Source organism: Macaca thibetana, chromosome 3 (genome assembly GCF_024542745.1).
Source record: "Macaca thibetana thibetana isolate TM-01 chromosome 3, ASM2454274v1, whole genome shotgun sequence".
In the NCBI taxonomy this organism is placed as follows: Eukaryota; Metazoa; Chordata; class Mammalia; order Primates; family Cercopithecidae; genus Macaca; species Macaca thibetana.
This window is the reverse complement of record NC_065580.1, coordinates 158,404,328-158,692,685: the sequence shown is the minus strand read 5'-3', so window position 1 is coordinate 158,692,685 and position 288,358 is coordinate 158,404,328. Positions and strand designations below refer to the sequence as shown.

At 42.4% G+C, this 288,358-nt stretch overlaps 1 protein-coding gene and 1 pseudogene across 8 annotated transcripts; one reads left to right on the top strand and one right to left on the bottom strand.

Moving 5' to 3' along the window:
• Positions 1–49,516: 49,516 nt before the first annotated feature.
• Positions 49,517–252,550, bottom strand: ERG (ETS transcription factor ERG). 8 transcript variants are annotated; one of them, XM_050784572.1, is made up of 11 exons: positions 252,449–252,550; positions 243,110–243,195; positions 115,703–115,920; positions 93,073–93,224; positions 72,968–73,171; positions 72,017–72,097; positions 70,014–70,085; positions 61,820–61,888; positions 61,102–61,158; positions 60,435–60,482; positions 49,517–53,423 (listed from the first exon to the last, which is right to left on the bottom strand). In XM_050784572.1, the coding sequence occupies exons 2-11, from the start codon at positions 243,146–243,148 to the stop codon at positions 52,903–52,905; spliced, it is 1,461 nt and encodes a 486-aa protein (XP_050640529.1). In that variant the 5' UTR covers positions 243,149–243,195; positions 252,449–252,550; the 3' UTR covers positions 49,517–52,902. The 8 variants fall into 8 exon arrangements, with proteins under 8 accessions (XP_050640529.1, XP_050640533.1, XP_050640532.1 ...); XM_050784576.1 differs by lacking the exon at positions 70,014–70,085; XM_050784575.1 differs by lacking the exons at positions 243,110–243,195; positions 252,449–252,550 and adding an exon at positions 169,030–169,241.
• Positions 173,321–173,522, top strand: LOC126950699 (small nuclear ribonucleoprotein G-like; annotated as a pseudogene).
• Positions 252,551–288,358: the final 35,808 nt, after the last annotated feature.

Below are 288,358 nucleotides of genomic sequence, written 5' to 3'. Positions count from 1 at the left end.
AGGTAGCATGGCTGGGAGGCCTCAGGAAAATTTCAATCATGGCAGAAGGTGAAGGGGAAGCAGGCACGTCCTACATGGCTGGAGCAGGAGGAAGAGAGCAAAAAGAGAAGTGCTACACACTTTTAAACAACCAGGTCTAGTGAGAACTCACTCGCTAGCACAAGAACAGCAAGGAGGAAACCTGCCCCCGTGATCCAGTTAATCCCAGTAGGCCTCTCCTCCAACACTGGGAATTACAATTCCACATGAGATTTGGGCAAGGACACAATGCCAAACCATATCACCTGTCAACATTTCCATCTCCTTGACCAAGTGGGAGTGAGAGACTCCTGACCCCTCTCCTGGGATAAGGATAACACAACCCAGGGCTTCAGAATTGTGAGCTCCACGTGCTAGCTTGTTGCAGCAAGTCTTGCAGAAGTTGAGTGATGGGGACAGAGACGCAGTGAAGGCTCTACTAGGAGAGCTGCATGATGCATTAACAGTGTCCACTACAGTACAGGAGGCTTTCAGGAGAGATATAAGGAGGAGTTAGTTTCCTGAGTGGGAAGGTTGTAGATCACAAGAGCAGATGAGCAATGAAGACAAAACTAAACTCGAATCACAAGGACTCGGATATAAATCCACCCTGAGGCAGGGGATTGGACCCATTGACCTGCCAGAACCCTTATGTATATAAGTTAGCCTCAGAGAGTTTCAAATCTGATAGGACTTTGTGAGTACCATGTACCAAAGATAAAGGAGCTGATCCAAGAGAACATTGGCCAAGCCCACTTCCCAGTTGAGAAAAACATGGCTTAAAAACAGCCTGCACAGCTTCCTGGTCGTCCCATCACTCTTGCCGAATAGCATTTTGGTGAGCTGGGGATCAATGAATGAGAAACAGATGGATTTAATTTCCCTTGAAATTAGGGATGGGTGAGCCCAGCCACAGTGTGGAGTTGCTGAATGTCTCAAACTATTTTTTTCAAGTGCTTTTGGTTCAGCAAAACCAAAACCATGGTTTCACAAAGCACGTTTCCCCTCATTCATAGGAGGGTTCATGTATTTTAAGGGGAAGTTGATCTGCATATTTCAACTTCTTTACACTTCACTTATCAAAATGCTAAATAAAATTTCCAGGAAGTCTGAGAAATATTTTATAACTTTTTTTCTAAACTCTTTTATTTAGGAAAGGAAACAGTGGGGAAGGTTGGAAAATCTTATGAAAGAAAAGGTGGGTTCAGGTGGAAGTTCACACTTTTAGGGAGTTCTATGTCCCAGAATTATACACATGTTAGGTGTGCAGTCATAATGTGCTCAATGAATATATCTGAAAATCTCTTGAAAAGTGAGGAGAAAGGTGGGAAAGTTCAATAAGGACAAGTTCGAGGAAAGGCTGAAAAATACAACACAATTTAAAATAGCTTCTCATCTCTAATAGTCAGGCAGTGTATTCCTAGTAGCCATAAAACCAATGATGCAGAACTATAGCATCCTTGTGTCATCCACCAGCATGAACTCCACCATTCTTCAGGTGTCTTTTCTATTTATAAGACATGTGATAAAGGTGCTTATAGGATGCTTATGAGTGGAGGGATGGCCAGAGGAGAGGGTGGAAGAAATGCACCACAGAGGGTGGGTGGGAGCAGGTGGTGGAGCAAGTGCCCAGTGCCATCTTTGTTTAGAGAATGACTCAGACCACAGACTTATGTGTGAGCTCTGAAGAGCTATTTCTACTTAAAGCTTAGCTTTCAGGTCCAGGGGACCAAGTAAGACACAAGGGGGAGAGACGCAGTCATCCCACTTCTCAGGGAGCTCAGTCTGTTTGTATTGCGCTGGAAGCACAGTGCTAGCTCATCACGGACAGGTGGACTTCTGCTGATAGTGGCAGAGAGTGCAGCAATGGACACTGCCCAAAAGGAGAGAAGAAGAAAAAGGCAGCCCCTTGTAGTATCTGATTACGTTTGTCTCAAATGCCCAGGAGACATTCCCTGGGGGTTCCCAGAAAAGCAATTTGAGATGGGGATTTTCTACAGGCAGCCATAATAATTATTGATAAAATATAGAGAATAATGTTTATTATGATTCATATACTTCTCGTTTTAATCCCCAGGCTGGTGTAGGAAGCGCAAACATGGATTACATATCTCTTTAAAGCCATGTATTTTCTGGCTTTTAAATGATAAAACTCAAATAGGGTTGTGTGGCAGTGACAATAGGAGTTGTCAAATATTCCTGGGACTCCCCTACATTTCCCAGCAGCCTTCCAGGTAGTTAGGTTGGTGGCAATAATTGATTTGGGCCAACAGGGCGTGAGCATGGATGATGTGTGTCCTTTTCTGACAAAGATGGTCAATTCTTCCATTCCTCCCCCTCCTCCCTCAGTGATCTTGGTCTATAATCTGCCCAGATGTTTTAGCTACACTGGACTTCTCACAAAGGAGAACTGAACCTTTATTCTGTTAAACCACTGTGATTTGGTGGGGGAGTGGGGAGGGTCTTGTTTGTTACAGTAGCTAGTGTTAACCAACCTGATTAACACAGCTGTTAACTAGACTAATACAAGTTGTAAACTTACAACCTGTCGTTATGATACCCTGATAGTAATAAAGCTGGTGGTTTGGGGTAAGATTCTTAGAAGTTTTTGAGAATATAATAGTGCCTTATATTAGTAATCTAGTGGTATATCAAAAACCATCTTAAGAGGTAGTAGTTTAAAACAACAAACATTGATTATCTCAAAGTTTTTGATGCTCAGGAATTTTGGAGTGGCTTAGGTCGGTGGCTCTGACTCAAAGTCTGTCATGAAGTGCCATCAAAATGTTGGCAGGAGCTGCAGTCATCCAAAGGCTTGATTGGGGCTGGAGAATGCATTGTTCATAGGAGCCCTCAATTTATTGCTGGTTTCTGGCTGGAGTTCTCATTTCCTCATCAGATGCTCCTCTTTGTAGAGATTCTCAGGCAAAGGAAGCTAGCATCATTCAGAGAGAGTAATCCAAGAGAGAAAGCAAACAGGAAACCACAGAATCTTTTATCGCCCAGTGTCTCATGTTGCTTCCTCCCCCCACCCATTCATTAACAGTAAGTCACTAAGTCCAGCCACACTCAAGAAGAGAATAGGTTCCACCTTTTCAAGAGGGTTTCAAAGAATTTGTGAACAGATTTTAAACTATATACACCCCATTACCCCAGAGTGGGTTTGTAGGTAGCTAAGGGGGTAGAATGGTGGGTGGCACCTAAGTTGGGGGGTTCAGTGATCCAACATAAATCAGGCTAATAGAGTGTAATGGTGTGACTGCTCCTATCTTACATTATTCCTTAATCTCATCAGCAGACGAAGGGAGCCCAGCCAATTCTATTCAAGCAACCTCGATTGGGCCCCTGACAAGCATCTGCATATGGAGATGCCAAGGTAATCTGAGATGGGGATTTTCTACAGGGAGCACAGAGAAATTCCTGTTTACTTACCTCTGTGCATAGACATGATGCAGAGGAAATGAATTCTCATGAAACAGGACATTGTGCCGGAACCAGCCCGGCCCTGGCTTTATAGGGAGGTGGAGTTCCGGCATTGTCCTCTGACGTGGCCCCCTCCTGCCAACCTCCCAGCTTGCCCGGTGCTACATAGTGTGCTAATTGCCGATACAAACCCTAGGAATTTGCAGAGTAGCATAAGAGAGATCCTACAGAAAGAGAAGTTCTTCCCTTTGCATAAAACATGTGCAAATGAAGCTGATCTTGATCTTAGCCCATGGCAGGGAATGGCAGTAACACTGGAAATATTGGCTCTGTGAAGGCTGGAATTTTCCATCTTTCATCCTATATTCATAGTGCTATATAAGTGTGCACTAAATAAAAAGCACCTTGCTGGTATTTTTTAAACTAATTGAATGTGCTAGCATTTACCATGGCAGAAGGTGTGGTGATAAGAGGGTGACAGGAGTTCTGAGTCTCGTAGGTCTCTGATACCTGAAAATTCACCAGCCCAGCCATTCTGATGGCAGCCTTGCACCCTGGGGAAATGGTTGTGTGAGTTCCTATAAAACAATAACATTGGGGTCTAATCCAATTATGATATGACCCACTCTTGGCTGAGCCCAAAGTGGAATCTGCACCATGGGGCAAGGCAAGGACCAGAGATAAAGGCTCAGTTTATGCCACTCCTTCTCAGGCTGATGGCATTTACTTGCATAGCCATAAAAAGCAGCCACTGGGGACTGTGGCAGAGTGTGGTAAAGCTGGCCATGTTGCAGTAGCCTGCCAATCACTATTAGCAGCAGTGAGAATGGGACATTTCCTTAGACTCCCTGGATTTGGACAGCAACAACAGGCTCTGGGGCCACAGTGGTGGTACAACAGAGCTCCACTGAGCTGCCAGTGTCCAGAATGTGAAGTCCTCTAGGCTAAGGGGAACATAGCTTCTCCACAGCTCAGCCATGGGAAGGGCAGACTTCTTTCTCATCTTGGCGTGAGCTTCCCTGGTTGAGACACCAGACTGGTGAAGTATGACATACTGGTTTTGGTTAATTTTATTTTAACTTTAAGGAGACTTTTAACTGGACCATCACCCCCAGGAAATGTTTCATGTAAAGAATAGCCAAGAAGGCCATAGATTCCATCCCACCAATGACACACAGCAACTGACTATTCACCCCCATATCCTGCGCTGGATTTTCCATATGGCCAACTCAAGTACACATATTGCTTTACCAAGTGATGTTCAACTTTGTCTGCAATTACCACTGTGATTACATTTCTCCTCATTAGCCTAGATGGGAGGGTGCAGGGAAAGATGGTTGGATCAGGATATCTAGTTTCCATACTGCGAACTGAATTTGCTTGGTGGCTCTGGTCAAGTCCATTGACCCATTTGTGCCTCCTCTTGTGGCCCTTGTTCAGATATGCAGTGATTCCATGACTAATTTTCAGTGCTGGTCTCAAGCATGTAGCTGCCATTTGGTGCAAAGCATTAGCGTATCTTTATAATTGCTAATGAGGGAAAGAAAATTCCAGAAAAGCTCTTTGGAGGAATCTAAGAATAACACTATGAGCTAAGCATTCTGTCCAAACAAATTTCATTAAAAGAAAACCAAATTATTATCCTTTTGCAAAATAATAACAATAATGGCCTTAACTAACATTTGCCAGGTTCTAAATATGTATCTTGCAGTGTCTAAATATTTTACACATTGTTTTCGTTGCCTCCTGTTCACCCCATTGGTGAGGGAGGCATTCCACACTAGAATTATGAGGATGACCAAACACATTACACTCAACGCTTAGCAGATGTGACTGACAGCAGTTATTATTCACATACACTCTCAGCTTCAGAGAGGCGAACACAGCATGGGATGCCATCCACACAGGGGTTGCCCTCAGGAGCAGGGTGAACAGGCAGAGGCTGTGGGTGGCAAGCTCTGTAGCAACAAGAGGGTGAGGTGCCCCCCGTTCCTGCAGGAGAATCTGATGGGCTTTGAACAATTCCGAGCCTAGCAGGAAACTGACACCCACTTCTCAGGGGTAAGTAGGAGCTGTGCCTGGTCCACTTGATAAGGTGGGTTGCTTGACGGGAGCCTTATCTGCAAGAGAAGAATGGAGAGAGGCTCTTGTGAGTAGGTCAGTAGAGGCCCTGCTGATTTGACCAGATTTGAAGGCAGCACACTATACCAAGCCTTAATTTCAGCCTTTACATGACACACACATATTGTTTCATCATTGCAACACTCCTATGAAATATCATTACGCCTTTTTACAGATCATGAAATTGAGGCTTAAATGAGGCTAAGCAAATTGCCCAGTGTTTCCTAGCTGGCAAGTGGCTGAGCTGGTATTCAAAGCCAGGTTTGTTAATCTCAGAGTCTGACACCATAAGCAACTGTGAACAGGTAGATGTAACAACCCATCTTAGACATGAATCAAGAAAAAAGAAGGACAAGGGGGGAACACCCTACCCCAGATAACCAGAGAGCTCAACTTAAACACACACAGTCTTTTGTTCTGTCCACCATTTGACCTTCTGAGTCCCATGCTACCTTCTGCAAGGCAACTGGGTTCATAAAGCCATCTCAGTGACCACTAACAGCAGCAGCTCTGCCTCACACTTTAATCAGTGGTCCCTGAAGTGTTTACAAGCCCAACTGCTTGGGACACACTTTTGATTTTACAGCCTGGGGGACGAGAAACAGTCCAAGCAGATCAACCAGCTCCCAGGTGCTTCAAATTCCCAAGGCCAGGGATGGCACCAATCAGTCATCCTTTTGCATGTGGATGTTGGGTATATCAAAGAGACTTGATGTTCTAGAATAAATTCTTCTACACTGAAAAGAGGCTTTAGATCTCTTTTAGTCCAAATCCCTCATTATACGGTTAAAGAAAGTAAAGTGGCCTCCCCAAGGTCACAAAGTTGGTTAGGACAGAACCTGCTTGCATGCCTTCCCTAAACCCTTTCCCAACTCCCTCCTCCCGTGCACACCTCCCACTCAAGTAGAAGAAGGGAGAAACTCTCTTCCTCAGCACACTTTGCAGTTAGGCTGACCATGTGACCTGTTCCAGGCTTTGTGCCAAGAGGGAATCTGCCAGGGGGAGTCTGGGAGTGGTGTTTCTTCCCTGATAGAAAGCAAGCATGGAGAAAGAGCTCTCTCACCATCCTCTCCAAACTCTACCTTCTATAAGAGCCAGTGGAGGACCTGAGGCTTGAAACCAGAGGTGTCTTTTAGCCATGAGGGAAAGTTCAGAGATGCAGACATAGCAACTCAGCCTCAGGTGTGTGCTAAATCAGTCCCCAAACTGCCCTTCCTGACTCCTCATTTCAGTAACAATTAATCCAAGTTTAAACCACTGTTAGTCATGTTTTCTCTTCTTTGCCACCAAACACCCTCCTCTGAGCAGCAGTCACTAGAGTCAGGCAGTAGGTGAAGACCCAGCAGTGTCACCCACTAGCGATGAGACCCAGGGCAAGGAACTTTTCTCTGTCTCAGTTTCATTTTTTGGAAATGGGCATATATTTTTACAGAGGTGCTATAAAGTAGTGCTCCCCAACCTTTTTGGAACCAGGGACTGGTTTCATGGAAGACAATTTTCCCACGGACCAGGGGTGTGGGGGTGGGGGATGGTTTCAGGATGACTCAAGTGCATTACTTTTATTGTGTACTTTATTTCTATTATTACATTGTAATATATAATGAAATAATTATACAACTCACCAAAATGTAGAATCAGTGGGAGCCCTGAGCTTGTTTTCCTGCAACTAATCAGTCACATCTAGGGGTGATGGGAGACAGTGACAGATCACAAGGCATAAGATTCTCATTAGCAGCATGTAACCTAGATCCCTTGCATGTACAGTTCTAAATAGAGTTTGCTATGAGAATCTAATGCTGCCACTGATTTGACAGAAGGTGGAGCTCAGGCAGTAATGTGAGCAAGGGGGTGGGGGGTGACTGTAAATAGAGATAAAGCTTCCCTCGCTCACCCATCACTCAGCTCCTCCTGTGTGGCCCAGTTACCAAGAGTCCAGGACTGGTACTCACCTGTGACCTGGCATGGGGGAGTGGTTGGGGACCCTTGCTGTAAAGCTTAAAATCTTTATAAAGAGTATATAATATTTTCTAGCTCACAATTGACTGTTAGCTAGGATTATTTCATTATTCTCTCAACCTACCTTCACAGAGGCTGTCCAACACAGAGCTCCTCAAAACTTTTGACAATACAGATGAATTACCCGGCAATCCTGTTTAAATTCAATTTCTGATTCAAAAAATCTGCCTTGGGCCTAAGACTGCATTTATGAAATCTTTTAGGGTATGTCTGTGCTGCTGGTGCTCAGATCACACTTTGAGAAGCAAGACTGTGAGAACCCTCTGGGTCTGTTTCCTGCTAGTTCAGCCTTCTAGCTGGTGGATCTGCACTAATAGCATGCCCCAACCTTCTCACTATACTCATGGTAGCTCATTCCTATAGTCAGACTGTCCTTGCATCCAGCAGCATCTTCATCAAATTCCAATTCCTGGGCTGAGCCAGTGACTCAGACCCTGCTTCTCCAGGTCTAAGGGTTGTCATTGTCAATTACAATGTCACCCTCAATGGCCCATGGTCTAGCCTAGTCACAGGGAGCTGGATGTACAGTAAGACAGGTATATGGAAGAAATCTGGGGCTTTTTGAGGATTTCATTCAAAGCAGGATGCGAAGGTTCATATACTTCAAAACTGGAGCCACTTGGGGACCTTGGTCTCAGGATGATGTATGTTATGATAACCCCCAGAACTAGAATTCATGAATTCCCTTGATCCAGCACTGTGCTCCAACCCTGGGACAGGCTTAAAGTTTGTCCTGACCCAGTTCATCTCATCCGCCTGCCTGCACTTCTGTCAGCTGCCTGTGCCAGGTGTCTCATTCCCCTCCTTCCACCTGTGAAGAAGCTCAAAACCTGCAAGCTCTACTTCCTTCCAAGGCCAGTCTTGCCTTCACATACTCCTTCCCCTTCTTCCCCCTGTACTCTCTCCACTGGCTCTTCCCACACTCCTGCTCCCCAGTCCTGTGCTTTGCTCTCCATCCTGCTGAAGTTCACCTTCGTTCCTTCCAGATTGTGCCCTCAATTCCTCTCTCAGTCCATTTTGTGTTGCATGACTACCATAGACTAGGTAATTCATAAAGAAAATATATTTATAAATTTATTCTCACAGCTCTGAAGTCTGGGAAGTCCAGTGTCAAGGTGCTGGCCTCTGGTGAGGGCCTTCATGCTGTGTCATCCCCGGGCAGAGGACAAGAGAGCAAAAGAGAGCGGGAGATGGCCAAACTTGCTTTTATAACAAGCCCACTCTCATGATAACTAACCTACTCCTGCAATAATGACACTATTCTATTCATGATGGTGAAACCTTCATGGCTTAATCACCTCTTAATGGTCCCACCTCTTAATACCATCACAATGGCCATTAAATTTCAACACAAGTTTTGGAAGTGCTGTGTTTTGATTATTTTTCCCCTTCAAAAAGTATGTTGAAAAGTCTCAATGTAGCAGTATTAACAGGTGGGGCCTTTAAGAGGTGAGTGAGTCATGAGGGCTCTGCCTTCATAAGAATATTAATCCATACATGGATTAATGGGCTATCACAGGAATGAGTCTGTTTAAAAGCCAGCGTGGCTCTCATTTTCACACCCTTGCCATGTGATGTCTTGAGCCATATTAAGATTCTCCAGAGAGTCCCCACCAGCAAGAAGGCCCTCACCAGATGTAGCCACTCGACCTTGGATTTCCTCAGAGCTGTAAGAAATGAATTTACTTTCTTTATAAATTATCCAGTCTCAGTTATTCAATTTTAGCAGCAGAAAACAGAGTAAGGCAGGAGGGGACATTCAAACCACAGCATTCCAACCATGGCCCCTCAAACTAATGTTTTTCTGCCATACAAAATGCATTCATTCTATCTTGATGCCCCAAAAGTCTTAACTCATTTCAGCATCAACTCAAAAGTCCAAAGCCCAGAGTCCCATCTGAATTAGAAGGCGGGGGGACTCAAGGCATGATTCATCATGAGGCAAATTCCTCTCCAGCTATAACATGGGAAATTAACAAGTTACATGCTTCCAAAATAAAATGGTGGGACAGACATAAGATAGACATTCTCGTTCCAAAAGGGCAGAATAGGCAAGAAGAAAGAGATAACTGGTCCCAGGTATTAATAAATCTAAAACCCAACAGAGAGAACAACATGAAGCTCCAGAATAATCTGCTTTGACTCCATGTCCTGGGCACTCTGGGGCAGGAGTCGGGCTCCCAGGAACTCAGGCATCCTTGCTCCTATGGTTTTGCTGAGTTCAGTCTACCTAGCAGGTCTCATGGGTTGGAGTGTGGCACCAGCAGCTCTCCCAGGTTAATATTTCAAGCTGGCAGCTCTACAGTTCTGGGGTCTCAGAAGTGACCCTGGCTCCACTAGGCACTGCACAGCCCCTGCAGCAGATCCAGCTCCACATTTCGACTCAGCATTGCCCAAATACAGCTCTCTGTGATGGCTCTGCCTCCATGACAAGTCTTTGCCTGGGCCCCCAGGTTGACTGTGACAGCCTTTAAAATCTAGGTGGAGGTCACTGTGCCCCACAGCCCTTGCATTCTACATGCCTGCAGAATTAACACCATGTAGATGCTACCAATGTCTACAGCTTGTACCTTTTGGAGCAGTTGATTGAGCCACAACTGGGGCCACTTGAACCACAGCTGGAGCAGCAGAGAATCGCTGTACCAGGATGTAAAAACAGAGATCCAAGGTGGTCCTGGACAGCGAGCCCGTACAGGGCGGGCATCCAGGCCCATCCCCCAAAATCATTCTGTCCTCTGAGAGCTCTGAATCTGTGATTGAGGGCAGCTTTGAAGATCTCTGAAATGCCTTTGGGGTCATTCTTCCACTGTCTTGATGACCCCTTCCATCTGTACGGCTCTCCTTACCCAACGGTTTGTTGGCCACACCCTTGGTTTCCTCATGTGAACACATTTTCATTCTTTAAATGGTCAGGCTGAATATTTAAAAATTTTTTCTGTTCTGCTTTTGTTTTAAATTATAAATTTCATCTTTAAGTCATTTTTTCCCTCTTGGATCTTACTATATGCAGTTAAAAGTGGCTGCACAACTCCTCCAATATTTTGCTTAGAAGTTTCTTCTGCTAGATATTCTAGTCAGACACTCTTAAATTCCGCCTTCTATAAATCCCTCGGGCATGGACACAATTTGACCAAGTTCCTTGCCATTTCATAACAAGGATGCTCTTTACTCCAGTGTCCAAAAAGATATCCTCTTTTTCCACCTGAGACCTCATCAGAATGACCTTTACTGTCAGCATTTCTATCAACATTCTGATCATGGCCACTCAAGTAATCTGTAAGAAGTTTCATACTCTCCCTACAGCTCTCTTCTTCTGAGCCCTCTCCAGAATTGTCTTACTACTCTGTTTATAGAAATCTAGGCTTTTTCTAGCCTACTCTTCCAAATTTTTTCAACCTTTATCAATTACCCAGTTCCAAAGCTACTTTCACATTTTCAGGTATTTGTTACAATAACGGCCTCAATTCTCAGTACCAACTTTCTATCCATTTTGTGTTTCTATAAACACAGGTTGGGTAATTTATAAAGACAAGAAATGTATGCTCACTGTTCTGAAGACTAGGAAGTCCAATATCAAGATGCTGGCATCTGGTAAGGGCCTTTGTGGTACATCATCCCATGGCAGAAGGTGGAAGGCAAGACAGCACGAGAGAGCAAGAGAGCAAGAGGGGGCCAAACTCACTAGTATAAGCAGCCTACTCTCATGATAACTAACCCACTCCTGCAATAACCACATTTTTCAGTTCTTGAGGGTGGTGCCCGCGTGGCCTCATCACCTCTAAATACTGTCACACTGGCAATTAAATTTTAACATGAATTTTGGAGGGGACATTCAAACCACAGCACTCTCCAATCCTCTCTTAGCATCTTCCATAAGCCTCTAGTTTACAATATGCCAAATGCCACTACGGCCCCTTGTTTGAAACATGTTTGTCTCCCTAGTCACTGAGCTTTCTGAAGGCAGCAACAGCCTTTCATCTTGGATCCTCTTTCTGGCTGGACCCTTCCCCTGGCCCTACCCCAACCTAACATGCCTTCCAGGCACCTGTGTCACTCTGGAGGTCGAAGAGCACAGGCACTTACCTGTGTGATGCGTTTTTCCATCTTTGTTTCATTGCCTTCATCAACCTTCTGATCCAGGTAGCCAGAAGCTGCTGTATGATCAAGTAAGAAAATAAAATCTCAGAATTATTAATCACTTCTACTGTGCTGGACACCCTGATAAGAAATTTATGTATGCCCATTTAATGAATTCTTACAACTATTATCGCTATTGGATTTCTATCATCTCCACTTTACAGATGCGGAAATGGAAGCTGAGGAGTAATAGGAATATTGCCTGAGGTTGCACAGCCAGGAAGAGAAGCAGTGGAGCCAGGAGCCCAGCCTCTGTTAACTTCTAGCAAAACGGCTCAAGGAAATATAGGCACAAACCTGATTCTTGGCTGCTCATTTCCACTGGTGGAAAGCTGGTGGAAAAGTGAAGGGTCCTGTCTAAAAGAGAGTAGATTAGTTAAATCACTGAGTTTTGTTTCCTCCCACCAAACTATGAGTTGTTATTGCAAGATCCCTGAGTCAATGCCAAACTTTTACCGTCCTGGGAGCTTAAATACATTTGGCAAGCAACACCAAGTTATACGGTTTCCAATACTTAGAGGTATCTGTGAATGCAGATCTTAATGCAGTATATTCTACTGGGGCTGCATTTTCTGTCTGAAACTGAGAATGTATTTTAGATGATGTGGTTAGCATAGAACATGCTTCATCTCAGGACTCAGCTAGGATAAAAACAAGGCAGGCACATTGGCCAGTGTCAAGTGTGAAGGCCCAATTTAGGCCCTTACTGTGTTGAAGGCTGCTGGGCAGATGCCAGGACAGACACAGAGGCCAGGCTCCAGTACAGCCTCAGGGGAAGTCCATGCCAGGGTGTACTTGATCTGGTCTCCCACATAATATAAATGATCCTGGTGATGAAGGTCCTGCCAAGAGACCTCCAGGTGACTCCAGGAGTCTTTGAGGCTGTGAATCTTTGCACCATACTTTAAACTAAATTTCTACAGAGCCCCAAATGCCTGTCGCCTCCTCAGCTCCTTTTGTAAAGGAACATGGGTAAACCATGGACCATTAAGAGTAGACAAAGTTTTGCCAAGTCCTTGGTGCTATGTAGGGAAGAGCTTCTCAGAATGTTCTACTGGGTCCCTCTAGCTGCAGAGGAGGGCAAATGAGCACCGGGGGTCTGGAGGGATAGCCCAAAGCAGCCCCATAACTTGCATGGAATGTTTTTGAAGTCTTGTATTTATCTTAATAATTCATGAGAATTTTACATTTCTTTCCATGCTATACCCATGTCTATTTTAATTAAATGTAGCATTAATAATTGCCCAAAACCTGAAAAAAATGGTGCCCCAGAAAGCTGTACCCACAGTTCTCCTGTAGCCTCCCTAAGGGGACATATGTCCCAGTTCGAAAGCACAGATGTACGGCGTTAATCTCACTGGTTATTCCAGAACCTTCTCTTGCCCACACTTAGAAAAACCACAGGCAGCCAGAGGCTTGAACCTAAGTAACATGCACACAAGTTCAGACCCAACAAAGGGAAGAATTTCCAGGAGATATTTGCGCACAGACTCAAGAAGACTTTTAGAAAATGAACAAGCAAAATACCTCACCAAAAGGCAGGGACTCCTAATATTTTGGATTCTCTGAACACTGATGTAGTGTACAGAGATCCTCGCCAGAAAAAAAAAAAAAAAAAAAAAAAAAAAAAACATTTCTTAGGTCTGTGTGTTCTTTAGAGATTTCCAGAGACCTGAGGCCATCCGTGGACCCCTAAGAATATAAAGATCCCCACTGAGATCCTTTGTGCAAAGGCCCTTTGTAGAGGGCATGCGTTTTCTTTAAATGTTTTGAGCCAGCGTCTAAATGTTGAGAAAGTTCACACTGATGTCTGGATCCTGGAGACTTGACAGCTTCGGACCTGCACGAGCTCATGGCTCCATGGAGGGAAGGAGCAGCCGCTGCCCCTGCAGCTGGGATTCCTCGTCCCCTCTGCCACACCACCCCCATTCCTCCTTCACAGAACCCGCCAGCCCCTGTGGCACCTTAACTGGTGACTGTTGTCATGCCATTAGGCCATCGTCGGGGACATCAGGCCCTGACAGTGGACAAGAGCCATCTGGAGTCCATGCTGGTCATCACCTGCCCCAGCTGACCTTCCACCCAGACCTGCTGCTGGGCTGTGGTTGGACAGAAGCTGGGTCAAAGAAGCGGAAAAATCTGCAGATACATCCAGTACTGGCAGCATTGGTTGTAGTGAAGGAGTTCAATCCTCTATACGGGGAGGATTCTCCCCACTCCACTTGGAATGGAGCCATGAGGGTGAGTGGAGGGTCAGAGCCTGCCGCAGTCATGGGGCAGAAACAGCTTCCCATACGACATCGGCACCCTCTCTTGGGACGGTGGTGGCTGCAGCAACAAATTAACACAAATAGGGTGACTTAAAACAAGAGAAATGTATTCTCTCACAGTTCTGGAGGCCAGCAATCTGAAGTCAAAGTGTCCACAGGGCCATGGCACCCTCTGGAGACTCAAGAGGAGAATCTATCATTTGCCTCCTCCAGCTTCTGGTCTCTCCAGGCATCCATTGGCTTGTGGCTATGTCACTCCAATCCCTTCTTTATGTCTGTGTTTTCTCTTCTGAAGACTCCTGTCATTGGATTTGAGGCCCACCTAATCAATCCAGGATGATCTCATCTGGAGATCCTTCCCTTAATTATGTCTGAAAAGATGTTTTTTTCCAAATGAAGTCACATTCACAGGTACTGGGGATTAGGACTTGGACGTATCTTTTGGGGGTCACCATTCAACCCACTACCCAGCTTCTTCTCAGCCATTGGCATATGTCATAGGCAACAGCAACCCCTAATAACAAGGGTCAGTCATGGAGGTGGCTTTGCCAGTGTTAATGGTAAAAAGTGCCCTCCATGAGCAAGACCTGACTGTGGAGGAGAATACAGAACCACATCGCAACTTACTTACTCGGATGCCCTTGGTAATGAGCACAACAGCCCAACTGGAGGTCACCAAGAGATCTCTGGGAGGGATGGAGGCAATTAAAGAGGTCCTGGAAGAGTGAGTAGGGGCTGAGCCTGATTTTTTTAAACATGCTGTGACCTATTTGCACCCTAAGGCTGCTGAGGCCTGGGGAAGTGCTTAATTTGCACAACTGCACCCTCATGAGAGTTCTGGTCTCATCCGAGTCCACCTGCCCATGCCCCAAATCCAAACCAGTGCGTTCCTCTCTCATGCTCTGCCAACCAGCATGGGGTGAGCCATCCAACACCCACTGAGCACTTCCTGTGTGAAGTTCCCATACTGGGGTACCCCTCTCCCTAGAGCTCTAGATGGAGAGACAGAGAGGCATCCTCCAATCACCTAGGAAAAGTCAGTTAGGTGTGGATGTCAGATGTTTTCAACATCCTTTTCCTGTCCCTTATTTATAAAGTGAGTAGGCTCTGTGTTCACTGTCCCCCGGTGGGATGCAGTAGAAATAAAGGCAGAAACTGCCTGGCTTTGGTCTTCTGAAAGTCTAAGCCCCTGGGGGATTTCAGAGAATCTACTGAGCTGAAAAAATAAAAGGGCTTAGGGGTATGTATTAGCCTGTTATCACACTGCTATAAAGAACTATCTGAAACTGGGTAATTGATGAAGCAAAGAGGTTTAATTGACTCACAGTTCTGCAGACTTCACAGGAAGCATGACTGGGAGGCCTCAAGAAACTTACAATCATGGCAGAAGGGGAAGGGGAAGCAAGCACGTCTAACCATGGTGGAGCAGGAGAGAGAGAGAGACAAGGGGAAAGTGCCACACACTTTTAAATGATCAGATCTCATGAGAACTCACTATCACGAGAACAACAAAAGGGGAAGTCCGCCCCCCATGATCCAATCACCTCCCACCAGGTCCCTCTCTCAACACTGGGGATTACAATTCAACGTGCGATTTGGATGGGGACACAGAGCCAAACCAGATCAGAGTAGAAACAAAAAATACTGGACCAATAAACAGATGGAACATTTCCCCAGATCAGGCAATTTTCCCCAGGTCAGGGAGGTATTCTGTTGGGGTGTGGGGAGGAGACTGGGATAGGTCAGCAAGATCCCAGGAAGGGGGCAGCTGCCTGGTCCTCTTAAGTACTTGAAAAACATATCTTCACCCCAAGTGGAGCTTTGAACCTCAGGCTTGATTGCCCCGAGGGCCAGCCAATGGACTGTAATGTATATGGACTGATGATGAGGCCCAATGAGGACCAGAGGATCCACTCCTGCCCCCACCCCTCTCAGCAGTTCCACAACCTACATATGTCCCTGAGACCATGATCTGGTCACAGAGTAAGGAGAGTGCCTTGGTTTGCTAGGGCTGCCCCGACAATCCACAGATTGTTCACAGGTGGCTTCAACAACAGACCTTTTTTGTAGCAGTTCTAGAGGTCAGAAATCCAAGATCAAGGTGGCACTGGGCTATTTCTGAGGCCTCTCTCCTTGGCTTGTGGATGGCTGTCTTCTGCCTGTGTCTTCACACGGTCTTCCCTCTGTGCCTGTCTGTGTCCTCGTATCCTCATCACAACACTTATCATATGGATTTAGGGCCCACTCTAATGATCTCATGGTAACTGAATTGCATCTTTAGTGGTCCTGTCTCCAAATACCATCACACTCTGAGGTACTGCAAGTTAGAACTTCAACAGAAGAATTTTAGGAGGTCATAGTTCAGTCCTTTACAAAGAGGAACTTTCAGAAAATGATCCAGCTTGGTGAAGAAATGGTTCTCTTGAAATAAAATTTAAGTCAATAAAAAACACAGATTTCTCTTTTGTATACACCTCGGGACGTGGACTGATTCATGTCTACTGGCCCCCACAGGTGCCTTTTCCCCAGGCAGGAAGGTACAGATCCTGGGTGGGGCACAGTTGTGTGTGTGTGTGTGTGTGTGTGTGTGTGTGTGTGTGTGTGTGTTTAAAGAAAATCTCCAGGTGATTCTCAGTCCCTCCCACAGAGGCCCACTGCTGTGCCAAGTGGGCACAGGGCAAATCCCAAATCTCTTGCTCAGTTATAAGACAAATAGTCACTAGGTGCCTTCTATAGGCGAAGCATTGTGCAAGGCACCTGGAAGAAAATTAAAGTATGTGGCCTGCCCTTACCTGTTATGTACAGCAAGGCGCTCGGTCAAAGCAAAGAGAGCCCAAAGGCATTCCCATGCTTGGTGCTCCAGACCTCCTTGTGCACTCACATGCCCGCGCTCTTTACTCTCATCCAGGTTATTTCTCCGTCCCTAGATCTGCTAAGAAGTATACTATGGATGGGTCAATTTTTTACAAAGAAGAGTGGGAACTTCCTCCCCTCAAGGGAAATAAGTGTCCTGTGGTGGCAAGGAATAAGGGGAGTGAGGAATAGGACTTTGTGGTAAATGCTTTAACTCGGATGTAAGAGCTAAGTCTGGCATCGCTGCAATTGAATGGATACTATTGTCCCAACTTTGCAGAAGACTCTGTATATCCTAGTTTGGGATCCCCCAAAAGTGGACCTTGATACAAAGATTTTCTATGCAAGCAGTTTCTTGGGCAGGGATCCAAGAAGCACGGTGAGGAAGAGGGGAGGAGGGGCTGGGAAGCGGAAGGGATCAGTACAGGACACCTAGTGAGTGGGCTACTGCTGCAGGCACATGGGGCTCAGTCCTACTGGGGACTCTGAAGCCTAGGGCCATGAGCTCAAGTAAGCATGCACTGGAATAAGGAGAATCCCCAGATCTTGTAAGATTGTTGTCCACAGAGTCTGAATTGACATTGTTAGCTGGGGACATATGGAAGCCAGGTAATACATGGAGTCCTGGCCCATGTCTAGCGTACAGTGGATTTGTTTGACTCATAGACCACTGAGTGGTTGTTTTCCTAATTACTCAACAGAGAATTGGAATGAAAATGCTTGGTGGTTGTCAGAAGTCTCACATTGGAACCTTGACCTGTAGCATAGGAGTTTTAATACTGGGGAAAGCCAAATAGAAACCCAATCCCTGTCCTTGGCCAAAATAATTTTTAAAAAAGCAAAATGCATTCCCAGAAGAACAACGGAGCTTAGTGGTACCACCAGAAATTTGAAGAAGGCAGGGGTGGTATCACTGCTATATCCCAATTTAATCTGTTAGGGAGGCAGGAGCCCAGGTGAGCCAATGCGACACCATTTTAAAATCAATTCCATCTTAAAACTGGCAAGGCACATTCCTTGCCAGTCACGACCCGTGGTCCTGAGATGTTTACAGCTAAGGAAGCAGCTTAGTGATGCTACAAGGACACACTCCTACAACAGTGAAAAGTCCAGATGTCCCAATACTCATATATGTTTTCAAGATAATTATAGTTACACTTTGATGTACTTACACACTAAAATGTCAAGGATAGTTTTCTTTATATCAATACAATAATTTTGTCATGCTGTCAGCCCACCCGTATGTGGGCACAACTTAGTTTAGTCTCTACATAGACAAAACCCCTATATAAAAAATTAAACTTAAAATAAAGATGATACATTCCTCTGCTTGCTTCCTGAGAACACCCTACTCTGTAATGGAGTAGTTTCTAATAAACTTGCTTCTTTCACTGTGCTCTGTGACTTGTCTTGAATTCCCTCCTGCATGACATACAAGAGTCCTCTTTTGGGATCTAGATTGGGACCCCATTTTCCAGCAACAAATCCATCAGTATGGCCACTACAGAAATCAGAGGGTCATGGAGATGACAACGGACTATCACATACTCAAGCAAGTAGTAGCCTCCATTGTAGCAACTGTGCCATACATGGCAAAGAGAGATTAACACAGCCTTTAGACTATGGTGTGCACAGGGGTGCTGCCCTTGACCTGGAAATGTGTACTTTGCCCTCTGTGTCAGCAAAAAAGACCAGAAGTAGTTCCCCTTCATGTGGGACTGATATAGATTTCTCCTGAGGCCTCTTTCCTTGGCTTGCAGACAGCCACCTTTTCATTGTTTCCTCACTTGGTCTTTCCTTCGTGTGCACAGATCCCTGGTGCATCGCCCCCTTCTTATAAGGGCGTCAGTCATACTGGATTAGTGTGCTACTCTTATAACCTCATTTAATCTTAATTACCTCTTTAAAGGCCCTATCTTCAAGTACAATCATATTGGAGGTTAAGGCTTCAACCCCTGAATTTGAAAGGGGAGGGACAAAATTTAGTCCATAAGAGGCACCATGTCACAGATAGAATGACTCAGCCAGTTATGATCAGCCACCTCAATTCTGGCACAAGGAGCTCACAGAGTAGCCAAGGTGACAGAGAAGGAGGTTGAGGTTGTGCCTGGACCCAACAGCAGGGGCTCCCTCTCATCAAGGCTGATCTAGCTATGGCTGCTGCTGCACGTCCAACCCATCAGCACCAGAGACCAACAGTGACACAGAGACCTGCCTAGCCCAAGTGTGTGCCCCCTCCCAGGGGACGAGTGTCACCAGTGACTGGCTTCTGCATGGGTATTTAGGTTCAGCCCCTTTTCTTCATTCTGGGATAACTCTGATGGATCATTCCAGTTATGCAGCTCCTGTGGAAGCAACTGAGGTCTCAGTCATAGCACCATCACAGGTCAGCTTCTCTCTCTGCCCACTTCTGCCAGCCTCACTTCCTTACATGTGTATCTCCCAAGAACACTCCCCAGTAAACCTTGGCACCCAGCTCTCAGAGTCTGCTTTCAAAGCACCTATGATAAAACAGTAACCTTTCTAAAACTGATCTGAGAGTGGGCCTGCTTTCAGAATAGTCCTTTCCCCACTGTAGAACAATGGTGCCCCTCACCTACTTTAAATATTTCTGTGGCTTATTAACCTAGTTGAAATACACACCTGGCGTTCTACAAAAGGAATCGAAGTATTGTCTCAAAAGACTATCTTCATGATTAATCAAGGTCCATTGAGCCATGGGACCTCCAAACTTTCCCTTACTGAGAGATACTTCTGCTAATGGTGAAGCTTGGTATTAAAAATAATGTTTAGACCTGTTTTGTGACATTCTGAATGTAGAACAGCCAAAGCCATTTAGATTAGTGTCATTTGTCCTCATAAATGTGAATAGAATGCTTTGTGGGACTATCAAATTCTTTAAGACACATTATATAAAATGGGCAGATAATCTTAAGAGATTTCTTTTAGAGTTGGTGTGTTTCATTCAATAAACCTGTTTTATCAAATCACATAATATTTATTTAATTGTCACCAATCATTCTTTTATTTCATCATATAGAATATTGCATATGTGTCTTATTTTTTACCAAGAAATGAACTTTCTAAAACTTATGAAAACATTTAGATGTTAACTTACAAAAATACACAGCGATAGATAGATTTTTTCCTTATTCTCTTAAGGTGTATGTGGAAAATAAAGTACAAAGATCAATGGAAAAACTAATACCCTCCTGCCTGCCCATGTTTTCAGGCAATTAATAAATAAGAGAAAAGAGGAAGCAAAGAGACAACAAAAATATATAATATATATTTTTAAAATATATAAAAATAAAAATATATAATGACATCTCTTCACATGGGGTGGGGGAGAAGCACCACCTCCCCTCCAACAGGGTACCCACACCTTCCAGATTACCTGGGTAGATCTCAAATTCCACTACTCTGATCTGCCATCCTCAGAAGATCACGTAGGACTGTCAGATACCTTGTCTGTTTGGGGAAAGGGTATGGAACACAGAGTCCCAATAATCACACACCTTCTTACCCAGCCTACAATGGCTTCAGAGCACAGAGGCTGTGGTCCCCTTGGCTTCCTGACCAGGTGCTCCTGGTTGGCCTTCCCCCAGCACTTCCCAGCAGATCTGGTTCCTGGCAGTGACGCCTTTGCTTTTCTTCCAGGTCTATTTTTGCCCAGAGTCGCCAATTCCCCACCACAAGTCTTCGTTCTTTCCCCCAAGGACCTTCATTGGTTTTCCCTAAAGGGGTTTTCCCCTGCCCAATCCTGGTGCCTTTGAGTCACAGCCAGCATCCTTGCCAGGGGGCCACCAGCCCACTCTGCTAGCTGACCAACAATCCTGTTTTTGGGTCTAAGGAAAAGTGCCTCATGTGATCATCAGAGCTTGAGCCAGAGGACATATACGGGCAGGGCTTAGACCAAGGGCCAAAAGCAACAGGCCCCAAGTGAGGGCAGAGATGGGAAGTCATCGGTAGTCACTGCTGCTCCAGGCACCCACCTGGGAGGGCCTGCATTGCCCATTGAGTGACCCAGTAGTCCCATTCCTCTGGATATAGCAAAATTAAGAACCTTAGCCTTGAAGAGGTCAGGAGGCTTAAAGGGACGTTTCTGAAGTTGGGGTCTTTGCACTTGAAGTTATGCAAGTAGTTGAGCATTAGATGTCTTACTCTTAAACCTTGTATGTTCTCCACCAAAAGGTTTGAAGCCTGGCAAAACTCTCGAAAAAATGCACATCATTGTGGTAGCCATGTCTTCAATTAGCCCCTATCCATACAGCAACATTTTAGCTCAGTGACTGCAAAGACACCCTCTCTTCTTATTTTATCCCTAATGCTTAGGTTGCTGCTGGCACCTAAGAAGTATTAAATAAATGTTGATGGCATGAATGATCATTCTGACTTGAAAGGGCATTTATTGAACTTTTTACTCCATCAAACACAGTAAGCCCTTGATTTTTATTTCTTCTGCTCTAATTTCTCAGAGCTTGCAAAGATTTCCTTGCAGGGCATCATTGCCACCTGAGTAAGAAAGGAAGGCTGCCCTCACCTCACTCACCTGTTCTCCTTTTGATCGTATACTCTCGTGTTCTCCAGTGCATCAAAGTGGTGACCTTCTTCTAATCACAGACAAGTACAATAGGATTGGAAAGTGTCATATTTTGGCAGGTGAACCTGTTTCTATAAGGATCCTGAAAAGACCAAGGTATATTTATTACCCTCAGTTTCTTTCCCTGACTTGCTCTTCACTCTCTGATGGCCCAGCCTTGGCATATCTCCAAGAGCAGCTGTTGGCAGGTCTTTTGCCCCAGGAAAAAAATTTCAGTTCCGTATTACTCAAGTTGTGCCTAAAGATGTTGGTCATTAGCCACTTCACTCTCTCTCACCTGCTTGTGAAATATGGGTTGGATTCCTTCCGACATGTTACATCCCCAGTTAAACTCCTAACGCAAATAGGAATCTATGGAGAGATTTGACCCAGGAGTTTATGACCTGGCTGGGAGGGAAAATCTCCTCCACAAACATCTTCTCTAATTGTTTTGTATCTTTCCCATCTCAACATTCCCACTTCCTAAAGACTCTCATGAAATAGAAGCACAATTTTTGATTGAGCATTCAGTCTGTCTACTATAATACTCTCTGGATCCCTTGTTACCAATATTCTTATAATCCCATTTATAACTAAGGAGTTTAGTTATAAACTAAACTCCTGCCTTTCCTCAGGAGGTGTTGGCCTCACAAATGTCCCGCAAACAAGGAAAGCAGATCTTCCAGGAATGGCAGGAATCACGCATGAGAAGACTGAAGGGTCAGCTCTTTAATTGGACCGTCTCAATCGTTTGGGCTGTTAAACAATCTTTTTGCTCAGTCTTTCCCACCTTATAGTAATTAAATAGTTCCTCCCACATCCTCAACAAAGTCAGACACAGCAGCTTCACTGGGGGAAAAAGACCACTCTTGACTTGGGTGAGAAATGTTCTTCCCCACCCATGAGGAAGGCCCAGCAGCGAATCCTCCCACTGCTGAGATTAGAGCAGTTATTTCTGCTAACACTGCCATCCCGTCTCTCTCCAGAACACCTTCTCTGTTATCAAGTTGAGCAAAGCCAGGAAAAAGTAAGCCGGTCAAGTGTTTACTTGGTTGGTGAGTGTTGATAAAATGTTGGCCTCTGTGTGGTTCTGGACGAGACATGCACCCTCTGACCCAGCCAGCCTCGGGCTACAATGAGAACCAAGGAGCAGGTGATAGCTCTTAAATAACACCCAGTCCCAGGTTTTCAGCCCAGTGTTTGCTCACTTATCCCAGATGCTTGACTCACGAGGGACTGTGTTTATACTGGGTCTGTCCCAGGGTCACTTTGGTTGAGTGGTATTCATTGGTGCGGGTCCTACAGCAAGAGATCAGGTCCTGATGCCAAGAGATATTAGGAGTTTGCTAACGGGAAAGAAGAGGAAGAAACAAAAAGAGTGGCTCCAAGTCACGTAAGTTGCCAGGTTGCTGAGCTGACTTGAGCTTGTTTCTACTTGCGGAAAACTGAAATCAATCTCTGGTCCGGTTGAAATAATCTTCAGACTGTCTGAAAACCATAGTTGGTGGCACGGATTTACAGACGTCTCAGCCGATTGGAGTGCAGGAGAGCAGAAAGTCAGAAAGTAAGTGGGTTAAGATATGAGCCAGCTTAAAACTTCACTCAATGGAAACTGGAGCCCCATCTTTCCAGAGAGGCAAAAAATGAAAAAGAATAATTGTGATGATGATTATGATGATGATGATACGTTAAATAAACCTCCTTGGAGCTTTTTGCTGACTTCTTCTGCTGGTGCCTGCACTTTCTGCCTCCCTGGAGGTTCCAACAAACATTCTGACTCTAAAAGGAAACCCTCTGACTCCAAAAGGATAGCCAATTATCTCAAGTTTTACAGCATGAATAATCTACTTGGACAATAAGAGGACTCCAGATATTTGCACAAAAATTAAACCACCACACAGAAGGGTATTATCCCTCTGCCTGGCCTCCTTCTCCCTAAAAGCCTGAACAGTGAACAGACTTGAGTGTTGAACGATCCCTGTTTCCTCCTGCTCCACCATGAGTGGGTACCAAGGTCTCAGGCATGGATGGGACCAGCCTCTCCATGTCCTCTCAGTTTGAGGAGGGAGGTGCTATCCATTGTGCCTCCCTCGATAGGAGAAATCAAGCATGCACTGAAACCCTTGACAAAGAAAAAGTTGCTGAAAAGAAGCAAGGTCTGTGGGACATGGGTCCTACTGCTGCTGGACATTTTGCAAAGATAAATATTACATAGTCACTCAGTTTGGTAGGAACTTTGCTCACAAGAATAGGAACTGGAGGGGTTGGAAAACAAAAACTCCAATGGAAAAGGCTAAATTCCTTTTATCTTCATTCTTTATGGTTAACTACTTAAGCCACATAATCCCCTTAGTGTCAGGTATCCCAGGCCAAGAATCCTATATACCCAGGCACATCACCACCCCTGCACCATCAGGCCATATAATACTAGAGACTCATTCAGATAAAACTCTTTCCAGACTGATTAATTGGTGATCGAATAAGTGGGGGAAGGGATAGGGGAAAGGGCAGAATCAGTAAATGAGAAGAGAATTCAGGAAGCCAAAATTAGCATGGCAGGTACAATGGCACCTGCCCAGATCCCCTCACGATGAAGGACAGATGGCCGCAGCTGCCAGAAGGTGTATTATCCCCTTCAGCAAATGGCTGCAGTTGCACAGAGATGCCTGACTAGGCCATCCCACAACGGACAGATCCAGGCAGGTGTATAAAGGTAGCACTGGGTCATTTTAACCCAATGCCGAACAATGCCACTAAGCCTTTTTACCTCCTGAGCTTCCTTGGCGTCCGCTGAGGCTGTCTCCTCTGCATCACTGCCCTCTTTTTGCAAGTTAACAAACAAGGAGAGTAATGACTCTACCTGACATGTGAGTCATCGTGAGGATTTCTTATGACTGTGGATGCAAATGTGCATGGGAGATGGTAACATCCCATCTGCTAGTGACATTTCCGTCTTCTCCAGCCAAAGCTTGGAAAGACAGCAGGACCTTGAAAACGGCAGCCAGAAAGGCAGCCGCTTCCACCCTGACCTTCAATCCCTAGGCTGAGGAAGTCCTTGCAGGGAGGAGTTAGCTGCTAGAAGTCATGGGAGAGGGGAGGGTACTATTTCATGAAACTCTCATGCCATAGATCATATTGAGCACCTACCACCTATGTGTTAAACTCCAGGCCAGTGCACACACATAGGGAGATGGAAATTAACTAACAAGTCCTGCAAACAAATAAAAACCTCCCACAGGGACATGAGCCAAGTAACAGGAGTTACAGAAGGCCTCCCTGAGGAAGTCACACTTGAACTGAGAACTGAATGACAAGAAGGAGGTATGTTGACAAAGAAGGGAGAGAAGGTGATTGCAATCTGAGATGAATGAGTCCCAAGAAGTCCTCGTGGTGAGGGGAGCAGAGAGCAGAAGGCCTGGAACACGAGGGTGAAGCCAGGAGAAGTTGGGAGGCAAGAGGTGAAAAGGGGCTGGGGAGAGGATGAGGGCCACGTTGAGCAAGTCCTGGCAGGTCAAAGACTATTCGCTTTATCCTGAATACGGTGAGGAGTTGTGGAAGGGTCTTAAGCAGCAGGCAGATGGTTATACTGGCTGCAGAGGGAAGGATGGATGGCAGGGAGGTCAGAGTGGGTAGCATTAATGACCATGATCTTTGGTTGATTTACTACGTGCTTGGCAGAGTTCTAAGTGTTTAAATGAAGCACAGGCACCCAATAAAATAGGTACCATTGGCCAGGTGCAGTGGATCACGCATGTAATCCCAGTACTTTGGGAGGCCAAGGTGGGTGGATGGCCTGAGGTCAGGAGTTCGAGACCAGCCTGGCCAATATGGTGAAACCCTGTCTCTACTAAAAATACAAAAATTAGCCAGGCATGGTGGCAGGTGCCTGTAATCCCAGCTACTCAGGAGGCATAGGCAGGAGAATCACTTGAACCCAGGAGGCAGAGGTTGCAGTGAGTCGAGATCGTGTCACTGCACTCCAGCCTGGGTGCAGAGCGGGACTCCGTCTCAAAAAATAAAAGGTACTATTATGATTCCCATTTTAAAGATGAAGACATGAAAATACACAGAGAATAAACAAACAAGATGCCAAACAAGCTGTCTGGCTGCAAAGCCACACACGTAACTACACAATACTACATGGTGGGTAGACCAGATGGACGGCTATTTCAGTGATCCAAATTTGAGTGACAGCAATGGAATTGGAAAGAAGTGGATGGATTTTCAAGCGTGTAGGAGATCAAAAGAAAAGACAGAACTCAATTACACTTTGGCCACAGGGATGTGGGGAGATGGTCTCTGGGAGAGTGATGGGGTGGCAGTGGGAGACACTCACTGAGATATAGGGGTCCAGAAGAAAACCAGGGTTGCAGTATCAGGACAGGGGCAGGAGGTCGGGGACAGCATGAGTCCACTGGGACCTGCAGAGATCTGAGATGTCCTGGTGACATATTTAGTAGTGTCATATTCTTTTAAGGAGACCTGGTTTTATTCTCCTACAAGATTCTGGCTCTTTCTAGTTGACTACGATCCATCTGGAATAGTTATCTGTTTAATATAATCTGGCTCCTGTGCACACAGGGAAAGGAGCCACCATCTCCCTTAAAATCCCCTTCCAGAAGCAAGAGCATCCTTGCCCTTCCTCAGCCCAGCACATCATCATGCAAAATCATCATGGGAAGCAGGACAGTCCCTGCTATGCAAGAGGAGGAGAGTTGAGCATGAGGGCTGGTTAGGAGCAGAGATTTCTGAGTCTGACTCCGAGCCCTACCATTTATGAGTTGTGAGATTATGTCTTTGCCCAATTTATTAATCTGTCTAAACCTCAGTTTTTCTATCTATAAAATATGGTTCTTCAGAGGCTGCAATGAGATGATATACCTAAGATAAAGCCCAGAGCCTGACAGGCAGTAGCCAAGCGAAGGTAGCAGTTATCATCCCTATCTCAGTGCATGAGCACTCTTGGACTGTTGTTTGTTTCACAGCTCGAGTCTCTGGAACTGGAGGAATCCCTTCCAGTTACCTCCTGTTCTCGCTTTTCGGATGCCGGGAGCCTCTCTTGCCAGAACAGCGGTCATGAGCCATGAGGGCAGTTTCTACACATCTTCCTAAACAGGATGGCTCAGCTCATGATCTGGAAGGTGTTTTGCCACTGTTCAGCCACAAGAATGCTTGTCATTTGCTCCCTTGCTTATAAAGGAAGTCCCATGTATGGTGTTTGCTTAGTGAGAGCAGCAGTTCAGAGGATAAGGAAAGAAGTTTATTTGAAGAGAGGCTCAGAAAGTGAAAGGTAATTGTTTTACACAGATGATGGATGAAGCGACTTCTTTGCAATAAGCCCTTATCTTTCCTTAAAGCTTGTTCTAAGGGGGAAAGGCTATCACCTGGCCTACTGTGATTCTTGGAGTCTCCTCTGGCAAAAGAGGTGGCAGCTGTGGCTTGACTCCATCTCGTTTTCTTTGCTGAGGCCTCCAGAAAGTCAACCTGCCTCAGAAGGGGCAGGTCCCATGGGTTGTGGCCCTTCGTGGGATAGTTACAAGGCAGGCAACTGAGTCACACATTTTGTTGCTTCCCAGAACACTGGAGACTTCTCACCTTGAGGGTGGGAGAGGTCTGACAGTTGGAAGGAAAGAGGGATTCCTAGATACTGCAGGTCTTGGTGGGGAAAATGTCTTTGTTTATGAATCCTTGGGGAGCACAGTCATGAGTGATGTGGGGGAGGATTTCCTGGGGAATGGAGACTCTATGAAACAGACAGGTCTCACCTCATTTCTCTCTAGTCCCTGGCAGCAGCTGCCCACAGGAAAGAGTGCAGGGTCTTTGCTAAGATTCACCGGGGTTCCAGCACTGCATAGAAACAAGCAGCTAAGTATCCCAGCAACTGTCATCATCTGTACCTAAGAGAAAGGAAAACCTCACGTGTGATCAGTTTTTTTCTTTTTTTAAGCAATCATTTCTTGAGAGAATAAAGCGGAAAAACCTGAACTTACCCTTTGCATGTACTAGGAGAAAGAGAAAACACAACAAAACACACACACCTGACCCCTAGCTAACCTTTCTTGGGATGGGGATGGGAGGGTCCTGTCTGGAATCTCAGAAGCTGGGGCTTCCTAAGGCACCCCTACACCCCTGTTTCCTGGAATCTGCTAAAAGAAAATGGAAAACCAGCTGAGATATTTGACTGAGGTTTCTTAAGAAAACATATTCTCGGTTTGGGTTGTTTTCTGAGGGGAGGGTTGGAGCGATGTGGTTTAAGTAAGAAAATTGCTTATGAACGGTGATGGAAATAATGACTCTCTTCACTGTTCCACATGTCTCTGGCTATAGTTACAGGAAACAAAGTGGAACAGTGTTTGCAAATTATCTGGGGAACGCGGGCAGAGTGGACAACTGATCTAAAAGGCTGGAGCCAAGAAAACATCACCGCGTCAGTGATCAGGGTAATTCTATGGCCGGAGCATGTGTTTAGTTACTTAAGTGGAAGGTGGGGACAATCTTATTTCTGGAGCCTGGCTAGACTCCAAGATGAAATAAGAGAAGCTACATCATCTAATTTGTTGCCCACACTCCCTAGAGACTAACGCATCTCAGGTCTCTCTGACGTCTATCCTGGTGAATCTCAAAAGATTTATTTTCATGCTTTTTTAATAAGGTCAGTCAAACAAAATCTAAACTACTTGACTTGACTTTGAAAATGGTTTTAGAGAATTACAGTTCATTGTATAAGAGCATGAACAGTTACCATTATCTTTGAATAAACCCAATAAATAGTATTCACAAATGCTAAGACAGACAATTTTAGTTGTTCGACCAGCAGAATCCGTTTTTCTCTGGTGTATCTTTGTGGTTACCCTTTATGATGTCACGTGTCTGCTACCGTCTATCTATTCAGGGAAAGATAAACAGAGGGCAAACCATATTTGTTTTTACCTTTTGCGTTAAAGACACAAAAATTGTGCTTAACTGCCTTCACCAATCAGTAGAACATCCTGAATTCCTGGAGATCATGGAGCTCAAATGGTTAGGATGGGTCGTGTGCACAGAGTCATTCATTCAATAATTCATTCACTCTCTCAGCCAGTCAACAGGTATTACACATCTGCAAAGTGCCCGGCACTGGGCTAGACTCTGGACATTTCAAAATGAATAAGACCCCACTTCTGAATGATGCAAAGAGCTTTCCAGCTACACAGTGACATTCGTAATGTCACAGGCAGTCCGAGGAGGGAGTGGTTACTTTGCAGAAGTCACTAGAGAAAAAGAGTATTTATGCAGGGCCTACAAGGATGGGAAAAATTTTGGCAGGGAGAAACAGAGGGCTAAGGAGTTCTAGAAAGATGAGTTTCCAAGTATAAGCAAACTGAGGAAACTGGAAATGAGGAAAATGGGGTGGCCACTGTGGCTGCAGCGTGGGAAATGCGGAGCGGAGTGGTGGCAAATGAGCCACCGACAAATCGCCGAGTTTCTTCAGAAGCAACGAGTGGGGGCTTTTCTCTGTAGGAGCTGGGAACCAAAGAAAATGTGTGCATGGAGGCAGAGGCAGTCAGGGATCTGATAAGAAAGTTCAGTGTCCTGTCAGGTGAGGAATGCATTACACAGCTGGGTTGGAAATACTGGGATAGGAGGCAAGAGATACAGACTTGAGCAAATGTCTGAGAGGGAAGCAGTAGGTTGCGGAGTGGGGCATTGCCCAGGGCAAGAGGAGAAGGAGGTGGCTGTACAGTGGGGGCAGGCCACCCATCTGGACTCTGTCCTGGCCCCACTCTTGGCAGCTATGGGACCAGCTATGGGACTCTTAACTCCAGTCCTCCTGTGACACATCTTTTCTTCTTTTCCTTTGTTTCACACTTAAGCTTTGAAGATGTAAAGTAGGACCAGAGGGTGGGAAATTCAGGAACCTTGAAATAAAAGACCTTTCTGTTTGCTTTTCATTTCCTAAAAAGGAAGTCCTTACTGACTGTTCCTGTAAGGGATATTAAGCTGCGTGGATTATAGGCGATGGTCACACAGCAATTTGGAGCAGGAAGCACACGAAACCCTAGAGCTAGCCTGCACGCAACTAACTGAAGCCCTTGATTAATCGGATGGCTTCCACCTTCAGGAGAAAAGCAAATACTAAGAAAACAAATTAGCACCTGGAATTTAACAGCTTCCCTTTTTTTGGTGTGGGGGCGGGTTATATTCAGAGCACACTGATGACTGATGGCTCATCCCATAGGCAGAGATATCTTCACAGTCCTCTGAGGCAGAGTGGTGTGGTGGAAACGGAGCTGGCAGAGGCACCAGACCTGCCCGGGTTTCCATCCCAGCTCTAGCATGCATGGGCCGTGTCGCTTGGCAAGCAATCTCACCACTCAGAGCCTTGATTTCAGGATTAAAAAAATAATAACCTATTCAACAGAATCCTTGTCGAGAAGATTAGGGGTTTGTGCAACGGCTCACCTGGTGGATACTCAACAGGAATGAGTTCTGTTTCTCAGTTCCTGCCTACAGATCTACAGACACTTAGCTTAAAACACTTTGATTATGGCCAGTTGCCTCATCTACCTCACACCAGCAGAGGAGTGTATTTTCCCTACTGTGGAGGAACAGAGGTAAAGGTTTTCCAGGTTTGAAGCAAACATACAAACAAAATAGGAGCCCAGGGACTTCTGGGGAGCTTTGGAATGAGAGGCACCCATTCCGGTTTCAGAAACGCCAGCGCCATCTCTTGGAGGAGCATGAAATTGGCTCCACGGGCTGAAGAAGCCTCCATTGGGCCCCAGGTTGGTTCAGCTGGTCCTCTCCTCCCTTCAAGTGTAGTTTCAAATGGGAACCCCAGGGCTTCTTCCCAGGGCAACAGTCTTAATTATTTCTTTATAAAGGTCCTGCATACCTTTGTTCATCTCTCTTCCAATCAAACCATTCTTTTTCTCTAATTTCATTGGGTCCAGTATTTCCAAATTTCAGTCCCAGTTTGTAAATCTACAATTCAGCCCAAACCTTCAAAGACGGAATTTTCTAAGTGGTTAGTTATCCTTCTAACACAGAGGGTCTTCATTCTAACACCCTAGCAGAGGCGGGGTAGCCTAGCACTCAAGATCCTGGACTCTGAAGCTAGACCACTGGGGTTAGCATCCCACCTCCACTCAGCCTTCCAGCTGTGCGACCTTGGAAAGTTACTTGACCGCTCTGTGCCTCAGTTTCCCCACCCACAAAATGAGGCGACAGCAGACACCACCTAGAAAGGTTGTTGCAGCATTACAGGAGTTTACACCTGCAGCACTCAGTGCAGGCCTGTGATGGATCATGAGCTAAGTGTTTGCCATCATCTTGGTTTTCAGTGGCTGTTCCCTTACACAACATGTACAATGTTGGGCTAGGATTTCACTTGACTTGTCTAGTTATCCACCAGGCGGTGCTTCTGTAGCATGGGCAGTAAAGACAGCATAGATCTGGGCCACACTCAGAAATGCACATTGTTAACACACAAACCCTGTGATTCAGAGGCAGGTGGTCTGGAAGCCTCATTTTTAGAGCTGCTGCACTGTTTTGAGCTCCTAGGGGGCTGGGACTAGCTCTATCCGTCTCAGACCCCAGCCTGCGTGCAGCGAGCACCCGGCCCCGTGAAAGTGCTCAGCTCACATCGCTTTCGTTCTCCGTCTTCTTTAATAAATGATCTTGGAGTGAACAAATGGGAGGCTGACAATATTACACTAAAACAACATGAGTTTCTGGGCACCTGAGAAGCACAATGGTCTCTTATCTTCTCTTTACTCTATTAGGAGTTAATGTGCCTACATTTTCCTTATTAAATCTGAGGTGCTTTTCTGAACTCTATCTGAGAAGGAGATGAAATAATCAACGAGTGTCTCAGACACAAACACATGGAAACAGGTTCTTAGTGAGATTGGTGGGGACTCTGACTCCAAATTTGATGATTTTTCACTAGAAAGGAATGATTTTTCCCTTCATTAGAAAGCAATGATGTCTTTGGTGGTTGCATCAACGACTAAACATGTATAACAAACTGCTTCTTTGAACTTGAGGACATCTGATTAAGAGATAGAAAGCAAAACAAGCCTTCACAGATGGCAATAGCGCTGGGACACAGCACCTTTTGTGACAAACTAAAGAGCGTATATTAACAACAGCAATCACATCGGTGTGTCCTTACTGAGGATCAACAAAGGAGAACACGTCTGTTTTTTGTGGAAATATGACTGAAGCCTTCATCCAACGATGTTGGCCGGCCCTGCTCTCCTCGTGACATCAAACACCTCTACGCTGACTCAGTAGAGCAGCACAGCCCCTGTGTGGAGAGATTCCCACGCACTGTGGGAAGAGGGACCGAGCCTGGGCCCTGGAGGGCACAGCTGGTGCAGTCTGCAGGAGGCTCGTGTTTCAGTGACTGTGATGACCCCACACCCCAAGGGCCATCTATAGATCTGCTGCTCCAAAGTTTCTCACAGTGGCTCTTCTTTGGGGGTTATTCTCCAGTTAAGAGGGGGACCAAGTGCAAACTTCTCCCATCAATATGAACTGCAATATGATATTGCAGCAAACAACACACACACACACACACACACACTCATCCAGCAGCATTTGAAAAGAGAAGTGTGTACCCACACGTTTAGTCCCAAGATCTCTTTCCAGGCCCTGTCCAGGTTCGTGGAGGAAGCCTGTCCTCTGCACACTGGCTTCCCCAAATCTTGCCATATTTCAGAGCAGGGGAGTCCTTTCTCCATCTTTTGGCTCAGATCTACTGTGGAGTGTGAGAGAAATATTAAAAGTAATGATCCTTGATGGTTAAAGCTGCCTCATCAAGTTCTTGCCCCTGGGTTTAAATAAAGTTTCCTTTTAGATAAGGATGGAGGGTGAGAGAAACAGAGAGAGACAGAAAGAGAGAGAGAGAAGAAGGGAAAGAGGCAGAGAAGCAAGGACTCTGTAGGGAAAGAAAGAGCTTGGACATTAAATTGTTTTATGAGTATTTGTTCTATTCTTTCTAAGCACAAGGTTTGTCCCAGGTACCTTGGGGGCAAGAGAGAATTTAAGGGGTGGCAAGGGGCCACTGTCCCGCATCTTGGGGACGTTGTAGGCAGGCAGGTAGAGATGTGCTAAGGTTCCCGGGTCCTGGAGATGCCAGGCAAGTTGGAAAATGCTGAAGAGGAGGCTGCAGTGGAGAGGGGTCATTTTGGCTGAAGCTGGTTATGAATGAGAGGCTTAGAAGGTGAAAGTGTCTGTTGTACTAGACCCTGAAACGGTCCAGTACAAGACTGTTCAAGAGGTCCTCGAACAGTCTGAGTGACAACACCTAGGCTGTTCAGCCCCAGAGGCCAAAACCAAGACATGTCTGTCCCAGGGGTTGGGCCTGGGGGCTGGAGCTGTGGATGCTGACCCTTTCATGGGCATGGGGACAGGTGAAGAGCAGGAGAGAGGCAGGCAGGAGTGGGTGCCAGCAGCAGCCCACAGCCATGACGACCGTGCCAGGCCAGCCTGTGGGGACACTGGACCCCTGAGAGAGACATGAAAGCTACCGCCAGCAGGAGACTTGAAGATGGTCAATTCTGAAGTCCTCTTCTTCTTAGGCCTGGACCTGGGGACACAGGCTCCAGCCAACAGCAGGAGGCCACGAAACTCATTGGTCCCAATCTTCTTCCCAAGTCCCAACAGCTTTCAGGGGGTTCTGTGACTGGTCCCCCACTTCCAGCTCCACAGCCAGCCATACACTGACTCTGACAGATGAAAGGCCTCAGAGTCCCCATCTTCAGTTGCACTGCACCCAACTTGTGCAAAGCAAAACAATATTAAAAATGCTTTTTAAGAAACTCTAGAATATATTGTCATCAAGGTGATCACGGTTCTGCTTATTTTTGGTAATCGGAACCCCTTTTACCTGAGGGGCTCCAATTACCAAAAATAATGAGCCCCCTTTTGCCCTGACCCTAGCAGGATGTGAGTCTCAGAGTCCATAAAACGAGGCTATGGCCCTTGGGGAGTTCCGTGTGGTGCCACAATTGGCCTCTGAGTTATAGAGCGATACCTGCAGCTTGGCAGTAAAATACCAGAGAGGTAACGTGTGCGGACTCCGCGCTCCCTCCGCAGGGGCAGGTGCGTGAGGCTCTAGCGCCACCTCGTGGGCCGTGGGATTCGTGCCCATCGCCTCCCTGGCCAGCAGTTCCTCTGGAGCCAGGAACTCTTTGGGCTCAGGGTGTCTTTTTAGAAAAGCTTCTGACATTGGTTCTTCTTTAGTGGACCTTCTCCAGTAAAAAGAGATGAACAACTCCAAACTTTTCCCCACCTACAGGGATTGAAGGGCTGTTTCAAAGGAATTAGAGCTCTGAGACTGCAACCCACAAAACACACAAGAGCATATACACAGAGATGCACACAGAAACATATACACACAGGGACACACACACACACACGGACAGGCAGACACCTGGCCACAAACACACACACGGAGATGCACACAGAAACATATACACACAGGGACACACACACACACACACACACGCACAGGCAGACACCTGGCCACAAACACACACACGGAGATGCACACAGAAACATACACACAGGGACACACACATACACACATACACACGGACAGGCAGACACCTGGCCACACACACACACACAGAGATGCACACAAACATATACACATACACACGGACACACACACATACACACGGACAGGCAGACACCTGGCCACAAACACACAGAGATGCACACAAACATATACACACAGGGACACACACCAGAGATACACACGCGCACACACACACACACGGACAGGCACACACATGGTCACAAACACACACACACACACACAGTGATATTCAGCAAGGGAAGGGTGCACCCACAGGCTCAGTCTTGAGACCTCTCTCCAGGCTCCTGGGGGGATTGGGGAAGCTGAGCCTCCTTGCCTGCTCACAGCACACATCCCCCACAAATCTTGTTCTATTCCAGAGTGGGAGAGGAACGTGAAATCTGATGATCCCCGACGGCCAAGGCTGCCTTATCAAGATCCTGTTCACGATTCAGTAAGAAAAGATGCCACTTGTGCCAGCAGCAGATAAGGCTGCAGCCCTGGGCGTTCCCGGGAGAGTGAACAATGGAAGCGCCCAGGATGCCTCTATGGGAGGTAGGATGGTTACTTGCCCAGTCCCTGCCTGCCAGGCCCTTATCTGGGAGGCACTGGGTCGGGTCGCACCCTCCTGTTTTCCTAGCTGGGGCTGCCGCCCACAGGCCTCTGAAGGCCTTCCTGGTGGGGGTTGGTGGGATGGCGGCGGTGGCACGGGGATGTTGACGGTGCATCCTGAGGTACTCACTGCACCTTTCCCAGAGAAAGAAAAGGACGCCATGAAAACATTTCACCCTAGACATGGTTTACCCTCGGGGCTGATGTGAAGGAAGTTCCAGGGGGCCAGGGATAGAAAAGGATTTAGAAAGATGAAGGCAACAGACAACACTTACAAAGTGCCCAACGTCTGCAAGTCCTGATAGTCACAGGGAAGGGCGTCGGCTGGCAGGAAACCTCACCTTTTAGGCCTGCGTGTCAATCTTGCACTGCGGAGCTGTGTGACCTTAGGCAGGCTACTTAACCTCTCTGCACCCTGGCATCTCCATCTACAAGATAAAGCTTCTAACAGCACAGGCCTCACACACCTGTAGTGGAGACCCCATGAGTCAACAACATGTTTTTACCTGCGAAAATAAATGTGGGTGCCCCTTTAGGCCTGTCCCACAGAGTTATACACCTGAAAGACCTCAGAGTGGGTCCACACTGCTTACACTAAGTCATGCAGGCCTTGATTAATCGCCACTTGAAGGGAGATGGGGAGAAAGAGCCCCACCACATCACAGCTAAATTTACTAAGAAAGAAACTCTTTGCCCACTTATCTTTGGAAAGTGCCTCACAGCAGAGGCAGACCCAAGGCAGGTGCAAGACTGGGTGATGGGAGCTTGGGCTCCATGTGAGCCTTCACTTGCTCCTCAGCTGTGCACCTCTCTGCAGTGCCCGGTCTGCACAGAACCATTTGTTCTCTTTCAGGACTCAGCAATTTCGTGGTGTCAAAGTCCTTTTATTTTTATTTTTATTTATTTTTTAAATTTTTTAAAATTTTACTTTAAGTTCTGGGATATATGTGCAGAACGTGCAGGTTTGTTACCTAGGTATACATGTGCCATGGTGGTTTGCTGCACCTATCAACCTGTCATCTAGGTTTTAAGCCCTGCATGCATTAGGTATTTGTCCTAATGCTTTCAATCCCATTGCCCCCCACCCCAGACAAGCCCTGGTGTGTGATGTTCCCCTCCATGTGTCCGTGTGTTCTCATTGTTCAACTGCCACTTATGAGTGAGAACATGCACTGTTTGGTTTTCTGTTCCTGTGTTAGTTTGCTGAGAATGATGGCTTCCATCTTCATCCATGTCCCTGCAAAGGACATGAACTCATTCCTTTTTATGGCTACATAGTATTCCATTGTGTATATGTGCCGCATTTTCTTAATCCAGTCTATCATTGATGGGTATTTGGGTTGTTCCAAGTCTTTGCTATTGTAAATAGTGCGGCAATAAACAAACGTGTGCATCCGTCTTTATAATAGAATGTTTTATAATCTTTTGGGTATATACCCAGTAACGGGATTGCTGGGTCAAATGGTATTTCTGGCTCTAGATCCTTGAGAAATTGCCACACTGCCTTCCACAGTGGTTGAACTAACTTACATTCCCAGCAAAGTGTAAAAGCGTTCTTATTTCTCCACTGCCTTGCCAGCATCTAGGAGTCAAAGTCCTTCATACCAAATGTCTGTCTCGTGCCCCAGCCAGGAAATAAAATGCCATCTGAAGGCAGAATCCTGCATGTTTTCTCTTTAAGATCGGAAATGCTATCTCCTATACTGTTACCTACATAGCAATCCTAGAGGGGTTCTGAACTTGAGATTTTGTGAAGACACTGCAAGGATTTGATGACTGTGACTGCAGCCACACTCTTTCAGGAGCACCAAATATCATGTACTTTACATTTTCATACACCATGGACCACAATGCATGCACACAGAGGATGTTCTGTTGTTGATTTCCAGTTTCCTCCTCATCTAAATTAGCCTCTGTATGCAATCCGCCATTCCCAGTTCTATTTTCTTTATTTGTGTTATTTGTTTCTCATTATCATCGTTGTTGGTGTAACTCAATGAAAGTAAGAGTCCTGGTACCTGGCAGCCACCTAACGAACATGTGTTGTTGAATGAACAGAAGGCTGAATCAGGAAGCAATTACTTGTAAATGACACAGTTTTGTAAAGTCCAGGGCTCAATTTCAGATGGAGATGCATCCCAGATCTCAAAGGACATCTTCATGACTTGCTCTTCCTCCATTTCTCAGCTTTATCTCCTTTCAGTTGGCCTCAGTCTTGGGCAGGCTCATTTTAAGCAACACCAAAATAGTTGCTCAAACTCCAAGCTTACAGAAGGGTTTCTCAACCTCTGCATTATTGGCATTTGGGGCAGAATAATTCTTTGTTGGGGATGGTTGTCCCATGCATTTGTAGGAGGTTCAACTGCATCCCTGGTTTCTACCCAATACATGTCAGCAGCACATCCCTAGAAGAGACAACCAAAAATGTCTCCAGCTGTTCCCAAATGTCCCATGGGAGGTGAAATCACCACTGGTTGAGAATCCCTGGCTTACATCATGGCCTCTCAACCACTCCAATAGAAATAGCATTTGTTTTTCCCAGTAGTCTCAAGAGAGTCCTGGAATTGAGTCTCACTCCCTGACTTTGGTCATATGTCCATCCCCGAACCCATCACCGTAGCCAAATAAATGGAAGGTTCCAACTGACCAGACCTAAGTTTTTGGAGTTAGGGTTTGGTTCAACCACATGCAAACTGCAGATGGTTAGGGTGGAGTTGTTACACAAAGAGGAAAAAGGGACTTGCGACCATAGGAAAGAAGTGTCGTGCTGGCCTGGAGGAAGTCTCTTCTCGCACATGTAGTCTGCACTGGGCCCATTTCAAGCCCATGTCATGGTAGCTTTCAGGCACTAAGAAAATGCATATTGGGGCCGGGTATGATGGCTCACACCTGTAATCCCAGCACTTTGGGAGGCTGAGGTGGGTGGATCACCTGAGGCCAGGAGTTCAAGACCAGCCTGGCCAACATGGTGAAATCCTGTCTCTACTAAATATACAAAACTTAGCTGGGCGTATTGGCACACGCTTGTAATCCCAGCTACATGGCAGGCTGAGCCATGAGAATTGTTTGAACCTGAGAGGCAGAGGCTGCAGTGAGTCAAGATCTTGCTATTGCACTCCAGCCTGTGCAAGAAAGTGAGATTCTGTCTCAAAATAAATAAATAAATAAATGCGTACTATTTTAGTTATTTTAGAATTTTAATCAATAGAGCAGAGATTCTTAGCTAGGGCTGGGTACCCTCTAAATTGCATAGAAAAAATGTTTGTATGTGTGAATTTTTATGCGGGAGATTTGGGCGGGGACATAGATCCAACCTGTATCAGACTTCTTTTTTTAACTTTGAGTTCAGGGGTACAACAGCAGGTTTATTACATAGATAAACTTGTGTCATGGGTGTTTTTTGTCTGGACTATTTCGTCACCCAGGTATTAAGCCTAGTACCCATAAGTTATTTTTCCTGATCTTCTCCCTCCTCCCACCCTCCCCACTCTGAAAGGCCCCACTGTGTGTTGTTCCCCTCTATGTGTCCATGTATTCTCATCATTTAGCTCACACTTATAAGTGAGAACATATGGTATTTGGTTTTCTGTTCTTGTATTAGTTTGTGAAGGATAATGACCTCCAGCTCCATCCATGTCCCTGCAAAGGACATGATCTCATTCTTTTTATGGTTGCATAGTATTTCATATGTACATAGTACTATTTCATAGTACACAAAATATGTACCATATTTTCTTTATCCAGTCTATCATTGATGGGCATTTAGGCTGATTTCATGCCTTTGCTATTGTGAATAGTGTTGCAGAGAACATTGGGATGAACATGTCTTTATAATAGAAGGTTTTATATTTCTTTGGGTATATACCCAGTAATGGGATTGCTAAGTCGAATGGTATTTCTGTCTTTAGGTCTTTGAGGAATCGCCACACTGTCTTCCACAATGGCTGAACTAATTCACACTCCCACCAACAGTGTATAAGCATTCCTTTTTATCCACAACCTTGCCAGTATCTGTTATGTTTTGACTTTTAAGAATAGCCATTCTGACTGATGTTAGATGGTATCTTATTGTGGTTTTGATTTGCATTTCTCCAATGATCAGTGATGTTGAGCTGTTTTTTCGAATAATTGTTGGCTGCATGTATGTTTTCTTTTGAAAAGTGTCTGTTCATGACTTTTGCTCACTTGTTACTAGGGTTGCTTTTTTCTTTGTAAAGAAATTAATAAATTTGTTTAAGTTCCTTATAGATGCTGGATATTAGACCTTTGTCAGATGTATAGTTTGCAAAAATTTTTCTGTAGATTGTGTGTTTACTCTGTTGATAGTTCCTTTTGTTGTGCAGAAGCTCATTAGTTTGATTAGATCCCATTTGTCAATTTTTGCTTTCATTCAATTGCTTTTGGCATCTTCATCATGAAACCTCTGCCTGTGCCTACATCCTGAATGATATTGCCTAGGTTGTCTTCCAGAATTTTTATAGTTTTGGGTTTTACATTTAATTCTTTAAGCCATCTTGAGTTAATTTTTGTATATGGTATAAGGAGGTGGTCTAGTTTCAGTATTCTGCATATGGCTAACCACTTATCCTAGCACCATTTATTGAACAGGGAATCCTTTCCCCATTGCTTGTTTTTTATCATTTTTGTCCAACATCAGATGGTTGTAGGTGTGCAGTCTTATTTTTGGGTTCTCTATTCTGTTCCATTGGTCTGTGTGTCTGTTTTTGTACCAGGACCATGCTGCTTTGGTTACCATAGCCCTGTATTATAGTTTAAAGTTGGGTAGTGTGATGCCTTCAGCTTTGTTCTTTTTGCTTAGGATTGTCTTGGCTATTTGGGCTTTTTCAAATCAGACTTTTTAATGTTTGCCAAAATGGTGGGTGCAAAACAGATATTATTTTGATTTTAATTTATATACCCTCAGTTACCATGAGCTTGAGAATTGTTTATAATTAATTGTTCATCATGTTTACCCTCTTGAAAAGTGAGCTATTCAACTCTTTTGCATATTTCCCACTGTTTTTACTTGTTGATTTACAATAGTTATACATTCTGGTTACTAGTGTTTGCAGGGGATATGAGTTACAGAACTTTCTCCCAGCAGGTAGTTTATCTTTTCACTCTCTTTAATGATATATTTTAATTTAAACACCCTTAATTTTAATATAGTAATATCTATCAATATTTCTTTTACAGGTTGTAGTCTTTATGTCTTGTTTTATAAAACCCTTTGGACCTCAAGGTCATATTCTCCTGTAATATCTTCTAAAATGCTTTATAAGTTTAAATTTTACATTTAAATCCTTAATCATATATGTATGATTGACTTTTACATGTGGCATTATACATGGGTCCAATAAGTTTTCCCTATTATAAAGTTTTCTAGTTTTTTGACCTCATTTATTGAAAACTCCACTCTTTCTGAATTGATGTTTAGTACTATTTCTGATTATATCAAGTATCCACATCTGTTAGTTTATGGACTCTCCTATTCCATTGTTGTGTTTCTTTTGAGCCATCCATACTGTTATTCTTAAATACTACAACTTTATAATAAGATTTAGTTCCTAGGTGAACAAAAAACACAACACATAGGCCGTGCTTTCAAGCATAGCTGGGCCTATGCAATCTGGCCCTCTGTATGATTTTAAAAACAGCTTATAAAAAAAAAATAGTACTGCCGGATTTTTTTTTTTAGAGGAACTGCAGTGGATTTCTAGATCATCTTGCAAACAACAGACATCTTTATAATATGGAATTATTAAATCCATGAACATGATCCATGATTTCATTTGCTTAGATTGTCTTTAATGTTTTAAAATGAAGTTTTGTTTTCCCATAAAGCTCTTTCATATCTTTATAGAATTATTCTTAGATATTACATTTTTATGCTATTGAAAATGATATATTTTTTAATTTAACCTTCTCAATGTATATGTTATATGTAGAAATGCAACTGAATTTTGACTCCAATAATTTTGCTAAAACTCTTACAAATTCAAAAATTAACCTAATGATTAATTAGAATTTTATACATGCACAGCCATATTTTATATGAATACTAATAGATTTGTTTCATTCCAATACTTACCGTTTTTATTTCTTTTTTCCTTGCCATAGTATTCTGGTAAGCCTCCAAATCTATGTCGAATAGTAAGCATTTTTGTCTTGTTCTTGACAGCAAGGAAAATGCTTTCAATTATATAGCTTCTTGTGAAATATTTATTATATGTTTTCTACAGATACTATTATCAGGTTAAAGAAGTCATATTCTTTTCTTAGTTTGCTGGTAGTTAATAATATATAGATGCTCAATTACACTTTCTGTATGTATTCAGATAATCATATTTTTCTCCTATAATGTTTTCATGTGGGGGAGACATTAATTGATTTCCCAATATTAACCCAACTTTGCACAATTTTGATCAACCCACCTTGATCATGATATAATTTCTTTTTTATACATGGCTGAATTCTCCTTACTAATATTTGGTTTAATATTTTTGCATCTTGCATTCATAAGAATAATTGGCCTTCTTTGTACTGTTGTTGTTTTTGGTATCAAAGTTATGCTAGTCTACAAATTTTATAAATTTTATTGGGGAGTGTTACTTCTTTTTTATATTCTCCATGATATTTTGGGAAATTTTGGACCTTAAATATTTGATTGACCTAACTGATGAAGCCATCTGACTTTAGCTTTCTTTGAGGGAAAAACTATGACTATGAATTCAGTTTCTTTAATGGCTGTAAGATCATTCAGGTTTTCTATTTCTTCCTGTGTCAGTTTGGCCAGGTTTGTTTTCTACACAAATTTATTCATTTAATATACTTTTCAGATAAATAGGCATAAAATAGTTCACAACATCCTCTAATCATTTGAAAGTCTTTAGCAACCATAAACGTATTCCCATTTTTATTCTTAATAATATCTGTCTTTTCTTTTTTAAAGTAATCTCACAAAAGACAAGACTTGTCCATTTTATTAATCTTGTTAAAAACTCTAATTTTTATCTTTGTTGATTCTCTGTATTTCAAGTTTTTCAATTTGTTAATTTCTGTTCTTATGTTTATAATATCCCATTTCCTAATTGTTTTTTGTTTGTTCATTTTGCTGCTCTTTTGCCAACTTTTTAAAATGGATGATTGGTTCACTAATTATCATCCTCTTTTCTATTTCAATATAAATATTTCAGACTATAAATTTCTATTTGCTGTTTTAGCTATACACCACAAATTTTATATGTATTTTTGTTATATTAAACCATATTGTCTAACTTACATTGTAATTTCTTTTTTGAAATGTTAGTGTATTTCCTAAGTAAATTTTTCTACTTAACTTTTTATTGACATCTAGCATAATTGCTTTAGGTCTGAGTAGGTATTATATTATTTTAGTCATTTAAATGTGTTGTGATTTTCTTTATAAACGTATTTACGGTAAATTTGTATAAATGATCCATGTGTAAAAATTTGTATTTTTTAGTTGTTGGGAGCAGTGCTCTAACCCCATTAGGTCAAGTTTGTTAATCTTCTATTTCTTGTTTTTTTTCACTTGTTTTATCAATAACTCACATAACTACATTAAAAAGTAGGTATGAATGTAGTGCAAGAAATTACATTCTTCTTGCTATAAAATAAAAATGAAATTGACTCCACCAAGAATTTGTGAGAATTTTGAGTCTTTTAATGTCATCATCATTGTGAGTTCCGCTCCATCCATAGATCCTGGAAGCAAGCGTCTTCTGGTCCTCAGTGCATACTCTTTGCTCCAAACCCTATAGGTTATGGCTTCAGTGTCAAGTACAGGTACAGGGATCCCTGATGGGGCTAGAATCTGCATAACCAAGGCTTCAGCTCCCTAGCAGAGCCACACCCTAAATTCCTGTAAGTACCCAGGACTTATACATTCATGATGGTCTAGGTCACCATTGCTTGTGAATCCTATAGACTCTAATCTTTTCCCATTAATGGGATAACTTCTCTCAACCTCTCTCTTGCTTTGCTACTCTTCTTATTGTTTCCTTTTACATTTTGTTTTCAAAAATTTCCCAAAGAACCTTTAGAAGCTCAATTTAAACTACTGTATCTTGGACTTGGGGGGTGGAGGAATGAGATGCTGAGACTTAAGATCTGGCAATAATGCCTACAATAAGCATATTTCCCTCCACAGAAAGGTCAGTACCGCTGTAAATATACGAACCAACTGCCTGGCTTCCTGTTTTTTCTGTATCAAGTTCTTGTAGTACCATTGAGAAAGTAGCACTGGGTGGCTGAAAATGTACCTGGCTAGCATCCAAGTATTGGGTCCAAGTTCAAGCTCTGCTTTTCACTAGCTACATGTTTTAAGATGTATATTACCCTCTTGGAGTCTCTACTTCTCATCTTCAAATGGGGACAAGAATTCTACAAGACTCTGAGGTCTACAAAGTCAGGGCCTGTGTTCCATTTCTTTTGTATTCCTTGTGCCTAATTTCACATCTGCTATTGTAGATCAAATCTTTGTTCTGAATGAAAGACTAAATAAATTTATATCTTTAAGATTTTTTGCATGAACTGAGACAGCACATGAGTAAGCTCTTTGTAAACTATTAAGCATATGACAAATGTATATTGTTATTATCACCTTTCTATTACATTTCACAGCAATGTGAGATATCCTCAAACATGCTTTTACATCCCTCATCCTCAAATGTTTAGATCAGCCCCCAATATTTACGTATTTTTCAGCAATTGTTTCATATAATCTCTACCGAAGGAAGAGACAGAAGCCACTTGAAAAAAAGTCTTAGGGATCTCTCCCAAAACTGCTTATTATTTGAATGACTTATATTTTAAAATGTGTGTAGCCAATTTTTTGCTCTCTTGTGCTCCAACCCTTCTTCATACCACAGACTGTGGGGGTCTGCCCCACAGACCCTGACCCAATGACAGATGAATAACATACACTGACACACAGATGTTCTGCTTTGCCAGTCCAGCTAAGTGTCTCAGCCACTTACAGTCTCCCTAGAGAGTAAACGGTTGGTCAACCAGCTAGTGAGACTCACATTTATTTGGTAAAGATTAATTGACAAAGGCTTGAGTCAACACCACTAGAGGGTAATTGACATTGTGGACTTCCTGAGTAGAAAGCAATTAAGCACCTGTGGTAAAGCAAAGGTTAGTCTTAAGACCACATGAGTAAACAAGCTAGCTAGAAAAACTCCCCACATTCCTTTGTTACTACTTTAATATAATTAACTAAAGGTAAAGGGACCAGGCCACCTTCAGCCAGATCTATTACCAAAGTTATGCAAACTCTCAGGCCTTCCAAGAGAGTTTGTGGCTATTACTATAACCATCTTTAATATTTTTCCCACCAGCCTGATGGAACCCCTACAACAGACTATGGTAGGTCAGACCCAGAAGTGCCATGACTTTTCAGACATGGTCCACATGTGTAGCAAGATGCCCTAAACCCCACTCCTCAGTATTTTTTGGCTCATTAAATACAAAATTGAACATTCTACCTGGCCTTATATTGTTTTTTAAACCACAGACTGCTTGGGATTTTTGTGTGTTTTTATTTTGTTTTGTTTCCATCACTAGTATGTTTTGCTCCTGAAGATTGTTTTCTGACCCCATGCCTTTGCTCGAGAAAAAAAAAAAAAAAAAAGCCCTGCCTGGAATGCATTCTATTCATCAAAACTCTTCCCTTTCTGAAATATCACCTCCTTCAATAAGCCTTTCCTGCTCAGCCCACTATGTAAGTATGAGTATCCTTATACTCAGAAGCAGCTCACACATGCTCATTAAGCCACCCTGCTCCAATTAAGAAGAAAATGCTAACAGAGCATCTACAACTTTCATTCAAGGAAGGCTGAGTACTTGTTAAGATCATTTAGCTGTTAAGCAGCAAGGAAAGGATTCAGATCAGGTGCTGTTTGATTCCAAACCCACCACGAGGAGCCACTGTGCTGTTTTACCTCTGAGAAAGACCTGACTTCAAACCCGACCTCTATGTTAAGAGAGTCAGGCTCATAGGATGGGCAACCATGATAGGTGCATGTACGTCTTGTCTTGCACTAGAGATTTTTATGTACATTTTCCCTTTCTAGATTATAGTCTCTCCAAGGGCGAGAACTCCCTAACACCTTTCTGTACCTCTTACATCATTGTGACATCAAAGATTCTTAGCAAATACTTGTTAAATAAATGAGAGCAGACATTCTTGCTCCCCACTGATTTTATCTTGGATTCTAATAATACAGTAACCTTATTTCCAAAAACCATTCCCACACAGCCCAACACACGGTGGAACAAAAACTGAGAATTGGGTTGAAGAACTGGACAGAGATTAGGAAACACTTTGGTGAAATCATAACCTGTAAATAGACTTCAAAACATAGCATTCACTCAGCTGAAGCTGAACATTCTACAGCCTGGATTCATTTGGCTTGATCGTGCATCACTTGTTTACTCGGTGTGTGTAACACTCCATAGGAGACACAGCGTCCTTTATAGGCATCTCTACTGTGGGTCTGTTGTGGGCCCCAGGTAGTCACAGTCCCACTCTCTTGCTGATCATCCTCCTGCAGCCCCAACACAACTGGACATCACACACTAACTTACAATTCAGCTTCCTTCCAACTGTCTTCCCCATTCTATCTAGTCTCTTCCTGCCTTATTTAACTTCCCAGCATCATATGAATAATTATTTGTTTGTTTGCTCATCCTATCATGACTCTCATAAGATAGAGGTTGGGTTTGAAGTCAGGTCTTTCTCAGAGGTAAAATAGCAGAGTGGCTCCTCATGGTGGGTTTGGAATCAAACAGAACCTGATCCAAATCCTGTCCTTGCTGCTTAACAGCTGAGTGAACTTAGAAAAAAAATGATCCTAACAAATACTCAGCCTTCCTTGAGTGAAAGCTATAGATCCTCTGTTAGTATTTTCTTTTTAACTGGAGTAGGGCGGCTTAGTGAGCATGGACCTGACAGTGTTGGTTTAAAATCTGGTGACCATTGCATAGTTCCACTTTAAAACGTCCTGTGCCACATGAGTGTGAACGGACAGAGGCACAGACAGGCCCAGGGTCTCAGGTTAGAAAATATGATGAAGGGAGGGGTTTCTTCTAAAGAGAACTGTGGAATTGTCAGATGTGAATCTGGGCCTATTGTTCATTTCTCACTATGCATGTTCCCATGGGACGGACACTTACTTGTTACTCTCGCTCTCTCCCACCACTTCCGCTCTGTTTCACAGGAAGAGGCGGGTCCTACTCTGACGGAAAGCGTTCAGGTCTCTGTCCAATGGGAGGCGCTTCCTGTCCTGCACCTTCCCAACCACATCAGTGAAAAGGTGGAAGTGCTGGCCTGCCCAATGCTGCAGGCTTAACCCATGTTCTTCGTACTAGGAAAGGGATATTTCCATTTTCATCCACCTGACTCCTGAGTTGGCTGCAAAGACGGAAGAACAGAACAGCCATTTATTCTCCTGCAGGCAGGACCTGCCTGAGCTGAGAGGGCCTTCCCTCTGACCCCAAGCATCAGAGCAGATGGAAGTAGAAAACCCAACCCTGAGGCCGCTGTATGGTGGGTTTCTTCACAGCCATGGGGCCTAGTCCCACTCGCCTCCCCCAGGTTATGGCCCAGCAGTTGGGACTTGGCCCAGAAGAGCACCTGCAGCACATATTCTGTGTTCTCCATCAAAGCGGCCTGGAGTCCGCCTGCATCCCCAGCAAGCAGCACTCCCGCCCTAAAACCAAAGGGCGCAGCAGGGAAATGGGAGGGGTGCGGTTTGCTTCCTGTCTGATAACTACCAACAACCGGGCTGCTGCCCAGCATAGCTAGATAAGGAGAGGGCACTCCATTTGACATGCCCTGAAGGCTGTCCAAGCGATGGCTTAGGAAGGCCATTCCAATTTCAAATCCTGAAAGTTGTAAGATTTTCCTGTGACTTAGAGTGATTTATAACATGGTTTAACCTCTCAAAGCCTCCATTTCACATCTGTAGAATATGGATAAAACTATCTCAAAGTGTTATTGTGCAAGTTAAATGAAAAAGATAGTGTATGCACATTGTTTGGCACTAAGCTATTATTATTATCAAAAGTAGTAGCAATTAGTATTATTGTTTAAAGGAGAAAATGATATCCACTGGGAGGCTCCTCTCTGGACCCGAAAGCTTAATATCTGGAATTACTTAGAACTGGAATGCCAGCCTCCCCCTCCTGCCAGCAGCCTGCTGCCAATTCTGATGAGACAGCTTAGAAACCATTGCCCTGATGCCATAGAAAAGATTAGGACAGCTAGCCTTTTCCTTTCTCTTCACTCTTAATTTAAAAAGGTTGGGCAAGTTATACATCCACCCACCTCCAAACCTTTCAAACAAGTTTCAGTTATATTCTTGCCAAGTAATTTTTGGTTATTAACCAAAAATTAATAAGAGAACTTACTTAAAATAAAAAGTTGTTAACATCTTGATACATCCTGGCTTATCCAGTTAAGAGACTTTACAGAATGGTTCATGATTTCCACACCAAATTCTTTCTTGTACATTTTGTTTACACCCCACCCCTTCCTTAGCCTCAACCTCATGAGTGCAAATGGAAATCAGCCCTGGCTCCTGGCCTCCCATGACTACTTGGAGGTGGAAATCGTTAGTCTGGAGTGGGATTGAGGGCCCCTGAGGCAGACTGACACTCAGCTGATGCATATCTAATACTGAGCAGGCTGTGACCAACCACACTGAGGACATGTATTTATGCAAGTGTGCTGTAGGGGGCGGTCTTCCTCATACGTGAGAAAACATGGAAGCAAAGTTCATTTATCCCATCAGTTGGCTGCTTCTCACCATTCACCTGGGCCCTGCAATGCCGAGAAAATAGGATGTATTTTCATCTCCAAGCAGACTGTGCTCCAGTCAATTTAGAGACACAGAGCCACAATATAATTCAATTTGGGGTGATTCCACTGCCTCTGTAACGTCTAAAGCCCTAACGTACTGCTGACTCTTAGGACAAACTGGCACTGATGAAGAGTGAGGCTACTAAGCCATCATTGATTTCAGACTCTCACCCCTGACTTTCTATGGATGTGTTTATAGACAACACTTAATATTTCACAGAACCCAAGTTGCACAGGACCGAAGAAGACCTAAATAGCCATGTAGTCCACGTGCTGCCAAACACCTGGCAAATAGTTACATTGTTGTTAAATAAGCACACCCCATATCCAGGAACTCCTGGACAAAGACTGACCATTCCATCTGGAGCTCCTCCAACTGTTAAAAAGCTCTCTCTTGAATTTGGCCAATGGACATCCTTGCTGAGCCCACCTTTAGTCCAGATGTTACCTTTCTGGATGTTCGTTCACGCATATATAGCTGCAAACGTTTTCTGACAGCTTGATATTGCTAGGCACTGTGCTGGGTCCTGAATCAATGGGTGATAAGGGTAATCCCACTCCCAGCAGAGACACTGACAGCCCCTCCTAGACATGGTCCTGGGTTCTCTCATTCCCCTTGTCTCTCCCCACTGAACTTGCACTAACTGTCCTATGTCACTCTTTAAGTGTAGGCCCACAATTGATATTGCAGTCTGTTTAATGTGTAACAAATAAGTCCTCATTTGTGACCTGTTTCAGAAAATGCAGCCTAAGATTGGGCAGTCATGTCACCTTCCTGTTTAATTTTCTGTTCATATGAGGCAAAATAGCTTAAGATTTAAAAAAAACTTTTGGCATTAGCTAGCCCTGGCACAAGCATTTGTTCCACCTCTTACCTTGGAGAGCTGGGCAAATTGTTCAATCTGTCAAGACTTTTTTTTTAAAGTGTACCATGGGGGCAGTTGGAAGGAGTAATGAGGCAGTGTATATACAGCACCTGACCTAGTCATGGCTCATTAAAAGCTGCTATTCTACATCTCATTGCTGTCATCTCCAAAACGCTGAAGTCCTTTTCACACATGCTGCTGCTCCATCAAACCCCCAGGTGTTTTGGAGAGGACTGGATGGAGGTCCTAACACCTTCAAGATCTAACCCATCACCTTAACCTGTTCTTTGGCATCCTGGATGTGTCACATAACCTATTGTCATCTCAGCCCCATGGCATTTGGAGCTGTGATCAGGATATCTTCTGTATCCTCATCTGAGTAAAGTATGACCAAGTAAGTTCAAGGGCGGCAGCCTGGGGTTTAATCCTGCGACCTCCCTTCTAGATGAGTATCCATTTTTTAATTAGTACTCTTTGGCTGTGCTTATTCAATCAGTCACAACCTTGTAATATCTCCAGACTGTTTTATGAAGTCCCGTCAGGATGAAATTCTGGCTACCTACTATTTCTGTATTATCTTCTTTAGGAAACATGCTGTGTGGCTATAGAACATGAAAAAACCATTTCTTTTTTCCATAAAGTTTCTACATGTAACATGCTTCCTGCAGAAGTTTGTAATTCACATCTTCTAGCGCAAATTATAATCAGGTAACATTATAACTTTCTCCAACAGAATAATAGTTTAACATTTTTTTGTGAGAAAATAATTATGTTTTACTCAGTAAAATGAGTTTAAAATTACAAGTTAGAAAAGTTTATCTAGTTGTTTCTGTATAGCATTAATCTGGGCTACTTTGTTAAAAATTTATTTTATTTTTGAATCAGGGTTTCACTCTGTCACCCAGGCTAGTGGTGTGGTCACAGCTCACTGCAGCCTTGAACTCCTGGGACTGCAGTTGTGCACCACCATGCCCAGCTAATTTTTGTATTTATTGATTTTTTTGTAGAGACTGGGTACTGTTATGTTGCCCAGGCTGGTCCTGAGCTCCCGGGCTCACGCGATCCGCCCGCCTCCGCCCGTCGAAGTGTTGGGATTACAGGTGTGAGTCAACAAGATTTCTTTAAATCAAGGTTAAGATAAAGAGAAGGCACAGAATTTGATGTATTTTTGAATAGTCCAAAGTAATTTTTATTCTCTAATTAGTCTCCTCATGACTTTATTTGAATGAAGTAATGAGAGGCTAATTAAACCAGCTTTAAAAAAGTATATTTTCTTCTCTTTCTCCAGGCAGTGGGTCACTTTGCAGCGCTGCAGAACACCTGTGCTTTCCCTGTGCCCCATCACCTTCCCAGCTCCCGAGCTGTAGCCATCTCGGCTGCACCTGCTGTCAGAGGGCAGCTCCTCGGGCTCCTGCTCCTGGGCTGCAGGTGCTACCTCTGTGCAGAGGGCTTAGGAGGAGCAGTGAGCCTTCTAACTGCAGCAGTCCTGACAAAGCAGTTTGTGAACCCCTCCGGGACATAAGGGCATCAAACTAGGAACAAAAATAAAGTCTCGACTGTGATTTGGCGATTTTACCACATACAAGGCCCGAAAGACAATTAAGACAAGAAAAGAAGACAGATCCCTTGCCAGCAGGAGTCTGATTGTACAGGAGTCTGATTGTACAGGAGTCTGAGTATACATCAGGGCAAGCCAAGAGACAGGGAGAAACAGAGAGAAAAGGTTCATGCAATTATGAATATGACCTGGAGGGTGTTTTGGAATTAGATTACAACAGGAACAGAGAATTAATGCCATTTTGAAACAATTTAAGAATTATGTATTTGAAGGAACTCAGTATTATCATGTTATCCAACATTATCCCAGTTGCTCATAAGACTTGCTAATAACCTGGGTGGGGGGTGGAGGGTTGAGGGATCTAACAGAAAACATCTGTTAAAATTGAATATGATAATCATGTCTTGTTTTTATGATCTTGCTCATGAGACAGTCTTGAAAGAGAGAACTGAGTGATTATCCAAGTAAATGTGTATTTCTATGCAGAATATAGGTGTGTCTTGACTTTGCATTCCAAAATAAAAATGACTGATCTTTTCCATTAGCACAGTTTGGGTCAGCCTAACTGCCAGCTTTCATGATTGTATTTATTTATTTTCCCTAAGGAGATACAGGCACTTTGTGGGCCTTCCCAGGCTGCTGCAAAATGATAGATGGTTGGGCTCTGTCTAATCCAAATGACACGGTGTGTCGGGAGCGTTGGTAATCGTATCCTGCCGACTTCGAAGCCCACTGCCAAAACATCCACAGCACAGAGGTTTGGCAACTTCACATAATCATAGCAAAAGGATTACAACGTGAAAAAACAGGCCCTGAAATAGCTATGAAAAGGGCCAATTCAGAAACCGATTCAGCTAAGATGTTTAGGCTAGCGCCTTCGCACGGTCACCTTGTATTTTCACCTTTGAGTTGCCTTCACCTGGACTAAGGTTGGCAGCATTTGTGAGGCAAAGAAAAGATGCCCAGGGAAACTGGCTCTAGATTATAGAAATAAACATTGTCTTCAAGGGATAGCCAGCGTATCAGGTTCAGGACTCGTGAATCCCAAGCCACAGTGCCCAGGTAACTGATGTAGCAAGATTAAAGCTGTCTACCTAAGTGAGATCTCCTGAAAGAGAAACCGCATGGCAAATCTAGAAGTTGTCCCTTGTTTTGGTAAAGTGAGAAATTGCAGCTATCCATGACACTTTATTTACCAGTAATAATACAGTTTGCATTTTGAGCGGTAGCTTGTTCACCATTCAACAAATGTTTTTTAATCACAGCAGGAATTAAGGGTGATTTGTGACCAGGTGCTGAACTAGAATTTCTCAATGACAACCCCAGCTTCCTAGGCCTCTTTCCATTCCAGGCATAAATATGGAGGCTCCGATGTGGAACCTGGGGTCCTTCTGTTCCAAAAGGGGCTAGAAATAAGAGACATGAGGGTGAAAGAAGGACCTGCAGAGGCTGACGCCGTCTGGGTACCAAACATCCTGTTTGCTTGACTCTCCCTTGCACAAGTTCCTGGACAAAGTAAAATTATAACACAAAATCCACAACATCCAGCACGTTTTCATTAAGCAACTTTAGTCACTAAAAAAAGTGCAAATGCAGACTCCTGTATAAATCTGATTTGCCATGCTAGGCCAAGCTTATTTTATTACATACATTCTGCATTCTAAGAACTAATAACTTCATATTGTAAACATTAAGCATACAGAGTTAAAATTCAAGGCCACATTATATCATTGATTGTCTCTTTTGTCGTGTGTCTTTGGCTGGCCGAGATCAACTCGTAGTGTATAAATGCATAAGTTATATAATTATTATATAAAAAGGGGGGGAAAAACATTGACTTGTATACTTCATTCTGACAAACGCACAGCGTTCGCGACTCAAAGGAAAACTGGAGGCCGCCTACCCAAAATGCCTGCGTGATTTCTGATTGTGGCAGCCAGGAAGGCCATCTCTTACCTGACCCTGTGGAGAACAAAGCCCCCACATAATGATGAGGTCCTGAATGTTTCTCTTAAATATCAGACAATTCCAGTTAAAATTTTCATTTGACAAACAAAGAAAGAGATGCACATTTTTGTTTCTGAATTCTACTACTTCCCCTTTCTCCATTACGCTGTGTCCTTTCTCCTAACACTGGGTTTGGTATAACACTGACTGCATGAACCCTCAAGTCTCCGTAACTCATTGTACACAGTCCCCAAATGTCCTGAGTCCAGTCTTCATTGCTTGAGAAGTTTCTTTCCCAGCCCTGGTCTCCTCCTTCTCTGCCTCCTCCTTCTCCTCCTTCACCCCTCTGTCTACGGTCACACGCTCACTCTATACACATTCTCAGTCCCACCTTTTAGTTCACAGTCCCGGTAATACTGTAAAGGAGTTGGAAACTTTGGGTCATCTTCACAGTTTGAGAAAGCTGACAGCTGTCCATCAAACGGAATGTATTGGATTTCAACCAAAACAGCACATGCCGTGCAGTTGCGTATCAATGTCTGTTGATGGGCCACAGTCTCTCTCATGTCTTTTCTCTTGTTTTTGATATGTTTCTATTTTTAAATACAGGTAGTTTTCCTTAAAATGGCATTATAAACGGTATGTTAGGTCAAAACTGTGTTGTTTCTATTGCTTTAGTTTCATCCCAGTTTGCATTAGCGGGATTCCAAACTCTACTCTAAAGTTTATACATTTCTTAAGACCACTTTCTTTGGCATTTTGTCCTTAAGACTTCATGCTTCTACATACACTGTCTTTTACAAGGTCAGTCCACAGATGATATGTCCATATTTGTGACATTTTTAGCATCCTCCTCATTTCTGTAGTAAGACTTCAGTAACTCCCTCCCAAGAGTCTTTGGATCTCTTCCCCGGCTTCCTTCCCCAGCCCCAGTAAAGCTTTTTTCATTCCTCTTGAGGCACTTTTGATTCATGTTCTCCGATAGAGTTTGTGGCGATGGGCTGGTGAATGCACGCTGATGGGAAAGGCCTCCATCAGGTGTTTAGTAGTAAGTGCCCAGATGAGAAGGCATATGGCTGGTGGGGAGCCTAGTGTTAGGGTATATACCCCCAGTTGGTGAATTCCAGTATGGGTTTGGGGCAGCAAAAAAACTGGAAGATGTCACGGGGAGGGCTGGAGGGTGGGGTGCCACAAAGTTCATCTTCTGCGGGTGGGCGTGATAGGAGCCCATGTACGGGAGGTCTGAGGGGTACTTGTACAGAGATGACTCCGGGGGGTGGGGCTGGAGGGCCTGGGCGATCCCGTGGAAGTCGAACTTGTAGGCGTAGCGCTTCCCGTGGACCTTGGTCATGATGTTCTTGTCATAGTAGTAACGGAGGGCGCGGCTGAGCTTATCATAGTTCATATTGGGTTTGCTCTTCCGCTCTCCCCAGCGCCGGGCCACCTCGTCGGGATCCGTCATCTTGAACTCCCCGTTGGTGCCTTCCCAGGTGATGCAGCTGGAGTTGGAGCTGTCCGACAGGAGCTCCAGGAGGAACTGCCAAAGCTGGATCTGGCCACTGCCTAATGAGATCAGGAGAGGAAGGAAAATTCCAGTGAGCACAGGTTCCAGGGGAAAGAGGCCCTTTGTGATGAGGGAAGAAGGTGCTATTGGTGTGTCGCCCACATTCCCTTCACCAGGCCTGTCCATCCATCCCTCAGCTGCAGGCGTGAGGACTGCTCTCATTCCATGGCCACCCATTTCTCCAGAGAACTGCCCTTGCCTTAACAGAGCCGCCGCCTCACCCACCCCCAGGTATCCCACAGCTGGTGGACTGAACAGGGTAACGTAGGCCGGCCCCCTTGCCTCAAGGAAAGACCAATTCCACGACACTATTCAGGCTCCAGCGCTCCTGTGGGATTGGGCTGAAACAGCGTCCAGCTGCAAGGAGGCTTGGAGGAGGCCAGAAACTTCCTTAGCGCTGCACCTGCCCTGTGCTTCTTCCCATTCTCTCTCTCCTGAGAACATGCCGTTAATCATTCACCTGCACAAGCATCCTTACCCCAAGCTCTGCATCTAGGGAACCCGAGCCAGGATGATGGTCTAACAGATTCAAGACCTAGATGGAATGCAGGGAATTCATATGGGGCAGAGTTCAGGCTGGTTCCATCCATTTCTGACTTCCTTAAAAGAACAGCCAGATCAACCTGGTGTTTAGAGGATGAAAGAGCTGTATTTTTTCCCCCCTATTTTGTGAAGCAGAAAAGTACTGTTATGTGGATGGCAATAATGACTTAATGCCATTTATATTGGCTAGGTCAAGTAAGATAATAAAAGTTAGATTTAGGAAATGAACTTCTAAAAGTTTATGGAAAAAAATTGAGAATGGAAGTAAACATCATTATTTCTAACATAACATTTTGCTGGCGCTCAGAAAGCAATTCTGTCAAAACTTTTCCTAGAACAGAATTAACCCACTCAAAATGAGGAAGTTTAGGAAAAAAAAAAAAAGCTGGCTCTTTTTCAAACCCGATCACCAGTTCCAGTATTTGGGCAAGGGCATCGTAACGGAAACCAATGCGTTGCCTGTGCCCTGCAATGCCAATTGTGTCAAGCGGCATTTCCAGAAGAAAAAACCCAACAATGAGTGATTGCAAGTCCCCTTGGGAAGCTGAATGAGACTCTTCCTTTGTCAAAGAGATCACATTTAGCTGGGTGGACAAAGTCAGAATTTTCTTGATTTCACTGAGAGCATATAGATATGGCTTTGTTTAATGAAATTCAAAGAAAAATCTAGGCACAGCTAGCTGCTATGTCACAATACTTGAAGATAATTTATGGCTCCCTAGAAGACAGCAGCATGTAAATATTGACAATAGTATCAGTACCGAGAGAGGCTAAGCTCTGCTGAGCATATTTCATAAGCGTAAGAATGGATGGGAGGTGGGTCCTTCCTCCTGAACTCCAGTTATAGCACTGCCTTAGACTTATTACCAAAAGATTATCTTTTATTATATCGTAAGTAATATCATTCAATGTGATAAAATGATTAAAGTAACTTTAACTGACATCTACTCAGGGAATTAACATAATGTAAAAATCAATTTTAAGATCGTTTTCTTCTAAATCCTTGCTGGCCTCCTATATATATCGCCCAACTCATAAACCCTTCTTTGCATGTTGGCTACATGGAAATGGATATATTTGTGAATTTATCCATACAATAGCACTGTGAGAAAGGTCAGCTTTTTCTGAATCTGTTCTGGAAAGTGCTCATTTTCAGTCTAGCAGCACATTTGAAATTTTTAACAGCTTGTAGCTCATTGCAGTGGAAGCCTTTGCTTTTTCAGAACCACATATACACACTGTTCCCAATCAAGTTTCGTTGCCTGCAACATTTCATTAATATGCGTGTAGAAAACACAAAGAATGGTATGAGAAAACCATATGGTCTTAGTATATATATTGTAACCAAAAAATTACAACTTGAAAAAAATTCCATAGATGACCTGGGAATAGGAAAAGGCATGGATTTTTGATTTAACAGTCTTCACAGATGCTTCAATATAAACACATACGGTTGTTTGAAAATAAATATTCAGCGTCAACTTTCTCCCATAGAGAAAGCAACTCCACAGACCTGCCGAAATCACACTTGGAATCGACTCAAACCTTGGCACTGCCTCTTAGCAATTTTTCCCTCACCCACTTCTTTTATAAATGTGTGTAGGACAGAACCAGTGGACAAAAGTGATCTCACGTCTCTCCTATTTCTGAAGAGTTAGAAAGCAGGGGACCTAAATTCGTGGCAGCAAACTCAATGCCCAAAGGATAGATGAGCTAATTTCTCACTTGACTATTTTACCCATTAGCCATAAAGACACAGGGCTCAGGACTGTAAGCATTTCCAGGGAGGGTCTATAGAAAGAAGAGATCTGTAAGCAAAATTCATCAGCTTTCAAACCTTGAAAGAAACCTGGAAATGCAAAATCAATGAATGTTTAAGTAAATGGTAGAAAACGTAACATTATGTCAAACTCATTAACTGTTAAATTTAATATTTGTAACGAAATTCACTGCATTTTGCAGTGTGTAGAACAAATGTTCTCACCGCAAGAATTCTCAAAAATGAACAATGGTTGTTAAAAAATTGTCAATGGTAAAGGAGTTATTCTCAGTCATAAAATTTTAAGAGCAATTTTTAAATTCTTATTTTACTTCCAAAACAATAACATTTAATGTGTGATGAGGTGCATTTTAGAATATAGAGATTTCAAAACAAGAATGCTTAGGGTTAAGGAAAGCCTAAAAGTGGCTCGGGTCACTCATGGGCCAAACCAGGGTTTACAAAGAGAAGCTCTTGAAAGACAAGAGCTTTCACTGAGTAGCATCACCCAAGAAAAGTAAACCCTTCAGATCTATTTTTGTTTTACTCTATCTTAATAACATCCTTGCAATGTCAGTAAGGAGCAACTAGTTTTTTCTTAGGGTAATTACCAAAATGAAACAGATTTGGGGGTAAAAAACAGTGGCAAGCAGCATTGCCCACCTACGGAGAACCCTGTGGATGAAAGGGAGTGGCTGTGGCTTTTAAGAAGACAGAAGGCACTCCTTTAATTTTACAGAGGAAAGAAATCTCCTAATACTGTTAAAAGAAAGGGAGAGAAACAGGGTAGCAAAGGCGTACAGACTGAGCAAAAATGGACCAAAAAAAAAAAAAAAAAGAAAACCGAAACGGTTTACAAACCACAGAGCAAAGCAGAGAGCTGCAGAGTGACTCAGCAGCTGTGCGTCTGGTGGAAACAGCAGCCTGCTGCAAAGCCCCGCAGCTGTCAGCTGATGAACACGGGCAGTAAATACAGTCGTGAGGGGCCCCGCCAGTTCCACGGTGGCAGTGGTTTGAGGCCACTTTCTCTAGAAGCCAGGGGTGGTGCAGAAGATCCCGCGTGCATGGCCTGGACCCTCTGCAAGGCAGCAGGTGTGTCCTGAATGGAAGTCTCTGCCCCGAGGCTCAGGCATCACTTACTGGAGGGGCAGAAAAGCATGGTGGTAGGGAGCACCAACTTTGGAGTTGCCACTGCCTCAGTTGAATCCTGCCTCTGCCCTTTGTGGGGCCTTTGGCAACTCTCCCAGCTCTCTCTGCCTCAGTATCCTCATCTGTAAAGTGGGCATGATGGTAACAGTACTATCTTGCGAGATCATGGTAAGGATGAACTCAGTACATGAATGGTCTTGTCATCACTTCTTTGGGCTGAAAATCAGAGTTTAAGGAAAGATAACACTCCTCTCCTATAGCCAGGAAATGCCCAAAGAAAAGAGAAATACTGTTCAATTGGCCTTTTGAACCATGAAGAAACTTGAAAAGGTGCTATTCTTGGGCTGACTGATATCCTCTGAAGGCTTACTGTGTGCCATGCACCATTCTAAACGCTTTACATGTGTTGATTTATTTAATCCCCACAGGAGTCATGTGATTAGCCCACTGGAGAAGTGAGGAAATTGGAGGTTAGAGAGGTAGACTGACGTATTTTTCTCAGCGCCGGCAAGGGTTGAAATCCAGACCCTAGGCTGCCATGCTTAATCACTGCGCAAACTTGCTTTCAGGCCTGGTTTATGCACACCTCTGCAGCCTCCCCAGGTCCTTTCCATGTTGTCGCCTCCCTGGGGGGCTCCCACTGGAAGACTGCACACTCCCACCTCCTAACAAATGCCAAAACATCCCTAACCTGGTCTGTCGTTCTGCAAGAGGCAGGATGCATTTTCATGTGCACCACTGAAGAGGGAGCCTCTGAACATAACCCAACAAAGCTCTTTCATTAGAGGAACCATGTTAGATTCTCAGCTGCTCTGATGGCACGTAAAGGAGCTGTGTTGCTTATAACCGATCCATGATACCAGAATGCAGGGACACACTGTTCTCAGCAGGAGAAGTGATGTCCAAAGTGCACATCAAATGAATATTTGGGATAGAGATGTTGGGATGATGACATCATCTTGTGCATTCATACTATATGATGCAATCTTTCCACTTAAAATGAGGAAAAGGAATTTGTATTGTATGAAAAGCAAAGACAGCAATTTGTAAGTGATGAAGGATTTATTTATCAGAGAATAGAAAAATAGAATCAAACAGGAAGAAGCATTCTAATTAATACAAAGATAAACGACATTCTGGTTTCAGGGGAACAATTCACACGAGCACAACAGACACAAACCTAAGGATAGATGGAGAGAAAGTCGAATTCATCATAAACTAAATGAAATAAACCTTTATCTTAAAGTCACTTGGCTGCAAATCAAAGGTAGGATGTTGCTATTTTCTCCAGGCCCATTAAAAAGAGTCTTAATGGTATGAAGTGCAGTCCTGTTTCCCCAGGCCTGTGATGAGTTTCCAGTCTCCTTGCTTGAGCTCAGGTCCCTCTATCGACAAAGGGCATCCCCAGGCTGCTGGGCCCAGGGCAGGTGCGGTGTTCCCTTGTGAGAATTGGCACTCTGCTTAGGAGCAAGTGACTCTGGCCCTGTTCTACAAACAAGCCAAGCAGTACCTTTGGGCTGTGACAATGTGGTCATGAACATATATATTTCATTTGGCCAATGTGTTAGTGCAAAGGCCAGTTTAGTCTTCTTTGGTGCAGCTTGACTCTTTCCTCCTCTTCCTTCCCGACCTCAGATTCATCGCCTGCACCTAAGCAGTTATTACCCTGAAAGGAAATCCTTGCTTTCTATTCTCACAGTCTGCATTTTGTAAGACCTCCTCTTCCCTTCATACTTAGTCAGCGGCAGAGTAGGGCAAGAAAACAAAAGCAGACTTTGTAGACAGAGTTAGGTTACAAATCTGACCTCCCTTATCATTGGCTGTGTGACACAGGAAAAATTACTTAACTTCTCTGGACTTCTAATTCCTCTCCTGTAGGATGGAGATAGTAACCTCCCAGGGCTGCCATGAGGCACAGAAGGGACCACAGACATTCTATCGGGGGCATTCTGCGGGGTGGGAGCTATTTGATTGTTATTTCACATGATTGTATTAACATTCCCAGAGTGTTTCAGCTTCCGTCATTTTCTTTTTTCTAATCTATCCTAACATTGCTGCCAGATCAGTCTTCCTGAAGCATGACTGATAATAATCATCTCAAAACATAGTGATTATTTGTATTTGAATGGTTATATGGCAGAGTTGCAAATGAAAAGCTGAGTAGAAGGCTGAGAAGAGACCACAGCCTCAGGAGCCTGGGCTACTAGATGAAAGCCAGCATGAGCAAAAAGGGCCAGTGGCTCTGTGTTTGGGACAATGTTGTAACTCCCTGTGTCCATCTCTCCAGCGACCGAAAGCTCCCTGAGCTAAAGGACTATATCTCGTTATCCTTGCCTTTCATGTATGCAACAAATAATTATTGAGCACCTAGTCTAGGCCCCAGGCTAACTAGTTTTCTTTAGATTTTCAGCTGTAAAAAAATTTCATTGAATTCATTAACATTAACCAAAATTTAACATCAAAAATACAGATGCTCAAAAATGATAACGTTTCATGTTTTCAATGTGTAGATTCTCTTGCAGGGATGTATACTGATTAAATCTGAATTATTCCATTTCCAACCTTATTTTGGCCTCAACATTTAGGAAATATAATTCCATCTTTGCTTGCAATATACCTGTAACATCTTGGCATTTGAATTTGCAGTTGGGAATATGCAGCATAGGCTACGAATTTCTGAAGTTGGTGCCAGCACAGCTGGTTCTGATCTGAATACAAACAAATAAAACTATGTAGCTGGCACTGAAACACTAGGACAGGTGACAAACCTTGGCAATGCACTGGTTACAAATGGGCTAATTAAGAATCTGCTCTTTCTTGTAGCATTGAAGTTCAGAAACAGACCATCGAAGATGAGCCTGAATTTGAAGTCTTGTGGTTGTATTAAGGCTCTCTTTTAAAAAATACTAGTTATTTTATCTGCTTGTATAATGGGTTGAATTGTGTTCCCTCAATTCCCTATGTTGAAATCTTAACCCGCAGTATCTGAGAATGTAACCTTTTTATGGAGATAAGATCCTAAATAAGGTAATCAAGTTACAGTAAGGTTACAGGGTGGGTATTCCAATCTGACCGACATCCTTATGCAAAAGAGATATTTGGACACAGCGACTGACACACACAGAGAGATGATGATGATAAGAGACACGAGGAGATGATGGCTATCTGTAAGACAGGGAGAGTCCCCAGGACAGATCCCTCCCTCACAGCCCTCAGAAGGAATGAAACCTACTATTGGGACACTCTGATTTCAGACTTCCAGCCTCCAGAACTGTGAGACAATAAATTGTTGTTGTTTAAGCCACCTAATCCATGGTGCTTTGTTACAGCAGCCCTAAAAAACTATTACAGCTTGGATTAGGTTATAATGTTCTTTGCTGAAGCTGAAATCCTAATTTATAACCCGACCCATTTTTCCATTAAGGCAAATAATTCAGTGAGACCTAAAACTAAAATTTGTTCAGTCGAAGGAATTTCTCACCAATACCAATTTACTTTTCAAAATAGCCACTGCCAAAAAGGTAACTTTGTAAGAAGAAAATCATCAGCAGTTTCTCACCTGGATTTGCAAGGCGGCTACTTGTTGGTCCAAGAATCTGATAAGGATCTACAACAAAAAGAAACAAAGTCAAATCCTAGACATAGTTGTGACATAGTATGATGTGACTTCAGACGTAATGCCTGACTCAATTGTGTTTTCAGATTTCAGAGCTGAAAATGTCCCCCAACTGCAAATCAACTGCCTCCACCTCTTCTATGAGAGAAGATGTCACACAGCATCTCAGATGTCTTGCTAGGGGACTCCTAGTTGGTGGCAGGGCTTGGATTCCATCCCAGGATCCCGACACGTAGCTCAGGGCTCACACCAACCAATGACATAAAGAGGGCAAACATGTGCCAAGCCCCATCAATCCAGGGCTGTGCAGCCTGTGTTGTTCGGGCATGGAAAGTAAAATTAAAAAAAAATAATGGATCACAAAGCAGCAGCCTGTGTGCAAGTAGAATGTTTTTTTCTATATTTATTGCATAGTTGGGGATGTGTTTTAGCACCATCTCAAGTCACCTCGCGTGAGTAGGCTGGTGACTTGGGCCCTATCTTATGTATGGAGCAGTCAAAAAGAGGCAAAAAATCATGTTAACTTCCATTAAAAAGTGATACATTTTAGAAACGTGTTGCTGAGCCTGAATCTTCTCTAATGCTTATTCAGATGGCCCCTGAAACATACCTAACTGAGGACGCTGGTCTTCAGTTTTGGGCACTGTGGAAGGAGATGGTTGAGCAGCTGAAAATCCAGAAATACAAAAGGCAATTAGCTATAACAGATTTGGTCATGAGTCTTTGATGTTGTTGTAAAATCATTCTATCAGTTAATTTAGTTATTAACATAATAGTCTAAATCAGAAGCATCTTATGGTAAGGAAAAATTTTCCTTTCTAATGAAACCAAATGTAAAAACATTGTAACAAAAAAAGAGGACATTTCCAATTATTTAAAAAATGGATACCTCCCAGTTTTTCCAAAAGTTAAAACAAAAGAGAATTTGGGATGGCTTACCAAATAGATTACAATAAATCATAGTCTAAGATAAACACATAAAGGGAAACCATCAGTCAAATAAAGTAAAGCCAGGGATACTTTTAAGCATGGCCAGGATTCAGGAAATCACCAATTATTTAATGTGTACTCAAACATCCCATGAAACATGCATTTCTGAAGGTTGAAATACACTACATCATTGCTTTATTTTTGTTATGAAATTTGTGATGACCCAAATAGAGAAAGAATCACTGCAGTTAAAGATCAATTGTACTCTGTTGTCAATGGAACAAACCCACCACGTGTTGCAAAATCACAGATTAGCCACAGAAATTACTATATACTCCATCAACAGTCATCAACTGCCTGTGACATGAAACTCAGGGCCATGGGAGCCAACACTGTACCTTTCGACTGGGGCGTGGGGTGGCCGTGACCGGTCCAGGCTGATCTCCTGGGAGGCTCATACGGTAAATCTGTAAAGACAAATAAATTGACTAAAAGATCAATCGTGTAATTTTTATAAGAGATGTTTTGGTTTCTTATTTGATTTTGCATTTATTAGAATAAATTGTGTGCTAAAAAAATCTGGTAATCCAAAGAATATCCCACTAGATTTGAGTTTAATTTCCAAATCAAAATTTCATATATTATAGTGGTCTAAAATTCTCACCCGTTTATCTGAAAACTCTCATTGACAGATTCTCCCAGAGCTTGGTGACTCTTCTAATTTCCTACAATCATAAGTCAAGACCCTAATAAAAGTTTCTTACAATTTAGTTCACCCTGCTTCCACTGGGACTGATCTACATCTGTCTCTTTATTATCTTCATGACTCATTCAAAATACAGTCTACAATTTGGATGAACCAGCCCATTTTTGTTTGAGGTCTGCCCCTAAAACAATCAAATGACATTCAGCTTCTTTTTCTTCTTGCATCTCCTAGGAAATGCCTTATCTTTTTATTTGCCAGTTGCCTCTCTTAGCCAACTCTCATTTTCCCTTTATAACCTCATCAATTTATATTAAATCAGTCTTATCTGATCTAGTGATTTTCGTAGGCAAATGTCTCCCATTTCTAATGTTCTAAATAAATTTAGAATTTCTCTAAAATGAACTGCATGAAATGAATTACAGGACTGAAATAGTATTGCTCCCACAGCACATTGATGATGACCTTCTGAGCTTAAGTACATGCCAAACATTTCTTTGTATTTATAAAGTAGTATTACTTGTCCCATAAACCTTCATTTACTTTTCATATGCAAATTTAGTAACTATACTTCTGCATCCTCAGTGTGAGTCCTATTAATGATTATCAAAGCTCTATGTCATTTAAGGTTTGTTTCACAAATATATTCCAGAAATCTTATTATACATACTTTTGCTAAGAGAGCATATCTCAGGCTATTTCTACATGCAATCTTATTACATAACTGTTTCAAAATTATGTCTTCTTGGATTGCTGGGTCTCAGTTCAATGTCATGTGTCATTCTGGGTCAAGTGAAGGCCATGGCCAAATATCTCGGCAGGTTCTTTGCTGCCAGACACCAGGAGATGGGTACAAAATTTCACTTGGAGGATAGGACAACGCAATTGTTTTTAAGCTTCTCTTTAAACAAATATTTTAATTTTGTTTAAAACCAGCAATTTGATGGGTCAGTCTTCAAAGAGCTTGACTGTGTTACAGAAGATGTGTCTCTTCCTATTTTCATATCCCAATGAGAATAGAAATGATAGGCAGCGTGAAATTCAACACAGAATCTCCTTAATGCATTTGGTCTGTTTGGCTGCAAGCATCTTTGCTACTAGTGTGGTCTATGAAATCCTACCCTTCAGAGCTTTGGAGAATTAGATAATTTTTCTTTTTAAACTGCTATTACTCACTCCTCTCTCTCAGCTGGCATTTTTGCATTTTTGGACCTAAATCTTTCCCCACCCAGCTCCTCAGATTTTCACATTTCTGGTGTTGGGGTTACACATAGGAATTAAATCTGCAGCCCCTAACAATTTACAACTGAATTTCAACTTAAGTCTCTGAGAACACTCGGCACATGGGTTCTCAGTCAGTTGCATTTTGACAAAAAAAAAAAAAAAAAAAAAAAAAAAAAAAAAAAAGGATAGCCAGAGTTTCAATTTGCGAATTGTCTCAGAAAGAAAAATCTACTTGTGAGGCAGTCCTAGACACATCTAGCCTAATTTAGGAGCAGAAAGGCACATTAACTAAGGCCTTCTATTTACCAAATGAAAAAAAGCAAGATAATACAGAAATATGTTCTAGATCTCTGTTTCTCAAAAGGTGGTCTGTGGACCAGCAACATCAATAATACCTGGGAACTTGTTAGAAATGCAGGATCTTACCCCAGACCTACTGCATCACAATCAGCATTTTTTTTTTTTTTTTTGAGACGGAGTCTCATTCTGTCACCCAGGCCAGAGTGCAGTGGCGCAATCTCAGCTCACTGCAGCCTCTGCCTCCCGGGCTCACGCCATTCTCCTGCCTCAGCCTCTTGAGTAGCTGGGACTACAGGCACCCGCCACCACACCGGGCTAATTTCTTTTTGTATTTTTAGTAGAGACAGGGTCTCACCATGTTAGCCAGGATGGTCTCGATCTCCCGACCTCGTGATCCACCCGCCTCGGCCTCCTAAAGTGCTGGGATTAGAGGCGTGAGCCACTGCACCTAGCCTCAGAATCAGCATTTCTGGGTGACTCTGGTGCACACTGAAGTCTGAGAAAGCCTGCTCTAGACCACTGCTCTTTTCAGGAACTCTGTTTTCCTGCAGATGGTTTCAGTAATGCTATCTAGAGTGTGCAAAGACAAACTAAAAAATGGTTGAAAGAGTTCTAGATGGATTGCTTTTACCCATGGAATAAGTATGCTAATGGAACTGATAGAAGACATCAGTAGGTTAGTCAGATACTACCTTAAACAGAAAATTATTGCTCATGAAATGTGACTGGGAAAAAAAATAAATGCCTAACTACTACTCCCAAAATATTTTGAAACTCTTTATTCACAAAATCCTTCTTAGGGTGTATAACCATATCCCATTCTCCCTTGAAAATAAGTCAAAACTTAACACCAAACAGAGTTTACTTTTCAGCCAAGTATTTGAGACACTTATATGAACAATGATTAACATGTTCATAAACATATTGCCATGGAAGATATGTGGGCTTTTGTTTTCTCCCATGACATTCTGGTTCAATGCTTCCTTATCAGCTACCGATTATATGCTGTGGGCCCTGAGCACCCCGTGGGATACGACATTGGGAAACATTCAACTCAGGCTCCCTGAGATGAGGGACAGCCAGGGGTGACTGCTGTGGCAGCTACACCGTCTCAAAGCCTTAGTAGTTCTGCTCTTGACTGCTTGAAAAATCACTCCTCCATGTATCTCTGCTAAGTGTCCTTTATTGATAATAGAGCATTGGACTTCCAGTAAGAATACATTTTACATTTAATTTTTGCTGACCATTTCAACACCCTCTCCATTTCTCTTTAACTTTGATCTTCAAGGTCATGAACTCATACGCTTGGCAGAAGTGCCCATGTAAGGGAAGGTTGCTTTCTGGCACTGGTTCTGCTGTTTTATCTGTAAGAGACTGTGTTTGGAAACTGAGCTTTATAAAAGTCATTGCATAGGCAGCTTGGGTGAACATAGATGTACATTACATTACAACAGTATAAAAAACGGCATGAAGCTACAAATAGGGAGTTCGGCTAGTGCTGACCCGTATACATGAGCAACTGTGTTGATTTCCTGGAAGCTGGGATCAGCTTCTCATTCTGAATGAGACTCCTCCTCCACCACACCCTTTTGAAGACATCAATCAATTAATACAACGTTCTGGCTACCCTTTCCTGGAGGGCTAAGTTCAGCCAAGTTTTACATTCTCCCTTCATCAAACTCACTGAGGAGGAACCTCTAGCTCTTGCCGCCCCCTGCCTACCCGCTTTATTTTTTAAAGGGCAAGAATGTGGATCATGGAAGAGCTCATCCTCATTCTGCAGGATCTACACCATATCTGCAAAGCAACTCTGGAGGCTCCCTGGCTGGGCTGGAAAAAGATGAGACTTGTCTGCTCTTGAAATTAGATGCTAATGGGGAACACAAATTAGGAAGACCAAGAGCTGCTGCTGAGAACCAATCTATAAACGTCTGTGAAATGAAAAAAAAAAAAAAAAAAAAAAAGTTTGAGTCAACCTTAACATAATTAAGTCGCCCTCTATTTTCCTCCAGATCTTCTTAAAATTCTATATCAAAGGCATGGAGATTTGGAAACATTTTGCATTCCCTTCTTGCCTAGGTTTGCAGATCCCTGTGGTTATATAAGAACTAAGGGGAAGCAAAGAATGCAGTGTTAGCCATTTGCTAAGATATAGGCTTTACATAACACCTAACTGAGAGGTGCTATGCAGTAGTTGCATTGTCTCACTATGCCTAGCTGTGCTGAAAAGCACCAGGCTGTGAGCTCCAATGCAGGAATGATTTAAGATTCCAAGAAAGCCCTGAAGAGCAGCAGCTTCAAAGTGGAAGCGAAGGCTGCATTTGCAGGCTTAACTCTCTAATCTCTTTTGATAACACCCTAGAGGCATATCATAATATATGGGTTGTCATGGGGATGGAAGAGGAAAGGATGGGGTTGCAGAACATCATCCTTGGGGTAGAACTGAGCTTTTGCATGACCTGCTCCTGAGAGGACAGGCAGGGTGGTGCACTGTGTAGTTAACAGGGGCTTGCAAGATTCTGTGGATCTGTTTTTGCCACTTTTTTCCCCTGAGACCTCAAAGGGCTATGGCTCCAAAAGAAGTGGATTCAGCAAAATAGAAGGGTGTTTGCAGAGGAGGTACAGAAAGGGATTCTGGTCACAGTAACTGCAACAATGTAAGAAACACGTGAAACATCATAAAATAATAATCATAATAAACAACAGAGTGTAACATGATATGCCTATGGGTTGACACTTATGAGAGTAGAGAAGACTGTCTCAATGCTAATTCAACAAAGGGGTCGTGAAAGACAGTAAATCTCGAATCAGGAAAATGTGGGAAAACACTAGGTACGGGCATGCAAGGAAAAGGGATGAGGTTTGGACAAATGGCGGGTGGTGGTGGTGGCAGGGCATGTCCACATGTGGTCCCCTGTGAGGTCAGTGAACAGCCTTGGCCAATTGTGCAGGGAGACTGACCTGACACAGCAGCGGTGAGACTGACCTGACAGGGAAGCAGTCAGGGGGCTTTGGAATAAATGATTCATTTGGGAAGGTGGGCCATGAATAGAATAAAAGGTAGATTTGGGGCCGGGCATGGTGGCTCACGTCTGTAATCCCAGCACTTTGGGAGGCAGAGGCGGTTGGATCACGAGGTCAAGAGATCAAGACCATCCTGGCCAACACGGTGAAACCCCGTCTCTACTAAAAATACAAAAATTAGCTGGGTCTAGTGGCGTGTGCCTGTAGCCTCAGCTACTTGGGAGGATGAGGCAGAAGAATTGCTTGGACCCAGGAGGCAGAGGCTGCAGTGAGCCGAGATTTTGCCACTGCACTACAGCCTGGTGACAGAGTGAGACTCCGTCAAAAAAAAAAAAAAAAAAAAAAAAAAAGAAAAAGAAAAGAAAAAAAGAAGAAGGGAAGGGAAGGGAAGGGAGATTGGGGCAGTAACCCAGGGATGGGCGACTCACAGCGGGAAGGGAAGGAGGGAAGGGTGGTGAGGAAGAGCTGGGAAGGAGGATGCAGCAGGACAACACACATGTGGAGAAGGAGTCTCTGCAGAAAGGGTGTGGAATGCCGTCTAATTTAACCAGTAAACCCTGAACACCACTGTCTCCTCTATCAGGGACTCTATAATGAAACAGCCACCGTGAAGAGAAGAGACAGACTCTGGTCTAAGTAGAGTTGCCACCTAGGAGCCTGGCTTGCTTCATGGTCAGCACAATAACGCTGACCAGCGTTCGGTTCCCTCAGATGTGGGATTAGACAAAGGGTGTGGAAATGAAGATCATGGCACAGCAAACCAAGAGTGGAGGAGACAGGGATTTGGGGTCTGTATCCCTAATGACCTTGAAAGAAACAGTCAACAATCACCTTTCTGAAAGTAGTCAGGTACCCACTGACCACAGGGATACCGTCAGATTCCCAGTGACCTCCCTCTGGGACTCGCGCAGCTCTGAAAGTTAGTGAGGCAAAAGCTCTTCCCCCTCAGCCATCACAACGTTCATTCTCCAGTTGCAGGTTCACAGCTTTTATCTCCACAGGACCAGTCCTTTAAGGTTGATCGCTTAGCAATGGATGACCCAAGGTGTATAACTAGTTCTTATATCCAAGGTCAAGCCCCTGAATAGAGCCTACAGTAAACAGTCCTCTGGCTTGTTCAGTCTGCTTTAAATTCTTTACAGGTCAGATACCAATATTTGTATTGGTTCTCATAATCACAGTAGGCAGTGGTCAAAACAGGTTATTTCAGGTAAAAACTGAGTTTCGAAAACATACTTGACTAGTAGTGGAGCTGTGGAAGTGTGCTGTCTCCAAGATCACGCTCAAATCATGGGCCCATGGAAGAGCACCATCAGAGCGGCATGGGAGGTGTCTAAGTTTGCCACCCTTGCCTTCCCTGGGCTGGGCAGAGAGGGAGTCCCAACCAACATCCTCACAGCCACCCTCTTCTCCATCCACCTGGATGGGTCATACCTTCCAAATCCACCATGTCCTAAAATGTGAAAACAAAACAGCTCCAGGACCCACTGTCTTAACCAGGTAGCATCAGTCAGCTGGCTTGTCTGATGGACAGGTTGTGCTCATGGATTTGGCCAGTGTTGTGATCTTTTAACACAGTTTGTTACACTAGCTCACAACCCCTGGCTTTACAACTCAGTCAGAGGCACCTATGAGGTGTCTTAACATAAACAAACAAAAACAAAATTAAAAAGTAAAAAAAATTTTAAAACCCCAGCCAAATGTTTTGGAAATAGTTTTTATTTTTTTAGGTATATGTGGAAATATTTTTAAATGCTCACAGAATTACAAAATCTGTAGAGCTTGAGTCAAACATGAATTTCTATTTTCCACTTGCAATACACGGGGTGGATTTCTTTAGGACCAGTCTGGTAGACTCTAGGCACTGGGGCCTGCCTATGTTTCAATGGCCTGTGAAATCTGTTACATGACAGAGGTGACTTACTACCTCTTAGTACCTCTTAGCTAAGCCTTTCTATCATGCTTCCCAGGAGCGAGACAGCAAACTTTTTCTCTGACATTAGAGAAGAGAAAATTGCCAGCCTGAAGTCACTAGGCAGTAACCAGGGCAGTGTCAGGATTTGAACAGCCTGAGAAGCTTCCTCATTCATTCTCTTTAGCTCCCTGGGCCCCCAGTCTTTCTCATTAGAAAGAAAGAGTAGTTGCCAAGCCTAGATCTTGAACCAGTTCAGACTGAGACTTGTGTATTTCGGTTATGTGATAGAGGTGAAAGAGGAATTGCCTGAGTTTCATATGAATTCTGGAAGCATGTAGGAAGACAGATAAACCATCCCACCACCCCGAACACGATGTCATCAACCGTGAGGCTGGTACAATGATATCTAGCGTATGGGGCTGCTCTAAGTCCCAGGGAGGGGGCAAATGCTTAGGGCAAGCTATACCCTTCTGTGAAATGCCCTCTCCCCCTGCTCATTATTCACCTGGTAAACATCTAATTCCCCTTTGCCATGTGGCCATTCCTCTGGAAAGCATCTTTACGCCTTTCTTGGGGCGTTGAGTTCCTCCCCGATCCTGCTCCTACAGCCTGTATTGCTAGAAGTGGTGCCTCTACCGTAGAACCTATCACATTAGGGGAAACATTTATGTGTATGTATCTGTCTCTCTGGCTCTAGGTCACTCTACGGAAACATCTAGAACTGGAGGCAAAACATTTCAGCTTGTTCACCGTCATACCACCCATGGCTGGCCCAGAGGAGGCACTCAGCAAATGAACAAGCCAAGCTGAATGAAGAAGTGAACGTTCTGAAGACAGGAAGCTTACTGAAGCCTGGTTCGTCTTTACATTCCCAGAGTCTAACATCACACTTGGCACTAATGGGCACTTGATAGATGTTTATTTTTGCATGAATGGCATGTAAATTAATTACCTAATCAAATCATCTGGAAGACAGGCAGTAAGATTCAGATGTAAATACTACTGATGATTGCATGCTTCTGCTCTGCAAGACTGGCTTCTTGTGACATACTGAGAATCGGTCACTGTGAATCTGGGGAGTGTCCTTGTTTTGTGCTCTTCCCCCGAGGAGGGATGGATCCTTCCGTTAGTTCAAAAGTGGGCCTATTCCTAACTGCCAGGCATCCAGGATGCCTTCTTTGCCCATCTGTCTTTCTGAAGAGCTAGTTAAAGGGCTAATCTGCTCTTAATTCCTTTAGTGTGGTCTTCGAATGAAATGGTTTGAGTGGGTTTAGTCTCCAGATAAACAGAGGCAGAATAAGACTGTCTGGGACTGGCTTCAGCTCCGGGATCAGCTCTCTTTGTATCGCGTGACTTGGGGCATGGATCTCAGCGGGACATCTGGGATGTCTCTCAATGACGAGATCACACGGGGGTGTTTTCGTACCTGGCCTAGTTGTAATTCTTTGCGTAGCTTCAGGATATACTGAAGTATTTGGGAAAATAAAAGCTGCACCCCCTGCAGACAAAAGGAAAGACAAACATGTGAAGGTCTTTTGTTGTGGTTGTCGATCTCAACATCAGCGCCAAATCTACTTTTCCCTGTGATAACAAAGGGAAGAGACCTCCTCAAACCTGCCTTAACAGAGCTCCGGAGAAATGGACAGGTGCACGTGTCAGATTCTCAAGGAGCCTTGGTGCACTCCTGTGCCCCATTTGCTATAAAGTGTTGTGTGTTTTGATTTTATAGCTTCTTGATGAAGCCCTATCTGTGTCCCCCTCAATCCCACTTCCCACTGGGCAATCTCATTTTATTAAAAAACTATATGGTGCATGTTTTATTTTTCAATAAAAACCCATAATATATTTGTATATACTGTATAAAAACCCATAATAAATTTTACATAGCTCTTGGAAAGTAGGACCAAGCAATTATAAGTATTTAGCCAAAGAGTATACGGATTTTATTAATGATTAATCCACATCTCTAGTCAAATGCGCTTTCCCTTTCTCTCTTTTGACCAAAACTCATGTGGTTAGCTGAGAAAATTCCCTTTTCAGAGTTCAGTCCATTTGGAATTTGTTGTCCTGTTCATTGGTTGCTTCTGTGTTTAACAATAGCAAAATTAATAAATTTGGAGCTTTTTTTGAAACTTTCACTCTATGGTTAAAGAATTCCTAAATAAACGTGAAAATATCAGAAAATGCGCATAGCTCAAAGGTGTTTCCTAAGAAGGGGAAGTAACTTCCTCTAAGTTACCTGTTATTTCTGGCCACAAGGTCATGAATAGGCTGATGTGTGCAACCAAAATTATTGAAAAAGTGTAGTACCAACTCGAAGCCGGCTTTTTAAAACTTCAGATTAAAAAGACAATGTTTTGAATAAGAAATTGCTCATTTACCATGATAAACGAGCAATTTCACTGTAATACTCAAACCGGGACTCACTCACGTTTGATATTTTAAAATAAAATGGCAAATATTGGGAAAATGGCTATATTTCTATGTGAGGGCTGACCCTGAGTTAACTGGCTGACTTGCAAGGCTTCCTGGCACTTCCTGTCTCCATCACTAGCCCGGGTGATTGTAGAGGGTCCCTGCAGCTAACAGAGTGGGGTGAGCAGCCGGTGGCCATGCTTCTGGAACTGTCTCCATCAGAAAGGAGCAGATGGATGTGAACCAGGAACACATTCATCCACAGAAAACCCAGCCTCTGCTGTGATTGGGAGGCGAGGGAGGAAGGTTAGCCAGGATGAGGCATGGTGTTAAACCCTACTTAGGCTCAGGCAAAATAAATACATAAATAAGTCAAATGTACAGTCAATGGTTAGAGATAGAAAACAGGCATTTGGTTAGTGACTAATTTCATATTCTCCAAAATCATAGCAGAGGTTCCCTCTGAACAAAACTCTCACAATGTTACAGAAATTCCCTCCTGCCTTTTGCAAACACACAGTCTGTAGGAAAACAAATGAAATAGCCTAAAAGTTTATTGGAAAGGAAAAAGAAAATTCCAACTTATCCTAGCAAATATTTCTTTAAGAATAAAAATGGAAAAAATTAAAGGAGGCTGCTAAGGGTCCTTTTATATTGAACATGCTTTTAGTGTCTACAGAGTCAGCACAGCGAATATACTGGTACTAACAGAAGAAGATTGTAATCTGGCAAATGTGAGCTAAAGTTATGGCTAAAGGCAAATTCTGCACATCTCCTGGTAAAAAAAAAGGAACCCTTTGATAATCAAACTGGGGTGCGTGGGAAGCGCTCAGAAAACCAAAGGGCGTCACCTTCCTTTAGGTTGTGGTACCTCCTAAGTATTGGAAAGCATCCTGAATCATCTACCTGTATTCTGTCTTCCTGACACGCGCTGACCGGTTTCCCATGGAAGCATGCAACCTGTACGTAAGACCCTATGCTCTTGCTGGGAGGCAGGGGCGGGGCCAGCATTACCTGTGTTTCTAGCATGCATTAACCGTGGAGAGTTTTGTAAGGCTTTATCAACATCATCTGAAGTCAAATGTGGAAGAGGAGCTACAAAACAAAACAAAAAGTGACATCAAAATGAAAAAAAAAAAAAAGAGAGAATTACCTTTCTTACCAAAAAAAAAAGAAAAGAAAAGAAAAAAGAAAAAGAAAGAAAGAAAGAAAACCATTCCCCCACTCCCACCCTAACATCATGGGCAGCTTATAACTATTTCCATCAATCTGCTACTTGTTAGCATGTTAAAACCTACATGGGGGCCCGTCTTTAATTCAGGGAAGAAGTGGCTGGGATGCCAGGCAAAGCAATGGAGGAGAATTTATTCCACCTCACTGTCACACTACTTCCTTCTCATCATGCTGGACGCTGTAGAAATTAAAGCATGCAGCAAACATTCTGGATTCATGCCAACATGCCATCCCTTTCTGTCAGGTTAAGCCCAATCACATGATACAAAGTGAAAACTTCCCTTGTTCTGTGTTCAAGTTAGAATATAAAGTGGGGCTTCGTGTAGCTTTAGGGAGAATAATCCCCCTAATTCCTACTGAAGACGAGCCTTTCCTTAATGATTCTATTTCAATTTGGGGTATCATGGAGACTAACTAATATGTGACCAGTTAATGCTTCCTTTCCCTTTCACATTCCATCTTCTTGGTCGCAGGACCCTGGAGGAGGCAGCTGAGTGTGGAAGTGAATTTTGGCTTCTCCTGAGAGAGCTGACTACTTTTCACCAGGCAATGTGGCCAGGGTGTTTTTCCCCTAAGTCATCGCGTACCAAGCGTGTGGTTCCCTCAGATCCCCAACGGGAACTGGACGAGGGCAGGAGGATGCTGTCGACACACCTGTTTGAACCCTCTGAAGCTCAGGTCATAAGAACCATAGCCACAGCCATCTATCCTTGGAGGAAGGGGGCAGCTTACTCTCTCTGAGGTAGTGGAGATGTGAGAGAAGAATGTCGGCGTTGTAGCTGGGGGTGAGCCTCTGGAAGTCGTCCTTGGTCATCTTGCACAGTTCCTTCCCGTCGATGTTCTGGAATAACAAGATGTTGACGTCTGGAAGGCCATATTCTTTCACCGCCCACTCCAGCCACTGCCGCACATGGTCTGTACTCCATAGCGTAGGATCTGAAAGGGGTGGGAACAAATTCAGTCAATTCCTGAAGCCAGGTACCTGTGTCTGGGGGCAGATCCCCATCCACATGGGATTTCTGACCAGCTGCCTTCCACAAGCACAGCCTCCAACCAGCCTCCCTGGCTACCCAGGAGAACATCTTGGGGGAGAGACAAAAGCTGCCTCACATCCATAGATCATTGTTTTTAAAGTGAATTGTTCTGGAATCTTGGGATTATTGACATCACATGCCCTCTTTTTTGCTCAGACAATCTAAAGTTTCCTGTAGGCATGAGATTTTAAAAATTCTTTTTTTCTCATTTATGTCCAATGTTATTTATTCATTTGAAAATGAGTAAGAATAAGAGGAAACTTCCTCTCTTTAGAAAACTACTGTTATATTTACATGGAAATAAGAGTAAGCAACACATATCAGGAAGGTGCTAATTACAGATCATAACAACAACAACAAAAAATAACAGTATTTATGCAAAATACTGAAAAACACTGACCACAGAATCGGAAATGAAATATAGATACACCAAGACTTTAGCCCCTCCTATGAGCCAGCATTCGTCTCAGAGAGCTGTCTGTTCCAGACTTTTCCTGCAGGCTGTTTGGTTTTGCAATTAACCAGCACCTGCAGGAGTGGGGTTGGTGAGTGGTTTTTGCATTCCACAGCTGGCCATGGCAAGCACAAATACCCCACAGGATGCAGGCCACGTCGTCACGCTCCACTGCCACCTATGGGACAGGGAGGGCAGGGCCCCGGGGAGAAGGAGCAGGTGATCTCCAACAGAAATGCCAGCCAGGATGTCCCGTGGTAAATACCCTCAGTGGTAGGATCTTCAGAGTGTGGTAAACGGGGCGGCTGCTCCCTTGGGCCCCAAGCCTTGAAAGACACCTGCACAGAGAGCTGGAGCCCTGAGTTCTAATCATACCATTTCTCCACTTTCTGGACCTTGCTGTGGGCAGCTATTTTTCCTTTCTGTGTCTGTCCCACCTGAAAACGAAGGGCACTGATCTCAGTTCCCTGGACAAGTCCTTGGGGGTCAGGCATGCCAGGATGTTCCAATCTTCTTGAATGAAAGTCAGGTGTGGGAGTCACATTTGAGCTAATACTTTCAGATCCTTGTTTGTCTGGTCCCACTAATATTTTAGGCTACTCAAGAATGGAGCATGTAGTATGCTGCTGAAATACATTTTTAGGTTTACAGAGGTAAGCCATAGTAATAGTGAGAAACAGCCAGCCAGTCATACACCCAGAGTTCTCTTCCTCTCCCTGCTTTCCTCTTCCTTCCCTCCCTTCTCCCTCCCTTTCTTTCCTTCAGCTACAAAGATGAAATAAATTATTGCAGGTCCAGTAGAATCTACCCTTCCCATTCCATTCTCCTGCTGCAAACACCTATCCTGAAGTTAGTAGCTAGTGGTTAGAAGTAACCACTATCCTGAAGTTAGCACATGTATCACTCCTATACATATTTTAATATTTTTACCATTTAAACTACACATATTGTTTTGTGTTTTTAAAGTTAACATAAACGATATCTGATTTGCTATTGGCACTCAATGTTATAATTTCAAGATGTAGCCAAGTTAATACGCAAAGATATACTTGATCATGAAGCAGCTCTTAGGCCTCCCCTATGTGAATAGTCCCAATTTATTTAGTGAATGTCCCCTGTCCATCTCCCTGCATACGTGTGAATAAGTCTGCATTGGCCCATGGCCTGGGGTCCTTGTTAGAATCACCTGGGGAGACTGAAAAACTAGTGACGCCTGGTCTCCCCAGGGAGACTGTGTTTCCATTAGGCTGGAGGGCAGTTAGGTGTCACAGTTGATAAGAGCTCCCCCAGGTGACTCCAGTGAGCAGCCAAGGTTCAGATCATCTTCCCTGGACCTCACTACTCCAAGTGTGGTCCTCCAACTGGGCAGCATTAGCATCACCTGGGAGGTAATTAGAAATGCTAACGCTCAGGCCCCGCCCAGACCTGCTGAATCAGAATCTATGTTTTCACATGAAACTTGGGGACACGCTGGCCTCGGCTGAGTACCTAGATACGGGATTCTGAGTTATAGGGCACATGCATCTTCAACTTGACCAGCTAGCATTGGATGTCTACCAATATTTAAACACCCACATTTTCACTTAAAAATCAGCGCACAGGCTGGGCACGGTGGCTCACGCCTGTAATCCCAGCACTTTGGGAGGTCGAGGCAGTTGGATCACTAGGTCAGGAGATCGAGACCATCCTGGCTAACACGGTGAAACCCCATCTCTACTAAAAATACAAAAAAATTAGCCGGGCGTGATGGCAGGCACCTGTAGTCCCAGCTACTCGGGAGGCTGAGGCAGGAGAATGGTGAGAACCTGGGAGGCGGAGCTTGCAGTGAGCTGAGATCAGGCCACTGCACTCCAGCCTGGGCGACAGAGCAAGATTCTGTCTCAAAACAACAACAACAACAACAACAACAACAACAACAACAACAACAAATCATCAGTGCGCAGAACCTGAAGACTAAAGGAACTCTGTTTTGCTACAGAGAGAATATCAACAAAAACTCCAACGGCAGCAATGACAGAAAAGTGTACATATTTCTTTGTCATTCAAACACTTGGAAACATGTTGTTAGTCTGTGAAAACTGAATGTAGATATGGAAGGTTAATGTCATCCAGTTCATTGAAGTTCAGATGACTCTGTCATTGGGTGAGAATTTGGCTTTCAGAGATAAAATGTTTCATGACATGTCAGAATTCCTCTTTCTACAAAAGTGGGTCATACTGAGGTCTTAGGGCAAGTTCTCTTTATCTTTGGTTCTGTGCAGAGGATGGTTTGCTCAGCCCTCACAGAGAGAACACCCCCCCATCCTACCCATGTCATTCCCTATAAGTTCCATCCTCTGATCCTAGTCAAACCCACCTTTTTGGGTTTTTTTGTTTGTTTGTTTTGTTTTTTTTTTGCTTTGCTTTTAACAAAATGGGAGAACTTTTTTTTTTTTTTAATGTAACAACTGTATTTCCTAGAAATAAGTTCATTCTGGGAATAGATTTTCTTCTCTTAATGGTGGAACCGGATATTCTCAAAATGATACATACACATACTGTCTGAAAGCCACTAGGTTCATGTTAAACTGGTGAAAGGAGAAGTTTAATCTCTCTATTATCCCTTGGTGTGCCCCTTAATTGGTTTCATTCATCAAGCCAAGGGTTACCATGGCCCACTCAGTTTTCCTTTAAGGGAATCAGGTGCAAGACCCCACAGACCAAGTCCTCAACCTGTATTGTTCTCATCTCTACAAGTCTCGCTTTGAGTTGGTAAAAGGTTGCTCTGGAGTTCTGGAGTTCTGCCAGTATGAGTATAAATCACTACAACCTTTCTGATGAACAACACAACAATATGATACAACAATACAACACAACAATACAATCAAACGTCTTTAAATATGTGCAGATTCCCTGACTTAAACATTCCATTTCTAGAAATTTATCCTAAGGAAATAATAGAGGATGTGCGCAATTATTTATTGTCAAGGACGTTCTTTGTAGTGTTGTTTATAATAGCAAAACCTTGGAAACACCCTAAATGTCCAGCGAAAGAGAACTAGTTTTGTAATGCATTTAGGAATGTTCCCGTGATATTTAGAGACTAAAAATTACACTGTTGAAATATATTTATTGATATGATAAAATGTTCAAAGTAGATTACATTTTAAAGTTTCAAAATATTATTACGATACCATTGTATTTTGCAAAGATAAATAAATATCTGTGGAGAAAGAAATTCAGAGGGAGATACAGCAAAATGTGAACTGTTGTCTCTGAGGGAACGGAGATGGGGAATTTTAGACTTTTCATTTTCACTAAACTATATTTTCTCATTTTCTTATAATAAATATGGAATACTTGGGTTAAAAATTATTTATTAAAAAAGTATTCTCTATTTTTCAAAACCAAAACATGGTTTTACAAAGGGCTTACGTATATATATAGTGTATATTATATATACTTAATGTATATTATATATACACTATATACCACCTATATATATGTGAAAGTACTTTTTATAAAATACTTTACTTTATAAAAAAAGTATAAAAATAAAAGTAAAAAAGTAAAAAAGCAAAAGTTAAAAAAATAAAAATGAAACTATACAAAGCATTTTATAAAAAGTATAAAAAATAAAGCTAATAAAATACTTTATAAAAACATTTTTATAAAATATAAAATATATAATATATATAAAATATATACTTACATATATACTATATATACTACCTATATATTATATATGTGAAAGTATTTTTATAAAATTTCTTTCAAGAGTATAGTTTGTTCCTTTTGTATTTTGTTAATATACATTGCTTCATCCAAAGAGCAAATTACATGAAGTCAGAACACTCCCATATCCTTTTAGCATTTGATCTCCACACCTCTGCCCTATAAATTTCTAAGCAAACAATGGTAAAAACAAAACATGGCCACTTGGTAGAAGGAACGAGGGCATTCCTTTTCTCCTGTGCACTCGCACCACTGTCCTGGACCCACTCTGGAGGTGTTGCAATAGAGGACAGTTTGCAGGAGAAAAGCCCAGATTCCCCAGCATGAAGCACACAGTCCTTTGTTCCATGGGTCCCAATGTCTTCATGGGTGTCATTCCCAACCATTCCCCCTCCACCCTACATTTCCTGAGCCAATGCCTGCATGCCTGCATCACATGCCACCCACAGCATGAAGGACTAGCACCTTCTTGTGCCCTCACCTACACTCACCACCTCCTTTGGGCGTATGTCCTAGATGCTGTCACAGAGGAAACACTTAACAAATCTCTGGGCAGCGAAGTGATTACAAGACTGAAGACCTAGTCTCTGCCCACACTGAACTCCACCTCCACTCCTTTGGCCAGGCAATGATGCTGCAGCTATAGATGATGGTTTTTAGAGTTCAGGTCAGTGCGCTGGGTCCAGGCTGTCATGTTTTGGCCCTAACCTTTTAACTCCATGGGGAGCCCCAGTAGTCTCTCTAGTCTCCTCCACAGTCCACGGTATCTCAGCAAAGCTTTATGGCTTCTGTCACGCCAGGAATCAAAGAAAGGGGCTCACGAGTTCCTATGAGATTCAGTAGGCCTGTCTTCCTTCTTTATTGACCCCAACCACACATGTGTAGGAGGAAGGGGAGGGGACTACAGCATAAGCCCCAGTCAAGGCGTCACCTTTGCCTACGTTTAGGTGTGATCTTCTGTCCTGGGTAGGAACACTTCTTGCCTCCAGGTAGCAGCGTGTTTGGAACCTGTCATTTAATTTTACAACCGGACCTCATTTTTCTCTTCTATAAAACAATGTGAAAAATTTCAGGAGCTGAGAAATGACTCAAATAGGATAAGAACTAAGATAGATTTAATTCAAGTAAAAGTTATTAAGTATTGTGCCTACAGCCCTATGCACCAGTACTATGTGTCCAAGACCAAGAGAGACACTAAGGATCCACTGAGAGAGGCAGCTATGACCACAACCACAAAGCAGAACTAAGACTCCATGATCAGGACGGGTGTGGTGGCTCACACCTGTAATCCCAGCACTTTGGGAGGCCCAGGTGGGTGGATCACCTGAGGTCAGGAGTTTGAGAACAGCCTGACCAACATGGAGAAATCCCATCTCTTCTAAAAATACAAAATTAGCCAGGCGTGGTGGCGCATGCCTGTAATCCCAGCTACTCAGGAGGCTGAGGCTGGAGAATTGCTTGAATCCGGGAGGCAGAGGTTGCAATGAGCCGAGATTGCGCCATTGCACTCCAGCAGCCTGGGCAAGAAAAGCAAAACCCTGTCCGCCCCCCAACCAAAAAAAAAAAAAAAAAAAAAAAAAAGAATCCATGATCCAAGCAGGAAGTGGAAGTGCAGAGAGGTAGCACCAACCAGGAAAAACGAGAAAGGCTTACCAGGAGAGTGAGCTTGGATTAACAACGAGGATTTTGACAGAAGTAGAGAGAAGCTCTTTTGTTTAGGGGAACGACTTAGCCCAGCCTTATCCTACATGGGCATGAAATATCCGACATGTATAAGAAAAACAGAGAAATTTGGTGTGGCTGCAGTGGAGGATTTCAGAGAGAGCACAGCAGCACATGAGGATGGGGATGAAAGCTGGGCTCAGATCAATAAGGCCCTTGAGTATCTTGCTAACAAGTCTGGATTTTCATTTCTAGAGATTTCAGAGTAATTGAAAATTTCTGAGAAATTTTTAAAAATCTTAACATCAATCACAGAAAACTTGGTGACGAAAATAAAAGACATTATTGGGAATCCAAATACCCACATTTGGATTCTTATTCAACCATTTACTAGATGTAAACGTCAACCTCTCTGGAATTTGTTTTATATTTTTCTGTGGGTAATTAAATGAAATGTTAAGGGAATAGAAAAGTAAATGAGATAATGGATGTGAAAGCACTTTGCCAACAACAACATATTGCAAAAAAAGAATGCATCCACACACTTGATTTTGCATTGCAAACTCCGCTAAAATGGAATAAGAACAAAATCTATTATCGCAGAGGCAGCCTCTTCCTTAAGACACAAAAGTCCAATTTATCATTTTATTTTAAGAAACTTTTGGAGGCGCTTCTGTCAGATGAATCACAAGCCATTGAAGATAAGCTGTTCATTTTCAGCCTTCCATTCCAATTGTTTTGAAAACATCTGTGTCTTCATTCTACATTTCATGGACACCAAAATGGTAAACTATCATGGCACAGGCTAAACAGGAGAAGCCATTACTCTCTGAAGCCTCTTATTTGTATCTTAAGTTACATGGTTATTATGAAATCTACTTCAGTAAATTGGAATTTAAAACATAAATAAAAGTAAACCATTACACACAGAGTTTCAGAGTTGTACTGTTAATGTGCTCTGTATGTGGAATGGGAGTGGGGGTATAAGCAGTGGGAGGCAGGGAGGAAGGCTGACATTTTAAAAAAATATTTCCATGAAACAGGACTCTGACCTAGTAGAGTTCCACTGTTGCCAGGAAAATATTGAGTAGATATTTAAATCTGGCAAAGGGGTACTGCATTGCCAAAGACATACTGTGCCTTTGTGAAACAAAATGCCTCACACAGGCAAACATCCTATTTCAGAGGCCCCTCTAGAGAAATGAATAAAAGTAAGATTAAATAAAAGCCAAACTGGCGATAATGAAAGTCCTGAATGTTATTTTTCTTAAATAATATCAATGAAAAATATTGGCTTCCCAAAAGAAAAAAATTATTCTTGGTTATGAAAAAACATCAAAACATAAAAACTAAAATGTACCTCTAAGCCATATCACAAGCCTAGTGAGGTGTTTGTTTTTAAATCCAGGCCCTGGGCAAGTCAGCCAATCTGCTGTCCAAGACACTCATAAGCCTGCAAAAATAAGATTTAACATCTTGCATCCTCAGGAGGACAGAAGTTACATTTACAAAGCAGGCCCAATAGAGAGAACTGGCTTAAATTTGAGCAATGATTCATTCCATCACAAATGGAAATTTGACCTCAAATAAAGAGCCTACCTCAAGGCTGTTTCTGAGCCTTTTAAATTTAAATTTCTAACTTACATATAGAGTTCATTTATTGTTTTGGTGTTGATTTCTAATTTTATTGCACATTGGCCAGTGACTAGAGTCTATATGAAATTAACTTTTTATTTTATTTTTTTGAGATGGAGTCTCGCGCTGTCACCCAGGCTAGAGTATAGTGGCATGATCTGGGCTCACTGCAACCTCTGCCTCCCAGGTTCAAGTGATTCTCCTGCCTCAGCCTCCCGAGTAGCTGGAATTACAGGCACCCACCACCATCCCCGGCTAATTTTTGTATTTTTAATAGAGATAGGGTTTCACCATGTTGTCCAGGCTGGTCTCAAACTCCTGACCTCAGGTGATCCACCCATCTCAGCCTCCCAAAGTGCTGGGATTATAGGCGTGAGCCGCCATGCCCAGCTGAAAATAACTTTAAAAAGTTCCGGTTTGTTACTCTTTTGGCGGCCTAGGGCATGGTCAATTTTTACAAATGTCCCTTGATTGCTTAAGAAATGCATATTCTCTAATTTGGCAGTACAGAGTTCTAGAAAAAAACAATTGGTAATGTATATTTAATTTTAATGTCACTGATCTATCAATTACTGAGAAACGCAAATTAAAATCTCTCACTAAGTGGATTTGACTATTCCTTTTTGCAGTTCATTACATATTTCAAGGCTATGTTATTAGGTACATGTAAGTTTATCATTATTATGTATTTTTCATGAATTTAACCTTTTTTTCATTATGTAATGACCCTCAATTATATCCAGTCATGCTTTCTGCCTGAAAGTATATTTTGTCTGCTTTCTATTTCTATTTTTGTCAGCTTTTTTAAAATTTGATTTTGACTAGCATATCTTATTCTGTCAGCTCTCAATCTTTGTTTGTGCAAGATGTTCTTGCAAACAACCCATAACTGATTGTGGAATATTTTTTAGTCTAGTCTAGCACTCTCTGTCTTTAATGGCAAATTTGGTATATCTACACTTATTATTACTGATCTACCTGATTTTTACCATCTTACTTTGTGTTTTAGGTTAAACTTTCTTTGTCCATTCTTTATTTCTCCTTTGCAAATGTCTAATCAGATTGATCTACTTCACTTCATTCACCAGTTTTCTTTGTTTGTATTGGTTTGGCTCTTTGACATTCTAGTTCTCTTGTTAATCTTCAAACAAAATCTAAGCTTAATCATCGAATTTATACTTTTCCTAAATAATGCAAGTAATTTAGAAAGCTTATACCTGAATCATCCATCTCTGATTTTACATGACAATGTTCGCTCATATTTTTACCCCACTGAATTTTCTACTCCCTACTTAGGAGGCTGTGGTTGTCATTTTACAGCCATTTCTTTCTAGATCTACCCTCACCTTAATCAATTTCATTGCTCTGATTTCCTTCCTGTATCTCACTCCCTTCTTCTAGGATCCATCCTTAAAATTAAATCTTTTGTTATTTTCTGAAGTGAGGTTCAATTAGCAACAAACTCTCTTTTTGACTCCTTCTTTTATGTTCTTCCTTAATATTTAAAAAATCTATTTATTTTATACTCTTTATCCAATACTTTAATTATTTAACCTTCTTGAGGGTTTAATCATGTTCATTGTTTCTGTTAAATCTTGGTCGGGAGAGATTCTTTCTTCAGCTGTTTTTTTGTAACTTGCGGGTGGCAGAGTCATCTTTAGCAGGTCTCTATCTGCAGGAATCTGTACAGCATAGGTTGAAGATGTGTCTCTCCATGAAGATTTCGTATTTACTTCTGCCAGGTTTCCCAGATGATCACTAGCCCATGACCATTTTTCTGTATTAATTTCTCAGCCTGAGAGTTCCTGGCACACACTGGTGTGTGTATGGGGTGGGGACTCGGGTAATGACAGGCTCAGTTCTGATTCTCTGCTTTGTGCAAGCCCAAGATTTCATTCCTTGCCCCTAGTTGACCTTTAAAACCCAAATCTCTGCATTATAACAACATAGGACAACCAGGTGTCAACATAAGAATGTGCTGCTCTGCTCTATTCTCACTTTTTTCCTTATTTTAGTCCCTAAGGAGTTCACTGACTTTCTTCCCAGCTCAGCTGTGCATTTAAAAGGATATTAAACTCTATGCAGCAATTCCAGGTGTTTTGCAAAAGGAATGTTTTTCAGGTCCTTTTATAGTAACCTCTCTATTTTACTAGAACCAAGAGCCCTCTCTGCATACTTTTTACCTATTTACTTTGAATAGTTTTCATTTTTAATGCAGCCATCATCCTAACTCATGTTATGCTTTACTTCATTCATTTATTCATTAATCAGTTGTCAAAAATTACTGATACAGATTGTATAATCCTCTATGAAAGATTCAAAAATGGTAAGAGTGCCTGTCCTCAACTTGTTTGAGAATCTACAGTTCTGTGTATCTTATTTTAAAATACACGACTAAATTATTTTTGTGAGGCTCTAAACATAGCTTTGTCATTCTGACACACTGAATTATTCCGCTGGATGAAACCATTCTCAACTAATCATCTTGTTTTTGGATAATGATCTTTATTGTTCTTTGTTTTCTTTTATTGTTGTTGCCTCCCGTTAGTTATTCCATTACAACATTGCGTATACTCATCATGTTTTAGAAATGGAATGGCTTGATCCACTTAAAGGTTTCTCCCTGCCTGGGTTTTCTTTCTTTGTCTTCTCTTTAAATGTTGCTATCCCCAGAGTTTCATCCTTGGTCTACCCCTCACCTCTCTCCATAGATATCTTTGGACATTCTTATTTGCTCTCATGTTTGAACTACAACATGCATGCTGTATTATTTTCCTAGGGCTGCTATAATCAAGTACCACAAAATGGGTGGCTTAGAAACAACAGAAATTCATCGTGTCATAGTTCTAGAAGATCAAAGTCTGAAATCAAGGTATCAGCAAGGCCCTGCTCTGTCCAAGACTATGGATAAAATCTGTCCTTGCCTCTTCTAGCTTCTGGTGCTGTCCAGCAATTAAATGTTCCATTGCTTGCAACAGAATCAGTTCAACCTCTGCCTGTCTTCACATGGAGTTCTCCCTCTGTGTTTCCACATCATCTTCCCTCTTTGTGTGTCTATATCCAAATTTCTCCTTTGTGTAAGGACACCAGTCATTTTATTAGGCTCACCCTAATGACCTCATCTTAACTTGATTAAATCTGCAAAACCTCTATTTCTAAATAAGGTCACATTCTAAGGAACTGGGGGTTAGGACTTCAGTATATCTTGTGAGGCAGGCACAATTTAATCTGTAACAGGCAGCTGTGTCTGCCAGTCTGTATCTTGAGTCCCCAGGGTGCTCTCGCAGATGCCAGACCCAAATATAAACAGAAGAGCTGCACTTTTTATCCCAGGTACTATTTAAGCATGTCACACATATCGTTATATTTAATCCATACAGCACCACATGAAGTAGGAATTATTATCATCCATATTTTGTTGATGAAAAACCTGAGAAACAGCAAGATTAAGTAACTTCCTAGATCCCACAGTTAGTACATGGCAGAGTTTAGAACTCAAATGCTGTGACTCCCGATAAAGGACTTTCCATCCTGAGCTCTAGGCCCACCACACTGCCTGGCAGGTGTCCCAGAAGCATCTTAAACACAGGATGAACCAAACTGAAATCACCTATTTTAAACATGTTTTTTGTATATTCATTAACACCTACCCAGCTGCTCATGCTAAATCTAAGCTGTCTTCAATTCCATTCTTCTCTTTGACTTTCAAGAAAAACAGATAACACCATTAGCACTGTAGAAATGTAAAAATCAGCCCTGGGCAACACAGTAGATTATTTTGCAAAATTCCCTCTCCACTTCCTTTATTTACTTAAGTCTTATTTGAAAAGGCTGTTGCAGAATGTCTACAACAATTTAACAAACATATTCTCTCATCCCATTCCTGTGTTCTCCCTTGGGTATTTTTGTCAGCACAGCTTATTAGGAAGAAGAATCCAGACTCTGGAAGTAGAAAGAACTGGGTTCGAATCCTGGCTCTTCAAATGATTGGTTGTGACATCTTTGGCAACTCTCTTAGCGTTCCTAGTTCTAATTTCTTTACTGTAAAGTGAGAATGATAATGAGTACCTACATCATAGGGTGGTCACATGATTTAAATGAGATAATACCTTTTCTACAAAGTGCATGTCCAAGTGCCTGACAAGAGTGCATAGCAATAGATAGTAGTTGTCATTGCTTTTTAAAAAAATGATTTGATTTCAGCCTCACATTTAACCTAATGGTGGTTTCCTCAACCACGATTAAGCTGATAACTTTAAAATACATATAATAAACTTTGATGTTAGCATTTCTATTTTAGTGGGTTTTGTTATTTAGTTGTTCGAGCATAGCAGGAATTTAAACAGAAGATTAAAGAAGCATGTCCCATCATATCGACAGAGTGGAAGAGATCCTCAGGTGTGTTCAGGGATGTAACAAAGAAAGATGAAGACAGAAGTCATTTCACCAACAGGTTCTTATTAGGCCTGAGATTAGGCTCTGGTCTCACGCAGTTGTGCAAGTGTCCCTGGGACAGCCATTTCACCTCTCTCAGTCTTGATTTTCTCATGTTTAAAGGAAGACTGAACTTAGACCACCAAGAATCCTGCAACCCCTGTGAGTCTGCGATTCCCGCTAGTTAGATCTAGATTACCGTTAACTCAATAAATCACATTTACTCTCCTCCACACAGAATCCAAGTGCTGGCTGTGTTGTCTGGTGACTGAGAACACGAAAGGCATGATCACCACCTCGCTCAACTTACAATCTAATAGAACAGACAGGCTTATTAATAATTCATGCAAAGAGGATCGAAAACATAATATATCAGCCATCAGGGCTTGGTCGGAGGGTATGTGCTATTACTTGTTAGTCACTGGCTTTCAAAGCCCAGCGTGGGAATGTCAATATTTAAAGAGGATCATGTGAAAACTATGCAGCCCTCTACCACTCTGAGAACTCAAGATCCCTGCTTTACATGAAACCAGACTGCCGAAGACTCATGCTGGGCGGCTGTCCTCTACCTCTGCTGAGCTATTCTCTAATGTAACTCAGCGCTCATAGAAGATGTCACAAGAAATAGGCTGTTGAAATGCAGTGCTGCAACTGTGGCAGGAAGATGGCCGATGGTCGGGTGTCTATGGCCACAGTAGCCCCAAGGGGTCCTTCTTTTAGGATTCTATACTGAGATAAACATTGTCTTCCCTGTGAAACTTCTTTTTTGAAAGGAAAAATTATTTCCACAAATAACTCTTTTTATTTTGGCTGCCAGGAAGCTCAAAGCCATATTGGAAACTTAAGTATAGCATCTTAGGCAAGCTTGTGGTCAAAATGGCTACATTTTTCCCTCACATGCTCTTGGTTTCTCATTTGTATTTTTAACTGCCTCAGCACTGATTCCTATCTCCTATTCGATAAGTTGTTTGGGCACAAGTCCATCAGTAGTTTAGTTCACAAGGCATCTCAAATCCTTTGCAGAATATCCATATTTAAGTAAGTATATACGTGCATTTGAGAATACAACATGAAACAAAATGAAGTGTGGTAACAAAAGAATTGGTAAGATGTCATAAGAGGAGTGATTAATTTGCCAGAGGATCAAGCACGGCTCCCTTGACAGGGCAGATTTCAAAGCTGTCTGGAAGAAGGAGGAAGAGCATTCCAGAGAGGGAACCACCGGGACAAGAACACCAGGTGGTGAAAATGCAGCGTGTGAGTTGGGGATGTGGCAGAGGAAAACGGCAGAGCCTGCAAAGGGCTTTCGGAATCACATCATCATGGGTATAAATGAAGCTTTTCTTGATTCATCCTGTTATACCAATCTTCATTCCTCACATGTTCTGAAACACTGGTCTGAGTCACTCATTTGGGCTCTCAATCACACACTCTTCTGTCCATCAAAAACTACTTACCCCACATGGGTGGGTCAGCTACTTCTGACGGCCTTCGGTCATCTCCTCGGTGATTAAGAGTAATGGGAACTCAATGAATGCTTTCTAATGGAATAGAAGGGTCCTAGCATGGGGGTCTGAGTCAGACACAAATCATGTAGCTTCAGCCACACGTGTTTGGTAGGCAAGAAAAGGTGATTTTAAATCTCATTAGAGCTTTTATTCATAGTGAATGGAACCCAGTAAGAGTTTAACGAATTAATAAATAATGAAGAAAGTGAAGAGATACAGTGAAGAGATGAATGTGGCTACTCTTTATCTCTAAGATTGCTGATTATTGCAAGGATCTATGCTGAAAGTGAGTTATTTAAAAAAATAGAAGCAGGGGCATTCGAAAAGCTCAACACTTTAGCACCTATTTTAGGGAATTAAAACAGAAAAAGAGGCCGGGCATGGTGGCTCACGCCTGTAATCCCAGCACTTTGGGAGGCTGAGGCGGGTGGATCACCTGAGGTCAGGAGTTTGAGACCAGCCTGGCCAACATGGTGAAACCTTGTCTCTACTAAAAATACAAAAATTAGCTGACCTGAGATCCCACCTACTCGGGAGGCTGAGGCGGGAGAATCGCTTGAACCCAGGAGGCAGAGGTTGCAGTGAGCCGAGACCATGCCACTGCACTCCAGCCTGGGCAACAGAGCGAGACCTCCATCTCTAAATAAATAAATAAATAAATAACAGAAAAAGAAAAATCTTTCAAAATGCTATAAGCTGCTAAAGCCAGAGTCCTATTGCATTTTGGTCAGCATTTTGCAACTTTTAAGAAAAGTTAATGGAGACTGTGCCTTCCTCTTTGTTAGCCACTTGGTTAGCACATCTCCATGTTCACGGCCAACACCTAAAGAGTAACAGTAACTACCACAAGGAGTGATTCTTCATTTAAAATGTTTTTGGAATGTTAATGTGATACTGTTCGTCATTTCTATTCTTCCTTTGTGCCTATCCGCCTCTTCTAAAAGTGATAAACTATATCTTTGTTAAAAATAATTCAAGTCTATTAAAGTAAAATTTATATCTTCTGTCTTATCTAGATTAGAACTTTTCAACCTTATTATACATGAAAATTGCAGATACAATAAGCATGTCAATAATGTAAAATTTCCAACCCCACACCCAGGTTTGGAACATTTGGAAGTGTGTGCGTGCGTGTGCATGTGTGTATGCATGTGTGCGTGTGCGTGTGTGTTCGTGCGTGTGTGTGCGCACGTGTGTGTGTCTGGGAAAGGGTCTCACTCTGGCTTCCTGGTGGGAGTGAAGTGGTGTAATCATGGTTCACTGCAGCCTCAAACTTCTGGGCTCAAAGAATCCTCCTGCCACAGCCTCCCAAGTAGCTGGGACTACAGGAACCCACCACTACACCTGGCTAATGTTGAAATTTTTTGTAGAGATGGGGTCTAACTATGTTGTCCAGGCTTGTCTTGAACTCCTTGGTCTCCCAAAGTGCTGGGATTACAGGTGTAAGCCACTATGACTGGCAGGAAATGTGTATTTTTAATCATAAATTTTCCAGGTAATCTTGATGCAAGTGGTTCTGACCATACTTTGAAAAACACTTTCTAGGCTGGGTGCGGTGGCTCACGTCTGTAATCCCAGCACTTTGGGAGGCCAAGGTGGGCAGATCATCTGAGGTCAGGAGTTTGAGACCAGCCTGGCAAACATGGTAAAACCCCATCTCTGCTAAAATTAGCCTGGCGGGCACCTGTAATCCCAGCTACTCAGGAGGCTGAGGCAGGAGAATCACTTGAACCTGGGAGGCGGAGGTTGCAGTGAGCTGAGATTGTGCTATTGCACTCCAGTCTGGGGGACAAGAGTGAGACTTTGTCTCAAAAACAAAACAAAACAAAAAAAAAAAGAAAAAAAGAAAAAGAAAAACATTTTCTAGTCAACCTCCAAATTACGCTGGGCCATAAAAGAGCCAAGTAACCAGCATGGGGGGTGACACACTTATCAGACCACTCTTATCACAACTGGTTTCACTGAATGACACTTGAATCTACAACAACGCAAGAAACTGCCCGGCCCTATGAGAGATCCACCTAGATTTATAGATACGTGCACCAAATACATAGATAAAAACCAGAGACGTGAATCACGGCCTAACCAGTACCCTTCGGGAAGGCACAATCAACAGTCTTGCCAGAACAACAGGCACAAACCAGGGCTGCCCAGAATGCCTGGTGACGCTACTGGTTGATCGCTTTGCTCATGACTCCCCCTATCTTCCTTAGGACAAACAGAGGAACACATCTTCCTCCAGACTCGGAATTAATAGCTGGACCATCTTTTCACATTTGCTTTCTTTTTATCCTGTGGACACTGAATTGCCCCTTTCACACTGCCTGATGATCCCTCGAAGCCAAACAACACCTACCTTTTGCAATTCTGCAATATTTAAAAATTGCAATTAAAAATACACACACACACACACACACACACACACATGCATGCATGTAAACCTCACTCCTGGTTTTATTCTCTCTGTTAAACTCTTATTTTAGTTCATACTCCACATTCCTTTATTTTTAAAAAGTGGATTCTACCGTGCTCTTTCATATGTATCTACGTGAGCTTTCTTAAATCTGTTCTGAAATAGGAGGCAGTGTAAATATATCAAATGACAATCTACATTTATTCATTAGGGACATTTTCTAGTTGACACTTTCTTATGGGCTTTTTTTGACACTTTTTTATGGGCTTCTTTAATAACTCAAGATCATGAGTCTCAAAAGCAGGGATGAGGGAAACACTTCTCAAAACTGGATTCCAGGTACCAGAACTCAATCTGAACACGGACAAAGCCTCCCAGCTCCTCTGTGGCTTTATCTCTCAGTCTCTACACAGTACAGATTTTCTCATCAGTGTTTATTAGGACCACTGTTATTTCTAGTGTGTAAACACTGGCATGTATTGACGATGGTACAAATGTTTAGGAATAACTAATGGTTTAATTTGTTTTTTCATTCAGCTATCCACATGGTTTGCATTAGTGCCAAGCAATGTCTCTAAGTAGTAAGGACTATGTGAACCACTCAGAACCAGGTCTGGATAAATATTTTTGTGTACATGGGGCACTCTGTGCCCCAACTCTGCCTTAGTGAGGTGCCTGGATACCATGGAGATGGATGCAGCAGCTGAAACAGCTTCCTGAGGTCCTGCAACCTCAAGGTCACATTGGAAAATTGTCCAGATTGTGCAATGAAGCTCCGTGTATGTGTGTGTGTGCGCGCGTGTGTGTTCATCTCTGTGTATGAGCACACATACATGAAGCTTGACCAATAACTGAAAGACTCACAACTTGCAAAATCAGCCACAACTAGTTCTCTTACAAACACTATTAACAGAATAACTGCCTACACTGGCATGAAGCAACTGAAGGAAGAAAGAGCTGAAGAGGAGAGTACTTCGCTCAGAAGAAGGGAAACAGCCTTTACATCAAAGCTTAATATAAGCCAGTTTGCAGAGCTATCCTTGCATCCATCCAGCTAACATTTGATGAGCACCTACTATGTATAAAAAAGTCCTGAGTGCTCTGACTTCAGTTGATTCTCTGTTCTCTTCCCCACACAAATATCTCTCTTATTTTCTAAATACTTTCCTTAGTGTAGAAAGACTCAAGTCTGGTCCTACTGAAAAGAATATTTATGATATCAAATCCTATTGATGGCCTCATGGAAATACAGCCTCACCAGTTAAAATATGGTACCATGCATTACCTGTTACGTCTGTGATTCAATGAGCAATTGAACAAAGAATCTTCAGTGCAGGCCCCCTCAGATGGATTCTCTCATCTTTGACATCTAAACACTTTGTCTCCTTTGAAGAAATTATATTCTTAAAGAGGAGGGCAAAGGGTAAGATGGGTTAGGGGGCCTCCTTTAGGTGTCTACTTCACTTTGTTCACGCCCAGCCAGTGTCTGGACAACACGCCCCTGCCCTCCCGCCTCTCCTCCAGGCACATCCCAGCCCTCGAGCTTTTCTTATGTGCCACACATCTGAAATGAGCACCTGGGACATTTGTGTTTCTATTTTTCCCATCCAACAGGAACAGCCCCCTGTTCCGAGGCACAGCAGAAAGCGAGGCAGTCCTCAGGCATACAGCTGCATTGTGAAGATCAAACCAAATGCATGGCCTCTGGACCTGTCAACTGCCTTTCAGTAAATACTAAGGACAGTTTTCTCCCTTTCTTAAAGCACACGTGGAATCTACCATCAGTGTCTCCTATAAGTCTTAGAAAATGCTTTGAAATCAGGCACAACCCCAAAGGATGGCCCCTTTCACACCCCACTGCATTGAACCAGCTTCACGTGTTTGCTGAAAGCCACATGGTGACAAATCTAAGGTGAAACCCAGGATATAAATCCAGGCCAGATGTTTTGTGAAATACCCTGCACTCCTGAACTCTTCTGTCTAGAAGGTGACAGAAGCTCACTGGGCATGATCGGACTCTGGTAAAGGGAAAATCACACCATGGAGGTAATCTAACCTGTTTGCCATCACACTTCACAGATAAGAATTTAGGTGACCCCAGGAGCAAGGGAGAATTGAGTTTGTGCAGATTTCACCCATGCATGCCCTTGGCTACTTTGGCAACGAGGAGTAACTTGTGCAGTGCAGCTCAGTGGTGAGGCATCCGTTCATCCATTCTCCACTCCCTTAAGATTCACTGAGGACCTCTTACATACTGGGCATTGCAACTGGCCCTGGAGATAGGGCCTTTGTGGGGCTTACGTTCTATTCAGGGAAGAGGATAATAAGAAATTTTTTTTTTTTTTTTTTTTTTTTGAGATGGAGTCTTGCTCTTGTTGCCCAGACTGGAGTGCAATGGCACAATCTTGGCTCACTGCAACCTCTGCCTCCCTGGTTCATGCGATTCTCCTGCCTCAGCCTCCCAAGTAGCTGGGATTACAGGCGACTGCCACCACGTCTGGCTAATATTTTTGTAGTTTTAGTAGAGATGGGGTTTCGCCATGTTGGCCAGGCTGGTCTTGAACTCCTGACCTCGTGATCCGCCCACCTCGGCCTCCCAAAGTGCTGGGATTACAGGTGTGAGCCAGCGCGGCTGGACAATAAGAAAACTTTTACATAAACATGCAATATATTGGCAGATGGGAATGAATGAAATCAAGAAAAATCAGGCCAACAGGAGACTGGCAGCCGCAAGTGGAGAGCAATCCTAGATGGAAGTGCTCAGGACCCGCCTCCCTGAGGCCATGACATTGGCCTGGATACCTGGTGAAGGAAAATGATATGGAACTACCTGGAACCAAGGGTTTCAGCCTGAGCTAACGCCACATTCAAATCCCTGAGGCAGGACTGCAGGGTGACCGGATGGCTGAAACTAGTAACAGGAGGGAACCCACAGAAACCGCTGTAAGCAGCTGAGATTTAATCCAATGCCAACAGGTAGAGACTAAAGCAGTAAGGCAGACCTGCCTGAGTCCTAATTTGGCCTCTTATTAGCCAAATGCCCTTAGAAAAGTTGGTGGACCTCTCTGAACTTCATCTTCCTCATCAGGGAAATCACGAGAAAGATGCCCATTTACAAAGATTGCTTTTTTGAGATCATGTTTCTAAAGCGTTTATCCAAATGCCTCCTGTAGGGTAAGTGTTCACTGACTGCCGACTGTTGCTGTTATTCTTGTATTTCTGGTTTTTATGTAGCATGCATCCTCTGAGGAGCTTTAAGTCATTCTTTCTATTACCTTTAGTTTGCTAAATAAATAAGTTCTTGGCATGTCTTTCAAGTTTGAGAACTATTCCTTGGGGTTGGTTTTGAATTGTTTGTGGTAAAGAGTTACTCTGGTTATTAGAATCTGTATTACAGGCCAGTGATAGCTGGAATTTTAGATGTTTAAGAACATGTAAGACAGCAATATATGACTCCCAAATGTTTATTTTGCCAGATAAGATAATTTTAAAAACAAACAAGTCTATCATCTATCACAAATAGCACCTCATGAAGGACAGGATATTTGGCACAATAATCTCCAAGAAGGGGCAATTCCTCCCTAGAAAGGTCACCTTTCATAGATATACACAGATGTGTGCATATGTGTGTGTGCACAAGCAAGCCTGCATGTTTGCCTGGACATCCTCTTTCTCTGTCTTTCTCCATATGTAGTCTGTGTATTTTTCTCTACGTGGCAAAATAAAGAGCTGGGGCTACATATTGCTGTCTCACATGTTTTTAAATTCTGAAGTACATAAACAAATGTATTTTTCTCGCTTTGCTGTCAATCCGTGAACATGTCCCCATACATAGACCTCTGCCAGCTCCTATTTACAAGCCCTGCTCTGGGCAAAGGAGATGTGATCAATGCCACAGGTTGGGGAGAAGAGCTCCCCGAGGCTCAGCCTAGCCTCGGGGAAGTTGTGATCTGCCGAGGGCAGTGAAGCTGTAGGCACCTGACCTGCTGGCACGATAACTCTGCGTTCGTTCGTGGTCATGTTTGGGGGTGGCATGTGCTTCTCCTCCATGTAGCTGCCATAGTTCATCCCGACAGTGTCTGGGCTGCCCACCATCTTCCCGCCTTTGGCCACGCTGCATTCATCAGGAGAGTTCCTGGAGGAGGAGAAGAAATGTCCTTCCATTACAACAGCAACCAAAGAGCACGTCTCCAGCAACTTCTCACAACACACAGAGAGAACCAAAGAAGGGCAAGGCGGAAGAGACTGGGGGAGAAAGGACAAGTGTGAAAAGCCAAATACAGGTGGGGTGCCGTGACTCACGCCTGTCATCCCAACACTTTGGGATGCCAAGGCGGGCGGATCACGAGGTCAAGAGATTGAGACCATCCTGGCCAACATGGTGAAACTCTGTCTCTACTAAAAATACAAAAATTAGCTGGGCGTGGTGGTGTGCCTGTAGTCCCAGCTACTTGGGAGGCTGAGGCAGAAGAATCTCTTGAAACCGGAAGGTGGAGTTTGCAGTGAGCTGAGATCGCGCCACTGCACTCCAGACTGGCGACAGAGCAAGATTCCATCTCAAAAAAAAAAAGAAAAAAAGAAAAGCCAGATACAGTGCCTTGCCTTCTGTCCTCCCAAAATGCATAGTTTGAAGGCTTAACTCCCAATGTGATGGTATTAGGAGAGAGAGTCTTTGGGAGGTAATTCAGTTTGATGAGGTCATGAGGGTAGAGTCCCATGATGGGATTAGTGCCCTTAGAAGAGGAAGAGACCAGAGCTCTCTCTCTCTCTGCCATGTGAGGGCAGACCAAGAAGGTGGCCAAGCCATCTGCAACCCAAGGACAGAGACCTCACCAGAGACTGGCCCTGCTGGTGCCTGATTTTAGACTTCCAACCTCCAGAAGCATGTAAGCTCGAGTCCCGTTGCTTCAGCCAGCCCGTCTGTGGGGCTCTGTGAAGGCAGCCTGCACAGGCTAGGACAGTACCCACACTGGCTACACAGAACATGCACAAGGGAGGCGGAACTGCCACCTGGCTTCTGTTTCTTAAGCAGCTCCTCCAGAAACTGTCATGTCAGAACTCCATCTGTAACGACTGACTGGGAATACTTGCAGGGAACAGTGAACTGCTCTTTGTTCTCGCGGTATGAGTAAACAGGCAGAGTAGACAGATGCTGAGAGGCGGCACCAGGGACACTCGCTGCTCAGCGAGGTTTATCCTGGAACGATGTTCCTTTTCAAAACCTCAGAATGAAATCCTGCTGCTGAATGTCAAATCCCTGCAGCCAATCTTTACATACGGAGCTTTGAAGACTCACAGTGCTCCAGGCTTAGATGCAGACAGGAAGGGCAGAGAAGGGTGGGGACGACGCTAGGGGAGGCCTCATGGGAGTGGACTCCAGCAGTCCTAGAGGACCCCTGGGAAAGGGATTTGGAAGGAACTGTGTGGATGCAGAGAGGGGTCAGCTACTGACTACTGACCTTGGGCAACAGGTCACAGGGCTGCTGTTAGTAAGGCAGTCACTGTCATTTGGATAAAGTCAAACCTACCTTTCTGGAAAAAGAAAAGGAAACCATTTTAAACAGTGAGATATGAAAGCTACAGGACATGGATGAAATCGCATCTGATAGGGAAATGCCAAAAAGAAAATCCAGTTTAGGTCTGGGAGCGGTGGCTCACGCCTGTAATCCCAGCATTTTGGGAGGCCGAGGCGGGTGGATCACCTGAGGTCAGGAGTTCAAGACCAGCCTGATCAACATGGAGAAACCTCGTCTCTACTAAAAGTACAAAATTAGCCAGGCATGGTGGCGCATGCCTTTAATTCCAGCTACTCGGGAGGCTGAGGCAGGAGAATCCCTTGAACATGGGAGGTGGAAGTCATGGTGAGCTGAGATCACGCCATTGCATTCCACCCTGTGCAACAAGAGCGAAACTCGAAAGAAAGAAAGACAGAGAGAGAGAGAAAGAAAAGAAAGGAAAGAAAGGGGGGGGGAGAGAGAGAGAAAGAAAAGAAAGGAAAGAAAGAGTGGGGAGAGAGAGAGAGAGAGAAAGGGGGGGGGGAGAGAGAGAGGAAGGAAGGAAGGAAGGAAGGAAAGGGAAAGAAAATCCAGCTTAAGCAGAAAACAGAATGTACATGTCAGTGCCTTCTTAGATGGCTAACGCATAGATGGCTAACCCAGGGTCACTGTAGCTGAGGAGTATTAATATTCAGGGTCTGTTGTCTAAGGTGGATTTCCAGAAATGCCTCTCAGGCTCTATCCAATGCACGTATATTTTTCAAATTCCTGGGAATCTGGGAACCTTCACTCTTTCTGGATTTCAGATTTCTATCCCAGTGTTTCCAGTTGTGGGATCCCCTCCAAGGAACCCTCATTTATCTCCTCCACATCTTGTTAGTTGGAGTTCTGCAGGGAACTTGGAGAATCAAAGAACTATGGGCTTGGCATGGATGTGAACTTCAAGTCTAAGGAGGTCAAAACTACCTGAGGCAGGGGAGCACTTTCTGAGCGGGGTGAGATGGAGCGGGTCATTCCACACCTGAAAGTCATAGCTGGGATGTGGACAGGAAGGGACAGTGTCGGTTTAGCATCTGGGAACTTGAAAATATAGGTTTGTTCTCAGCATCACTTACAAATGTGTCTGAAGCCTATGGAGGGTTCTTAGGTGTTGGCAGTGAAGAGGGTGAGCCGAGACTGCCATCTGCGGATGGAGGTTAGAGTCAGGGTCATGCAGGACTCAGGCCCTACCACAGGCCTGGAATGCACAGCCCTGCCTGATGGCATCCTCACAGCTGTGCTAACATGAAGGAAATTTTAAAATAATAATGGTCTGAGTTCCCATGAAGTAGATCCTGAATATTTCCACCGCTGCCTACACATGCATTATTTCCTCTTGATGCTATTTTTCCTGGCTTCACACATTTATCTCTAAAAGACCCATCCTAATATCAAAACACAGTGTCTTCACTTGACACTGAGTTTCCTATTCCTCTGGAAAATTCCATCAGTTGAGTAGACGGTATATGTTTTGGTATATTTGTCTCAAGGAGAGAAGTTACTAGGGAAGAGAAGTTAGAGGGATTAGGTTCTTTAGGATAAAGACTTTACCCAGATGATGTGAGTAACTCAAGTAACAACTATAAAATCTAGACAACCTTTGTTCAGATTCAATCATTCACTCATCCATTTAGACAACTGCTATTAAGTGCCTGCTGTATACCAGGCCCCATTAATTCTTTCTTTTCCAACAATGCAGTTAACCATTTGAAAAGTAAAAGATCAAAGAGATGAATAAAATTATAGAAACAGCCCAGGTGTGGTGGCTCACGCCTGTAATCCCAGCACTTTGGGAGGCCGAAGTGGGTGGATCACCTGAGGTTGGGAGTTTGAGACCAGCCTGACCAACACGGAGAAACCCTGTCTCTACTTAAAAAAAAAAAATTAGCCGGGCTTGGTGGCACACGCCTGTAATCCCAGCTACTCGGGAGGCTGAGGCAGGAGTATCACTTGAACCAGGGAGGTGGAGGTTGCTGTGAGCCGAGACCTTGCCATTGTACTCCAGCCTGGGCAACAAGAGCAAGACTCCATGTTAAAAAAAAAAAAAAAAAAAAGGATTACAGAAACAGGGGACATTGTGGATTTTGAACCCTTCAGACCAACCCCTTTTTTTCTTTTAGTTCTTTATAGTTTAATTTTCATATCTGAGGACAAGAACTCTAGGCATAGATCACAAGAGTTTCCCTATGACATTAAAGTAGATCCTTCAGGCTGGTTGCGGCAGCTCATGCCTATAATCTCAGCACTTTGGGAGGCTGAGGCAGGCAGATCACTTGAAGCTAGGTGTTCGAAACCAGCCTGGCCAACATGGTGAAACCCTGTCTCTACTAAAAATACAAAAACGTCACCAGGCATGGTGGCGCATGCCTGTAACCCCAGCTACTCAGGAGGCTGAGGTGGGAGGATCACCTGAGCTCAGGAGGTGGAGGTTGCAGTGAGCCAGGATTGTGCCACTGCACTCCAGCCTGGGCAACAGAGCAAGATTCTGTCAAAAAAAAAAAAAAAATCCTTCATCAAATCTGGATATGATGAACTATTAAAATGCATTTTGTGAGAGCTTTCTAAAAATATGAGTAAATATTTAAAATGGGGTCAATGGTCAGTAAAGCTACTCTGTTTTCATTTTGCAACAACATCCAATTCATCTCATTAGATTTTCCCATCCCAGCTTTCATTGTGGAAAACGGCAGAATGAGGCCATCAGACCCCATTTTCAAAACTTGCACCTTTAGGGTAATGTTTTTAAACTCTTTTTCCATTGCATTTTGTTTTAGCTTAGAGAAAGATAGAGTCACATTTTTTTATTATTTCAAGTGTTTTTTTGTAATAACTCTGAGGGACCTCCAACCCCAAAGAGAGGAAATGGTAACGCCACAGGGTCACTGAAGTGCTAGACTTCAACCGGGTATTCAACAAATATCGGTGAAGCAGGCCCCAGTTGTTGTACTCTCACTTTTTAGTCTTTTTCCCTTGTTAGTTCTCTTACAATTTTTTTTCATTTTTATCTTCTTCTTCTTATTTTTTGAGATGGAGTCTTGCTCTGTCGCCCAGGCTCAAGTGCAGGGGCGCAATCTCGGCTCACTGCAACCTCCGCCTCCTGAGTTCAAGCGATTCTCCTGCCTCAGCCTCCCGAGTAGCTGGGATTACAGGTGCCTGCCACTACGCCTGGCGAAGTTTTGTATTTTTAGTAGAGATGGGGTTTCATCATGTTGGCCAGGTTGGTCTCGAACTCCTGACCTATGGTGATCCTCCTGCCTCGGCTTCTCAAGGTGCTGGGATTATAGGCATGAGCCACTGAGCCCAGCCTTCTCTTGCAAAGTTTAACAACAAAAGAGCAGCCTTAACGTGTTTGGGATCTGTTCTGGGAGCTCAATAGTTATCAATCTTCACCACAGCGAACTGTGTTGCTGGCATCATCTCCACTTTCCAGAGGTGTGAACTGAGTACTCAAAACACAAGGGGCTGGCTCCAGGACTCACAGCCAGGAGGAGGTAGAATGAGACTTCAGTGCGGGTGGCCCCAACTCTCCATCCCTGCTTCTTGACCCTGAACAGAATGACTCCACAAAGTAAAGGCAAGACAATGTCCTCTAAAAGGTAACTAGATCTTCATTTCAGGAAGGCATCAGGGACTCCCTGACTCATACACTACTCTGGTTTAAGGTGTACACTGAAGCACTCATCCTGACATACTGTCCTACCCTGGGACGGTTCATTCCCTGAAGAGCATGTATATGACACAAGCAGGGCACATACATGAGATGCAAATAAGAGGGGTGATTCCTGGAGAAGAAAAGAATTTTCAAAGATATCTGCTTTACTTAAGGAAAGGATGCCAGGCACAGTGACTTACACCTATAATTACAGCATTTCAAAAGGTCAAGATAGGTGAATTGTTTTAGCTTAGGAGTTCAAGACCAGCCTGGGCAACATAAAATATGTATTTACAAAAAATACAAAAATTAGCTGGGCATGGTGGCGCACCTGTAGTCCCAGCTACTCAGGAGGCTGAGGTGGGAGGATCACCTGAGCCTGTGGAGGTTGAGACTGCAGTGAGCCGAGATCACGCTACTGCACTGCAGCCTGGACAACAGAGCAAGACCCTGTCTCGGAAAAAAAAAAAAAAGAACAAAAGAAAAGGAAATTTTACCACATTTCAGAGAACTGCAAAGTGTTCATTTGAAAGTCTCACTATAAATACATTTTTGGCTCTGTGCCCAGGTGTGATAAGAAAAGACCCACACTACACAAATGTGTGTCTTGATTACTCCACTGCAGCCCCACCTTCACCGGGCATTCCGAGGCTCACACATCACCAGGGAAAAAGTTCCCACAAACCGCTTGGTACGTCACCTGCACCAAGCGCTGCCCAGCATAGAGGACCATGTGTTCTCCATTCTCAGATTTGGAGGTTCCAGGCATTAAAACAATGCACATGGCAAAGAGCATGATGTGCGGGGAATGAACAGTCCTGAAGCAGGACAGTGTGTCAGGATGAGTGCTGCAACGTACACTTTAAACCAGAGGAGTGTACGGGTCAGGGAGTCCCCGATGCCTTCCTGAAATGAAGATCTAGTTACCTTTTAAACATATCCATACTTTCAAACATACACATACAAACCTTTTAAACATACACATACTTGCATATGTGTGTTGCAGCAGTTCCTGAGAATATTCTCAGGCTATTCAGCAGGTGCCTGTCAAACAGATAATCATTTAGTAAATATTAAATGTATCTGTCTTACTGTTTGGGGTAGAAATTTCTTTATTGCAAATAAGCATTGTTCAAGATATTGCTCTCAGAGATTCCTTTGAGGACAAATGAAAATCATTTTGTCTTTTTAAAAAATTTCAATAGTTTGGGGGGAACAGCTGGTGTCTGGTTACATGAGTAAGTTCTTTAGTGGTGATTTCTGAGATTTTTGTGCACCCATCACCCAAGCAGTAAACACTGTACCCAATGTATAGTCTTTTCTCCCTCACCTACTCCCACCCTTCTGCCAGAGTCCCCAAAGGCCATTGTATCAGTCTCATGCCTTTGTGTCCTCATAGCTTAGCTCCTACTTATAAGTGACAACATACGATACTTGGTTTTCCATTCCTGAGTTACTTCAGTTAGAGCAATGGTCTCCAACTCCATCCAAGCTGCTGCAAACACCATTATTTTGTTTCTTTTCATGGGTGCATAGTATTCCATGGTATGTATATATGTGTATATATATCTATATACACACACACATATATACAAACACATATATACATATATACATATATATATACACACACATACACACACACACCACATATTCTTTATCCACTCATTGGTTGATGGGCATTTAGGCTGGTTCCACATTTTTGCAATTGTGAATTGTGCTGCTATAAACATGCATGTGCAAGTGCCTTTTTCACTTCCTCTGGGTAGATAACCAGTGGTGGGATTGCTGGATCAAATGGTAGTTTTACTTCTAGTTTTCCATACTATTTTCCATAGTGGTTGTACTAGTTTCCATACTGTTTTCCATAGTGGTTGTACTAGTTTACATTCCCACTGGCAGTGTAAAAGTGTCCCCTTTTCACCATATCCATGCCAACATCTGTTTTTTTTATTTTTAATTATGGCCATTCTTGCAGGAGTAAAATGGTATCACGCTGTGGTCTTGATTTGCATTTCCCTGATAACAAGTGATGTTGAGCGTTTTTTTCACGTTTGCTGGCCATTTGTATATCTTCTTTTGAGAATTGTCTATTCATATCCTTAACCCATTGTTTGATGGAATTATTTATTTTTTTTCTTGCTGATTTGTTTGAGTTCCTTGACGATTCTGGATATTAGTCCTTTGTCAAACACATAGTTTGCAAATATTTTCTCCCACTCTGTGGGTTGTCTGTTTGCTGATTATTTCTTTTGCTGTGAAGAAACTTTGGTTTAACTAAGTCCCATCTATTTATCTTTGTTTTTGTTGCATTTGCTTTTGGATTATTGGTCATGAACTGTTACTCTCAAATTCACATTTTCAGTTCTGGGTTCTATTTGTCACCCACAAAGCATTAGTCTTGATGGTCCTATGCAATATGTGGCATCAACAAGAGTAAACAGGAGCTGGGAAGACAGATACTTCCCTCTGCTCATAGCAGGAGAAATTCCATGTTAGCCAGGGGTCCCCAAGATGGGAGGGCTGGTTCAGAATTCTGAGAAAGAATTGGACAATGGCCCAATGGCTGGGGTATTAAAAAGTGAGCCATGACACTTCACAACTCCCTGGCAACACCCTTGGGGCCACACAGTCTCAAACTCCTGAGCTCAAGCGATCCTCCTGGTTCAGCCGCCCTATAAATAGCTGGGACTACAGGCCACACTCCTTGAGAAATGTAACCTTTGCAGCAATCTCACACTTTTCCATGGCATTTGGTCATAACTGTGGTCACTCACAGGAACATAGAAATAGTGTAGGAAGACACCAAACCTTCGTGATGAAAATAAAAGCACTGGAGATGTGCCCAATGAAACTGGTTTATTGAGCTTCAAACAATAATCTCTCTTAAATAGCAGTTGGAGAATTAAGTTCTAATCATTTAAAATCATGAGTACTGACTTCTTAAAACATACTAGCATTCTGAATTAATGATAAAAGGACATGGCAAAGAATATCAAATACATTGGAAATTTTGTTAAATTTGAATTAAGGAGAGAAGGCAGACACATTGCTAAGCCCAGTTGGGTTCTCATAGGGTTACTGAATCAGAGGGCTGGAAGAAGCCCCGTTTCCAAGCCCCTGGGCATGACTGTCTGGAAACCACTTGGATGAACAAGAGTATACCTTCGTTAACAGTTTTTTAGGGAGGGGCTTCGTAATTTTCCTCTGAAACTCCAGAGTTCTATTTATAAATATGTAGAGTGGTTTTAAGCATATGTTATTCCTCTACCTGTGTGTAAGCTATGTGAAGTTTGAGGTGGGTTATAAAAATGCATATAAGACAAAATAATAACATAAATAATTAACAGAATAAAAATGAGTGGAAAACAAGGGCCAAAAGGGAATTAAGAGATAAAAGCAGCCCACTGAGTAAGCTTACTATTTAACCTGCTGAGGTAGGATACCAATTCAGCTCTGAGCTTTCTACTCACCAAAGCAAAGATGGAAGTGCATCTGATGACAAGGTTTGAGGTATTAGTAAACTACCTACAAACCAGTTATTCAGCAGAAATAAAGCTCTCCCTGGGCTAAGCTTTGAGGGTTTTTCTCAGGGCTTCTCATGAAGAAAACTGGGCTATGCAGTAAACAATATCATTCCCAACATCTCATAATACATCTAAGACCATCTCGCACAGTGCCAGGAGGAGCTGGTGGCAGAGTAGGACACTCCCTGTACACAGTGGTCCCATGCTGCCATCCACAGAGGTCTGGAGACGGCATGTCCCCAGCCTATCCTCCATACTGGCTGCTATTGGAAAGATCAGACCTGTCAGAGAAGTCAGTGCAAAAACATGAAAAAAATCAGTAATTAAAAAATGAAAAAACCTTGAGAGATGCAGTGTTATATATGCCTCTAGTTTCATAACTCCCAAATTTCTAGATTTTACTTATTTTACTGTTTCTTAAGAGACACGGTCTTGCTCTGTCACCCAGGCTGGAGTACAGTGGTATGATTGTAGCTCACTGCGATCTCAAACTCCTGGGCTCAAGCGATCCTCTTTTCTCAGCCTCCCAAGTAGCCGGGACTATGCACACATGCTGCCATACCCGGCTGTTTTTTAATTGTATAGATAGGGTCTCACTATGTTGCCCAGGCTGGCCTCTAACCCCTGTCCTCAAGCAATCCTCCCACCTCAGCCTCCCCAAGCACTGGGACTGCAGGCATGAGCTGCTGCACTGAAACCCCTACTTTCTAGATTTTAAATTCAATTTACCAATGTTAAATAGGGTCATGCTTATGTCTCCAAGAGCACCAAAGGCATTGTGGGTAAAAATATCTTTCCAGGCCTCAGTTGGTTAATCTTCCAACCAGTATTTCACTGTTGACTAATGATGAGCATGGCTCCAGACTCTTTTCATGTGTTTATGTTTTAATAAACATATGGATAAAGCATTTAACATGGTGCCTGGCACATGACCACGCCAGGTGTCAGCTGTTGCTGTCAGTTCATTTCATCTGCACATCTCCATGACAGAAATACTTGAAAGCAGGAGCCTTATTACAGATGAAGCACAGAGAGGTTGGATAGCTTGCCCAAGATCACACAGCCAGTAGGGAAGAATTGGGATTTGACTCTAGATAGTCAAGGTCTCAACTCCAAGTACTTCACTTCCCCACTCTAGCCCTTGCTTGGTAAATCCATGTGAGAAGTCTTTCATAGACCTAAAGCACCATTGAATGGAACCTCAGAAAACTTAATTTCATCACTCTTAAGTATTCTAAAAGAACATCTTCTGAGTGGCCCTGAAGACAGTCATGGGCGAGGGTTACAGATGTGAGCTGAGCAGGGCAGCCACGAAGGAGCAAGGCGGGGCCCCGTGGGAGACTTGGAAGGTGGCAATGTTTATGTGGAGATATAAATAGGTTTTGATAAGTTTGGTCTAAAAGAAATAGTCACCTCGATTTGCAGCTAAGCATTCTATGCTTCTCCCCAAAACTTCATTGATGTGCCCAACAGGGTGCATGTTTTACACAGATGATGGGCAAACATTCGTAAGTGCAAAAGGAAACCAGACAGAAAGTCCCCATGACGAGAGAGCCGAGTGGGAGTGCATCTGACTCTGACTGCAGGCCCAAAAAGATGGAGGTGAGGATCAGGCCAGGAGCTGGACCACTGTGGAAATAGTCAATCTAATTTTTTAAGATTAAATAAGTCCAAGATGAAAGCCTCCTTGAGCTATCGCCATACATAACACCCCTTTAAAAAAAAAAGCAGGGTTGGGGGTGGGGACTAATATTCCTGAAAAAGCATACTGAGAAATGTAAAATTTGGTCTTTAGTCTTTGAAAAACAAAATAAACTTGGCATCTGACTTTGGTTTTCTCACATCAGAGTCTACTTACAGCGAGGCAGTTTCCGTCATGGAAAGAACCCGCAATGAAATGGCACAGCCGTGGCGATTAGCTTGACAAGCATGGAGCCTCAGCCCTTGTGGGTGTGAATGGGCCTCATTTATCCAAGAACGGCACTGAATACATCCCAGGGGGACAGCCCCAAGCTTGTTGGCCACATTAAATCTGATTCACCCTCACTTCAGAGCACTTAGCAGGGGCCCACTCCTTGGAGAAAGTCCAAGGCAAGTCAGAATGTAACTGTGGAAATCAGTACGTCTTCTTCTTTGAGTCAGTGGAGGCAAACCCCCTAATCCTGTTGAAAATCTACCTGTTCTCCTAGAGCCATCCTCCTTCCGAATCCTCTGAATTCCTCTTGCACCGGGACATGACTTTTCAGCCCCTCGTTCTCCGTCACATGCTGGTGAAGTGTCCTTGAACTTCACTTCCAAAGCTTTCTCCCTCCTGTTACCAGAGTGCTCTCCCCCACACAGAAATGCAAGCTGTCCATGTCCAACTTAATCCCCGTCACAGTCCAGAGCCCCTCCCTAGATTCTCTTCAGTGATCTGGCTCTGGGGCCCCTCAAGTCAGTCCTTTGTTTAGCAAATATTTGTGGAGCATCTTTCTAGGCCAAGCACTGTCCCAGGTGCTGGGGTTATATCAGTGTCTCTATTATAATGGGGCTGGCGTTTGAGTGGCCAAAGCCCCTCTCCCCAACTCCACGTGCTCTGTGCTCAAAGACCACATTCCACATCACCCTTAGTCTCTTCCCTTTGGGCCTTCACTTTTGCTACTCCCTCTGCCTTCAAGGCCCTGCCTATGACCACCTGATACCTGCCCTATTCACCTGTTCACCACCTGGTACCTGCTCTATTCACCTGTCCATGCTCACCTCAGGGGTCTCTATAAGCCTTTCCCGGGCCGCCAGAGAGGAATGTCTCCTTTCCACTTCCACCGTTCTCTGTATTTTCTCAGTAAGTGTCTGCAGGATGAGTGAGTCCATTTACGAATGAATCTTCCATTTAAATATTGAGTTCCTTATCTTATACCTGCAGTGCAAGAGAAAGCCCCTCATGGTGGAATCGGAAAACCAATGTTGACCTTGGTTGACCTTAGATGAGTCACCTAACCTTTCGAGGCTCAACTCTTTCATTCATAAAAATGAATGAACGCTTTCTTGAGGTTGCTGTGAGGACATCCCTGAGATGATGCCTGTGAAGAAAGTCTGCAAACTGTGAAGCACTATACAAATTAACACAGCATGCGCACGCCTGTGCGTGTGTGTATGTGGATGTAAATGTGAGGCTTTTTGTTCTTGGCAACTGTTCATACTTGTACCTCGGTAAACTCTTATGTAGGTCAGCAAGCTAAGGTTTACTATTGTGCAGTGTTCAGCACACAACTGTTTTCTGGAATGTCACTGTGTTTCTGAATGTTCCTTTTGGTTTATTAGGTTAGTTCACATTAAGAAGAACTTGGTGAGGAAGCCACATGAAGAACTGGAAAGGCTTTCTTTGGCAGCTCTACCCTAAGAGGGCAAAGAGGTCAGTTCTGCGAGAGAACCCCCACAAAAAGGCTGGCCCGGGACAAGCATTCCAGGCCTGTCTCAAGTCTGAACACAAATAAATCCCTCCTCAGGTGGTTTTCTTCATAAGGATCCTAAAAGCACATACTTAGTCCTGATCGACTGAACAAGCTCCTAATCAAGTTTCATAGTGTGAATCGAGGTCAGTCACCACAAAAGGTATTTTTAGGACCCCAGACAAGGAGGGGATTGTCTGGAGCGCTGCAGGGTAATTTGTGGGTCTGTTTTATTTCTGAATCAGAGGCAGTGGAAAAGCTGTTTCAGACCCCATGGCTGGAGCAGCGGGTGGAGCTCAGCAGTGATTCATGTAGAACTCCGGGCTCAAACTGAAACCGTAGATGTTTGTCTTCACAGCTGTGTGTTATTTTTACCCTTACTAAATATTCTCTCTTACACCTGGAATTTCAGCCTCTTCCCAACAGTCCTGTGCCTTCCCCCTTCTCTGAAGCGGTTGAAGACAAAATTAATTAAAAAGTCACCACCAGCTCACCAACAGTTAGTTCTTTGTCCCCTTAAAGGGGCTCGATGTTTCCCTGAGAAAGTTTCATTATTTAAGTTTATATTTCTCTTTACAGCCAAAAACGAATGTCAGCAAGACCGTGTTGCTTTTAGATCTTGAAAACTGGAGGGAAATGCACCATTTTGGGATTCATCATTTGAACATAAAATGTTCTGAAGCATAAGATCTCTACAAGTAGTTACATGACAAAGATCAGATGGGACGTCTTTTCTACCTTGTGCATGTCTTTTAATTTGTCTGAAAGACTCCTTTCTCAGAGAAGAAAGGATTGGGCCCAATAGCCAGTATGATGCTTCAGGTTTTTATTTTTATAACAGGTCAGGTGAATCCTGGTTAACCAAAACAATTTTTCTTTTTTTTTTTTTTTTTTCTTTTTTGAGACGGAGTCTTGCTCAGTCGCCCAGGCTGGAGTGCGGTGGCGCGACATCAGCTCACTGCAAGCTCCGCCTCCTGGGTTCACGCCATTCTCCTGCCTCAGCCTCCCAAGTAGCTGGGACTACAGGCGCCCGCCACTATGCCCGGCTAGTTTTTTTGTATGTTTAGTAGAGATGGGGTTTTACCGTGTTAGCCAGGATGGTTTTTTTTGAGATGGAGTTTCACTCTTGTTGCCCAGGCTGGAGTGCAATGGCACGATCTCAGCTCACTGCAACCTCCGCCCCCACTGGGTTCAAGCGATCCTCTTGTCTCAGCCTCACAGGTAGCTGGGATTATAAGCGTCCACCTAATTTTTTAAATATATATATTTTTAGTAGAGATGGGGTTTCACCATGTTGGCCAGGCTGGTCTCGAACTCTTGACCTACCTACTATTTTTAAAATGTGATTTTGTTTGGAGACACCTGGTGAGGTAAATGTAAAGGTGAATGCAGGTGAACTGACCTGATGTGATAAGATGGTAGTAAATATTTTAAAAATGTGTAATATATACAAAAAATCAAAATGCAGTTGGCCCTTGGATTTGATGCGTCTTGTCACTGCTTGTCTGACATGTGGAGTGAAGCTTGCTATCCCTGTCAATGCAGGAAAGAAGTTCAGCTTCTTCTACGAAGCCCTGAGGGAGTGAAGAAGAGTCCAGGCCTGTGGCCAAATGGCCAACTTTTACTTTCACTTTCAACTTTCACTTGACCAAGTGACGAAAACTTTTGGAAACTCAATGGTCATCTGTAAATGGGAATAATCATAGTAATGTCATCTCCTAGATGTTTGAGAAAACTGGACAATATGTTGTATACCAAAATCTATTAATAAATCATGTGTGTTGTAAAAATATGGGTTAATATTATCCCTTTCAGGCCCTTTCTCTCCTGCCCAGGTACAGTTGATTGCACCCTCATCCCTGTTATTGCTGGGCCCTGAACATCGCTCTGTACTGAATGTGTGTCATGATCTCACAGAATCTTTTTCACCTTTGGTAGACCATGAGCTTCTCTTAGTTCCTTTATTTCTTTCTCTCTCTCGCTCTCTCTCCTTTTTTTTTTTTTAGACAGAGTCTTGTTCTGTCACCCAGGCTAGAGTGCAGTGCCATGATCTCAGCTCATTGCAACCTCTGCCTCCCAAGTTCTAGTGATCCTCCTGTCTCAGCCTCCTGAGTAGCTGGGACTACAGGCGCCTGCCACCATGCCCAGCTAATTTTTGTATTTTTTTGTAGAGATGGGATTTCACCATCTTGGCCAGGCTGGTCCCGATCTCCTGACCTCAAGTATCCTGCCTACCTCAGCCTCCCAAAGTGCTGGGATTACAAGTGTGAGCCACCTGCACCCGGCCAGCTTCGCTTAACTCTTAATCCATCTCCATCGAAGCTAACACAGTACATGATGCAGATTAAACACCAAATAAATGTTGGTTTCGTGCAGCATTTGTCAACTTCAACACTATTGCCACTTGGAGCCAGATCACTCTTTGGACAGCTTGGGGTAGGGGCTGGCAGGGTTGCTGCCCTGAGTACTGCAGGATGTCTCTGGCTTCTACCCACCAGATACCAGTAACACCTCCCAGCTGTGACCAGCAAAAATACGAGCATTGGCAAATGCCTCTGGGGGCAACATCACACTGGTTGAGAACCACTGGGCTAATGAGTTACGATCCGCTGAGCTCAGGCAAGGAGGCAAGAGCCTCTTGTTTTACCTGGTGTTTATCAGAGGGAAGTTCCTGTCCCCAGTGTCTGGGGTGATGCTTAAAAGGGGCCCTTAAAGGGGCCTCTATGCTCATGAGTATTCCTAGTTATGGTTTGTCCATACCTCGTTTGGGGTACATTCTCCAAGCCTTGGCCCATCCTTGCTTCCTCTTCTCCTCATGCCATATGTCCAACCCATCAGCAAAGCATGTTAATTCCACCTTCCAACTATACCCATTATGCGACTGCCTCTCCCACTCTCATGCAGACTTCTCCCATCCCACACCCAGATTTTCACAGGAAGGCTTCAACACAGGAGTCAGAGAGGCCCTGCAAAATCTAAGTAACACTATATCCCTCCTTTGCCTAAAGTCCCCTAATGGTTTCTGAGCTCACCTGAAAGTGAAAGTCAAAGTCTGGCAATGGCCCCACAGCCTCTCCAAACTCATCATCTATTACTCTTCTTCTTGGACACTAAACAGCAGCCACAATGGCCTCCTTGTTGTCCTTGAACACCTCAAGCGGACCTCAGGGCCTTTGCATTTAGTATTCCCTCCTCTTGGAATCTTTTCTGCTGTTTAATCACGGGCCTTCTCCCTCACTGCCTTTGCGGCTTTACTCAAACATAGCTTTTTTGTGGTCTTCTCCAGCCACCTTCTTTATTGCTGCCATCCCCTCATGGCTTTATTTTTCTCCTTAGCATTGATCACGATCTAACCTGCTGTGTGTTTTCATAGGTGATCTGATGTCATGACCATCTTCACTGCTAGAAAGCGAACTTAGTGAGGCAAAACGTTTTTGTATATTTTATTACTCTATCCCAAGTGCCTGGAAAAGTGACTGCACATAGTAGGTGCTCAATAAATATTAATTGAATGAATGAATGACTGCATGCATAAACAGTATGTCTAAGGCCCAGACAGACCCAGCAGGTAATCCCTACTTTTTCTCATCTCCATCACACTACAAGTGGTATGTTTTTTAAATAACATCTATAAAGCATCTTGCTATCTGACCCGAGGCTGGAATTATTCATGGCACACAATGAATCTCCATCCCAGAGAGAGGCAAGGCCCAGATAGCATCGTCTCTCGCTGCACAGGCCCAGCTGGGCAAAGCACCAATGTAGTGGGAGGGAAGGAGGTATTTCTCAACTCAGGCAAGGACTTCTGGGGAACAACCCCGCCTCCGCGTGGATTCTCCCAGATCATTCGCTGGGTGGGCCACCTTCACCCAGATGCTAGGCGTTCTCATTTTTCATCTCCTTGAATCGTGCAACAGAGCCGTGGTCCTCAGACTACCAGGCATCGGAATCTGGCAGAGGGCTCCTTCAAACACAGAGTGCTGGACTGCCACCCAAGGCTCTTGGATTCTAGGGCAGGACCTGAGAAGCCGCGTCTCAAACAAGCTCCCAGGGGGAGGTGATGCCGCTGGTCCCGGAGCCCACGTTGAGAACCACCACACCAGAGGAACCTTCACTCAACAGAATCGAACATGGCAATGGCTCCAGGTGGCCTGCAGACTGGGCTGAGGGAGGACTCACAGCATGGCACATAAATTCACTGAGTTCCACCTGCAGTGAGCCTCCAGGTGGGCTCCACAAAATCACCATCGCCCGTGGAAAAGGGAAGGTGCTGCTTAGCGTAAGCTGCCTGTGATCTGGCTGGCCTGAGCTGGGGATGCTGAGATAGAGGAAAAGCAGCCTGCTTTGCACAGACCTGCCAGCCTGCTCACGGGAAGACAGTTTGCTTGTGGACCATGAGTGAGCAGGTGTTACCTCTTGGCTTATCCTGCCAGTCTATCATGACTTGAGCTTTAGGGATCTCACAGCGAATTCTGGGCATTGGTAGGGAGCTCACGAGAGGCTGAGCAGGCACCGATACTCCCAGCCGGGCCCTTGGTGTGGATGGCACAGGAAAACAGCTGGTTTTAGTTTGGCCGCACACTGACAGTTCTCCATTGTGGCTTTCTGGTGCGTGAGGCTAGAGTGAAGAAAGGGAGAGGGTGGCTGTGGACCACCGAAGCTGAGAAATGATGTCCTGTGTCTACACAACATGCAATGAGATTAGTGTCTGCAAGAATTCTGCCGTTTGATCTGGCAGTGGCCAAGCCAAACCCACAAGGACGTCCCAGTTGGCTCGCAAAGCAGTGGTTCCTTTCTCTCCTGTTTTTCTTTTATTATGTTTTACAGAAGCTCTATTATAACAGCAACAGATCTCATTTCACCACTTGTATTTCATTTCAGGAGCTTGTAAGCACGTTAGGGCTGAGGTTTTGTAGAATTCCACTATTCGGTTGGGAACTAAGTCCTTCCTTCCTCTCAAAGCACATGGCCTTTTTCTCCGTGGGTACTGGATGGATAGGGATGGACAGAGGGCACCATTCCCAAGCTGGATATTCTATGCAGAAAGAGGTGGGCCATGTTCTTGCAAGACCTACGCTGCAGAGAGTGCACTTCTCCTATGGAGGTGTTTGCAAGATAGTCAGGGGCCACAAAGGTAACAGCCCACAAGTTCTAGCCAAAGAGTAATATTTGACTTACGTAACTTCCCCTTGGACTTGACTTCAAGAGGCATGTGCACTACAGGAAAGCCCATTATGCATAAGCTAAGAGGAGGGACAATTAGAAGAAGCCACTGGGCCAGGGGCCAGGAGATGGGCTAACTCCCTGGCACAGCTGGCCTGGGGCTTCGGCGTCTGGAAGGATGCAGGTGCAGGCAGTGGAGCGTTCAGGAGCTGCATTCCCAGCGGGGCTCCTCCAGAGTCGGGGAGCCAGACACAGCTCTGCAGCATCTCTGCTGTGAGCCCTGCCATGGCAGAATCTGCGTCTCCATGAACCCGACCTCTGCCCCTGCCCCTCAAGCTGGGCTAACACAGCCCAGTGCTGGTTCACGGTGTCCAAAATAAAGCAGAGTGAATCACGCCCATGTTCCTTTTTATGGAGCTGCGCCTGACATTCGTAAAGAGCCCATAATGAGGCCGGGCATGGCAGCTCACACTTGTAATCCCAGCATTTTGGGAGGCTGAGGTGGGTGGATCACCTGAGGTAAGGAGTTCGAGACCAGGCTGGACAACACGGTGAAACCCTGTCTCTGCTAAAAATGTGAAAACTAGCCACTCGGGAGGCTGAGGCAGGAGAATCACTTGAACTCGGGAGGCAGAGGTTGCAGTCAGCCGAGATCATGCCATTGCATTCTAGCCTGGGTGACAAGAGCAAAACTCTCTCTCAAAACAAAAACAAAAACAAAAAACAAACCACAGTGAGTCAGCAAAGCCTGCGAATTGGATCCCAGGCAGCCCTTTGTCTGCTCCAAGGCTGCCTCCAACCTCTGGCTGAGATGAGTCTTAGCTCCACTGATAACCTTTCAGCTTTCTTTTCCCCCAGTCCCCTTCAGGAAGCCCGTTGGATTCTTCATAGCAGGACACTGACTCACCACTTACGTTTCAGCTCTTTCAGGTCACTGAGCTTGAGCAGTCCCCTAGGGAACCTCTGACCTGACACGCCACCAGTCAGGCTGAGTTCCAGCAGTAGCACTGAACTGACCCCCCAGAGCACACTGGTTTGGAGATCTAAAAAGTACAATGGGCCACCAGTCACTGATCAGTGCAGCATCCCTGGAAGCCAGGTGTGGGGGTTGGTTTCCTGGGTCAACTTGGCCAGGCTGTAGCACCCAGTGACTTCATCAAACGCTAACTGAGGTGGTACTGGGAAAGCATTTTGCGCAGGTAACTCAGTCAGTTGAACTTGACTAAAGGAGATTATGTTGGATGATGTGAGTGGGCCTCATCCAATCAGTTGAAGGCCTTAAGAACAAAGCCTGTGGTTTCCAGAGAAGAAATTCTGCCTCAAGACCGTAACACAGAAATCCTGCCTAGTTTCCAGCCTGCCAGCCTCCCCTGCAGATCTCAGACCTGCCCACTCCCACGACTGCATTAGTCAATTCCTTCCAATAAATATCTTAAAATATTAAAATATCCTATAGGTTCTATTTCTCTAGAGAATCCCCACTGATACACCAGGCCAGCACCCAGACACAATGCCAGGAGACACACTGAGCTCTGGGGGAGACGGGCATGAGCTCTGTATCTTTCTCTTCTGCAAAGGGGATTAGTGTCAGCCACTCCTCTCCCTCCCCTGGAACATCCTTGGGGGTGGGGGACGATGACACTTGGTGACTGGTTGACATCTGTACACTGCCAGATGCCTCAAAGCTGAGGCAGCCTCTGCAGCCAGTGTTCCTCCCCTGCCTATTTCAACCCAGCTGCCCTTTTCCTCAAAGGAGGCACGTAGGCCTGGCCTGAAGGCAGATGGGGTCCACCTTATTCTCTTCATGAACAGCACCCGCCAAACCCACATCGCTGCGAATCCACCAGAGGACCCGGAGGATGAAGAGGATGACATGATGATCTTCACTCAGTATTCACCCACCAAAACACATCACCGATGCTTCAAGAGCTGGAACAGCATTGAAAGTTTATGACGGGAGCAATGAGAATTCTGTGAGCCCTGAGACAGGAAGCTCTTAAAGTTCCCATTGTTTCCTTGAAAGAAAATGTCCAGGCCGGGCGCAGTGGCTCACACCTGTAATCCCAGCAATCTGAGAGGCCGAGGTGGGTGGATCGAGTTCGAGACCAGCCTGGCCAACATGGTGAAACCCCGTCTGTACTAAAAATACAAAATTCAGCCAGGCATGGTGGTGCATATGCCTGTAATCACAGCTGTTCAGGAAGCTGAGGCAGGGGAGTCGCTTGAACCCGGTGGGTGGAGGTTGCAGTGAGCCGAGATCATGCCACTTCCCTCCAACCTGGGTAAAAAAGAGCAAAACTCCATCTAAAAGAAAAAGAAAAGAAAAGAAAATGTCCAGTTCCCCTGAAAAAGATTTCCCAGAAAGAGACCCTCAGTGCAGCACCAGCCTTTCACTTGCCTGACAGAATAACCACCCAGGAGCTTTCCCCAGTCTGCTGCGCTGAGGGCCCTGGGGGAAATGCCTGGTGTCTTTCTTACGGACTGAAGCCCCTGGTGTCTTTCTTATGGGCTGAAGCCCCTGGTGTCTTTCTTTCTTACGGACTGAAGCCCCTGGTGTCTTTCTTATGGACTGAAGCTCCTGGTGTCTTTCTTTCTTACGGACTGAAGCCCCTGGTGTCTTTCTTACGGGCTGAAGCCCCTGGTGTCTTTCTTTCTTAGGGACTGAAGCCCCTGGTGTCTTTCTTTCTTATGGGCTGAAGCCCCTGGTGTCTTTCTTTCTTATGGGCTGAAGCTCCTGGTGTCTTTCTTACGGGCTGAAGCCCCTGGTGTCTTTCTTATGGACTGAAGCCCCTGGTGTCTTTCTTATGGGCTGAAGCCCCTGGTGTCTTTCTTTCTTATGAGCTGAAGCCCCTGGTGTCTTTCTTTCTTACGGACTGAAGCCCCTGGTGTCTTTCTTACGGGCTGAAGCCCCTGGTGTCTTTCTTACGGACTGAAGCCCCTGGTGTCTTTCTTTCTTACAGACTGAAGCCCCTTGCCTGTGGCTCAGGGTTGCCCCAAACTCCCAGCCTGCACCCTGGGGTCACAACATAGGCTGGAAAAGCAGCCCCATGCCTGGCCAGGAGGGAGAGGAGACAGCAGCTACCAAGCGGAATCACAGGCCCACGCTAAGGAAAACAGTGTTTGCACTTCTCCCACAAACAGAACACTTATTTTATTTTAAATTCGGGAATAACACAGTGAGAACAGCAGAAACTTTCATTTCTGGAGCACTGTTCTCACCTCCTCACTCAGTCTCCCTTTGGAGACTTGCTGCATCCAGACTGGCCCCAGGCCAGACTCTCAAACAAGGGCCAGGACATGGCTCACTCTGCCTGTTGTCCCTCGGAAATCATCTCAATGCCCCTTTGTCTGAGGTGTTTCCTTCCTCTCTCTCCCCTTTCCAACATCCCCCACCTCCCTGCAGGTGAATTGCCCGTAGGTAGAAATCAGCCTCTGCAGAAGAAAAGCTTTAGAAATATGTCCCAGTCTTAGTGTCTCTGCCGTGATCACGCTGGCGTATATGGGATCATATGACTCCACCCAAAACAGAATTCATTCAGTGTTCCCAGGTTGTGTTCCACCAACTGATCTCCTGCATAAACACTGCTGCATTCTTTAGAACATGATTACCCTGCATTCTTCTGTGTTTCAGAAATATATACAGTTAATGATCAGCAGAAACACTGTATCAAATGTATGGGATTTGTGGGTAAAAAATATTTAGATGTAATCATTAACTTCTCACAACTTTGGTGCCCTGGACCCATCGCTGCATTTTCTACCCATGTCCTTCCATAACTCCTGGAAGGAATCCCTTGATGAGATCCAAGATGGGCCTGCCTTGAGCTCCACTTAAAGGACCAGTGTGGTGGCAATATTTAGCATCAGAGCCACTGCCCTTTCAGGAAGCTAGATGCACAGACGTGAACTGACTTCTCGGAGTGCAGGAGCGTTCTGGCATCTCCCATCTCCCCATCTGGCACGTCCAGCCTTGCTGTTGACATTCTCTCTAGGACACTGTGACTTGGCACCTTCATTAACACCACACTAGGAATTGACGCAACCGTTTCCAGACTTATAAACTATGACACTTATAATAAACCTTTTTAGCGTTCAAACATGTATGTAACAAAAAGGCCCCATTACAGCTTCAACCGAGTGGAAAATGCTCAGGGTGTGGAGTCAAATGCTCCTGGTTTAAATCCAAATTCTGATTCCATTTAAGTGGTGATTTGAGGTCAGATTGGAAATGCCTGGCCACAGGTTTCTTCATCCATCAAATAGGGTCGAGTGTGCTTCATCAGGGGCTGCTTGGAGGACTGAGGGGCTATTGGATATAAAAGAGCTTTGTACACAGTAAAGTGTCTGAAAATGTGAGCTGTTCTTATGACCGGATGGTAGATTATGCAACATTTAAAAGAAATAATCTGTTCTTGATCCTAAGATTTGATATTCTTTTTCCTGAATACATATAGGGTATTAGATAATAATTCAAATTAATTTTACTTTTCAAAACTACACATAATTCAATGCTTTTTGAGGGCCAGGGACAGTTCTGCATTTGGTAATACATTTTACATGACAGTCGCATGTTCATGACAAACTCAGGGAAGCTAATAATTATGGGAGACACCGGAGCGGGCTTTATGTGTAAGCTAAGAGGAGAAAATAAAACAGCAGGCATTAAGAGAAAGGACCGCAGGGATCGGAGGGTGGGGTGAGGGTGGAGGGCAGATAATGGAGATCCACTAGCAAATTCAAATGGCTTGGACATACACTGCACCGCCTGGCCACTAGCTGACACTCTCCCTTTGTGAAAACATAAGACAACATTATTTTACAGGCAATCAAACCTCAGATGAATTCCACCATATGTGGGCAAGGCTCCCCTCCCACAGAGCCCTTGTGCCTGGGAAATAGAATTGAACACATCTTCAAAGAGAGTTCTTGGTAAATATACTACTGATTTTACAAACTCCATCCTCTACACAAACCACTGGAGAACACATTTTCCCAGCGCTGCCCAACATCACCGTTCAATGGCCTTTCTTTCTTCCTTCTTTTTTTTCTTTTTTTTTTCTTTTGTTAGCCAGAGTCTTGCTCTGTCACCCAGGCTAGAATGCAGTGGCATGATCCCGGCTCACTGCAACCTCTGCCTCTTGGATTCAAGCGATCCTCCTGCCTCAGGCTCCCGAGTAGCTGAGACTACAGACACAGTGGCCTTGTTTTCTAAGTCAATCTTTGGAGAAGCATGACTCACTTCCACTTTGTCTTTCTAAAGGATAGGAAAATGGGAGGTCGGGGAGAGAAAGGGGCGGAAGTCTCCTTACCTTGAGCCATTCACCTGGCTAGGGTTACATTCCATTTTGATGGTGACCCTGGCTGGGGGTTGAGACAGCCAGTCCTGCTGAGGGACGCGTGGGCTCATCTTGGAAGTCTGTCCATAGTCGCTGGAGGAGGACGCGGTCATCTCCGTCTTAGCCAGGTGTGGCGTTCCGTAGGCACACTCAAACAATGACTGGTCCTCACTCACAACTGATAAGGCTTCCTGAATGCCCAAAGAAACACATAATTCAAGACACTCCAACAGACAGTCATGTTTCAAAAAGTTGTTGATTTCAGAGTCCTTTCTAACTGGGACCACATTTTAGATAGTTTTTACCATCTCCATTTCTACCATTCAGAAGAAAAAAGTAGCTTGTTTTTCTTTCCTCCAGACAGTAAGAGTTAGAAATGCCAGCCTAGAAAAACTTATGCAGGTCTCGAAGCATCCCAGGCTTGACTGCGGCAGGGCAGCAGAATATCCACTTTAATCTCAACTTAAGGAAGTTGAATTTCAAAGGTCTTAGAAGACACCCAATTGCATGTGTCATTATTTGACAAATGCAATCTATAATTCAAGCAGACAGGGTACAGAGCGGTCATGAAGATTAAAAAAAGAAATCTGAAGGCCAACACCTAAGCATCTGGCAAAATTGCCACATTCCCGGGGATTCTGAGGAAGAGGGACTTAGAGGAAGACAGAGGGATCAATGGAGCACCAAAGGGCAACCAACCAAAGATACAAACGTTTCCACTCTAAGTTATTAGCCGAAGTAGAGTTTCAAGTGGTGATTCCATGATGGTGAACATCTGGATGATAAATGAACAAAAAAAAAAAAAAAAAAAAAAAAAAAAGCTGTGAAGTATCCAGATGCTTCCAAACACCACGATGTTTAAAATATCCGGATCACTCACAAGCTCTCTTTTCCCCTTACTTTCGATTAATATATTTGCTCTTTTGCATGATTTGGTGAGAATAAATAGCCATTTGTCATTGCTGGATCAATCATTTTTCACGGTTTTAAGTCAAACAAGTGGTTAGCCAATGGCTATGTTTATATTCTACAGCCAATGAGCAATGGCAAGTTTGGGAAATTTCAACTATTTAAATGTGCCTTCTGCTGCAATCACACAGAGCTGCTGTGATACAATCCCATTTTGGTTCTTAGACCAAAAAAATTCCATATGAATGCTCATTTTTATATTAGTCCTTTGGCATCCTCAGTGTTGACATCAACTAGTGAGAAGCAAAGGCTAGTTGGGCCACACATTTTTATTTTTAAAAAAAAAAGAAAAAAATAACTTTGGGGCCAGAACAGGGGAAGCAGGGGAGTGTGGGCTTTGCAGACCCTTCCAGTCCAAACTTCTCATCTCCAAATGAGAAATCTGAGACCTAGAAAGGTCCAGAGCTAATCTTGAATGAGCTGGCCATCATCAACTAGGGGGTTAGTGACGGAAATGACGTGGGAATTACCACCTGCCTTCTCCTTGCCCCCACAGCCCTATGATGCCCTTTGTGACATTTTTTTTTTTCATTTGGGACATGTGTTTAAGTTAGCACCCTCCTCCCCTTCTTTGAATTGGCCTTTAAATAAATAAGGTGCTTCCCATCAGTGATCTCATCCTAGAAGCAGCCCTTCTGAGATGGAGAGCTCCCTCCCCATCCAGAAAGATCAGAATCTTTAGGAAACAATCACCCCAACTCCACATCTACTCTGTCGCTCAATCCTCCACCTGCCCCAGGACCAAGTTTTTTCCTTAGCTTCCCAAGTGCACAAACTTCTTTGCTAGACGCACTGCACTGAGGATCAGCAAGGAGAAAGAATCAGAAGAAACTTGAACCTCTGTCTCTTAAAGTGGTGGCCAGCTGTCTGTGCATATGCAAAAGTGCCGTCCTGGACTCCATTAGAACCTGTAGAATTACAGCCCTGTGACACCCTGGGAAAGACGAAGCCTGGTGTTCAAAGAGTAACGCAAAATGTACCAAAAAGTCAGCTATGCCAGACAGAGAACCAGAATCAGGCACGAGGGAAAAAAAATCATCTTGAATAGACGGCAAAATCAAACTTACCAACAATCAAAAATAATACGAGACAGTGTCACAGAGGTTGACAGTACAGAAACGGCATCCTAGATGTTAGGGAACCTGAAATTCATGGCTTTCTCTTCCAGTCACAATTGAGTGGCCAACTCAAGGAGTCTAAACACATAGATGTGGGTTTCAAAGTAAAATCAGCACCATAGACTTAGCGTAGTCATGCTAATTCAGACAAAAATTAGACCTTCTTAAAAAATTTTTGCAAAACAGATACTCCCTTCCCATGGTGGCACTGGTTAGTGTGTTTTACAGGCTCAGAACAGGAAACAGAGCTGATGGCTGCTGCCTCTCTCCTTCCTGGGCCTGAGCCTCAACCAAGGCTCGCAGGGGAATAACACACTATGTAATGTTAGCTTTGGCTCACCCATGATGAGAAACATGAACGAATGTGTGATTTATATCAGAAATTGGCAAAAACAGGTTATATATATAAGAAACAGGCTACATTTAAAATTACAAACTAAAAAGAAAACAGCTGCAACAACAACAAACAAGCAATAACTTTAAAGTATTAGTATCTCTCCAAGATAAAGTAAGATACTCTTGCAAACAAAGTCAACAGCCACATAATGTAGCGTAAGATTGAATAAGAAAAAAAAACCCAAAATATTAGAACTCAAATGAAGCTTAAGTGTGTGTTTGTAGGGGAAGGAATCCATTCTCACATCTGGCAAAGCATTATTTCAGCACATGGTTTTCTAAAGAAAGAAATCAAAGTTAATTGAGATCGATTTAGGAAGGAAAAAACCCTTAGAAATGCTAGAGATACGGGAGGCAAGCCTTCTTTCTTTGCATCTTAAAATTCTTCTCACAGCTAATATTGCACAGAAATGAGAAAGGGAATATAATTCAGAATATTGCAAGCAAACCCTCAGTTGCTTTTGCTCATTAGAAGGGAAAACCTTTGAAAATAAGGAAGCTTCAGGATAAACATTTCAAAAGGGGTGAAATACTGTCCACATTTTGAAAAGACACAGCAACCCAAACTATGCCCCCAAATGATTCTCACTCAACAAAGGCTGTGGAACACCTAGAATGAAGTACAGCTCAGGATAAGGAAACAAATGAATAAAGAAAGCCTCTCTCACAGCCACATTCGGGGAGTAAGAAGCAGCTGAGGGGAGTTTTCACAGACCCACTTCCACAAGAGAGGTCACTAACGTTAAGTGCTATTCTTCGAAAGCAAACCAAGCCACAGCCCCGCCACATCTTTGTCCTCCCATTTGACTTGGCTGTTGGCAGGTTTCATCATCCCTTTGGTTAAAGCTTGAATGGACACAGGCTGCTGCATAGGACCCTCCCTGCCTGGCGGCCCTGTGACTTCAAAGGGGAGACAGGATCTAGCCCAGTAGGATTAAAACCAGAAAGAGTGCTGAACGCAGGCTGCTAACCAGGACCACATGAGTTCTTTAACTCCAGCTCTAGGAGAGACTTCCTGGCCTTGACTGACATGTCCCTCCTTCCCTGCAGCCTGGCTCCTCCTCTTTATAGCTAGGAGATCTCACCTACCTACTTACCTGCCTGCCTACCTGCCGGCGGGGGTAGGCTGCTGCCTTAGTTAGCATGTATAGATTGTTATTGCAGAAACTCTGGCCAGCCACAGCGCTTGGGATCTGCTTTGGTGGCTTTGTAACAGAGAATATTTTAAACATCAAAATCTGGCAGATATGTGGCATAATAATAATTTCATATGCCTACTTCTATGTTACCATAAAAAGACCTGAGCTTTAGATTGGTGTTTGCCAATGTGTGGGGTGTTTTTTTTTCTGTAGCTCCAGGAAAGCTGGGATATTCCCATCAGGCAAATGGCAGGCTACCAAGGCCATTTTTAAAGAACTTATGAGAAACACATAACTCTAAGCAAATTACCCCCAAACAAAAGGTACTGCTGTGTTAGGACTATAGTGTTTATTATTTCATTTCAATACAGAATATACCAATAACATATGAGGACCATTCCTTTGGATTTTGGTCATGGGATAAGTTCCAGAAATGAGGGGAGGTCCCACCAGGTTGCATTTCATATTATAACTCTAAAATATGCATTTATTTTCAAGTAACTAGAGTACAAAAAAGGATCCAAAATACTTAGATTAAAACACTAAAAAAGAAAGCTAACAAAGTTGAAAGCACACTGACATTTTCAGCAAAATATTTCAGGAATCCTGAGGCCTTTCTATAACAGATGAATATTTTGCAAGATGCATATTTCTCAACCAAAGTATTAGAAAATAAGGGCCCAGATTGATTCTAATTTGTGATCCCTATAGCTCATAAAAATATTACATTGTTAATACACAGAATCCATCGTACTTAAACTCTTGAAAATCTGGAAGTGGTAAAGTGTTGAAACTGAGAAAATCTTAAAGAATGGTCAACTGAAGTTCACATCTGGAGTAAACAAAGGCATTCAGGGAAATGGTCCTTTCATGGTTTTCAAAAATTAGGAAGATGGCCAGAATTAGACCTCCAGAGAATTGGATTATCAAATCCATCTTCAATGTTTTCAAGTCTTATATGTGATAATTATTTTATAATTATGAAAAACAAATGCAACAACTAAGTGGAATAAGAATCTTATGATCATGATCATGCTTAAAAAAAAAAAAATCTTGGGTGGGGCATGGTGGCTCACTGCTATAATCCAAGCACTTTGAGAGGCCAAGGTGGGTGGATCACGAGGTCAGGAGACTGAGACCATCCTGGCTAACATGGTGAAACCCTGTCTCTACTAAAAATACAAAAAAAAAAAAAAAAAAAAAAAAATTAGCTGGGCGTGGTGGCGGGTGCCTGTAGTCCCAGCTACTCGGGAGGGTGAGGCAGGAGAATTGCTTGAACCGTAGAAGTGGAGGCTGCAGTGAGCCGGGATCACGCCACTGCACTCCAGGCGGGGTGACAGGGTGAGACTCCGTCTCAAAAATAAATAAATAAATAAAATAAAAAATAAAACAATCTGAAAGAAGTCCTTGCTGCTATCACAATACAGTGTGGAGATCATTCATTTAGGAAGCCAATATCATCTTAAATCAATAGCCTGCTTTTTCTGTCAGTTTAAATCTCATTTCAATCCAATACAAAACCCTTCCTTAAATTTTCTTGCATATAAACAAGCAGAATTTGGTACATCACTTAACTCCCTATACTGCCATGTATAAGATATCTTTTAACCACTTTCATAAATAGCTTACCCACCAAATAAACCAGGTTACCTTGTTAAGCACTTTGCATGCAATATCCTCTTAAATTCAATTTTGTCGATTATAAGATACACCACTTTTCACATTTTATCAACTCTGAAATATGAAAATGAAAGGCCTACCCTAGGTATTAGGCAGCATTTCTTCTTCTCTGATGGCAGATAAAATAATGGGACATTTTATAACCAATGATGTCTTACATTTTACGAAAAATGATCATTTAATCCTTACAACTGTCCTATAAGGTCAGCTGTGATTCTTGCCCACCCATCAGAAAGTGGGATTATAGAAGTAACATCAACAGTGAGGACGAGGTAGAAACAGCGTTTGTATCTCTGAATGGAATCATTCCCAAGGTTGTACACTGGCCACTACCTGGGTGTTACTGGAAGGAAGAAGTTGGATTAAGAAAAGTCACATGGTGGAGTGTTTTGGTGCCTGCTCTTGCCATGAGAGATGGAAACATCTAGATAGAGACAGAGAGAGAAAGGCTGGTAGAGGGAAGAGACAGAAGAAGGATGAAGGGATAAATGTCCAGAATCCCTGGATCTAGGATGGAACAAAGGATCTGGACAGTAAATGGAGAGTGTTAGAAATCAGTAAGGACTTCTCTAGGTATACCACTCTCTTCTGCAAGCCTAGAGATGTGTAGCAATGGACACCGCATACAGTTAATTATTTCTTTTGCAATGGTTTAAATCAACAACCCTGTTCTTTTCTTTGATGAATCAGATTATTCAGACACAAAGACATGACCAGGTGTTGGGATGTGTTCATTGCAGGTGGATACCTGCCTTCTCTTAATGAGTACTATGCAGGAAAACTAGGATAGGTAGGAGAACCATTTATAAATATGCTGGAGCCTGTGCCACTTTGGGTGGCCTTTAATGGATGTCTGCAGATCTAAGGATATTGGACAACTATTTATTAGGCTGTCGCAGGCTCTATTGTTTATAGTTTCTCTTTAAGGCAGCACACATACAGTAGATGTGTATGTGTGCTGAAAGGTCTAGTATCTAATTGTATTTGCAGGAGGAAAAAGCAACACAAACAAAATAGGCAATGCGCTTAGAAAAAGCTCTGCTCTCCCACCATAAGCCCGACGAAGATACGCCAGTGCTTCAGGAGGCTTTATTCTAAATGTGTGCACTTTTGCCATTCTGATGCCACCAGTATCTCATTAAGAAAGAATCTTCATCTGACCAGTGTGTCTTTTATTTACAACACAGAAAAAAGCCAAACGTGGGAAGCGAAAGAAGCTTCGCCAAACTGGGGGTGATCAGTTTTGCCCCTTCTTGATATGATTTTCTTTTTTTCTTAATTCTTCAGAGAAGGAAGCATTAACATCTTATATTAAATGCAGTATCTAGCTTTGTGTTCACGTTTTTCTAATTTAACACATTGCTATTTTAGTCCTTCAAAAATATAAAAAATTCTTGGATTAACCTCAAAGGAAAAATGTATGTAGGCAAATGAAGTCCTTCTAAAGAGAGTATTTCTCCAATATGGTATCACTTCAGTGTCAAACAATTTCAACACTCACAACACTAGTTCAGTGCTAAGAAAATGAGACCCAGAACTAGTGTCCAGATACATTTGCACATACATATATACAAACACACACACATGCATACATATGTACACATATACATGTGTGCGTGCATGCAAATACATACATACACAAATACATATATACATACACACACATATACAGATATGTATATGCATATATAAATGCATATATAAGTGTATGCATATATGCTAATAGATGCCTATACAAATATATGCATATATACAATACATAATGTATATACAAATACATCATACATATGTATACATATTACTAAATACATATTAAGATAATAAGGAGAGATGAAAATCTTTATCCTTATTATCTTTACTAATAGAACGCTTTAGAGGACTTTCAGACATTTTTTATCTTTAATCATATCCACTAGGGCAAATGTTGCCTAAAAGATACAGAGAATCTGGCTTCTTCCCGTTTCACCTCTGCTCCTTCCTCTCTTATCCTACACGGTGCTTTCCCCTACGCTACGCTCAGCACATCCCTTCAGAACAGACTTAGCTGGGGATCCATCCCCTCCATGCCCTTCAGCCGATTTTCCCTGCTCTGGACTCACTGGGTTTCTCAGGGCTCTGAGAAGGCCTGGCTGGTACCAGCAATTCTTTTTGCCCACAGACTTCTCCCCTCGCCTCGCCTTTATTAAAATATAAGCATTTTCAAGGCTGGCTCCTCTGTATGTCTGCTCCTAGAAATAAGATAATTTCTTAACCTCAGATGTTTGTTGGTGTTCATAATAGCCCTAGGACTAAGTTATCAGGTGATATTACAGCCCCATCATAATGCTATAAATGGGGTCCACAAACTTCTATTACATCCAAATGAAGAGACATGTTTTTGTGAGATGAATGGGTTGTGTAGCCAATGGCCAGGAGTTCCAGGGAGTCTGGGAAATAATTGCCATTGGCAATATGTCTGCAGTCATACTACCAAAGAGGACATTATTGCCGAGTTTCACCTTAAATCCGCATAGGCTTAAATAGAGACTTCTTAGAGCTAAGCAACCTATGAACAGAATAAGACTTACTGGAAAATGAACATTTGCAAAAGAAGGAGGGAGCATTCGATCTGGAAATCAGAAACTCTAGAAATATTGTGAAAGATTGAAGTATTGTAGAAAAATGTTAAAGAAAGAATAGTTATGCCCACATAATGAAAACTAGATTTAAATGAGCCTTGGGAGATTAAGAATTTCAACCAACATAATTTTAAAACAACCCTTTGTTTTCTCAGTGCCATGCAGAATAAACCCTGAATGCATTTGAAAGGATAATGAACTGGGACTCTTCGCCCTGGCAAATGTCATTTAACTGTTTAACAAACAATGTGCCTGTGATGTTAATAGCTTCTTATTTTCTTCTTTAAAGACTTTTTCGGCTGGGCGCAGTGGCTCACTCACTCCAGTAATCCCAGCATTTTGGCAGGCCAAGGCAGGTGGATCACCTGAGGTCAGAAGTTGAGAGCAGACTGGCTAACATGATGAAACCCTGTCTCTACTAAAAATACAAAAAGTTAGCTGGGTGTGGTGGTGCACATCTGCAATCTCAGCTACTCAGGCGGCTGAGGCAAGAGAATCGCTTGAACCTGGGACGGGGCGGTTGCAGTGAGCTGACATCGTGCCATGGCACTCCAGCCTGGGCAACAAAACTCCATCTCAAAAAAAAAAAGAAGAAGAAGAATCACTTTTTCTTCCCAGTAGGCTTCTTTCCTTCTTTGGGGATGAGCAAAAAGTATAAAAACATCTGTGGAAACCTCCTGTTTGTATGTTTTACATGGGTACAAAAAATGCACTCGCTATTCGTTAGGGCTGGTTCTACTCTTGACACTCAAAACTTTTTATTTCTCTAATCACTGTCATCATATATTACTCATGAATATTCATCAAAACCCTTTTCTTTCTTTTTTATCTAGTTTTAAATAATACATTTGAGATAAAAAGAACTTTTTCTTTCCTTTTTTTTAATCACTCAGTGGAGGATGAACATGAAGCTATACCAATGGGTAGGAGACCGTCTGGTAGAGCACGGGAGCCAGGGATGGGGATCTGAAGATGGAAGATGTGAGTTTCAAACTGGGCTCTGCCCTTGCTCTGGGAATCACCTGGGTAAATCCTTTAAGCCTTTCCTGCCCCAAGTGTGAGCTGAGAGCTTGCCAGAAACGCAGATTCCGAGTCTCCAACCCTGCTGAATCAGAATCCGCTTTGAAACAACTTCCCCAGGTGAGCTGCGTGCCTGCTCACTTCAACTGCTGCAATATCCTTTTTGGACTCTCAATTTCTTCAACTATAAAGGTGGTACTAATGGTAACCAGCTGCCAAGCAGCTCTCTCCCAGGACAGTTAAATGGGCCAAATAAGCTTGTGTGTGTAACAGGTTTCATAAATCTTAATACTGTATTTAAATTATCATCACATGATGGAAAGGTGATGTGACTGACTCCAGACCTCCACATGTGAACCATCAGAATCACCCATCTCTAGTCATACTATTCTAACAAGCCAGATGCAAGGAAAATCACAGTCTCTTGTGTGCAAATTATCACTTATTTTTTGTAAGTACTGGATATTCAAACCATGTATCTACCTAACAGAGACGAAGGGAGATCTAGCATCTTTCATTTCAAGAGCACATCTGCCACTTTCATTTAGCCTTTTTGGTCCCTGGTCCAATTTTTTTGTGGGGTTTCCATTCAAATTCTACATTAGTTTGTTTAATGTCAATTAACCCAAAGCTTTGTGCAGGAAGGAATGAATTTTGGTATGCTCCCCAGCGTGCTGCTGGTATTCTCTACATAACAGGACAATAAATGAATGAATATACCAGGGTCTTGTAACATAATGTCCTTTTTTTTTTTTTTAACCTAGAATAGCACAAGGCACATAGTTGATAGCCCTCAAACTTCTGAAGAAAAGGGTTTTCTTCTGGGATGTGGAATTCATAATGCTCGTTATGGTAACTTTCCCTAAAACTTGTTGAAGTTTTCATAAACTTCTATGAGGAAGTGCTTTTATGGCAGTCTGGCTAAGAAGTTCACACCATCATTCTGCCCTCCTGATTTTTGAAACGTACAAGCCCAGGTTGAAACTCAGGTGATTCAGGGCTTGAGAAACACGAAGGCCAAGCTAAGGAGTAGCAAAGTTGCTTGCACTTTTTTTGCTATTGGTGCGGTCCTTCTCTGAACACCAGGGGAGGGACGGTGCCTCGTCTCACTCCTCTTCAGAAGGAGCTCCGTGAACACTCGGCAGTTTTATGCTTGGCCCTTTCAAAACACACAAAGGCTAAAAATACAGTGTGCTACGCCTCTGGAATGTGTCTCATCTGTGAATCTCTGACACATGGATTCATTGTTTTCCATAAAATTCCAGGAATTTTATTCATGAGAAAATTCTGGCACAATGGAAAACCCTGGCAAGCACAGATAGGGGCAGCAGATGTCCTGGCCTCCGCCCACAACTGTCTCTGCTTTCAGCTAATTTTCATCAGGTGTCTCTCTCATGCCTTCAAACACTCAATCCAAAATTTCCCATGAGACGGGGGTGGGGGATGGGGGTGTCCAAACAACCTTAAGTTTTAAAATAATTGGTGCAGTCCCCCCGCCCCCAGACAGGTGTGCCATACCAGGTTCAACATGCAAGTGCCAGGATGCAGCATGGGCACTTTAAGAAGGAGCCGCAAGAGCACAGGGCCACTGGCTCAAGATCCAGCTGCCCTTGGAGCTCCACCACTCAGTTCCCCTCGTGTCCCAAGTCTCCAAGCTCCTCATCTAAAACGAGGGTCTGGTCTACTGATGTTTTCTAAGGCTCCATTTTGCACCAAAGTGAAATAGATTTTGTTTAACTAGTAACATCCTCTTTCAGCCATAGCCAGCCTGCAGTCTCTGCCTCCTCCATGTCTGAGCAGACATGCAGATAAGGTAGAAATCTACCACGTATGGAGTTGCTAAAAACTTTCTATGCATCCCAGTTAGATGCTAACTGCAGGGTCTTCCCCTGCTGCCCCCAGACTTTAATTTTCCTCGATCTTGTGGGTATCTCCTTCTGTGCTAATGGTAATAAGAAGCTAGTCGGCACCCTGAGAGCTAGTGTCATGTTTTTAAGTATGGAAAGGATCTATTCTCTTGCATGGGAATATGGTATCTGTTCTACACATAAAGCACTTCAATAATAATAATGATAAACATGGCAACATGGTAATACCAACCAAAAGTCTTGCAGAAACTGGGGCTCTGGCAGAGAGAGGAGCACGTGAAAGAGTCTCCACTATTCACGTGATGGTCCAGGGGCCTCCTTCCTTTGCTTCCTATCCCCGTCCCCAGATAATTGTTGGCATGAGCCACACACCGTATAAGGCAGACATGAACACAGACGTTCGTTCTCTTTTTCTTAGACACTGACTTATGTAGGAAGAGTTAAGTCTTCACCCGCCGTGAGGGTCCAATCCCTGCCAAGGTCTTTCTTCAGCTTGGTAAGTGATGATGTCTGACTCCCTGGGGCTGGGAGGCTAAGCCTGTGCTTTGCAGAAGATTTTCCAGCACATAAATATATCCTGGTTGCTGCATGGAAAGGGGACTAAGCAGCCAGGGCATCAGAGCCCTTTGCTAATGCTATACGCTGAGCTCACATTTTTCCTGTGATATAGATGGCCACTGGGTAGACCCCGTCCTGGTAACACTTTTCATGCACCAACAAGTTGGTTGCCAGTGAGACTTGATTTTTATGGCTCTGGGAGTGCTGACCTCAAAACCTAACACTTTTGAACTAGGAGAGCAATCCCTCTAACAATTTCAAACTACACATACATATATCACACCCACCAGGGCTCTTTTGCCATCTGGCTTGAGCCCCTCTATAAATATGTCTACTCTGAAAGCCACAAGGCTGAGCGAGGTGGCTCATACCTGTAATCCCAGCACTTTGCGAGGCCGAGGCAAGCGGACAACGAGGTCAGGAGATAGAGACCATCCTGGCTAACATGGTGAAACCCCATCTCTACTAAAAATATAAAAAATTAGCTGGGTGTGGTGGCACGTGCCTGTAGTCCCAGCTACTCAGGAGGCTGAGGCAGGAGTATCGCTTGAACCTGGGAGGCAGAGGTTGCAGTGAGCCAAGATCACGCCACTGCACTCTAGCCTGGGCGACAGAACGAGACTCTGTTTCAAAAACAAAACAAAAGAAAGTCACAAATACTCTTTAAAAGTCTGTAGATTCATACCCAAATCATCAAGGCCTGCAGAACAGCCTGGTGACTTGAAATCTTGATGTGTACAGAGTCTAAACCTCGGTCTTTGCATTGCCTCCTTACTGGACCTCTTTACTTATTAAGATTCTTCCTTGTGGAAGAAGTGAGGTCATGGGTGTCCACATCTATCTTTCCCAGGAAGAAAAGGAAGCTTCAAGATCTGGGAAATGCTATGCACCATTGTGCAGGTTCCAAGCAGCACAGAGTCACCTGTGGGGGGGCAGGTAGGTGAGTAGTGGACATCTGACCACCCGGTGCTGTGCAGGACTACCTCCTTGCAGAGCAGGTGGGGCCTTCCAAGTTGCCCGCTCATCCAACCTGCACAGTAAGCTGTACGGGAGTGTCATGGGGCTATGCCTACTTCAAAGAGCAACTTAGCTAAAGGGAAAGATAATTTGCACTTGCTCTCTTCCACTCCAGCAGACTTGCACTTGTCGCTATTTATTTGTGAACACAGACGCATTTTAGATTGACTTAACAAATAAAAAAAGGTGCAAAGAATAGGGCAGCTGAAAGTCAGGAAACCACTTCTGCCATTGCTGAATCTGAAGCCTTAAGCTCCTGAACTGGAAAACCAGCCGACTGGAGCACTGAGCTCCCTGGGCCCTGTAGAAGAACACACCAGCCAGGTGTGGTGGCTCAAGCCTGTAATCCCAGCACTTTTGGAGGCCGAGATGGGCGGATCATGAGGTCAGGAGTTCGAGACCAGCCTGGCCAACATGGTGAAACCCTGTCTCTACTAAAAACACAAACATTAGCCAGGTGTGGTGGCGCATGCCTGTAATCCCAGCTACTCGGGAGGCTGAGGCTAGAGAATTGCTTGAATCCAGGAGGTGGAAGTTGCAGTGAGCTGAGACTGACCCACTGCCCTCCACCCTGGCTGACAGAGTGAGACTCTGGTTCAAAAAAAAAAAAAAAAAAAAAAGAAAATGCACCAAGTAGTGGCCAGACAGGTTCCCATGGGCCCTGACATGTGAGATGTGAGGCAGAATTTTTATTAATGAATCTGATGCTTATTCAGTATTTCTGCAATCACAATGCACTTTCACAGTATTTATTCAAGCAATATTTATCCAGCAAAAATATCCAATATTTATTTATCCAGGATCTCTCAAACGTTCAGTCTAGTTTCACTCACGTCAGTGTCAGTGTCTCCAACCTTCATACTTTGCTTTCAGGCAAGAGTAGACATGTGTTGGTCTGGGAGTCCGAAGGTGGGGGTGGAAGCTGGTGGTGTAGGGAACCAAAAATTGGCCATACTTACTTACTTTTTTACAGCTCTTTAACAGATTCTCATCTCCTGCTCTCTTCTCCAACTTTGCCGTCTGGTTCTGACACTGTCCTGCCATGATTAGGAGTGAGCTTTTGGGGGTTCCCTCAAACGTACACTCCCAGCTGGTCTCTTTGTCACCTACTCAAGAGCAGTTCATACTGTTGGCCACTCTCCCCTTTTCTAACCCTCTTTTCTTTGGCTTCCATATTGCTGCTGTTCCTCCTATTTGGTTGACAATTCCATCCCCCATCTCTTTATGCCCTCCTTTTTCTCTCCTCATTCTCTAAATGTCAGTTTTCCTCCGTGCACTCTCCCGGGCCACTTCTCTACCAGCGTTTCATTTCTTCCAAGCCATCACTTAGGAGCCGCTCCAGTGGCCTCAGCACTGCCAGGAAGCACAGCACATTTAATTTCAAGGGTGAAACTCCATTGGAGGGATGGCAGGTGCACGTTTAATAACTTGTTAGGTTTTATCCAATTTATTTCCCAAGGCCACATCAGTGTAATTACTGGATGATAATAATCAGCTCAAGAGGGAAGGTTCTAAGACAGAGAATGCAAGATTTCTAAACAGGTCTAAGACAGTTTTCCAACGTAAGATTTACTATGTAAGAGTTTTGAAGGCAGTGCCTGATTCCCTGCCTGTATCCTCCAGAACAATCCGAGGGCATGGCTGCCATTACAGTTTACTTCGGGGGATGATTTTATGGTACGTCTTCACAGACAACATGGCAAACATCTTTGCTTCTGCTACACTGACAACCTGAAGTTAAAACTTCTGTGCCTATGTAGCCATTTTAATCACCCCCTGAACTGGTTATTCCATAGTCCAGGGGTGTGGGACTGAGTCAGATGGGCTAGAGATACCTTTATTCAGAGGATTTAGCAGTTTGCCTCAGAGAAAGGCCATTTCTAGTCTCCACTAGGATCACACATATCTTTCAGGACTAAGAATATTCTCTCACTCATAAGTTCAACAAATATGTACTGAACACCTTTCTACCCTAGAAACTTGTCTAGCTGCTTCTAGGTTACATCCATGACCCCAAACCACAAAGACACCTATCTGCATAAGGCTTATATTCTAGCACTACAAGCCATCGATAGTTTTTGAAAATCACTTAATCAACCAATAATTGATAGGGTAAACTTATAACCTTGTTTTTCAAGCCTGATATCAGGATTAGAAGGTGGCAAGTGATAAAAGTGTGAAGAAACGGAAGGCAGAACTAGAGACTCAGGAAAAGAGCTGCTGCTTTTAATTTAGAGTGGTCAGGGTGGTCCTGAGAAAACGCGAAGGAGGGGAGGGTGTGAGCCCCCATGCATTCATGAAGAATAGGCCTTCCAGCCTTGGCAACAGCTAGAACAAGGCCAAAGTGGACTGGGGGGCTGAACGTGGAACGAAGGGAACAAGAACAGCCAGGGAGGAGGGGTTACTGGAAAGGAGAGAGAGAAAGAACCAGGAGGTGAACCAGGAAAGGCTGGGGGTGGTAGAGCCTTGCAGGCCATTGCAGGAACCTGGGTGTTGACTCAGAGAGAAGTGGAGTCTCTCTAGCCGTCTTGGCTAACAGCCCGGGAATTGTCTTCTTCTGTGTTGCACTAATATTTTCCATCTCATAAGGGTCCTGCAAAGAAAATTCTTTCTATCTTTAAAGTTTTATTATTTTCAAAACTAAATGCGATCAGAATGTATATATTGCACATGCCATGTGTACACCAAAAGCCACACCTAATAAAATGTTACAGCCATCCTTTGTCCCACATGCAACGGGAACTTCCATTCATCATCACATGCAGAAACTCTGGGAACTGAGAATCGGTGCTTTTCATTCAGAGAGTCTGTAAGGGGTCATGGCCATTTTAAAAGGCTTTCACTCAACACAGGAAATACCTCACTGAGGCTCCCGCCCATCCATCCTCTAATAGGGCAGCCTTTAGGGAAACTGACTTGTGGCAACTGAAAGGAATAACGGCACCAAAGTATTCCCCTGCCCTGAAATCTCTGTTTACCTGTGGACTGGTGATGGCAGTAGATTTTAACAAGCTCTGGATGGCAAATGGCAGACAATGGTGTCACTTCCTTTCTGCTTAGGAAGGAGGCATTTGGAAAAACTGTTCACTGCTGTGTTTGCCTATGGAGAACCTGGATTCCCAGAGCTCTATCTGGTAGAACAGGTCTCCGTATTGATAAACAGAGGATCCTCTTTTGCAGCTGAATTTTCCTCAAGGCAGCAGCATGAGCCTTATTACTGCCTTAAAACCCAATTTCAATATTCAATACATAGTCTGTGTATTCATTTGCTAGGGTTGCCAAGACAATGTACCACAGACTGAGGGGCTTAGCAACACACATTTATCCTCTCGTAGTTCTGGAGGCTGGAAGTCAGACAGCAAGGTAGTAGCAGGGTTGACTCCTCCTGAGGACTCCCTCCTTAGCTTGTGGATGGTCATCTTCCCCCTCTCTCTTCATATCATCCTTCCTCTACGCATGCCTGTTTCTGAGTCCAAATTACCTCTTCTTATGACATCAGTCCCACTGAATTAAGGACCACCCTAAGGACCTCATTTTAATTGGATTACCTCTGTAAAGGCCCTACCTCCAAATAAGGTCCCATTCTGAGGTCCTGGGGGTTAGGACTTCAACATAACTAGGAGAGCATTATTCAGCCCATACCATCCCCCAGGAAGGCAGAGAATGTGTCCTTTTTCTTCACTGCTATGTCTCCCTGCCTAGCACAGTGCCAGGTACCACACTATGCTCTGTAGGTCAGTGATTCTCCTAAGCTTTTCAGGTCAGTCATTCTCAAAGTGTGGTCCAGGAACGCCCTGGGGTTCCCAGACCCCTCCAGAGGCAGGTACAAGCAGATCTGAGAATCCAGCTGCCTCCAGTTAGCCCAGACATTAAACAGACTGCAAAAAATGCAAAACAATGCCACTTCTCATTAACATTATTTTTGGAAAATAGAGTTACTTTTCACAAAAATATCTCATTTGTGTTAACATGCAATGAGTTTATTTATTTATTTTTATTTTTTGAGATGAAGTTTCACTCTTGTCTCCCAGGCTGCAATGCAATGGCATGATCTCGGCTCACTGCAACCTCCGCCTCCTGGGTTCAAATGATTCTCCTGCCTCAGCCTCCTGGATAGCTGGGATTGCAGCTAATTATTAACCATGCCTGGCTAATTTTTTCTTTTTTCTTTCTTTCTTTTTTTTTTTTTTTTTTTTTTGAGATGGAGTCTTGCTCTGTCGCCCAGGCTGGAGTATAGTGGCGTGATCTCAGCTCACAGCAAGCTCTGCCTCCTGGGTTCATGCTATTCTCCTGCCTCAACCTCCCAAGTAGCTGGGACTATAGGTGCCCACCACTACACCTGGCTAATTTTTTTGTATTTTTAGTAGAGACGGGGTTTCACCATATTGGCCAGGCTGGTCTCAAACTCCTGACCTCAGGTGATCTGCCTGCTTCGGCCTCCCAAAGTGCTGGGATTACAGGCATGAGCCACCGCACCTGGCCTTATTATTGTTATTTTTAAATGAATTTGTAAGTAAATGTTTCAAAATTTCTGTTTTTATTTCTACCAATAGACATAATGCATATAAACACATTTTTTTTTTTTTTTTTTGGAATCCTCAACCAATTTTAAGAATGTAAAAGGGTCCTGAAACAAAAAGATTGAGAATCACTGCTGCCGAGGATTTAAGCGTGGCTAGGACACAGTCTGTACTTACTGAAGTAACCCACGGTCTGATAGTAATAAGACACTTTATGAAGAACATATTTTTAGTAGCCGTCATAGAAAAGGAAGCTTGTTAGCCATTCCCTCAAGTTGACAACAGAGAGTCCTTAGTATAATAATTTTTTAAAGCCAATATTGAGCCTTCCAAGACTGCACATGGTGATACGTTAAATTTGGAATTTATGCAACTTTAAAAACTGAGAGTTGGGGGTTGGCATTTTTATGCATCCTAACTGATGAGTGCTGCCCCAGGGCTCTCTAACACTGCACGCAGTCTACTAAAGCAGCAGGTTGCCCATCATCACCCCCACCCATCAGCTGTACAGCACACATCTGCTTCTAGATGAACCTTCTTGCAAGTAGCCTGTCTTATGGCAAAATCGGGGGGCAGGCCTGTAAAGGGGACCAGGGAATGAGCAGCAACCGCAGACCACCAACCTGTTGCCAAGCTAACTGTGCTTTTCTGGATCACAGGCAGCTGGAGACACTGGTGCCTGGGGCTGAGGGGCTACAGAGCCTGGGCACAGACTCCCTGCCTATCTCCCAGTGTGTCCATCTTGGTACATCTGGTACATCTCTGGATTGACAAGTGACACTCCCCAGTTAAAGTTAAGGGCCACTCGTTTTAAACATAAACAGATTATTTTAATTTTTAAATGTGTATCCTACACTCGGACACTGATAGTTCCTCCCTGTTTACCTGCTTGCTGGGAGCTGTGCGGGGGTGTCTTGTTTTTTTATAAAACAGATTCTCAAAGGCATTTAATACAAAGAGCAAGTGGCTGGGCATCCACCACGTGCAGAGCAGGAGCCTGGTGGTGGTGCAGGCTCATTCTCCATGTGGATGACTCTAGGAATAACTCTAACAGAAGGGAAGAAATACACTGGGAGAAAGGAACAGGAGATTCGTCAGGGCTGGGGGAATACAGGCTCCATGAGGGCAGCGACTTCTTTCCTTTTTTCTTTCTCAGAACCTGTAAGTGTCCACATATCACGCACATGCAGTGTGTATTTGTTGCGTGAGTTCCTAGTATGGAGGTGCCAAGGGTCATGCTAAGTGCGTTGACCGGATGACAGAAGAAGGAAGGAGGGATTGAAGGAATTGGTGTGCAATAGCCTGAGCCTTGAAGAAGGGGGTGTACTGGGTAAATCGAAACGGTGGGCAGCATTTCCAGATGGAGAACCTGTGAGGAAAAGCACAGAAGTGGGGCCACCCCTTGTGAGCTGGGGAGGGCCCAGGGTGTGTGTGCTGGTTGTGGGGAAGCTAAAGCTGAGGAAATTCAGATTGGATCCATAGCCTGGTTTTGGTTTTCACAGGCCTGGGATGCCCCGTCCAGAGTTTGACTTTCATTCTGCACATAATCCAGGCTTCGTATTCCCATTTCCCATATCCTCTCACTCCTTTTTCACACACCCTTTTAATCTATGATGCTACCGGGGTCATGGGTTAATAAAGTCCTGTCCTCTAAGAAGCAAGAGTGCATCAAAGCAGGATTTTCTCCACTGATTCCAAGGTAGTGATTCAGAAACGGTAAAAACTCCGAACACTAGGATGAGAATTGGGGGTGGGTTCATGTTTTTTTCTAGGAAATAATTCAGAATTTATTAAGAATTCCCTTGGCAAACCAAATTAAATATTAATTAAACAACTATTTGTTAATATGTTACTATTGATTCTTAGAAAAGTGCAATTATGTGTAACTGAACTTTTTGTTTTCTTGTGGTTGAACCCTGAATTACCATGTCTTCTGGTTTCTGTGTTTTTTTCCTGTGGAATAGATCGTATTTCTTACTGCCAAAGCCCAGAAATAATAGCCTCACACATCTATCCATAGTCCCAAAGGCTTTTCTGCCTAGTACCCAGAGAGCAACAGCAGTGCTTCAAACTATTTGTGGACAAGAAGTCCTAAAACATCAGAGACACTGTGGAAAGCAATTTCATTTCATTAATACAATTCATAATTGTCTGCATGTATTTTACTGTCTAAATTCCAACTGCTAATCTATGACATCGATGAACTCTTCGAAGTTGCCTTTATTCTGCAGGATATGTTCATTTTTTGATAATACTTTTTTTTTTTAATATACTTTAAGTTCTGGGATACATGTGCAGAACATGCAGGTTTGTTACATAGTTATACACATGCCATGGTAGTTTGCTGCACCCATCAACCTAATCATCTACATTAGGTATTTCTCCTAATGCTATCCCTCCCCTAGCCCCCCACCCCCGATAGGCCCTGGTGTGTGATGTTCCCCTCCCTGTGTCCATGTGTTCTCACTGATCACTCCCACTTATGAGTGAGAACATGTGGTGTTTGGTTTTCTGTTCTTGTGTTGGTTTGCTGAGAATGATGGTTTCCAGCATCATCCATGTCCCTGCAAAGGACATGAACTCATCCTTTTTTATGGCTGCATAATATTCCATGGTGTATATGTGCCACATTTTCTTTATCCAGTCTATTGTTGATGAGCATTTGGGTTGGCTCTGGGTTCATGTTTTAAAATCTCAATTTGCTCCCTAGTCCTAAGGATGATCTTCTCCACCTCCAAGGAATGCAAGCCCCAGTGCAACATGGAATCTTCAGCTATAAGAGGCTAGACTCTAAATATTTGTCCTGTTTTTGCTTGTGGGATGTTACAAGTGTACCCTGCTGTCTGCAAGTGTGTTTCCGAAGTGTTCTATGTAAGCAGGTTTTTGTTAGTTGAATTGTACTTTAAATGTACTTGTCAAGTTCCCCAGGGAAGAGATGCGCACAGAGACTTTTTGAAAAATTAAGCATCCCAAGAGAAAAGCCGATCTGAAAAGACTACATATTATATGATTCCAGTTATATGACATTCTGGAAGAGGCAAGACTACAGAGATACTGAAAGATCAGTGTTTGCCAAAGATTAGAGGGAGGGAGGGGTAAACAGGTGGAGCACTGACGGTTTTTAGGGCAGTGAAACTATTCCGTTTGATCCTATAATGTTGGATACAAGTAAATATACATTTGTCCAAACCCACAGAATGTCCAGCACCACAAATGAACTCTAATGTAAACTACGGGCACTGGGTGATAATGACCTGTCAATGTAGGTTCATCAACAGTAGCAAATGCTCTCTGATGGGGGATGCTGATAATGTGGGCAAGGCTATGCAAGTGTAGGCGCAGCAGGCATACGGAAATCACTGTATCTTCCTCTCGGGTTTGCTGTGTACTAAAATTGCTCTGAGAAATAAAGTCTATTTTTTAAAAAATGAAGTATTCCAATGAATTTATAAGTTTTACCACACATGCAATGACAGTCCTAACCACTTTACTTTGGTTGTCCAATACTGAATATGTCACTGTGAATATCTCATCCTCCTTGATCCTATCCCCATCAAAACTAGAGAGTGAAATAAGGAGATAAGATGGCCCTCCCTGACCGCCTTGTGTCTTTCAGAGGAGGTGCCTGGGCTGGAATGGGAAGGAGCTAAGGACTCCTGTGGGGTTCTGATGCTGGATATGAAACAATCTGCAACTAGCACGGTGTTGGAGAGGTGAGTGCTAGCCTTTGTATGTCTGGGGACTAGTGATACATGCTCGTTATTATTTATATAATTTTAAAGCTACGTTTAAATTTGTCCCCAATACTAGAGACTTTAATTCTATGTTGAAATAATACATAACAGGATGCAAATAGTTACATTCTTGTCTTGTTGGTGTCCATATATCAACATTCTTGTATGAGTGAAACTAGAACCCTGAAGAAAATCCAATCACTACAATAATGGCCCATACATTAAACTAGTTTAGGCTGTCTGATGGTCTGGGGTGTGTGTGTGTGTGTGTGTGTGTGTGTGTGATATAGATACGTATGATACATATGTATGATATATATATGATTTATATATATAAATCATCTCATCTTGCTCAAAACAATATCACCCTTATTTAGGTAGGCACACTGGAATATGATTTTAATTAATTGAAAAGTACAGTTTGTTTTACATTTGAAAGAATGGTTTAATTCCTACACAGTGTACTAAGATGGCCTCTCGTGGGCTCATGATCCTGGAAGATGTACTCCCAAAGTGAGGGGGGGTCTATGTTGGAAGCAAAAATAAAAGGAATTTAAAGAATGACAGGTCTGGGAAATTATTCTTATGGATGGTCAGTTCTCCATATGGTAAAATGGTGATGACAAACCAAACAGGTGCAGTCTCATGCAATCACTGATTTGCATGAACCAACTTTACAGATAATTAATTTAATTGGTTGGAACTACAGTTTCTTCCAAATGTGGACAACTTAAAACAGGGTGGGAGCCTCAAACTGTGAAGTCATGTGAGGTCATGTGCAAACTGAAAAACAGGGTTTCTCTACTGGAATGATAATCCTACCATGTTACACTTTTCCCCAAAATGAAATCCAACATCTTTCACCTGGCCTAAGAAGTCCAACACGTTCTGGTCCCTAGAAACCCTTACATCCTGCAAAGAGGGACTGGAGCTTGTTACTTTTATTAGCTACTCTTAAAGTCACAGAGGCAGGTTAATTTGGCCATGAATGGCTACAAATTCAAGAAATGTTTGGATGTGCTGAGAATTAGAAACCAATCTCGGCCCTCAAGTCATGGGTTAAAGACTTGGTTTTTTATCTAGATGAGGTCCCACCTTGTAGTTCAAGCAGAAAGATCCAACAAACGAAAGCAGAACAACATTTGACAGCTGAAGTTCAAAAGCAAGAGGCTTGTCAATGTAAAATTCTTGTGCTACAAATGTTTCAAGGGAAGTATCCATACTCTGAAGTGTGCAATTGAAAGAATGGCCTGATATTCTGGCACTGTTGCCTCAAACAAATCTCCCTCCTCCTAGCTAGCTCCAGATCTTTTACGCATCATACAGTACATCTTCTAAAAAAGCCAGGTGGAAACTAAAGTGTGCAAAACACACATTTTCCAAGAACAAATGCATTATACTAGCAAGTTATGTGTGGTGGGGCTAGGTGCTTCTGTGGGTGTGGAGGAGGAGGAGAGAAAGAAGGGTCAGGAGGAAGTGTGTTGGGTACAGAGACATGGAAATAAGAAACAGGAACCCCGAGAGACACACCCGCGGAGGTTCTGTAACTGTACATGTGCTCTTGTTAAATCGCCAGTTTCAGAGGACTCAGATCTGAGGCCAGGCAGAAATCTATTAATTTGTATCTTGACTTTGGGGCTTCCAGTAACAGTAAAGTATTTGTATTTCAGGATCCACTCAGCAGAAAGGCTACACATATTCAAGTCATATAATAAATTGGTGAATTCCAAGTGAAGTCTGAATACCAAAAAAGAAAACTGATTATGTGACTTTCTGGAATATGATGTAAAAATTACCTAACAAAATGTACATGCACACTTACGGCATGTGCACATGAGGGTGTCATCCATGTACACAGGTCATGTGCACATTCAACTCATGGCCACGCATGCTGTAGCCTGTTACCCACTCTGGGAGATATGTAAGCCTTTGTCTTTCTCCCTCCAGCTTCCGGCCTTCTTAAACCATGTCACTGATTGTCAACCAATGATTGAAGCTGGGTGCAGAAAAGGAGAGAAGGCAAAACTCCTCTTAGTCCACAAGGTGACTTGTTAGTGCTTCAGTTGAAACAGCTGCGGTGGAGAGCCAGAGAGAGACCTTGGGTGGAATGAGACATTGGTTCCTATAGGTCGGCACCTTCCTCCTCACCCAGCAGGTCAGCTCATCAATTGCACTTATCTCCCAGCTGCCACAGCCTGCCTCATTCCTTTCTCTCAAATGTTGGGCTGCTACCAGGCCTGGTAAACTAGTCCATAGCTCTGTGCAATAGAAAATAGATGTGTACTTCTCTGAATATGGAGAGGGAAATTGGGGTTCACATCGAATGGATACCGTGAACTTGTTTTCCAAAAGCAAAAATTAAACTTCGAAAGAGCAAAGTTTTTCAAATTTCCCATAGTGCTGGCCTCAAATCCTAAAGATTTTTTTCCTTGACAAGAATCATGGGATGAATTGGAAGCTCTGGATGCTCCATTCACCCCAGGTGATGATGCTAAAACCCATGTCACAGCAGAGGCAAGAATCGAACATTCTGAAGTTCCCTCTGGCAACTAGAACGCCAGAGGAGCCTTCACCATATACCTCACCAAACCACCCCAACAAACCTGCCACGTCAGTGAAAGGAGTGTGCTCACTATGAAAATGTGGCTTCAAGACCAGGCCTCTAGCCCTTTGTCCAAAAAAACCATAGCCCACAAGATCACTGAAGGCCTTGATATGCCACTGGGGCTCCCCTGGTCTGTTTACATTATAGAAGCGCTTCTAAGAAGAATGGTTTCAGTCTGAGAATCCAAGCAACTTGTGCTGAAGTCCAGCCCTATCCTCAGAACTCTGGGCATGCTTGTTTTTAATGCCATGTCTATCCATCTGCGACTCATTAATGCACGTAGCAAACACCACACCGAGTGACTGACTATTGTATCTCTCCCTGTGATACAATTTAAATGCCTCTTACAAGACCTGAGCAGTCTAGCTACCTGTTACTTGTATGCCATTTTCTGAAGAATTCCCATTTCTTTGGATGCAAACGTCACAGAAACTCTGCCACAAATGCTCATGAACACCATCACATGGGCTGGGCTCTAGTGCTTTGGAATATCCTACTTTCTTAGAAAAATCAATGAGTACATATGAATATCATTAGTTGCACCGTGCTTCCTGCAGAATCACTGTATTAACTGCTTTGGGTTATTCTCCTTCTTTCCTTTCAGGCAATATTAATTTGTAACAAACACATTTTATGGTATAATAAATTATCTTTCATTTTTTACCATCAAATAAATGGAGAAGTAAAAAAACAAAAAACCCAGAACCTCTAGGCAGCTCTTAAACAAGTCTTACTGTTACCTGGAAAAGTAACAAGTCCACAGGTTTATTGTCTATGTTAATAAAGCTGTGTTGGAGTAATCATTATAACCTTCTACATTCTCTCCTGCTTACAGCTCACACAATATGTTTACACATGTGATCTCATTCCGTTGTAACATGATCTGCATAAATTATGGGTATTAACACTTGCCATATTTATTACAACGATTTCCCCAGCAATTTGTCTCCTTAATTGTATCATCTATATTGCACACAGATGTCTGCAGTTTGTATATGAGGCTATGTACTCCTATGGTTTATGCATCTATCTCAGGCCATTAAACTGTAAGCTCCTGGAAGGCAGGGATGTATCTGATTCATTTCTGTATCTCTGGAACCCACTGCACAGATGTGGATACACATCTAGTTACTTAACCTCCGTGTCCTTCAGTTTCTTCATCTGTGAAATGGCTATAATGATTGCAGGAACCTGTCTTCTCTGTCCCAATTGCATTAAGCAAAACACTTAATACAATGTCTAGCATATAATAAGCACTCTATAAGTGTTTCTTTATGATTGTTGTTATAATTATCTAGAGTTAATTGAAGTTCACAAAGATGAGCTAACTCATTTGGGGGAAGGTGATGAATAATTGGCAGAAAGAATGGAGTATCAGGGATCTTATATGCTGATCCTAGCTTTGTCTGATCTGCCAAGCTAAGTTGTAAGATTTTTCCCTTTCCAAAATTACTTCTGTTAAGCTACTAAAAATTATTTACTTGTAAAGATTCCGTGTGCTTCTTTTTCTGTCATGATTGCATTTACCTTACCAAATGCATATTGACCATCTACACAGTGGATAGCAGACGGGCCACAGAAGTGAGTAAAGTCTAACTCACTGTGCAGTAATATCTCTTTTCTACCATATTTACATTTTATATTACATTTGTCAAACTGCTTCATATGCAAAGTCCTGGACCAGGAACCAAATAAAATGGACCCAGCTTTCCGACTATGGAAAACTAAAAGTATAATCAACTTTGGCACCATTAAATTCTTTCATTTGTTTTTTCCAAGATTCTATTAACATTGCCATACAGAAGTAGAAGATTTAATCGAGTGTGTGCATTTTGAGTTGAAAGCAGATACTAACAAGAAAAGCTGACCTGGAAGATATCTTGTAAACTGTTTCATCAGACTGGATCACGAGCCAGGGGAGGGTCGAGGTGACCCGGGGCTGTTGGTAAAGCTGCAGAAATTGACGCTGGGTCTCTCTGTCCTCTAGGTAACCTAGGCTGCATTGGCTCTCTGGCTTATTATTAATTATGGTTTAGTTCACCAGAGAGGTTGCCAGTGAGCAGTGCATAAGATTAGAGATTTTGTAAAAATATGTTAATTTGTATAAAGATGAAAGTTAGACTACGGAGTTTGGTGATGAAAATGGATAAACAGTTCTGTTATTTGATTTAAATATTAAAATAAGAAAAGACAAAGTTTTCAAGGAAATGACCACTTCTTGGTTCTCAACTAGAGGCAATGCCTCTTCTGTCCCAAGCAGATGGGTGTTTGGGAGTATGTGGGGTGACTTGCGTTGCTGTGATAACGCAGGGGTTCAATAGAGGGAGAGGGAGGGGTACCTTCAAAATGTGGTCCAGATCCACATAACCAGAAAAGGCTGTTCACCTAAAACGCCCATAGCACCTGCTGTTGAGAAGCGCAACACTTAGGGAGCTCATCAAAGAACGACAAATCACTGGAATAGTTCTTGAGACCAAAGTCTCATTCATTCTGGGACATACCCAGTTACATGAATCACTTATGTTTATCCCATCTCTACTCTCCCAAGAAACCCTGCCACACATTCATAGTGAGTATTAAACCCAATGAAAGATCCTAAGCCGCTGAGAAAATTACTCAATGATCAAACTCTAATTAGTTTTCTATAAGGGAGAAAATGTATTCAAATCATTGCTTAATTTTGTTTAATCTCCTCTCACCTGCACTTGACCATTAAGATCAAAAGTCTGAAAATTTGTGGCCAAAAAAGGTGAACATGATTCAAAGTCACATCCATTTGTTAATAACCGAAAGTAATTCCTTTTCTAAGTACATGTGAAAATATTAGTATCCAACAAACCCATTTGTGGAAAATCGGGTTTAGGCTGGGAAGGTGAATTACTTTCAGATTTTTCAATGTCCAAAATGCACCTCAGAACTAACAGGCTCAGACGAAGTCTTTATGAGATCACTGGATCCTCCCTCCAAAAGCTCCCCCCTCCCCTGTTGACCTCTATTCCATACGCTGCTTCATTGGATCGTATAGCATGTACCGTGAGCCTGAATGTGGGCATCGGTTGATTTGAGTATTACCTGAAACAACAGATACACCAGAATGTAAAACCCATGAGGGCAGAGACTGTTCTCCCAGAACCTAGAACAACTCCTGGCACACACCAGATGTAAAATCGTTGTAGAATGAAAGAAAGAATGAAGAAAGGAAGGAAGGAATGAAATGATGCACTGTTGCATGCCACCCTAAGTTACTCATAGAAAATACTGCATGCTAGCACTGTATGCAACAGGTGTTACACTAGCCATTATGTAAAGTCATTGATGGAAGTATACGCTGGGCACTTTAAAATTTAATAAACACCCTTCAATCACGGTCTCATTTGCTGCTCCATGCCGCTCCACATAGTATACATGACATATTTTAGGATCACCAGTTTAGAGATAAAGACAGAGGTTGTGTCCCCAAAGTTTGCTTGCCAGTCTGGTATTTGTAACTCCTAAAACTCTATCTCTCCCCTGAAAACACGTCCTAAGAGCGGTGAGGCTCCCACGTGAGGCGGCAATATTGGTTACCCCCGCTGAGCTCATTACATTGCGCAGGCCTTCCCAGAGCCGCTCACACTCTGCGATAAGAAAGATGAATCCCTGAGTCAGCAGGGAGAAAAAAGAAAATGAACGTTGTGAAAAGGGCATTCTCAAATCACAGGAGGAGGGGAAGAAACGTGTCTCAGCTACTAAGTTTCTCTTTTCCATGACCCTCAAAGCAGAAAATGGCTGCACGTGGGCAATTCGTGCGCTCGGAGCTCAGACCTGCAGAGTCTTGCAGTTTGCCTGCCCTGTCTTGGTGGATGCTGGGCCTGACTTTTTTGGTTTTCCATTTCGAGGAGCCCGAGCAGGGCCTGGAGGAAATGAGTTTTGCAGCCCATCTCGGCCCTTGAACTTGGCTCCTCGGCTGACCCCAGCTCCCCGCCTGCAGACCCCGCGTGAGGCAGGCAGCAGGCGCTGCGGGGCGGAACCTCCTTCCCGGACCTGCAGACCAGTCCGCTGCCTTCTGAGATGTGGTTCTGAAGTGTGGCAAGTTTTCATTTTCAGAGCATAAAACTGTCTACAAATACATACTTCAAAATGAAATGGAGGATGCGCTCAAAAAAAAAATAAAAATAAAAATAAAAGGCTTAGAGACACGTCAAAAGGACACAGGATGGAGCTACGTCAAATAAATTCCCAAATTTGACTCATATCACTTCAGCCTCATCTGGACATTACTAACACTCTGCCTAGGCAGGCGAAGCTTCCGTGGGATCCTCTGTCTTTAGTGAACTCTTTCCTTTATCTTGTTCAGCTTTTCATGGCTATTTGGGTAACTGAGCCCATGGTTTTAAATCTTAATATGACCTTGCATGCAATTATATACACACACACATATATATATGTAACTGTTTTTTTAAAGACAACTTTAAATAAGAAAAAAATAATTATTTTAGATACCAGAGAGTGGTGAAACAATAATGATTCAAACTTAATCCTCACTTCACGTAGGGGAAATTGACTCAAATCTGGGAGCATCAAAAATTAAGATGCATTTACAAATTCTAGGAGAAGATATCCTTTGTAATCCCAGAGAAAATAATTGAGAGAGGGAAGATTTTTTTTGAAAGACATGGTTTGGGGATATTCTTATTTTGTGAAATGAAGTTATACTTAAATGTATAGTACAGACATTAAAGTTCACTTAAGTTCTATCTATATAAAGTATGTGATTTTGAATCTAAACAGGCATAAATATATATATGTGTGTGTGTGTCTGTGTGTGTATGTGTCTGCGTATGTATGTATGTACGTATCTGTGTATGTGTGAGCATGTGTGTGTTGTATGTATGTGTGTATGTGTGTGCGTGTGTGTGTATATATGTATGTATGTGTATAATAGAGAGGAAGTAAGTTGGAAAACATGAGCCAACTGATTTTTTTTTCCTTTGACAGCTAAAGAAGAGTGGTTAAAAGTTTACTCACAAGTAAATCTATCTTTTAAGGAGCGTTTACTTCCCAGAAACAGCAATGAGATCTTGGAGGGGCAATTCTTGCCAACTGTGCGTCATCAATGGAGTTTAACTGTGAGAGGCAAGACCCATTGTTGGTCCCGACTCCACCAACCCAAATGGTCATATCTGAGGACTTCCTGTGGTTCTCCCGCCCCCACCCTCTCCACGGCATTTACTGCTCTTGTATACCCTGGACTTCTCGACAGGAAATGGCAGATTCCTCAGTAGGAAGGCCAAGAAGTGGGAGGTCACGTGGAGACTGGAAGTTCATTGCGTGCAGCCCCTCCAGGTGACAGGCGACACCACCTCTGCACGTTGAGTGTCTTTGTGACACAGGATCTCCTTGTCTCGTGACCACAGGCAGCAGGGTTCTGATGGGTACCCAGGAGAGACTTGTCCTCCCACCCCTGGCTAACACAGAGTCTCAGAAGCCAGCGGGGTGCTACACCAAAGGCTCAGACTTCCACCCTGCCTCTCTTCTCCTCAGCTCTTTGCCCTGAAAACCAAGTGCTTTGAGAGGATGATAAAAATCTCACTAAGCCACATGATGCCTATGGGGCAGAAATAACCCTTGCTCTGAAAGGGTTACCAAAAAGTAATGAGATTCCTACCTGTATGGAAGGTGGTGACTATATAGCCCTTGTATAAACAAACACACACAGTGAAAGGCTTGGCTCCATTTTTTTTTTTTGTCTGCTTGTTGTTTTTTGGAGAAAACATTGTGATAAGAAGCCTCCAGCCTACAAAAATGTCTCTAGATTAATGAAAATTTATCTCACTTTTCTCAGTGAAACAGATGAATAGAAGACAGTGAAGCCCTGTAGACAATATAGGACCTTCCTGATGACATCTAACATTTAATGACATGATCACAGCGTGGCAGGCTATAAAAGACATGCATATGTGAATTAATGCATCTAACTTGCACACTAGCCTTTTGAAGTGGGAGCTACCATTATGCCCATTTTAAAGATGAGGAAAACTAAGAATCCAAAAATTAAGTAAGTTGCCTAGAGCATCTTGCCAGTTAATGCACCAGAATTCTAAGCCAGCTGCCTGGTTGCAAAGCACACGCCCGTAAATGCTGAACATACTGCACCAAATGGCCTAGGACTGAAATGACTGCAAAAACAACTCAAAATATAGGAAACTAGAGAATATCTAAAGCCACCTCCACCATAATCAGTAGCAAGGGATAGGAGATGGGAAGAAGGGAGAAGGGAAGGGAAGCTAAATAATTTAAGGTTTTCTCTGTGCCTTTAACTCCTGTCACCTGAAAACGACATGCTCATTTTAGCAGCAACTGATGGCCAAGATGCATTCCCCAAGCTTTTCGCATCTGACAGAAAGGGACCCGGTGTCCAGGACTGTACCCGATTACAACCAAAGCAGATGGACCCTTCCTTAGGGTAGGGCTGTTCTTCTGACAGCCTCCTCTGTGAAACTAGATTACAAGAGGATGTGCTGTGCTCAGACACCCCCTGCCTGTCCCCGCCTTGGGGTCCTTGCCTTTGCCATTCCCCTGGCCCGCATCACTCCTCCATGGCATTTGCAAACTTTGTTCTCACCTCTTCTTTGGGTCTCTGCCTGACAGGTCTTGCCTGAACACCTTGTCTAAACTAGAGGTCCCGTCCCCCGGGCCACCTGGCTCTATCACGTTCCCTACGTTCCCTCCTAAGGCTCTTGACTTCCTGCCATGCTGTCTTGGTTGAGCTGTGATCTATTTGTCAGTCTCCGCCATCTGCATCCCCCTGATTGACAGCACTGAGTGAGCCCAGCTGTCCTGCTGCTCATGCCCCTCAGCACCCATGACCCTAGTGGGTGCCCAATAAATCCTTGGTGAGTAAATGAATGAGTCAATTTCAACGCACCAAATCCCAAAGGGATAAAAGGACATCGCCTTTCTGCCATTTCTTGGAAGAATCTTTTGAGACAAAGTAAAGAAAGGAAGCTACTTGTTATTAAATTTTTTAAAATCTGCTCACCATGTTCAGGCAAATATGTCATGATGGCATCTATGAAATCTCTGAAATGAAAGAGAAGCCTGATGTTTCACAGGAAGTAAATGAAATTACTGCACCACAGGTGCTCACTGCCACAGAGCTCAGTGTGGCAGCAGCAAACAGAACTCCTCACTGCTTAGGTGTAGTCCTTAGGAATGAAAATCTGAACCTAGTACATTAAAAAAAATCTTCAAAAGCAAGCAAAGCCCTAAGTGTCGTCGTGTATTATCAGGGCAGGGTCCTCCTCAGAGAGAGGCGGGCTGCAATCGCTCCTACACCTTTCACCAAGCCCCTTGCTTCAGGGGTCCTATTGTCTCTACATTTATATTTAGGAGCCTTGCTCTTCGCTCTTCGTAACAGCAGCGAAACATGTTCTCCTAAATATGTTCCCTGAGATATGACACCACTGTGCATTGTTTCACCACATACCAGCATTAATATCCCAGAGTAATCCACCCTCCTTTTAACGGCTGATGACGGCTCCAATGGCCATGCAAAAATCAGTTGAAGGAAAGGGAAGTCTTGTCGGAAATGAGATTAATCTTGTAACGAGTGTTCAGCCCTGATAACCCATCTGGGCACAGAACTGCTTAAACTGGAGAGCAATTAACCTTCACCCGACAAGCTCTGTCCAACCGTTATAAACATTAAAGAGACAGAATCCTTCCCCCCTCCTTGTAGACTAAACAACCAGATTTGAATTCCACGTAAACGGCCTCTTTCTGCAGATGTGCACCAACAAAAACATTTAGGGGGAAAAGGTGGGCAATGGCTCTGTTCATAACTCTGGTAACTTTTGGCCTTGCTGTGAGTGGGCTGAGGTTATTAGCGTAAAAATTAACTTGAGGTATTTCCAATAAAATCACCAGGTTTAGGGGAGTGGACATAGCTGCTTTCATGCAGAAACCCATGTCTCCTATAGGATCGCAACTTGATACTTGAGTTATTCTTTTTTCTTTTTTTTTTTTTTTTTTTTTTTTTTTTGAGACAGAGTCTCACTCTGTCGTCCAGGCTGGATTGCTGTGGTACAATCATGGCTCACTGCAACCTTAACCTCCCCAGGCTCAGGTGATCCTCCTACCTCCGCCTCCCAAGTAGCTGGGACCACAGGTGCAGGCCACCATGCCCCACTAATTTTTCTACTTTTTGTAGAGACAAGGTTTCACCATGTTGCCCAGGTTTGTCTCGCTCAAGCAATCCACCCACCCTGGCCTCCCAAAGTGTTGGGATGACAGGTGTGAGCCACTGCGCCTCGACTTCTTTTTTCAACAGTAGAAATATCTGCACTGGGCTAGACTCTCACTCACTCCCAATTCCTCTCTTCTGACATTTGCATGAGTGATGCTGCTTGTGGTCACAGAAGGGAGATTTTTTTTTTTTTAAATCTCTGAGAAGTTATTGGTCTTCATGAGGAGCAAACCTGTGATGTCGCCTTTATCAGCATATGCTGTAACCAGTCGAGTTAACCAAATTGGACCATGTGAAATACCGAGTGGTTAGAGAATCTACTACGAAACCTACTGTTAAAAATAACTTTCACAACACTGAAGAGAAATAGCTGAGGTCATTTATCACTCAGGCATGGGCTTTCTTTAGCATCAGTTTATGCTGAGCCATTGGCTTGTTTATGGACATGACACTAACAATAAATAGGTAAAGGGTAAGGTCCCTACAACTTAGAGGTGGCTACAAACCAATGTGGGGGTGCATACTATGCCTAGCATTTAAACAAGAAAAAAATGTTAAGTACATGCAGAAAGTCATATGAGGGAACCAAACCTCTAATGTTACTGACCTGATAATGTGACTGCAACTCGGATTTTTTTAAAATAGAAAGAAAAAAGGAAAACATATATTTAGCATGTCCTAAACAAATTTATCTCCCCAAGGTTTTAGTGTAATCTTCTTGATGACCTGAGATAGCTCTCAAAATAGTGCATCCTAACATTCGATCTTCTCTCTCCCTTGAACTCAGTTTCTCTTTTTCCAGTAGGTAAATCATAATATTCAAGGCCTCAGAGATGTGTTTGCACACAACAAGGCTGAGTCTATCTCACTTATAAGGATGATATATCTCACTCATGCTGGACTCCAGACCGGCCCCAATAAGAGTTTTGGAGAGTGGCATGGTAGAGGATGTGTGTTACATGGGAAGTACTACTGTACCCTGGGACAAGATATCCTGGCAACAGGTTTTGTTTTCAGGGTTTGCATTTACAAGCTTAACTGTTCCTTTTCCTGCCTTTGTAAGACTAAGAAAATCCTTACCGTACAGAGAAGTAATTACAGTGAAAATAGAGCAAGTGGGACTGACTCTCACATTGCAGGAATATGCACCATCTCCATTTTCGCAGCCAAATTAGATGCAAGCCCAGGATTCCATTGGTCTGGCTCTCCCAGGAACACTGGGAGCTTCTTGGTGTCTTAGCTTGAGGTGAGGTGAAGATGGGCTATGGGCACGTGAGCTGAGCCCTTTTTCATCCCGTGTGCATGGGTCTGGCTCTCCCATGAACACTGGGATCTTCTTGGTGTCTTAGCTTGAGGTGAGGTGAAGATGGGTTACGGGAATCTGAGCTGAGCAATTTTTCATCCTGTGTGCATTGGACGTAGACAAGGGCACACACAGACATGACAAGAACCCCTGACCTAGCCCCTAAGGTAAATCTTCTTTCCCAAGACAATCTTGTGGAGCCCTCACGGTCAGTGATAAGAGGAACTTCAATTTTTATTTGGAATCTGACCCGTTTCCTAAGAATGAGTAACATCTGAATATTTAGGTGCAGATATCAAAGACAGAAGAACAGAAGACAGAAAAGAAATCATAGTGCTTGACAATAATATTAGTATATGATGCCGTTTTATGAGTCCAGTCTTAGGACTGTGTAGGTGTAACATGAAGACTTTCCTGAAGACGGCCACATGAATCATTTTTCATAGGATGTAATCAGCACTGTCATCCATTAGTCCAGGCTTGGCACATAGAATGGGGGTGATTGGCTGCCTAAGTAGCAAACTCCTCACGTGTGCTTCTGACGAACTGTGTGGGCTGCCCTAAGCTTTTGCACGTCTCGACACTTACCAAGTAAAATGATGAGATAAGGAAAACCACAACATCATACTCAGTATCTTGTGAAACTGAAACGGTTGCAGAGTAAACACTTTGCCTTACAGTGATTTTATTTGGACTATTATGCTGGATTTAACCATATAATGGTTGACATCCATGCTAAAGTCTTGTTTTTTCTTCCACAAACCTAATTGCATTGGCACTTTCAAAATGTTGTTTGCACTTACATGATTTATACGTAAGTCTGAGCATAACGATCTTGCCATCAGGACTTTGTCTGTTGGGAGATATTGGTGAATGGAGCCCGGCTCTTCCAATAAGCAACCGACGTGCGTTGGCGAAACTGCCACCCTTGAGACCTGCCTGGTCTCCTTCCCGCCTGTAGTTGGCTAAGTAGTGTCTCCCCACAATTCATGTCCACCTGGAACCTCAGAATATTGCCTTATTTAGAAGTAGGATCTTTGCAGATGTAACTAATGATTAAAATGAGATCACAGATTAGGATAGGTTCTAAATCCAGTGACAGCATCCTCATAAGAGGGTGAGCAGGACACACAGAAACACACAGAAGAACGTTGTGGGATGACAAAAGCAGAGACTGAAGTGATGCATCTATAGCAGTCTCCCCTTATCCACGGGAGACACACTACAAGACCCCCAGGGGACGTCTGAAACCTCAGATAGTACTGAACCCAACTGCCATTCACTGGAACACTTTCTGTTCCACCCACAAATGTAATGCCTTTTACATCTTAACTAAGCACTTACTATCCACTGTGGTCATCAGTTTTGCGGTTTGAGGTGCAACGGCAAAACAAGCACAGATTTCTTTTTCTTTCTTCAAACTTCAAAGATGGAAGATTCATTCTTACTGTACATCTTAGCAACCACAGCATATGATCTTTTTCCTTGTAAGTAGAGAACTTTCACCTTTTCACTGAAAGAAAGCACTTCACGGTTTCTCTTTAACATGCCTGGAATTGCCAGGATCAGTTCTCTTGTGCCTTGGGGCTATTACTGAATAAAAGAAGGGATACCTACACACAAGCACTGTGGTACCACAACAGTCGATCTGATAACCGAGAGGGTTACTCGGCGGCGACTAACAGGCAGGTACCATCTGTAGCATGGATACAGTGGACAAATGGGGAATTCACGTCTTGGGTGGAGCAGGGCAGGATGGTACAAGATTTCATCATGCTACTTAGCATGGTGAGCAATTTAAAACGTATGATTCATTTATTTCTAGAAATGGCCATCTAATATTTTCAGACAGCAGATGAAACTGCCAGAAACCATGGAAAGTGGAATTGCGGATAAGAGAGGACTACTGTCCAAGCCAAGGAACACAGGGCTTGCAGGTAACCCCAGGAGCTGGAGGAGGCACCAGATGCATCCTTCCTCACAGCCTCCAGATGGGACCAACCCAGCCAACACCTTGATTTTGGATTTCTGGACTCCTAAGCTGTAACAGAATAAATTTCTGTTGCTTTAAGTCACTAGGTTGTAATAATCTGTCACAGCTGTCCTGAGAAACTAGTATAGTACTTGTGGATGCTGTTTTTAACAAAAATTTTGTCACTTTAGGGCACTATATGGCTTTTCTTTTTTTTTTGCCTTATAGAGTTAGGTCAATTTCCAAAAATGCTGGAGCTTATGCCAAGAATTAAGTGACTCCCTGGTTGCAGTGGCCAAAAAGCCTGAAATTTTCAAAGTAATACTAATTTTGCAAAACTTTTCATGTAAACTCCTTTGCCTGACCATGCCCTAATTTTTCTGATTAGGAAAATCTGGCTCTTATCCCACTGGAGGAAAAGTGTCTGGTTCATATTCTGATGGAAATCATCACTTGGGAGGTGTTTTGACAAACATCTCTCAGTTTCGTTTAAAAATTATGTTAGAAATTAAGAAAAATAACTAATGGAAAATAAAATCTAATTTTTAGTATATTTTCCTGCTAACATTTATGGGCAAATTAGTTATATTATGATTGTTTCATGCATACTTACTCCTCCAACAGAATCCTAACTCTCTTAGGAGTTCCTTTTAATTATCCTAAAAACAGTTAAGAGTACACTGATCCAAAATACAATTAGGTTGAGAAACAATGAACTCCTAAATGACCAATCAAGTTTTTTTCCAACATTTTAATTCTCAAATAAGGTCATTTCCTTTTATTTGACTCGTTAAAAACTAGATTATAGTTCTTCCAGGAGAGGAACCAAGTCAGATTTATTTTAATCACATACATTGCCAAATGCATGCTTCACTCAGGGAAAGATTTCAGTATGCATAATTTATTCGTGCATTCATTCATTCATTCTGGAAACACTTACAGAGTAGCACTTTACATGCCGATACTGTGAAAACAATGGTGATATGAATTCTTAAATAATTAAAGAAACAGTCCATTAAAAATCTTATCAAGATAATAGACTACTTTAGATTTTATGAAAGATCACATTTTCATTGGCCTATATATAATGTTTTAACCAGTAAGGCTCACTAAGTTAAATAATATGGTAGATAATTTTAAATTTACAGAAGGGTATTGAGTTTTACTATTTGGCTTAGATAAGCTGGTAGTTACTTGCTAAAATTAATCTTTATTATAAAGCAGATCATCTTGAAATTGAAACAAAAACAAATGTAGCTATTATTGAAAATGTTATGCTACCTCATAGCCGTTACAGATGTTATTTATAAGTACTATGTTGTCATCTGTACAACATACAGATTGTATGTGTTGTACTGTGTTGTAATCTGCCTGATTCCAATGAATACAGAAACCTTCAGTGTGAATCAATACACTAGATACCAGCAGACATATTTAAAAGATTGCTACAGTTTCACTGAAATTTCAAAGGGTGACTGCAGGAACAAAAGAAGAAAGATGAATAGTCCCTATCATAGCAAGATTAATACAATTTGTCACCAGTTCATGCCCAGAAAGACTTATTATATAATAGATTGCCAAAGTTGAACATTTCGATGATCCAATGCAAATCCTGTATAAATGCTGGTAGATGTTGCTGCTCAATGAAAATGAAAGTGGTATTTGGATTTGCTTATCAAGGCAAGTGTCATGTAGCAAAATGCAGGCTATGAGTTGCCTGGAAACTGTATTTCTGCTTTTAATTTGCAAGTGAAACATTTCCATCCATAGCCTGGAAGGGACCATCATGTACTCAGCAGCACTCATTAGATTTTGGGCAGTCCCCTGGTCATCTGACCTTCCCAAACATAGGGAAAGGATGTGGATAGACATTTTCCCAAAAAGACATAAAAATGACCAATGGGTACACGACAAGGTGCCCAATATCACTGATCATCAGGAAAATGCAAATCAAAGCCGCGATGAGGTATCACCTCACACCTGTTCCGATGGCTATAGTCAAAAAGACAAGAAATAGTAAGTGTTGGTGAGAATGTGAGAAAAGGGAATCCTTGCACACTGTTGGTGGGAACATGGAATGTTACAGACACTGTGGAAAAAAGTATGGAGGTTCCTAAAGAAATTAAAAATAGAACTACCACATGACCCAGCAATCCCTTTTCTGGGTATTTTCCCAGAGAAATGCAATCACTATCTCATAAAGACACCTGCAATGCTATGTTCATTGCAGCATTACTTGCAATAGCCAACATATGAAAACAACCAAAGTGTCTGTCCAAGTGGATGAATACATAAAATAGTGGTAGATATATATAACGGAATATCATTTAGCCCCCCCCCCCCTTTTTTTTTTTGAGATGGAATCTCACTCTGCTGCCCAGGCTGGAATGCAGTGGCACAATCTTGGCTCACTGCAACCTCTGTCTCCTAGGTTCAAGTGATTCTCCTGCCTCAGCCTCCCACGTAGCTGGGATTACAGGCACCCACCACCACACCCCACTAATTATTATATTTTTAGTAAAGACGGGGTTTCACCATGTTGGCCAGGCTGGTCTCGAACTCCTGACCTCAAGTGATCCACCTACCTCGGCCACGCAAAGTGTTGGGATTACAGGCGTGAGCCACCATGCCTGGTTCATTTAGCTTTCAAAAAGAGATTCTGCCAATTGCTACATTATGGATGAATCTGGAGGACATTATGCTAAGTGAAATAAGCCAGACACAGAAAGACAAATACTGCATGATCTCACTTATATGTAAAATCTATAACAAACAAACAAACAAACAAATAAAGGCTGAATGGGGAAATGGGGAGATGTAGGTCAAAGAATATAAAGTAGCGAATATGCAGGGTGAACAAATCTAGAAATCTAACGTATACCATAAGGTATGTGCTTAATAATACTGTGCTGTGCTGTACTTGGGATTTTTGCTTGAAGAGTAGATTTTAGGTGCTCTTGCCCCACAAAAAAAGAATGTATAATTATAAAAGATGATGGATATGTTAATTTGCTTCACTATAGGAACCTTATCACCATCTTCATGTATATCAAAACATTATGTTGTACATCTTAAATATATAAAATAAAACTTTTAAAAAATAAATCACAAAGTCATAGTTCAAACCACTCTTTTGGAAAAGTATGGATTTGTTAATATAAGTGGTATATTACAATAGTGTATGCATCTGGGGAAAATGGACTCCATCTTTCATTATATAAAAAGCAATTCTCGGCCAGGCGTGGTGGCTCACGCCTATAATCCCAGCACTTTGGGAGGCTGAGGCGTGTGGATCACAAGGTCAGGAGATTGAGACCATCCTGGCTAACACAGTGAAACCCCGTCTCTATAAAAATATAGAAAAAAAAAATTAGCCAGGCATGGTGGCACACGTCTGTAGTCCCAGCTACTCGGGAGGCTGAAGCAGGGGAGTCTCTTGAACCCCGGGAGGGGGTGGATGTTGCAGTGAGCCAAGATCGTGCCACTGCATTTCAGCCTGGGCAACAGAGCAAGACTCTGTCTCAAAAAAATAAAAATAAAAATAAATAAGCAATTCTCCGTGATTTAATATAGGGTGCCAGCCACATCACCGATTCATGCACTCACTCATGCATTTGTCATAAAGGAAATTATTCATTCATTTATGAAATGGACATGTACTGATAGCCTGCTTCTTAATAGGCACCATGAGCATGAATGAAAGATTACATGACGACAGCCACAGAACTTAAGGCATAGAACTTTAACAAGGCATGTTTTGAGCTTCTGGTCTTGACGCCCGGCTAATTTTTTGTATTTTAGCAGAGATGGGGTTTCCCTGTGTTGCCCTGGCTGGTCGTGAACTCTTGAGCTGAGACAATCCGCCCGCCTCAGCCTCCCAAAGTGCTGGGATTACATGCGTGAGTCACCGCGCCAGGCCGAGGTTCTATAGATCCTTAATCATGATTAACCTGCAATATGATAATTCCGTAGATGCCTGCTCACCTCCCCTAAAGAATGTGCCACTCTAAGTAGCTGGTTCAAAATAGCTTGACTTCTTAACCTCTAGATCCACTCCAGAGAACAGTTGTCTCTCCCCATTGCACAAACACATTCATTTATTTAATGGCATCAACCAAAGCATAAGAATGGGAGGAAACAATGAATGTCTTTCATTTCTCCAACTTTGAATTATCAAAACTATTGATTTTCTGGGCTCACCAAAATGCAGCTGAGTTCAGCTGTTGAAAGTCTGGTTAACATGTCAGTTCAGCCACCAAATGGAATAACAGTTGTTACTCTCTTATGTTTTCTCTACTGTCCTCAAAGGAATAGCATGAGAACAAAGCAATTAGCATACATTCAGGAGTTGCATAATGATGTTTTGGACAATGACAGACTGCATATAGGAAGACGGTACCATAAGATTATAATGGAGCTGAAAAATCCTTATGGCCTAGTGACATATAGCTGTAGTAACACTGTAGAACAATGCATTTCTCACATTTTTGGTGTTGCTGGTGTACAAACCTACTGTGTTGCCAGCTGTATAAAAGTATAGCACATATAATTATGTACAGTACATAATAGTTGATAATGATAATAGTTGACTATGATATTGGTTTACATATTTACTATACCATACTTTTTATCATTATTTTAGAGTGTACTTTTTCCATTTCAAAAAAAAAAAAGTAAACTGTAAAACAGCCTCAGGCAGGTCCTTCAGGAGGGATTCCAGAGTAAGGCATTGTTATCATAGGAGATGACAGCTCCATGCAGGTTACTGTCCCTGAAGACGTTCCAGTGGCACAGGGACAAGATGTAGAGATGAAAAACAGTGATACTGATGATCCTGGCCTGGTGTAGACCTACGCTAATGTGTGTTTGTGCCTTAGTTTTTAATTAAAAGTTTAGAAAGTTAAAAAAATAGAAAAAAACCTATTGAGTAAGGATATAAAGAATGAAAATATTTCTGTACAACTGAACCACGTATTTGTGTTTCAAGCTAAGTGAGTACGAAAGAGTCAAAAGGTTAAAAAAATTAAGTTTAATAAGTAAAAAAAGTTATAGTAAGCTAAGATTAATTTACTATTGAAGAAAGAAATATTTTAATAAATTCAGTGTAGTCTAAATATACAGTGTTTATAAGTCTACAGTAGTAGATAGTGATGTCCTAGGGCTTTCACATTCACTCACCACTCACTGATTCACCCAGACCCACAGCCACTTTCCGTTCTGCAAGCTCCATTCATGGTAAGTGCCTTATACAGGTGTATAGGTGTACCATTTTTTCCTTCTTAATAATAATGATTAGTAATAATATTTATTAGTAATAATCATTATTATTATTATCTTGAGACAGAGTCTTGCTCTGCCGCCCAGGCTGGAGTGCAGTGGCACGATCTCGGCTCACGGCAACCTCCGCCTCCCGGGTCCCAGCAATTCTGCCTCAGCCTCCTGAGTAGCTGGGACTACAGGCGCGTGCCACCGTGCCCAGCTAATTTTTTGTATTTTTAGTAGAGATGAGATTTCACCGTGTTATCCAGGATGGTCTTGATCTCCTGACCTCGTGATCTGCCCACCTCAGCCTCCCAAAGTGCTGGGATTACAGGCGTGAGCCACCGCACCTGGCCTATACTGCATTATTACTATACCTTTTCTACATTCTGATATATAAAAACCATTGTGTTAAGTGTCACAATTGCCTACAGTATGCAGCCTGGTCACATGCTGTACAGGTTTGTGCCTAGGAGCACAGGCTATACCATATAGCCTGTAGCCTACGTGTGCAGCAGGCTATGCCATCTATGTTTCTGTAAGTGCTCTCTGATGTTTGCACGATGAAATCATCTAACAACTCATTTCTCGGAACTGACCCGGCGTGGTGATGCATGACTGTGTAGGGAAATACTTTCATCCCTTTAGAAGAAGCTATAAATAACCAGGTATAAATGCAGGATTCCTTTCCAAAGACAAATACTGGAAACAAACACAATCAAGGAAGATAATTGATTACTTCACAAAAAACAAACAAGATATGAGAGTAAATTAAATAAGAAGACCGTGACTAGGACAAATAACCAGCAAGAGCTCAGAACAGCTAACATTATTAATATCGTTGTTGTTGTTATTATGAGATGAGGTCTTTCGCCAGGTTGCCCAGGCTGACCTCAGATACTGAGGCTCAAGAGATCCTTTGCTTTAGTTTCCCAAGTAACTGAAGTTAAACTACAGGCAACTGCCAGCATGCCTGGCCTGCAACTTACATCTTTTGTACACTACAGCGCGTTACTGTTCAAAGCACATACATGTATTCAGCTGTTTAATCCTTGCAACACTACCAAGAAGTATGAGTTGTTATCAAGACTGACTCTCTTCTACAGGTGAGGAAATGAGGCACAGGGAAGTGAAAAGTGTGGTGGGACAGACACCTGCCCCCAAGCAGTCTGGATCTGCTTCATATAGAGAAACTGGATCCTTAAGAAGGAACATGGGCCTCAATTTCTAAATCGTAACCAGTTCAGCCCTCACTTCTCTCTTTTGTTTGTTTGTTTGTATGTTTGTTTCACTATCCTGGGGAAAAAAAGTGAATAGAAAGGTACTAATAAAAATGAGTTTAATTTCTCAAATTTTATTCTTTATAAAGAATACACTGGTATAGGAGTAAAGACAAAAAATTCAAAAAAGAATCGAGTATTAAAAGATCCTTGATGGTATAACATGAATTATTTTAATTTTGTTTTTAAAGTTTCATTTTCTAAACTCCTATAATAATTGTTTTTCAAATGGGGAAAATGAACAAAGTTTTTATTACTGCCTTTCTTTCTACAATATATTATTCAATGGAGATACTGAACCTGTATTTGCTACAGGTTAAAGAAAATAAAATAAAACAATCCCCAGCCAGGCAAGGGTGATTTTCAGAGAGGATGCCAACAGGGTTCTATCCCATCAGGCATCCATGACAAATCTGTCTGCTGTCTGGTCCTGTAGCACCACCCAAATGTGGTTCAGGCAGCACTGCAAACAATACAGACTCAGGAGATCAGGGAAGTCATTTTGCAAAGAAGCAAAAGGGTCAGGAGGTAGCACCTGTAAGGATGAATGCTGGAGCTGTCTCGTGGAGTTTCACAGAAAGGGGACAAGCTGCACAATGACTGTCTAGGGGCAACAGATGCATAGGAGGAAAGCAGTCTTCATTCAAACAGGGTACTGAGATTGACAGTGTGTCTTCCGACAAGACAAGCAAAAGTATGTGAAGAAATGAGTCCCGAAAGGAAAATATCTCTTTGGACAATTTCATTTCAATTTAATTTCATGTTAAATACAAAATACATATATTGAATATGTGGATAAAATCATTAGAATATATTCATGCATTACATATGTTTATTGTGGCACTATTCACAATAGCAAAGACTTGGAACCAACCCAAATGTCCATCAATGACAGACTAGATTAAGAAAATGTGGCACATATACACCATGGAATACTATGCAGCCATAAAAAAGGATGAGTTTGTGTCCTTTGTAGGGACATGGATGTAGCCGGAAACCATCATTCTCAGCAAACTATTGCAAGAACAGAAAACCAAACACTGCATGTTCTCACTGATAGGTGGGAATTGAACAACGAGATCACCTGGACACAGGAAGGGGAGCTTCACACACCAGGGCCTGTTGTGGGGTGGGGAGAGTGGGGAGGGATAGCATTAGGAGTATACCTAATATAAATGATGAGTTAATGGGTGCAGCACACCAACATGGCACATGTATACATATGTAACAAACCTGCACGTTGTGCACATGTACCCTAGAACATAAAGTGTAACAAAAAAAGAATATATTTGTGCATTAACATCTACATGAGACATGACAGCATCTCACCATGTCTGGCAGTCTCTCGGGGTCAAATGCAATCTCTGCCCCCACCGGGCAGTCATCGGCACTTATGGAATAGGCCAGGCAGAATGCTCTGTTAGATACTACCTCCTTCCCTTTGCAATGCACTGTCCCAGATTGCCTGGGGTGAGAGAAGTGATTGTCTATGAGAGGCACCTTGGAGTGAATGAAAACAGGTCCAGGAAGGATCCCTCAGCATTTTAGAGGCTCAGCATTTTCTGATCACCAAAGAGGGTACTTTACCATGAGGTGACCCAGCAACGAATGGCTGCTGAGTTCTCTGAGTATTTTAGGGAGCTGCAGGAGATCTGGGTGGAGCTGTGGGTTTCCATGTGTAGAGTGTGTAAACATCACATCACCCTTTGGTGCTTCGCCAGTGCTTGAGGAGCTTCCAGGTGCTATTTATTTTGTTTAGTTTATTGTTCAGTGTTATTGTTTGTTGATTTGATCTATTTTTTTTCTCCTACAAAGGGGCCAGTCGGCAAGGACACATCCTGTAGACGGCTAATTGATGATGCCCTATTGTTCAGTGTGTGTGCACTGTGGTTTTATTTGCTTCGGTTCAAAGGACCTAAACAATGCATTCGCTGGAATTTAGTAACTGCTGCAAAATCAGCCCAGAGAACAATCTGTGAGCTGATATTTTTTTGTACCCAAATCTGGTAATCTCTGCTTGACTAAAGAAAGCAAAATCTAAAATGACCTTTCAACTAACCACAGAAAAGGCCTTCCACTGAATCTCAAAGATACTTACTTTTCTACCAAATATAAAACATTCGAATCATGCATCATTTTCCATGATTCAAAGGAGACAGAGGTGCCTACAGGATACGTTATTCATAGACAAGTCTATTCTAGTCTAATCACGTCCCCTTAAAAATCAGCAAGTAGATGACACCGAGGATGAGAACAAGGGACTGAAACCATTACTTTAGAAACTTTATATTTTTACCTGTTTCAAGACAGAATTCTCCTAGAAAAGCTGGAGCAACAAGCTTATTCCCCTTGGAGAGGAGATAACGAATAATGGACGGCGCATTCGGAGAGAGGAAGTTTCCACTGGGGGCCCTTCCTGCATCAGTGCGTCTCTGGTTGGGCTGGCTATCTGTGTAGGAAGTGAACGCAGGAAGTATCTGTCTACAAACCCTTTATCCTCAAGGTAATTGCTGTAGCAGCATTTTACTGTTTACCAAAGCAGTAAACATGTGATCTAAAAAAAGATGTTTTCCATCTCCAGAAGAACAAGGCTTTAAAAAATGTATACATGTGCTTATTTTGTAACTAGCTTCTTATCAAAATTGGTTACAATAGGCATGGGCTTTCAACACTCAGTCAATGAAAACAACTCTTGGGATGGACAGAGGTACCACAGGGATGCACAAGAAACAAAGAAAGGGCTTCCTTCACTAGAATGCTAGCCTAGCAACACATATTTTACATCTTTTCTCCTAAGACCGGCTCAACCGAGTTCATACTGTTTGGCTTACAAAGAATAAAAGTCAACAAAACTATGTTAATTCAAGTTGGTAGAATGAGTAATTCAGAAAGTCCAATAACTCATAAAAGTCACTTACATTTGACCTTGGACAATATCTTACTTTTATGTGAATATAAATATGCTTCCAGTTTAGGAGTTCACACAAGATGAAGTGAAAAGTTAGAACTCAAAAGATGTGTAGTGACTGCTTTTGCTGACTTTTGCCTGGCACAGGCCAAGCCTCCTGGTCCATCTTTTCCTTTGTTTTCTTTTCCATTTTTTTTTTTATGAGACAGAGTCTCGCTCTGTTGCCCAGGCTGGAGTGCAGTAGTGCGATCTCGGCTCACTGCAAGCTCTGCCTCCTGGGTTCACGCCATTCTCCTGCCTCAGCTTCCCGAGTAGCTGGGACTACAGGCGCCCACCACCATGCCCGGCTATTTTTTCATATTTTTAGTAGAGACGGGGTTTCACTGTGTTAGCCAGGATGGTCTCGATCTCCTGACCTCGTGATCTGCCCGCCTTGGCCTCTCAAAGTGCTCCTTTGTTTTCTTTATTCCAGATCAAGCTTGCAAACCTGTCCTGTCCCAGATTTCCTGGGGTGAGAGAAATGATTGTCTATGAGAGGCAGTTTGGAATGAATGAAAAGAGGTGCAGGAAGGATCCCTCAGCATTTAAGAGGTCCAGGAGGGGTCCCCCTCATCATCATTGTTGTCCTTTGTGTTTTTCAAGCCTCCTTCCAGGTGGATAGCGATTGCAATGAGAGAGAAAGAGTATGGAAGGAGAATAAGAAGTATAGGGAGATGCAGAAGGTAACAACGCCCTGATTGTCTCCTTCCAGGACCTGCTGTGCATAGTGTCGGGTGAACTCACCAGAAAGCATTTCCCAGCCCTGTTTTAAGCAATCTCCAATGCAGATCAGGTGCTTGTGAATAACTGGGAGCGCATTGTTTCTGTCAGAGATCTCACTTTATAATGAAGAGATAAAAACATGTTCATCACAGGAAAATGGCCAAATCGGCTACTTGAAAACAAAATTCAATTCACAAACTATTGCAGAAATTGAAAAATAAAAAGGTGGGGGGAAATGCTTTTCATAGATTCCCTGATTTTAGTCTTAGAAGAAAAATGTATTTGGCTTGAATGAACAGGAAAATTAACTAACTTTGATTGAGGAGTTTATGTGTGCCATGTACAGTTCTGGGTTCTTTCAACTTGGTGAATCTCACCATAACCCTGTGAAGTAGGAACTATCACTCTACTCATTGCACAGATGGAAAAGCCTACCTCCTGTGAGGCTGTGGCTTGTCAGAGGTGAAACGGCTGGGAAGTAGAACAGCCAGGGTGTGAACCCCCAAAGCCAGGTGGGAGCCCATTTCCCCTGCCCACGGCAAGGGACCCTCCCCAGTTTCAGGATCCGATAGGGGCACTGCTGTTAGCTCCCCATGTCCTGACGGCAGCACAGTCGTCAGATGGTCACCGTGGAGAAGGCGGAGCGGACCACCCCCATTTTCCTATAAGGGAGCTAGGGCCAGAAGAGGTGCGTTCACCTGGGGAAGTCCTGCAGCATCATACTAAAGCTCCAGGCCACCCTCTCCCAGACGGGCCTCTTTCCACTTCCCCTTACCAGCGGCTCTATCTATGCCTCCCATCCGTTGCACAGAAGATAAGGCCAATCCCTTTTCCACAGAGGCTATTTTAAGGATGCCACGAAGAAATACAGAGTACCAAGTGCCTCCTTGGGCCAAAGATAAAAGTGGGCTGTGCTCTCCGGATTCAGCCTTCATGTTTTTGACGCTCTCTGGAAGGTCAGGGAAGGCATACATGTTGTATGGATCCAAAGAGGACTATGCAATGCAAAACCACATACTTTTTTTTTTTTTTTTTAACTTGGAGCAATGTCTTGGGACATCTACCTCAAATTGAGACACAAACTAATTGTGTTGACAGATTCTGAAGGGTTGTTTCAACAGTTTCTTCTTCCTCAAAGGTGAGCATCATGTGCACACTGTCAAAATTTAAAAAAAAAAAAAAAGATGCAATAAAACCCAATGAAACCCAAAGAGCATGGAGATGAGAAACTCACTGCTGGCTGGTGATTTGAATGAATGGCCTTGGGGGCAATGTGAATGTGGAGGGAGGAGAAGGGTCCTGTCTTCAGTGTCAATACTTGGTAAATTTATAAAAAAAAAAAAAAAAGAAATCAACACATGATTTGCTATACTGTAATTTCATGACAGCAAGGGAGATTTTAAATCATCAAGGCAGAAGGATTTAAAAGTGGAATGTGTTACATGCAAGAGTGCGGGATCTTTGCATAATGTTATTATATTTTCAAAAATTCAACAAGCATTGTTTTTAACAAATGTGTTTAAAGTAACAGCCCTGATGTTAATGTTATGATTGGATTCTGATGTGGCACTTTAAAAATAAATCATTTTGCTTGGCCTTGGCATTTCTTTTCAAAATGTGTCTGTACTTATCTGTGTACAACAGCAGATTGCCATTCTTCCCAGAGTTTAATTCCATGAACACCCTGCTGAAAGACTTGTTAAGGCCTTATGGAAAACTCTGACCTGCGTGTTCATTATTGACGCCCAAGACGAGTGTAAGGAAGTTGATACTTGGGATGAGGAAATTTAAATCAGCAGCTGATCTGGAATCTGGAAGCACTGCCTCTTGGATCTCACCAAATATGGAAAGAATTCTTGTCACTGAGCAAATATAGAATTCAGTGCTAGAGTTTTACCTCTTGAATTTTCTAGAACTTTGTTTTGATTAGCCACCTAGAGTATAAGAACTGCTGCCTATGGGATTTTTCACAGAAGAGGAGATAACATAAAGCACCCAGCAATAATAATTTTCATTCCCCAATTATTTAAATGTGTCTCCATAACACTTAATACATCATGTTTCTCTGCACAGTAATTCGCTATTTACAGCTACAGTGAATAGCAGGAAAAAAGAGATCAGATGATGATAAAGAGAAGGGAGACAGATTTGTGTGACTTGTGTAAGTCACTGGGCCTCTCTAATCCTTTGTCCTTATCTGTAAGAAAGCAGCAGTACCCAGGCTGCTGTGAGGATCACATGAGACACTGTGAGAGTTTAGCACAGGGCTTGGCACATAGCAAGCAGTTATTAGGATGATGTTAGTTTCAATTATGAATTCAAGCTACTTTTTATACTTTCTTAAACATCAATTTAAGTCAATTTTAATTAATGTTATTTTACTAGGAGAAATGTCTCTAAAAACATAAGAATCCCATTTGAAGTCTACAATGATGATTACATTACTCAGATATCTTAATTTCAAATAATTAAAATTAAAATTTATGTTTTCAACAAGTGCTTATTGAACCTCTACCCTTTGCCAGTCACTGCTGAGGACACAGAAGAAATGGATAAGATATCACTAAAAACAGCTTCTGCGATGTCAGTGGGTACACATAAATTATTCACACTCAACAACAAACACCAGCGAAGCTGGGAGAATGTGCTGACAAGAAAGAAAATGAAGAGTGGGAGAGCGGACAGACGGGAATCGATGTTAAACTTCATAAAACATGTCTTGGCCAAGCTCAATAGGGGAAATATGTGGAAAGTAAGCTAGACCAAACAGGGAATAAAAGTATAAATAAGAAAAAAAATCCAGAGGTCACACTGGGCCACTAGCCAAAATGGGTTCACAGCAAACAAACAAAAAAAAAAATGTAGTGAAGTACTAAAATTAAAGAAGTACAAATAAAAATGAGATTCTGTTCTTACCTGTCAGAATGGCAAAGATTCAAAGAGTAAAATATTCAGAGTTGTTACGGGTGTAGTGTGGAAATGGTCTCACATGTGGCTAGAAAAAGGGGGAACTGGTATAATCCTTCCAGAGAATAATCTGGTAATTATTTGTTAAATTGGCAAATATTTAAATTTGGCAAAGACTTAAAACTATGTATACCCATTGGCTCAATAATTCCTTTCTAGGCACCGATACTAATAAAAAGTATTCAAAAAATTAAATAGATGGTGTACTGCAATATAATTAGTGAAACATCGCAAGCAGCATCACTTTATACACGAGGATATTGGTTACAAAAATTATAATACATATTTTAGATAGAATATAATGAAGCATAAAAATTCTGCTTATCAAAAAATTTTAGGAACATGGGGAAATGCTTGTAAAACAATGCTAACTGAGAAGAGCAGGACAGGTAGGTAGCTATAAGGCCAAAAAGATACACACGGTGGAGAGATGTGTCCCAACTGTTAGGAATTTGCTGTGGTTGGTTAGGATCTGTTTTGTCATGACTTTTAAACATTTTGTCTACCATGAGAATTTTTTGTTTATAATTTATGCTAAAAAACAAGAAGTATTTTTTGCAATTCAGGAATAAAGCAGCCAGTGGGGTATTCCAGGGTGCTGTTCCTGTCCTAACCGGAACGCGATGCAGCCGTAGGCCTCTGCCCTCCTTCAGCAGCCTCGGCTCAGAGCAGGACGAAGCCAACCCTGACCAGCACCACCTCGGGTGACCCCTGGATGCTCCACCTGCCCCTGTGTGTGGTACCTGCCCTGCTACACCTTTAACAAGCACCCCTGCAAGCTCCCTCCTCCTTCCTTCCCTGTCCTGTGGCTGCCCAGGCCCAGATGTACCCTGTCTGGGTGTGGGAGGCCACACATCAGAGCAGTCTGTGGCTGTGGGCTTCACAGCTGAAGTGGGGCTGTGGGAAATGTTAAGAGGATTGAGTGCAGAGCCTGAAAGACAATATGGTAGAAAAGGTTACATCCACTGGGGGGCGTCTGATGGCATCCGCCATTTATTGAGGATTGGTGCAAGACAGGGTAGCCATTATGATCCCATTTTACAGGTGAGGAAACTGAGGTCAAACAGGCTAGCTATCTTGCCCAGGGTCACAACAGGAAGGAAGCAAATGCAAGTGTGTCTGTGGCCACGTAAGGTGAGAGAAGTGCGGTCAGGGGTGGTCTGACAGAATCCCCAGGCCAGGGCGCAGCTGTCCTCTATCCTGTGGGATTGAAAGAGCGGACAAGAAGGCTCTCCTGGAGCATTTGAAGTAGCTCCAAAGAAAAGACCCCGCCAGAGCACAGTGTGCTACCAAACACTGGAACAGCCTGGAGACTGTCCCTGTCTCTTCTCTGAGGTTTCGCATTTCAGAGAAACTCTCATCCGTCTGGCTTCCCCGTGGCCTTTACTCTGTGATTCTCTTATGTATCAGCTGTTAAACCAAAAAATCCGCCAAGTTGTTGGGATGCCAATAACAGCTTTGGGTCTCCACCCCCACAAAGGGAATCTTATTCTAAAGTTCTAACTGTATCAGTCATATTTTCCTGAAGACAACAGAAATGGTTGCTTCATTTACTTATTTTTATGTATGCTTTTTTTCAAGAGTTGTTAACCTGTGTTTGTGTTTAAATAAAGATCTGTTTTGCAAAACAAAAATGTTATGAGATAATCACTTATAAATGTAGATAATTAAGAAACGGTTCAGGCTCAGTACATTGTCTGAAAGCATTGCAGTCCTGCACTGTATTTCATGTGGAAACAAAAGGCCACAGATTGAGCCATTCTCACTCCTGCTTTCCGGGGTCACTGAGTCAGGGTGCCTGGCGTGCATGGGTGCATGCACACACAGGCGGAAGGCTAGGGAGAAGCGTGCGGTGTCCACAGAGGGCAGCCTGGATCACAGAGCTGCCCACGACCAGGAGCAGCAAGTTGTTTTACAGTAGTGGCCTATAAAGCCACTTTTCAGCAAGGACAGATACTCAGAGCATACTCTGAAATGACTTATGCAGAGCAAGGCAGCGGCATTTTGCCCCTGGCCTTCCTTCCATTCTCCCGGAATCCCCTGAAAGTAACAAGAACTGATGCAATTCATATTTCACTTAGCCAATGGGTTGATGAAAAATCATATATCTGTAGCTATTAAACTCATTAATCACATCCATCAAAATTCTATGAGGAGTTAACTTTCTTCATGTAACTCTTAGTCTTAGTAAGTTTCCTTCACATGTGATAGCAAATGTTCAAGGAGTGCAAATGTGCAAACATGGCGTATATAATGCAAACTTCATGTCTTTAAATGAATAAAATCGAGTCCTATCAGGTCGTGTTTCAATTACCATCAAACCTTCCCACCTCTGTTAATTCAAAGAAAGTAACTTCTTCAGGCAAGTCATGGAAATAGTACTAGGGTGCCCTCAGATCTCCACCAAGCCTTGTTAGTAACTTTCCACGTCCTGATTTTTAAGATGCTTTCCCCTAACGCTGCTGCCGGCTGCTGGCTCTCTCCACATCCTTCAATGTCAGATCTCTGTGATGACGGAAAATCCCCCACATTCCCTTTTTACACAGTAAGGATCTTTCTAGGATCAGAACTTGCAACCTGGGGTTCATGTTCTCCTTAAAAGGTCCAGGGAGAGAACTGTATTTCTGTTGTAATTCTATGTATTTCTTTTTATGCACCTGAAAGTATCATTCTGAGAAAGGACTGTAGGCTTCATTAGACTTCCCAAATTGCAGATGGCATTAAAAAAAAAAAAAAGGAATCAGGAAAGTCTTTGGGAAATTAGGCTAAAACTCCTAACTGAAGCACAATCGGGTTTTCAGGGCAACAGCAGGATTCCTGGAGTCTGTAGCAAACACTGAGCTGTTTGTGCGGACAGTGGAGCCGGTGAGGTTCAGCACCTGTCAATATTGTCAGATGTCATGAACGCCCAAGGGAAGCACCAAAACCGATCCGTGAATTGTCTGCAAACCATCGGCTTTGTTGCTTCCAAGTCTTTACTAGAACTCTTCAGCTGATCTTAAAATTCACAGACACTTAGACGTAAATGAGCACTCTCACATAAGTTCCCAAAATTCCAAAATTGCTTTACTTCTTCCAGTTGAAATATTTTGTTCTCAATTTCAAGTTGCCAAGGAAAAATGATGGTAAGAATCACAAAGACTGGATAAGAATATTTAGCTTTTCATAGTGCCTCATAGGGTCTTACAAATGGTAATGCAAAAAAATAAAAACTCCACTCAAATGCAGAAAACCAACAACAAATTCAGAGCATCTGATACCTAATCGACTAACTGATTTATTTACTGAAACAACAACAAAAAAACAGAGTGCATTGGAGACTGGAAATTGCCTCTATGGGGGACTGTTTCCTAATTCCAGTGGACAGCCATAATTTTCCCTACGCTAATTTGGGCTTTGCGCTAATGTAATTAAAACTGTAGTCAACAGACTCAGGACCTCCTTTTTCCACTCTATAAACAAGGCTGTAAAATCATCTCATTACTTTACCCAGGAAATCTAACAGAAACATGTCTTAAAGGAAGTCACCTATAAAGAGGGACTATTTTAACAGAAGATTAAAAAAAAATTCACCTGCAGCATTCTAAAGGTTCACTTGGGTACGTACAATAAACACATAATGCAATGGAATAAAATGTTAAATCAAGCATAGTATCTTAGACGAGTGTAAACTATTATTTCCAAAAAATCATTCAGAAAATCAAAAAATATTCAAACTTTCAAAATAGCTTCATGTATTCATAAATGTATATTTTAAATTAAACAGTATAACATATTTGGATGTTTTGCAAAATGTACCTACCTTCTAAAGGATGGTCTGTTATTTCAATGTCCTTTTTAATGCACTAATTTTTGGGGGAAAAAACACATAAGATTGTACCCAAGCTATTCAAGATTGACACAGAATATTTGATTTAACAAACACGAATATAAATAAGGATGAAAACAAGAACAAAAAAAGATAGCAATTTGTGTCACAAAATCAAGTAATTTCTATTCATGCAGCTAAAAGTAGGGCACATTAACCCTCAATTTTATAATTCCTTTCTACAGGAGCCATATTTCAGCAGATTCCAATCCTTGAAGCCAAAGAAAGAAAAGTCTCTATAAGATGAAAGTTCTTGGTACACAGATTTTTAATATATTATTGAACACACCTTGAGAAATAAAAGCTGAACTTCTGAAACACAGTTTCTATGGTACATATGAGTCAAATCTAATACAAACATTTCAAATTATGAAAATACCAAACCAAAGAATATTTTTGAAAATGCCTTGGCCCAATTCTGGGCACACTTCCATTTTCTTATGCACTTTCCAACGAACTGAAAGCCTCATGAAGCCTCATGAAAACACCACCAAATGCTTTTCACCTTCACGCAGCAAAACTAAAGACATGCAACAAATACAATTTTCTTTTTCCTCCACTCAGTATCTGCTTTTGCTGCTGATTTTTTTACATTCCTACAAATGTCACGAAGATATGGTGGCCTTTAAAACAACGGAACAGACCCCCACTCAAGACTGCATGCCCCTAGACTTGCAGTCACCATTAAATTGGCTTTGTTTCCAGGAATCAGGCCATATTTAGGATTGTACCTGTGCAGACTGACCTCCACGTTAATCTCTATATGCTATCTACTAAAAACGTAGGCAAGGAAACGCATCAGACCAAACACCCCAGAGCCCAGAGAACCGACCGGCCATTGCTTTCCAACCCCACAAACCTAACCATCGCTAGGAAGAAATCTTACTCACGGTGCACAGAGAGCAGGTATTTTATTGAAGATAAACATAGAACAGAACAAACCAAATTACCCCCGTTTGAGTTACGAGAACACTCAGTTCTCAGCATGGATGTCCCCCAAATCAAGTCAACATTTGCATCCCATTACCAGCAGCCACTTGCCGAGTATCTCTTCGCTTCCATGGGGACTGCCTGGCATCCCTGATGCTAAGGAGCCACCGAAGAACCTCCAAATGTCCGACATTCACAAACCCATCTTTTGCTTTGACCTGACCCTTCAACCTCTCCGAGTCTGCTGCCTTTTCTCAGACACACATCCAGGCACCGTTAGGGATAGTTAGAGAATCAGAAGATTCAGAAGCGCTCCGAAAAGCCTTTCCAAAAGTAATCCACAGCACTCAACAGTGAATTTAGAAACCCCAATTTTTTTCTGAGTTTGAAGTTTTTAAGCCTTGCGGATGGTTGGAGTAGGAAAAAGGAAATTTACTAGGCAGTGCAAAGGAAATCTTGTTGTCCTCTATTGTGGCAGTGGGGGTGTTGCCCAACCCTAACTTATCTGCCTTGATAAAGGAAACCAAAGAAAAGAGTAACAAGAACAAGATTTTGTCAAATTAAAAGGAACCCTTTCCTTACCTTAATAGTGCTGGCCATAATGCAATCAAGTTTATTGATCGTTAATAAATGTTAATAATAATTATTGCTTCTCTCTGACCAGAAAGTAGTTTTGATGAGGTTGTTTAGAGCGGATGAGATTGTGCTAAGTCTGGGAAATGAAGTCAGCCAATGGCAGGAAGAGGTTTCTATTGGTCCTGGCTGTCCAGCCCAAAGAAACAGGATATTTGGGAGTGGAGAGATAAGAGACCCTGAAAACAATGTTGTTTTTCTTGATGATATGCAGCCAGGAGATTTTTTTTTTTTAATTAAAAAAAGAAAAGGCATCAATTGGGATGGCGACTGCCACAGCAGGTGTGACCGGTGTGCCGCCGTGTGACACACTGCACTGAGACCAAGGCAGGATGCAGATGTGAAGGGACTCCGCATGGCTTCACATGGGCTGCAAGCACCTTGGAACCAAGGCGTTGAGGGCACCCCACTGCCCCGGGTGCCAGCCCTTCACAGCCCAATTCTTCACAGAATTACTAGGACAGAGGACTTGAGCTCCTTTCTCCTAAAAGGAAACTTTGCAGGTGGTGTTTATTTCATGTTAATAGATGGCCATGTTCAGTAACAGCCATTGCTTGGCTGATTTTTAACAACCTATATTTATTCAACATTTCATATGAGTGTTCCAGAACAGTTTCATTTTCTCCTTCCAAATCCTTGCACTTTTTATTTGCTCTACAACAAAGTTGTTGAAAACGCGAGGACTCTAGGCTTATAGTAAACAAGAAAAATAAAGAGGAAAAATAAACCTACCCAAGTCTTGTTTTCAAGTATTTACTTAAAATCCAAATAACTGAAATGGCTACAAACGTCCCGGAATGTCAGCGAGCTGGTCTCACTCTGACAGACATCCATGTTGCAGACAACAGATCCTCACAGAACTTTTGGCTACCCAGAGATGCCATGTGAGGGCCCCATGACATGTTTAAAATCCAAGCTATAAGTTCAGGGTCACAGGTCTGTTTTCTCCTCGAAGGAAGTACAGCAAATGCAGGCCTGAACATTCCTTAGAGGGTTTCAGGACTCTAATTACTCATTTTCAGGAAATTGCTTGGAAGAAACATTTTGCTTTGAATCTAGCTACAGGAACGCAGGACCCATAAAGAGGTGTGGTCTCAATAGGGACCCGAAGAACACAATAGACCAAATCCTGAGTCATCTGGCAATTCCTGGTCGCAGAGTTGGACGTTCAGTAAATGGATTTCACTCAGACTTTAGGCCAGCATGTGTCAGAGTTCTGCCCACCAGCCCAAGCCGTTCTGGCTTTTATTATATACCTCTGATTTATCACCTCACGTTAGGATAGAAGAAGAAGGAGGAGAAACATAAGGAGGGAAAGGGGGAGGAAGGAGAGGAGGAGGAGACAGGGAAGAGGGTGAGAAAAAAAGGAAGGACAAAGGAAGGAAGAGAGAAAGGAGGATGGGAAGAAGGAGGGAGGGAGAGAAAGAAAGAAGGAAAAGGAAAGAAAGAGTATATTGTAAGAAAATCATTCTGTGAAAATCAGAACTTAAGTTCTCAGCACCTACATTATGAGGGGGTGTTGATTTCCGCTCTTTTCATCTCTGAACAATGAATAAGATGGCAGGCTGATTAAAATTTTGTTTCCCCGAAAATTTCAAAGTCCTGAGCTGTTTTATCTGGGCAGCTTCCACTAGAATTCTGTAGTGCTGAGGAGAAAAGCTCTCTCAGCTTCCCCGAGAGTCCTTGCTTTTTGTTCTCTCCTAAGAAGCATCAATGTGAAATGTTAACTGTGGCCCCCGCATCATGTGACGCCCGATTATGCATTTACCAAACACCAGTTTTAAATAAGATGAACGCTTTGCTAACAAAATAGCCACGGGAGAAAACCCTGCGTGGTCCCGCCTCACCCACGCCTCCTGGTTGCTAATCCAGCCCTCAGTTGTTCCCTGAAGCAGGAAAGATTAGCATTTCTACCAGGACCTAATGCTTCAGTGATGATTTGACCCGAACTCCCTGGTTCTTGCCTAATGCAAATCAAACTGTGAAGAGTGGGATTTCTTACCCCTCTATTTTGAAATAATTTCCAACTTACAGAAAAGCCACAAGATAATACACAAAACTCTTAATACCCTTCTCCTGGTTAACTCTGATTGTCTGCTGGTGCCAATGTACATCATTTGCTCCACTTTCTCTCACACACGCTCGCTCGCTCTCAATCTCTGTCTCTCCCTCCCATATTTATTTATAACACACATGTATAAATGTATACATTTATTTATAACACACATGTATAACACACATGCAGGCATATATCCTTCATTTTCTAATGAATAAAAATATTGTTTTCTAAGAGACAAATTTATTTATTGGATACTAAAAAAGAGAAAAACAGGTGCTATTATTTGACCAATATTCGAAAGTGATCCAATAAAAAGTTAATTTGGGGATACTGAGTGGTAAATTCTGTTCCAAAATTTTACAAAGGAAACTCTTCCTCATTTCTAATGACAAAATGTTTGATTGATTCCTGTCGTCTTCAAAGAGAATAATTCTTTTTTTTTTTTTTTGAGACGGAGTCTCGCTCTGTCGCCCAGGCTGGGGTGCAGTGGCCGGATCTCCGCTCACTGCAAGCTCCGCCTCCCGGGTTCACGCCATTCTCCCGCCTCAGCCTCCGAGTAGCTGGGACTACAGGCACCCGCCACCTCGCCCGGCTAGTTTTTTGTATTTTTAGTAGAGACGGGGTTTCACCATGTTAGCCAGGATGATCTCAATCTCCTGACCTCGTGATCCACCCGTCTCGGCCTCCAAAAGTGCTGGGATTACAGGCTTGAGCCACTGCGCCCGGCCGAGAATAATTGTTGATGTTCCAAATGGCATCATAGCATCCAAGCCTGGTAATCTCTGATTATTTAATGTAAAGTGTTTTAAAAAAAAGAACAAAAAGAAAACACTTTGACTCTTGATAGCACAAGGCACATTTTTTTTTTTTTTGAGACGGAGTCTCGCTCTGTAGCCCGGGCTGGAGTGCAGTGGCGCGATCTCGGCCCACTTCAAGCTCCGCCTCCCGGGTTCACGCCATTCTCCTGCCTCAGCCTCCCGAGTAGCTGGGACTACAGGCGCCCGCCACCTCGCCCAGCTAATTTCTTTGTATTTTTAGTAGAGACGGGGTTTCACCGTGTTAGCCAGGATGGTGTACGATCTCCTGACTTCGTGGTCCACCTGCCTCGGCCTCCCAAAGTGCTGGGATTACAGGCGTGAGCCACCGCCTCTGGCCAAGGCACACCTATTAACTAGAATATAGTAGTGCAGAAACCGTTTCCCAAACATTATCCTACGGGGGAATTATCTTAAGATGCAGATATCACTTCAGCTTTCCTCACCTGTACCCCAAGTCTATGCTATTAAATGGCCTCATCCCTACACCACCTAGCAGCCTAAGAACCAGGATGCCTTTCCCACCTGATACCTCCTCTCCCTAGGGAAAGATGTCCTCCAGGTCACCACACAGACCAAGTTAGGGGGCAGTACGGCACACGGCCCCTACCTGAGGCCCATCCAGGCCCAGCCTGTCAGGATAGGGTCCTTTTTCACTCTCCCTGAGACACAGCAAATACCACACTAGACCAGCACAGCCCACCCAGTGACTGTGGGCAGCAGAATCTATGAATAAAGTGTACATTTCCATTGTGTGCTTCTCCTGCACAAACCCATCTCCTGTGAATCTGCCAAGACCTTTCACTAGTCTGCTCACGTTTTACTCCAAAGAAAGAAACAAAATAATATAAAATAAATATACCATAAATTCACTGTCACAATAAAAGAAGCACTATTTTTATTTATCCTAAAACCTTTTCTTCCCATTTTCTAAAGATTGAGCAAGTTCTCATTCTTTTTCCCTTACTAACTTCTCTGTATGGAATATGGGGAGGCAGGTCAGGAGCTGAGAACACTCTGAATGACAGCCACATGGTTCTCAATGTGATACATGTGCAGAGCAAAGACAGGGGACTCATCTGAACCTCCACATCTGTGGGGACACAACAGAAGATTCACTCATGACTCATTCATGTCTTTATACATCCATACAATGGAATGCCCACCCTCCTCAAAAACATTGCAGGAAAATGATGTAGTAGATGAACACTTAGAAATATGGATAACTGCTCTGATATCCTACCTGGTTAGTTAAAAATCACAGTATATAGGAGAATTATATCATAGACCCATTTTGTTAAAAAGGCAGATGGGGGTGGCCATGCATTCCATTCCAAGGCATCTGTGAACCTGAGGAACAGACACCATGAGCGAAGCTCACCTTCCCGAGTTGAAAAATGAAATTCAATGGTGGCAGACACGTCCAAGGAATATTACGGGGACTTGATCCCTTTCCGAATCTTGTGATAGATGAATGTGTGGAGATGTCAACTAGCTGGCAGCAGAACAATATTGGAATGGTGGTAATACAAGGAAATAGTATTATCATGTTAAAAACTTTGGAATGAGTATAAATAATGGCTGTTCAACAGAGAAACCCATGTCCCCTCTCCAAAGGGCCTGTTTTACTATATGTAAAAATTAGGTCATGTATGTTTTCATATTAGACTTTTTGTTAAATAACCTTTTGTAACAGTCAAAAAATAAAAAATAAATAAAAAGGCAAAGTAAAAATATTGACAGCTATATATATTACAATACTAGTGGCAGAGAAGCTTCTTGCTTTTTCCCCTTCTTCTTTGCTTCACTTATATTTTCAAAACATAAATTTGTAATAAACATAAATTATATCCTCATATAAAAATACGTAAGTAACATGCAATATTGTACATTTTTGTAAATGTCTGAAAGATACAGGTATGTTCTGGAAAAAGTGCAGCCCACAATACTTGTAGGAGTCAAACCTTTTATGCATGCACACCCAAATGCATGTTCTTTTTTAAATGTCTACAACAAGCATCGAGCTCTTATTTTTTTTTTTTTTCCATTTTATTAAGAAAACCCAGAAACGCTCATGAGTTTTGTGGAGGCCATCTATGCAGCATTAATCCATTCAGGTGATATTAATGGCACGCCTTTTCCTGCCAGGAACTCTGGTAGGCACTCAGGAAGCCAGGATTACAGGGCTCTATCCAGTTACCACGTGTCTCGGCATTCGGGAAGCCTATCTGTCTCCTCAAATTCTGCACACGTAAAACTTCGAGCCTGGGAGCGACCCATGAAATGCAGGTTTTTAACGACAAAACAATAGGATAAAAGTGCTGTATATTGTCCTTAAGATGACACATGAATTTAAAATGCATAGTGTTTGGATTATTCATGAGAGCCCTGCAAGAACGACGTCCCAAGGATTTTTGCCAGGAACATGCCTGAGATTGTAGATAAGAATCAAGCATCTGGGGCTGCCGCACAATGGAAAACTCCAGCACTCTGTGGAACTTTCCCATCCGCAGCAGTTGGTGGATTTGCCGGAGAACATACGCGGCATTAAGACACGCTCAGCCCTCAAGGGCACCCAGTCAGTGCTGTTTAAGGACGGCTTTTCTGTTCACGGCATACTTCATAATTATAGCTTCACTCCATTGGATACAACTACGTGAGTATGTGTGTATGAGTGTGTGAGTGTGTGTATGAGCATGTGTGTGTGTGCGGGGGTGGGGGGGTTGGGGGGAGTGCCATATCCCCCAGCAGCACATTAAGAAATAATCCAATTACAATTTAAATAACCATTGTTTCAACACTTTCTCTAAGTGGTGAATGTATTCTTCAGTCTCTTGGTTGATCTGAACTAATAGAAACCAAGGAAGCTGTTATCACATACCAAATCCTCAACTTCTCAACAGCAAGTTGCAATTTCCTTAATATTGAAGCACACGTCAGTTCAGTTCTATCAGCTCACATGGAGCAATGATTTCAATAAACACAATTTCATAAGCATCCCACACATTCTCAAGTTTATGCCAATTTTGCTCTTACTCAACTCCACATGACTTTAAAAATGCAGGAATATTAAAACCATTATCAAGGACTCCAAATATGCCAATGTACTATCTGTGGTTTTAAGAAAGAAATCTAAGAGGAGAGTAATTATTTTGTCACCATTATTTAGTTTAAAAGAAATTTTAAATGTATTGTTCCAATTATTAGGCTTCTCTATATATTCTGGAAACCATTAAATGAGTTTCAACTTCTTTATCCATGTAACTGGGTATAGCTGAGCATAGATGTTACAGACATCACGGTGCCACTGGTGCCCATAAGGCTTGGCATACCCACAGGGCACATCATTAAGAGTCATGAAAGTATCTGACTAGCATCCCCCTCTACCCCCGACTCAGATCCAAAGTATGCTTTCCCAGGTACTGTCCCCTGTCACCATCCTTGGCCGAACTGACAATTTATCCCAGGTTGTTGAAATTAATTTTGTTTGATTTCTAGCCAGAATTTTAAATGATTTTTTAAGAACTGTGTCAATCTCACCTATAAGATACTAAACAGCATCACTTGTTTTTGTCTTAATCTGTCACTATTTTATGAATTATTTTCAAAGAAAATACAGATTACTTCTTAAAGAAAGATCATAAGTGGCACTATAATAGTATTCAACTGAGAGAAATTCATGGAGAAGCCTGCATTAATAATTTTTCCTGCTGCTTCCTAAAATCGGCTTTTAGTTTTCGGTTGAGGTGGACTTTAATTCGACATCACCTCATCCGATGATTTATTTGCTAATTTATTTCTATCACGAATGGAATCAGAAATGAAGCGAAGGCAAAAAATCTTTGCCACAAATTCATTTGTATTTGCATGAGTATCACCAGGCTACCTGCGGATGCAATGAAGCCCTGTACCTGTGCTTGAAGTCGGGAGCACAGCACACTGGGAGTCTGTCTCAGCGCAGTAACTGCTACATGGAACACTCCACACAGTATCCTCTCCGCCCGAGCCCTCCTCATCCCTCACCCCCTCTCCACACCTCACCCTCTCCACACTGTATCATCTCCTACTGCAAGCAACGCAGAGGACACAGAGGTGCAGCTGACGTGAAGGCAGGCCAGTTCTTTTCCAATTCACTCATATGAAAATCTGTTAAATCCTGTTAAATGCACCGACTTGAACTGAAACGATGATGTCAGTAAACTGGTTGTTGTCATCTGATGCCCACACAGATCTCAGCACATCTTTTGGGAAAGGCTGCAGTGTTCAAGGGGTACTAGAAATGCTCTTTCGGAGTGGACTGGCCGTGATAAGTCAAAAAATATGACAGCCGATAGGGATAAATCATGGTTTTCCCACTGTGCAGTTGCCTGGTGGAGATTATTCTAGCTTTTATTTACAGCTACAAAAATAATCCTGCCTCAAGGATTTTAGGAAGCAACCACCTCCTGCCCAAAGAACTACACTGCATTGTTGACTTGCCAGCTAGAAACCAGACGTGAGCCGTGTAGGGAAGTTCCCTTTGAACGGCTTGAATTGTTGTCACTAGAGGGTGCTAAACGTCCCTCAAAAAGGCCTTTAGAGCGCATACTAGTATGCCTCATTCTTGATTTAAATTCTTCGAATTGACATTATTTCACCAAGTGGTCTCATTTTTTACTTGTTAAAATTAAGATCTAACATTTATAATGCAGAAATGGGTTTTCTTTTGGAAAAATTTGAATTCTTCATTATTATAGAACATAAAGAAATATACATGTTTTAGGAGTAAAGATGAATGACACAGATCTGAATATAAGATTCAAGGCATAAATCTGGGGGGTGAGACTTGACCATGCAAATTGTATAATTGCTTTATGCCACTGTTAATGATTTTAAAGCCTGAACAATTTTCCACTTTACAATAATTTTAGATTGTTCGATATGTTGCCAAATGTGAGTTGCATCAAATTCGGTAAATTTAGAGGCTGTTTGTTTTCTCTGTACACAATACTGATGTCAGGGCTAGTGCCTGCCTAAACTCAGAAACGAGTAGATCCTTTCCAGAAATAAGTGTTATAGGAGGAATATGGATTATACTATAATACGTTAGATGTGAAAAATACCTCATGGTCCCTTCCTTTCTCAAAAAAACCACGTAGTATTTTGGAATATGCATGGAGTATATCGCTTCTAAAAATGGTACTTTATGTATATATGAAGTAAAATAAGCCTTAAAACTTCATATGCAGATTTTCTTGAAAATATTATATTTTTACACTTATTATACATTTACACTGACTCTTTGGTCATCAAAACATTATACACTTAAGCAAAAAGAAATATAATCAATTTTGCAACTTTCCTCTTTCTGTCTTTGCTTGTACTTGAAAATATCTGCAGTATTTCCTTTTCTCTCCCCTCCCACTTTGGTTCATATACCAAGGAATCGTGAGGTCAATGGGTGACAGTTGTTTGTTTGTGTTCAGGGCTGTCGGGCAGGGCTGGGTGTGGGTAAGGTTCTGACCGACATCTGAAGAGGCTTCACCCACTGCGGTTTAGGATACATTTTCCTCTCGCTCTGCCAGTAGAACAGGGAGGCTCGTTTTCAATGTGTTCTACAGAAGGATAATTAAGGCAGTGTTTCATCTGCTCATCTGCTATTTTTAAAGGGAAACAAACATAACCTTTTCATGTGAGAGGCATCGCAAACTAGATGGGAGGAGGCCTGGACCCTGTAACAGTCGTACGTTCCAGTTCCAGCTTTGCTGGGGTGCAACTGCTGATAAAAGACGCTGGCTCGAGAAAAAGCGACCCTGGGCTCTGCACCGCCAGCAAGCACAATACGAATTGCTAATGATGAGCTGGCTTAGGTAGGAACTGAGGACTGTGAGTGCAGGGCTAACCTCTAGTTCACAGGAGGGGTCACTGGCACGCACTGGAGGTGGGGAGCCTTCGTGATATGTCTCCGAACGGAAGAGTCCGTGCAGCATCCTGATATCAGGGACCTTGGCTTCATCCCCAACTGCTTGGTGACCCCAATGCGTCATTTAATTCATTTGTGCCAATTTTCCTTTTTCAATCAACCAGTAACTTTGCAGGTTTGTTCAAAGAAGAAACTAAAATGCACTGGAGATGGAAGGCACCCATCTTCCTGGAGCCCCAGTGCTGACACTGGGAGGGGAGCCCCAGAGATTCCCTCATGACTGTGTCAGTGATGGCCCTCAACAAGCACTTGCTGAATGAGTGAATGAACGAATGAATGAACGAAGCCGGCCACAGAGCCAGGAGTATCAGGGAAGGGCAATACTGGCTGTGTCAGTGGCTAGTCCAGGAGAGCCCTTCAAGAACCCAGAGTTTGACTTGAACTTGGGACTTCCCTGGGATGGGTAAGGTTCTCTCAACAGCAGTTGACAGGAGGGCACTGGGACAGGCCCAGCCAGTTTCAGTCCAGCCAGCTGTGGCTCCCCTGAAGGGATGTGGCCAGGCCCAGCTATGGCCAAAGCACCAGCCAGTCCCTCAGTTCTGAACAGAACGTACCCAGCATGAGTGCCTTCATTTGCTTTTAAAATGCCTGCTGACCATCCACAAAGTTAAGATGATAGCTGGGACTTAAGTTGTGAGGAACCAATGGCTCCCCCATCACTCTCTCACACACACACATGCACATGCACACACACACAGACACACACACACAGATGCATGTACACATACACAGACACAGACATGCACATACACACATACACACACAGACACATACACAGAAGCACACACACAAACATATAGACACATGCATGCACACAGACCCACATACACATACACACAGACACACACATGTGAAAACACATACACAAAGACACACATACACACAGGCACAAAGACAGACAGACATAAACACACATACATAGAGACACACATAAACACACATACATATACACAGACACACATCTAAACTGACACACACATGCACACACAGACACACATACACACAGACATATGCACACAGACACACAGAAGCACACAAACACAGACACACATACACACAGGCACACAGACACACACACACATGCAGACACACACATACACACAAAGACACATATAAACACACACACACGCACACATATATATACATACAGACACACAGGCAGACACAGACACACATATACACACACACAGACACACAATGGATGGTATTGATATCTATGAATAGATGAGAGAGAGAGACAGAGCAGGAGGTCATCTGCTCCCCACCCCTCTTCTCCCCACTGTCACCACCTCTCTCCCAAGTCTCGCTGCAGGCCCTTTGAGCTGTGGAAGTGGCTTTTTTGGGCTGTCTTCTCAGATTGGGTCATTGGGAAGTGAGGAAGGTAAATTTTCTCTAAGAGACCTCCCAAATCTGTATCTTATGAGATTTTCGTCTCAATAATTGAGCTAATATTACCTGTAAGCAAGTGGATAGTCAATTAAAAAAAAAAAAAATACCAGCTGTAAGAACGAATGAATGAATGAGTGGATGAGTGGATGAGTATACATCCTCTATTTTGCTGGCATCGTGATAAGTTTACAGCAGATTTATCTGGATTTCAATATAAAAGAATAGCTCCCATTTGTATACAGCTTAGTCCTTGTAATTTTCCAAAGTAACTCTGATTAAAATTATTTCCAGCCAAACTATTTAGGCAACTGGGTTGGTTTCACACGTACTTATTAGAAACCATTAGAACGGCATATTGATTGCATTTCTAGACATTTGCCATGTCACCATGGCAACTGTATTTCCCAAGATGGCCCAGTAGGATTTCCCCTCATGCATAACCTTCTATAAAATGACACTGGCTTTGCTTCCATCAGAAAGTGAGGTCCATGTTCTCACTCCTGGAATCTGAGTGGGGCTGTGACTACAGCAGAAGTTCAGCTATGTGGCTTCCAAGGCTACCTCGGAAAGGTGATAAGAACTTCCACCTGAATAGAGCTTCTGCTTGATTTTCTTGGGAACAGCCACTCTTAAACCTCAGCCACCACACGGGGAGAAAGCCCAAGCCATGTGACGAGGCCATTTGTAGTTGTTCCGGGTATCAGTCCCAGCCCACAGCCAGCATCAACCCCCAGAGGTATAAACGAAGAAACCAAGATCAATCCAGCCCCAGCTGGCACTATAAGAGACTCCAAGCAAATAATATCTATCTCAGCCCAGTCGAGCCCTGGAACCATGAGAGACTCCAAGCAAATAATATCTATCTCAGCCCAGTCGAGCCCTGGAACCATGAGAGATTCTAAATAATAAAGTGATCATTGTGATTTTAAGCCACTGAGTCCTGGAGTGATTTGTTATACAATGACCGGGCATTGGCATACCATCAGAAGATTCCTTACTCAAGAAGAAACTTTTACAATGTTGCTACAGCAGAAAATATTCCTTCTGTATGATCATTCATCCATTCATCAGATCTTGATTGACACTGGCTATGTGCTAAGCATTGTCGGTCACTGAAGGTGCAGAAAAGAAGCAAAGCAGTATTCAGCCAAACAAACAACTTGCATATTGGATAGAGAGAAAAATATGCCAAAATTACAACAGTATTTTGACCCAATGGAAAGGACCTAAGAAGGGAACATCAACAGTTCCTTCCTATTCTTTTCCACCCTTTTTCTTTCTGGACCCATTAAATGTAGAGGTGCCTCAGGGTCACTTTACCCCATGAGAGTAGGTACCCTCCTCCCCCATCCCTAACTTTGATCTTCACTCTACGCCCAATGCCAGCAGCTCCCCAAGCTCCTCCACGCTGCTGGCACCCCACTCCCATTCTCTGGAAACATCTCTGCCCATCAACCTCAGATTACTTTCCCAAGGAGATGTGGGAAAACTTCAATTTTCCCCTCTGCGACTTGCAGAGAAATGGGGGTGGTAAATGAGAAGCAGAGGGAGAGGGTAGGGGTTCATTACCTTGAGTTACTAAAAAGAAAAGCCCTAGTGTTTAGAAGGCGCTGTTATTATTTTCTCTGAAACATTAGCTCCTAGAAATCAGGGGCTCTGTCCCTAGCATGGTCTCTAAGGCTTGCAGGACGCCCCGGGGGCTTCCCTCAGTCAATTTTGACTCTAATGAGAGCCATCTGGAAGGCTGCAATGGTGGGCCTCGCTGACCACTGGACAGGGCCTTCGCTGTGGGCACAGGGATGTGCACAGGTTCACAGAATGTGTCTCCCTTTCTGAGAACCATGGTCCTGTGTGCTCCTTTCCCAAGGAAAGCAGGAGAAAGAAAACCCACAGTCCTGAGTGGGATTCTCCCCAAACATCTATAAAGCTTCTTTAAAGAAGTCAAGTTATCATAATTAAACTCACATATGGAACGCCTGTAGACAACGCGTTGCTGTTCCAATCCCAGGGAGTCAGGGCACCCAAAGCTCACCTCCCAGACGGAGCTAGGATTTGAGATACTGGATTCCACATTACTTAAAGCTGTTCAAGCTTTTCATCAGGAATGGAAAGCATTAATGCATCTCACACGTCACTCTCTGTTTTATGGAATTCTTACACTGGGGAGCTCTTTTTATTTTACTATTTTTCTTTAATAGCCAGAACACTGAGAAGTTCGCAAAGACATTTTTCAGCTGCCTTTAGTGACCCTTAACTCAAGAGGTTTTGCCTAATCTGTAAATTGGAGTTGAAAATATTTCTGTACTTTTGGAGTGGGGAGCTTTTTGTCTTTAAAAGAGTGGAACGACACTAACAATAGGGCTATACATACATTGTGCTTCTTTGTCAGTTACTGCAAACCAAAACCAGATGTGAAGTATCAGCGGCTACCTCATAGTGACCCATGGAAGCTGAGGCTAATCCAGATCATTCTTAATAACTCAAAACTGCCACCTTTTAACCACCTAATTTTTTTCTCACTTACAAATGCAAAAAAAGGAATTGACAGTACACATTGAAATCCATTTTCCCCTGACCACTTACAGATTTTCTCCAATAAGAGCCAGGAATAAAAGCTCACTCCACTAAATCAAGCAGCCGTCGTCTGAATACGCTTTAGTTTAGGTGATCATCACCTTGAACAAACCAAGATCTGGAAGGAAGGTTTCTGATCTTTAACAAACCAAGATTTGAAAACTAGATATTCCTGTCATGACCTTTCCCCAACATTCAGTATGTAAGGGATTCATTGGATCATTAGACTGCTTATAATAAGAAAACACAGAAGGTTTACTGTGAAGAAGTTAGAAACCTAACAAATGTTTCCCTAATATTGAAACCCCCTGAATTTTCAATAATTTTCCTGAATTTAAAGGTAATGAATATAAATGAAGAACAAAATCAATAGATACAGGAATGATTCATAACCTTCCAAATGAATAAATCAATCATTCCGCCCTAAATTTGAACATTCAATCAATATTTTGTCTATTTACTAAATCTAAGAGGAACTACTTTAACATAAAACTAAATATGAAATGATTTCCAACACTGGATATTGTGTTTTACCTTACAGCAGGCTCAAAGTGGAATGCCTGTGGGTCCAAAGCTAGGCATTGATTGATTTTTAATACCTACAAATACAGCAGTTACACTGTCATGCTACAAATGAGACTTCCTACACTGAAATTAGACTATACATATGTAGAGATAAAAGATAAGATACAATCATATCATATTTCCTGAAATCTAATACTTTGGATGGTAAGATGTAAAGCACATCATGATTTAAAGTATCACTAGGAAAGAAAAAACAATTCTGCCAATCAAAATTCACCATAATACTTTCTAATCAATCAATTGTAAGACACATCCCAATTTTTGAGCAAGAATAAACATGTTTAAATTAACACAAATTGGTACACTTGTGATGCAACAAATCATAAAAGCACTAAAATGTCACTGTAATAGACCACAAGGTTTCTCAACCTTGGCAGCATCGACATTTCGGGTTAATTATCTGTTGTGGGGGCTGTCCTGTGCATGGCAGGATGTTTGCTAGCATTCCTGGCCTCTACCCACTAGATGCCAGTAACACCTCACTGACTCCAATTATGACAACCAAAACTGTCTTTAGACATGACCAACTGTCCCTGAAGTTGCAACCAAACACTGTCCCAGTTGAGAACCACTGGAATACAGCAATTCAGTTTTACCAGCCTTGTAATATAATTGTGTGTGGGCAGTGTGTGCATGACACGCTGTCAGCCAAATGGAAGGTATATTGTCACATGGAATATATTGACCTGAAAAACATCACATAGACCAACAGCTGGTACATATACAAGAGTGTGTCCTGCCCATCCTAACCCACACAATGCAAAAGATCCTGGATGACCACGAGTCACCATCACAGGAGTTTACTATCCATAAGTGTAAACCATCCAAGAAAAGTGAAAACAGATTAAAGAAAATAAAAATAAATAAACCACCACACGATATTTGGGCCTAGCCAGATAACAACAATGAAAAAATGTAATATTTTGCAGCATTGGCAAGAATGTGAAGGAAAGAGCATTGACATTCATGTACAATGGGAATAAAATAATTTATCCTTTGACTCCGTGATTGATATTCTAGAAATCCATTTTTTAAGAAATACTCACAATAGACAGTTATAAGTACAACGAATGTCCGCTATTACACACTCAGTAACAGTAAAATCTGAAAATAAACTATGTCTTTCAATCAGATATTGGGTAATTATACTACACAGTAGTAAGAAGAATGAGATAGATATTAATGTACTGCATAGAAAATATTCAAAGTATAAGTTTTAGAAAATTATCACATATGTATATTAGTATAAACAGAGAAAACATCTTAAAATACAAATTTCAGTTTTGAGGTTTGGATCATGGAGTAACTGCCCCCTTTTCAAGTCAAACAGTTGAGAAAATTTGGGATAAAACAAGTGTGTGCTACCTTTGTAATCAGATGAAGTATTTTAAACTAATTCATATTTCAACATAGAAATACTAAAATGCCAAGAAAATTTAAATATATTAATTAAAACTTACGGGCCGGGTGCAGTGGCTCACGCCTGTAATCCCAGCACTTTGGGAGGCCGAGGCGGGCAGATCACAAGGTTAGGAGATAGAGACTATGGTGAAACCCCATCTCTACTAAAAATACAAAAATTAGCTGGGCATGGTGGCGTGTGCCTGTAATCCCAGCTACTCGGGAGGCTGAGGCAGGAGAATCGCTTGAACCAGGGAGTCGGAGGGTGCAGTGAGCCAAGATCACGCCACTGCACTCGAGCCTGGCGACAGAGTAAGACTCCGTCTCAAAAAAAAAAAAAACCTAAAAAAACACTTATGCTAGGCTGCCAATTAGACTTTATAGGATACATAAATATATTAATATAGCTACAAAGAGGCTGAAACTTATTCATTGAGACAAGAGTATTTATTGAGCATCGACTTTATTAAATACACTGTTAATAAGATAACAAGTGAAACTTGTTAAAAAAAATTAGGAAAAAAGAAATTTGAGTTGAGTTCCCAAAAAATAGGGAATATTCAGATCGTAGGTGAAATTGGGTAAAGGATTTGTTTCCTCATGAAAGGAGCAAATAAATTAAAGGGGAGGTTATGCTGAGAAATATATCAGTATGAGGAAATATCCTGACATCTACAGACAAATATTCATTGCTAATTCATTTGGGCACTGAGGATTCACAAGAATAATTAAAAACACATAACATAAAATCCTTCTGATTAGAGCACATTTTATGGCACTGCATAAAGAGATGGCTGTAGGAGTCATTTATATTTTAATACTAACTTGAACAAGGCTTGGTTCTGCAAATAAAACAGAAGAGTAAATATGAAGTGGAGCAAATAATGTTACTGTTTCTGTTGGTGAGCTTCCATAGGAAAGAGGCAAAGGCATCAATCGCAAAAAAGTTAGAAAAACCCAAAGAAAGAAGAAGAAAAATAACAAAGATGAGAACAAAATTAAGAAAATTGTAAATAAGCATATGGTAGAGAAGACAAACAAAGCCAAATCTGGTTCTCTGAAAAGATTAGCTATGTATAAGTCACTGGTTATTATAGAGAGAAGAGAGGGAAGGTTAAAATAACCAAAGTCAACAATAAAAAGAGGACTATTAGTACAGATGCTATAGACATTGGAAGAATAATAGAATATTATGATCAATTTCCTATCAATAAATGTGAAAAATTAGTTGAAATAGATAATATCCTTGGAAAATATAATTTACCAAAACTGTCAAAAGAAAAAACACAAAACCTGAACTCCTATAATTATTAAAGACATTGACTGAAAAATCTCAGACCTCTTAAAGGACAACTACAAAAATAAAAAAGAAAGAAAGTTAGTTCCAGGCCAGACTGCTTTATCAGCAAATTCTAATATGCATTTAAAAAAATGATGCCAGTCTTACATAAGCTTTTCAGATAAAACAAAAGAAAGCTTAATACCAAACTGTAACTAGAAAATAATTTAAAAGGGAAAATTATAGACCAATTTCATACATAAACATAGATGCAAAATCCTAAATAAAATTCTAGAAAACAAACCCAAAAGTATATAAAACAATAATATATATAGTGAACAAATTGGATTTATTTTAAGAATGAAAACTTGTTTCAATCAATATAAATAATCAAATTTACATTGTAAAGAAAATTTATATAATTTTAAACAGAAGAAAAGCATTTAATAAAATTCAATATCTATTCATATTAAAAATTATTAGTAAATTAGAAATAAAGAGGAAGCTTATAAATCCTATGAATTGATAAAGGGAATCTACCAAAATCTACAGTAAACCATGCATTTTCACGTCAAAACTTTAAAATTTAATCCATGGAAGTTGGGGGAAAAGAAAAAGAAACCTCACATATTACCACATTTGTCTGAAATTGAATTGGAGGTCCTGGTTAGTAAATAAGGCAAGGAAATGAAATGAAATGTTAAAGGATTGGGAAAAAGTAAATAAAACTTTATTTACAGATGACACCATTTTTTTACAGAGAATTTCTAAGATAATTTAGAAATAAATCATTAGAATTAATAACTGAGTTTGAAAACTTTGCTAGATACAAGGTCAATATAGAATTTTGGTTCTATATATCAGCATAAACATCAATAGAAATCAAAATCTCTAAGTGATACTATTTTCATTAGCATTAAAAATACCTTACAATATGGAAATAAATCTAACAATCTAACATAATATGTGCAGAACCTTTACACCAAAAACTACAAAATATTGTTAAAAGAAGACCAAAATAAATGGACAGATATATTCATGGATTGAAAAACTTAATAATCAAAGATATAATTTTCTTCAAATTGATCAATAGATTCAATGTAGATGCAATCAACATTTCAACAAAATTTTTGTGAAACTTGAGTGATTCTAAAATATGTATGGAAATGCAGACTTCAAAACAGACAACATGCTCTTAAAGAAGAGTGAGACATACAAAATATTATCAGAGACTATTACAAACTAGAAAACCTAGAGGAAATGGATACATTTCAGAACTCATACAATCTGTGAAGATTGAATCAGAAAGATAATGAAAATCTAAACAGATCAATAACAAGTAATAAGATTGGATAAGAAAAAAAATCTCCCAACAAAGAAAAGTCAAGGACCAGATGGTTTCACTGCTGAATTCTACCAAACTTAGAAAGAAGAACTAATACCAATCCTCACCAAGCTATTCCAAAAAATTAAAGAGGAGGGAATTCTTCCTAATTCATTCTATGAGGCCAACATTACCCTCATACCAAAATAAGACAAGGACACAACCCAAAAGAAAACTATGGGCCAGTATTCCTGATGAACATCACTTTAGTTCAGCAGGGATACGAGCCAATATTTCTGGTGAATACCAGTTTTCTAGTATTTTGTTCAGCAAAAGTTATTAACAAAATATTAGCAGGTTGAAAACAGCACATCAAAAAGATAATGCACCATGGTCAAGTGGGATGTATCCCAGGGATGCAAGGATGGTTCAACATACAAAAATCAATAACTATGATACATCACATCAATAGAAAAAAACAAAAACCATATGATCATATCAATAAATGCAGAAAAATCATTTGATAAAATTTAACATTGCATCATAATAAAAACTCTCAACAAACTAGGTACAGAAGAAACATACCTCAATATAATAAAGTCCATACATGATGAACCCACAGCTAGCATTATACTGAATGGGAAAAGGCTGAGAGTCTTTCCTCTAAGAACTGGAACAAGACAAGGATCCTTATTTTTGTCATTTCTATTCAATATAGGACTGGAAGTCTTAGCCAGAGCAATCAGGCAACAGAAAGAAATAAAAGTCATCCAAACTGGAAAAGAAGTCAAACTGTCCCTCGTTGTAGATGACATGATCTTACATCTAGAAAAACCTACAGACTCCACCAAAAAACTCTTAGGTTTACTAAAGAAATTCAGTAAAGTTGTAGGATACAAAATCAACATTTAAAAAAAAAACAGTAGCATTTATATACCCAATAATGCACTGGCTAAGAAAAAAATCAAGAAGAAATTCCCATTTACAATACCTGTAAGGAAAAAAAAAATCTAGGAAAAAAATTAACCAAGGAAGCGAAAAATCTCTACAAAAAAACTACAAAACACTAATGAAAGGAATGGCAAAGGACACAAACAAATAAAAAGACATAGCATGGTCATGGATCAGAAGAACTAATATCATTAAAATGACCATACCACCCAAATAAATCTAGAGATTCAATGCAATCCCTGTTAAAATAGTAAAGTCATTTCTCATAGGAATAGGAAAAAAAATCTTAAAATTTGTATGAAAGCAAAAAGGAGGCTGAAGAGCTAAAGGAACCCTGAACAAAAACAACAAAACTGGCAGCATCACATAACCTGACTTCAAAATATATTACACGGCTCTAGTAACTGAAAGAGCATGATACTGGTATAAAAAACAGACACATAGACCAATGGAACAGAATTGATAACCCAGAAATAAATCCACATATTCACAGCCAACTGATTTTCAACAAAGGTATCAACAACATACACTGGGAAAAGGACACCCTCTTCCCAATGAATGGTGCTGGATTAATTGGATATCCATAGGCAAAAGAATAAAACTGGACCTCTATCTCTTGCCATATATAGAAAATCAACTCAAGGTAGATGAAAGACTTAAACCTAAGACCCAAAATTATAAAACTATTAAAAGAAAACAGAAAAAACATTTCAGGACAGTGATTTAAGCAAAGATTTAATGGCTAAGACCTCAAAAGCACATGCAACAAAAAACAGACAAATGAGACTATATTAAACTAAAACACTTCTGCACAGCAAAGGAAACAAAACAATCAGCAGAGTGAAGAGACAAGCTGTTGAATGGGATAAAATATTTGCAAATTGTTCATCTAGTAAGAGAAAATCCAGAATATACACAAAACTCAAACAACTCAACAATTAAAAAAACAAAAAACTTTTATAAGGTGGGTAAAGAACATCAATAGACATTTCTCAAAAGAAGACAAGGAAACGGCCCTCAAGCATATGAAAAAAAAAAAAAACAACACTCAACATCACTAATCATCAGGGAAATGCAAAATCAAAGCTACAATGAGATATCATACCCTAGTTAGAATGGCAATTATTAAAAAGACAAAAAATAACAGATGCTGGCCAGAATGCAGAGGAAAGGGAACTCTTCTATGCTGTGGTTGGGAATGTAAATTAGTACAGCCACTATAGAAAACAGTAGAGAGATTTCTCAAAAAACTAAAAATAAGACTTCAATATAATCCAGAGATGTCACTACTGAGTATTTACTTGCATCCCCATGTTTATTGCAGCACTATCCACAATAGCAAAGACATGAAATCAACCTAAATGTCCATCAACTGATGAAAAGGTAAACAAAATGTGGTGCATATACACAATGGAATACTATTTGGCCGTACAAATGAGGAAATCATGTCACTTGCAGCAACATGGATGGAACCAGAGGTCATTACATTAAGTAAAATAAGCCAAGCACAAAGAGACAAATAACACATGTTCTCACACCTACGTGGGAACTAAAAGAGTTAATCTCATGGAGATAGAAAGTGGAATGATGTTTACCAGAGGCTGAGCAGAGAGAGGGAGTGGGGATCAAGAGAGTTTGGACAATGGGTACAAACATACAGTTAGATAGAAGGAATAAGTTCTGATATTGTATAGCAGAGTAGGCTGACTATACTTAACAATAATGTATTGTATAGTTCAAATCACATAGTAAAGAGGACTTGCAATATTCCCAACACACAGAAATGGGAAATACCCAAGGTGACAGGCACCCCAAAACCCTGACTTGATCATTACACATTCTATGCATGTAACAAACTCTCATGTGTACCCTATAACTGTGTGTGTGTGTGTGTGTGTGTGTATGTATATGTGCGTGTATATATCAATTTTTAAAAGGCAAATCTTAAAAAAAAAAGAGTGAGGTAGGGCAACCTGCTCTACTAAACATTTTTATCAAGGCACAGCAATTAGGTCAGAACGGTGTTCATGCAGGTAGAAACAAATCAGACCACGGAAAAGAAAGGAAAGTCCAGAAACAGATTCATACATATATGGACACACTTGATTTTTGACAAAGGTGGCAGTTGATCTTTTACAAATGTGCAGAGCAGTTAAGAAAGGGAGAAACTGTTAGGCCGGGCGCGGTGGCTCACGCCTGTAATCCCAGCACTTTGGGAGGCCGAGGCGGGCGGATCACAAGGTCAGGAGATCGAGACCACGGTGAAACCCCGTCTCTACTAAAAATACAAAAAATTAGCCGGGCGCGGTTGTGGGCGCCTGTAGTCCCAGCTACTCGGGAGGCTGAGGCAGGAGAATGGCGTGAACCCGGGAGGCGGAGCTTGCAGTGAGCCGAGATCGCGCCACTGCACTCCAGCCTGGGTGACAGAGCGAGACTCCGTCTCAAAAAAAAAAAAAAAAAAAAAAAAAAAAAAAAAAAAAAAAAGAAAGGGAGAAACTGTTGGTAAATGATGCTGGAAAATGAGAAATCCACATGAGAAACAGAAACTTGAAAAGTAACTCATAACATCACAAAAGTTGATGTCAGACAAACTATAAATCTAAATATGACAGGCAAAAACTATGAAGTTTCTGAAACATAATATAGAAGACTATGTTGTTGACTTGGGAAAGATTCTATAAACAAGGCACAGAAACACTAAGTGTAAAGGAAAGACTAATAAACTGAACTGCATTAAAATAAGAAAAATATTAGAAACTTATTTCCATCAAAAGACACTATTAAGAGAATCAAAAGGCAGTGCATGGAATGGAAGATGATATCCTTAACACATCTAATCTAATCTATTCATATCCAGAATATGTAAAGAACCCCCATAAATAAATAAGACACACAAGTCAATGGAAAAATAGGGAAGAAACTGCACAGGCAGCCATAAAAGAGGATCTCCAACTGCTCGCTAAATATATTAAAAGGTCTTCTACTTCATTAGTAAAGCAGGAAGCACAAATTAAACCCTGAATGAAATAACACCACAGATACATCAGAATGTCCAAAACAAAGACTAACAGTTTTGGTGAAGATGTGGAGCAATAAGAACTCTCACACACAGCTAGAGTTTGGAAAACACCCTTATTTATCCACCAGGGCTGTAATAAGAGGCATATAGCATATTCAAATAGGTAAGTGAACAAAATTTAATGAAAGAATTTACAACGGTAAAGGTAGAATTTAGTAAAAACCAAAGGGTGAGGAAGTCCCCCGGGCTAGCAAGAACAGGAAGCCATTACTACTTTCAGGCCTACAAAGGCAAGGGAGGTAGCAGTCACGCAGCAGCAGTAACTGTGAACACAGGCGAGGATAAACTGTAGGAGCTGTGGCCTTCCAGGGAGAGAAAAAGTCACTGCCAACCCATGACCAAAGAGAGAAAGCTGGAGAAAAAACTGCCCAAGTTCTCTCCTCCTACTCTCAGGCTTCCTTGTGGTGACTCTCATTTGCTGAACCCAACAGAAGGCAGCGGACAAAGGAGCCCATTTGATGTAGTCGACAGAAGTCAGACTTCCAGGACAAGAAGAGCAGAGAAGGATGGAGAATGAATTAGAGAAGTAAACAAAGGAAGTCGGCACATCTACTGCCATCAAAGACTGTGTAATTCCACTATTTAATACATGTACAATAGAGATGTGTGTATATGTGCACCAGAAGTCACCTACAAGAATGTCCACTGCAGTATTGTTCTCTCAGTTAAATGCTATATCTGGCTACACAACCAAATTAGGACTGAGACCCTAACCACACATGTAGAAGTAGGGAGAAAGCCTTTGTCATCTGATTAGCTTCCAAATAAGGGAAACTCAGCTTGGACATTGAAAGCATTTCGTATAAAATACTCTTTGCATGATAGCCCCCACCCCACCACACACACACATACAGACACATACACAAACACACACAACAAAAACAAAAACAAAAACTTCCAGGGTTACTTTTCTCCTCAGTTAGCAGGCCAAAACTTTTCATGTGTGAAATACTTTTGCAAGGAGGCAGATGAAACGGGGGAGATGGGATAACCTTGCCTTGCAGTCATTTATCAATTCACTGCAAGGAAGGAACAGAGAGTTTGGATATGAAGTATCAGGAGTTTTTCTCAAAACTCTTATTGTCCCTTGGGAAGAGCCAGGAGCTGGAGGGGGTGGCCCTCACTGAGAAGTGGCATCAAATTAGAACCTGCACAACAAATAGGAACCAGCCACTTAAAGATCCAGAGAAGCAGCCCTCTAGACTGAAGGACTGGCTCCTCAAATATCCTTGAGCCACTCACAAGGTCAGGGGCATCCGAGGAACAGACACAAGCTAGGGCTGAACGATCTCATCTGTGTCCATGAGGTGGGCAAGAGCCAGATCCAATTGAGGAGTTTGAACTTAATCCCCAACATGGCAGGAAACCACTGGGGCCAAAGATGAATTAGGGATTGTCTGATCTCCTTGACACGTTCTGAAGGTTTTGTGTACAGAAAAGGTTTGTCAACATGCACAAAGGAAAGCTAGGATAGCCAAGCTAAGATGCTACTGCATCATTCTAGGGGAGGGGTGATGGACCAGGAGTTTCTGCAGGAAGAGCTGTTAGGACTAGTGATTGACTAGAGGTAGAGAGGATAAAAAAAGAAGAATCAGAGATGACTTGTGGTTTGTGGTTGTTGTGTAATGTTAGGGATTAACAACTGCGAAAACAGTGTTTCTACTTTACAGAGAAGAAGACTTGAAGAATACAAAATTGGGGAGGGCAGATCGGGATTTGGACTTTGTGTCAGAGGTGCTCATAGATATACATGTTGAGATATCAGTTGGGAGCTGGATATATCAGGATTTGAAATTGGGAATCGCCAGTTTATAGATGGTTTTTAAGCCATGTGATTGGATCTCATTTCTTAGTGGGGAGAAGTGAGACAACAAATAAAAGGCAAGATTAAAGCTGAGCCTTCAGCCCGCCCGTCACTTAGAAGCCCAGCAGGGACAGAAGAGCCAGACGATAGCACAGGGTCGACGAGGAGGATTTCCAGGCTTCGGTGAGTGTGCACAGGAGATTCATGGACACAATTTAAAGTGAGACCAGCCACACAGTTCCCTTCATTTTCTCAAGCAACATTCAGCAGCTCAAAGTGCAGCTACTACATATGGAGCCAAGCCCTGGTCCAGCTGTCACAAAACCTTACTAGGTATGTCTATTATTAACTACATTTTATAGCTAAAGGTGGGAGGCACAGAGAAGTTAAGTCTCTTGCCCACAGTCACAGCAAGCAAACAGAAAGACCTTAGACCAAAGTCTTTCTAACTCCTTATTTCACATCTAAAACACTATGTGACGCCACCTCCAAAAAATGTGGGGGTTACTCCAGCTCATGAAAAGAAATAAAGAGACAAGCACAGAGCTTAAATTTAGAACAATATTCCGGGCCATTGGGAAAGTTAGCCTCCATACAAATATAATACAGTTTATCACTATGTGAATGAATAAAATGAGAGAGGAACCTGGCACAAGTGAAGCTCACTGACTTTGTTTGCAAAAAAACACAATTCGAGTGTGGAAGTTTAGAAGCTAAAATAGTAATCAGCTTAAGAAATTTTCAGGCCAACCTACACACAATGGTGACAAAGCTCCCCTGAGGAAACAGGAACTATACTACTTGTAATTCTAACTGAATGGACTTAACTTGCCAATTAAGATCACCGTAAGTTTGATCAGATATGTATTAAAGGGTGTCTTGGGTACATTTGCAGATTCAGACACTCTTAGTTATGAAATTCTTCACCAAAAATTTGCAACTTATGGCTTGCATATTAAAAACATGATATGAATGAAATTCGGATATCTCTTGGTAAATTTTATAATTATTCCTCCCATCAGCTAAAGTTTTCAATATGAAGGGTTATAACTGATGTTATGTACAATAACTACAAGCTGTATCATACAAAAATTGAGAGTTTTCTATTATAGAAAGAATTGTTTTAATCTAAACCTAAAGTAGCATCAATAATTTTTCATAAGTGGTTCCCTTCCTATGAATAAGCCCCCAGGAAAAATAAATTGCTTTTAAGAAATGTTATAAGTAAGCTATTTCATATATAAGTTTTGATAATATTTGGCTAATTAAATGACAAGATATAAAATGAGATTTGTACTTTTTCTCAAATGTAAGAAAAAAAAGATTTACTTCTGAAATAATGGTCTTTATAAAATATGCATTTTTGTTCCTTTTTCTTATCGTACCTATAAATTTACTAATAAAAGGTTCTCATCATGATTTACTAACATTTGAAAAGATTGATTGTATTGGTATTGCAAGAAGAGGATACCATAAATTAAAAATCCATATATTAACCATATGCTCTTATTTGCAATATGACAAATGATTGTGTAAAGTTATAATCAATAAAAGCTATTTGAAAGTCATGATGTGGATATTGCCATAACTGCTTTCTTAGCAAAGCTAAAACACTTTAACTATTTTTAATCATCAACTTACAGTGTAGTAGATCAAGCATATCTAAATATTTTATTTTAATCAAGCAAATATATTTTTGTTGTTTCCTATTACAGTATGAAAGTTTGGTCCAAAATGTTTCCAAGGTATTTAACACAGTTCAATAGAGATCCTGTGTCATAAATCAATTTCAGATTACACAAAAGGAAAAAGCAAATTCTTGTTTACTTCAGAATTTTTTAAGCCAGTTCCAAAGACAGAGTTGTTACAGTAGATAGTTGAACAAGGTTGCTCTGACAACCTTTTTAAATACTATATGACAGAGACAGAATAGCAAAAATAAAGTAGGTATAAGCTCTATGAAAATTATTTCTCTTGGACATAAAATATGTTTGGGGAAGAAATGCATTGTTCCATATGGACTAGGGTAGTTATTTCTCAAAGTGGGAGCAACTTAGACTCAGAAAAATGGCTTCTCAAAGGAGGCACTGTGTCTGGGTGAGGCTAGTTTTCCACTCAAAATCATTTTATTAAATGCCATTGGATTGAATGCTTCCAGGTTTGCTCCCTGAAATATGCCCTATCATTCCTAAAAAACACACTAAGGTAGCAAAAAAGGCACACTAAAAAAAATGTGGGTTAATGTTTCTATCCTACCCATGTTTTGTAAGTAGCCCCTGCCTGAGCTTTCGACTTTTTTAAATGAACCATCAAATAGTTGGTTGTCTATCACAAATAAGCCAGCTATTTTGTTATTCCTGTACCTTTTCATAGAATCCAGAAGGCAACATTCTTGTTGACATATCTTATATAACACCAAGTCCATTTTTTAAATGAGCATTCCAGTAAGTATTCATCACCAGCATCTCCCCGAAAAACATTTAGAAAAAAAGACTAAATCCTTTATCCAAAGTCAGTGAGTAAGAGGCGGGGCCAGGGTTGGACGAAAACCTCTTTGGCCAGGAAGCCGGTGATCGTCCTGATCTACTTCTCTAAGCTTCCAGCCCTGATGAATGTTCCACATCTGAGTCTCACCCCACTCATTATTGTAATTCTCCGTAAAACCCTAGTTACCCACATGGAATTCTCATCTACATCTAGCCCAATTTGCTACTGGATTTCAATGTTATTTCATATGAAAACAATCACTAACAGAAAGAACCTGGATCTGGTTTCGAAAACATAATTTGAAAGGAATTCATTCTGAAGGCTGCAAAAGCCCAGTGATGGCCCATCGGCACCCTGAAAGGGCTTCTCAGGTACCTCCACTCTCCTCTGTATGCCTCCATCCATCTCAAAATACATGTCTGGCTCTTCCTGCTCGTAAACAGAAACAGAGAGTTCCGGGATCCAAAGGCAAGGCTGCGATTTAAGAGACACTTTGTTTTTGTAGGTGTTCAAGGATTTGGAATCAAAGCAGCAGAATTATTAAAATTAATCCAATTTTCTTGCATTTATTTTGTTAGTTCATACCTCTAAAAGATATATTTTGGAAGGCACCCTTCAACCCACCCATTTACAAATCAAAGCTTTCTTTGGAATCCCTGAGACCAAACCCAACCTAGACAGTGACACACTGCCAGCTCCAGAGCCCTGCCCACCTGGAAGGGGTATGGAATGCACTATTTGACTGGAGCTCACATTTAATTACAGTGTCAAAAATCGAACTTAAATTGCTTTAATCAGCTGCCAACACTATGAGCCTTTCTGGCTTGAATTTCTATAAACAAAGAATAAATTCAAATATGTCACAAAGTGGCAGCAACTCGTTGACCACTGGACTAGGAATCGTTATGCAACCGTGGCTCACTGGAGAAAAAGTCAACATCTTCCTGTATGTGACTCTTTGCTGATCTTTTTGGACTATTAGTCAACAGAATCATCATAAAGCTAAATAATCTGAACTGAAATTACTCAGCCTCAGACATCCAAACCAGTAGCTGTTCACCAATAAAGCCTGAATAAAGCTGTCGCAGACTTTCCCCACTTCAATTTAGAGTATTTTTGGAAACATCATTGCACGTTTAAAATATAATAAGCAAAAGGACCTTTGGTAATTAAACATTCTGTAATTTAAAACTCCAAAAGACAGGAGCAGTGATAAGACATGAGATTTTCTTTGCTGGGGTGAAAAAGACAGAAAGCACTTAGCTGTTTAAAAAAGGAAAGAAAGAAAAAAAAGCAAGGATTTTTAGAGTCAGAAACAGTAAGTGTCCTTTATTCTGGAAATGTTTAAAAGCCTGTAAGCAGAAATCACCCAGTTCATCCTGAGCATTGGTGAGCAAATAACTTCTGAAATGCTCCTGAAAGAGAATTCTCCAGCCTCCTCTGTTTGAAATGCTTCCTAAAGCAAACACAAAAGTGGGCAAAACACAAGAGCTCATGTTAATTCCAAACGAAGACCAACAGTCACAAATTAAGAGTCCATCTTAGAAAGGGGTGCTGCTTCCACATCAAGCAACTGTTGGAAAGAGTAGGGGTAAATGCAGAATTAAGATCACTTGTGATTACAGAAAGAGACCAGAACATTAATTTTTATAACTAAAAGAGAAATTTATTTCAGATAATCCAAGGAAATGAGTAGAGACAACTTAACAGGATTCTCAAGCCCTGTCCCTGCTGGTGTGGTGTGAAGATCACGGGCGGTGCAGCTGACACCCCACACATCTTTCCCAGGCTCCTCCTGCCACCTCTTTTTGGCCTTCACCCTCTCTCAGGTTCCGTATCCCTGCCCATGTTCTCCATGAAAGGCCACATTAATGCCCATGGTCTTTGCTGCCTCTAACAGACTGATACCTTCCACAGTGACTCAAGCTTTAACCCGCTTCTGGATTCGGACCTGTACATCCAAAAGCCTGCCAGACATCTCTTCCGGATGCTCTCAAGGGCACAGGACCAGAAGCACATGCAAAGCTCTGCTGAGCCTCAGTGCTTTCCCTCCAACATTCCTTCCACCCTCTCAGTTATCCGAGCCAAGACACAGAGCCGCTTGGGAGTCATTTCTCTACCTCATCCCCACCACCCAACCTTCCCGCGAGATCCTGCTCACATTACCTCCTAAATGCTGTTACGTGACTTCAACCATGTCCGCTTTTTATGGGGGAGGACAGGCACCTGCACATCAGTGGGCACACCGACCTCTAGACATCTTCTGCCAAGTTACTGCGATGGGCAGAAAAGAGGAAGCAAGCAAGCCCAAGTCGCCAAGTCTTTGCCAGTCCTTCCACCAAGCACACCTTCGGTGGAGATGTGGGTCTGTGGAGCACAGATGGACCGAAAGCCAAATGGGCCAATCAGGGATCTGAACAAAACATTAAGTCCTTTTTTTTTTTTTTTTTTTTTTTTTTTTAAGACAGAGTCTCGCTCTGTCGCCCAGGCTGGAGTGCAGTGTCATCCCGGCTCACTGCAAGCTCTGCCTCCTGGGTTCACACCATTCTCCTGCCTCAGCCTCCCGAGTAGCTGGGACTACAGGTGCCCCTCACCACACCCAGCTAATTTTTTGTATTTTTAGTAGAGATGGGGTTTCACTGTGTTAGCCAGGATGGTCTCTATCTCCTGACCTTGTGATCCGCCTGCCTCGGCCTCTCAAAGTGCTGAGATTACTTTGTTTTTCTTTAAGGCAGTAAGGTTGACAGTGGTCCATTAAGAATCCACTTATAATAATAATAGTCTTTCTGACTATTGTAGGGGAAGAATAACTCCAATATGGGCAGTATGAATTCAAAGACATGAAATTGTAAAGGGGGCCTTGAAGAAGAGAGGGACTAAGAAATGTGACGACGTGGTCTGTTACATGTGCAGGTGCTGTATGTGAGGGAAGCACTGATGGCCACTGGAGGATGAGGGACGCTCTGTCCTTCTGAGGTAGGGTTGAAGGACAAGGATTGACCATCAAGGAGTAAATAATCCATAAGTGAACCAAATTCTTTAGAAATAGGAACTCAAATCCAGTGGGGATTCACATAAAAATGTAAACTCCACTTTGTACCTCTCCCTCTCTCCCCTATTAAGTCCATTTCCATAATTGTATACTAAATCAATTAAATGTATCTGCTATAACATTAATCATATTTTTGTCTGTAATAGTAACAACTGGAAACTACCTAAAAGAGTCAGAGTGGGACTGTAAGACTATATTGTAGTCGACACTATATCATAGCAGACTGCATCATGATAGAGAATGACACTCGTGATTTAACTGATAAACACAAATGGCAATGAATATGACTGTGAGTAAGACATCTTCAATTTTAGTCAAATTATTTTCATTCTAATTTTCAGGTAAATTTATAGATTTATATATAAATGCACATAATTTAATTAAAATATATGTATATATTAACTAGAAGGCTAATCCCCCAAAATGTCAATAGATGTTATTTCTGAGTAAGGAGGGTCAGGAGGGTTTTAATTTTCTTTTTACTAATTCTATTTACTAAAATGTCTACCTGGATAAACTTTATAATAAAAACGTTACGTTTAAAATAAAATGAATAAAATACACAGGTATGAAGGTATTATTCGAACATATGAAAGTATAAAATCAAGTAGCAAAAGGAGGAAATATATATTAAGAACTGAAAAAAGTATGTTGAGAATGCTGTCTGAGAAAAACCATAGCAATTAAGAAAAATCCCAGTTCTGGAAGTAATGGGAGAAAGATGATGACTTCCAGAACTTTCACCATCTACTGAGATGTCCACCAATTTCTAAGAAGGGATTGAATATGTCTGCATCCTCAGATCTGAGAGCAATTTTCCATGAATACTGAGCACCATAATGAGTGATGTCTCTGAGATGACCTCTATGACCTCTGTAAAACAATCACAGGCACTGCAAACATGGCCTATCCCACACTGGCCCCTGGTGAAATCCAAGGGCATAATATCAGACTGAAACAGTGAGAAGAAGATTCGACATGGAGTGCGGCAAGTATGTGTTCTAGTCCTTGAAGGCCAGCGCTATCCCAAGTGTGGTCTCAGACCAGCAGCCTCAGCTGCAGCTGGGGGCTTGGAAATGGAAATGTATGTGCTACCTCCGGGACCTGTGGAATCAGAATCTCTAAGGTGGACCAGGAATCTGTGTTTTTAAAACCCTGTGGTTGGTAACTTCCTGCTGGCTGAGGGCAGAGAGAATGCTTAGTGAACGCTGAAGAATGACAGGTTAAATAATCCCTGAATGATTCCTGAGCGGATCAATTTCTCAGCCAGAGTTTTGACCGCAGCTGATAATGAACAGGGCTGTGACCACCAGGAAGGGTCTGAAGGGGAAGCGTTGGTTGCAGTTTTCTGCCTCTGGTCCTCACGGATGGAGCCCCACCCCCAACTCTCTTACATTGAGGCCAAAGAAAAAGCTGGAATTCTCCAGGAGAGCAGGACCTATTAAAGAGCAAAGGGCAACCCAAAATTGTATGAGCGGCCTTGCCCTGAGAAGCTTTGAGGCCAGAGGTTACTGAACAACTACCCTGGTAAAACCCTAACGTGACAATGATAACGTGTGATTGGATGTGACTGTCTTCAAAATGGCAATGATTGAGGCACAACGTGGATCTCAGATTGTTCCGTGAGTTTGGTTTGATAAGACTGTACGCATTTCCCAGGGGTGCCATAACAAAGTGCCACACTCTGGGCGGCTTCCGCAACCGAAATGTATTTTCTCACAGTTCTGAGGCCGAAAGTCCAAGATCAAGGTGTCAGCACGGCTGCTTCCTTTTGAAGCTGTGAGGGAGGATCTGTTCTAGGTTCTCTCTCCCCCAGCTTCTGGGGGCTGCTGCAATCTCTGGTGTTCCTTGGTTTAGAGAAGCATCATCCCAATCTCTGCTTTTGCATTCACATGGCCTTCTCCTTGTATACCTGTCTGTCTCCAAATTTCCTCTTCTCATAAGGACACCAATCATTGGATTAGGGGTCGACCCTACTACATCTGCAATAACCCTATTTCCAAATAAGGTCACATTCTGAGGGACCAGCTAAATACAAAATATTAGCCGGGCATGGGGGTGGGTACCTGTAATTCCAGCTACTCAGGAGAATCACTTGAATCTGGATTAGAACTTCACAATTACTGACACAATTCAACCCATATTAGGTTGTTTAGTATTATACATTAGGAAGCCATAGCAAACCTTTGCAAAAATAACTGTTTGTTAAAATTTGGTATAATTAATATTAAATATCCTTTCTGGCAAGATTTAGCCAGTTTTTTAAGCTTCGTTGAGAGTACCACGATATTAGCATTAATAATAGAATGAATGGTCTATTAATTTTTTTAAAAGATACTATGTCTGCATTTCCAATAAAATTCACAGCGATGATTCAGGTAGATTAAATGAGAATGTCATTGTCAACCTTTTCAATTATATTACGGGAGCACGGAGCACATGGGCCCTAAGGTAGAAACGAATATGGAATATTCTAGAACGTGCAAGAAGCCAGTGTGGCCACAGCAGAGTGAACCCGTGGTGCTAGAGGCAGGTGAGATCTTGAAGGGCCTTAGGAACATGAACAGGAGCTTGGATTTTATCCATATTGCCAAGGGAAGTATGAGGTGGTGTTTAGCAGGGCATAAATCTCATCTGCTCTGTACTTTGAGGAAAAAACTCTGACTTCTGTGTGGAGAACAATCTATAGGAAGCCAAGAGGAGAGGCAGGGGGATGAGGGAGGGGTGACTTCAGTCTCCAGGAGAATGAGCTAGTGACGTGAATTAAGGTGCTGGTGGTGGAGGAGGTAGGTGGAGAACTGGACACTGAGATCTATTTTGAAGAGGGAGCCTACAGAACTGGTTGGTGGATGGGCTATGAGGGAACGAGGATTGAACAATGATGCTAGGGATTTGGGCCTAAACAAATCCCTGGGTAAATGGTTATCCTATTATTAATACTAAGACGGGTAATGCTAGGGAAGGAGTAGCCTTGGGGGGCAGTGATCAGTTATTTTCTTAGACAGAAGCCGTGTTACCTATAGGAGGCTCAACAGAGTATCAAATTAGAATCAAATATCTAATGTCCTGATTTGTGTCTTTATTTTTCCCACTAAGACACACATGGCTGGCTGAGCGTGGTGGCTCACACCTGTAATCCCAGCACTTTGGGAGGCTGAGACAGGCCGATCACCTGAGGTCAGGAGTTCAAGACTAGCCTGGCCAACATGGTGTTACCCCGTCTGTATTAAAAATACAAAATATTAGCCAGGCGGCATGGTGGGCACCTGTAGTTCCAGCTACTCAGGAGGCTGAGGCAGGAGTATCACTTGAACCCGAGAGGCAGAGGTTGCAGTGAACCAAGATCATGCCATTGCACTCCAGCCTGGGTGACAAGAGCAAAACTCCATCTCAAAAATAAAAATAAATAAAAACCATGGGAAAGAACAATTGAGGAAACTGGGGGACTTGTCCTGGAACAGAAAACAATGAGGATTTTTGGATTTTTACTTTGGTTTTTGTTTTTGAGACAGAGTCTTGCTCTGTCGCCTGAGCTGGAGTACAATGGTGCGAACTCAGCTCACTGCAACCTCCGTCTCCTGGGTTCAAGCGATTCTCCCACCTCTGCCTCCTGAGTAGCTGAGACTATAGGCGCACACCACCACGCCCAGCTATTTTTTGTATTTTTAGTAGAGAAAGGGTTTCACCATGTTGGCCAGGCTGGCCTCAAACTCCTGACCTCAAGTGATTCCCCCGCCTCGGCCTCCCAAAGTGCTGGGATTGCAGACGTGAGCCACTGCGCCTGGCAAGAATGAGGTCTGAAGGGAGGCATGATTGTGTTCTCTTCAAACAGTTGAAAGGTTCCATTTGGAAAAGGGATTTACTTATTCCTGTGGTTCTAGTAGTTGCAGAGGGTGGATCTAAGACCATCGGGTGAACTTTACAGAGAGGCCAGAAAGCCTTCTCCAGGGGAAGAAAGAGCCAAGAAAAGGTCTCAAAACTGTCTGGCAGAATTCTGCACAGGAGAGTCCTCTATTAGGTGCAGAACTGGCAAGTATAATAACCGTCAATCCCTCTCAATCTACCGTCTACACCGTTAGGCGACATCTTCATTTCCTGAAGATTCCAACACCTGAAGGCTTACATACTCTCAGGACGAGCAAGTTTGTGCTACCCAGTGAATCTGACTTCTATAGGACTCATTTTATAACTTTTAAGAGTATTTAAAAAGTTGAAAATGTAGCCGGGCGCGGTGGCTCACGCCTGTAATCCCAGCACTTTGGGAGGCCGAGGCGGGTGGATCACGAGGTCAGGAGATCAAGACCATCCTGGCTAATACTGTGAAACCCCGTCTGTACTAAAAATGCAAAAAATTAGCCGGGCATGGTGGTGGGCACCTGTAGTCCCAGCTACTCAGGAGGCTGAGGCAGGAGAATGGCATGAACCTGGGAGGCGGAGCTTGCAGTGAGCCAAGATTGTGCCACTGCACTCCAGCCTAGGCAACAGAGCCAGACTCCGTCTCAAAAAAAAAAAAAAAAGTTGAAAATATAAAGATCTGCAAGAGCAACTGATCTTCAAAGTCCTATCGAGTTACAGGGTTTTGTAATGATGTCTAAACAGGAAAATTCCCATTTCAGAAAAGGCTCAATAGTATTTAATAGTTAGCTCAAAAGGGCCATTCAAGTTCTACGCGGGAAGCTGCTGAACTACAGTCAGGCCAAACCTTCATGCCTGGAGTAATGACTGGGCCTGTAGACACAGATACTGATCATAAATCATCACAAACCACAGCTTTCCTTAATTGGGGTGGTAAGCAGGGAGAGCAAGCTTCAGGTTGGCCTTCCTCCCGCAAGGGCACACACGCCAAGGGGACCTGAACACATGGAGCTTATGGTCAGGAAGCCTGAAGTGCCTGACCCAGCACATCTGGTGACTAGTAGTGTAGATTCCCCACGGAATGGATGTCAACGCGTCATTATTCAAAGTGACCTTCCCTCCATGGGAATAATCAGAAACAGCTCACAAATAAAGTAATCTGTAAGACGCTTCATCTTCTCTAGGTAACCTCCCCCAACATGATGACATCACTTCACATGAGGCGACATGGTTTTGTGAGGACTTTTTTTTTCCCTTCCAAGTTTGGAATCTCGCTGAAGACTAAAATTGCCATTTCCAACATTTGAGCCCTCCTTGACACTTTGAAGAAGGGTCTGTGTAAATAGCCATTCCTACTTCTCAGACTCGCCAGAGGCAAAACCTGTTTTGATTTGGTAGTACACGCTCTTCCTTCACTGGTAAAAGACTTTTAAAAAAATAATAAGATGCTATTTTTAATTGTTTCATAAATCTGGCTTAGATATATTAAGGAAATTGCTATTTTATATGTAGAATAGTGGCAAACAAATCTCAAGAGATTAAAAATCATGTTCTTGTGGTTTTCTTTTAAAAGCTGCAAATTTGAATTCAATTTAAAAAATCATGGCACAGGGACAAAATAAGAATGAACAAAGATGGGGAAAATGTCCGCAGCCTTCTGCAGAGTCAAGCGCTGCTGCGAGTGTGCATGTTTCCAATTACACATCAGGGCTCGGTGAGCTCCAGGAGTCAAATTCAGACAGAACCAACGTGCAGTGCGTTACACAGAACCCAGGCCAGGAAAAGCTTCATAAAGTCTTTCTTTCAACTGAGGCAACTGCGTAGACAATTTGGTTCATTTCAAGAAACAAATAAAACTGACGTAAGACAGAAAAATATTATTATATGATTTCTCTCTTTTGCCTCCCAAAACAAAGTCAAATTGTGTTGGTGTATAAATCAAGATTTAGTATTTCCTTGGTTGCTTCCAGAATAATAGTAGATCACTAAGAGAGTAAGAACAAGAGAGAAAGTTCAGTTCTCAGCCAGACGATCTAAGGTAACAAAGGGTAAGACCCTCATTCCATTACTCACAGGAGACAACCAGTAATAATTGGGCACATGGGGGTTTTGACAAGATAAACTGTTATGTGAGTTAAGGTGCTAATTTCTGGATTCTTTTGAGTTGCAAGAAAAATATACACCGACTCCCCACCCCCCACCCACCCACATAACAAGACACAATAGTTAACAGCTGGAAGAGTGTGGTTAGGGGTAAATGTGATGGTAGGCTTCCATCTCAAATGATGGAAAATCATTTCGGAAGTCACCACAAAAGTTACTTCACAAAACTAAAAGAAGCCTTGACACCTTGTGTTATCCCATCATCTAAAGCAATTCTAGCTTGGAAACACTTGATTCTTGTCAGGGGATTCTAAAGAAGGTGCCATATGTGAAAGGCTGGTGTGTCAGAAGGAGCTTTAAGGAACTGGAATGAGAACAACCAAAAGCTAAGATTTCTGATTATAATCACAGGTGTGGATGTGTTCAAGGTAAGAAGAGATCATCCCTATCATTTGCAGTATTTTCAAGAGAATAGGGCTTTGGTGACATTGATCAAAGTCTGATATGGACTTTTAGTTGCCTTCCAACTCCACATACTTACAATTCAATGATCTCTATGGATAGTAGAAGTAACTGCCACCCTGATGTTCTCATTGGTGATTTATAGGTGAAGTGGACTCAAAAGAAATACAAAGAAATCCCTTAATAAAAATTATGTCCATTGACAGAACAAGCTTCCCAGTGCTGTATCAGTCCTCAACCGATTTTAGAGACATTTGGTCAAAAATGATCTACTTGTAATAAAGCCATCTGAGGGCACTAGCTCTTTTTCACTTCTGTGTTCCTTGAAGCAGGAAGTCAATAAAATCACTATCGAATTAAAATGAAGTAAAGCATTTTGAGATTTTGGATTTCTAAATTACGGAACACACAATATATGGTACTTTATTCAGACAAGAATTATTAGAACCCAGGGCTAACACCCAAGTGAGGTCACAGGTAAATGAAAATCTGTCTCAGTTATTTGAACTCAGGTCAACACACAGCCAGAGCAAAGCACCAGCTGACCTCAGATACACAACCCAGTGTTCTTACCATAGAATTCCAGAAGGCATCTAGTCATTCTCTTACGTAAATACAAAGACGTCAACTGGTTTAAAAATTCATTTATTTTTATTTTAGCTTCTTTGTGTCAAACTCAAAGAAGCCTCACATAAATGATCAAAGACTTTTTGGTGGATCTTCCAAACGTACATGCCGGGAAGGTCTGCTTGCACTTTTTTTCTCTAAAATGAAGGTTTTGAAGACGCTTGCCAATGGAACGTTATGCCTTACAGCTATAATATTTTTTAAAAGGCATTCAGTTTAAATTAATATATTTGGCCAGACAACTGTATTAAAATTCTTGTTGTTTTTTCTGTTATAATGGTAGCCTGTGGTATGACTAGTCTTCTTCAAAAATATGTACAGTTATTGCTTCTTTCTTGCCTGGGGTATATCATGTGTTTTTCATTTGAGTGTACATTGCAATACCTCATTAAAACCAACGCTTAGGCTACACAAAAGTCTTCATATCATGCCGCAAAGGGAGTAAACTAACGTGGAAAGTTTCAGAGCCTCATAACTCATTGCAAGCAGCTCTTATACTAGCTGCTCAACTGATATTTAGCTCTCCTGGATGATGTCACAGTTTTCATGCTCTTAAAATTGCCTGCCTTCAGAAAATATATAGTTTTCTTCATGCACTAAGCATGGGGAGTTATGGTGCAAACAAAGCCATTTTTTTGTTATACAAGGAACAACTGCTCCTCACTCTCCTCCCTTCTCCCCCTCTCCATACACAGAAGCACACACTAAGCACTTCACTTATACTTACACTGCAACAAAGAGTTGCAAATATGTGCAAATAAAGCCTTTATAACTCGCCTCTCTCCTGCTGGACAGCTCCTTGACTCAAGTATTTCTGAAGACAGACACTCTGATAAGGGTCTGCTCTGAGCTTCATTCTCAGCACACAGTCCTGGGATTATTTACCTACCAGTATTCACCTCTGCATGAACCAGTAAGTCATCACTGACAAGAAAAAAACAATTTGTGATTTTTTTTTTTAATGTCACAATTTTTCTTTGTAAGGTTTGGGAGAGAAAGTTGTTTTGAATGTTTCGTCAATTTCTGTTGCCAAATGAACACCTGATTCAAAGAGTCCCTGAAAGTCACACATAAGAAGCTTCTGACTTCAACATATAGTCTGCTTTGAAGAATTATTTTTAAAAGGCATTGACTGCTTGAAGATAAGCAAGTGACACTCAATAGCTTCACTCTTTAGTCTTAAAAAATAATTTTTACACCTCACACCTATTAGGATGGCTACTATGAAATATAAAAAAATTGAAAATAACAATGGTGGCAAAAATGCAAAGAAATCGGAACTCTTGTGCACTGCTGGTGGGAATATAAAATGGTACAGCCTCTATGGAAAACAGTATGGTGGTTCCCCAAAAAGCTAAAAATAGAATTACCATATGATCCAGCAATTCCACTTCTGGGTATATATTCAAAAAATTTAAAGCAGGATCTCAAAGAGATATTTGTACACCCATGTTCATGGCAGCATTACTCGCAATAAAACAATAAAATATCATTCAGTCTTTAAAAAGAAGAAAATTTGGACACCTTCTACAATATAGATGAATCTTTTTTTAAAAATTAAATTGGTTTATAAAAATTGCTTTATTTTGAAATTCCGAGGGACATGTGCAGGATGTGCAGGTGTGTTACATAGGTAAACGTGTGCCATGGTGGTTTGCTGCACCTATCAACCCATCACCTAGGTATTAAGCCCAGTATGCATTAGCTATTTTCCCTAATGCTCTCCCACCCCCACCATCCCCCAACATACATGAATCTTAAGGGTATTATGCTGAGTGAAATAAACCAGTCACAAAAAGACAAACAGTGTATGATTCTACTTATTTGAGGTACCAAGAGTAGCCCAAATTCAGAAAGTAGTAATAATAGTTGCCAAAAGGTGGGGGCATGGGGAATATGGGGAGTGTTGATTGACATCAAGTTTCAGTTTTGCTAGGTAAATAAGTTCCAGAGATTGGCTGCACCAACAATGTGAATATACTTAACACTACTGAACTGTAAAGTGGTTGTGACTATACATTTTATGTTTCATGTATTTACCACAACCAAAAATAAAAATTAAATTAAAAATAAAAGATTTTATAGCACCTATAACATACCAAACCCACTGCATATCTTACATTCATGACTATTTTATGTTTTCAAAACACCTTTATTTTTTCCCTTATTCATTCATTCCTTCATGTATAACGCACAATGTGTTAGGCTATGTGCTGGGCAACCTGGAAGACCCAAAGATGAATTAGGGGAGTGCCCTATATTTAAAGACCTTGCGAGGACATAAATATCAGTAATATAAAGTAAAATGTGTTCACTGATGAAAACCGCTCTACTTCCTAGATTCTTCAATTCAATTGCAGTTTCTAATATTCTGCCATGTTGATCCCACAAATTCACTTGTGTTTAAAAGTTAATGTGCTTGATTATCATACAGCTGCTTTTTTCATAAGAGGAATACAGACAAAATGCTATGGGATTTTGGGGGAAGAAAGAACTTTTTATTAAATGCACATTTTCAATCAATAAGAAAACACAATTTTTTTTTAAAATCAACACTATCTCCTGGGTGCTTTTTTTCACATCTCATCCTCTTTGCTTCCTTACCCTGCCTCAGCAACCATTTCTGGACCCAGTCTTGGGTTATTGCACCTGATGGCAAGTGTTATGTGGGCCATGGGCCATGAGCCATTAGCTCCCTCTCTGCTCCTAGGGATGGAGTACCTGTGATGGCTTCCATCAAACTCAGATTACATATCTTGCTGGTAAGTTACCCCTAAAAATAGACAAATGGACTCTCCAGGTAGACAGTGAGGTAATCTCCAACCAAACCTAACTTATACTTAGGGGCTTTGGGAGCCCACCAGAGCCATAAAGCCATATCTCCACCTAGACTCTACACTGGAAAGCTGGTCATTAACACAAAGGACAAGCCATTCGGGAAAGCAGCCCACATGAAAAGGACTGTGGTTTCAAGAACAGTCATTCTATTCCAGGTTTAAAATACTCTTCTCCTCTTTATCTACCTTGAGGATTCCTATCCATCCTTCCATAGCAGATCCAGCCTCATCTTCTAAATGAAGCCCTCCTCTGGGACATCAGCCTCTCCTCTGCATCCCCTAGCATTTTATGCCTCCTCTGTTAAAGCACCTGCTTGCACAGCTGTATCCACCACCAAATTTAGAGGCAACAGACCATGGTTTTGAATGTGTAGAACCCAACACAAAGCCTGAGACTTAGTGGGTTTTCAGTGCATGTTGGAGGGAAGAATGAATGCATGAGCAAACAAGACAATGGAAGTCTGTCATCAGTATTTACATTTCAAAATGCTAAGTGAAAATTGTGCAAATCTCTAATCAAGCTGTACGTTAAAATGCTAAATTGATTTGGCTAAAAAATTTCAACACTGAAATTTCTTTTTGCAAGTTAAGCCTTTGCATAACCAAAACAGAAAAGAACATATCAATGAACTAAATAGATAAATTTATGGCTGCAAGATTTAGTGTGTGAGAGGAAAGTAAAATTAAATGTGTCCTTGAAAGTTCCAGGGTCTCAGATACATAGGCCAATGGAATAGAATAGAGACTTCAGACATAAACTATTGCATATATGGTCCGATGATTTTTGAAAGTGGTTCAAAGATCATTTAATCAGAAAAAGAGCAGTCTTTTCAACAAATGGTGTTGGGAAAACTGGGTATACATATGCAAAAGAAAAAAGTTGGGCTTTTACCTTATACTATATACAAAAATTAACTCAAAATAGAACAAAGACCAAAAAATAAGAGCTAAAACTCTAAAATTCTTATGAGAAAACTCTAAAATGCCTAGGGAATAACTTCATGGCATTGGATTTCACAAGTTCGTCTTGAATATGACACCAAAAGTACAGGCAACATAAATAAAATAGACAGATTTGCCTGCATTAAAATTAAACAGTTTTGTGAATCAAACAAGCTATCAACAAAGTCAAAAGACAACCTATAAAATAAAAGAAAATATTTGGGCCGGGGGCAGTGGCTCAGGCCTGTAATCCCAGCACTTTGAGAGGCCGAGACGGGTGGATCATGAGGTCAGGAGATTGAGACCATCCTGGCTAACACGGTGAAACCCCATCTCTACTAAAAATACAAAAAAATTAACCGGGCGTGGTGGCTGGTGCCTGTAGTCCCAGCTACTTGGGAGGCTGAGGCTGGAGAATGGCATGAACCCGGGAGGCAGAGCTTGCAGTGAGCCAAGATTGCGCCACTGAACTCGATACAGAGTGAGACTCCCTCTCAAAAAAAAAAAAAAAAAAATATATATATACACACACACACACACACACATATTTGAAAATAATTTATCTAATAAGAGATTAATATCCAGAAAAAAAATATATATATATCACCTACAACTCAACAACAACAACAACATAAACAACCCAATTTAAAAATGGGCAAAGGACTTGAAGAGAATTTTTTCCCAAGATAACACTAATGGCCAATAAGTACATGAAATTATGCTCAACATCACTAATCATTGGGAAAATGCAACTCAAAACCACAATGAAATACTTCATAGCCACTAGTATGTCTATTACCAAAAAATCAGAAAATTACAAGTGCTGGTATAGATACGGAAAAATTGCAAATCTTATGCACTGTTGGTGGGAGAGTAAAATGGGAAAGTTACTATAAAAAGCAGTATAGTGATTCAAAAATTAAAAATAGAAATACCATATGATTCACCAATTCCACTTGCAGACAGCAGGAAATTGAACTGACATTTGCACATCCATGTTCATGGCAGCATTATTTTCAATAAGCAAAAGGTGGAGGCAACCCAAGTGTCCATCCACAGACGAGTGGATAAACAAATTGTGATATACACATATCATGGGATATTCTTCAGCCTTAGAAAAGGAGGGAAATTCTGACACATACTATAACACAGATGGACCTTCAGAATGTAAGAGATTATCTTATTTATCTTATGCTAAGAGAAATAAGCCATCCACAAAAGGACAAACGCTGTATGATTCCACTTACGTAAGTTACCTAGAGCAGTCAAATTCACAGAAACAGAAAGTAAAATGATGGTTTCCAGGGGCTGAGAGAAGGATAGAGTGGAAAGCTGTTGTTTAATGGGTTGGAGTGTCAATGTGAGAAAATGAAAAAAGTTCTGGAGATGGATGATGGTGATTTTTGCACCACAAGGTGAATGTATTTAATATCCCTCAACTGTACACTAAAAAATGGTTAAGATGATAAATTTTATGTATATTTTACTATAACAAAAAGTCATAAAAATCAAACATGGTTCTTCTCATTAAAAACAGACAAAGTTCCTAGGTCTAGTTGGTTCTCCTTCCTTCTTAGATCTTGGATCAAGGAGATAGAATTGTGTCCAAAGTGACCAAGTGACCTAAGGAGTAATGGGCTTCTATCCAGCCACTCCCTGCTTTATGACTGAGCTGCACTGCGAGAGGCATTGTCAGGGGAAATTCCAGGTTTCTAGAATTGGTATCTAGCCAGAACTTGTCCCAGGGCTAAGTGGCTAAGACAGTGAACTAGTCTGTTAAATGGAGTCATGCAATTCCATTACATACCCTTTGCTTTCAACTATATGGTCAGACATGACCAGCCAGGAGCCTAGCACACAGAAGACATGTGGGCTTGTACTTGTTACCCAGAATTGAAAGGAGCTCTTGGCGTGGTTCTTGTTCAAGCTCCATGGTTGACTAGCACATGACCACCAAGAGAGCTACTGTACTTCTCCAAGACTCATTTTCTCTTCTGTAAAAAAAGACTGAGTTCCTTTACCAGTGCATAAATCTTTTCCTCCAGGAACAGAGACTGCCCAGGGCCTGTCCAAGACAACTAGGAAACCAGAGCAGCAGTTAAGTCGTTCCTAGGCAGGAATAAATGAGCATATGTCAGCTCTCAGAATCTCAGTTTTCTCACCCATAAAATGGAAAAGAATACTACTTCTTTTATGTCATTCACAGTATTGTGAGCTAAAGGCACGTTAATGATGCTGAGGCTGTAAACTAATGCATAATGTGATGTTTATCATTCTTCACCTACGTTTGAGTTACTGACCATCTCCTGAGACCACAGAGGACTCAACAAAAATCCTAACTCCTAGAATTGCAAGGTCTAAATGGCAACCACTAGCCCGTGTGACAACTGATCACATGAAAAGTGAGTAGTCCAAATTAAGATGTGCTGTGGGGGCAAAATATCTGCAGGATTTTGAAGACTTTTTATGAAAAAGGTATCTCATTAGTCATTTTAATATTGATTACATATTGAAAAGATTCCATTTTGGCTATGCTGGACTCTTCAGATACATCCTGGGAGACTGTATTAAAAGAAAATACATGATGGAAATTAGTGTAGGTAGCTACTAGAAAATGTAAAATTACATGATTCACATCCTATCTTTACTGTTCTAGACATATAAATGTGACTTTTGGGTTACTTTTAAGCATGAGAAGATAGAAAGAAATCAATGAAAAAAGTGAAAAAGCTAAAGATTAAAGATACTTACAAATCACTGCTGTATTTTTGAAGAAGTCATTTTGAGCATATTCCTCACCATTGAAGCCCCTGCCTGCCTGGCTCCTCTGCCCACCTTGTTTTGCTAATAGGTCATGTTCCTATATGTGCATAGACGAGGAGTGGCTCTCAGGGACTGACTGTAAGCATACTCAGCACAGCCCGTATACCCATGTTCTCATGCTGGTTGGCGTCTTGGAGGGAGAAGCATTTTTCCAGTCCTTCTGTGACTCATCACAGAGGTATAAAACAGCGTCTCCATCACACGATTTTTTTTTTTTTGAGACAGAGTCTTGCTCTGGTTGCCCAGGCTGGAGTGCAGTGGCGCGATCTTGGCACACTGTAACCTCCAACTCCCAGGTTCAAGCAATTCTCCTGCCTCAGCCTCCCAAGTAGCTGAAATTACAGACACGCCACCGCGCCTGGCTAATTTTTGTATTTTAGTAGATACGGGGTTTCACAATGTTGGCCAGGCTGGTCTCAAACTCCCGACCTCAAGCAATCCACTCATCTTGGCCTCCCAAAGTGCTGGGATTACAGGCTGAGCCACTGTGCCAGACACATGATTTAAAAGAAAAAAAAAATTCAAACATATTTGGTTTCTTATTGAGGTGAAGTTCACATAACATGAAACTAACAGTTTTAAAGTGAACAATTCAGTAGCGTTTAGTTAACAATGTTGTGCAACCAACACCTCTTTCTAGTTCCAAACATTTTTGTCACCCCAAAAGGAAACCCTGTGCTCATTAGGCAATCCCTCCACATCACCCCTCTTTCCAGTCCTGTGCTTCGCACACAACTGACTCACCCTGATAGTTATAAGCTAGAAGTTAAATCAAATTGTTAGTGAACTGCAAACCCCTGGCAAGTGAATTACTTAATATCTCTTAAAATCCTGACATCAAATGATTCCCCTGTAAGGCCATGAGATGATAAGAACATCTGCCCCCGTCTCTTGCTCCAGTGGATGAAACCCCCTCCTCAAGGAGGGTTACACTCAGGCATCAGGCCTCGCAACCATAGTTAGGCCCAATCATTCGTCCTACATTGACAGACATGCAGGCCTGAGACCCTGCCTTCTGCAGCTTTCTAATGCTCCTTGTTATCTCAGTCCAATCCTTGCTAGGAATCAGGCTCTTCTGCTGAATGTAAAATTTTTCCATCTGCCTCCATAAAGTATGTGCCACCTATCAGCTGACTGGTCAACCCCAAGCTCAAAGTACATGGACATTTTGGGGGTGACAGGGTGGACATACATCTTTAGCAAAGATTAAGAATGTACCAGAAGAGGACCAGCACAACCCAGCGATGCAGCAGAATTCATCAGGAAAACTTTGGCTCTGGGTGGGGCTCCTTGCTTTAGCTCTGCCTTTGAGCACTTGGGTGGCTGGGGAGGCACTGGGGTGGAAGGGAGAGAAGCAGGAATTCATATACTGCAAATTTCACTGCACTTGACCACAACTTTGAGTGGAAAGGGCACTGTTGTGCATCTATCTGGCTTTTCTTTACAAGGCCTGAAAATGCTGTGGAATCCATCTGGATGAAAGAGGCCATCCAATTATAAATCCTTAGGACACTTTTTATTGCCCTTTAAGAGTTCTGATGCTCACTCTTCCATGCCCATATGTTTCTGCTTAAGAGGCTTCATTCAAATCAAATTTGAAGAAAAGTCCAGATTACCCAACCACAATTACCTGAGCAAAAATCCCCTCAATTATCTTGGTAATCCAAATTAATATGGAGTACAAAGGTGGGCTGCCTGGATAGCACTAAAAACTGTTTCGCCTCCCACTTCACCCTGCATTATTATAATCTACTTGACTACACTTCATTTATAACAATAGGGAGGACTTGTTTTATGCCATACATTGCCACTTGCTCAAGTGTAAAATAAACCTTAAATGACTGACATGCTGCTAAAATTATGTTAAAAAGCAATCATAACAGGAATCTTAAGGCAATAAAGTCAAACAAATAGAATCTTACAGAATTTAAAAATTATTTTGTGAATAATTTATACTAAAATACCTCAAATTTATTTCAAAAACAGCCTTACTTAAAACTGACTTAAAATATATGTAGGATAAATAATTTGTAGTGAATTTAACAAAACTTCAGCAATTCAAATGAATGTATGTTATTCTTCTTAAAAACAGATATTCTGAAAATATCCAATAGGATAAATAGCTAATGCACGTGTGGCCAAATATCTAGGTGATGGGTTGATAGGTGCAGCAAACCACCATGGCACACATTTACCTGTGTAACAAACCTGCACATCCTGCACATATATCCTGGAATGTAAAATTAAATTAAATTTTTAAAAAGCAGATATTTGGAAAATATCAACAGTTTCAAAGTAAAAATACTCTATGCACTGTTTTTTTGTTTGTTTTTAATTTTTAATTTTTTTTTTCTTTTTTGAGATGGAGTCTTGCTCTTTTGCCCAGGCTGGAGTGCAGTGGCACGTTCTCGGCTTACCACAACCTCCGCCTTCCGAGTTCAAGCGATTCTCCTGACTCGGCCGTGCCACCATGCCCAGCTAATTTTTTTTGCATTTTTAGTAGAGATGATGGGGTTTCACTGTGTTGGCCAGGCTGGTCTCGAACTCCTGACCTCGTGATCCGCCCGCCTCAGCCTCCCAAAGTGCTGGAATTATAGGCGTGAGTCACAGCGCCCGGCCTATGCACTGTTAATTTTATCACGACAGTTATAAATCCATCAAGATGTCCTGTGATTTTTCAACACAAATTACTCAAATTATGAACTTCTCTGTGTGTATTTTCCACTGGCTTGTTTATGAATCCTGCTGATATGTCTGCTGCAATTTCTCCAAAGGCTAAAAGATGTTTACAGGACAAATGACATCATGACCATGACAAGCTTAAATGTGTTTATATCAGTTGGGTTTAGAGGGTCTTCAAAACATGGCTTTAAAATCTCAGTTATTATGTAGCTTAATGTGTTCCTGATGTTTCTGGAGTAATGTATTTCTAAAAATAGAGAAATAGATTGGTTAAAAGAAAATGAATTATTGGTCTAATCTGTCTTATGCATGGCTAATGAAATGCATTTTCACAGTCTTCCATGATAATATGACACTTAAACTGTGAGGACCAGTGGGGTGATAAGAGAGAAAATAAACAGTAAATAGATACTCCATGTAAGTTACTACTCTGTAATAAATAGAAAAGATATTTTATAGAAAAAGGAAAATATCCACAGGCATATAAGAAATGTCCTATTGTTGTTATCAAATTTACTGTTACCTGCTTAAAACTGCCTTACAGGTGTTTTAAATGTGTCTTTTCTACCTTAGATTCTTTGGAGGAAAGCCATCAAGCAGCAAATACCCAGCAGGAGGCCATCGCGTTTCTATTTGAACTTCTATGGATGTCAAGCTCTGTTCTTCAAAATTCAGCCCTATGGATGGGTAGCCCACCGGAGAGAATCAGTCTCACTATGCAGCCAACATTGCCCTTTCTGGATCTTTCCCCAGTAGTGTGGGTTCTGCTCTAGTTCAGAATTATGCAGAATAAGTACACTTTGTCTTACACACCATAATTCTTCAAATATCGAAAATGTATATTATGCTCTCCAAAGCCTGGTCATCTCCAGGTTAAGTATCTCTCAAAAACAGCCCATCAGATAATGTGATTTTAAATCTTTATCCCCTTGGTCATATACCCACAATCTCATTCTATTTACCAGTATCCCGACTGATGCATCAACTATATATGTATATGTGTTTTGTTTTTTTTTTAAAAAAAGACAATTCTACTTTAATTTTAGCAGAGGTTATTTCCACATAGAACTATGTATATATGTATATATACATATCTTTATATTATACATAAATTTTCTGTGCTTTCCCAGCTATCTATAATGGGCATATATGACTTTTATAGCCAGGTAATTCAATATTCATTCATTCAATGCACATCATCTAGCATACACTATGTGCTGGGAAGTGAGAATGGAGCCACAAACAAGCAAAATAAAAACCCTGCCGTTGTGGAGTTACCTTCTCATTGGAGGAGACGTACAGTAAAGAAAAAAAATAGAACAGTAAAGTTAATAGCCTGTGAGAAGGGGATAAAAAACTGGGAAGGAAGACAGGATGTTGTGTGAGGAACCCTATTTTTTTTTTTTTCAGATGAAGTCTCACTCTGTTGCCCAGGCTGGAGGGCAGTGGCTCGATCTCAGCTCACTGCAACCTCCACCTCCTGGTTTCAAGCGATTCTCCTGCCTCAGCCTCCCAAGTAGCTGGGACTGCAGGCATACACCACCATGCCTGGCTAACTTTTATATTTTTAGTAGAGACAGGATTTCACCATGTTGGCCAGGCTGGTCTCAAACTTCTGGCCTCAAGTGATCTGCCCACCTCGACCTCCCAAAGTGCTGGGACTACAGGAATGAACTGCCAAGCCTGGCCTGGGGAACACTATTGAATAGTGTAGTCAGGGAAGGCTTTACCGTGAAAGTGATGACGACCCAAAGAAAGTGAGTTCCTAAGTCATAAATGATGGGTAGAACATTCCAGATTGCAGGACCAGCAAGTGCAAAGGCCCTGGGGTGAGGAACACCAAGAACGCTTGTGTGGGCAGAGCAGAAAGAACCAAGGGTAAAGCATTAGGAGATGAGGAAGAAGAAGTAACCAGGATCAGGTGGTTAGGGTGCTCAGGCCTTGGAGGAAGGCCGGCAGCACTGGAGCCACACGGACTGACAATGTTCAGCAGTCATCCTGACTCCCTGTGAAGAACAGACCCACAGAAGCTTAGAGAGAAGCAAGGACAATTAGGAAAGCAGAGTCATGATCCACGCACAGGACCACGGTGACTTGGAACAGAGACAGCAGTGGAGCTGGGGAGTGACTCTTTTCAGTATTTCTCAGATTGTACCAGTGGGATCTGCAGAGAATACATAGTTAAAGGAAATGTCTGGAACTAAACAGGACTCTTCAAACGTGATCCTACTGTGGCAGAAGAGAGACGATTTTACATTTCCTTTCCCAGGGTATCTTATTCTAACAAACACAGAAACCCTAAAAACAAGCCAACCAACATGATGAAAATGATTATATAAGGTACACAGCCCAGGCTAGATTTGAACTGATGAGGGCAAAAAAAATCTCTAGCGAAAATTCCTCTCTCTAACCACAGCCTTCTCTCCTTCCACCTCTGCCTCGCCCTTGCTCTTTCTGAAGGCTTCCTGGATGCCCATGAAGCTCCCTCCTTCTTTGACTCATCCTATTTTCCCAGGACCTTTATCAACTCAGAGCTCTGCTCCCCTCCCCACAGTCAGCTCACTGTGCTCCGACTAGTTCCCTGAAATTGCGCATCCTCTTACTAACCAGGAAGCTTCTACTGGCTCTTGGTCTTCTGTCTCCACCCTAGTGCCAGAGAACTAAGCATTGATGGAGAAAAAGCATGCAGCTAAGACTGGCTGTCTCTACCACGAATCTCATAAGTTTTAAAACCCATTTGGAATTTACATTCACTCCTTAACTTCTTTTCAGTCATCCCTAATTCACTTCCTACGTAATTCTCTACACAGCTGCTGAAAACCTTCCTTTCTGCTGCCTCTTACCCCAAAACGACTCTCGCTTGACTCACAAAGGCTGACCTTGTTTTCTATTTACTTTTTCTTAGAGTGATGAAGCCATAAAACGTAAGCTCTTTCAACCTGGACCTCCCACTCTCGGGTTTTCTCAATAGCTTCACCTGTATTCTCCCCCTTCACTCTTGACTCAGATGTAAAAGCTCCCTTGCTCCCAAATCCTTTAGCAATGCAGGGTTGATCATTGCTCCTTTCCAGATTTAACCCCTGCATCTGCACCCCTGAGACAGACACTGCCATGATTTCCCAGCTTGCCGTCTTCTTCCTCCTGCATCTCCTCCCTTTATCTCTGTGACGGATATTTTCCCTGTGCAAGAGAAATTTCTTCTACCCTAAAATAAATAATCCAAAACATCTCTTGACTCCACTTAAGCTAACGTTCAATATCTCACTTTCCCTTGTATTAACAAAAGTTAATTGAGTCAGTGCAGTGCTACAATTCTCAGACACAACGATAAACATGATAGAGACCTGGCTTTCACCACCATATTTCCCAAAGGAGCCATCAACATGCCTTGGCATTTTGCCTGCTTTCTCTTCAATTACTTGCAAGTTGGCTTCTACTGAGCTTCACTGAAAAAGCTTTCATGACCTGACCACATTCAATCCCAAAGGCAAAACTGTCCCTTTGCCCAGTGGTCTTCAAAACCCTCTGACTCCACAGTGTCTCATTAACTCCAACTCATTTCCTACTAAACATCTCTTCTCAGTTCTTCAAAGTCAAAGATTGGGAACCAAATCTACAGACTTCTCCTCTCCTCTCCTTTGGGTCCAACTCCATCCTTCTCCATGAAACTTCTTATTCCTAGAAATGGTGTCCACACCTTTTAGGCTTCCAGGCTCGAGCCTAGAGTCATCTTTAACTCTTTCCATACTCAGACTCCCAAGACCCAGTCAGCTTGTTGAGGTGTTTGCTCTGTATGCAGCACTTACTGTCATTGCCCTGGTCCATCTCCCAGAGCCCACATCTTGTCCCATTGTCTGCAAAGCCTTTCCTCTACTCTGGATATGAGTGCAGACTCCCCCTAAAATCCCACTGAAGTTTTTACTTTTTTCTTTTTATCTTCTTTTTTTAATTGTTTTTATCTTCCTCTACTCACACAGAAATACTCCAATTACAAGGACCTTATTTTATTCCCTTTACTGTTAAACACAAAGCCACGCATGCCATGTGAAAAGGCAGTGCTGTGCTTCCTTCAGTGCCACTCTAGCACGCCCACTCCAGCACACCCTTCTTGTGCGGGTGTATGCTCATGTGATACTATCACAGGCAACACTTACTATGCAATACGTTTTCCACAATCACAATATTGTGATATGAGCTCATTCTTCAGGCCTTGACACAAGTGTCCACAAACCTAAGAGAACGCATTTTCATTTTTATGATACACAGTTTTCGACTGCTCCACTCTGGCTGCCAAGGCATTCCTCCTCCAAATCACGATGTCTATATCAAAAGAAGAACAATGAGGGAGAGCTGGAGGTAGTGCTAAGAAACAACCTGGTCCAGCTCCCAGGTCTCATAGAGAACACTCAGAACAAGCTTGTTAGAGGTATCTGCTCCTGGCCTCAGCTTCTCAGAAACAATTACACATCTTCTAGGTAAACGTGAAGTGTGCAGTGCAGAATACCAAAGCAGAGCTTCCCGTTGTACCTGGTTGTTGATCTCCTCGTTGACCTCCCTCAGATGAACATTTCTTAAGAACAGTGTTCAATTAATCCAAGTATCCCTGGTGGCTGGCAGGATGAATCAGTTATGGCTTATTTCATGTTTGTGGGTGGGTGTATGAGGTGGTCCTCAAAGGAGATTTTTCCTCTCTGTAGACAGTCAGCCTGTCTGTAAAGTCACTTCCTGTCATTTCCTTTGAGTGGGACTATGAGCCAGGGTGTTGGAAGAAGGAAGAGTCCAAAGAATGCCTCAGGGAATGTCCCATGGCCATTGGCCTGGTCTGCCCTAGATAACTTCTGAGCCAGGTCACCCTAAAGTGCTACATGAAAAGTCACGGACTTATTTTTTTTTGGTCAACTTGTTGATCTCAAATGTCCTTATTAGGCATGAATATCCAACTTCCCAGGTTTGCAGCTATGGATTTGTTCTTGCCGAAATATTGGGGATTGGATTGGAGAGGGAAGAAGGTATGAAGATGCATTCTGTGTTGCTCAGCAAGATCTGCATGGCCTCAATCAATGTGTGTTTGGCCATATGGATATTTACAAACCCCACCATCAATTCACCCAAATAAAGAGTGTCTTAGACTTATTCTCACAAGACAAGAAAGAACGCTGCCTCCAAGGAGACTCTCTGGGACACCTGGGAGAGATTCATTTAATGGTAAAGAAAGGAAAGGAAAAGATGAACAGTGACCTGCAAATCATTAAAGAGGGTGACGGGTTCATAGGCAAGGGCTTTCGTTAGTGCTAAAATTCCACTTCAAAGTTTGCATGCATGGATGCTTTTTGTTTTGCTGTTTACTTTGTAGAAACTGATTTGCTTTTCATAGACAAAATAACTAGGCATTTATAACCACATATAGGTATGAAAGAAAGATAAAATGATGCCTTTAGCCCAGTCAGATATACTCTTAACCATCGAAATAGTTCCCTGAATCTAATAGGCCAACAATATGCCAAAACTAGAACCTTTGCTACCATAGCCAAAATTTGTAAGACTGCACCACTGTTAAGTAGAGGCAATTTTTAACACTTAGGGTCTAACCAGAAGGCATAAAATGCAAAAAAGTTACAAAATCCTGTACTTTTTAATAATTAAATGAAAACACATAGACTCTAAGCAGGAAAATATCTGAGATCCTTAAAACAGTATAATCATAATTGTTCTACATTGGTAATATGTGTGATGATATTTTTCTCCAAAAAAAAAATTCTCTACCATTTCATTCTCTTCGCTTTCCTCTAGCCCTTAAGGTCTAGCAAAGAGGAATACCTGAAAAGATGCAAATTGTGCAGTTCAACAACAGCAAAAATTGCAGCTCCCCAACCCTACCTCTTATGTCCCCTGAGTAATCTGTGATCACTTGAGGGTGAGGACAGTATATTTCTCCAGGGAACTGGCTCTCCACCAAGTACCACCAAGAAATCAAAACAGTTTTTATTTTATTGTGCCATCATATATAAGTTAATAGTTCATAATTAGTTCAAAATTAAAAATTATGTTCTAAAAATAAAGCTTTCTAAGTCAATGTAGCCACTGATTCTAAGATCCTTATAGTTTTCCTCTCTCAAACAGAGACTATTATCATATTATTTATTTATTTATTTATTTTGAGATGGAGTCTCGCTCTGTCGCCCAGGCTGGAGTGCAGTGGTGCGATCTCCGCTCACTGTAAGCTCTGCCTCCCGGGTGTTCCTGCCTTAGCCTCCCAAGTAACTGCGACTACAGGCACCCACCAGCATGCCCGGCTAATTTTTCTTTTTTAATTTTTGTATTTTTAGTAGAGATGGGGTTTCACCGTGTTACCCAGGATGGTCTCGATCTCCTGACCTCATGATCCGCCCGCCTGGGCCTCCCAAGTGCTGAGATTACAGGCATGAGCCACCGCGCCTGGCCAATCATATGGTTTTTAAAGAGAAACTGAACAGTTATTTGTAGAAACTCTGTAAAGCGTGACTTCGGAGTCGTTTTTTTAAAAATTATTATTTAGGATAATGGTGCATACAAACTCCAGACAGCACATTATAATCACCTTGAGGCAACTGTAATTTAATATGCTTAATCTAATTCGAATTCTATTTAAAAAAAAATAGCCATGCCCAAGCCCACTCCTGACCAGTGAAATCTCTGGGTTTCAGGCACAGGTATAAGTGTTTTTTGATGCTTCCTAGATGTTTTCTGCATCCAGGGTGATAAATCAGCATACTAAAGGCATCATCTGAAGGCTCCCTAGAGTGTAGAGAAGTTCAGAATAAGGACCCCAACCTATTGCACACCCTGACACTAACTAGCTGTAGCTGTGCACCCTGGACAGGGACAGATCTAAGCAGCTAGTTAACTTACTTCACCAAAATCTACAACTAAAGATGTCTATCCATCTGTTATAGCTTTGGCTTCCTTAATCTAGATGTTCAATCTACTTTTCTGCAATTTGGCAAAGTAAAACACACGCATACAGTAATGCACAACGTCCTGATTGTTGGGGATTATTTGTTTTGCATTTACCACTTCTTAGGTATGTAACATGCCAATGTCATGGGAGCTGAGTCTTTTGAAACAGAGGCTTGTTTGGGTGCAAATATTAATTTTCTATGAAAAAAAGAGAAAGTACAAAGAAAAGAAAAAACAGCAGTAATATAGAAATGAATGCTACACCACTCTACTTAACAGTGGTGCAGTCTTACAAATTCTGGCTATGGTAGCAAAGGTTCCGGTGTTGGAATATTGTTGGCCTGTTAGATTCAGGGAACTATTTCGATGATTAAGAGTATATCTGACTGGGCTAAAGGCATCATTTTCTCTTTCTTTCATACCTATATGTGGTTATAAATGCCTAGTTATTTTGCCTATGAAAAGCAAATCCTTTCTACAAAGTAAACAGCAAAACAAAAAGCATTCATTTCTATATTCCTTGTCTAGAACACAGTGTTTTTTTAACCTACATTTCTTTGAACACAGACTGACACAAAAATTAAATACTGTTGCTCTACTGGGGAGGTGCAAACCGGGGCAGTGAGAGTGAGGGGAATGGAATGAGATTGTCACTACACCGGCTTCTGGAGACATGGAGACAGCCAGTCACTGAGCCGATGCCTTCCCTTGGCCATGCAGATGCCTCTGGCAGGTTACACAGAAAAATTCTACCTCACAGCAGCCCATGGGGTGGAAGAAAAATAGGAACTTGGTTGCCTACATTCTTCCTGCATCCCCTTCATCACTGGTCAGAGTCACCCTGCATGTCTGGGTTGTCACCTGGTCCCAAGGTGACCACTCCCAAAGTCAGGTTCTATGCCCGGTGGTGGGGTGCTTCATGCAAGTACAGAAATGCCAAGAGCATCCAGAAACCTTTTGACCTGGTTTCTGAGCCACAGGAAAGAAGGGCCAGCCCTCCTGGGACAGGTAACAGGCTGGCCCTGAGCTGCGGAAGCCCTCACACGGAGAAGGAGTCAATCTGCTGGAGTGGCCACTGAGACCGAGCAGGGGCTGAGGGTCCTGGAGTAATAGATGGAGGCCTGTGAGATGTGTTCAGACACATAGTATGTTTGTCAACTGCAATGTGTCTGTGCCCCCAAAATTCATGGGTTTAAATCCTTACCCCCAAGGCAGCAGTATGAGGAGGAGGGGCCTTTGGAAGGTGACTAGGTCATAAGGGTGGAGCCCTCATGAATTGCATTAGTACCTTTATAAAAGGGACCCCAGGGAGATTCCTTCACCCTTTTGCCACAGTGTGAAGACCCAGCAAGAAGATGGACATCTATGCATCAGGAAGAGAGCCCTCACCAGAACCCAACCCTGCTACACTCTGATCTCAGACTTCCACCCTTTAGAACTGTGAGAAATAAATTTCTGTTGTTTATATGCCACTCAATCTATAGCACTCTGTTATAGCAGCCCAAGCTAAGACAGCCTATTAGGTATGAGCAGGTGGCTTTGAGATAATTGAGAAAACAGAGACTGTAACTACAAGCAGCCAGAGATGGGATCATTGCAAATGGGACTCAGGTTCACACAAGGTTTGTGACACACAAAAGAAAAACATAAGGCAGATAAATCAGCAAGGGTAGCAGTCAGGAACTGACAGAAAATTAACAGACTGAGGAAACAGAACAGAAAATTTAAAAGCAAACCACAGAACACAGAAAGAAAATACAGATGAATAGTTATATAATTTAGGATGAGAACAGCCTCTGTCAGTATGAACTCAAGAATTCATAAAGAAAAATGTTAACAAATTAAATGACAGGTTAAAAGTTTGGCCCGGTGCAGTGGCTCACGCTTATAATCCCAGTACTTCGGGATGCCAAGGCGGGCGGATTACCTGAAGTCAGGAGTTTGAGACCAGCCTGGCCAACATGGTGAAACCTCAACTCTATTAAAAACACAAAAATTATCTGGGCATGGTGGCACATGCCTGTAATCCCAGCTACTCAGGAGGCTGAGGCAGGAGAATTGCTTGAGCCCAGGAGACGGAGGTTGCAGTGAGCTGAGATTGTGCCACTGCACTCCAGCCTGGCTGACAGAGTGAGACACTTTCTCAAAAAAAACACAAAAATTAAGAAACTATATATTGAAAGACTATGAAAAATAGTTTAGGTTTTTTCTCCATAAAAAAAGAATACATTCAGTGTCAAAAATTTTCTATTTTCAATATTATTATTTAATAGACAATTTTCAACAATTTCTGGAGAAAATATATGAAAAACATTTGACAGAGTTTTAACATCCCTAACATAAAGGATGTAACTTATAACATAACATATATGTTACATCCTTAACATAATTTTCTTTGTTCAGTTAACAAGTTTTAATTGAGTATCTGTATTATATTATGTACTATGTCTGACTCAACACATTTGAGGAAATAAAGAAGAAAAATTCAAGTCCACATGGAAAAATGGACTAAGGACATGAAGAAGTCGAAGTCATCAGTACACAAGTTAATAATCAAAGAAATGCAAATAAATGTGACCTATCAAGGTCTTGCTATTTGTACTGTCAAATTATAAAAATATAATACCAAATACTGGCAGATATTGGGGAAACAAGTAATGTCATATACTGGTATGTGTTTAAACTGGTGTCTTCAGAAAGGAAATTGGAAATACACGTAAAAATTTTGGACAGTTGCATATTCTTTGTTCTAGAAATTCTAGTTAAATGATTAGAACTTAAGGAAGTTATCATAGATTTAATCAGAGATCGTTACAGGATATTCAAGGCAGCCCTGTATACAGCCAACAATCTGAAGCCAACAAAAAAATTAATCAATAAATATTTAGCTTAAAATGTATGGAATATACATAGGATGAAATTGTATAGGTCACTGAACAGTTTCTATGGACACAGAAATAGAAAAATGCAATATTGCAGAAATGCAATGTTTTGGAATGACTAAAGAGCAGTTTCAAAAAATTGAAAAAAGAGCAGTTACTATGACCTCTTTTGGCAAAAATAATTATATGTAATATTGTTCATGGAAAAATAGACTGAAAATATAATCATTAAAATGTTAATTGTATCTGGGTTGATGAGATTATATATAATTATTATATATAATTCTTTACTTTTTTAGATTGTTCACAGTGACATCAAGATTTCTGATGAGAGAAAGAATGAAGAAGATTATTATTTTGTAGCCACCCAAGAAGAGGAGAACTCACATCTCTGGAGATAGGAGGAGATTGGGCATATGAGCCAACCACATTTCTGTAGCCTTTTGTGGATACAAAAGAGACTGGCCAAGCCTTTGCCAATATTCCTTTTCCTCCTTGGCACCCAGACAGATGATATTGACCAGCCTCCTTTGCAGTCAGGTGTGGTCATGTGACTCATTTCTGGCCAGTGAAAGGTAGATGGAAGCCCAGACGAGGAAACACACATCCACATGCAATCTTCCATTCTTCTCCCACCCACTGGCTAAAAAGAAAGGCTTCTGAGGACACAGAGACGGGGGAAGGCTAGGCAGAGGCTGGGTGGGAATAAGTCTGGGTTCTCTTGTTCCTCTCACAAGAGAGCTACCCAGGAGACCCACCACACCCCAAAAACCCCATACTGGACCATACTGGACTGTGACAGGAGTGAGAAATAAACTTTGTTTGGACCACTGAAATTTGAGGGTTAGAGCTATTAGCCTACCCTGATTAATGCTGGGGTAGCCCCTCACATCTGCCCAGCACGCTCAGCAGAGCCTAACCCAATCATCCAAGGTTACCCAATAGAGACTCAGCCTTCCACTAGAGTAGCCACCACATAGAGTTACTGGGTCTTCCAGGTTCTGCCACCTCCACCGTGTTTTGTGGGACTCTCCACTGAACACTCACAAAGCACATGTATTTAGCTACTCCAAAGCTATGTGTACTCAGGAAGAGAAAGTTCTAAGTGTTTCTGTGACCTTGTGCCACTGATATCATGGATTCTATGCTTCAGAGTGCTAAGAAAAGTGTTAAATCTCCAGAATAGCTTTGGAAAAGTGGAGAAATTTGAGACTTTCTCTATTTTTAGTTGCTAATACGCATTCCTGAAAAGTTTATTTAAAGCCACAAGGAAATATTTCCATATTGAATTTCAATATTGCAATATACTATTTTAGAATAAAATGAAAAGATCCAGGATATAAAGCAGCTGAGAAGCTACACAGTCGGCCCCTGGATTTCTCTAGGCTGCAAGAGATAAGTCTTTGTGTCACCTGCTATTAGAAGACATCCCCCGGACTTCTGGGGCCAAACTGGGGTGTGTAGGAATCTTGGAGGATCAATGACCAAACGTATATTAGCTTGAAAAAAACTAATATATGTGTATTGTTTTAAAGGTTGAAGTTTTAACAATTTAAAAGTCTTGGCATTATACTCTGAGAATGTTAACCAGTGAGAGTAAGAGTGACAATTTAGATGTAAAATGTCTTAAGGGTGCAAATAAAATCCTAGCCACATGGGGAAACCATGTGTTTTGTGGACGTTTTCCCTGGATTTCTCAGAAGACTCTTAGAATCTTCTGGGTATGACTTTGGGGGCATCTGTTCTATAAGGATGGGCACCCCAGCATCACCTGCATATTAACCATTCTTCTTGCTCCTAAAGATGCAGAATTAGCTGAGATTAGGAAGATGGACAAAGTGTTCTCCCTGCATTTCAACCAAAGAACAAAACTTTTAAAAACTTACTTATGATTGGCTGGGTGCAGTGGCTCACGCCTGTAATCCCAGCACTTTGGGAGGCCGAGGCAGGCAGATCACAAGGTCAGGAGATCGAGACCATCTTGGCTAACACGGTAAAACCCCGTCTCCACTAAAAATACAAAAAATTACCCAAGGGTGATGGTGGGTGCCTGTAGTCCCAGCTACTCGGGAGGCTGAGGCAGGAGAATGGCGTGAACCTGGGAGGTGGAGCTTGCAGTGAGCTGAGATCACGCCACTGCACTCCAGCCTGGGCGACACAACGAGACTCTGTCTCAAAATAATAAAAATAAAATAATAAAAAATGAAATAAAAATTACTTATAATTTGGAACTATTTTATCATTTTACATATCCTATGGCAACTGGCATTTTATATTTAATTTTATCATCTTTTTCTTTTTTACTTTGATCTAAATCAAGATGCTAAGTTTTGGGGGGCATCCCACAGTTTTGGTAGAGACCTCATTCTAAAAAAGAGGTACCAGTCTATTAAGGCAGAACCTGCTGAGGGTGGCCCCATACCTGGTCTGGTGAACCTCCCTCAACACATCATTGATTTCAAGGGCACAGAGGCGGCAAGGAGATGACAGCAGGAGAAGTGGACATGTACCATGGAGAAAGGGGACAAACCATACCCTCTGTCTAAATCAAGGTTTCCCAGCCTGAAACAGGTCAACACTGGGGGAAGCAAGAAACTTTAAACTGAACAGGAGATTTAGGTAATAAGAAGATGAGTACTATTATTTGTAAAAATTATATTGGTAATAGTTTTAAGTTTCATTCTTTGAGACAGGGTGAATCACCGTCCCTTCTCTCAAGGTCCTTGTCAGCATTCTATTTTTCCAAGGACATTGAGAAAGTTCTTGTCCAAAGTGAAATATTAGTGTGTGCGCCTCAAACAAGAAATACTTTTCCCTCAGTCTCCAAATCCTTGAATAGTAAATGGCAAAAGTGTGGAAATGCAAGATGGAGTGAGGCTTAATGTTGCCACGACATTACTACAAGACTGGGATAGTCTTCCTTGGCAATTACTTTCTTTCCTATCATATATCAGTAAGGAAAGCAGATTTAAATGAGCCAAATGCAAGAAACGATAAACCTCTCAGATTTACTTAACACATGGAGGTGACAGTTACAAGGCAAAATGAAGGAAGTAGTAAATGATTTCAGTGAATAAACCAAAAACACTTAAAAGCCACCTTTAAGAGAAATGGAGTCATAAGGGCAATATTTGTGAACAGATTAAAAAATCAGCACAGAAAAAGGTGAGAAATACACAATGTCTTTCATCAAGGTGCAAGGAAATGTAAAATAACATTAAAAGTACCAACGACATAATTTGAATATAAAGAAAATAATAGCAAGAAAGGAGAGGGGAGGGGATAGTGATACGGAGATGGAGTCTCTTTTGCGTGCACAGGGCAGACTGGTGCCTCAGGCTGGAGGGTGCCCATGAGTGCCTCACAATGGAGGCAAAAGATCACCCAGCACTGAAGCCACAGACCTTGCTCCATGAATCCTAGCTGATGGCCTGGCACTGAGACATCAGGAGCAGAACAAGGACACCCATAGGAGGATCCTCCCAAGGTACTTTTTTTTCTGATCCAAAAATCCTTAAATCTGTTAGACACAGGAGGTTGGAGTGGGAGAATTGCAGAGCCTGGAACACACCTGCCTGCTGGTGACCCACTCTGAGGGCGACGTTTTTACTTGTCAGCAATGGACTTGTTAAAAATAATAATAATAATAATAGATCCTTCTCCATGGATCCCATTTCCCTTTTTTTTTTTTTTTTTGAGAAGGAGCCCCAGGCAGGATTGAAGACCAACTCTGGGCCGGGCACAGTGGCTCACGCTTATAATCCCAGCACTTTGGGAGACCGAGTCGGGCAGATCACGAGGTCAGGAGATCGAGGCCATCCTGGCTAACATGGTGAAATTCCGTCTCTATTAAAAAATACAAAAAATTAGCCAGGCGTGGTGGCGGGCACCTGTAGTCCCAGCTACTTGGGAGGCTGAGGCAGGACAATGGCGTGAACCCAGGAGGTGGAGGTTGCAGTGAGCAGAGATCACACCACTGTACTCCAGCCTGGGCGATGGTGCAAGACTCCATCTTAAAAAAAAAAGACCAACTCTGGGACCCAAATTTTTAGAGGACAAAGATATAATGACCAGCACGATTTTGTCATTTAGATTTCAGGTCTAACTAACTCATGACAGGCTTTACCAAAATCACTGAAAGAAATTTAATGTCAACCTTAAATAACAGTAGAGGCAGGTAATATAACAAATAGAGTCAAAATAGCTTATCTGAAGGTCTAAGCCCAAGAAACATCCAAACAATAAAATTAATCTAAAAGGAATTTTTTAATAATCTTTTTTTTTTTTTTGAGACAGAGTTTCACTCTTGTTGCCTGGGCTGGAGTGCAACGGCGTGGTCTTGGCTCACTGCAATCTCCGCCTCCCGGGTTCAAGTGATTTCCTGCCTCAGTCTCCCAAGTAGCTGGGATTATAGGCATGCGCCACCACGCCCGGCTGATTTTTTTGTATTTTTAGTAGAGATGGTGTTTCGCCATGTTGGTCAGCCTGGCCTTGAACTCCTGACCTCAGGTGATCCACCCACCCTGGCCTCCCAAAGTGCTGGGATTACAGGCATGAGCCACCACACTCATCCTCATCTTTTCTTTAATATTACAATTTCCCGTCATGGTGGCACTTGACAGTGGTGGGATTGTCCAACAGCAAATGACCCCATCTAAGCACTCAGGACAGAAGCCATTTTAGGTCATGAAAATTATATAGATTTTGTGAACAAAGGGCATTTAATTCTGAGCAGAAAGTAGTCTTGCAAAAGGTAAATTTGCAACAACAACAAAAAAAGACAAGGAAGGTGACAATGTCAAGCAAATGATAACCCTGCTGGACTTTCAGAAAGAACCAGCGACATCCTTTTCCTGCTTCTACAGATGCTATGGCAGCCCCAGAGGTGTGCCACTAGGATCTCCCTTCAAGAAAGAATCTAGCATGCATCTGAACAGTCTCCAGCTGTTCACACCTCAGGCCCTGCCTCACCCCAGACAGCCCTGAGTCAATCACTGGCACAGCAGGGTACTAGAGCCTGGTCCTTTCTGCCCAACCCGGGGACCTCCAAAGGCAAGCTCTGCTCCAGAGCTCCCTGTTGGGTTGGTCAAACTATCAAATCTGTACCTGGTCTGAGGCTCTCCCTACCCAGTCTTGCTTCCTCCTCGTTTTATCCTTCACAGGCACAGCCCCCTTCCCCCTCCAATAAAACACTAACATTCCTAATTCCGTCTCGACATCTGCTTCCCAGGGAACCCAACTAACACAATACTCCTAAAAGCAATACCAGCAAAAATTGACTTTCCAAGTCCCTACATGAAGACTCATTTTCTGGAAAATAAAATTTAATATAATTCAAATTACCCATGGTGCTATTTAGCCATTTCAAAGGAAATGAGAAAGCTTCCCAAATTGTAATCCTCATGGAGCGAACTGATCATCAAATGTTGCTGTTTACATGAGGGCACATAATAATTAGGGTTGTATGTAACACACTACTTTCAGATTTTCAGGTTAGTCTAAATGTTTTTAATTGATGCAAGAATAATAAGTGCTTCAGTTGATGTATGTCATGCATTAATATCAAGCAAAAGGTTTTCTAACACATACTTTTTAATACTATAAAACGTAGGGTTTTTCAAATGTCTTTTTCTTCTTATTCAGAGCCACATTTCTTCACATGGTATGTTTTACATAACCTAAGGGTTTTGTTGTTTGTTTGTTTTTAATTTCAGGTTTGAGGAAACAAGTAACAGTTCTTTTAAAATCCTTTTATTGGATATATGTTAATTTTCCATTATCATAAAAGACTGAGGAACAGGAACAGGAGCTTATTGTTTAAATTATTCATAGGTAAAAATATCTTCTCCCTCTTGGTCTGTTTTCTTTCCTGATGTCTTTGCTCATTGCCAACATTGTCTATTTTATGTATAATTCTTGCAGGACATCGTGCCCTGAAGGTGAAGTAGGACAGGTAAGGAGATGATCCATCACCCTTTGTCACACCTGCAGGCTCTAGGTCACTTTTGTAATATGCAAGGAAATGGGTAAATTCCACGCAATCCTTTTCTTTTTCAAACAATAACATAAAGTAAATATTTGAATTGGAGGCTTTTTCAAACAACGCAAGTCATAAAAAATTGCCTTGTTTTTACCGTTACTTTAGGCATACATTTTTGATTAATGACAATTAATGTAAATATAAAGATATTTTAAACTTGAGGTTTTAAAACAAAGGATACAAGAATCACCTGGTTAAAGTTAGATATTTTTGTCAATCTCAAACTCAATTGGCTCAATAATACCATCATCGTAAAACTTTACGAGACTAATTTGAAGATCCATATGAATTGGTATTACTGTTCATTTCTGGATATTGATCAGAGCAGTGTATTAACAGTGTACAGCAGAGTTAACGTTTAATACAAACAAACAGGACTTTCCAGAAAATCGACAAAGAATCACTAACAAATTAATAGCCATGTTTCAGTTAAATGTGTTTACTTTTTAAAGTACATTCTCAGAAGTAACATATACTCTCAGTTAAGCAAAACACAACCAGAATTTTGGAATTTGATCTTTAAAATAAAAAAATAAAAAAATAAAAAAAAACTTTCTCTGCTATTTACAGTCCTGCCTTGGTTAAAATCCCAACATCTGGATACCAGAATCTGAGCAGCAAAATCCACAGAGACACATGTGCAATTTTACGCCTGCAAACTCACTATTATTTAGAATGAAACCAGTGTAGTGCTTCTACCCTTGTTTCTTGCTACACAGAATGTATCCAGAGTACAAACTAAGGTAGATTATTATAAAACTCAGTGGACACACACTTATATAACTAAAACAAAAGTTTTCAAAAATAATACTTTTTATTTCTATATGTGATGTGCCCTGATAGTTTCCACTTTACTCCATCCCATTTCCTTTTGTTAATCCTGGCCTTGACTCACTTAGACAAATGGGTCATGACCTGTCGTTGGAAAACAGGGCTTTGGAGCCTGGCTTTAAAGAGGCTGGTCCTCAGGCCAGCAGAACCAGCAGCACCTGGGGGCTAGTTTGTGGTGCACAATCGCAAGGCCTGCCCTAGACCTACTGAATCAGGATCTGCTTTTAGCAAGGTCCCCAGGCGACTTACGGATGTATTAAAGTTTGAGAAGCCGTGCTCCTGCATGCAAAACTACAGAATGAGTATCTGTGATCTGAACTACATTTAAGTTGATAATGCACCTCTTAAACCGTCTTTGTTCAAAGAACTTCTATCCTTCTACTGAGCTCAAGGAGCAACACAGTTTCTAGCAAGATAGGTGCAAAGACAAATTTACTTTCAATTTCATCAACTGCTTCAATGGGTTTCAGGGACTGGCTAACCTGGTATCCCAGCTCCTGCGGGACCCAGAGTCGGGTTGGTGGTGGAGGGGAGGTACTGAATTGACTGCAATAGATTCATGAGCATATAAAAGTGTGCGTGTTTGTTCTTATTCCTGGGAGAAAATATATAGTATTCACTAATTTTAAAAGAGTTTTATGGTTTAAAAAGATAAGATGAGCTATTAAGCCATGAAAAAGACAAGGAGGAAGCTTAAATGCACATTACTAAATGAGATAAGAAAATCTGAAAAGGCTACATAGTGTATGATTCTAACCATATGACATTCCGGAAAGGGCAAAACTATGGAGATGTAAAAAGATCAGTGGTTGTCAGGGCCTAGGAAGGAGGGAGGGATGAACAGACAGAGCTCAGCGAATTTAGGGGGCCGTGAAACTAATCTGTACGATATCATAATGGTGGATCCATGTCATCACATGTTTGTCCAAACCCACAGAACATATAACACCAAGAGTATATGGTGTTATATTAGAGTATAACCCTAATGAAAACTCCGGACTTCGGGTGATAATGATGTGTTGATGTAGGTTCAGTGCTTGTTACACACGAGCCACCCTCATGGTAAAATGTTGATAGTGGGAGAAGCTATGTATGTGTAGGGGCAGGAATTCTATGAAAGCACTTGTGGCATATGCTCAATTCTGTTGTGAACCTAAAACTGCTCTAAAAAATGAAGTCTATAGGTATCTATAAAAGCGAAGACACATGGTCCTTGAGAGCATGTCCTCTCCGCTATAAATCGGATATATGGTTACCATCATACCTAGAAAGCAGAGAAAATAAAGAGTAAGTGAATACTGACATGTTCAATTCTGCCCCAGAAACCAACAAAGTCCCTGGATCACTCTTGTTTCACTGTTGCTATTGCTTATGCAATTGAATCAACCCATATATGTGAAGCACGTGCTACATACACAATGTATAACGCAGGATACAAAAATGATTGTGTGATCATTTTCAGTAATTTATAATCTAGCAAACATAAAAACAGGCACACGGATAATCCTTATATAGTAAATGCCTCCTTTTTTTCCCCAAATGGCAAGGAGACAAATAGCAAGGATCAGAGGACAGAGGCAAAAGTCAGAGGCCAGAAAGGCACGGAGCCAGAAATCCAATTCACCCGCGTGTAAGGTATCGGGAGAGAGTGGTGTACAACGTGACAGGGACACCTGCTGCTCCCAACTGTAATCTTTTCTGAGTGGTTTATGCCCCGTTCCAATTAGTGTGTCCATGCTAATTATCAAATATTTTTATTATCAGCCCTGCAGAGGGGACTAAGAGAAAAAAAAAAAAAAAAAAAAAAAACCTGCTGCAAAGTGATGCTGTGTTCATTCTGCACAGAACCCAGAAATCCTGATGAAGGAACCTGAACTGGATGCTACAAGCCTCATCTCCTGTGAATGCTGAATGATTTTGTTGGTGGTTTTTAGGATAACATGTATTTTCTTTGATATCTATTAAACAAGTTACACAGAATACTGGTAAATACACAAAAGTAAAAAGAAGAATAAAATAGATAAAATTTTCTAAGTTAAAAGCTAAGTGAAAGGTAAACAGAATTATCAATCAGTGTGATCAAAGAAAAATGTTTATCTCCTGGGGTGTTGAAAAAGAACATCATAAAAACGAATAGGTAGAATAATCATCAAAAACAATCTGCACAATAAATATGACATACTTGAGGGGCATTATCATTAAAACATAATGTATACAAATTGCTGAGAAACTCACTAAACCTTCTAAATCATGTCAAAAGAGTTGTTTGCATATAAGCTGTCTGCACTTCTTCTCTCTCTCTCTCTTTTTTTTTTTTTTTTGTTTGAATTCACTGCAAGGTGGCTTTTGTCCACTCCATGCAAATCACTCATATGAAGGTCACAATGATGTCCAGGTGGCCAAAGCATGTGGCTAATCCTCAGTCCTCATCTCACCGAGACAGCAGTTTCTTAGCCCTTCTCCTACCTCCACTGGGACCTCTTCTCAGCTCCTCTGTAAGTTCCCCCTCCTCTTTCCAACCTGTACGCATTGGAGGGGCCCAAAGCTCCACCCTAAGGCTCTTCTGCATCTTGGTCCCTAGGTGATCTCATCTAGTCACCCAGCCTCAGATACAGCCTTAGGCTCAGGAATCACAAATGTATCTCTCACATGACCTCTAGACTCAATCAACCTCTCAACATCACAACTTGGATATCCAACAGGCATCTCCAACTCAACACAGCCAAACCCCACTTTTGATTTCCAGCTCATTGCAACTGTCCCTTCCTGCAGACGTCCCTTTTGGAGTAGGCGGCACCATCATATACCCAGTTACAAACAAAATCTTTGAGGTCATCCTTGACTGTCCTACACTGCATATCTAATCCACCAGCAAATGCTGTCTTTTCTGCCTTCAAAGCAGATCCCCAATCTGATCATTTCTCACTACATCCCCTTTCACTGTCTGGTGCCTGGCAGTGGCCTCCTAATCAGCCTTCCCTGTTTCAACTCTTGGCCCCCCTCTAGTCTGTTCCCTGCACGACAGCCAACACGGTTCTTTTAAAACTTCAACCAACGTAAATTATACTTCAAGAAAGCTTTAAAAAATATTCAATCTGATCTCATCTGCTATAAACCTTCCAGTGGTTCTCCTCCCACCGTGTGCAAAATAAAATCAAAATGCCCTCATCCTTGCTTAAAACTCTACAACACAGCCTCGGCAGCAGGCCTCCAACTCACAGCCTGCAGCTTTAACCCCACTCCACACCAGCCCCCAGTCTCCTTGCTGTTACTTGAACATGCCAGGCAAGTTCCTGCCGAAGGGCCTTTGCACACGCTATTCCCTCTCTCTGCAATACTCTTTCCGGTGTGATCACACAGCTCATGCTCCCACTTCCTTCAGGTCTCAGCTTGAATGTCACCTCCTCCCTATGACCTTCCCTAAACTTTCATGTAAAATTCCACCTCTTCCTTCCTCAGTCTCTTGCTTCCCCTGCTTTGTTCTGGAGAATACTAACCAGCACCACCTGATTTGCAGCTATTCCCTTGAGCACATTCTATCTCAGCCACGGGAATGGAAGCTCCATGCAGGCAGGGACATCATCTGTTCAGTTCATGCTGTAGCCCTAGCAATTTTGAATGATTAGATTGAAATTGGGTCCAAAAATATCACAAATGAGGTAACATAACTTGTTGATATGTGTACGAAGAGTATTAAGAGATGATCAAACTCACAAGTTTCCAAATGCTAACATCTATAAAACTCCATTGTCACCCATCAAATCAGCAAAGATTAAAAACCACAACAGAATGTGATAAAACAGTGCTCTCAGATACTTCCTGGAGAAGTACAGAGGGGCACAATTGGGTGATCTGGTAACAGTGATCACTCTTTCATACCAATACACCATGGGATTTTGCGATCAGAAGGTAAAGACACAGAAGGAAAAGAAGGTGAAGATTAAACCAGCAAAAAACCGTAAGTAGGACTTGTTCCTATTCATTAGTAAGAGAAAGTTGGGTGTCCCCATGGGAAAATGCCCATTTAGTGTCCTGAACCACTTACCCTCCACTTCCTGCTTCCCCCACAACAGTGGCCCCACATTGAGTCCTACAACGAGGATAATGATCCTCAACCCCCAACTGCAGAGACAGGGCTAAGTCAGAGACAGTGATGTCAACCTTGCTGATGTCTCTAAAATACTCAACTGCTGGGGGCTAACCCTAAGAAAAATTATTGACTCAGATTCCTAAGTTAATTTCCTATAAGGTGGAAGAAGTGACAAGTGTCACTTCTCCTTCTGGGCTCTATGACACCAAGTAGTGGAGCCAAACAGACTTGCTGATGTTTTGAAACCCAAGTCCAAATAATGTTCTCTAAACCTTAGAGGTGTGACTAGGATATTCACAGCAGCCATGCAAAAGACAACAGCCTTCAATGAAGAAACAAACAAACAAACAAAATGGTTCCTTTTACAAATATTTGTCGATTACCTAAGGCTAGGTTAATTGTTGATAATTATCAATTATCTGAGCGAGGTATGCAGAAACACTTCAGGTGTTTAAACTGCAGCACCCTGGGCTCCAACCCAAACTTACTGGAGAAGAAGCTTTAGGTTAGATACCAGGAATCTGCATTTTAACAAACTCATCAGGGAAACTGCCCCACAGGGGGGTCTAGACTAACCATGCACAACTTCTACCCATTCTCCCGGGAAGTGATTGTGAAACTCCTCCGACCCCCACCTACACTTCCTGATTAAGCTGGTGTCCCCCATTGAATGTCAGCCTCACTGAATCTTAACAAGGAATCGCCAGATTAGGGGGATGGTGAAGCATGTCTGAGGAACACTTCACTAAACCCCGCTGCACACACGCAGAACACCGCTCCAAAGGCTACAGGGACTGAGCTCGCATCGGAATCTGGCCCTGGAGGGTGCCCAGCATGGCGACCCTAAGGGGTGCAAGAACCCAGCAAGAAGGAGAAACAGAAGGTACAATCCAGCTCAAGACCACTCACATGAAGAAATCTGTAGGCAGGGTCTCTATCATTATGCCATATTAAATATCTTGATATTTTAAAGCAATATTATTTTTCTGATTATAAAAGTCATACTCATTATAGAAATTTTAATATGCCATCATCCTGCAGAAAAATGAAAGTACAAGAAAAGAAAAAGCAGCTATACACGGCCACAAAGTCACAGGGCTCATCGGGATGTGCTAACCTGGTTGGAAACTGATCAAAGCTGATTTATTGAGAAAAAATAGGCAGCATATCAAAGACTTACATCAGCTTCATAGAAGACAGACTTTGGGGTGGGGTGGGGGGAACTCTGTCTCTTTTGAGTATATTCTCAAAAGGATAACCTTTCCACCTTCCTGTGAAGCACAGTGACTATAAATCAGATTTGCACACTGTGAGAAATGCTTACAACTCAATGAGTCTTTTGTCAGCCAGGTGGGGGCTCTGTAGTGAAATCCCCCCTTCGTCATAGCGATGGGATAAATCACCACCAGCCCTGAGACATCGCCTAATCCCTTCCTCACGAGGCAGATTTGGGCGCTTTCTGCATCTGCTTCGTGTTATTGAAAAGAGCTCGGCTCATCTGCTGGGCTCTCAGGCTTCGCAGTGACCTCGCACAGAACGCTGCTGCTTCTGAAACTGTTTCAGACTCTTCCGTCTATAAAACAGACAGAGTTTAAGTTTAGCATCTTTTATGGTCAGAAATACTTAGCGTTACTTCCAGAGCGGCAGCCGTGGAACCATGTGGGAAAGAAGTGCTTCAGTTCACTTCTTGGGAAGTACTGACCCTGGGTCAATTTAATTTTTTCTGTAAGATTTCCCCTTCTTACTTTTCTCCTTCCACTGCTACATGTAACAGTATGCTAGTACACAACATTATAGGTTAACAATATGCTACATTGTCTAAAAATATTAATATGTTATATAATTACTGTGGTGTATACATTATTATATTGACAATATGTAATGTGATGTGATAATAAGTCTCACTGTGTGTCAGGCACCACTCTGAATGCTCTAAATGCATTAGCTAATTTATTCCTCACGATTCCATGGGGTAGATGCACTATTTCATTCCCATTTTACAGCTGAGGAAACTGAGGCAGCTAGTAACAGGTGGAGCCGAGCTTCAAACTGAGATCCTCTGGCCCCAGCAGACTTATAAAAATGAGCAAAAGTATAAAAGCTAAAGGGAAAAGGAACCCAAGGGGTGAAAATCCTAATTAGAAACAAATCCTGGGTAAGCTGGTTTTTTAGCCCTTCCCCACATGTGAACAGCAACTAGAAACCTGAACAGTGACTTTGTTTACCCTGTGATCCTTTGTTGGTGCCTGATCCTCACATAAAAACCTTAGGGAGCAGTATCTAGCAATTAGCTCAGCTGAATTGAGCCTGGACACCCTTCAAGAGCTGGAGGACAGAGGATGTGTCAATGGAGGGTCCAGCTTCAGGCATCGGTACTCGCCTGCTACAGGTGAGTGGACCTATGAATCCCCAGCCTCATCAAGCACCCTCAAAGGTCACCTGCCTGCTTCACCTGGAAGAGACAGCAAGGCGTGACCCCAGGAAGATCCTCTGCCAGGAAACCTACAGGCAGAAGCAGCGGCTGCTGAACACAGGTGCTGTCAGTTGGACACGGGGTGATGGGTGAGTCAGCGGAGCAGGTGAAGGTGCGGACTACAGGAAGCCCCCATGAGATCCTGCCCAGACCCCAGCAGCAGCTCCCCTGGGCCTCGCTAGCAGCTTCACAGTGCCCGAAGTGTTTGAGAACACGTGGCCCATGCCTGGGGTGGCAGACGGTGTGTCTTTTTGATTCCTTCTCTCCCTGGTGTGGGTACGTGGAGGGTTTGCTAAATGTTTGTTGAACGAATAAACAAGCCCAAGTCAGAAACAATCTCCAAATCATTCCTCATTGCAAAAGGGTGTGGTGGAAAAACTCACAAAGCCAAGGCAGGAGGGCACACTCAACTTGGAAATGGCCCATGCCCAGCTTTGGTACAGGCACAGCCTGAGCTTCAAGGAAGTCACTTGACCAGCAATAGCTCCCACCTTTCCTTGCAGTTAGAACAGGATCAGATCAAGTGATCTCTAATGTGATGATTTGCTAAAGTACAACGAGTTTTACAATTAGAAAGTACCTTCCTCTCAAGAATGACTTCACTATGAGCCATCTAATTTTTCCTCTCTTCTTTTAGCACTTTTATTGCAAATAGCACGCACAAAACAGGATATGTAATCTATTTGTGCAATTTAAAGAATAAGAAGCAACACCTCTGCAAGCACTCCCTAGTCCCTGACAGTCAGCACCAGGACCTCAGATGCGCCTTATGACCTTCCCCCAAAACTCTCCCCTCCCCGACAAGGTAATTCCAATGCAGAGTTAAGTGTTTATTTTGTCCTTGTTTTTCTTTTCAACACATATCACTTTTCTCTGAATAATATGCTTTTTAATTTTGCCTCTTTTTAGTCTTAATTTGTGGAATCACATTGTATATAATCTGCAACTTTTTCTACTCACATATGAGAACCATTCACATTGACACATGGCCACAGAGACACACTTGGAGTTTATTTTTCACTGCTGTATAATACTCCATTGGTGGAGTACAATAGGTTTATTATCCACTTTTCTGTAGATGGACATTTGGGTTGTTCTGTTTTTTGCTCATACACACCTCCTGGTGCTCAGATACAACAGAATACAGATCCAGGGTAAGACTGCTGGATCACAGGCTAGGCACATCTTCAGCTTTACTAGGTAACACCAAGCCAACACAAAAGTGCTTGTACAAACTCATGCTCCTACCAGCATGGAGGACCCACTGTGCCACATAAAAACATCACTGTTATTAACTTGTTTTATTTGCATATGATTATTTTTTCCCTTATCCCCTAACCACTTCTCAAAGCAACAAGCCAGCATGTGCCACATAGGCAAGCGCCCACTCCAATGTGATCTATATGTGTTAGGTATGTATGTATCCTGGAAAAAGCCTATGATGTTGCTTGAGGAGTGTGTAACTTTTTTATGTATGTAAGTGGCATATGCTATAGAGAGTGTTCTGTTTTCTGTATTTTTCACTCCACTCAGTGTTTTATAAAACATACCCATGTTGCTCCATGGGTATTAGAGACAGGATGACATTTTATCTTTAAGATGGGTATGCCACCCTCATTTTATAGATCAAAGTGATAGTTCACAATTGTTTAGTACTCAGTGGGGTCTAAATGTACTAACTCATTTTATCTCGCACTAACCCTGCAAAACAGATGCTTCTGTTTCATGTAAAACAAGGCCAAGGCACAAAGAAACTAAGGAACTCGTACAAAATCACCAAGTTAGTAAACGTCAGAGCAGAATTTGAACTGAGCCAGAATGTGTTCTTATCCGTGACATGCAACTGGATAAGAACGCAAAGCTCGGAGAATTTTCATGACCAGCATCTCTAGGATTCACAGCTGGTGCCCCACGGAGCAGAACTAATATACAGATGGTTCCCCTCTCAGTCCAGTCCTCATTCCATCAGCTCCAAAATGTGTATTATTTTACATGAGTAGCTGGTGAACAACAAAGGGAATTAGTTAGTCCTCTTCAGCAAATGTTTGTAAATGAAAATATTACAGAGACAGAACCCTTTTTAGGAAATGCAATCATGTGAATTTAAAAAAGCTTTATCAGAAATAGAATTAATGACAAAAATATTTATAGATCCTAAGAAAATGGATTTGCTTTTTTTTTTTTTTTTTTTTTGGTCTGCTGAGGATCTGAGGATAATCACCCAGCGGATCTTTGGTTGTAACAACTCTACCCCTTCACAGAGTTGTGTCTTCACACACACCTAACATGCTAAGAGTAGATCTGCATGATACGTTAGTTAGTGTAATTTCTGTAATTAAAAAAAGTACTTGGTCATGCCTGTAATCCCAGCATTTTGGGAGGCTGAGGTGGGAGCACTGCTTGAGGCAAGGAGTTTGAGACCAGCCTGGGCAAAATAGTGAGACCTTGTCTCTACAAAAAAAATTAAAAATTAGCTGGGTGTAGCAGCGCACACCTGTAGTCCCAGCTACTCAGGAGACTGAGGCAGGAAGATCGCTTGAGCCTGGGAGGCAGAGGCTGCAGTGAGCCATAATCATACCATTGTACTCCAGCCTAGGCAACAGAGCGAGACCATGTCTTAAAAAAATAAATAGAAATTAAAAAAATAAAGGTATCTGGGACAGCCTGCAAAGAAAGGGAAATCAAAATATGTTTAGTGACAATTATTATTATCACCGACAGAGAAGCAGCTAAAATAAACATTCTGCTCATTTTGTTTGCAAATGAATTGCCACAATTCTTGCACTATTTAAATCAAGAATATTAAATATTCCATAGTTTTCAACCACCCTTCCTTTTTTATTGTTTCCAGCTCCTTAAACGTATAAAAGGGTAAAAGCTATTTGTTCTGGCAGAAAAGAGTCATCATAAATTGTGCAGAGTGAATTTCTCTAAGATGAAAGGAATGTTCCTCTCCTCCAGGACAGCCTACGGACAGGACTGTGATGACACTCAGAGTCTTCACAAGAATCACATCTGCAGTGTTAAGCCACTTCTGTGGAAAACTCAAGTCCTTCTCAGATAACAAAAATATTTTAGTAGCAATGAACCAAAAACAAAATCTTCCACTATATACGTTAATACATCAAGAGGAACCATTCATGTGCCATTTATAAGAACTTCCTTCCCAGAAATCATAGCAGCATTTCTCAGCCCAAAGCCAGAAACGTCTCGCATATGAAATTTTACTTCAAAAACTCCCACATCAGGCATTTTAATGAATCGGTGGAAGAAAATCATCCCACCAACTTTGTTGTCAAGAGTCCCAAATTCATATGCAAAAAAAGAATTACAAAAATAATTATTCAAATTCTAATAAGTGAAATTTTGATAGGTATATAAAGGAAATAAACATCTTTAACATAATTCCACCTCGCAGCCAGTATCAGCTATTAGTAACCACACTTCTTATTGCCAGTTCATCTCTCCAAACACACAGAAGCCATGTGAGTTGAAATTTATTTATTTATATTTTTTTGAGACGGAAGTCTAGCTCCTTCGCCCAGGCCGGACCGCAGTGGCACAATCTCGGCTCACTGCAAGCTCTGCCTCCCGGGTTCACGCCATTCTCCTGCCTCAGCCTCCCAAATAGCTGGGACTACAGGCGCCCGCCACCGCACCCTGCTAATTTTTTATATTTTCAGTAGAGACGGGGTTTCACCGTATTAGCCAGGATGGTCTCGATCTCCTGACCTAGTGATCTGCCTGCCTCAGCCCCCTAAAGTGCTGGGATTACAGGCGTGAGCCACAGCGCCTGGCCTGAAATTTATTTTTAAAAAACTCTCAGACTTATGGTTTCTCAAAATTATATTTTATATATTGACATCAACCAATATGATGATATTATATACTGACATCAACCAATATGATGATAATAAGATAAAGCAGAGCCGAAATCACAGTTCATTCCTGAAATCAAATACAGAACGTTTCTACCAACACACATTTTCAAAGATGGTGTTTTCAGGTTTGTATGGGATTGTTTCAGCTTTATGAATTAGCTTCTTAAAACCTGCAATACTTTCTTGCTGACTTCATCATTTCCTTCTGGTTGCCTGGAGGGGTGGTGTGGAATGCCAATGAAATGAATTTTAGTCGCCGTCCCTCACATTCTGAACTATAGAAGATATTTATTGTCTCAACTTCCCCGTGAGCTTTCCTTTGCATTATGCAGCTTCATGGTCAGCAGACCCTAAAAATTCAAGAAAGTCTTTCTCCCACTTTACATGTGTAGCATAGACACACTGATCAAATATGTTCCCAGCACTTCTGGAGAAACCTTATCACATCCACGAGAGATTTGCCACTTGCATTTTTTTTTTATAAACACAACCGTCATAGCCCAACAAAACATCACACAGAAATCAAATTATACTGTCCCCATGAGCATCTGCTCCTCTATGGCCTTGGGCAAAATTTAGAATCCTCAACATCCCGAGAGTTACCGCAACCTCTGAAACTGCAGGAGCACCCACAAAGCTCAAGCACGGAAACTCGTATTACTTCCAATTCCATTTTCAAAGAAAGTAAATGTGTACGCATGTGAGCTGCACATGGTCCAGAATGCCTTGTCAAATGTATTGTTTTAAAATGTGTGTACGTCCACGTGTAATTGTACGCATGGGATTTTGAAAGGCTTTTTATATTTTATTCAAAAAGATACATTTTTCAATACCACAAACTTTCCTTTCAATTATAAGCCCTTCCCATTTTCAATTAACGTTTTAGGCAAGGAATATAAATTAGTAAAACCAACCACACCGCTTAGGGAAAATGAATTAGCATGCGGAAAGTGAAGAACTGGCCGCGCAGTCAATTACTTTGGCCAGCATAGATAGAGTTGAACTAACCAGCACAGGTGTAGACAGCCTGTTTGGATAAGGTAGCTTAAGCCCTAATTTTTTCTGCAGTCTTTATTTGTGTCAAGTATATGAAAACTACCATCTCATTTCCTCCCTGTAGCTATTACCCACAGGTATGTGTAGTGTCAAAATAAATGGTCAGAGTCCTCTCAGGGACCTCCCTTGGCACAAGTCTCACTTCCTCACCTTCTCACCTCCAGAGCCTCAGGAAGTGCAGGTCAGAAAGCAGCCAGGGCAGCTGTGAGGTGATGGAGCGCTGAAGTGTCAGCGAGCCCAGATAAAACAACGTTCCAGTATCGGAAATCCAACCATTCACCCTCTTGTCTCCTCCTCACTAACCCCAGGCAAGTATAAAGGAGACGGAATTAACATAGGAGTTAGAAGAATTTGGATGTGATTTCATAGATTAACTCAGCAAATTTTTTTCTGAAAAGGTCCAGACAGTAAATATTTTCAGCTGGCAGGCCATATGGTCTTTATCGAATCTACTCAACTGTGCCATTATGGAGTGAAGGCAGCCACAGATGATATGGAAATGAATGCATGGGGCTGTGTTCCAATAAAGCTTTCTTTATGGACACTGAAATGTAAATTTCATGTAATTTACACATGTTATGAAATATGCTTCTTTTGATTTTTCAACCATTTAAAAAAGTAAAAACCATTTTCTTAGCTCCTGGGCTGTGTTGGCTGACCCCTAATTAACTGATATGTGGGCTGCTATCCATGAAAATCTAGGCGCAGAGGAAGGCAGAGCTGGCTTCCCGGCCAAGACAGGACTTACCTTGATATGAGCTGCTGGGTCCGGGACAGTCTGAATCATGTCCTTCAATAAGCCAGCCCATCTACCAGCTGTTCAGAACCTGACGGCTAGAAGACAAAAGGAACAACATAAATAATAATAAACAACTGCATTTCTGTGTTTTATGTTCTAGCAGGACTGGACACAATTCACCAATGGCAGAAGAATCACAGCTTTGCATTAAGCATGTTTGCCTAAAGGCATCCTCTAGGTATGTGTGGTCCATGAGGTAACTAGATAACTCACCTCCCTTCCCTTGGGAAAATCACTTAAAATGAGCCCAAAAGAACCCTAGTCCGACAGGCCAGAAGAATCTAGCTCAACCTGACCCACATCACATGCAATATTCACATATCCTTCCACATGGGCAGGATCTAATGAGGGATCCATTAAAGGAAGACATGAGATTAAAACAGGACATACTTCTCTATCATACTGAGAAAACAGGACTTTGAAATCCCACCAAAACTCAGGCGGTCTGCACATCCTTTTCAGCTTTGATATTAAGTTCTTAGTAAATAGCACAGCTCCCGTTCATTGAGTACTTCAGTGCCAGTTCCTTGAGTGCTAACGGCTCCACACACATTTTCTCATTTCATTCTGACCACGACTCTGAGAGTTGTCATTCCCACTGTCCAGCTGCGGATGTCAAGACTCATAAAGGTTACTGATATGTCCAGGATCATCTGGTTAATAAGCGACAGAACCAAACCTCAAATCAGATTAGCCTATCTGACTCCAGAGCCCAAAAACATTTTGGTTTGACTTAATTAGCAGGTATCAACCCATATTTTGAAGGGACATTTTAAAACATGCCTTAAATAAATTAAATTTAAAGATGCCTATAATCCAGGAATTTTCCAGAAATAAATACTTAATCCAATATATTCCCTCATTCGAATTATAAAGCAGCTTGTTCTGACCGTTGTCTGTGCCCCTCCGCTTCCACCAAGCCAGTCTCCAGCCTCCTTTGCTGTCCCAGGCCCTAGGGCTGACCTCTACAGATGGGCTCAGGAGGCGCCTTGCCTCCTGGCCACCTGTCAGGGTTGGTTGACATGGCCCCATCTGGAGAGCAGGGGTGAGAGGAGAGGGGGTATCTCTTCCCCTCACCTTCCCACCACCAACACCTGCTGCCCAGCCTCCCTGGGCTCTTGGTTACGGTTCTGACTGCGGCTGGATTCTAGGGTGACCTCTTCCATCATGGGGCCCCTCCTTCCAGGCTCCAGCCTCCTGTAACTGGTCCCCAGCCAGTCTCTGGTGCTCTGCAGATCTCAGCCAAGCCATCAGTTGTCTTTTTGATACTAAAAAGGCCTTTTTTAGTTTACATTTGTAGAAGCCATCACTTGCTTTTTATCACCTGTATTTTTTGTTTGTTTTCTTCTTTACAATGGCTCTTTGCCGTAACAAATGCAAAATAAAAATACTATGATTACAGAACTAGAGACATTTTCAAAAGTTGTCTTTCAAATTTGCTACTAAGCACATTACTCTAGTGACAAGTGAAGCGTTCACAGGAGTCCTCCCCACATTCACATCTGCCCTTTCTGACGTCTCACGGTGCAGACACACCCATTCCAACCCAATCGCCTCTCGTGGAGAGTGTCAACCTCCAGATCTGAGTGCTCCACGTCCGTCCTCCCGAAACGTCTCCCTGGAGGCCTCCCAAGATTCTTTCAGGAAGATGACATGCTGGGAACCTTAGGCATTTTTTTTTTCTATAACCAAATTTCTAGGTCTTGGAAAATAGGTACTTTTCCCCCCAGGCCTAAAGTAAGTCCCTCTGGGGGATGAGAGTTACTGAAAGTGCAGAGGGAGTGAAGTGCAGTCCTGAAATTGAACCAGGAAGCAGATGAAGGTGACCCAGGCTCCTGGTGCTCTCGTGGGAGAAGAGGCTGGGAGAGGATGGGGTCTGGTTGAAGGTTTCTGGGAGCACAGGAATCCTCAACTCCCCTTATCCTAAGAGCAGCAGGTGCCCCAGGAAAACACCACTCTGCTCCTGGGGTCATGCAGTCAGGAAGGGGAGCATCTGCAAGCCGTCCTGACAAAGGGAGGGCTGCCCACTGCACGACCCTGCTCTGGGGAGCACATGGCTATTTCCGTATGTCTGGGCATGCTCTCTGGGTGAGTTCACTCCGCACAGTTCCTCCCTGCTTGCACGCACATGCTGCCGCTCACAGCAGGGGCTGAAGCTCGTCTCCCTCCCCTCAAACCCAGGCTGACCTGTGGTTGCGTCTGACCTGGAGAACACAGCAGAGGAAAGGCTTCAGGAGTCCCAGGCCCAGGCCTTTATGGAAGTGGGGGCTTCCCCTTCCTGCCTCCTGAAACCAAGTCCCCATACCCTCAGCAGCACAGCACATGGCAGAGGACCGGGTGCCCAGCGGGGCAGCCAGCACCAATGCCAGGTCTGGGAGGGGGCTGTCCTGGACAGTCCAGAGAACCATCTCTCAGATGACTACGGCCCCTGCCAACATCAGGGAGGCAGTTTCCAGCTGAGTCCAGTCAGCCCACAGAATTGTGACCAATAATAAATGGGTTGTTGTACTAAGCTGCTAGGATTTGGGGTAGTTTATTACACATACAGGTCATCAAAACACCCTGTAAGTGTTCTAGAGGCACGGAGAAGACAGAGGGTAAATAGCTTGTTTCACTGTCACAATGGATGAGTACCAAGATGGTTCCGACACTCAACTCCTCCTGTATCCATGCTTTTTGCTACATAACTTTGTGATTCTTCCCACTAAAGAGGTAGAATTACTTCCCAACCCTTATTTTTGGACTGCCCATATGATCTGCTTCAGTCAACAGGATGTAGCAGAAAGACAAGCATGTCAGGTCCTAGCTGAAGCCTCAGGAGGCAGGACGTGTTCCCCTTTGCTTTTCTGTAACTTTCCACCAGCATAGGAACGTGGCCAGATGCATGCGGGAGGATGAGAAGTACCTGGGGCAGAGTCACCCACCCCAATCACCCCACCAAGACTACCTTTGATCATCCCATAGACAACCAAAACCCCAGACATGGGAGGGAAGCAACTAGACCAGCCGCTAGCCAGGGCCAACCAGAATGGCCAGCCCACAGGCTCATGGCTGAATAAGTGCTTACTGCTTGAAGTCACTGAAATTTGGGGAGTTTGTTACACAGCATTTTTGTGACAATAGATTACTGACATACATTTTGCCCTGTATAATCGGATTACTGAGATCGTCGTTAAAACTTTTCTAGCCAGTGATAAAAGGAGACTCAAACAGGGCATTTCAAAGGAAACCAACTTCATCCCAACACAGAGACATATTATTTCCATTCACCTATGAGATATGATCTAAAACCCGAATCCTACCCTCAAAATGGGTTTGGAAACTGAAGGATAACCAAGAAACCTCCACCAGATGCCTCCATGGGATTCCCAGAGCCCTTTCCAGGAGCAACTGAATTCTCACTTCACATCATGCCCTGCCAGCCTCCCTGGGATTCCAAAAATCGAATCAACACCCTTGGATATCCAAGACCACAGCCAACACCATAGAAGTTACAACAGACACTCAGTCTGTAACCAACTAAGACATAAACTTAACAAGCAACTGTTTGAGTCTCTTGTTTCTTATGGGGATGTTTTGAGCACTCAGGATGCATTAAGGATAAAATGACAGGGAAGGGAATAGATAGAGATTCCAGAGGCAACACAGTCCCGATCCTCGAGGATGAGATGGGAAACAGATCTGTTTCACACAGATATGAACCGGTCAGCCCTGAGAGCAGGCAGTTAGTGGAGGTGCCCAGTGAGGCGTGTGGATATACCTAGAGGAAAGAGAGAGCTGATTCATGCAGAGACAAGAGGGTGCCACCAAGGAGCCTTGATGAACAAGAAGCATGAGGACTAGAGGAAAGAGGGTGAAAGGCACGAAGTAGGGAACCTAAGTTTCTCCCAGCTGCCCCACATTAAGAGACCGATGACGTATGAGCTCCTCAGACCACCACCACGAGAGTGATCACATACCAAAGGGATTCGCTCAGCATGCAGCATGATGGCACTGCCATCCTCCACACCAGGTCAGCGAAAACCCAACAGACCTAAAGACCAGGAGAATAAAAGCTCAACCACCCTCCCCTGCCTCCTCAACCCGCACGGATCTCTGATTCTTTTTGCAGCCATTTGGGTGCCTATTCTTTTTTACCATTTCAGAAGTATTTTATGGATTTTTTAAAGAGCACCTCTTATTTACTTTTGTGTTCCTAATGGTCATTTCTCAAATATGTAGTAGTTGGTAGCAAAACAAACTAAAACTGTACTAAAAATTTTTAGGGCCGGGCGCGGTGGCTCAAGCCCGTCATCCCAGCACTTTGGGAGGCCTAGATGGGCGGATCACAAGGTCAGGAGATCGAGACCATCCTGGCGAACACGGTGAAACCCCGTCTCTACTAAAAAATACAAAAAACTAGCCGGGCGAGGTGGCGGGTGCTTGTAGTCCTAGCTACTTGGGAGGCTGAGGCAGGAGAATGGCAGGAACCCAGGAGGTGGAGTTTGCAGTGAGCTGAGATCTGGCCACTGTACTCCAACCTGGGAAACAGAGCAAGACTTTGTCTCAAAAAAAAAAAAAAATTTAGTAGTTGGTGATAGTTTCATGTCACTGTAGGAGCCTTTTTATTTTCTATGTTACCTGCCTTTGAACCCTGGCAGAACTTCACTCTATGTTGATTGAAAATCATTTCTTTAATACTTGTTTCTTGCAATAAACTAATTTGCCTAAGGTATATACTTCTATATGATTTTGCGTTTCATGATCCAGCTATATTTTATGATAGGGTATCCTAAAGAAACAAAAAAGGCCTTAACATTAACAGAATTCTACTTGTGTCACTTCTTTGTTTTTAAAATGCCAATGTCTTACTAAATAGAAACAAACTTGATTTGGATTACCTAAGCTCTAACCACATAAAAGATGGACTGGTACCCAAGGTAGAAGGGAAAGTAAGCATTTTGTAATTATGGAGGCAGTATTGCAAAATGGTTAAGAGAAGGCGGTCTAAATATTTGCAGGGTTGATGCAAGAAAATAGATGGAAGTTTGAGACCCCTCGACCTGACCCCTCCTCCTCTCTTCTCAAACCCAATTCTGTCCTGTAGGCTAGGGGACACATAGAGTCACATGGATATCCCGATCCACATGGCCACACTCCATTCAGCAGTGCTTCCTGTTCATCCTTTAGACCCAGGGAAACACATATAAGATCTTCCCAAGAAGATGAACTCCAGGAAAGAGGCTGGTGCAGCCCAAAAGATGCTCAGTCCAGTTTGGAAAGGAGCTCTGGGTGCCCCGGCACCTGGGGTGTTGTCTGGAATGGGAACGGGTGCTGCTGGGGAGGGCAGGAGTGGGGCCTAGAAGGCACAGGCAGGGCCCCGGGCTGGGGGCAGTGCTCAGTATGAGCACAGGTGCAGAGCCAGGTGAGGGATGGAAATCAGATCTGCCACTTACTCCTTGGAAACCTAGAAATGATCACTTTATCCTCCAAGAGCCTTAGTTACACATTTGCAAAATGGGGATAATATTACTGTAGTATAGTAAGAAATCCATTTGCCCTTGTCTCTCATTTCTGGCATGGAGCTCCTAAAACTCTTGGAATTACCCAAGTGATGGAATCATCCCTTGTTCTAAGAAGGCAACGGGTTGGTGAGTTCCTAGATAGCTTCAGGATGGGGGCTAATTGCAAGAAAGAATGAGTCTTGATTAGACACTCAGAACTTTCAGCCCCATTTCCCAACCTCTCAGGAGAGGAGAGGAGCTAGAAATTGAGTTGATCCCCAATGGCCAGATACTTAATCAATCCTGCCTATGTAACAAAACCTCCATAAAATACCCTGACAGGGTTAGGACAGCTTCTAGGCTGGTGGGCATATTGGCATGAGGAGTGTGGTGCACCCCAATGCTAAAGGGACAGAGGCAGCCAGGCGCGGTGGCTCACGTCTGTAATCCCAGCACTTTGGGAGGCCGAGGCGGGTGGATCACCAGGTCAGGAGATCGAGACCATCCTGGCTAACACGGTGAAACCCTGTCTCTACTAAAAATACAAAGAGAAATTAACCCAGCATGGTGGCGGGCGCCTATAGTCCCAACTACTCGGGAGGCTGAGGCAGGAGAGTGGCATGAACCCGGGAGGCGGAGCTTGCAGTGAGCCGAGATGGTGCCACTGCACTCCAGACTGGGCGACAGCATGAGACTCCATCTCAAAAAACAAACAAACAAACGAAAAGAGATGGAGGCTCCTGTACTTGGAATCCTCCCAGACCTTGCCCTGTGCACCTCTTCATCTGGCTGTTCGTTCACATGCTTAACAATAAACTGTAATCATAAGAGTACAGCATTTTCCTGAGTTCTAGCAAGTTATTGAACCTAAAAGGGGGGTTGTGGGAATCCCCAATGTTGTAGCCATGTCGGACAGAGTGTAGGTAATCTGAGGACCCAATACTTGCAACCAGCATCTGAAGTGAGGACAGTGTTGGGGACTCAGCCCTTAAAACTGTGCGCAAACTTCAGTCAGTCAGCATCAGAATTGAACTGAACTGTTGGACACCCAGTTGGTATCAGCGTTGAATAACTGGTTGGTACTGGCAAAAACACCACGTATTTGGTGTTGGGAAACACAAATAAAAAATGTTTAAAACCTCTAAATGATGCTCAGCAGTTCACAAAGGTGTCAGTGCAAGAGTTGGCCTGTATCTATTCTAACTGGTGAGTATGCAAGTTAAACCACTGTTTGATTATCTCCTCTGTCTACACCATCAGGTGTAGGATTGAATTGAATCGGGTGAGGATTAAATTGAATTATGCTTAAGAAAGAAAGCTCTCTCAATGCTAGGCACATAATCAACACTAAACAAGTGGTAATCATTATTATTAAGAAAGTAAAGGCCAGGCACGGTGGCTCACACCTGTAATCTCAGCACTTTGGGAGGCTGAGGCGGGGTGGATCACAAGGTCAGGAGATCAAGACCATCCTGGCTAACATGGTGAAACCCCATCTCTACTGAAAAATACAAAAAATTAGCCAGGCATGGTGTTGGGTGTCTGTAGTCCCAGCTACTCGGGAGGCTGAGGCAGGAGAATGGCGTGAAGCCGGGAGGTGGAGCTTGCAGTGAGCCGAGATTGTGCCACTGCACTCCAGCCTGGGCGACAGAGCGAGACTCCGTCTCAAAAAAAAGAAAGTAAAAATATTTCAAATGAATGATTTTGATACTGTATAAAATGTTGCAACTTTTTTTTTTTTTGAGACAGAGTCTTGCTCTGTCACCCAGGCTGGTGTACAGTGGCACAATCTTGGCTCACTGCAACCTCCACCTCCCGGGTTCCAGTGATTCTCCTGCCTCAGCCACCCGAGTAGCTGGGATTACAGGCATGTGCTACCATACCTGGCTAATTAAAATGTTGCAACTTTTTAAGAAAAACAATTCTCAATAAATAAATTGATAATTTTCATAAGAGCCCTTTGTCAACTGACTAAAAACACCCTTAATTTAGAAATGTATTTTTTAGTTTTAAGATAACTAGTCATTAAGTGAAAACACTTTAGGCAAAATGGCTCTAAGCAATTTAGTATCCATAGAAATGAATCCATTCCTTGAAAGCATCGGTCGCTGGGTGCACTTGTCCTGGATGAGCAGACATTAGGCAAATCAGTCTTTCACCAGCAAACCCTGCCATAAGAACTGCACAGGCCTGATTCCTGCCAAGCACACCAGGACCCTGAATGGGGCACAGGCCTCCCTTATGGAGCAGGAAGGAGGAAGCAGGGAGAAATGCAGGGCCCATGATTTAAGGAGGCTCTCCCTCTCAGGCTCATGCAAGTGCAGGATCAGTACCTAAAGGGGAGCACCGCCCGAAATCCTGTGCCCCAGTTGCCTTACCCCAGTCCAGTCCCGGCTCCTGCACTTCAAAGCTAAGCAGGGAATACCAGCCGGAGGCAGAAGACAGCATGAGAATCTGAATGCACCTCTGCATTTATCTAAAAATAAGAAACTGGACTTCTTCAGTAGGAAATGGCTCATCTTTCCAAATGAATAAAAATACTTACAGCTATGGGTTGAATTATATCAATTCTCTCCCCCAAGTCATGCATTGTAGTACTAACCCCCGGTCCCTCGGGATGTGATGATAGAGAGGTAGGGCCTTTACAGAGGTCATTAGTGAACTAATCCAACATGACTGATCCACGTACAAAAAAAAGGACAAGATTTAAACACAGACCTGTATAGAAGGATGATGGTGTGAAGACACAGGGAAAAGACAAAAGAGGCCTGGAACAGATTTCCCTCAAAGCCCTCAGAGGGAACCACTTGGGCTGACACCTTGATCTTGGACATCCGGCCTCCAGAACGGCGAGACGGTGAATTTCTGTTGTTTTAAGCTACCCAGTTCATGGGACTTTGTTACAACAGCGCTGGGAGAGGAAAACGCCTCTATTGAGGGACTTACTAAAGTCACTTAACTGATGCAGACTAGAGGCCTCACGGTGGGGACATGGCCTCGGGAACCACATCCATTTTAGTCGCACCATTTCTCACTGAACGCTGACCCTGGTCAAGGCATGTCTCAGGCTGCATGGACTGCTATTCCTTCTACTAAATAACCCTGGCTTCATTCTGGCAAGGGAGGGACTCTTACATTCTGTGGCCTGCATGAGTATCATGTGAGCACCCCCAAAACCTTGATCCCTGCAGGGCTTCTCCAAGGGAGTCCCAGCATTCCTGCCGGCCTCAGGGGCGCGCCTTAGAGACAGGGTGCTGACCCTCTGCTTCTCCAACTGGATTTTATTTTTATTTTGTGGCATGTTTTGTGAATACAAAGATTCACTGCCTGGGTGTGCCCCTTGAAAGGAGGTTTCAATTGCATTCAGGTGAAATAACCACAAAATGACTATAAGCCAAATGCAGTAGTATGATAGAAAAATGGAAAGATCGTAAAAGCAGCAGTCCGTAGACACCATGCCTCTGGTTCCTCTGGAAAAGGGAGAAGAGAGTAGATGGTGATGGAGAAAAGAGGGGCTGGTGAAGACTACAGAACTAAGAAGGCAGTAATTCTAAAACCTCCACACTGTAGGGCCAGGAACAGGAACATTGCTGGGCAATGGGGCATCTTATCTGAGGGGAAGTCAAGGGTGTCATGTAGAACCAACATAATTCATCCAAGTACAGCAAAGAATCCAGAAATGGTCTGTGGAGGTTTGGAACCATAAACATCAAATAGTAGAGACACAAAATATTTACATATCCACATTTTTTAAACAGGGTCCTGACTAGGCAGCATAGGATTATTCGGGTTCTGTTCGTTTTACCTTTAATTGCCCTTGGTTCTGCCATCTTTTTTCTCTGTGAGTCATTTGTCTTGCTTTTGGTCAGCACGGCTTTCCTCGGGTCTCCAAAGATCCTGGGATAACCTGAATATAAGTTCAAGAATATTAAACCTTATTTTGTTTTCAAATATTAATGCCAGGGATCAACTGTACATGTACCGACAAAACCTATTTCTTAAACATTATTTTAAAATATCCTAAAAGGGGAAAGAACTTAAATCCTTCCCTTTAAAAAAAAAAAGAGGGGGTAACATTCCTCTCCTCTGAGGGAAGCCCCGCATTATGAAGCAAAAATTGGGAGTGAAATCAAGGCCAAGCTAACTGGCATGCTGAAGCACACATACACTTTTACGCAGAAAATATTTTGAAAATGTTTTCTTTTCCTCACAGCCCCCAGCTTTGGTAATAATGGCTTCCCCAGATCATTCTGTTAGCACTTTCTGCTGCTCAGAACAGGGTAGTGGGATTTAGAGTTTAGAAAACATCCTGAGAACTGTAATTAAGCAATTGTCTTAGTCCCAGAAAAGAAACAACCCTTTTACTTTGTAAATGCTAGGACGATCCGTATTTTTTTTTAATCTTAGAACACTAACAAGCTAAAAAGATAGAAAGAAAAAAATCTTTCTTACAATATGCCTGCTAGCACAGCTCCAAAATCCAGTCTCTCTCTCTCTCTCTCTTTTTTTTTTTTTTTAGATACGGGAATTTCTTAAACAACTTTCCAAGTAAAATATTCAATCCCAAAATACTATATTTAGTAGAATCCCTACAACACGAGAAATTGTAAATGGCATCTGTTTCCATTGAAAATATTTTTAAATTAGAAAACATCTTAAGTACTGCATCAAATCAATATTTGTAATGGGCAGAATTATTTCTAAACGGTTCCACAGGCCAGTTGACACTCCCACTCTACTTAGGAAGCCTCCAGCCTACTCCACTTAAGTCTTCCAAACCTATGCATAGAGACAAATTACCCAAATGTCACAGAAAAGCATTTGTTGTGATACAGAAAATACAACATAACATTATTGGGGGAAAAAATCAGGGTACAAAACCACGTACATAATATCATCCCAATATTGCACAAATAAATAAATAAATAAATGGATGAAAGAAAGGAGGGAAGGCAGGAAAGAGGATGACCTGAGAGAAGTTATCAAAACGGTTAACAGTCATGGTCTTTGGCTTTCCAGTGTGAAATAATAGTTCTTATTTTCTTCTTTTTAAAATCTTTCTAAAATTATTTATTTTTTAAACCAACTAATAAAAAGTATATATATATATATATATATATATATATATTTACTGTGTACAACATTACATTTTGAAATATATATACATGTTAGAATGGCTAAAGTAAGCTAATTAACATCTGCATTACCTCACATATTTATTTTTTGTGGTGAGAACACGTGAAATCTTACTCTTACTGATTTTCAAGAATGTAATGCATCGTTATTAACTACAGTCAATAGATCATAGGTCTATTCAAGTTCAAGTCATAGATCTCTTGAAATTACTCCTCCTAACTGTAATTTTGTGTCCTTTGACCAACATCTCCCCAGTTCCCCTACACTCAACATCACTAATCATCAAGGAAATGCAAATCAAAAGCATGATGAGTATCATCTCACATTTGTTAGAATGGCCATTATCAAAAAGACAAGTGTTGGTGGGGATGTGGAAAAAGGGAACTCTTGCCCACCATTGGTGGGAATGTACATCAGTACAGTCATTATGGGAAACCGTATGGAGGTTCCTCAAAAACACAAAGATCAATGACAAACCAAAATACTGTATGTTTGACAAATGTATTACAAATCAATTTTGTATGTATTACAAATCAAAATACTACATGACTGCTGACAATCCCACTCTGGGGATAGATCCAAAGAAAATGGAAAATGAAATCAGTATGTCAAAGAGGTACCAGCACTCCCACATTCACTACGGCATTATTCACAGCAGACAAGGTATGGCATCAACCTAAGTGTCCATCAACATAAACGCCCATAAAGAAAAGCAGTGCACATATACAATGGAATGCTATTCAGCGTTTAGAGGAGAAATCCTGTCATTTGTGACAACATGAACGAACCTGGAGAACTTTATGCTAAGCGAAATAAGCCAAGCACAGAAAGACACAGAGTGCACCCTCTCACTTACACATAGCATCTGAAAAGTTGAACTCCTATTTCCTTCTTTATAGTTTTGTGTATTTTCCAAATTTTCTAAACCACAAATATTCTTCTTTATAATCAGGGGAGAAAACTAAAGCATAATAACTTTATAATCCTAAACATGCTTTTAAAGCATTTATTTCACTGTAATGTGTTCTTTTCCCATCCAGCCGTACATGGGCCCAAGGAGCTGGCCTTCCCTGCTCGGTGGCCTGATGTTCAAGGGGACGGGAGGAGGGGGATGGGAGAGGGGGACGGTGAAGTAGATCATGCTTTGCAAAGCTGTGCAAATCTTGAGTTAATAAACCTGTTCCCAAAATCCAAAAGCCAATATTGACTATTGCTTGGTTAACTGTTTTGCATGGATAAGTGGCTAAAGGAGTATTTGGTTTCCAATTTCTGCAAAGGGAATAAGAGTTTTAAAGGCATGAACTAAGATTTCATATACTATGCTATTCTATAGTAGGTTTTCGTGCCAAAACCTCTACTAGGCTGAAAGAATAATTTGATTTATGGTTGAGACATTGTCGGGCCTGATTTAAAGCCCAGAGTCAAGCCCAGAGAGGATTCTCTTAAATATGTGCAATGGGTATTTTTAAATTAGCACTATGGCATTATTAATATTTCATTTATCCTGAGAGCATTTACCTGACAACGTAAATTATCCGTAACACAGTTGAGAAGCCACAAAGGATCCAAAAAGATGTCACAAAGTCCAGGAAGAGAAGCTCTGCCAGAGAAAGGCACACTACCAGCCGCGTGAGGTAACAGCTGGCCTCATCAAAGCAACAAAGTCAGAAAATTATGTAAACCAGACTCAAGAACTCAAAAAATACAGCCATTTGAGAACTTTGGTAAGAGTAAAAACTGCTCAACCCAGCTCAATTGCCCCTGGTCCGGCAATGGCAGAAAGTCAAGGTCAGAAAGTCAAGGTCAAGGAGCTGCAAGAGACCCCTCCCACCCAACCCCCAGCCCTGCCCCTGGCCAGTGGGACAACCCACATCACCCCTGGGATTCAGTATTCAATCAGGCTCTGTGTTCCATGTGGGGAGGGAGAAGAAGGCACCGGATCATCAGGAAATATGGACTGGAAATGGCCAAAGCTAAGCACATCTGAGTACCTGAAGGGTAAGCTTAATGTGTCAAAGCAGCCGTGATGAGGCAGAAAGAACCTTGAGCTTGGAGTCCCACGTTTGTGCAGACCCACTAGCAGCCAACGAAGCCTCCCTCAGCCTCAGTTTGCTCCTCTGAAAACTGGGAGGAAGAGGCTCTGACTCCAGAGAGGTGGTGCAAGTCCAATGAGACGGGGTTGCTGAAGGTCCAGATGGACAGAGGCAAAGCATTGTTTTCTGTTTTTGTTTTTGTTTTGATACAGGATTCTCTCTGTCATCCAGGCTGGTATGCAGGGGTGCCAACAGCTCACTGCAGCCTAGACCTCCCTGGCTCAAGTGATCCTCCCGCCTCAGCCACCCGAGTAGCTCAGACTACAGGAAAAAGAGCCATGTACCACTGTGCCTGGCTAATTTTTAAAAAAATTTTTTTGGAGACGTGAGAACTCACTATGTTGTCCAGGCTGATCTCAAACTCCTAGCCTCAAGCAATCCTCCTCCCTCAGCCTCCCAAAGTGCTTGGATTAGAGGGGTGAGCCACCATGCCCAGCAAAGGCATTGTTAAATTCAGGAACAAATGACGGCCTTGTTCCCCAAAAACACTAGGCAAGAGAACCACTCTCTATGCACAGATCTCCCTGGACACCACGTGTAAGCAGCAGTGAATATTCCATAGGTGGAATTGGCTACTGTGAAGAAAGAAAACTCCAGAAAAGGTACCCTCACTCCAGGAAGTAGCCTGGACCTTACGTGAGTGACAGCAGCCTGGGGAGAAGGCTCCACTGCCACCAGCAATGCCAAGGACACAGCGGCAGCAGTCATCCATCCCCACAGTCACGGTGAACACAGCCACGGAGCAGCCTGCTTTTTCCATTTATAGCCACACACAGGTGGCAATGGCAGCAGACACAACTGACTGCCCTTCCTCCCTTATAGAAGGAAACGTACTTTTGCTTGGGTGTTCTGCCTGCCCCCACGTGACCCACGGAGGATGACCAGCCCCAACACCAGTGTAAATCCTATCACTGGGCACCATCTCTTCTCACCACTGATTGGTTTAGGGAAAGGCACATGATACAATTCTGATCAATCTAACACGCAGGGAAGCGAGCTAGAGGACTTCTAGGAAAAGTACTGGCTGATGAAGAAAGGCCACAGAGTAGCAGTCCTGTCTGTGTGGCACTTGGAACTGTGAGAGCCATCCCAGGACGATGAGAAGAGGTCACCTGAGGATAAAACCGATACGCTGTGGATGTCTAGGGGAAAGGAGGGAAGTCCCTGTGTTTTTATTTACAGTAGGGAAGAGCATTAACCAACTCTGAAGGCATCTCATGACAGGGCATGTAGGCACATCACAGGCATTTTCCTTGTTAACTAAACCATTTTGAATTGGGCTTATTTTTGTTGTTATTGTTATTACTGGCAGCAAAAGTATCCCATACACTCTAGTATCCATGTTCAAAAAAGTCACTTTCAGCTCTTTTACCATCTGTATCCATACTCACAAAGACATGCTGAATATGCTCTTCAGTTCTAATTTTAAAATAAAATGATCTGCTGGAAATTAGCTCAGCTTATAGATCTCCATACTTACAACACTATATCTAAGAATTAGGAAATAAATAACTATTACCAATGATGAGTGGCCTATCTCAGTCTATGCACATGTTGAGTGTCCAGGTACTGGAGGAGGCATGGAACCCCCCCTCAATAAACAAAGGGTATGATGTGGAGGTTATGCTTTTAATTAAATTACTGAGTGGAGGCAGAATGTGGTGAGGGTCACAAGAGAGGTACCAAAGATGCAGCAACAGAGCAGTTGATGGGCACTTAGCATTTCAATAACTGGGAACAGGGAGGAGAGCATGAAAGGTGGAGGAAATAGATGAGGAGAGGGAAGAAGAGAAGTGTTCTCCAAAGAAGCACACTGCAGGGAAAGAGTCTTTCACCTTTATGTTCCCACAAGGCACAGAGTATGAGCTCAGAAATGTTGAATGATTTGTCTCTATAATTAAGGGATGATTTCACTGATAATATCGTCTTCTTCCATGATCTAAATTCAACCTGCCCTTCAAATCCATTCATTCATACAATTGTTCATCCATCCATCCATCCATCCATCCATCCATCCATCCATCCATCCATGTAGTTATCCATCCATCCATCCATGTATTCATCCATCCATCTATCCATCCATCCATCCCACACTGAGTTCCCTTCATGTGCCAAGTGCTGAGTTAAACACTAATTAGGGATGGGTTTTGCCAATGAATTCAGAGTCTAGTGAGAGAGACAGAGTTGTAAAGAAAAAATCACAAATGCCAACTCCCGCATTGCCTTGCTTGATCCCCGATGCCAGAGTGTAGCCTGGTTTAGCATCACAATCAGCTGGAGAGCTTTTTAAAAACAGAAACTCTGCAATCCTTCCTCTTTTTTCTTTATTGGAAGGTCCAGGGGTGAAGGGGTCAAAAGAGTCTAAGTGGGAGTTAGGGAGGCAGAAGAGGATTAAAGGCAGTGTCTGAAATATTTTCAGACTGAGAAGGAAAAGGAAAACAGCCAAGAACACAAGAGGAGCAAGCAGTCAGAGCATAAGGAGGAAACTAGGAAAGATCTAAGTCATGGAAGCCAAGGAAGGACATTCAGTAAGATGGAAAGTTCAGCGCTGCACCTGCAGAGAGATTAATGTCCAGGAGAAAGTAATTCAACCAACCATATGCATTGAGAACAGGTCCTGGATTTGGCAACTTAAAACCTCTTGCGGTCCTCTAAAAAATGTTGTAGGAGCCCGAGAGCAGTAAGCTGGTTTCCAAATGGCTCGGCAGTTAAAGACAGGGAGGATATGCAAAGGGCAATGTAGGCTACTCATGGAAGGAGTTGAGCAACAAAGTTAGGGAGGGAGTGGCAGTTCAAAGAAAAGCACTAATGCCACAGGGCGCAGTGGCTCATGCCTGTAATCCCAGCACTTTAAGTCAGGAGTTCAAAACCAACATGGTGAAACCAACATGGTGAAACCTCATCTCTACTAAAATACAAAAATTAGCCAGGCATGGTTGTGGGCACCTGTAATCCCAGCTACTCAGGAGGCTGAGGCAGGAGAATTACTTGAGCCAGGGAGGCTGCGGTTGCAGTGAGCTGAGATCACACCACTGCACTCCAGCCTGGGAGACAGAGTGAGGCTCCTGAAAACAAACCAACCAACAAACAAAACCAAAAAACAATGAAAACAAAAATGAAAAGCACTAATTGGCTTCACCCACCCAACATTTGCTGGGCATTTACTGTACTTCAGAAATTACTAGTAGCTAGGGATGCACCAATGCACAAGACTCAGTCTTGCCCTCAAGGCATTTACAAACCAATGAAAAGAAGGTTTATCTTATTTGCTCAGTCGGTTTGAAGGATGAGAAAAGAAGGTATGTTTAGAGACAGGATAAAGGGAGCCAGTGGAGTAGAGGAGACCAGGGGACCTAAAGATGTTACTGTCCGGCGAAGAGGTAGAGGAAACACCATGGTTCACAGCACAATGGTGGGGTCAGTTCTGGCAGGAAGGTGGGACCCCACTGTCTCAGAAGGGGTGTGCTGCCAGATGGCTAACAACCAGCTCTCACAGGAAAACTCGTGATTTGAAGCATTCGGTCATTTCTATGGAGTCAATATTTCCATCATGGGCAATTGCAAGGAACCCAGGGGAGTCCCTGAATGCAGAGTTGGGAAAAGATGCGCTCTAACGCATCACTGCCAGTTGTAGTGAGTTGGGAGGAGCCAGCTCTAGCACACATGGGCTCCAGAAGCCAAAGAGAAACCAAGGAGCCTGGAACTGTTGATAAGAAAAGGGTGTTCAGAGGAAAGCTGTGAAACCAGCATAACCAGCTGCTCTCCTAGACGCCCAGACCCTGTGATAAGAGGAGAAACCAGGGAGGCGGAGTTCCAAATCTGGAAAAGTGGCAGGCTTGGGTGCTCTTCAGTGACTTCCACTTGAGCAATTTTGCTTCCTAAACCCAGTTAATAGCCCAAAATGTGGGCTACTTATTGTTATCTCCCTTCACTCTGTGTGTGTGAGTGTGTGTGTGTGTGCTTTTCCTATGTAAATTGCTGCACCACTAACTCTGCTATACTTTAGAACTCAGTGAGGCAATCCTTAGAACCTTACACAATTCCCTAAAGGGTCCCCTTTTACTTAAGTCATAGAGAAATGCTGAACATTTAAACCATAACAGTGCAGTTTTGCTGGAAGAAAATCTCAAGGGTCTCCATGAATCATGCCTGAGCCATGTATTGGCCATGACCATACACTTCTTGCCAGTCTTGTTCCATTTGGTTGTTATTGTGGTTTGGTTTCATTTCATTTTGCTTTGGAGGGTCAGCCTTTCTTCCATTCATGACATTCAATCAACCTTTCTTCCCAATGCATGTCACCATTTTTTTTTTGTCAGGAGACAGCAAAATAAACACAGGTATTAATGTGCCTGTGGGCACCAGTCTGTAAAGCCCAAGATGTTCTTGGACCCAAGTAAACTTTCAGTTCTTTCTCAGCCATGCCATTTTGCATGTGAAGGCATTCAAGGTGATCTCAGAGTTGAGGATGTGGCTGCCAGCTTCTACCAGAACAAAACACACAGCAGCAAAACAGCGCAATGTCCCTCAGTGTGGGAACCAGGGTCTACCTGGGGCCCCCCGTAAAAATGAGAGATTTGAAGGAAAACAGACTGCATTTGAAAGGCAGATGACATCAAGAAAGTAAAAACAACTGCAAATATGACTTCTCTCCTGCTTTACACTGAGCCTTCTGTTCAAGAAAACACATTTACCGGGGATTTTTTCCTTAAGCTCAACTGGAAAAACAAATATTTAGTCATTTTACAAGAGTAGACAACTGAAAAGCAAGCCACAGATTAAACAAGCATTATGTATTTCTAAGAAAGTTCATCAAACACAATATATCTTTGAGAATACAATCTTGAAGTCCGTTTTAGAGGCAAATTTGACGTTCAAAATGAATTTTGTCTTGATATAATTACAAGGTCAAATCTCAAAGAAGCAAATGTATAGATAACCATCTTTGCAATGAGATCTGTTTTATATTTTCAAATGAACAATACTGGACAGAAAAAAAAATATGTAATTACTTCTGAGGTTGTATATAAAATACCCAATTGGCAATTAATCAATATCATATTAGCATCTCAATATTTTAGATAAAGCAAAATTCCTAAGTACAAAATAATCTATAATAGAATGAAAATGACAAGTTATATTAATAGAGAGATTACATGTAAGAGACTTTATTACAAGTTATCATTTTTTAGATAAAATTTATTCTTTCAGCATCCCTTTGATACTTGTAGGAGGCAGATATAGTATAGAGAGGCAAATAGAGGTGAGAACCTTTCCTAGGAAAAATCAAGCAGCATTAAAAGCAGAAAGAAAAAAGAAAAATATTTCAGATTCTCAATTCTGTATATCACATTGTTGAAAAAAAAAACTTGCCAAATACTTAGAGAATACCAACAGGAAAAGGTTTCCTTATGCTCCTTAAGGGTGAGGAATTTCAAAGAACCGTGAACTCATGAAAATAGTTCTATCCCCATCGGCTTTGCCAAAAACACTTTGGGATTTCAGTGATGGGTACTGAGCCACCAGGAGCACCGAAATCAGGTTTTCCATTTCCACTGAGTTTTGGCTGGTTTATGAGGATTGCACAAAGATCACCTCATTTGTACTGGACACTATTGGGAAATAAAAATTTAAAAATCATCCTTGATATTTAAAATAGAAATCATGAGCCCCGCCACAAGTGTGCTTCCCCTACGCTCAGGACATGAGGTTGACAACACGCCTTCCCGTTAACCTGTGAAGCCTCACAGGTATGCACTGCATCTGTATAGAATTTTCCATGGACTCCATCATCAACGCGTCCTTTAACAAGTATGAACTGAGCGCTCACCCCATGCACAGAGCTGTGGACGGGGCCACACGGGACAGAAAAGTCCCAAGGTGTGTCTCTCACTCCCAAAGAGCCTACATGCCCTGCAGGAGAGGAAGCCTGCGGACCCAGGTTTTGTGATGCAGATGAAGAGGACACATAGCTGCTCCAGTAAGAAGAACTGGAATCATTTGAAAGAGAGGAAAAGAAGGCATTTCAGCCTTGAATAGGAGAACCCAGATCGTGAAAAATAGGAAGAACTTCTATGGACATCAGAGAGGAAGGCAATCCAGACAAAAACAATAACTTAGGCAAAACAGAAATCAAGTGCAGCTTGCAGAAGACTCTGTACAGGGAGCCAACACAGCTACTTCACGTGAGGAGTCAATGAGACCATTTAATAGAACCCCCGTCAGAACTGTAAAAACGATTCTGCCATCTTGGTCATCTCCTGAGATGGTTGAGAAGGGATTTGCAAAGCGAAAAAAAAAAAAAAAAAAAAAGAGCTGAGGGGTTTTTCACAATGGCCTGGAACAGAGAGGGTGGAGAGAAACCAGACAAGTCTCTCAGGCAGAAGTTCCAGAAAAATGAAGAAGCAGGACAGCACGAGGCAAGAGGGAGATGGCGGGTGCATTGGTGGATCTCAAAGGGCCAGGCCATGGGGAGAGTCCAGACTTTCAGGCTAGGAAGTCCGAATCTTGTTGTGAAAATAGCTGAGATTTTTGGAGCACCTGCTGAGCAAAGTTTCCCAAAGAGGCTGCTGGGATGATTCATGAGGCAGGAGACTACAGGGAGGGAAGGCCAGAGGCAGAGAGGTCAGTTCCAGGATGGCTGCCATGGTCCAGCCCAAGGTAATGAAGATGGGGTAATGCAGGAGACAGGGTGGAGATGAGAAGACATGTCAGAACCTGTGGCCAATTAAGCACAGAAGGTGCAGGGAAGAAAGGAGAGCAGGATGGAAAGGCAGGAAAGGTGGGTCTCAGTGAAGATGGGGAGTTCTGTTTCAGCCCCAAGAATGAGCATGTGCATCCTTGGACCCCGGGCCTGTGAGGTTGGCCAGTGGAAGCCCGGGAGCTCTGCTTAGTTAGGGTCTAGGATTGTTACTCCTGCTGGGGCCACCTCAGAGCAGAAGCAGGGCAGGGGCGGTGAGGGCTGGCTCTGGAGAGTTCCGCCCTTAAAGAACAACAAGACTTTCCAGAGGCAGTGTGTAGGGTTTAAGATGGAGACCGTGATAACGAACGGAGAGAGATGAAAGAGCTTCTCAGTGACAGGGGGAGAGGGTTCGCACCTGGAGGACAGAGCCTTCCTGGAGGGCAGAACCTCGCTGGTGGTCTGGTTTTCCACACACCTGCCTGGTGAACCAACACACCACTAGCGGTTTCTTTTCTTGCTTGAAATGTCATTGAGTTTTCTTTTTTTTTTTTTTTTGGCTGAGAAACGCACAATTAAGTACCAGAATTTTCTTTGCTGGCCTAGCCTTCTGGAATCTGCAATCCCAGGACCAGATCCTCTCTACATAAAAATTGGTGGGGGACTGGTGGGGGGGGAATCTCTTTTTATAATAGCTAGAACATCTAAATATTTTGTAAAAAATAAGCTCATCACGAACCCAGTTAACCCAGCAAGGCTACTGCTCTTCTGTGTGGTGGTAACAGTTTTGTTCAGCAGTGCAAGGTGCAGGCAGAGCCTTTCATAGTATTAATCACTAGGTCCGTTTATTGAGAGAGCTGTTCTCATTTCTCAGAAAACTGGGGCATGTGAAGATAATAGGTAGGGTAAGCAAACAAACACAAATTCAAACTCAGAATTCAAAGCCAGCCTCTATGTATTCCTGAGGACCATACTGTCTGCTAAGTATAGAGAAAGACATATGCGGGTTCAGCAGCAGAGAAAGCAAACAGGACGCACTTTCTGTGCGTCATCTCCACCACAGGGCCCTCTCTGTCGTGATCCAGCAATACTCATTCACAGTCAAAACCCAGGAAGCATGGAAAGATTGACCTTTGTGAGCCAAACAGTGTGACACTTGATTACTTGACAGAACTAATCCTTCTGTCCTGATGACAAAAATTCACCTACATAGTTACATGCAAGCTAATATCTGTTGTAATGCCTCCCAGTTTCTCTGGAAAATTTCTTAGCTTCCTGGACATCTCTGAAATGCTAAGTTTCGGTAACCAGAGGTATAATAAATCTTTTATTTTTATTTATTTGTTTGTTTATTTATTTATTTTTGAGACAGAGTCTCGCTCTGTCGCCTAGGCTGGAGTGCAGTGGCACCATCTCGGCTCACTGCAAGCTCCGCCTCCCGGGTTCACGCCATTCTCCTGCCTCAGCCTCCCCAGTAGCTGGGACCACAGGCACCCGTCACCTCATCTAATTTTTTGTATATTTAGTAGAGACAGGGTTTCACCATGTTAGGATGGTCTCGATCTCCTGACCTCGTGATCCGCCTGCCTCGGCCTCCCAAAATGCTGGGATTACAGGCATGAGCAACCGCGCCCGGCCAATAAATCTTATTATACCCATCTCCATGTCCATACATAAATGTACACACATGTGTGTTTATATAAGATAAAATGAGATACCTATATATGGATGTTTATGTATAGAAATATGTATAGACAGATAAACCAATTTCTTAAAAATACGTATCATTATGTTGGTCCATATTTACAACTATGTACCTATGTGTATATACATATATATGTTTATAGGCTCCCCACACTGGTGTTTAAGACATGCGGTGGCCCAACCCCAGGAAGACTCAGCTATCATACCACCCACCTTCAACCCAGTCACATCCATCTACATTTTCTGAAAACAAAAGGCAGCGTCCCCCAAAAGCGCTGAGACCCTTGTGTAGGGAATCTGAGCAGACACCAGCTTCCCAGGGCTTCCTTTTATCAAGGAGAGCTTAGCTGCTCTTGTTAATGGTAATATCTTCTTCTTCCTGCAGCACCGGGCTGTGGCCCACTCTGGAAAACTTTCCTCAGAAGGAAAGATCATTGCTGGCCTGCCTTCCCAATTTCAGACTTTCCAGTCTACAATTGTGTAAACTAATTCCTTAAAATACATCTCATATCTATCCATCTGAATCTATATGCATATACGTATATACACATATGTACATAGTTATAAATATGGATCAATGTAATGAGATGTATTTTTAAGAAATTGGTTTATCTGTCTATATTTACATATGTATACATCCATACATAGATATCTCATTTTATCTCTGAATCTATAGACATATAAACACACGTGTGTGTACATTTATGTATGGACACTGAGATGGGTGTAGTAAGATTTATTTTAAGGAACTGGAAATATAAAGAGATATCTCTCTATATATCTACACACACACACACACACACACACACACACACACACACGGAGAGAGAGAGGGAGAAAGATCTGTCTACATCCATCCTATTGGATCTTTCTGGAGCACTCCTGCATTGATGAGTCATTGGTTGTGGAATGTCCCGGGAAGGAGGCATGAGCTTGGACAGGGCTGTCCTCATCAGCAGGCACTTCCCAAAGAGGGCTGACAGCCGAGGCGTCTTCCAACCATACTGCCAGCATCTGAAGGAATAAGTCCTTCCTTCCTGATGGGAACCCAGACAGCACATCATAGAGCCCACGCCAACTGGGCAAATTGAATGTGCACAGAGTAAATTACCGAAACTGCCAATAAAACTCAGAATTATAAAGTCATATAATTTAGAAATTATGTGATATAATTAACATTTACAATCTGTTGACTTAAAGTCGATTATGCAGGAAATAACCGAGAGACTGTTAATAAGCACAAAACAATCCAGCAGAAATTGACAACATTAGGTGCTCAGGTTGTGTGGAGGTCAATCTCAGCAGACCAGAGTCACTGGGCTCGCCAGATGGCGTGAAGGACAGCCCTGATCTTGGACCAGTCACGTGCTTTACACATAGCAAGGACTGTAAGCCTGACTTTGCTCTAGCACCGGAAGGAGGAGGGCCTCCCTCTGAAAACCACCCATTTCTCCTAGAACCCCAAGACTCCAGTCCCTGTTAGGCTGCAGAGGTGATTTCCAACCACATGATCCATGAGCCACCTGCATCGGAATCGCTGAGGAATTCCTGGGCCCCATGCCCCACTCCTGGAGTCAGCAGCCGGACTATAAGACTGGCTCAGTGAACTCCACAGACAGGGTCACAGGCATGGAAGTGCAGGCAGCACAGTGCAGGCACAGAGGCTAGCAGTGATCATCCACCTGGCCCTGAACAAGTCCACCTTCTCAGAGGTTTAGTTTCCTAACCTGGAAAACACGGAATGACATCATGAAAGAAACACCAGACACAGCACTAATATATCACAAATGCCACATAAGCAACCGAGTGCAAAATGATGTGTTTCCTGCCATCGGCTGAGGCTCAGAATAGCACACAGAGCACGGCAGGGGTGAACTCTCTAAAAAAGGAAGCCCGCACATCCATGCACAACTCTCTAAGGGGTGACCTCAGCAACAACAGCAAGCCCCTGCCCCTCTGCCTTCCCAGCCTCAAGTGTACACATGTCACAAACTCGTCAGTGCTGAGTATCCAGCTCCCACTGTTGCACAGGCGAGCAGGGTGGATGTGTAGAGTTTGCTCGTTTCTGCGCAGTATAAATCCTCCCACAATTTCAAGCAACCAAAGGAGCTGGAAGACATCTGCACAATTAGCTCTTATGCACCGACACCGATAGAAGAGACCGGAGACCTGGCATTCCTTCAGAGAAAGTTTGAGAGGCTGTGCAGCACCTCTCTCCACCCCAGGGAAAGAAAGGAAAGAGGAATGTAGGCAGGGAAATTTCACATCCATGTGCAGATGCACCAACCTCAAGGCCATTGAGGAAAGCTTCAACAAAACCATTTAGGCTGCCTCCAAGGGGTTCCCTAGGGTTCTCAGCTACCAGGGCACAGGGGCTAGTGACTGCCTTCCAGGCAGAGAAGTTTGCAGAGAGGCTGCCTGGGGACAGGTAAGGAGGAGAGGCCGTGGGGGAGTACACTGAGCTTCCATCCATGGTGAGGTGAGAGGACCTGGGTATATCCTTGTACCCAGGGACCCACGGCAGGTGACTGGACTTGCAGGGGTGAGCCAGCCCTGACAGAAAGAGGCTGGAGGTGTACCGGGGGTGAAGCTAGGGGAAGGGTTCCATAATTAGACACACACAGGAATGTAACCATGCCATGGAGAGCTGTGGGGCAATGTCAATGCAGGCGCCCTCTGGCACCCTCCCATGCATTCCACCAACAAGGGGCAGCTTTTAGACCTTAGCTTCACAGAGGGGAATCTGACACCAAATCATGATGCATGGTCAAGTAACCCTATTAATAGCCCTTGTTGTCCTCTGTCTTCCTGCTCCAACCCTCGAGAACCAGAGGCAGAGGTCAGTGGTAAAGAGAGGAGTGGGTGTGCAAGCCTCTCAGGCTGAGAGCCAGCCATGGCCCAGAGGTGTTTCTGATGCCGACACTGGCTCCAGATGCAAAGAATCTTGAAACAGGATGAAAAATGGACTTTTGAAAACTCAACCTCTCTGGACCTCTCAATGCTTGGAAATTAGACCATTCATTGTATCTGGAAGTGACAGGGAAAGTCTGGTGCCTGAGAAGACTCAGAACAGGGATGGGAAGGAGCTATCAGACTTGAGCCATGAATTTGGAGGAAGTAAAGTTGCACCTATATCATACCCTACTGAGAACAGCTCATTCAGAAAACAAAGAAGCCCAGTTTCTCATATGTCTGTTGGATGGCCCTGCCAGGTAAACCTACTGTAGCAAAGCCACACGGAAATAGGACAGTGTCAAAACCAATCAGGCCAAGAGTGAGCAACAGCCCGCTGGGTCTCTGAAAGAGCTGGGGAAACAAGAGGAGGCAGAAGAAGTGAGCTATGGGACCCAGGGTGGGTGACAGGGCCAAGGAGTATACAAGAGTGAGCACATCAGATAGACAAACACCAAGTGGCAAAAGAATCTACAGATACAAGGAGGTCCAAACCTACCCACAACCCCCACCCAACTCCACCCCGGCTTTGGCTCCCCTGGGGCTGGTGAAGGTAATAAGTGAAAACACCCAGGTTTGAGAATGGCTGGGCATCAAGGCAGTCTTGACAACGTCAGAATCAGAAGTATTTGCCTGCCAGCCAGTGGCTGGGAGAAATGTCCAGCTCTCCGTAGATTTCCATAGCTGGGGTCCCATTTTCCTTCAAGGTGGAATGGGTAAGACAGAAAATATCCCCTGAAGGACAAGACTCAGGACAGCTCCAGCTCCAGCCTAGTGTCTCAGGATCCCTGTTGGCTCCGCAGGAGAAAGACCCTCCAGAGTGCAATGAAGGAGCCCAGAGGAGACAGTGAAGGGAACCACGTGGTGACTCCCCTCATGGCAGAACTGTAGAATCCAACACCACATGGACCTCATCGGTAACACTGACCACCCCTCTTTGCTTTTAAGATGGATAAGGGGCAGGGACAACGGGCTCCATTGTATTTGACCAATAGCTGCAAAAGTAAGAAATCTTAATAAGCACGGAATCACAGAAACAGTTGAATGTAGAATTAAACAATCAAGGCACATTTCTGACTTAAATATGCCAAGAGGTTTTTGTTTGTATTCTTTATGATTTAATTTTTTTTGGATAACCAATAAACACATGTTCATAGCATCTTCTCTAAGAGCCACAGAGACACCACTTGAGACTTCAGATGATTTCAAAACTCTGCTATCGCTCCTTGAAAAAGGCAGGCCTGGGATTCCAACCTATCCATGCCTCTAACCCCACCTGGAAATTTCTGGCTCCAAGAGTCTAATGGTGATGGTTGCCACTATTAGATTTCCTTTCTCTCTGGGTGTTACAATCGGGTTTACAAGGAAGAAACACCAACCAGGGTTATCACCTCTACCAGTGGACACAGAGTTCACCAGCTTTTATTGCTGGGACTGACAGATGTCAAGGGGATCCCTGGATTCCAGGATTGACAGGATGGAATGGTCAGTACGACGCCTTCCCCCAGCAACTCAGATGACAGAGCCCACAACACGGCAGCTAGATCAGGCAGGAATCCAAGCTAATGTTTCAATAACACCAGTGATGGGAATCCCCACTGAATCCCAACTGAAGGTGCGATTGAACACTGTGGGCCCAAAATACCTACAAAGTTTTGCAAAACCTAAAGAAAAGGCAGATCTCTTTGGTGGCAAAGGCAATGTGGTGAGTTAACTTTGAAGCAATCCAACACCATATTATTGTCACAGACATGCTCACTAAGAAAAAAAAATCACATAGAGAAATAGAAAAATAGAGAGATAAATGAATAAAATTCATTTTGAGGTTTCACTGCCAGAGGCTAGCCAGAGAAATCAGGGGAAATACAAGGTGAAGATTGGAATCACAACTAAATATTGTTCCTGTATAAGGAGAATTTTGCCCTTTTGAATTCTTAGATTACTTGACTCCCTGAGTTTCTCATTCCTTTGACAGGCACCTATGAGCATTTCACTCTAAGCACTCACCCTCCTATTTCCATATGCCAGCATTTCCAGTCACTACCTTGATTTAAGTAGAGAGGATAACAGTTTTCTCCTAGATTAGTAACTTTAAAATAATAACAGTTTTCTTCTAGAAGCAACTTCAAATAAATTTATTGACATTAAAAAATTTTAAATGAGGTATAGTCAAAGCTTAACCAGCACTTTTTAAAAAGGAACATATTTTACTTTATTTTTATTTTTATTTTCATTTTGAGATGGTGTCTCCCTCTGTTGCCCAGGCTGGAGTGCAGTGGTGTGATCTCAGTTCACTGCAACCTCCACCTCCCAGATTCAAGCAATTCTTAAAGAAGCATATTTCATAAAGAATACTTCTGAGTCACTTCTGTTGTCTTCCTGAGTGCTTTTTACCTGCTCTTTGCATGTGGCATAAAATCCTACTTCTCTAATGCATCTCAGTTTTTAACTTTTGGCTCTTTCACTGCAAACATAGAAATTTTTAAAATAAAGAAACCATGGCTGGGTGCGGTGGCTCACGCCTGTAATCCCAGCACTTTGGGAGGCCGAGGTGGGTGGATCACGAGGTCAGGAGATGGAGATCATCCTGGCTAACATGGTGAAACCCCGTCTCTACTAAAAATACAAAAAATTAGCTAGGTGTGGTGGCATGCACGTGTAGTTCCAGCTACTCAGGAGACTGAGGCAGGAGAATCACTTGAACCTGGGAGGCGGAAGTTGCAGTGAGCCAAGATTGCTCCACTGCACTCCAGCCTGGGTGACAGAGTGGGACTCCGTCTCAAAAATAAATAAATACACAAATAAATAAACCAAAACAGTTGTACAAACACTAGATATTCAAACATCAAATGACTTGATAAATGTGGACTTTAACGGGGCAGGGGATAAGAAAGGGAAATGCAGCAACTGATGTATTTATAGAAATTAATCCTTCCTCATCATTAAAAACACTGCTCCGTTTTGTAAATAGCAGCACAGAGCAACCACACTGCAGAAGTCATGCTTAATAATACATTCATTTGCGGGCTTTGTGATTTTTTTCCCTCTCAAGCCATTTTGAAGAAAATCTTTGAACACCTCTCGGTGGCTTGATGCTTCACATTAAACTCCTTTAAGTAGCTAGAAGTTTCCTGAAGAAAACACATGAGCCTTTCACTCCTAGAACTCCAAGAGCTGGTGGAGTCCTCAAAAAAAAAAAAAAAAAAAAAAAGACGACGATTCCAGTGGGTATGAATTTCCTCCTGAGAAGTGAAGGGCAAACCACATCGAAAAAGTTGAGCTTCCTGCCTCAACTCAGAAAGTTAACCTAACCAGGGTCCAGGCAAGAACAAAATCTGCCAGAAAGGCAGGGTGAGCTCGGACAGATTTCAAGCAGGAGCACAGCCAAGGTAATGTTCAAAATCCTGTCCAGCCCCCAGGTACTATGAATACTCAATGACATCAAATGCAGCCAGTTCCAAATTGCTAAACTTGTATCTCATAGTAGGGTCTCCTAAAGAACTTGCCTTTAGAACCCCTAAAGACACCTCTGCCATGTGAAGAGACCCGAAACACAGCTCACATCCAGAGCAAGTCCTTTGTCAATGAAAATGTGAATGGCAAAGACGTCAAGGTCTCTAGCAGTGGACATAATTGAACATGTTTTAGGACTTTCAGATAAAATCCTATTAAAACAAATAGATTGGGGACAGGCGCAGTGGCTCACACCTGTAATCCCAGCACTTTGGGAGGCCAAGGTGGGTGGACCACAAGGTCAAGAAATCAAGACCATCATGGCCAACATGGTGAAAACCTGTCTCTACTAAAAATACAAAAATTAGCTGGGCGTCGTGGCGGGCACCTGTAGTCATTCTTTGCAGTTCCTCGCTCTGGGGCTGCATGAAGGACTTCCACCTGTGAAAAGAAGTGGTGAATCTGGGGCTCATCATTGGAAATGTCAGCCTTCTCACTGAATTAATCAGCTATTTTGCAAGAAGAATCATGAATAGCATTCCCCTTAAGTAAGTCTCTCAAGATATCGCCCAGGCCAGGGAATTCCCAACTTTGTTCTTGGATCGAGAAAGGCCCCTGATAGGGGTCTTAGAAAAATAAGAGGAAAGTGGGAGAACAGTACTCTTACGCTAAATTAACATAACTGAAGTCACATTCTTTTGAAATCATGTCTTGAAATCTGAGTCCAGATTTTTGGGGGTGGAGATTAAAGTGTCCTTTATTTGCTGAAATGCTGATGAAATGAGAGAATAGGGGTTTTCCTCCTTTGTTAATGCCTTCATGTATTGGCATCTTGATTTCCTCCTTTTAAAAAACTACTAGTTTTATGTCTTAATAGCAAGTCTCCATTCTAAAATGTCTACAAAATTCAGAATTTTATTATATACATGAAAATATTTATTATGGAATAAATAGGAGAAAATGTAAAATATTATATACAGTATGATTACAATAAGAAAAAATAATACACAAATGTAAAATGAAGATAGTTACACAAGTGTGGTATAATTGGGGCAATTTTGAGTTTTTAAATAATTGTTTAATGTTCTTAAAGCATTATTTTTTAATTAAAAGAAATTTCATGTAAATGTTATAATAGATTTTTTAAATTACCTACCAAAGCATAAACATCTATCTCTACAGACTAATAGAGTATGCCTTTCCAAAAATATTCAAATAAATGTTAGCTCTTTTATTACTAGTATAATGTGTACATTGTTAGTATTACTGATTGTGTCCTAAGTACGAATGCAATTGGCATATCCACATTAGGTCCTGAAGAATGGTCTCTGCCTTACTCAAGGACCCTTCTCTGCTAATGTCAGCTTGAATAGAAGCAACTTAAAAATCTCCAAGCAATTTCTATTAGCCTCATACCGCTGCAAGATCTACAAGCCATTTGCTCTTGTTGGGAGTGTGAAATATTAACCAGAAAGTGTAATTATTATAGGCCGTATTATTTCTTTTCTTGCTTGCTTCTTTCTAACTGAAGATTCTGCTCTGGTTCCCCTTAAAACAACCTTCAGTGTTTCCTAGACAAAATGTTTTTCTCCATCTGTCCTCTGTTCCAGCTCCCACACAGTTGTAGGCTTACTCTCTTGCTGAATTTTCAGTTTTTCCTACCAAAATACCGGCTAGTTTTGTTTTCTCCTTCCCTACTTCTGTCCACTTTTTAAACCATCATAAAGCTATCTATACTATCGCAAATGCTTTCAACACCAATAATACAAAATTATATTCAAAATGTGATCTTGGAGTGGCACAGTAACCACTGTCATGGGGTCACAAAAACCACTGTTTTTAAAAAATGATTTCCCTCACTGAAAGCCCCTGCTGTCCCTGGACTTCACGAGAAGTACAATAAATAATCTTCATAAAGAACAGTCTGAAATCACCACATGGTAGACTCGCCTGAGACAATCAGGCCTTATTCCAATTAGAAGTACATTGAAATGCTAGAGAAAATCTAACCACCACCAACATCCACCCTACCCCCCCAAAAAGAATTTACATACATTATATACATGGCCAAGAGCAAAAGAAAGAAAACAGAAATCCCCAAGGTCCAGAGTCAAAGAAAAACATTTCAGTTAGCAAGTGTTAGATGAATCCACAGGAACCCATAGGGATTTGGGTCACAAGTGTAAGTCCTAAGGACTGTGGGTGGGGTTCCAAGGCCCAAGCAGGGACAAAGGACACAGCTTATGACCCAAGAGAAGCAGGAGAGCAAAGATTGGAACCTTTCCTAGCAAAAGTCACTGTGTGCCTAAGGCTATGTGCAGCAAAAACAGTCATCTGTGAGAAATAAAAGCCACATTTCCATTACTTGTATAGTGTGTCGCAGCCCAGATAAACAGATAGATGACAATGATAGATGATAGATAGATACATAGATACATAGATAGATAGATAGATAGATAGATAAACAGGTAGATTGATAGAAGTAGGTAGGTAGTTAGGTAGGTACTAGATACACAGATGATTGATAGGTAGGTCATTAGATAGATGATTGATAGATGATAAATGATAGATGATTGATAAATGATAGAGAGACAGATGATAGCTAGGAAGATAGATAATTGACAGAAGATAGGCAGGTAGACAGATAGATAAATGATTGATAGAAGACAGGAAAGTAGGTAGGTAAGTAGATAGATGACTGACAGAAGATAGGTAGATAGATGATACACAGAAGATAGGTAGATAGATAATTGATAGAAGATAGGTAGGTAGATAGATGACTGATAGATGATTAGATATATAGATAGATGGTTGATAGATAATAGATAGATACATAGATAGGTAGAGAGAGAGAGATAGATAGATACATAGATAGATAGATAGATAGATAGATAGATAGATAGATAGATAGATAGATAGATAGATAGATAGATAGATAGATAGATAGATAGATAGATAGATAAACAAACTGATTCATGACCATCAACACCCCCAGGGCTCTGGCAGAAGCAAAAATAAAACTACTCTGAAGAGACACTTTCATATCTTACATTATAGAGAATTCACAAAGAAAAAATAATCCCCAATGAAGATAAGCTCACAAGAAAATGTTATCAAGTACATGAAGAAGAAAAACAAGTAGATTTTAGTACATGTAGTAGACACAAAAAGATTGAGGATTAACACCCCAAACAGCACGGATGAAAGATCGAACGAAAAGCATCTATAAAGTTAATTTAAAATGACTTTTTAAAAACAGAAATTTAAACCATAATAAAAAGCAGCAGAGTATAAATCAATAATAGGCAGAGCTGAAATAACTGAAGACAAATTCCAGAAATAAAAATTTAATAGACTATCTTAAAATTAGTTATTCAAAAATGATAAAAGATATTACTGAACTACCTAGAAAGAAGGAAAAAGAGAAAGAGATGTTAAGGAGTGTGGAGGCTAGCATGAGATGTCCAAGTGAACAGTGAAAATTCATAAGATATATTTGGAGATAAATAATAACCAGATTTCAGAGAAAGAAATGTCAGAATTTTTTTTTTAAAAAAAGAGTCCTGAGCAAAATAAACATAATTAAATCCACATCTAGTCATATCATGATAAAACATCAAAGACAAAGAAAAAGTATTAAAAGTGACCAGAGAATAGAATAAAGATTATCTACAAAGGAAACAACCTGATGGACACAAGATTTCTCATCAGCAACAAGAAATGCCAGAAGGGAATAAAAAAATGCCTTCAAAGCACTGCTGGAAAATAACTGGCAACCTAAAATTCTATGCCAGGCAAAATTAACATTCAAGAGTGAGTGTAAATTGAAGAAATGTTGAGGGAAAGACTGAAAGATTTTACTACTTACAGACATTTAATTAAAGAGCTATGAGAGTACATCTTCAATAAGAAAATTAAACCCAGAAAGAAAAAAAATGAAATTCAAAATACAAAGGTAAACAAAGACAATTATGAGTTGATATATGCGCATCTTAAATTCAATTTTAAAAAGAAAATTATGAGTTGATAAATTAAGATAAGTATTGATACAATTAAAGAGATAATAGTAATGATTAACTTTAGAATGATTTTAAAACAAAGCAGAACTAAAGAACTAGGTAACGGTAACCTGACAGCTGGAAGGAGGGGAGCAGAGTCAGAGGGCCTTGGATCCTTTGGAAAGTGGGTAGAAACAATGCTTGATGTCAGACTTTGTTAGGTGAGGGATAATTAGACAATCATAAGAAGAGTCTAACCAGACGAAAATTAGAGTGTGTAACATTCCCAAAACAGTAGATGAGGATAGGCAGCATAAATACATTTGATAAAGTCAGGAAAAATGAAAGTCACAAAATAAGTTGACAGTAACAGCTACAGATATATTTTGTATATGTTGTAATTTACACAATATATAAATTAATCTCACTTGTCAAAACATAAATATTCTCAGCCTGGGTGACTTTTAAAAATACAGTTATACTCTGTTTATGAGAGATGTATCTAAACCATAAATAAACAGAAAAGTTTAACATATATTTACTGAAAAAGATATACCTGACATAACATACCAAAAAAGAAGTTCAACTATCAACAAAAAGAAAGCTGGAATAGCATCTTTACTATCAGGACAAGGTAGAGTTTAGAACAAAATTATTTATTAGGAATAAAGATAAGTAATGCTTAGTAATAAGGAGCAATCATTCATCAAGAATATATAAAACTCCAGAAGCTGCGTGCACCAAACAACAGAGCCTCAAAATACATATGCAAAAATCAACAGAACTATAAACAGAAATAGAAAATCCTTCATTATAGAGAGAGATTGCCGCTCTCGCCAAAACAGCTAGATTAAGTAGACAAGCAATTAGTACAATGATTCTCAGAGGATGCTTTGTGAGACTTCACCTGTTACCTGACATTTAGTGGCCAGGACCTAAAGCTGAGGGTTTGGAGGAGTCTGGGACCCCACATTCTGAAGACAGATATGTATGAATCGCTAGGGGACTCAGGCTTATAAAGAGGTGGCTGACGTGGCCCTAGCCAGTTTTTATAAAAGGCCAAGGACTGTCTTAGTCCATTCCTGCTGCTGTAACAAAATTCTTAGACTGGGTAATTTATAAACAACAAAAAATTATTTCCCACAGTTCCAGAGGCTGGCAAGTCCAAGATCAAGGTGCCAGCAGATTGAGCATCTGGTGAGGGTCAGGCAGATTGAGTGTCTGGGGAGGGCCCAGCAGATTGAGTGTCTGGTGAGGGCCCATTCCTTATAGATGGACCATTCTGGGTCTCTTCACAGGGCAGAAGGGAAAAAAAAAAAGCCAAACTTGAATTTGCTCCCTCAATTTCTTTATTAAGGGCATTAATCCTATTTATGAGGGTGGAGCCCTCATGGCCTAATCGCCTCCAAAAGACCCCACCTTCCTAATGGTGTCACCTTCAGGGTTAAATTGCAGCATATGAATTTCGGAAGGACACATACATTCAAACAGCAGGGACAGTCAAGTGTGTGTTTCCTATAGATAGGATGTGAGAGGCAATGAGGCTTGAACCAAGTGTCTTTCTGATATGAGATGGGCTTGGGAATCAGCAAAGGCTTCCGGCCAAGCAGGGGCCCCCAGGGCAAGCTGAAGGGTCCAGAGGTAATCAGGCCAAATGAGTCTCCCACTCCAGGGAAACCCACAGGACCCCCTGATCCACTCACATATGAACCACCACCCAATGGGCCTTGGAGGGACAGTGTCAGACACAGGCAGAATCAGCCAAGCTTCTACCATAGAAGCAATCAGACAATTTCTTTCACCTTCTATGCACTCCACATACAGGGGTGCCAGAACCAGTGGGGTGGGAGCAAAGGGGTGAGTACAAATAATGGAACAGACCTCACCCTCCAGATTCCCATGGACCATCCCCCATACCTTGGGAGGCAGTTTAGGGAGGAAGAAAGATAGAACCATGTGAGATCTTTCATGGGTTTTTAAACTGTATATATTTGTATACAACAGGATGTTTTGGATATACATAGACACAGCACAATGATTACTACACACTGATACTACAGTCAAAAAGATTAACATACCCGTCATCTCACATTGTCAGTGTTCTTTCTGGGGACAGGGGATGGTAAAAGAACCTACAATCCACCTCAGAGATTTTATTAGACCAGATCAGACTTTTAAGTGATTAAAGAAGATTGGAAAGCTCTTGAATCTACTCCAGATAGTAACAAGGGATGTAAAAGAGAGATTTGTCCAAACGTGGATGACAGCAAAGGGGAGGAAAATTTGTTGAATGCACCACTTATGCAAAGATCTGAAAACACAGTGATCCAGCTAGATCTAGCAGCAGGCATTAAGAGAACCTGAACCAAACTGAAAATATATACTTTTTTCATGCTCATGTGGAAGATTTCTAAAAACGACATAGTAAATCCCAAAGAAAGTATCCACAAATTTCAAAGAATGAAGATCCACACAACACAATCCCTCACCACAGTAAAACGACATTGGAAAAAACAAAGGTGTCTCAAAAAAAAAGACTTAAACTCAAAAAAATAAAAATAATTATGAGATAATCAAAGAAAATTATGAAATAATTGGAACCAAACCACCCCAAAAATCAGTATGTGAACTCAATCTACTTGTATTCATATGAATAAATCTTAACAACATAACCTTAAATGAAAAAGCCACTTGCAGAAGGATATGTATAGAATAACACCATATGTGCAAAATTATAAACACATTTATAGAATACACATGTGTGCAGGTGCACAGGCATATGTGTGAAATTTGTGATGTATACAGGCAAAGAGAAAGCAGAGTCACGTCAACGGGAAGAAAACACACCCACTTCTGGATACCGAATGGAAGAGGAAGCGACTGGGCAAGGAAAGGATGCAAATGAATCATGCACTCTGTAAGTTGTGTTTCTTTAAAAAGACTCAGAAGACATTACAACCAAGCATTAGTATATGTTGAATTTGGTCAAAGGCTTTTTTCGTTTTATTATGACTGTACTTTTGTATATTTCAAATAAATAGAATTAAAGGAGAAAAGTTACTCAAATGCTCCAAGCCATTTCTAACACGGCTTCTGCTCCTCTGAGCACCAGCTCCGGCTGGTGCCTTTAGAGTGGCGAGAGATGAGAGGCCACGAGGGAAGGATGGAGGCAGATTCAGGTTCACAGGTTCTTTGCAATTTAACATAGCAACTTTGCGATCACTATTCAAACACATAGCAAGTAATGGATGGCACTTAATATGCACTTGGGTTTCTCCCACTGCCCTCATGCAAAGTAAAGCTTCCCAGAAAGTAATAAGAACTTCAATGTTTTCCTGAAACGATGCTAGATTCCTAAAAGCAATACCCAGGCTCCAGCCATAAGGGATTCAAGGGCAGTGGATGAAACACATCTTCAAGGTTACCGTTAGTTCACTGCCATGCAGGCTTCTATGCAAATGGCAAGATTCACCACCCAAGAAAGTACAGAGCCCAGCCTCGGTCTCCCTCTTCCACAGACCAACTGGGCCCACATCCATCCACTTCTCTGCATGCAGCTCTTTCATTAGTAAACCTGATACTAGTAGTTCCGTGTGTGTGTGTGTGTGTGTGTGTGTGTGTGTTTAGCAAGAGGGGCTTGGATTCCTCGAAGTCTCAATGAAAATTCAGGGTAGACTGAAGCAGGGGAGATTGAATTGCAATTGTACCAGTGCTTAAGCACAACGAATGTTTGATCTGAGCAATCATTCTGGGCCGTGGCGTGAGAAAGGAAACCTAAGGAATAATACCCCTCCTTCCTGTGACCACACGGGCTGGACTGTGCATCTTGGCCACCTCTAATGCAATGCAACACCAACCCACACAGTGTCTCTCCCCGTCCTTGGCGAGGTCCTACATACAATGCAAGGAACTGCTTCACCGCACCGGCCAAGGACAACAAGAATAGGCTTGAGGGGAGATTGAAAAATAGGAAGAAAGTGTTTCACACAGAGGAGAAGAGAAGTTTTAGATTAAAGGAGCCCTCATCACTTCCCACGTACTCCCACCATAACTGCCTTGGAGGGAAGCAATCCCTGCTACCCACAAACCAGCAGGACCGGCAGAAGGTGGAACACAGAGGTGAAACCCCTTCCAGGGGCTCAGACTCAACACAAGGGCTTCGCCCTTGACTCACTTCATCTCCTTGTGCCACACATCCAAACCCTATGCAGAATAACACGTATGGCCCCATCACCACCCACCTCCCCACCTCCACTGCAACATCCCTGGTCCAGGCCACCGTCACCCCTCACCTGGATTATTATATTAGCTTCCCATGTTCCCTGCTCCAATCCTTGAAACTACTGTTTCAAGGGAACCAGCAAGATCTCGTGAAAACATCCATCAGATCACATCACTCCCGCTGCTCAGAACCCGCCAATGCTGGGCTTCCCATCACACAGACCCACAGCCCTTAGGGGACCTGGCAGCACCCCTTCATCACGTGGCCCCCCTTTCTCTGACCTCATCTCCACCCCTCCCCTCTCTCCATCCGGCCGCCCTGGCCTCCCTGCCGTTCCTCAAGCTCAGAAGGCACTGGCAAGGCACTGGCTATTCCATGTGTCTGGAATGTTCTTCCCCAGATAGCTCCTGGCTCCCCCTTCACCTCCCACAGGCCCTCACTCCAATGTCAGTCTTTCCATGACTGTCACTCTATAAAATCCTAACCCCAACATTCTCCATTTGCTGCCTCTGCCTGATGTTTCTCTCCTTAGCATTTATTTCCATCACAGCCGGCCTTTGCCATTTGTCTTATTTTCAGTCTGTCTCCTGCCCGAGGATGGGGACATTCATCTGTTTGGCTCCCGCTGCATCCTCGGCACCCAGGACGGGGTGGACACGGAGTCGGCAGGCAATAGGTGTTTGTTAATGGAATTCTAAAAGTGAACGACAAAAGAGAAGGGAGATGAAGGCAGATCTTTGTTTTCCAGTTTATAAACTTGGTGCTAGGCAGGAGGAAAAAAAGCGGGGGGTTCATGTGGAGCTCCTTTCCTGAGTCAACATGGTGATCTAAAATAAACTAAATTTAGTTGGAGACCTTTTAAATCATTTTTCTCAAGTCAGTTATATGTGCTCTAGCTCATAAATAGGAGGAAGAATGTGGGTGACATTCCCAAGACTGCAGCAAATGTCGGCCAAGTGAAAAACACATAGAATGTCCTGAAGATCCAGCGACATCCTGAATGGGACATGTTCCAGTTCACAAAAGAGGGGTCTCAAAATGTTTACAAACCTTTACTATTCCATTTAAATGGACCTTAACATTTTCCTCAAAAATAGCTTTCTAAAATTGTTACTGGTTTACATTAATTTTCCCTTTCTTCTTTTTTTCCCCTTTTTCTTTCTTATTTTAGAAATAAAGTAACAGGATTAGCTTTTTGATTAAAGCATATTAATAAAATTTTGACATTTTATTTGATTTTAAAACATGTTCCAGTTTCCATCATTGTACTGGGTCCTGTATGCCATGTTTATTTTTTGAAAGGCTAAAATTATGTGTGACGAACAAAATTCTTTTATATCAAGAGCATTTGTACATATTAAATCCTAAATATGACTTGAAAAATACCCCCTCACCTTTCTCTATCTTGCATTTTATCTGAAGCATTATAAGTCTTCATGAAAAACAGAGGACAAAATGAAACACAGTAACTAACTAGGAACCATTAGAATTATTTTCTTTGACATTTCCTTTTTTTTTTTTTTTTTTTTTTTTTTTTGAGACAGTCTCGCTGTGTCACCCAGGGTGGAGTGCAGTGGTGCAATCTCGGCTCACTGCAACCTCCACCTCCTGGGTTCAAGCGATTCTCCTGCTCCAGCCTCCCGAGTAGCTGGGACTACAGGCGCCCGCCACCACACCCAGCTAATTTTGTATTTTTAATAGAGACGGGGTTTCACTGTGTTAGCCAGAATGGTCTCGATCTCCTGACCTCACGATCCACCCACCTTGGCCTCCTAAAGTGCTGGATTATAGGCATGAGCCACCACGCCCAGCCCTTTCTTTGACATTTCTAAGCAGCAGATATTTGCAAGCCATGTTAACAATTTGTAGATGTATATATCTAACAGGCAGGGTCCATTGAAATCCTAACTCTCCTCCATTTGTTTGCTGTTTCTTATCAGTGTAAATAAAATGTTCACTCTTAAACTATGTTTTAAGCACACACTTGGATCAGTATAGGAGGAATGTGTTCACCTGAGGAAGCAGTGAACGGACATCATAAACTTAGTCAAGACTGTTTAGTAAAGTCACAGATACACCAAGCAGTTTCACAGCCGTGAGTTTAAAAAACAAACCACTGATCCTTAGTCAGACATAGTTTTCTGAATGGAAGTCAGCACAGGCAGCCCCTTTCCAGTCTACAGTTGACGTGTGTCTTCTAAGTGACTAGACTATGAAACCTCTAACACTCTCATTAGAGAGTTAATCCAGAGCTAGTTACTAAAGCACACCCTCGACCACATTGTCACTAGTGTGAAAAGCAGTCCTTATAGAAATCACAACGTTCTTGTCCTTCCCTGTTTGCAGTAGGTTGTTCATCGTTTTCATGAGAATATAAGGGCCCTCTCCCAAATAGCTCAGACCCCAAAACGCAGACATCAGCAAACGACAGCAGGTAACATCTGCAGACTGGTGCTCACCATTTGCTGTGAAGGCAAGCAGGCTTCTGCCTCAGTTTTTTACCCCCTTTCTCCTCCGATTCATTCCAACCAACGCCAGTGACAGCGGACAGACTGCTGTCCGGGTGAGAGTGAGGGGGACAGAGGGCCTGAAGTTGCTCCATTCGTCCTCATCACGAAGGATAAAGAAGGGACTTCATGTCCATGTGCAGTTAGCTTCCAAAAGACAAGGAAATCTCCCACCTAGAAGGGGACCCCAACCACACCAACCACAGGCTGGGGCCCCCCTCCTCAGTTGGCCCCTGCCCAAGTCCTGCTGACCAAGCCTCCTCAGGACACAAGGTCAGTTCAGGACATTAGTGGCCTCATCCCTTGCATCCCACCCTCTGAGTTACAGTCTTTCAGAAACACAGCACCATGAGCTTCTAGAGCTGCCTGGAACCCTGGAGATCATCCTACTCCACTCGTTGAACAGCTGGGGAAGCCAAGGCTCAGCAAACAGAGGGGATTCTTCCCTCAGGCTTCGTAAGCAATGGAAGGGCACCAGCTAAAAGCTAAGTGCTTTGACTCAGAGCCAAAGGCCAGGGACCTTTCTAGCACCTTCCTCCCTCTCCATAACTTATATGTAGGAAAAACACATAGAAGCAATGTGATGTCAAAGTATGGAAGAACATTGGATAGCATTAATGTCTAGTCAATACACATTCTCCCCTTGTTCTTACAGTGAACACCAATGTTGCTCAGGGCCACAATACCTTTAGGTACAAATTACATTCCCAGGCTTCCTTATAAGATGTGGCAGTTCTGGCCTAGGAGATGTACGCAGACATCTACGCTGGTTTTCTGGGAAATCCTGCCCCTGCCCTGCCCTTCCTCTTAGGGACACCTTCCTACATCTTCTATCCTTAGGACCATGCAGATGAAACCACCTGCAAAGGTGGCAGGCAGTGGCTAGAAGGGGACTGGGTTGGGGATGAATGGCTTCCTTGAGCACTGGACTAGTCCATGACTGCTCAGGTCCAGACCTCTCCTTAGGCAAGACAAACACATGCATGGGGAGGAAGGCCGATTTATCTGATTGGTGAGTTGGGAAGAAAGCACAGAGCATGGTCAGTGTGGCCTCAGCAGGGGGTCCCTCCTTTGGGGAAATATCCTGTCCCAAGGCCAAGGTATTATTCTGGTCTGCCATTGGATGAGATTCCTGGGACAGGCTCTCCCTCTGGGGGAGGCCCAAGATTGTCAGACTCTATTCAGCACAAATGCATAAGTGTGTATCAGAGGTGAAGTATCAGCAGTCTTATGTATTTCATTATTATTAGGGCAAAGATTACATCACTGCCAGAGATACCCAAATCTCATCCCAAGCAGTTTCCTAACAACCCTCTTATTAAAAGGCCAGTGCAAATTGGATTCTTAGAGACACTATTATTCAGTACAACAAGAATCAGAAAGTCATCATAAAACCATGGATAATTCCTCACCTCACTAAAGCAAACAAACTGCCTTTAGAATTAAACTGGCAATACCAGTGCTGCCCTCAAAACTCACTGCTGCCTCACCAATGGATAAAATGTCAGATGAGATGATATAAAATAAATTGAGAGATGCTGAATTACCTCACTGAATAAAATGGTTATCTGAACAAAATGTTATGTGAACTGACTTGTCATGGAGACTAAATTTTTTAGTCCCATTCCCTTAGGTGAAGGCAGGAAGGCATCACAAAAAATGCAAGTGTGGGGCTTTGAAAAAGTCTTTGAGAAAATGAGGCAGTAAAGTACAAAGGGTAGACTCATGAGCTTTCAGTTCAGCGTTGGTTCTGGTTCTGGCTCTGACATGTACTAGTTTTGTGATCTTTTTCTAATCAGTAGACACCATCTCAGAGGTAGCTACAAAGATTTTGAGATGAAGTCTGTAAAGCATCTAGTATGTAGAAGCATAGCATAGATGATAGCTGACGATTATTAGAGTGATTATTATTTAGAGTGTTTAGCAGTGGTGTGCTGACAAAAGGGTTTTTGAAAAATCATTTGTTTGGGGAGGAAGCCCTGGTTTGTACTGACTGCCAGTTTCCATGGTATGAATACTCCCATTATGGCCAACTTCAAGCTACCAATGGGATGTCACTGAATGCAGAGTTGAGAAGAGATGCATACAGTCAGCTCTCAGGAGCTGCCAAGTCAGCAACAGCTCCTCTCTGGTTCAGGCACTGCAGTCACACCTATTGACACGGTTTGGTTCTATGTCCCCACCCAAATCTCATTTCAAATTGTAATCCCCACGTGTCAAGGGAGGGACCTGTAAACCCCACGTGTCAAGAAAGGGAGGTGATTAGATCATGCGGGCAGTTCCCCCATGCTGTTCTCGTGATAGTGAGTGAGTTCTCATAAGATCAGATGATTTTATGTGTTTGACAGTTCCTCCTTCACACACTCTCCTCTCTCCTGCTGCCTTGTGAAGAAGGTGCCTACTTCCCCTTCCACCATGATTGTAAGTTTCCTGAGGCCTCCCCAGTAATGCAGAACTGTGAGTCAATTAAATCTCTTTCCTTTATAAATTATGTAGTCTTGGGTATTTCTTTATAGGAGCATGAGAATGTACTAATCTACCCATCTTGCTCATTGGGATTCCTGTGTGTGTGGCAAAGCACCTAGTGAATGAATGATGTATTAATGATGGGTTATTATTAACACACAAAGCTATTTTTGTCTCAATAATTTTGCATACCTTTGAACTGAGACTCAGAAAAAAAATGTTTTCATGAATATTAGCATAGATAAGGGGGACATTAGAGCATGGACTGTTGCCTATACTTGACCGTGAACACCGAGATAGTGCCTTCCCAACACCTAGTACTATTCCGGGTATACGGTATATGGTCTGTAAATGACTTCTGGGTTGGACTGGATTGGTTTGGACTGGATGCAATTGGGTTGGGTTGGGTTGGGTTGGATTGGACTGGACTGGACTGGACTGGACTGGATTGGACAACGGTGCAGAAAGAAACTGACCATAAGTCTGCTCAGAAAACACTCAACCTGTAAGAGGCAGGGAAGTCTACCCTCCCCCACCTCATTTTTATCCTAAGCATTGCCTGGAGGAAATGCCTTCCAAGTCCCATAGTGGAAACCATCTAAGATGCCCCTTCGTCCATGGGGCTTGCTCTTTATTTTAAACACAGTTCAGTTTTGATTGCTAAAATTTTCTTGGAGCCAAGGGATTCCAACAATGCTACTACTCAGAACATCAAGAAATTCCCTGGAGATTCCCAAAGTAAATAATGCGATGTAACTCTTACCTACAATTAATCTATGCAAGAAAAGATATTGAGGGATACGGCATCTTCTAAAATTACCTGCCTGAATTTCTAGCAGAGAGACCTAGGGAGTTACATCATACGCTGCCTCTCCAAACCCAACCTCTGAATGACCTCCACGAAGGGATAACATAATAATGCGGCTGTGTCTTGGTAAATGTCATTTATTCCCTCATGAATTTTGACAGAGATGACATCAAGTTTCTTCCAATTCTAAGATTTGATGGCACCATAAATATGACTTCAATTTTTAACAATTTAATGAAAAAATCTTTCTGGAAAGAGCTGCTCATGGGGAAACACACCTCAGGTATGAGGCACATTTTCTTTTCCAGCCCTTCCTCCAACCATAACAGATCCAAAATGGACTTCCAGGAGGATCCTGAAACGAGCCCATGTGTTCAGCCTCTCCCTTAACCACACAGAAAGGGCAGGCGGATGACCTGCCCAAGGTTGGGAATTCTCCACACACTAAAGTCCATGACTGACATTTAGGAGAACATTTTGTTTAATAAATTCAAAATGTCCTTTAAAATTCTATCCATGCTTTCATTGTCAAGGGTCTTAATGGATATGTTTAAAGTATAAATAAATATAGTAGGCGTTCTGCTTGCTTAACCTTTCTTCCTCACCCCTTCATCTCTTCATTTAACATTCATTGAACATGAGACAGAACAAGTCCTGAAGTCATTTCTATTCCAAGTACTAACTCGAGTCCCTGGAAAGGTTTCTATTTCATTTAGATGGTACAGAGATGTTCTGCTGTTTCTGTACCATCCCCATCTGATTGTTGATATTTGATATGTCATGTTCAGATCTGTTGTCTTTGTTTACCAGAGGGTTTGTTTAGAGTCCACTGCTGAAGAAGAACTAAATGGAACCTGTCTCCAGGCAGAAAGGTAGGGAAGGCCCTTGTTTTACCCCACAGTGGCACCAACCCAGACAACAGAGGACAGAGGGAAGAGACCCCAGGCAGGACAAGGCCAGCCTGGAGCAGCACCTGGCAGGACGAGGCTTAAAAGAATGAATGAGGGATAGGTCCAAGCCCACATGTGTCATGGGGTACCATTTACAACTTTGCCCACTTGTCAGTGGAAGTGGGGAGAGTAGAGCCTTCCAAACTATCAGCAGTAGGATCAGAAAGTAGAGTCCAGAAAAGCAAGACTACGCCAGAATAATCCGGAAGAACTCAGCCCCAGTGAGAAGTTGACAGCCAAACGAGGAGCAAGACCATCCTGCTAAGAGGCACTGAGTGATGAAAACAGCCTTGTCATGAAACAGGGCAGATGATCATCTCAGAACCAACAGGTGCATTCAGGAAAGATAAAAATGAAAACAGGAAGATCAGGAATTATTAACTGGTAAAACAATGCATGCCCCTAAAATAACAACTGACAAGAATAAAGTGGCACAGAGTGAGAATCACAAAGTAACAGAGCGGACTGACTCCAACAGACCTTTTCTGGCCCCAAAAGCAAGAGGTTTGGTTGGTGACATTTTAAGACACCATAACTATAAGGTCCCTAAGTGGACAAGAGCAGGCAAGCTCTCTCATTTTTTGGGGGTGGGGAACAACTTTTAAAACAGAACTTAACAAAATGGCTAATACTAACTCCTTGAGAATAGGATTCTTCTAGAGAAAGGCAATGGTTTGCAGGTAATGTAGCCATTCTGTCGATAGCATCAGCAACAGCACTGCCTCCTTGACAACATGGTGATATTCAGGACCTCTCAGATCACCCTCTGTGGGGCAGGAGACAGAGTGAGCAGAGGTTAGTCACATCCAGGTGGGTTACAGTTCCCTTCTACCACTTACTAGCAGCGTGACACTGCTCAAGTCACAACTTTGTGCCTCTGTTTCATCAACTATCAAATGAGAATAAAATTATACTTACCCCCCAGGGTTGCTGGGAAAACTAAGTGTTAAAGGGCAGAATCCAGTTCTGAAAATTTAGCAAGTGCTCAATAAATCAAAGTTAGTCCCTGGAGAAGGACCCAAAACATTAAGTAGATGCAATTCGACCAGGGTCATGCAAAGCCAGATTCAGTGGGAAGACCACTGGGTCTGTCAGACACCTCACATTAAGCCGAATTCAGTCACTGCGGCCCACCACCATCCTCTTCCCTGACTTCTCCAAGATGGTGTCAATGACACACTCTACCTGTAGACCAAGTTCCTTCCCCATGCTCCAGCCAGTCCAGATACTAAGCCGAATGTACTTCAGAGCTTCAGCTTCGTAAGTCGATGGAGTCTAGAATTATAGCCCACACACCTGGTATCCAGAGAGCCAGTGAAGAGCCTTGGGCATATATTTCTCCAAGACATGGGATGTGTTTCTCTGAGACATTTCCTCATCTTCCTCCTCTCTATTCCCCTTGCTCCCTCCCCTGATTCTTCCCTCCTGCTCCCCTTCTTAATCTCACTGTGATCCTAGGCCTACTTCACTCTCTGGCCTTGCAGCTAATTAAAACTGTGGCCCTTAGTTGTTTATTTAAAGACCCCCCCCCAAAAAAAAAAGGCACAGGAGATCTAGCAATCATAAGAGCATCACTTTTCTGAGATTCTGTCTAACAGAGATAGCGCAGGAGGCCTTGCACAATGTATTGGTGAATCTATTATAGTTCAGCCTACCTTGCCTGACACTGTTTATAGGGCCAGAATTTATTACCAGCCTTACGGTTTCATAAATTAACTAGTCAGCTATTGCCACACCTCAGTGTATTGTCATATCTGTGAATTTATGGCGTTGTGGCTTAATGTAGCATCATGTCATCACTTTCCAGTTCCTGGAGCATCCATTTTACCCTGGAAGATAATTCATCATGGTTATTATGAGAATACCAACATAAACAACAGAGGAAGAAAACATGTAGGTTATGGTCTAATTGCCTGAATCAATCCCAGAAGAAAAGAAGATACTGGACAAAATCTGCAGTCTTTGAATGAATCTTGAATGTGCTTAGTGTTACTCAGACTCGAAATGCTTTGCACACTTGAATGGGAAAGTATACAGTGAAAATCCCGTTGAAACTCCACAGAACACCAGCCAAGCTAAAGTGCTGCACTCGGTCCGAATATCTGCGCTCCGTCTCCTCTGTAAATCAGCATTTAAAGTGTCAGATACAGACAGTCCATAAATCAGTACTGCATTTCTTCAGCATAAGCTAGTGCCTTCAGCAAGTGTCTTCTGCTATTTGGCTGTTTGTTCTGATCTGGTTTGATATGGCTGGTGTGGGTTTGGTTTGGTTCGGTTTGGGGGATGAAGAAGTTACGCAACAGAAAAGCGATGACTTACTCTTTTGCTCTTGCTCACAACTCCAAGGGCTAAAAACAATGCCAGTTCAACCCTCCTACTCATGTATGACGGCCAAACCTGACTTCTGGATTCTAACTACAAAATCCCCAACGCACTCTGCAGGCCCGCAGCCAGCTCGTCTGCTTAGGAAGGAGCAATAGTGTGATTTGAACATGACCAATAAAAAAGAACACTCGTCTTATTTGCTTTTACAGGTTACACTGTCTCACAGGTAAGGAATGGAATTTTTTAATACATTTAAAAATAGTTAATGTATTAAAAATTTTTATTACATGACCAGGCACAGTGGCTCACGTCTGTAATCCCAGCACTTTGGGAGGCTGAGGCGGGCGGATCACAAGGTCAGGAGATCGAGACCATCCTGGCTAACTCGGTGAAACCCTGTCTCTACTAAAAATACAAAAAAT

Excerpts from the sequence above, each read along its gene's own strand:
- ERG (XM_050784570.1), bottom strand. The coding sequence starts at position 168,640 with ATGTCGGACATTTGGAGGTTCTTCGGTGGCTCCTTAGCATCAGGGATG. Across the intron at positions 115,921-168,544 it reads TACTCGGCAAGTGGCTGCTG|GAAGCCTTATCAGTTGTGAG; the intron begins GTAATGGGATGC and ends TTGGGCATTCAG. Across the intron at positions 72,098-72,967 it reads TCTCCACTACCTCAGAGAGA|CTCCTCTTCCACATTTGACT; the intron begins GTAAGCTGCCCC and ends TTTGTTTTGTAG.